This window comes from Dipodomys merriami, unplaced genomic scaffold (genome assembly GCF_024711535.1).
Source record: "Dipodomys merriami isolate MVZ:Mamm:240054 unplaced genomic scaffold, mDipMer1.0.p SCAF_10, whole genome shotgun sequence".
Taxonomy (NCBI): Eukaryota; Metazoa; Chordata; class Mammalia; order Rodentia; family Heteromyidae; genus Dipodomys; species Dipodomys merriami.
Window position 1 is genome coordinate 23,173,493 of NW_027202271.1, and position 288,358 is coordinate 23,461,850.

The 288,358-nt window shown below is 36.3% G+C and overlaps 1 protein-coding gene and 1 long non-coding RNA gene across 7 annotated transcripts; one reads left to right on the plus strand and one right to left on the minus strand.

Annotated features, from left to right (window-relative positions):
* Positions 1–69,375: 69,375 nt before the first annotated feature.
* On the minus strand, positions 69,376–87,076 carry LOC138803693 (uncharacterized). Of its 3 annotated transcripts, XR_011365010.1 has the most exons (8): positions 82,067–82,104; positions 80,295–80,346; positions 79,692–79,753; positions 78,883–79,043; positions 75,083–77,944; positions 73,051–73,274; positions 71,594–71,745; positions 69,376–69,820 (listed from the first exon to the last, which is right to left on the minus strand). It is a non-coding gene; the product is annotated as an uncharacterized lncRNA (long non-coding RNA). The 3 variants fall into 3 exon arrangements; XR_011365011.1 differs by lacking the exons at positions 80,295–80,346; positions 82,067–82,104 and adding an exon at positions 86,990–87,076 and having other exon boundaries at positions 75,083–75,253; XR_011365007.1 differs by lacking the exons at positions 80,295–80,346; positions 82,067–82,104 and adding an exon at positions 86,990–87,076.
* Positions 87,067–231,782, plus strand: Slc16a7 (solute carrier family 16 member 7). Of its 4 annotated transcripts, none has more exons than XM_069987744.1 (8): positions 87,067–87,154; positions 141,231–141,329; positions 151,057–151,107; positions 175,340–175,471; positions 179,420–179,666; positions 220,715–220,858; positions 224,098–224,910; positions 226,553–231,782. In XM_069987744.1, the coding sequence occupies exons 5-8, from the start codon at positions 179,450–179,452 to the stop codon at positions 226,819–226,821; spliced, it is 1,443 nt and encodes a 480-aa protein (XP_069843845.1). In that variant the 5' UTR covers positions 87,067–87,154; positions 141,231–141,329; positions 151,057–151,107; positions 175,340–175,471; positions 179,420–179,449; the 3' UTR covers positions 226,822–231,782. The 4 variants fall into 4 exon arrangements, with proteins under 4 accessions (XP_069843845.1, XP_069843829.1, XP_069843835.1 ...); XM_069987734.1 differs by lacking the exon at positions 151,057–151,107 and adding an exon at positions 97,357–97,453 and having other exon boundaries at positions 87,073–87,154; XM_069987728.1 differs by lacking the exon at positions 151,057–151,107.
* The last annotated feature ends 56,576 nt before the right edge of the window (positions 231,783–288,358 follow it).

The following is a 288,358-nucleotide window of genomic DNA, read 5'->3' on the forward strand; positions in this document are numbered from 1 at the left end:
ACAACTGATAAAAAAAATCTGTCCAAAATAATTCTTCATATATATATTGTCAGAGAACCGCCAAGGCTGTAACCAATTTTGTTTTTATACTCTTAATGAAGTTATCATAAAGGATATCTCATGTTGAAGAAAAGCCTGTTCCTAATATTTTCCTTATAAACCTTAAGAGTTTTGGTTGTTCTGAAGATTAAATAACCTGAGTTTTAATATGATAAAACAAGACTCTCTTCTTTGGTTTTGTTCCCTGTTTAACCACATGTATATTATAGCATATCTCTTATTGTCACTTAAATGAACCCTTATTCAAAATACTAAAATTCTGCACCTGAGAAATTACTTCTTTGGAATACTTTTTTTTTTATTATCCTTAAGCAATTGTACAAAAGTCACATGAATGTCAGTTTGTGAGGATTTATCAATATAGAATAACCCATACTAACACAGATGAAGACAGAGACCTATGATTCCACTATGTATTTATATAGCCAATATTTTTACACACACACACACATACATACATACATACATACATACATACATACATACATACATACATACATACACAATAACCCTATGTGTATGTAACGCTACCTACTGTCCTCTATTTGAACCTCTGGTGTATGGCTTAACATTTTGCAACTGAAAACATTGTGAAGAAAATAATGCATCAGATCATTTTTAAAATAAGATGATTCCTTGCTATTTTCCTTTCACTGATAGGGGGCAGTGATATGCATGAAAGAGTAGTGAAATCACTTTCAACTTGGGGCATTTAGTATGTCAGGAGAAAAGTTGAATCTGATGTAGAATTTATGTACAGGTAAGCTTTCTTTAGGCAGCCATGGGAGAATAAACCCATTGCTTGAGAAGAATTAATAGCACTAAAGTAGAAATGGCATGTTGAAATGATGTCATCTATTTACTACACATTAGGAAGTTTATGCAGGTTATCTCATGAAATTCTCACAATGACCTAATGTCCCTATTCTGTAAACAGGAGAACTCAAGTTCAGAGATGCTGAGTAGTTTGATGAAGGTCACACAGCTCTTAGGTGGCAGAGGCCGAATTCATTTCTCACCCACATAGATCTGTGAATTACTGACAAGTAGAATTGAAGACTAGGAAACAACCCAAAGGAAACCTGTAGGTGAATAACTACATCTGTCAGCAGCTAAGCAAGGTCTTGTTTCAATGACAGACATGGTATTTACAGTGAAACTGACCTTTTTGTGTATGTAAGAGATTCAATACAAGATTCCACTTACTATGGAAGGATATGAAATTGACTGGTGAGATTTGACCTTCTTAGTACTTTCAAGGTAAGACCAGAAAATAAAAGGAAATAAGACCTTGAAATTGACAATAAATTTATTGGAAGCATGGAAGGAAGTATCATTGGGACATAAAATTGTAGAGAAACTTGTGATGATAGATTTCAGTGGGGACAGTGAGTTGATTTCACACCAATGAAGTAGCATCTCATGAAAATTATGCCTGGATTAAACATTCCTATGAAATCAGATGTTTCTCATTTCCCAAACTAGAACTGGGCTGAATATATAAATGTATTTTCTCATAAAATCCATAAATGTCAGTTTAAAGTAAGCTTCTCTGCATTTCAGCCAACCTTAAGTGAACTTAGAATGTAAAATGTAAATTCCTTACGTATAACTTTAGTTTTAAACACTAGTAATTATTGTGACCTCAAAGTATAGAGACTTCCAATATATCCTCCTTCCCCAATTCAGCTGTAATAAAAGAGAAAAGAATTAAAGGAAATCCATTGTTTTCTCTGGTTGATAGATATTTTTTGTCTTGACTTGCAATTTCTTTTTTCTTTTTTGCTGATCCTAGGGCTTGACCTCAGGGCCTAGACACTGTCCCTGAGCCTCTTTATACTCAAGGTTAGTACTCAACAACAATACCACTTCTGTTTTTTTCTGAATAGTTTACTGGAGGTAAGAGTCTCATAGACTTTCCCACCCGGGCTGGCTTCAAACCGTGATCCTCAGTTCTCAGCCTCCTGAGTAGATAAGATTTCAGCTGTGAGCCACCACTGCCTGGCTTTGAAGTTTCTATGCATACCATGTATGCACACACACACACACACACACACACACACACACATCATACTGCTAAGTAATCTTTAAAGTCTACTAAGTAGATACATGTTGAAATCAATCAGTTCTATCAGTCAAAGACAGATAGACATTTTCAAATATTACCTTATCATCATCACACACACACAAATCCCTATCATTTTCATTGTGGTCTCTTTGCTTCTGATTTTGGATAATCATGAAATTCCATCCACAGTGATAAAAACCCATTGTGATTTCAGGATGTAATGTTTGCTCATTTGGAGATAAATGATAATTGGTGCTTTGGAGTCTCATCAGATTTAACATACCCAGCTAAGGAAAAAGTAATAGTCAAAATTGAATTTCATCAAATCTATCTTTGAATTTATAATTTGCTGAGGAAATTAAGTTTCCTTACTCCTTTTAATTTAACTAGAAACTGTGATTTGAACCAATTTTTAATAAAATGGTCATATAAATTGTAACATGCACTATGTAAAGGCAGTATTTAAGTTAATGTTGATGATATGTTTTGTATCAAAAATGATGTGATTATCAAGTTAGGAATTTTTAAAATAAAGATATTCATTTGTTCTGATTAGTTGTAATATCATAAGGAAGCGAAAGACTATTTTAGAGTACGCATCTATTTTTTATGAATAAGTCAGAAATGATAACTTATACATGGGATCTTATACTGTAAAACAAGTATTCCCTTTTAAAATGATTCATTATATAAAAGTAGTGAATAGACATTTATGCAGCATAATTTAGATAAAGCTGGGACATCTATTAAGAGGTTCCTGTAGAAGAGCTCTCCTGCATGTGTGTCAATGAACAAGAATTATTTACAAATGACTACCAGATCCACAGCCTTGCTCAAAAGCCATTTTAACTCTACATTTAAAAAAACCATATTTTACTGCAAAGCTGTTCCCCTATCCCTGCTGCACATTGGGCTGCTTAACTTTGGACTGGGGCCACTCTTGCCCTTGACCCTTATGATAAAGGATTATTTCCAATATCTTGTGCAACCCTCTTCATTTTACCTCTGAAATTTTCCCTGCACACTTGCTCACTCAGCACACACACACACTTCATTGCAAAGCTCTGTTCTTCACAACAAAATGAATTAACCGTAGAGACTCTTTCTCTGTATACTATGTAAGTCTAGAGTCTGAAAATATTAAATGCAAAATTCCAGAAATAAGGGATTCATGACTGTTTTAATTGTGGGCTACTTTACCCTATCCCACAGATTGGAAATCTACCTTTTTCTGTCATGTCCATAGGGTTGATCCTGGTAGCCTATTAATTCCTTAGTAGCCATGAAAACTATCAAATTGAATGACATGTTATTGGATTGGATGTGTTTCCTCCCTCTCTTCCTTCCTTCCCTCACTCCTTCCTACTTCCTTCCCTCTTTCTCTCTCTCCTTTTTTCCTTTCCTCCTTTCTTCCTCCCTCCCTCTTTCCCTTCTCCCTCCTCCCCTCTCTTCTTCTTCCTTTCCTCCAACCTCCTCCCTCCCCCTAACTTGTATTCATTCTTTCTTTTTCCTTTCTGTTATTGCTGAGCATTGAATCCTAGGGCTTTGTACATATTCAAGACATCCTCTGTATTGAGATATATACAATCCCAACCCATCTTTGCTGCATTTTTACTGTATGTATCTTTACCCATTCCACTGAGAATCCACAAGAGAGGCCAGCAAAAGACTACATTAAAGTCACCATTGTCAATGAAGTCTGTCACTTAATCTCATTAAATGTTAATATAAAAACAGAAAAAAAACAGAATGATTTTGAGAGATCACCTCCATTTAGCTTTAAAGAGCATATCATTTGCTAGATTTCAGTATTTTTGCTCACTTCACGTTTTTCAACGTAGATACTCTTAGACCCATTTTTCTGTGCATTGTGGAGAGAACGACACATTATGTGGATCTTAATTTTTCACTTTTAATTTTGAACTTGTCAGTGTCCTAGTGTTCAGATTTGCCTTTCTCACATAAATTCTTCTAGAAGAAAAGAAAGTAGTTACCAGTGCAAAGAGTATATAAATGATTAGGAGTAATTTTTAAAACGTTAGAGGAAGAACATCAGGTTTAGTATACTTTGTCCTTTTCTTTATTTTCTCTCTTGACCTATATTGTCAATGTGCCCTGAAAGACTGAGGGGAACGAGAGAGAAAAAACTTTACTGAGTGATGTTTTCATTGCTCTCACTTTAATAGTTAATGTCAGTCTACTTCATGCATGTCACAGTAACTCATGTTCTTAACATGGCATGTAGATATTACAAATCCTTCCTTGGCCCTATGGCTCCTTTATTCTGTTGTTTGATTTTCCAGTTCTTATTCATTCCTGACTTTCTCTTCTCCTTTTAGGTTCTGGTCACATACTCCCAGATCACAATAAAATTGATTTCCCATGTCTCAATCCCTCTGCCTGTCCAAACACTCAGTACTTCTTCATCCTCTTTCTCCTGGTACTGTATTTGTGTTAAGTTAGAATTGTATTTCTGATTCAGAGAGGAGAGTACAGTGGGTCAGAACATAGACTACAAAGCTACAATATCTGGATTAGAAATCTGGCTTCCCATTTAGTCAGTTGAAAATCCTGAGCAGTAACTTTACCTCTCTAGTTTCCTTATTTATAAATGAAAATGGTAATAATATGAACCTCACAGGATTGCTGGAAAGACAAAAGATTTTAGTATTTATGATGTGCTTAGAGGAGAGGTTGACATGTGACAATTGCCATAAATATCTTATAATTAAACAAGATGAAATAGTACATTAACTCTGTGGCTCTTACAGATGAGAAGCAAAATAAATATGGTATCTGTTTTCAAATAGAAATGCCTAGCTTTCAAAGATAAAATAATTTTATGCTTTGAATTTATATTATTCCAAGTCAGTCTCTCTGACTCTTAATATCATAGTTCCAGAACGTTTTAGACTTAGTCTTGAATGGAAATAAAAAGGGAAATTTATGATGTAGGAGTCTAGATATCCTGAAACTGCTTTAAAATGGTAAGAAATTAGAATTTAAGAAAAATCTAAATTTTATAGACACATAGAAGATGGGCATTTCCTAGGAAAAGTTTTCATTTTATGTGTTTGAAAGGCTGAGAAAAGGACTGTACATTCACCATGAGAGGAGTAAGATACCTAGTGTCAATCTGATTAACTCCACTTACCATCATGTCTGCCTAATTTGAGGAAGTTACTTTAAGTGAACTTTCAGTTCAAATGCCTGCAAGACTATTCTCAACCAAGAACATTTGAAACCCTTTACAAGTTCCTACTTTCCTCTCCTAGACTAATTCTGGGTGGAATTTCACTTGCTCTCATTTTAGATGATCTGATGATTTCTGCAGGCTGGAATCTTCTTCATCCACAAGATCCCTGTCTGTATTGCCAAGTTTCTGTTAGGGTCAAGTTGACATTTTGTATTTCTTCCAAGTTCAGAAATGTCTCGAGTTTGAAAAATTCTTTATACTTCAGATTCGCTTACTTAGAAATGATTTCCACGTAATTCTCATTAATTCCTTTGACATTCGACCAAATGTTTGAATCCATAAATGTTTTCTTCTCATTTTTTTTTGCTGAGTTTTAATTTTCAATTGAGCTTATTATTATTTTTTACAAAAATTTCAGACTAACATCGATTTGAGGAAAGAACATCTGTCTTTTATGATTAGCTTAGTCTTTTATGATTAGCTTAGAAGAAACCGTGCCAATACTGGATCTGTTTCCATAAAAAGGAAGAAAATATATGTGAACCAAGAGATTCAACATGATTCTGTGATTCTGTGAATTTAACACATTGTTGTCCTTCATAGCTACAGAAAAAAAAGGGCAGGAAGAACTAGAAGTCCAATTCTGGCCTTTTGGAAAGACCTGCAAAATGTAGAAAAATGTCAACATAAAAATTTACAATAGGGCTGGGAAGGTGGCTCAGTGGTAGAGTGCTTGCCTTGCATGCATGAGGGCCTGGGTTCAATTCCTCAGCACCACATAAACAGAAAAAGCCAGAAGTGGCGCTGTGGCTCAAGCGGTAGAGCGCTCACCTTGAGCTGAAGAGCTGAGGGACAGCACCCAAGCCCAGAGTTCAGGTCCATGACTGGCAAAAAAAAAAAAAAAATACAATAAATTCTTCTAAAATATACCAAAGACAACCATGTGGCCTATGATGCAATCAACTTGCAAATTTTCTTGCTAACAGTGTCTAAAGTTTTAAGCTATGTACATATGACCATATAAGATGATGTTAAGGAAAATGAACCCCAAGATAGCGACACAATTTTTTTCTTGCTTGCTATTGTTTCTGACATATTTATATTGTACCACGAGATTTTTTTTTGTTTCTTTGTATGTTCTTCCCTCACAGTATAACCCCTGTTTTCACTGTATTTGATGTCAGTGCCCTGCATCTTGTATATACACTTCTCTAATTCGGGGAGGGGAAGGAAAAAAACCAAAATGCTTAACTAGGGATACAGGTTGATCCATTGTAACAATTAGATGTACAAGACACTATGTTGAAAACCAACTTTACAACTTTGGCGGAGAGGTTGGGGGGAAGTTCTGGAGGTGGGAGGGAAGGGATGGTAGGGTAAAAACAAAAGAGGAGGCAGCAATCCTCGACAGGAAATGGACTCATTACCTTGCTCATGTAATTGTAACCCCTCTGTACAATATTTTTAAAGTAAAAATGTACAAGAAAAAAATTTGAATTCTTTCAAATTGTTCATACACACTTGATTTTTTTTCTTATAGAAAGCTATTTAACTAGTCCTATGATTGAGAAATGATGGTCATTTTTTAAACCATGGAGCATCTGATAAGATTTGTAGGTACATTAGTTTTTTATGATGAGTTAGTGATGGCTGCTAATATCTACTGATAGAAAACAAGGATGCTTCTAAACAGCTACAATGAATATGCCATCTATCCACAACAGACTATTCTACCTGAAATGTCACCAGTCCCAAAGTTGAAAAACCTTGAATTAGACATGTAAAAGTAGAAAATCAAGGAAACAAGTTTATTTGTAACTGAGAACTCATACCACATATGGAAGTTAGATCTACTTTATAAATATATATATATATATATAACATACATAAACACATACAGGCTCATATGCATATATACACAAGCATATTAAAAATATTGTATGTTTAAGGATAATTCCAATGGTGTAACTCCTGTCAACAATTAGTTTACAGTCCAACAAGATGACACCAGGAAACTAAAGCTTGGAGTGCTGGAGGGGGTGAGATCAAGAGGAGGGGAATACACAAATGGAGAGAGGAAGGGTGGGAAAGAGTAGCCATAATATTCAGTGTATATATGCATATATACACTGTATATATTATATATTGACAATGGAACTAGAAAAATGGAGAGGATGGATGGGATTGGGAGAGATGGAGAAGAATAACGAAAGAGATTATATTGATCAAGTTGCATTGTATGCAAAGAGTGACTTGCTGGATAAAAACCTCTTTGTACAACTACTCAAAGATAGTAGTAGTAGTAGTAGTAGTAGTAGCAGCAGCAGCAGCAGTAGTAATAGTACTAGTAGTAGTAATAGTAGAAGTCATAATATTTCAAAGAACTTGGAGAAATCTTGATCACTTTCCTATGGGCAGAGGAGTCAGAAATTTCAAAGTATCTTTCCTGAAAGATGATATATTGTACCCACAATTGTGTATTCCTCTTAAGCTCCTGTTTTTCTGATGTAAGACTTCTGGGGAGGAGAGTGTGTGTTACTGTTACATGTGTTTGAAATGTTTTGTAATATGGAAGAAGCTCCAGGGTATAAAGAGTTATTGTAAAGGTAAAAATCCAAAGCATCCTTGCAGAGAGCTCTTTGTTGTGTGGTGCTGTTCTTGACTTTGTATATCACTACTCCTGGTTATTGTGTTTAACCTACAGGTCATTCTCTTTCAGAATAATCTTTATCCTTACTTTTTTTTTTATAACTTAGTAGTTCTTTGTGGGGTTTTCAGTACAAAATGTACTAAAGCACTTTAAGTATTAAGCTTATTTTTCTGAAATGTCAGAGGTTGGGCTTCAAATTCCATACAGATAAGTAGAAGTAAGTTATTCTCCAGTGAAACTTTTTCCTACAGATGTACTTCCTGGCAGCTGGTAGAGCAGAAAGCCACTGTTGGCTCAATCTGATAAAGTCATTTGAAAGGCTTTAGTAACTCCCAATTGTCTGTGGGCCTCTGAATTGTGATTTATTGCAGACACACTTCCTATTGCTTATGCAAGAAACTCTCACAAATCACATTCTCAGTTTCAGATGGATTTGGACAATTGACTTGGAGAAGCAGATGTCTGAACCTTTGCTTTGCTGATGATAGAGAGCAGAGAATATATAATAATCACATCCAGAAATAGACAACTTATTGTTTAGAGACTGGAGCAGTTTAGGATCAACTGCAGTCTGTATAAGCAGGTAGTTATATAATTATATCATTTCATATCTGTCCCAGTTCCCTGAAGTTTGGAGACATTTCTCTCCTGCTATATTGTTACTTCATATACAGACTATGGACTTATTTGAGGTTGCTCTCCACTAGTCAAATCACATGGGAACAGAAGAAAGAAATGGTTCCTGTTTAGCTAGAATTGGTTATTCAAATACTATATCTCTTAACCCTAGGTTTCTGATAAAACCTTACTAATTAGACTATTGGCATATAAGAATAGTTAAGTCCGACTTCTTTTTAAGTAAAATTTCTAGGACACTCTCTTTTATGAACTCTTAGGCTTCTGGGCAGAATTTCAATGTTGTCTTGTTTTGCATCTCTTTTATGGCTAGAGAAGTTGAGCATTTCTTCATGTGTCTATTGGCCATTCTTATTTCCTCTTCATTCTTTAGCTCTCTTATTTATTGGGCGGTTGTTTCTTTGAGGATTTGTTGTTGGGGGGTTTAGTTTTTTGAGTTCTAAGTATATTTTTAGATATGAAACCCTTGTCCATTGTATGGCTAGTGAAGATCTTCTCCCAGTCCGTGGGCTTTCTATTGATATTGCTAGTTACGCCCTTTGCCTTGCAGAAGCTCTGCAGTTTCATCAACTCCCATTTGTCAACCTTTCTTTGATTTGTTGTGCTTCTGGGTCTCTATTAAGAAAAATTTGAAAGTGGTTGAACAAGTTTACACTCCCACAAACAATACAGCAGGGTTCCCTTCTGTCCACATCCCCTCCAGCACCTGTTGTTATTAGAGTTCTTGATTATAGCCATTCAAACTGGGGTGAGGTGGTATCTCAGTGTTGTTTTGATTTGCATTTCTTTTATGGCTAGAGAGGTTGAGCATTTCTTCATGTGTCTATTGGCTATTCTTATTTCTTCTTCAGAGAAGTTTCTCTTTAAGTCTTTAGCCCACTTCTTTATTGGACAGTTGTTTCTTTGAGGATTTGTTGTTGGGGGATTTAATTTTTTGAGTTCCAGATATATTTTAGATATGAGACCCTTGTCCGTTGTATGGCTAGTGAAGATCTTGGAAAGTAGTATGGACGTCCCTCAAAAGACTCCACATAGAGCTCTTCTATGACCCAGCAATCCTACTTTTGGGCATTTACCCAAATAATCACAAACAAGATCACACTAAAGCTACTAGCACAACTATGTTTATTGCAGCATTATTTAGCATAGTTAAGATATGGAACCAACCCAGATGCCCCTCAGTAGATGAATGGATCAAGAAAATGTGGTATATATACACAATGGAATCTATGCCTCCATCAGAAAGAATGATATTGCCCTATTTGTTAGGAAATGGAAAGACTTGGAAAAAATTATATTAAATGAAGTAAGCCAGGCCCAAAGAACCATAGGTCCCATGGTTTCCCTTGTTTGCAATGACTAGTACATGTCTAGTACAAGCAGAGAAGGTCAAATGCTATGTACATATGACCACATGAGATAATGTTAAGCAAAATGTACCCCAGGATGGGACACAAGGGGTTTTCTCTTTCTTGCTGGTGTTTTTAAGGTACTTACAATGCACGATGTGATTCTTTTGTTTCTTTTGTATGTTCTTCCCCCACAGTATCACCCCTGTTTGCACTGGATTGGATTCCAGTGTTCTGCATCTTGTATATACATGTTTGTAATTTGGGGATGCAGGCTGACCCATTGTGATGATGAGATGTACAGGACACTATGTTGAAAATGAACTTTACAATGTAGGGGTGGGGGGCAGAAGGAGTTGGGGCAGAAGGATTGATGGTAGGGGAGAAACAAAGGAGGATATAACAATACTTGCTATGAAATGTACTCATTACCTTACTCATGTAACTGCAATACCTCTGTACAACATTATATATATATATATATATATATATATATATATATATATATATATATATAAAGGCTTCTGGGCATGAATAGTTCACACCTGTAATCATAACAACTGAAGAGGCTGAGATCTGACAGGAAAGTCTGTGAAACTTATCTTTGATAAACTTCCCAAATGCCAGAAGTGAATCTGTGGCTTAACTGGTGTAGAGCTACTGTTAAGCAAATATCTTAAGAAAATAATAGTAAAGGGCATAGTCTAGGGTCAACTCCCAGAAATGCGCATGCGCACTCATACAGCCAGAAGCCTACGGGAGAGCCTATGGTTTATCTCTCATAATAAATGGAGAAGTTCTTCCCTATATAAGACAGGGAAGACAATTCATGTATACTTGAGCCTGATAAGTGAGCTAAGATCATTCATGTATACTTGAGCTTGATAATTGAGGTGGTCTTTTGTACCATCTGTTAAGTCTGTAGAAAATATTCAGCTTTGGAAACTTCTAACTTTTTTGATGTATCCCACTTGAAAAGAAAATAAGTTGACAGATAGTTTTTTAAAATTGTATTTTATTGTGAAGATGCTGTACAGAGGGGTTAGAGTTACATGAGTAAGGTAATGAGTACATTTCTTGTCGAACATTGTTACCCCCTCATTTATTGTTCTCCCACAATCTCTTCCCTTCCCACCTCCTCCACTCTTGCCACCCCCAGAAGTTGTAAAGTTCGTTTCCAACACAGGGTCTTGCGAGTATCATTGTTGCAATGGGTCATCTTGTGTCCTCATTTCAGCATTTTGTTATTTCCCTTTCCTTCCCCAGATTAGATAAATGTATATACAAAATGCAAAACACAGGGTACCAAAATCAAATACAGTGACAACAGGGATATACCATAGGGGGAAGAACATACAAAGGAAATGAAAAAAAATCATAATACATTAAAAATAACAACAACAAAAAAACCCTTGTGTTCATATCTTGGGGTTCATTTTGCTTAGCAGCATCTTATATGGTCATATGTACATAGCTTTTGAGCTTTTCTGCTCATCTGATAAGATTATCCTAGATGTATACTAATTATTACAAATAAGGGAAACCATGGAACCTATGTTTCTTTGGGTCTGGCTTACTTCACTTAATATAATTTTTCCCAAGTCTTTCCATTTCCTAACAAATGGGGCAATGCCATTCTTTCTGATGGAGGCATAGAATTCCATTATACATAATATATATATATATATATATATATATATATATATATATATATATATATATCACCTTTTCTTTATCCATTCATCTACTGAGGGGCATCTGGGTTGGTTCCATATCTTAGCTATGGTGAATAATGATGTGATAAACATAGTCATAATGGCCAGGGTAAATGCCACAAAGTGGGATTGGTGGTCATAGGGGAGCTCTTTGTGTAGTTTTGTACTTTCCAGAGTGGTTGAACAAGTTTACACTCCCACCAACAGTTTAGTAGGGTTCCTTTTGGCCACAGCCCCTCCAGCATCTGTTGTTATTAGATTTCTTGATTATAGCCATTCCATAATGGGGTGGGGTGGAATCTCAATGTTGTTTTGATTTGCATTTCTTTTATGGCTAGGGATGTTGTGCATTTCTTTACGTGTCTATTGGCCATTCTTATTTTCCCTTCAGAGAAATCTCTCTAAGTCTTTAGCCCACTTATTAATCAGGTAACCACCTGATTAATTTCTTTGAGGATTTGTTTGTGGGGGACTTAATTTTTTTGAATTCTAAGTATATTTTAGATATGAGGACCTTGTTTGTTGTATGGCTAGTGAAGATCTTCTCCTAATCTGTGGGCTTTCTATTGATCTTGTTAGCTATGTCCTTTGCCATGCAGAAGCTCTGCAGTTTCATCTAATACCATTTGTCCAACCTTTCTTTGAATTGTTGTGTTTCTCAGTCTTTATCAAGAAAGTTTCAGGGCTGGGAAGGTGGCTCCGTGGTAGAGCGCCTGCCTTGCATGCATGGGGCCCTGGGTTCGATTTCTCAACACCACATAAGCCAAAAAAAAAAAAGCCGGAAGTGGTGCTGTGGCTCAAGTGGTAGAGCGCTAGCCTTGAGCTGAAGAGCTGAGGGACAGCGCCCAGGCCCGGAGTTCAGGCCCCACGACCAGACTCAAAAAAAAGAAAGTTTCAGTCTGACAGTTAATTTTTTGATTGTGGATATAATAAATGTCTATTTAATTCCAAATTAAATGAAGGCTTCCTTATGTGTGATAAGTTCCAAGAAAATGCTTGTAGAGCTGCTATCATCATAGGATTTAAATATAGTATGTCTAATCTTCATAGTACAATTAGCTATCACCAGGTTCAAATTAGTTCCTGAGTAGCATTGACATGGTGGTCTGACAGGCAAAGCCCACTTTAAATTTTAATAATTTTTTTCTTTAGATTACATTAGTTATAGGGTGAGGATTTCATTGTTACATTTCCACACCTGTTTGCACTCGATTCTAATCTCACCCCTGTATCACTCTCTCCATTCTCCTTCCCGTCTGTGTGAAAATAATTTCAACAGGTTTCATTGTTCTATATTCACAGTTGCAAACAATCCATTTCAACAATATTCAGCCTCCTTCACAATCATATTTTTTGAGATGCTCTGGATATACTGTATATACTTTTCTAGGTTATTCTTCACTCTTGGAGCCATGGTTTTGAAGTTAAGCATGGAAGAATCCCTGTGAAAAAACTAAACTAAAAGAAATGGAAATGTAAACATCTGATAAGGACATAGCAGCATAATTTATCATATGCTTTCAATGGTGCATCAGATCAGTTGACAGAAGAACTCAATTGAATGATAGGTAAAAGAGACTGTCCTATACAGTCCCTAATCTACAACTGGAATGTTTTAAAAGGCTTAACTATTATACTTAGTTAACAATTAGCAATTAATTTATTATTGATGACTTTCCTCAAATTTCAGAGAAAGTGCTTTCCTCCTTTACAACACAAATCCCTTCTTGTATATTTAATCCCAACCTCTTCCACAGATTTATCCTAATTATTTTCTATTATATTTAATGACATACATTACAGTATACAACTTAATCAAAAGTGTTTAACTGATATTTTCATATGCATAGTCATGTGGCCAGCACATTATATTTATAAATGAATACACACATGCTGACCTAGCCTCTATCATTCATTATAGATGGTTACGTTTGGTTTTTAATTTCATGCAAAAGGCCTGCATTCTCATGGCTGACTTGGCATTAAATTTCTGAGAATGAAATCTGTTATGGTGCAGGAGTAGACCAGTCATTTGTTAAAACTTTGTGTTACATTGAATCTATCATGATTTACTTATGTATCCTGCTATTGAGAGATAGAGGATTGTAATCAGCATGGATATTGTATACACAACACTATCATGAATATTATAATAAATCTACATTTAATTGTGATGGTGAGGGTTGAACTCAGGACCTCACACTTGCTAGGCTAGCACACTATTCCATGAGCCACATCCATAGTCCTTTATTTTATTTGCTTTTTTTACTTCCATGTAGAACTTCATACTTTTTCTTAGGTTAATATTAAACTATGATCCTTCTGCCTCTGCCACCACTCCTAACCCTAATGTTTGATGAACACACACTAACTCCTCTCAAATCTATTCAGAGTAGAATTCATGTTGTGTGTATACACACATATTTGCATATATAGATAAATACATGTATGTGTTTCTATATGTATATACATATGTACTATATATGTGTATATAGATAGATGCATACAAACATATGTGTTTATATATATCTTTGTGTACATATATGTATACACATATAACTATAACCATATAAACATGTAAAGATATATGTGGGTTTGCATACACATTTATATAAAAACTATGTAACTACAAATATATGTGTTCATGCATTTATATAAATATATGTATATAACTATATAACTATATAAATATATAAATATATGTATATAACTATATATGTATTTATATATAAATGTGTGTGTAATATATTTATATGTTCGTTTTTACAGTTTTAAACCTTGGTCCTTCAGATCTGTTGCCTTAGTAATTTGAGGGATAGGTGTGAGTCACTGAAGCCTGGCTACGTTGCAATTTTCTTTATAACACTTACATTATAAATACAGTTTCAGAAGTCAAATCACTTCCAAATCTCTTACAATTTGAGGAATAGGTCATTCATTTAAAAAAAGGGCTTAAATACCAAAGAAAACAACTTAAACTGAAGAAAGGTTTACTTTGCCTGAGGCCCAATGGTTTCAGTCCACGGTTGGTTCTCTCCAACCGTGTGGGGTCTGAAGCAGGATAGAAAATGTGGTGAAAGAGGCTCTCTCTTCCTGGTGAAATGGCAGAAAGGAGGGAGTACAGTTTGAATACTCCCTACAAGAGCACGGCTGCAATGACTCAACCTCTCCTCACTAGGTTCTACCTCCTAAAGTTCCCACCAGTTTCCAACACCACCATCAACTGGGCCTAGGTCTTTAACAAATGAGCTTAGGGAGATATTTGAAATCCACACCATAACAGTGTCTAATATCAATTAGATCTTACCCAAATGATTAAGATGTGCCAAGAGGCCAGATGTTCTACTATTACCTGTTGTCTCAGTGTGTGTGAGACCCTATCTCTCTCTCTCTCACCACCCTCCCCTCTCTCTGTCTGTGTGTGTGTGTGTGTGTCTCTCTCTCTCTCTCTCACACACACACACATCAAAAACTAACTTATCTAAGGCCAATATGATCAAAATATATATTATACACATGTTATGGAAGTGTTGTGACACCTTTTATTTTAAATAATTAATACATGCTAATAAAAAGTAATTTTAAAAGCCGAAAAAACGGGACTAAGTTACCCACATTCAAAATAGGACTTCTATTATGCTGGCTTTACAAATTACGGAGACAGAGAAGAATTAAGGAATGCATCCAGAAGGAAAGGCCCTTAGCCTCCATGGTTGCTCATGAGGCTACTCCTTCCTACCTTTCCAGCTGGATAAACATAAACTTCACACATGCCGCAGGCAGCCATCGAAACACCCAATGAAGATGGAACAATTTTCACTGTATCATTTTCTATTACCCAACTGTCATAGGAAACAAGGCTGTCCGATAATATTTAAAGCAAATCTAGTCCCCAGTTTTGTTAGTTTTCCTTAGGAAAAAGTGGACAATCTATCAGATAAAGTGTCAGCAAAGTGGCCTCAAAATACATACTGATCAAAAGAACAGCCTGCCACTTCAACAAGAAAATAATGAGTGCCTTGTAAAAAGCCAGCTGGTAGCAGAGAGTTTAAGCATTTAGGAAACAACTCCAGGCTGTTCAGGCAGAAGTGGAAAAAAAATCATTTCATAAAACATAAAATGACATTTCCACACCGTGTAAGTTTACCCCTGGCCTACCTGCTTAATTTAGAAAATATTTCATGTTATTATTATTTTTTTCTTATCACCAAATTATTTTATTTTATTTTCTTGTAAAGATGCTGTACAGAGAGACCTAAAGTTTCTTGGAAGTTCATTTTTGTGTTTCACAGCTGTAATGTTCATAACCAAGTTCTACATAAGTTTTTGAAGACTACTTCTTGTTGTGCTTTTTTGTTAAAAAATTAGAAAATGTATTCCAAGTATATGTTTTCCAGTTGAACTGAGCAAATGCTGTCTTTTGGTTTGCTGGTAATGGAATTATGAAAACATGTATGTTTGTTGTTTGTTTTCTCCGTGTTGGAGATAGAGCCTAGGACCTCCCATGCTCTAGGCAAGTATTCTACCAGTGAGCCCCTATCCCACTCTGAGCCACACCCTCTATTAAACCAAACCCCACACTAATCCACATTCCAACCAGATACTGTGTTCCAGCCAGCTCTTCCATTTGCTATCTTGGTCAATTTAGGTTTCAATTAATGACATTCAGTTTGATCACAAAATCCCTAGAAAATGTAGAACAATCCAGCTCTAAGGATATTGTTTGAAAAATTGCTTTTGTTTATGACATGTGGTTGGAGAAGTCAGTTCTCCATTGGCTATTCTGAAAGGCTGGACATCAAACAATAGTGGAAGGTTATAGGAAAAGAAGGATTAGAAAGGTCTCCTTGACTTTACAAATGCTATCTAGTGGATCTTACTATGTATGATCCACTATCCTCTCCTCCTATTAAACTGTGACTCACTCTGTGAGAAGCTAAACTGATGATCAGTCCAGAAATATGGGTGTTACTACTGCCCACGTATGGTTAGTAGCTGGTCCAAGGTTAGTTAGTTCATGGGCCATTGGTAGTATCTAGCTCCATTACTCTCTAGCTATCTCTTTCTGGCAATCTTGAGAATTCTTGTTATTCTTTCTACTTAGAGTTTGAAAACAAAACACAAAGAACAACAACAACAAAAATCCACCCAGAAAATCAGGCAATCTTCCAAAAACATTGTCTTTTATATCTTGGCAAAAATTTAATTCCCATTTTTCCCCTGCTTTTGCTATAACAACTCATTCTCAGGATAGATGTTTTGAAATAAGATAAAGGGTCTTGAGATTGAAGCAAAAATATTGCTATTCCAACATCTTCACACTTCTCAGTAACTTGGAGTGAATACATGTTAGGCAGAGAAACATCTGTTTATACTTACTGTGGAGAGTTGAGTTAGTTAAGAAAGATAATTATTAAAATGTAAAACTAAATACAATTTTAGACATGAATCTTTCAGTCATAAGATGAACTGTAACTGCTAATGATGAGATAATTATTTTAGTTTCTACTTCTATTCTACAACCTCCATGACCCAACTAGGTCTTTCTTTAACTACTCATTTTAATTTAATTATTATTAATAAATAATAAACTACCATTTAATTACTCATTATAATTATATCATTATTATTATATGCTTTAAAATTTGATTGGAATGAAATGGGTGGAAAAGGAACTGAACTCACTTCTCTTGTTGAGTATGTATTAGTGAAGGATGAGTTTTGTTTGTTGTTACAAATCATTTATGATCTTATCACAGCTTCTGAACAATTCACTTTGCCTGGTTTCTAGAGAAAAGGAGTCTAAGAGCAATAGTTAATCATGAACTTAAATGTTCTTAGCACTTACGTCTTGAAAGACCTAGTTCCTATGCAAATAAGTCTTTGAGGTCATGCTTAAAGAATCAATAATTTGTATTATTTATTTTAATTGACAAAATTGTATGTATATATGATGTACAAGATGGTATTTGAAAATCTATATACATCATCATATAGCTAAACGAGGCCATTTGCAAAATGCAATATTTAAGATACCTCTCATGTTTCATGGTGAAATGTTTTAAAAATTACTCTCATAGAAATTATGAAGTCCATAATAGATTATTATTAATTATTGCCTTAATCCTTCTGACTGAAATTTTGATTTATTTGTGTCTTTTGACTAGCATCTTTCCAGTCTCCTGCCCCTTGACCCCTGGCCAGCATTGGGGCCACCACTGCCTCTACAATTTCAATACATACTCCAATATAAGACAGGTCAAGGGGCTGGGAAGGTGGCTCAGGGGTAGAGTGCTTGTCTTGCATGCATGATGCCCTGGGTTGGATTCCTCAGCACCACATAGCAGAAAAAGCCAGAAGTGGCTCTGTGGCTTAAGTGGTAGAGCGCTAGCCTTGAGCTGAAGAGCTGAGGGACAGTGCCCAGGCCCAGAGTTCAGGCCCCACGACCAGCAAAAAAAAAAAAAAAGTTATATGACGAAAAACACAATAAAAATTATACATATAAATGTATGAAAAAAAGACAAGTCAAGAGTGTTTATCTTCTGTATATCTCATTGGGTAAAATAACCCCAGCATCTTCTGTTTTGCCTTATTCAACTCAACGTACTGTATTACAGGTTCATCTTTGTCATTGCAAATGATGAGATTTTAACAAAATATGTATATTATTTTCTTTAGCAGTTCATCATTCAACACACATTTGGACTGATTTCACACCCTGGGTCTTGTAACAAGTGTGTTAATTGAACACAGGAGTGCAAATATCTCTTCAATTGTTGCAAAAAGGAATGCAGCAGTATGCCAAATACAGAAGCACTTTGGATTATCTTCAGTTTGGGAATAACTTCAACAATCCACTCCTCTCTAATCATAGATAACGAGGGATCTTACTGAAAAAAAGAGACACAGGAGCCATGATAAATAATGCATATTAAATGGCCATGTAATTTGATATCTGGCTCAGCAAACAAAAATCATGAAATCTTGATACTGAAAGTCATTCATTCTATGATACTACAGCTGTCTAGAGTTAGACAATGTTATTGGAGAATGCCTGAAGTGGTTGAATTTGCAGAGAGATTGCCTGGGATTGAGTGCTGGTATGCCACGTCCTATGGCAGATTGTAAACCTTCACCTTCTGCAATTTCAGATCCTAATGAAAACAAACAGCTTTTGTGCTAGTCCTGGTGTTTGAACTCAGGGCCTGAGCACTCTCTCTGAGATACTTTTGATCAAGGCTAGTGTTCTACCACTTGAGCCACAGCTCCAGTTCTGGCTTTGTTTTTTTTTGTTTTTGTTTTTGGTTTTTTTTTTTTTTTTGGTGGTTAATTGGCGATAAGAGTCTTGCAAACTTTTTTGCCCAAGCTGGCTTTGAACTGCAATCTACAGATCTTGGCTTCCTGAGGATTACAGGCATGAACCATTGGGATGTGGCTTATTTTCCTTATTTTTCAAGTAAGGAGAATGATAGCATCTATTTCATGGTTACTGTAAAGATTAGATAAGCTACTGTAAGGAAAGTGCTCATAAAATTAAGCATTTGAATTTAGTCCTTCACCGTGATCTCTTGTTATTCATTTCTCACTTACTGACTCTGCAGTGGCAAGGTTCTGAAGTATGGAAGGTCACTGCAGCAAGGGCCCCATTCTCAGTGAGCGTCCCTTGCAGCCAGGATGATGAGATTACAGACAGCTACTCATCACAGTAAATGGACAGGAGATCTATGCCAATGGGGTCACAGTTGTTGAAACAGTAGTACAAAAACAGGTATACTGCGTCCTAGGAAAAAAGTAGCCAGTTGGATCTCTTGAAATAAAAGATTCCATACTTTATCCAACTCTTTGCATCTGAATTAATAAAATTAATGCTATAACACCAAGTTTACAGGTGATAATAAATTATAAAGAGAAATAAAATAGCCCACTCAGCTCTGGCAAAAATCATCCCATGTATGGACCAGGGTCAGCATTTATAAAGACTATTGGTGAGATCGTGTTTACTGAAAATAAGAAAAGGAGTACTCCTCTAAAATGATGAAGAAAAGGGAGCTTCAGAACAGCATTCAGGAGAGTGGTTTGATCCACAAATGCCAGTTTTATCTCAAACAGCTGAAAAATGAACATGCTGGCAAAAAAAAAAAATAGTGAATTACTCATCTTGGTAGACGGAGGTCTTCAGCATGCAAGGAAGAGTGCTTAATGCCATATGGAGGTGATTTAATAGGAATTCTGAAATACTTGAGCAAGCATCGTCACCAGATCTGCTAAATGGAGCTACTGATTTTGCTTCTTTCAAGAATGATGATTTAGCTGTGCAACAGTGCTGTCACCGGATCAGATTAATCACAATAATGATTCGACTTTTTGCTAAGGACATTATCATAAATCACTAGAATACAGCCCAAGAGAAAAGGTATCTAGTTAAACTTTCTAAATGTTACAAAATGGTTATCAAGCATTATTTTTGTTTCAGTTTGGGGAACATATGGCAAAATGATTATTCATTACTGCTGAAGTGATTTAGCAAATTCACACGCACATCACACATGCACATACAGAGATGTCTGTGTATCTCAAAAGATTTTGGAAAATGATGGTATGCTACAGGACTGATTTCATGGCGTTCCTAATATTTATACAGCCTTAGTTAACTCATTTTCAAATTAGGGATTGCTTTCTTCATGTACAAAACAAATAATATCTGTATATAAGATTTTTATGATGTAGCATATCTACAAAGTGCTCCCTATAGCATAAAATAATTCACTTTTTGTTTTGTTTTCCTCTTTCTCCGCTGCCTGCTCATTTTTCTTTTTCACCCCTCCCCTACTTTTTCTTCCTTTGCTTTTTTGCCTTTTCTATTATTAATCACAAGTTGATCTGGTCAAACATGTGCCATGTATACCTCCAGGAACATTTGCAAACTTCCTTTATCATCACGGAGCTAATGTTAAACTAAAGGAAATTCTTACTGTGCAAAAATTTGACATAATAACTTACTCCATTTTTATTCCATCAGACTGCTTTTCCTAAAAATCTGCATAATAATATATTCTCAAATTGACTATATAATGTTAGTTGAGAGCTTAGTGTATGAACTTTAATTTTCTTATCACTTAATATAACCTAGTTGAAACTATTGTGCATAAAGTATGGTGTAAAATGTTCAATTTGCACCTAATTGTAATCATGCAATCTGTAACATCTACTTTCCTCACAGCAGCATTGTAGAGATTAACTAGAATTAAATTGCAAAAACTCCTTGCAAATTCTAAATGTTATTGTAATACTCTTAGAAAAACATGAGAAATAGTCGACTAGAAACTTCAGTTTCTACATAGCTGTTGTCCAGATTTTTCTTTGGCCATGCTTTTCAGTTAGGGTTGATCCCTAATGGTAAGTATAATGTCCAATTTACTCAGTTAGAAGAACGAAGAAAGAAGGCATTTAAATCAAAACAAGAAAAGAATTTATTTTTTGAAAAACACCCTTAGAGAAATAAGGTGTTAAAAACCCTTTCTCATAAACACACTAATGACATATACTTGAAATCAAGAGAAGGAAGCTAATTTTAATGCTCTTAAAGTATTTCTGATATCCAGTAGTTACATTTTTAAATAGACGAGATTTGTCTTAGCTTATTTTGTACTACTGTAATAAAATACCACACACAAGATAATTTATAAAGACTGGATGGTTCAAAATGCAGGTCCTTACATCCGGTGCCTGGAGAGGAGCTTCTTACTATAGTCTCCATGCTGGAAGGTGTGAAAGAGCAAAGTTGAAAGAGATAATCCTCCTATATAAGGACCTTTTATAAAGGCAATCATATCACACTTAAGATCCTGTGCACATCAAAATGAAGTTATCAGAAGTAGGAGATGACCCATCTGGCAGAAGAAAATCATTGCCATGTGTTCAACAGACAGGAATATACAAAGAGTTAAAAATTAAACAGCAAAGGAACAAATGATCAACTAGTAAATGGGCAAATGAATTGGACAAACATTTTTCAGAAGGAAAAATACATTTATTTATGCAATTATTAGTTAATTAATTTATTTAATGCTACATGAATAAGTGTTCAACATCCTTAGCCATAAGGAAATACAAATCAAAATGCAGTCAATACTGACAAGGCTGAAAGGGAAAGGGAACCTTCATACATTGTTAGGGCTATAAACTTATGCAGCCACTATGGAAGTCAGTATGAAAGTTTCTGGGTTGGACTTAAGCTCTTGCCGTACCACTTCTGGCTGTATAACTGAATGAGAAAAAATCAATAACTGAGAAAGCACCTGCACAGCCATTTTTATTACAGTTCTGTTTACAACACTAAACTGAGGTGTCCACCAACTGATGAATTCATAAAGAAAGTAGGAGATTAGGTATACCTTGCATTATTGCACAGCCATTGAATTTATCTCATTATCAAATTAGATGGAACTGGAGCTCATTATGCTGAGCAACATAAGCAGAGTTCAAAAAGTCATATATCAAATGTTCTCACTCAATAGGAGAAACCCTAAGTCTCCTTGGCTCAGGCCGAAATTTTCTTAATAGAGACCCAGAAACACAACAAATCAAAGAAAGTTTGGACAAATGGGATTGCATGAAGCTGCAGAGATTCTGCATGGCAAAGGACATAGCTAGCAAGATCAATAGAAAGCCCACGGATTGGGAGAAGATCTTCACTAGCCATACAACGGACAAGGGTCTCATATCTAAAATATACTTAGAACTCAAAAAATTAAATCCCCCAACAACAAATCCTCAAAGAAACAACTGCCCAATAAATAAGTGGGCTAATGACTTAAAGAGAAACTTCTCTGAAGAAGAAAGAAGGATAGCCAATAGACACATGAAGAAATGCTCAACCTCCCTAGCCATAAAAGAAATGCAAATCAAAACAACATTGAGATACCACCTCGCCCCAGTTAGAATGGCAAAAATCAATAACTCTAATAACAACAGATGCTGGAGGGGATGTGGACAGAAGGGAACCTTACTGCATTGTTGATGGGAGTGTAAACTTGTTCAACCACTTTGGAAAGTAGTATGGAGATTCTTCAAAAGACTCCACATAGAGCTCCCCTATGACCCAGCAGTCCCACTTTTGGGCATTTATCCAAATGTTTACAAACAAGACCACACTAAAGCTACCAGCACAACTATGTTTATTGTAGCATTATTTACCATAGCTAAGATCTGGAACCAACCCAGATGCCCCTCAGTAGATGAATGGATCAAGAAAATGTGGTATATATACACAATGGAATCTATGCCTCCATCAGAAAGAATGACATTGCCCCATTTGTTAGGAAATGGAAAGACTTGGAAAAAATTATATTAAGTGAAGTAAGCCAGGCCCAAAGAAACATAGGTCCCATGATTTCCCTTATTTGCAATATCTAGTATATGTATGAGTCAAGCAGAAAAGGTCAGATAAGGTGATGTTAGGAAAATGAACCCTCAGATATGTATTTTAGATGTTTTTTCTTTCATGCATTTGTTTCTAATGCAATTATAAAATTATTTCTTTGTTGCTTTGTATGTCCCTCCCCCACAGTGTAACCCCTGCTTTCACTGTATTTGATGTTGGTATAATTTGTGGAGGGGAAGGGGAAAAACAAGTCGTTTAAATAAGGATACAGGTGGACCTGTTGCAACAATGAGAAGTACAAGTTGTCATGTCAAAAATGAACTTTACAACTTGGGGGGGGGATTGAGTGGGGGGGGTAGGGAGGATGGGAAGGGATGGGAAGGGTAAACAAAGGAGGAGGCTACAATGCTTGATAAGAAATGTACTCACTATCTTGCCCATGTAATTGTAACCCCTCTGTACAGTATTTTCACAATTAAAAAAATGTTCTCACTCATTTGTGGAACATATATCTGAAATGATGCTGATGAAGATGATAATGATGATGATGATGATGATGATGATGATGATGATGATGAAGACTCATGATAATGGAATATGAATATGGAAGAGGTATTGTCTGAGAGGAGATCAATGAGAAGTAGAGAGAGAAATGACCATATATTAAGTGAAAAGGATCAAAAGGTGTGTGTGTGTGTGTGTGTGTGTGTGTGTGTGAGTGTGTGTGCATGCGTGCGCGCATGTGTGAATACAGCATAAGGAAAATCATCCAACACTGCATATAATGAGGGAAAGCAGGAGGAGAGAAATGGTAACATTTTGGAAGCATGAGTATTTTTAAAGTATACTGTGTGCATGTATGAAAACTCACAGTGAAGTCCTCTTACAATACAAATGTATACAAAGGGATGGGTTCCATGTGGCCTAATCAGGTCTCAAACACCCCACTGCTTATTGCTACCATTTGGGCAAATCTAAATTTTATAAGGGCTCATCTAAACATGTCTGATGAGACCTAGTGATGGATCTGCAGGTCTTCCCCCCAGGGAACAGGAGCAACAGTTTTATTTTACATAGAAAGAAAATGAGGCTCACAGACTAAAGTCACTTGCCCACGTTTAGGAGGGAGGTGAATGAGAGGGTAGCTAGGGGATCCCATGTGTCTTTTACTAGAGCCCTGTCCTGAATTTCGATTGTTTTTTCCTTTTGGTAAATGAATATGTTGTATTTGTGATCTGATTTTTTTTTTACTATTTATTGTCTTTAAGTAGTTGTACAAAGGAGATACCATGTAACAAAACAGTTTCTGATTACAATGCATCTTGATCAGTACCACTCCTTTCAACGCTCCCCTCCCCCTGAGACCCATTCCTTCCCTTATTTGTCTTCATTTTGTGGTATATACAATAAATTCTCCCCTCCTTTCCCCCTTTCATTTATCTATCTCTCCCCTTGGCCCTACCCCTTGCCCCTTTGGATGCATTCATTTCCTGGTGTAGATTTTGTTGGGCTTTGACCTAGTCTTTCTAAAAGATTATCCAATTTGAGTTCTCCATAGAGTCTATTATACATCAATGAATTCATTTGTAACCACTTGCATAAGGCCTATCTTAACACATTTTCTTCTGTTTTTACAGGTACATTTTATCTGCCGCAGATGAAGGAAACCATGCAACCTTTGTTTCTCTGGGTCTGGCTTACTTCACACTATAATTGTCCCCCCAAGTCTTCCCATTTCTTTACAAATGGTAAAATGTATTCATTCTAAGGTTTGTGTATGCAGTTGTGTAGTTTCTTGCAGCAGTCACTAATCTAGGTCTTCAATTGGGTTTCTATTTAGCTTGAAAGTCTTGTAAAATACTGAGTAGGGCTATGGTGCAAATTGATTTCTATTTATACATGCAGCTTCTTTCTCCCTTCTGTAAAGCATGTAGTTTTCAAATAGATTTCCCCTCTTTAACATCCCCTCAGTTTTCTTCTCTGAATGGATCCTAGCACACACTGTGTCTTGGCAGGATATACCTATTGATGAGACCTCCCATTAGACCTCCCATTTTGAGCAATAGTCATCATTAATGATTCAAATGCAGATGAGTTCCTAGACATGTCTGAGTCATCTCAAATGCTGAGGCTCACATTCAGGGATGCCAGATTTTACCAGGGAGTAAAACCAATTTACTGAAGGCTGGCCAAGCTTTAGGCTGATGTCAGCCATGGTTAATAAAGTGAAAGCAGAAAGACAGAGAATTATTTTTTACTTAGTAAATATAGTTGTTTATTATTATCATTTATGGATTTTCTATGTTCTATTTTTTGTATATTTTTTATTGTAAACATACTGTTTTCTAATCGGGGAGGGGAAGGGAAATAAAATGCTGAAACAAGGATATAGGTTGACCCATTGTAACAATGAGAGGTACACGACATTATGTTGAAAACGAACTTTACAATTTCGGGGGGGGCAGGGAGAGGGAGAGTTGGGGAGGTGGGGAAGGATGGTAAGGGAAAAACAAAGGAGGAGGTAACAATGCTCGATAGGAAATGTACTCATTACCTTACTCATGTAACTGTAACCCCGCTGTACAGTATTTTTACAATAAAATATATACAGAGAATGTTTTAAGATAGGAAAGGACTCTTCTTTCTCTCTAAGGAAAATGTATGTATGGGGAGTTTTTAAGTGCTTTATTTTCAAATACAGAATAGCAATTTTGTTCACATGAGTTCTGAATATTGAGTACAGCACAAACCCCCAAATATCTTTGTTCTCGTAGAAATATTCTTGGAGGAAAACAGAATCAGACACAGCCTTCCTAAAAATGCAAGCAGGAATCAGGTATCTATTTGTGTTCTAAGGACATTTTTGTTTGAGTCATCATGTAGCTAACCCTCCTAAGGAAATCAGTGGTACAGAGAATAGAAAGTGTTTTATCTATCTTTCGTATGTGAAAGCAATCTATTTGAGTAGAAATATTGGAAAATAGGGCCCCATTTATAAACAGATTGAGAGCTACAGAAGTTATTTCATCTGTAAAATTCTTCAGATGATCTAAATACATTGTTATTTCTATAACCAACTGAAATATCAGCATTGAAACACCCAGAGAGGGGGTGACTTAAAAAAAACTAATGATAGCTTTTATTGTGGAAGATTAAGCATTGCATTTTCCCTTTATCTTTGACTTGAACATGTATTTCACCCTACTGTAAAACCTTATAAACAAACATATTGTTAATTAACCTATAATACATGATCTACAATTCTAGAAACTAGAAAAAAAATCTAGAAACTTTAAATGTGCACTTCAGTGAGTTCTTTAATAAAAAATACAATGTTCAGAACTATATAAAGATCTATAAACCAAAATTGAGTTGGATGCAAATGAAAAAGGGAGAAAGATGAACATATTAAAAATGAGAAAGTTACATTGTTTTCAAGTAAATCATAAATATTAAATATGCACCAAAAATTTTCTCTCTCCTTTTCTCTTCCTTCTGTTCTTCCCTACATCCTTGTTTCTCAAAGTGAAAGTCCTTTGTTGATCACAAATCAGTCAGTGTACCCAGGAGAAGCAGGAAAAGAGAGCCCAAATTTAAAAGGGCCACTTTCCTTTTTATCAGTGTTTAACTGTTCATTATTCAATTAATTGTACTTGGAAAATTGAATAAGAAAATGATTTTACCTCAAATTAATTAATTGCATGTCCCTTCATTTGAACATTCAAATTACCACATTCAATGACAATTATAATGCACATGTAAAAAGGGAGCTTTAGAAAAGACATCTTTAAAACTGTACTCCATAATCTTTTCTCTGTTCATGTTTGATCTTTGCATGAAGGGGAAAAAATGCTATTAATTGAACCATTTTTGTGACACCAAATAGCTTCCCTTTGCTTTCAATGACAATAGAAGATTAACATGGTGCTCATAAAAGCTACAAGGCTTTTAGAGAATTTTCCATTACATAAAGAGGAATCTGTTTTGTTTTTGTTTGTGGCATAAGTGAAATATTCTATATTAGATGTTAAATACAATGTCAATCCCTGATAGTCTAGAATTTATTATTCAAATATTTCTATCCTATCTGTTCCTTCTTATAATATTTTAGATATACTAACCAATTTGAAATCTCAGGTATAGGAATCTTGAGCCACACGGTGGGATCTGTAACTAGTTATATTTTTATCTAATAGTGTTTGATACTTCTTTTGTCTAATAGTAATTTCCTTTTCCTTTGTATCTAATAGTAATTGGTACTTGTTAGTTTAGCATTGAAACAACAAATTTAGCAGCCAATAGATGGCACTGGAAGTATTGAAAACATTTTCTTTGTCATTTCTCTTCCATGGAGTATGGTTATTTCCAAAAGCCAAAGAAAACATGTGTGGTCAATTAAAAACAAAGGCACACTCAAAATGTTCATGTTGGGAAAACTGAAGTGTTTGTTGCATATGGGTTGAAATGGTCATCCACTATACTCTGATATCCTGGTGTGTTATTCAGAGATGTGTGACCAGCCCTGGCTAGGATTTCTTGGGAAGTCTGTGAGCTCACTTGTTATAGGTAATGTTTGAGGAGTTTCATTTTAAGAACTATTTTCCTGCTCGTGTGATCCTGTGGGGAAGAGGATCACTGAGAAACGTAATCAAGTCTTTGAATTGCTCATTGTCACCTGGATTTTTCTAAAGCCAACTACCCAAGTAACCTTTTCATTCTCCATAGTAAACAAGCCTGTAAAATATGCAATGAATTCATGCAGAAGCTAAGAGGAAATGCCAGACAGCACTTCAGCACAAACTATGGTAGAAGAATAATCCATTTACCAGATGAGATGAACTTTTCCCTCAGTGGAACTGACAGTGGGTTTGGCTGTACAGAGGTGGTGGAAAAGATTCCTTGTGATGTTCTGGGGGAATACTACATTCATAGGCAATCAAGCTGTCTGTTTTGTTAAGTGAGATTTAATGATGATGTGTTAATCTTTGCCTTTCAATGTTTATTTTTGCAGTTACAAGTGTCTCCCAAAGCTAAGGGATATTTTCAGAAAAGAGTTGTCATTATGATATAGCATCCAACATTGTAACTATTCCATCTTCAGATTGATTACACTGCTTCAAAGATCTGTCTTACTACCATTGACAAAGCCATTGGTTACTTTTTAAGTATGTTTAAATTATTGCTTTATGAAAATTCAGTCCCAAAGGAAACATACATAGCTAGAGAAAGATATATTTCAGTCTGTTTGTTTATACATAAGGTACTGAAACATTTGTCATAAAGGTGTTGACATTACATTAAAATTATTTCTTTATTCATCATGAAATAAGTGTGTGCTTCCATATATTTATATTCACATGTGTGTTTCACAATCATGTCTCTTATATAGGTATGTTTGAAATGAGTCATCATACCTGTAAGGGTGTAATACAGTGCCTGCCTCTTTTGAAAGTGCTTATTAATTACATTAGTTGCAGAATAACAATCATCTGAAATCAATTTTCCTGTTTGTATAACTCTCACTTTACTGAAATCAGTCTCTTTAAATTATTTAATGTTAAGTAATGATCTATTCAGTATTCCTCTAAGGAAAACTAGTGTCCTGGCAACTATAGTGTAAATGTGGTTATATCTGTCCCTCACCCCCTTCCACTCTTCTCTATTTGAGGCAGTCATACTCAATATTCCAAGTTTTCCTGGAACTTACTCTGGAGTTCAAGCTGGACTCAACCTCACAATTTTCCTGCCTCTCTCTACCAACAGTTAGAATTACAGGTATAATTTAGGGGATTATAGTCCCCTACATTTGTGTAATGACTAGCTCTAAGTGCTCTAAGTACTATGCAAGGTATCTTTGAATTCCCCTAAATGACATATGATGTTTTTTAAAAATATATTTTACAGTTTTTGTTTAGATGATATACAGAGGTGTTACAGGTACGTAAGTCAGTTAATGAGCACATTTCCTTTTGATCCATGTCATCCCTTCCCTCACTCTCTCCCAGTTTTTCTCTCCCATCCCCAGCCACAAGTTGTGTAGTTCATTTTCCACATAGTGTCAAGGGAACATCACTGCTGCATTTGTTCACCCTTTGTCCCTCCCAAAGGCAAATAAACTAACAAACAAGACCAAAGGAAAAGACACCAGAAACAACAAAACAACACCAGAAATCTCTTGTTTCTATTTCTTGGAGTTCATTTTGATACATATTATTTTATATGATCATATGCGCATAGAAAATGAGACTTTGCAATCCACTACTATAAATATCTTCCTTTGGTTTCATTGTGCAAATGCCTAGAGACGTGTATAATTTATCATGTCTCTGTGTATTTTTTAACATCCGATGTGTTTGCTTATAGATTTATAGGCACATTCTAGTTACTGTAAATGAGGGAAATCATGCAAACTACGTTTCTTTGGGTTGCAGCATTGTTTACTATAGCCAAGGTATAGAATCAACCCAGATGCCTCTCAGTGGATGAATGGATCTAGAAAATGTGGTGTATATGCACAGTGGAATTCTATGCTTCCATCAGAAAGAAATATATTGCTCTATTTGTGAGGAAATGGAAAGTCTTGGAAAAAAAATATTCAGTGAAGTAAGCAAGACCAAGAGAGGTGTTTCTAGGAGCTCTGTGACACTTGTAATCAAAGTAAGGCAATTTATTAATGTACCTATAAAATGCTTGAAGTTAACACTTAAAAGGGATACATACGAGATGTACCCACAGGTGATGCTCAGAGGCCTTGGGAATTTTCTAGGGAAAGCCCCTGTGGAACATGGCGCACTGTGGCTTGCAGATACTTTTATCTTTAATGCAGCAGTATGACTTTGATGCCTGGAAAGTCCAGAATAAAAATGTTCATCCTGAGGTTCTCACTTCACTCTCAATGGTATTTCCTCCCTTCAAAAATCATTATGCTCCCTTCCCCCCACCAATAAAGATGCAACTAGATCACATCTATCCTCTTGTTTTCCAAGTTAGACAAAAAAATAGAGTAAGACATGTGGAATTGCATGGAAGATTTAAGTGAATATTCGATGACCATACCACAAGATTGTTAGCTTTGTTTTTCCCATAATGAATGAATGAATAAATGGATGGATGGATTAGAATGTAGAATACTTGGAACTTAGCTAAATTTGGATAACAGGAAATGATTCATCCTGAGGAAACAAGAAATGTGATTCAACATGTTTAATCCAGTCAGCATCAACAACATACATGTCTAACACTGAATCTTTTTTATATGTGTATGTCAGAAATACTTTCCAGACAACCCTTTTATGCATTAAGTCTGTGGCTGATATTCTCCAAGTTCAGTCAAAGCATCAACAAATCATAGGTGTTGATGTTTGGTAAGTCACCTAACCTCTCAAACCCTCAACCATCTTGTTGGTGTAATAATTTATGCATGTGCTGGCCAAGTGTGGTGAAGAATGTCTGTAATCTGAGCACATGGGAGGCAGAGGCAGGAGGAGGGTGAGTTCAAGGCCAGCTTAAATTGCATAGAGAAAGACTGTCTCAAAAAAAAACAACAACCCTCAGAATCAAAAATGAAAATAACTCACTTCTAAAAAACAAAACATGCTAGTCACAAAACCAGCGCAACCACCACTCACAACCTCTTAACAGCCTCAGTAAATTCAACACAGGATTGCCATATGATCCAATAAGTCCTCTCCTAAGGATGTACTCAAAATCATTACAAACAGATGTTCAAACAACCTGTATACCTACCTGGCTTCTCATGGCAGAATTATGCAGAGAACAACTTCATGTCCATCAACCAGTGGGTGCATCAACTATGGGATACACATACACTGGGGAGAATTCTTCCTAATACAAATGAAATATTACTGCTTGCTATAAAAGAAGTGAGTCTTGAAGTCATGCTAAATGAAAGAAGCCAGGCATAAATGTCTATGTAAGACATGTGCCAACCATGGGCTCATCCACAGAGGCAGAAAACAGGTCAGTGGTTGACAGAGGCTGGAGGAGAAAAGAATGGTCAGTGACTGCTGAATGGATAGAAGGCTTCCCTTTTTGGTCATGAGAAAGTGCTGGAGCTGGACAGTGGTGATAGATGTCCAGCCTGGGAAATATACATAGTGCCATGGAGTTATACATTGTAGAAGGGCTAAAACATCACATGTACTGTTATATGTGCTTTAGCTTAAGTATAAAATCAAACAAAACTGGATGCCAATGGCTCACACACACATGTAGTCCCAGCTACTTAGGAGATCTGAGGTCTGTGGTTTGAAGCCAGCCCAGGCAGATCTTTAACCAGTACCTAAGTGACCTCCTACTAAATTTCCTACTAAAGAAACTTCCAGATTTCCTCTAGACTTCTCAAATAGTTTGATCTCTCTGCATTTCTACTTTTCAAGTAGACGATCACTGCTCCTTCAACAATCCTCTCTTTGCACCAAATTGGTCAATGAATTATCACCCATGATTGTTATAGTTCTTGTTCAGGAGAAGGGTATTTTCTTACCTACACTGTGCTTCCTTTCCGGACTCATTCTCAGTTCCTGGGGAGGTTATTCAGCATTTGTTCCTCTCCATATTCCTCCACGATCTCTCTGTCTGTTGTCCTTCAGTTCTGCTCTCCAGACACTATAATGCAGAGATTCCCTTAGCTGTGGGGGACCTCTGCTTTTCAGGTAGGATTAGGCAGTGCTAGGCAGGAGAAGCAAGTGAGAGGGTCAAAGGCTCATCCCTCAATAGCTGGGCAGATCAGGATGCTTGTTCTCTCTTCTCTTCTTTGCCTCACTGTAGTTTTTGCCCAGGCTGTATACGGGCTCTCGCTTCTATGAGTGACCTCCCTTCCTCTAAGTCAGTCCTCTCAGTTCATTCTTTCTCTGCTCCCCAAAGGTCAGGGGCCCCAGAAACTTCCTGCTGATACAAGTCCTGAGTCCTTCCCTTCCCTTCCAGTTCCCTCCACCTTGTCCGCCATCTATAGCATTCCAGCCCTTGCAAATATGACCTTCTGAAAATGCCCTCTGTGTTCAGATAATACCCAGCACTATCCAAGTTTCTTTCACTTTCTTTGAGTTCAAAGTTCTACTAAACTTATCCCTCTAGTCCATTATTTCATAGTTTCTGCTTCTGTTGATTTGTACATGCATTTGATTCTCTGTTGAAGAACCCTCTCTCTTCTCTTTTACTCTTTCAAGTTGTTGTCTTCTGTTGGGTTTCAACCCTTTCTTCAAAATGTTACCTGGAAAATTAAATGTGGCGTTTCTTGCTTATAATTGTATCTTATTTTTATTCCAACAGCATTAAGGCATAATGTCCAGATTAACAAGTTAATGGAGAACAAGCCCCTTGTAGCCTCTGTTCAGATCCACACACATCAGCTTCAAAGCGTCCAATACTGGCCTTTCTGTGCCTTCCCTTTTCCCAGGTTTAAAAATCAAATATTGAAATATCCACTGCCTTTGTTTACTTTAGAATATTGCTCCAAAGTGTCTGTGTGTATATGTATGTATGTATGTATGTATGTATGTATGTATGTATGTATGTATGTATGTATGTATGTATTTATCAGTGAGGAAAGATTAACTTTGCTATTTTTGAATTTCACATAAAATCATTTCGTATCAGAATTTTGTCTCAATAAAATTTAAGATTATCTGTGTTGCACATATCTTCTCCTTATCTGTAGCCTATCATTTTATTAAGAATTGCCCTTTGTTGAGCAAGAATAGATGACATTAACCTAATTTACTCATCTCACTTTTTCCTAATTTGGGAAGGTTTTGTTGTTGTTTGAGAAACTATTCTCTGTCCTCAAATTTCTAAAGATTATGTTTCAACTGTATTGTTATCAAACAGGCTAGTTGAAATTATAAAATCACAATAGGGAGATCGAATTTGAGGCATTAGCTAAGAACTAGTATATATGAATTTGAAACTTTGAAGATGATGCTGTTATTAATAATAAAAACAAGGTACTTCACTGTGAACATGAGTAGCTCAAGGAGAATAGAAAACATATAATATTGGCAATAAGAAGTCTGAGCAACTGAAGGGACAGGACCTTGATCCCAAGTATTATTTTCAAGTTGTAAAATCTAGACAATGGAAGTGCCTACCAGAATATGTGATAAATGTTAAACCATATCATTCCCACTGTCCTAGACTCACAAGTCTCATAGTATATAACTTACAGCTTCCTACTCATTCTGAAAATCACAAGCAGAGAAAAATGTCAACACTGTGAAAAATTTTAAATAGGGAATTAATCATAGGAATGAATGGAAATAGAATTAAATGTTCCAAGAGAATGCTGACATGACAAATTTGATGCTAATAATTTGTTATTAAGTGTGTGCAATAGCCCGGATTTCTCTTTCTGACTGCATTCAGGCCACTAGCAAATAGCAGCACCTGTTGTTATACATGCAAAATCCTTTCCTGGAATGTAAGGAGGACATATGAATGTCCAGCTCACCCACAAGTGCAGCATTTCCAGACTGCCAGCTACAATGCCCTCAGTCCACTGACAAGGGCAAGCTTGGGCTAAATTTAAATAGGTACTCACGTTCTCTGTTACTTATTTCTTGGAGCACTCATTCCAGATTGGTGACTAGCATGTGACTAAGTGGACTGACCTTTCAATAAGATATGCAAGCTTTCTCAGTCCCTTTTGACATTGGCTCAATTCATTCCATTTATACATTCATTCACTTACCACCATTAGAACACACTGATAGGCTGAAGACTATTTAGGTTATTAGGCATATTGGTGAACTAAACAGGTATTCTCTATGGATTCATAGAAATAATCATATTGGAATAATTGTTTAGCGTCCATAACCTGTCTCCCTCTCATTCTCTATTGCAGTGTATTCTATAGCAATTATCTTTGCCTTGAAAACAGCTAATACTCTAGTACGTGTGGAAAAAATTAAGGAAATCCAAAATAAGAGGTCAAAGGACATTTAAAGCTCAGAAGTTTAACTTGCTAGAAGGAAGTTCTAAATCATATTTTTGCATCTAGTTTTTACCTGCTGTTCCTTTCTGTTTTTTTTTTATAATAATTCTTTTAGGCTTGGAAACTGCTGTGAGAACAAGACAACTCCCAAGGGGTGGTCATCTGTCCTGTTTCAGCAATGCTAGTGCAGCTTTCCACCAGGGTAGAGAGCATGTGCTGACTGTGCTCAGAGAGGAAAAACATCAAACCAAAGTGGACATACTTAGGAGATATTAATTTATTATCGGTACAAAACACTCTTATCTTTTCCCTTCTTGCAGCGTATATCTGACAGTGGGAGCCCAAATTCTCATCACTTGTTCTTGTAATGACCCTCAACTTTGACTGGAGCTTGTTAATCTTCTAACATTTATTGATTGCATTTTTAAAGCAAACTAATTTTTAGTTAGGCAAAAAGAAATCATAAAGAGAACAAATGGAAAGATAGTGATTTTAACCTGTGAAGTATGTGGTTTGCTTTGTCTTTGGAATGAATTTATTGACATCATCTCCTGGGTCTGGATGAGCCACAAAACCTTCTGATCTAATAACTTGAAAACGTGCAAAGCAGTTTCTGACTTGCAAAGCTGTCCTATGTAATTTTCCATGTGAATATAAATAAATCTAAAATGACCTGATATGAACTGATGGTGAGGTTCTCTACTGTGTGAAAAAAGTCTGCAAAATTCAAGAGGATTTTTTTTACTGTAAAGATACTGTACAGAGGGGTTACAGTTACATGAGTAAGGTAATGAGTGTATTTCCTATCAAGCATTGTTACCCCCTCCTATATTTTCCCCCCACCATCCCTTCCCTTCCTGAATAACTTGACTCTCCCATCTTGGCCCGATCATTTTATGTATCTAAAGATGGAATATGAAGGATTCACCCCACCCTATTGTCCCAGGCCCATACAGATGCCAGGCAAAAATCCCAGGTATGTGTGAACATATTTGAAGCGCAAGCAGGGCAATCCACTTAAGCTCAGCTGTAAACATCCCATTGTGGGCCTAACTGAAAGTCTGCTAACTTCCTTGACCTAGTGGGTTTTTCATCAACCTCTGCCTCCTTTCTTGGACCTCCTATAAACACCCAGCTCCTGTCCCAACTTTCTGGCACAACCTCCAAACCCATGGGAAGCTCTGTGCCCCTCACTGTTCCTTAATAAACAGTCCTCGTCTGTTGACGATTGAGTCCGCCCTATTCCTTTTCAGTTCTCATTTTCCTAATTCTTCCCACCTCCCCAACATCTCCCTCCGGGTACCCACAAGTTGTAATGTTCATTTTCAACATACTGTCTTGTACATCTCATTGTTACAATATCATTGTTACAATGGGTCAACCTGTATACTTATTCCACCATTTTGTTATTTCCCTTCCCTTCCCCAAATTAGAAAAATGTATATACAAGATGCAGGGCACTGGAATCAAATACAATGACATCAGGGGTTATACCACAGGGGGAAGAACATACAAAAACAAAAAAAATCATATAGGAAATTAAAAACAACAGTGACAAAGAAAAAATCTCATGTCTCTGTCTTGAGGTTCATTTTGCCTAGCATCATCTTATATGATTGCATGTACATAGCTTTTGACATTTTCTGCTTGTCTGGTAGGATATACTAGACATATACTAGTTTTTGCAAATAAGGGAAACCATGGGACTTATGTTTCTTTGGGTCTGGCTTACTTACTTCACTTAATATAATTTTTTTCCAAGTCTTCCCAAGCATAGAATTCCACTATAAAAATACACACACACACACACACACACACACACACACACACACACACACACACACACACACACACACACACACACACCACACACACATATTTCTTGGTCCATTCATTTACTGAGGGACATCTGGGTTGGTTCCATATCTTAGCTATGGTGAAAAATGCTGTGATAAACATAGTTGTGTTGGTAGCTTTAGTATGGTCTTATTTGTGATCATTTGGGTAAATGCTCATAAGTGGAATTTCTGGGTCATAGGGGAGGTCTATGTGTAGTCTTTTGAAGAACCTCCATTCTGCTTTCCAGAGTGGTTGAACAAGTTTACACTCCCACCAGCAATGCAGTAGGGTTCCCTTTTGGCCACATCCCCTCCAGCATCTGTAGTTATTATATTTCTTGATTATAGCTATTCCAATCAAAATAACCAATGGAATAGAATTGAAGACCCAGAAATGAACCCACAGACCTATAGACACCTAATCTTCGATAAAGGAGCTAAAAAAATAGAATGGAAGAAAGATAGCTTCTTCAGTAAATGGCAAAATTGGCTAAACACCTGTAGAAAACTAAAGCTAGATACTTATAGATCACCCTGTACCAGAATCAACTCCAAATGGATCAAAACCTTGAAGTCAAAGCAGACACCTGAAAACATTACAGGAAGGAATAGGAGAAACTCTAAGGTGCTTTGGCACAGGCTAGAATTTTCTTAATAAAGACCCAGAAACACAGCAAATCAAAAGTTGGACAAATGGGATTGTATGAATCTGCAGAGTTTCTGCATGGCAAAGGACATAGCTTGCAAGATCAATAGAAAGCCCACAGATTAGATCTTCACAACGGATTCATATCTAAAGTATACTTAGAACTCAAAAAATTAAATCCCCCAACAACAAATCCTCAAATAAACAACCATCCCATTAATAAGTGGGCTAAATACTTAAAGAGAGATTCTTTTAAGAGGAAATAAGAATGGCCAATAGACACATGAAGAAATGCACAACTTCTGTAGCCATAAAAGAAATACAAATCAAAACAATATTGAAAGCCGGGCACCGGTGGCTCATGCCTGTAATCCTAGCTATTTAGGAGGCTGAGATCTGAGGATTGTGGTTCAAAGCAGGTGGGGCTGGAAAAGTCTGTGAGACTCTTATCTCCAAGAAACCACTAGAAAACCCGAAAGTGGCACTGTGGCTGAAGTGGTAGAGAGCTCACCATGAGCTGAAGAGCACAAGGACAGTGCCCAAACCCAGAGTTCAAGCCTCACAACCGACAAAAAAAATTGAGATTCAAAAGGATATTTTTGTAACAAAAGGAAGCCAAGAAAAATAATGATATCAACCAAGATATATCCATAAATGACGTTATTGAATGAAACAACTTTGTACAACTACTTGAAGACAATAAAAATATTTTTAAAATATATTTTTTAAATGTTTGGACAAAAGTGATCACTTTTCCACAAACTCACTCCTGTGATTTGGGGCCTGTCCCTACATGAAAGCATGTATCTTAATAATTTCACAGCAAGATTATTCCTAAAGTAGATTCTAATTCCATTTAGCATAGAAAAAGAAAAGAACACTCTCTAGGAAGTTTGGGAATGTTTACTATAGAAGAGAGATTCCAGAAATGGGGTGCATGCAGTAGGAATAAATGGGAGCAGAAAAATGGGATAATTTATAGATGAGAATTTTGGCTAAAATGCTCATATTTTTGCAGAAGTGAATATGATGTTATGTAAGGCACTGCAGAGGACTTCCCTTCCCAAATGTATATCTGGCACACAATAGACCCTCTATAAGCATTCCTTTCAAGAATGAACAATGTCAAGTCAATGGCAGTGTTAATCCAGATCATGGCAGGCCCTAACTTTTGACAAGTTCCCCAAAGACACTGCAAGATAATCTAAAATGCTAAGAATGGCATCTGAGGCATATAAAGTTCTTGAGAAGTACTGGGTATTCATATTGTAACTATTGTACTATTATAATTATTAGTATTACTAGTATTACCCTGTTTTTTTTTTAAGTGACATTTTAGGATGGAAAATTCAGTCTCTTTGAAAGGAGCAAGACCTGATCTCAATAATTGCATACAGAAAGAACACATGATAATTCCTGTGGTACAGGTTGAGAATTCTTACCTGTATGGTATAAGACACCAATCTCAACAGGACTGTAGTCACTTCTCAGAGGGGATTCCTTCCAGGAACTTTACGGATTCCAAAAATCTATGAATGATCAATTTCCTTTTATATAAAATGGAGAAGTGGGACTAGGAAGATGGTTCAGTGGTAGAGTGCTTTCCTTGCATTCATGATGCCCTAGGTTTGACTCCTCAGCACCATATAAACGGAAAAAGCCAGAAGTGGCGCTGTGGCTCAAGTGGTATAGCACTAGCCTTGAGCTGAAGAGCTAAGGGACAGCACCCAAGCCCAGAATTCAGGCCCCATGACCCACACAAAATAAATAAATAAAATGGAGAAACATTTTCACATTACCTGCATATAGCATTCTGGATACTTTTAATCATCTCTGGATTAGTTATATTACTCAATACAAAAAATTATATATAAATAGTTATTCTATTGCTTAAGGAAGAAGCACAGAGAAAAATGTCAGTATACTTTTAGCAAGGAGATAGTATTACACACACTGGGTATGAAACATGAAAACATAAAGGACCAAATTCTTGTTGCCCAGTGAATCCATTAGATGTTGTATGGAGATACTTGGAATAATACAAGAACTATTTCAGATGTTTTTTCTAAGGGAAAATATGTATTTCAATACAAGTAATATATCTTACATATTAATGTTCAAATGAACAATTTGCAACAACCTCTAAATTACCTTCGTGTAAGTAAGAATGTAATTGTCTCTATTTGAGAGGTACAAGTTCAGGCTCATGGAAATTACTTTATTTGATTGTTGTAGGGAATAGATCTGGGTATGCTGAAATTTAAAAGACTGCCCATCATCACCTCATCTTTTCTTGTTGGCAATCAAGAAGAGATTAACAAGTCTGCTGTAGAGAATATCATCTCATTTTTTAAAAAATCATTTGCTCAGCCTTTGTTGATTCAGCCAGATAAAGAGAAAAAGGCACAAAACTAAACAATACATCTAGTATGAAATATTTCACATTGTATTAATTAATAATAAAATGATTAATAGGTAAACATATTGTACTTACCATGTGCCAAGTTCCATTAGTAGAACTGACACAAATCTTGGTACCATCAAGGTACCACCATACACTGATAGCTTTCATTGAGTACTAGCATATCCACTTATGTATGGGGAAGCTAAGACACAAAAACCCAGATATAGAAACTAAGATATAGAAAACAAAAATGCCAAGATTCCAACCCAAATATTCAACTCCAATGTCCATAAATATGGTGCACTGACCAGTCCCTTCAGCCTTGTTCTGGGATAATCTATTCAGTTAATAAGCCATATATCTAAGAACACTATTCTACTGAGAAAGTTATTTTTGGTTAGCTGTATTTTATGTATGTTATTTCCATGTGAAATAATTTGAATTCTGCCTTTAAATTGTTGTAAGGTAGGTAAAATATATTAAAATGCCACAAATAATTTCAAACCACAACAGAAAAATAAATATTCTGAAAAGCTAGAGTTCTTATCATGGAGTCTTCAAATATAAGGGAATTGAATAAACTACAAATTTTATCACATCAGAGGCCACTTATTTCATATTACAATATCCTGCTAAGCAAACATTGAAAGACCTTTATATGGAGTTAAGCATCGGATTTCTGATTTTCTCTCTGACATTTCATACCAGTCTTCCATGGATAAGAACTGGGGAACTGCTCTACTTCTGACATGTGAGAATGTGTTCAGAATTAAGTTCTACACCCTACAATGTCTAGCCTATCAAACAGCAATTTCATATGCATCAGTCTAATAAAAAATTACATGTACTGAAATGTAAAATTCCTACGGTGGGGATATTTCATTATCTTGTTTTTTTTTCTTTTTCTTCCTGTTAAATTCTCAGTAACATGGAAAACAGTGCTTTTGTTCTGTAAATATTGTGGAAGATATGTGAATAGAAAACTGAGTAGAAAAAGCTGATGAAAATCAAGATAAATCAACAAGTTCAATGAGCAACAGAAATGATGAGTTAGGTATTTTGAGTACCTCCTATTCAGTCATCGCCAAGTTGGGCACGTTAGCCCTCTCAGTTGAGAATACCATTGAGTAATATTATTATGCACCAAATTTTCACAGTAAATGTAGAGATAGCCAACTATCTTGAACCCACAAAGCCAGTAAATTGTCCTAGTAAGCAGCCAAGTTTAATTCCTCCTCTACACAGGAGTCACTGTGTGTGCTCTTATCTTAGAGTTCTTTATTTTCTGCTTTTTTTTCTTGTCCTCCCACCGTATTGTTTTTCCCTGATAGTTGGGTTAGAACTCAAGTCCTTGCACTTGTTTGGCTTTCTTTATTTCTTGGGCAGTGTTCTATCAATTGGGCCACACCTGTAGCTTTGCTTTTTGTTGGTTAATTAGAGATAACTTCTGCTAGGGTTGGCTTTGAACCATGACCCTCCAGATATCAACTTCCTGAGTAGCTTAGATTGTAATTGTGAACCCCTGATATCCAGCTCAGGATATATGAATATTTTTAATGAGAGTAAGAACCTGTTTTGTTCATTATTTTATCTTCAATGTCCAAAATAATGTGGGTCTCAATAACAGACATTGATTAATAAGTAGTCCCTGAACAAATAAAAATGAGTTAGGAAATTGCATCAGAGCCCAAGTATATTCTATTCTGGTGCCTATAATTAATGAGTGCATTTTGTCCACGGAACAGAACTATGGAAGTGTGTCACTGCACAGCTTCCCCCTAAAGGACTGAAGGTGATTAGATAACATTGTCTTCTCTCGAGTTCCTGTAGCTGAAGATATGGGAAAAGGATGACAGTCCCTACTTTGGAGCCTAATTCTTAGGTTTGACAATATAGAATAGCACCAGCTATTGGAATTACTGATTAAAGCAGACTGAAGTAATGGAAACACAAGGGGGGAAAAGAAACCTTAAAATTAAAAAAAAACCTTTTCTTTATTTACAAACTACTTTAATTTAAGTCAAAGAACAAAGAGATTTTCTCTATTACTCTAAACTTGTCAGTTGCTGTATCTCATTATTACTCCTGAGACCTTCCTATTATTTCAAAATCGTGAGCTATATGAAGTTAAAATTAGTAAAGGGATTTGAGTCTCTGCGTTTCCCAACTGGATTTCTTTTAACCTGAATCATTTGCATGTACACTTTCAGGAATGTGATTGTGTAACTTTCATGTTATTTATGAAATAATCAAGGTGCAGTACTGAATTAATAAGAGTCCACAGTAGACTTACACAACTGGGCTTTAACAGCATCCCCATCAAGTCAAAGAGAAGGTAATAATATTTTCCTTAGATTCAACCTGTGTGGCTCTTGGGAGCAAGCTGGTTCTTATCCAGCATCTGTCCAGGCATCTCCTTGTCCACATTTCTGGATACCATCTTTCAGTAGAATTAGTTGTGTTACTCAAGGCACTGAACTGTCATATGTCTGTATCTTCCTTTGGCTGCTACTTTATACATAGATTTGTTTAGAGACTGATTCCATAGCAAGAAAAAAATAAAAGATGTCTGAAATCATCTTAACTTTTGCAAAGTATTCCAGACACTGAAAAGATACATGCAGGGAAATGTATGAATAAGAATACAAAAATCATCTCATATTGTTTATATACTTCCCTAAACTGTTATTTATGGTAATATTGTAACATATTTCAAGTCTGCGTCTTATTTTAAAACAAACAACAATGTCAAAAATCTTCACAGAGACGCTATTCCTGAGTATCCCATTCTCTACAAAGCAAGCCACACATGATCCCTTTATTTCCCACCATGGAGGACTTATTTATCAAAACCTTCATAAGATAATTCCAAATCCTCATTATCAACCTGCTATATTACCAATCGCATCCATTCTTGGAAGCAGCTAAAAGATGTGCCTAGAGTCCCATTCGTGATTTTGGAAGCCTGGTTTTACAAGGCTTACATTGTTCTCCAAAATTCAGTTGAAGAGCAAAAAGCATGAGCTTAGGGAGGGAGGGAACTAGTCTCTTTGTTGAGGTCATTTTTTGGATCGCCTGAAGAGCTGACCATCAAATGACTTTTGATGAAGATGTTGATTTCACGGTCATCATTCCGTATTTTCTTCTGAAAATGAACACCTCTTTTTTGCTTATTCATGTGAAGCAACGTTTTAGTATTTGTCCTTTCTTTAGTGGCCACATCTAGGAAGGATGGGAAAACCAGGGGATTGTCTTTTATGAAATAAAATACAAGTACTATGTCACAGTCTGGAGAAGGGAATGTGGGATTGCTTTTCATAACACAGATAGCTCTTTGATTCACTCATGGTGGGCAAGTTTACTGGGACCAGACACTCTGCTACAAAAGCAATGTCAATAATCTGGCATGCTCTGTCTTGTGGAGAGATTCCATAGACTTCTGAAAGTAAAATAGCATACTTTCTGGGATAAAAATCATTTCAATATTTCAAATATATTCTTTTGTAAAAGTTCATAATCTGGTTTAGTGTAATAAAATGTGTATATTTTCTGGACCTGACAGACTCAAGATCCAAACATCTCTTCATACTCAATACATTTTTAATAGAGAGACAAGCTTTAAAGTCTCTCATTTCCACACTCTCATGTAGAAAATGGAGATGAATGGATCAAGAAAATGTGCTATATACATACAATGGAATTCTATGCTTCCATCAGAAAGAATGACACCGCCCCATTTGTAAAGAAATGGAAAGACTTGGAAAAACTCATATTAAATGAAGTAAGCCAGACCCAAAGAAACACAAGTCCCATGTTTTCCCTCATTTGTAATAATTAGTATATGTCTAGGATAATCCTAGCAGATGAGCAGAATAGCTCAATAGCTATGCTCATATGACCATATAAGATGTTGCTAAGAGAAATGAACTCCAAGTCATGGACACAGAGGGAAGGGGAGACAAAGGACAAAGGGGAACCAATGCAACAGTAATACTCACAAGACAATATGTTGGAAATGATCTGTACAACTTGGGGAGGGGTAGGGGAGAGAAAGTGAGAGAAAAATGAGGGAGGAGGTAACAAGTTTGAAATGTACTCACTACTTTACTTATGTAACTGTAACCCCTTCTGTACATCACCTTGACAATCAAATTTTAAAAAATTTAAAAAGAAAAAAGACCAAAAAAACCCAAAATAAAAAATAAATTAAAAAATAAAAAAGAGAAAATGGAGATTATGGGATTTGACTCTTGAAGTCATTAAATGAGATAATTTGTATAAAGGATCTTTATATATTTATTTTAAAATGGAGACTTTAGATCAATTTTGTTTTGTCAAATAACAGTAACACACAGAATTTCTTGGAGATAGTAAAATAGTCCTGCTCTTTTTTTAAAAAAAATGTGCATAGTTGTGTTTATATTGGGGTACTATTCATAATAGCTAAAAGATGGCATCAATGTAGATGTCCATTGATAAATGAATGCAAAAATATGGTTCACATGTAACATTCGAGTAGTATTTGGCCATGAAAAAAATTATCATCTGTAGGAAAATGGATGGAACTGGAGATCATTTTGTTAGGTGAAATAAGCTAGAATCAGCAAGATAGATATGGAATGTTTTTCCTCATATGAGGAATCTCAATTTTAGTCTAAAGAGAGATATACAAAGGTAAAGAGAGACTATTTGGAAAGAGGATGAGAACCCATGGGAGATGAGAGAACAAGAATTAGTAATAGAGAGTGCATATGGTCAAAGCGCATTAAGTTCATATATGAAACACCTGACAGAAGTAGAATCCCCTTAACCAAGGCTAGAATTTGGTCTCCTTTTCTGTTTTTTCCTCCTTCCCTCCTTCTTTCTTTCCCTCGCTGCTCCCTTCCTTTCTTTTCCATTTCCTTACTTCTCACTCTTTCTTCCACAGTACTATTTAGAACATGGAAAATTATATATAACATTTCAAAGGAACATGAGTAATAGAGTGATTATTTTTAATTGACAAAGCCACAGATGGTGATATGTACTACCCTCTGAAGTTGGTAAGTCCCTGCCTTCTTACCTGACTTCTCACTATCAAAGTAACAAGGACAGGCTAAATCAGAACATGATCACAGCAGAGGTCATTCATTGCTACACATTTGTCACTTCAAGCCTAGAAATGTCAGTCAGCTACTGTGGAAGGATTCTGGTAATGCTGGTGTGACCTTGATGTCTCCTTTCTCTATCATCCTACTGTCCCTGAATGCACATTCCATTACGGAGGCCATTTGACTCCGAGGGATTTGAGGAGGTCATGGATCAGAAAGAATGATTCTTTCAGCATGGAAATTTCTTATCCTCAAACCACTAGTGTTACCATGAGGAAACAGAGACTTTGACACTTTCCCCATGGAGTCTGTCAGATGCCTTTTTCTGGAGATGTGGGTAAATATCATGGGGTTTTTCTTTTCATTTCCTTTTGACTCTACTGACTCATTTCTCATTTTTTCTCTCTTCAAATTACTCTTTTCAGAGATTCAAAGCAGGCTCATCATGCCATGTTACATTTAATAGTACCATGATGTGATGAAAAGTGATGTTCCAAAATTCTAAATCAATAGACAGCATCTAGACTTGATTGTTAAAGTTGAACTGGATGCCAAGGCTAATTTTTCATTTAAAATGCTAATATACAAGCAAGTTCCAATGAATAATAATCTTGCCAGATCAGAAAATTGTTTCTGCTTCTGATACCCTCTTTGTAGTATTTATTTAATTTCTTGTGCACAAGTACCAGTATGTAACCAAGATTCATATTTCAGACAAACACTGATCTTTTGATCATCTGTCCATTTAAAAATATAAAGAGATGCTAAGATAGGTTGTTTCATAGTTTTTATGCTTATGTGGGCAACAAGGTTAACTTTTTAATACACTTGTCAGAAAATGAAAAAATACATAGTTTGGTGTATAGAAAGACAAATTGGAGAGAAGCAAATAGTTTTTAAGAGGATTGCATTATAATTAGATGAATGATTCACTACACATAGTTATTAACTAGAGGGAGCTAGCCTTCACACCTGCCCCCAAATGCCTGCATCCTGCATAAAAATCACAGGCTTTGCATCTGCAGAGAGCATTTCATTACATCACATCGAGAGGATATCTATATGATAAAGAACTATTTCTTACCTACAATCCTCCACACAAAGTTTTACTAGCACACATCCTGTAAGAAAAAAAATCAAAGAGAGTAACTATTTTAAGTCAAAGGGACTTTTGAAAACATGATTTCTTATTGATGTAGTAGAACTCTGTAATGCTGTATGGAACTCTATAACTCTGGATTTTAAAACACGACTCTATCAATAAGACTTGGACCTCCCCCCAGAGCAAATCACTGACCCTTAAATACAAATTCCCTCATCTCTACAAATGATGATAGTCAAAGCTCTTTTATATCCAATTATACTATACCGGATGCTCTTAGTTTTATTTTAATACTTTTTTATTGTAAAAATAGTGTACAGAGGGTTTACAGTTACGTGAATAAGGTAATGAGTACATTTCCTATTGAGTATTGTTACCTCCTCCTTTGTTTTTCCCCTACCATCCCTTCCCTTCCCACCTCCCCAACTCCTACCTCCCTTCTGCTGCCACAAGTTGTGAAGCTCATTTTGTCTTCAGCAAGTTCTGAAATAAAAAAGTTGATTGGTTTTCTTTATAATAAACCAAAGATTCGTTGTCAACATAGTGTCTTGTACATCTCATCTTAGGTTTATTATAAAGAAAATCAATCAACTTTTTTTTTTTCAGAACTTGCTGGAGACAAAATGAGGACGTTAGCAGCCATCCTCTGTCTCTGGCTTGCAGAAGTTACACATTCCCCTGCTCTAACTTGCGCTTCTGTATTAACAGAGCATGGAGCAGTCCAGCATGGAAAGGTTTGGTATCTTTCCTAGGTCTCCCAAGTCACCTGACTCTTTATGGCTTTCGTTATTCTCTATTCAAAGATTTCTCTCAAAAATAGAGAAATAGCCCAGGACCAGTGGCTCATGCCTGTGATGCTAGCTTCTCAGAAATCTGAGACCTGAGGACTATGGTTTGATGCCAGTCTGGGTAGGAAAGTCTGTGGGACTCTTGTCTCCAATTAACTAGCAAATATCTGGGCTGGAGGTATGGTGCTGTAAGCATAAATGTCAAGCACTTGTGAGGTGCATGTACCATGGGAAAAATGGAGGAAAAATAAAGTAGCTTGTTCACATCTTGATTTTTAGTCAAACTACTATGCATTGTGAAACTATGAGATAACATATTTATACAGTTTTTAAGCTATCAAATTAGTTGTGATGCTAGCAGAAGAAAACTAAGAAAACTTTCCAAAACCTTTGGCTTTGTCAAACACAGATCATAAACATTTCCCCTTGTAAATACAGACATTTTCCTCTGTGAATATTCTAGATGAGCAATGGTATTGAACTTTGAGAAAAGGAGTTTTCTGATTATTTTTTTCTGAAGACTTGAGGTCTGTTTTCCATGTGTAAAATGAAAACACTACTTATGAAAGAAAGGAGTAGGAAAATTGCTTGACTGGTATCAAGTTTAAATAGCTTGAAACTCTTTTACCATGCTGCACCATCAATAATGAAATATGAATGGAATTATAACCTTAAAATATGCTTTCTTTTTCTCTTTTTTATTTTACTCACCTTTGTTTTCTCTTTATTTTTAACCTCTCTCCCCCTCTCTTCCTCACTCTCTTCTTCTGTATCAACTTCCCTTTCCATGTCTCTCTTTGTGTCCTCCCTCTCTCCTTCTCTCTCCCTCCCTCCCTCCTACCTTCCTTCCTTCCTTCCTTCCTTCCTTCCTTCCTTCCTTCCTTCCTCCCTCCCTCCCTCTCTCTCTCTCTCTCTCTCTCTCTCTCTCTCTCTCTCTCTCTCTCTCTCTCTCTCTCTCTCTCTCTCTCTCTCTCTCTCTCTCTCTCTCTGTATGTTTATGTGCTGAAGAATGGAGAAAAGAAAAAGGGCCAGGCATAGTGGTGAATGCCAGTAATCCCAGCTCTTAAGAAAAATTGATTCCAGATAACTTAAAGTTCCCAAAGTTACCCAACAAGATGACTGACTTTTTCACACAAAGGACAGTGTCTGACAGCCCAAGACTCCATGGAACTTTCATCATCACAGATGATACCCTCAAGATACCACTTCATGCTTCCACATTGGTCCTTTTATGGATCCAATGACCTTGGAGAGACCATGCTGTTATAAACTAGGGAGCTATGCTCTAAGTCAGTCTTGAAGAAAAACAGAAACTATTTTTTCCAAGAAATGCACAAAAATGTTTTGATAAGTGATGTGCTTTCAGCTTTAAGCAAAAGATCACCCTGATTCAAGATGTGTCTAAAGCAACAAAGTTGGTTATTCTCTTACTCAATTGACAAATATGAATTGACTACCTAGCATTCACCAACAACTATTCTAAAGGTACAGCTATGCCTTTGCCCATGAGAACTTGTAATGAGTGGAGAGGAATGTGATACATAAATGAAATAAATAAGTACAATATAGTACACAACAAGAAGTCCAGTAATGGGTAGGCAGGTGCTCCAGCAACAGTTAATGGAGCCATCATGGATGAATAGATTTCCTTCATCCTCCCAGGCAGTATTTGACTAGAGAGCCATCACGGAAACGTAAGTTCCTAATACCTTCTCTTCTAGAGGAAGAATAACCTTCAACTTGCTTTTAATTGAGATTCTAGGATCCTCAGTTGGCTTTTCATTATTTTTTTCACCCATAATATCTGAGTCATACTCCCATTCTGGAACCAATTTATTAACAAGGAAAAGGGAAAAGAAAAGGCCAGGATTGGCTCAGGAAAATGGTCTGGAATGAAATGGATGTCTGTGAGTCTTCTTTAATGACGCTATAGTAATATATAAATAATGGCATATTTTAAATGCAGATTGATTTGATTTTCACCAAAAATGTTCTATTTGAGCAGTCCCTAAAGAGAACAAAAAGAGAGTTAAAGAATTTTATTGGCCTCTGTTATTCATGATAAGAGAGCATCAAATAGTTCTTTGGAGAAGCTTATTTGTGTCTTATTTTATTACAATCTTCCCAGATAAATTTTTTTCTCCCAATTTCAATTAATTTGAAAGAAGTCTAGGCATAAATTTATAAAGAAATGTCAGATATTCAACTAATTTAGTAATATATTTCAAATATTAGAATTATAGGGGAAATATATGCACAGAAGGGAAGTCATTTAATTTCTAGCAAGTAGTCCAAAAGGCAAATTCATTAAATCCAATCCGATAAACCTGAAATGTGAGCTGACTTATAGCTGGAATGAGTATGTTTTCTCTATTTGAGAGTACATTATTACTTTGTTTACTGAGTCATACTCATTGCAATAGCTAAACTCTTGATTTGTTTTCCTTGCTCTCAATTTGGATCAACACAGCTCTTTTTTTTTCAAAGATACTCATTACTAATAATAATCTGTATTTTTAAGTAAACTGTGTCAGTCACATCTAAGCAATGCTACCATGTTGTTCCTTTGTGGGCTAGGAAAAAATGAATTAGTAATGTTATTATACCTAACATCTATTGATTATCATTTAACTCTGTGACATACTTGTTTTTAGGTTCATAAAATATCCTGGAAGGTTTATCTCTGAGTAAAATTCGCACGTAAGATCTGAGCAAAGACGGAGGTAGCCAAACATGTGTGAAAAGCACTTAATGCAGTGTTTCTTTTTAATGTGTTGGATTAAAAAAAGAGTGTATGAGCTCTTGATATTTCATCATGCATGTGTCTCTCCTTCAAATTAATGCACAAACAATACCCTTCTTCTAGCTTTTCATGCCTCACAAATAGGAGGAGAAAACAGTGGTGTTAATTCTAACAGAGGCTGTACATCTAAGTGCTGTTTCCTAACAAGTTGTCATCTTGAAATATGCTTATTACCATATTACTCTGTGGAATACTTTTTCCAGAACTCTAAGCTCATGTATTATATATATATATATATATATGTATAATATATATACATATTTTATAAGTATATATGTAATATGTTGCATATATTCTATATATTACATATATACATATATAGAATATATTCTCTTCATTTGAATATGTTATATAGTTTCCTTATCTGAATATAGTATTTTTTCTCCAAAATATTATTTTCTAATTTGGTCATCACATAATCACTAGACTTGGACCAAAGGGACATTCAGTCATTCAGAAAGTAAGCAAACAAATTCTACTGTTAAAGGAAGAGAGTTCACTGACTTTGGTAATTATTTGGAAAGAAATAAGTCATTTGAATCAAATAAGGATGAAAATTGTGGAGGAACAATTCATTCTGAAATAGTCAAACAAGCATATTGGAAAGACCCTTACCTCAACCGATTATGTCACCTGGAATGTTAAACATATATGGGTTGCTCTTAATACTATACATTATGATAACAAGGAGGATAGGGTGAGGTTCCAGCACTTAAAACTAACACTGAATACATCTGAGAGGGACAGTGCCTCTGCCTTTCTCTCACTCACTGTATTCCAGGCTTCTCTGAGTTTGGGATTTATCTTTGGATATTTGCTTATATTTGTGGCATGGATAGTCTGAGAACCAAAACGCTAGTCTATAATAGAAGATTTTTAACATTTTGTCTTCTTTTTTGAGGGAGTATGAAATTCAATCAAATAGTGTTGGCTGAATTTCTGAACCTAAACAGTTAATATTTCAAAATAAGACTGACTGATCAAAGCTTACAAAGGAGCTGAAAGAATTTCTCACTCACCAAGATTTTGAAACATAGGAATTGGAAGCACTGAAAATTAGAAGGGGAGCTGACCAGAGTGTGAGCTCCATTCTACCCTCCTTAGAGGATGATGGGACCATTACAATCCCATTTTTTGAGTATTGAACACATGCTTCAAGAGATCAAGTGTCTCCTAGATCTCAAGTGATATATGTTCTCTGTGGTGTTAGATTAGATTCTGAGAAATCTAAAGAGCTGGCTCTGAATGCTGGGCACAGTGTTGAAGATGATTTGCATTCCCAAGTAAAGGATACAGGACTATTTCCTGTGCAATACAAGAAGGTCGTTTGAACAACAGAGAAAATCTGGGGCTGTGTCAGATCCTGCCCAAGCAGGCCATATGGAGTTAAGAGAATTGGGAATACTTTCCTGGATGCTTTTGGGCAGAGCAGGCGTAGAGGATGATTTATAATAAAGCCATTCATTTCTGCCAGGGGAAGGTTCTCAGTAATGCAGAATGCGTGTTTCCACTGTCTGCAAAGCATGGAGAGCATGATGCCAGCTTGAAATGATCAAGTAAGAACTTAACCACTCCTCACCTCTTCTGTCTCCCAAAGTGAAACTGGAGGACCAAAATAATTGGCGAGAGACACAACAGGCTAAACTAACACCCAAAGCCTCAAGGCCCCCTTTTTGATTGCACTGAGTCCTTCTGACACCAGTGTGTGCTGAAAGTTATGGGAAGTTTAAGTTCACTTCTGTGGTCAAATAATATAGTTTGGTCATAGAGACAAAATTCAGGGTCAAGCTTTTGAACCCCCTTCACACCTTATCAGGGAACATGAGATAATTCACATGGCAAATGTTGATACGTTCTGTTATTTTCCAGAACTTCCTCCTTGGTTCTTCTACTACTGTACAATCAAATTTCAACTTCTTTTACCTCTGTTTGGATTTAATGGGAAATGCAGTCTATCATCCTACACCCTTACTTTTAGAATGAGAAAAAAATTCAGGAAAGGAAGGGACCATGAAGAAGAAAGAAGAAGGAAAAAGGAAGAAGGAAAAGAAGAAGAAGAAGAGGAGGAGAAGGTGGAGGCCAGAGCCAGGTGCTGGTGGCTCACTCTTGTAATCCTAGCTACTCAGGAAGCTGAGATCTGAGGATCACAGTTCAAAACCATCCCAAGCATCTTATCTCCAATTAACTACCAGAAAACCAGAAGTGGTGCTGTGGCTCAAAGTGGTAGAGAGCTAGCCTTGAACAAAAATCTCAGGGACAGCAGGTAGGCCAAGTTCAAGTTCCACAACTGCCAAAAAAGTAAAAATAGAAAAGAAGGTCAAAGTAAAAGAGCTCTTAGATGCCATCTCCACATCTTACACTCTTCTACACATACTGGCTCTTACTTGTGAACAGGTCAGCCACAACCCCCTTCCAGGATCCTTGAAATAAGAGTCTTTTCTTCCTCCATATATCTGTACGGCCAACTCTCCCCTCGCCCCAGCCTCTCCTTGATACCATCTGGCCTCTAGACCTGCACTGACCATTCTTTTTTCCTTCTTTTCCTAATTATAATTTGTCTTACACTCAGAAGCTCTAACCCTTCTTACCTGGTCCTAATATTTTTTAGTTGATTTTTTTCTCCCATAACACTTACGACTCTCTAACAATTAACCTGGCATTATGTTTATCATTTTTTGCCTCCCTTTTACTAGAATGTAAAGTCCACTGAGCCACAGGTTGGACATTGCTCTACCTCCCACATCTGAAAGCTCCTAGAATATTGATTTTTATCCCTTACCAGACCTTTCGTGGCACTATGGTGTTTTTTGGTTCTTTCTCTGATTAATTTGCTGGTCACCAGTAATCACTTTGGAAGGCTTAGTTCTATTATTAGCTTTCCTCTTAGTTTATTATTAGTCCTGGGTACTGGGTGCTGTCCTTGAGCTTTTGTGCTCAAGGTTAGTGCTCCACCACCTGAACCACAGCTCCACTTCAGCTTTTTGTGGTAAATTGGAGATAAGAGTCTCATGAATTTTCCACCTGGGCTGGCTTCTAACCATAATCCTCAGATCTCAGCCTCCTGAGTAGCTAGGATGCCAGGTGTGAGCAACAGATGCCTAGCTTTCTGCTTTTATCCCAGCATACTTGTCTGGGTTTCAGTTAAGAGTCACTTGACTTCATCCACACGATGTCTGACTAAGCTTTGATTTGTTTTTCCAAATCAAGTGATATTTTAAAATATCTTATATTTAGCATTTATGATGCCAATATAAATGCTATAAATTAACTTATTAATTGTAGCCATTGCTTTCAATATACACATATAAATGCCAATTAAAATACTGTGTTTCATCACAATGAATGAATTTTGATCTGTGAGTAAGTTCTAGTAGGTATTAGGCAGGCACTTTTCCAAATTTTGTATATCGATTTCCAATCTCACTTTGTAATTATAATATAGGCCTGAGCAAACATTTGTAACATTTGTATGCAATATATGGAAGCTGATACTGCATAAAGCTCGAAAATAGATGTGTATCTGAGAATGGAATAAAATAAATTTAACATTGTCTATGGCTGTGAAATTCATAACCCTTGATCTTACCGTGAAAGATATGTGGAGGAAATTATCTATTCAAGACTGTTCCCCTGTGGATCCATTTAGTGAAACTTTACTTGCAAGAATCTGTAAAAATGCTAATAACCCACATTCCTCACTAGCTTGGGCCTAGCTCTTTATTTGTTTCTGGCTTTGAGATAACTTTGAATAGGCAATATAGTGTCACCATGGGTAATGAATGATGCATGTATGAAATAGTGACCTTAAAACTGCACATTTCTCTTAAAGGAATCAATTTATACACCACTGTTGCTTAAACTTTACTAGCCATTATGGATCATGTCTTTCCTGTATTAGTGATAGAAAAATCTGTTTTAAATCACATTAATTTCCATGAAATTATAACTTTTGCTATGTCCATTAACACTGATAAGCTAGTTATGGGATACAACTTTAAGAAAAGGAAGGTTAAGGGAAAACAAAGCAAAAATATAGGGAAAATGCACTTCAGAAATTAAACATTTGGAGAAAACATACAGGAAATCTCAGCTATGCCTGGAGATAATGTGATTATCAATGCTGGTAGACTTAGCAGCGGTAAATACACTCAGAACCAGAATATGCTCTGTTGGAAATTAGAAGACATGCCATACTTCTCCAATCAGAGAACATTACTATAGCACCAATTAATAACTATGTATAATAGTTTTATTGCCCTCTTTTTAAATACTTTGTTTTAATCTTATAGAATCACAATTTCATTCACTTTCATTATCATTATTTTACTTACCCATAGTGTTTTATGATTCCTGGTGTTGGTGTGGGGGAGGGGGGGAGGGGAACAGGAAAAAAATGCAGACAAAAAAAATCCCAACCATAATGGAAAGATCCCAACTTAGAACATCTGAGATGGTGAATAATAGCTCTTCAAGTCTACCATTACAAATGGCCTCTAACAAAACTAAGTTCCAAAAAAACGGAAAAGAAACAGAATGGAAAAAATGTTGAAGAAGCAGAGCCTGAAGAATTTGCTGGGGAAAAAGTACTGGATTGACATATTATGAATGGAAAGATAGGATATTTCCTGAAGTGGAAGGGATTTACAGATGCTGGAAAATCTTGGGAACCTGAAGAAAGTTTAGATTATCCAGAGTTCTTTTGCTAGTTTGGTGCTGCTGGCAAAAAGAGTAGAATAAGAAGATTCAGCAGATTGTATTGCTTTTTATGAAGAGAGACTAACTTGGCATTCTTGTCCAGAAGATGAAGCTCAAAAATTGTTTGCATTGTTTCGTATTTATATTTATACATCTGTTTATTAGATATACATATACTTATACATACATTTATTATGTTTTATGTTTTAAAGATTATAGATATATGATACATATTCAATATGGTATATCAAATATATATATATATATAATTGGAGTCTTAGTTTTTGAATTATTGATGTGAAACAATGAGTCATTCTAAAGAAAATCAAGATTGATATGTTAGTTTTGAAAGTAGTACAGGGGAGTTGTTAAAATTTGTTTTGCATCAATAGTACTGGTTACTTTGAACAAATACAATAAAGGTTTTCTGTCATTGCTTCCTTTTTCAGACAATATTTAATACTGTGATATATTTCCTCAGCAGTCAGGGACAGGGTTTTCTTTTAACATTAGGCATTAGACATATTGTTGGCTATTATTTAATCAGAACAACTTTTCTTGAACTGCTATGCTGAAGGAGCATCTGAAATTTTTGTGTAGTTACATGTGTATGAATATAACATCAGTAGTTTTTTGTTTTGGAGATTTTGTTTGTTGAGAGGAGTTGGGCATCAGACCTATGTCCTTGTTTATGCTAGGCACACGATATATCACTGAGTTCCATCCATGGCCTTTGTTTTGGATTTTTATTGTTTCTTGAGACAGGGTAACTAACTAGGCAGCTCAGGCTGGTGTAGGAACTGGCTAGGTAGCCAGGCTAGCCTCAACCTTTAGGTCCTCCTGCCTCTGCCATCGATATGCCAATGTAATAGACCTGCGAAATCTCTAGCAAATAACAACAACGACAACTTTATCGCTACCAACAACTTTCCTCACCCAACTAAGAATAATACTAAGACAGATTTTTATTTCCTTTTATTAAAGTTTCTGTAATGAGTATTCCCTTACAGGATATTGGAATCTGTCTACTAAAAGATCATGAATTACAGGCTATTTAAGACTCAGCTCATGGAAATATAAAATCAGCTGGTTAGAGATTTAGACTACTTAGGTCCTGTTGGCCTACATGAATGACTGACTTGTATGCTATTTCTTTTTCAGTATTGGGTTAGTAGTCTCCCAAAAAAGCCAGGAAAACAAATTTGTAGTAATCTGAATGTTACCCAACCGTATATTATTTATTGTAAGAATGGTGAATAGTGGTCAATAAATACTTTTATATTCCTTTAAAAATCACAATGGAGAGATGTAGATAAATTTAAATTTCTACTATGGATCTGCTCAAAGAAAATAACACCCAAAACACTATTACTTTGAATAAACCTAACTTCCTGCTTTCTTTTATCTGCTGTCATAAGATTACCATGGAAAAAATTAAATAACATAACTAAGGAAACTGAGTCAGGAAAACCAAAAATTCAAGCTTATCCCTGGCTATTTTATAAAACCCTGACTATACTTTCTTGGCTCCATACAAAAAAATCAATCTTGCTGGGCTCTGCTGGCTCACGCCTGTAATCCTAGCTACTCAGGAGTCTGAGATATTCAGATCTCAGTTCATAAGCCAGCCCGAGCAAGAAAGTCCGTGAGACTCATATCTCCAATTAACACCAGAGAACCGGAAGTGGCACTGTGGCTCAAATGGTAGAGCGCTCGCCTTGGGCTGAAGAGCTCAAGGACAGAGCCCAGGCTCAAAGGTCAAACCCCATGACCAACCCCCAAAAAACACAACCCATCAATTTCTTTTCTCCTAAGAGATGCCAAGGGATACTTTAAACCAATTAGTCATATAAATCAGTTACATGTACATTTTGACATTATGTCAAGATTTCCATATTTCTTCCACCAAAAAAACATATAATTTTCTATAGATAGGTTAATGCTTGATAGATCTTTACTTCTATCCTATCTAGGTAGAAGGGGCTCATAGTATTCATAACAATATCAATATTAATAACTAACACTCATGTAATCCTGTGTGTCAGGCACTGAGGCATTTAATTTGCAATGTTAATTAATTAATTAAAACTGCATAATTTTTCCCTGTCTTTTCTTGTTGGTATTGAGGCTTTAACTCAGAGTCATTCAATTGTCCTTTTCATTTATTGTTGGTTCTCTCCCACTTGAGCCAGGCCTCCATTTCTGGCTTTTTGCTTGTTAATTAGAAATTTAAAGTCTCAAAAATTCATCTTCCCTGGCTGACTCTAAGCTATAGTTCTCAGCTCTTACTCTCCTGTGCAGCTAGAATTAGAGGTGCCAGCCACTAATGGCCAGTCTGATGTTGATAATTTTATTACATTAGATTTACATTAGATTGCATTAGAGCATAAAATAAGGCACAATGTGGTTAAGTAACTTCTTTAAGTACATATATAGTGCAAATTAAAGAGCTACAGTTTGAATCTACAGTTGAATCTAGTTGAACCAACTGGATTCAATACAAAATCTTGTATTCTTGAAAATTCAAATAAGTTAACCTAAGCTCAATTTATAAAAACTAGATTTATTTTTTAAAATTTATTTATTCTTTCTTGCTCTGTCTAGGGGAAAATTAGATTCTAGCTTTATAATGTGAACTACTTAACAAAAAACAGAAAACTTTCAAAGTTACTGAGGAAGATCTGATAGAAGATTTCCTTTGGAAACAGTAGAAAACATCAAGGTACAGACAATGTTTATAATATTTTTAAATGACTAAATAATTATAGTAATAAGTATTAACTAAGTATTATAATAACTATTATATTAATTTAGTATTATAATAAGTTTTAATAGTAAGCATTAACTAAAATATGCTTAAATTGTCAAAATTAAGGAAAATATCTGAGAAGAAGAATACAATCACAGATTTGCTAATTTCAGCAAGTTAGCTTGCAAGCTTCTAGGTGTAATTCTATTCAGAATCTTCCAAGATTTCTATTTTTTCCCCTTTCTGCAAGACTGGGATTAGAAATTAGGGCTTTACACTTACCAAGCAGGTGCTCTACCACTTCAGCCATATGTTAAACCTTTTTTTTCTTCTGAGTATCTCAGTTAATTGAGATAGTCCTTTAAGTCTGATCTGCAAGGCATGTACTTAAATATTGAAACTAAAATCATAAAAAATATATGCCACATTAGCCTTAGTAAAAAAAAAGTCCTGAATTATCTATATTAATACCATTTTAAGAAAATGTATTTCAAAATTATATATAAGAAAACAAATTCAGAGGATATAAATATTCTAAACATGTATATGATGAGTAAAATATGTGAGGCAATATCTGCTAGTACTGTAAAGAGCTATAGATGGATATATCCATAAATGTAATGAGAAATTCAAATTTATCTCTTACTAATTTAGACCACTCATTACTAGTCTAGGTCAATTTTCTCTATTTAATGTTTTATTGCATGATCCACCCAAGATGTTAGAATTGTATTCAGAATGTTTACCATTCAAGAGCACTTTCTATGCAATAAAAGGTTTCATTGCATACAAAAGCTTTCATACAAAGTTCAAAGCTGTACCTACCATATGGAATTGTCATTATACTTCTAGGTGTTGGCCCAGGAAAAAAGAGCTGTACACACATATCTATAGACTCTCATGGCCCAATAGTCCTAACGGGAAACAACGCATCTGTCCTCCACAGGTGAATAAACAGATAAATTGCAGTGCATTCATAAAGCCTGAACTTTCTTTTCATCAAAGAAAGTGATGTATGATAGATAAAAATATCATAAAAATATATATAAAATAATTACAGAGTGGGAAAGAAGAAAAAGAACAGATATATAGTGATTCCAGCAATACAACTGAAGATAATTCCAACTAACTTGTAGTTACAGAGAAACTAGACCAATGATTTCTTGACATGAGAAAGAACAGCAGGAGAGACAGATTTTAGAAAGGGCCAAGGAAGCTTATGAGAAAGACCATGTTCATTTTCTTGATTTTGTTGGATTAATACATCAAAGCAGATATAATTTACTTGTAGTTTATTGGATGTCAATTATAACTTTAGTCAGTCTGGTATAATAAATATATATCCTGGTTTCCAGGATACATCAGTGAGTTACTTAAAATATACATATAAAAACCTAAAGTGTGGTGTAGTTAACTAAAATCAGGTACAAGAATAAAGACCTCTAATTTTTCTAAAATTGCTTTATATTCCCAAAAAAGAAAACTATTGGCATGATTTAATTATGCCATGAAACATTTTCCTAGAACAATTCAGGTTTATCAGAACATGCTTTCATGATTTAAACCTCTAGTGCCAGAACTTACTTTCGTGATTTAAACCTCTAGTGCCATTAAATGTAGGCAGTATAATTTATGTAATAACTCAGTGACCCAAAAGAATGAATATATCTGAAAATGGTTCAGCAAGTCAATGACAGGAGAAGGAAACAGGGCAAGAGACCTTTCTCTTTTAGTCTCTTCATAACAGGCAGATCAGCTCAGTAATTAATGTAACCAAATATATATATATATATATATATATATATATATATGAATTTTATAGAAATCAGGGGGGATATTTTTCTTGTTATGAAGTCTTGCATCAAACTAACTTTTGTATTGACTTGGGTATAAAATTTGCATTGCTAGTGCATAATCAAGTCCATTTTACTTTCCTTATACTGTTAGTTTACTTTAGGCTATTATTTAAGCAATCATAGTCATTTTCCTTCTTTAGCTTTCATAGTGCCAAGGACTGAATCTTCTAATGGAAAGACTATAAAGAAGCCAACATATTTGAACAATAAATAAAACATTTCACCTTTCACCTAAAATAACTTCAAATCATTTCCTGTTTTGATCTGAGCTATCAACAAAGATCTAAATGTTCTAGAAAAGGTATTTTGTTTAGTTTTCACCACATCATAGAAATGTAAACTTTCCTTTATTTTATATTTACAAGAAGAAATTCCACTGCCCAGGTACAGGAAGAAAACAGTCTCTGAGAGCAGTAAGAGAGTGAGAAGGAGACACACTGAAGTCGTTCAGGTCATCTTCAGGGCATTTGTCACAAGCTGATATCCAGTGTCAAATGTTGATATAGTAACTGACAGACCAGACTGAGATAACTTGCAAAGTACTGCTAGATAGGTGGTAGAGAGCTAGGTAGGTAGATATGTAGGTCTATAGGATACATGGACAGAAATTGATATAGATAGATAGATAGATAGACAGACAGACAGACAGACAGACAGACAGACAGATAGATAGATAAATAGATAGATAGATAGATAGATAGATAGATAGATAGATAGATAGATAGATAGATAGATAGATAGATAGATAGACAGAAGCAAGCAACATTCCTTTCCTGTATCATAAATCAACATTCTTTTTATAAAATTTGATGTCGTGGGGCTGGGAAGGTGGCTCAGTGGTAGAGCGCTTGCCTTGCATGCCTGAGGCCCTGGGTTCGATTCCTCAGCACCACATAAGCAAAAAGAAAAAAAGCCAGAAGTGGCCCTGTTGCTCAAGTGGTAGAACGCTAGCCTTGAGCTGAAGAGCTGAGGGACAGTACCCAGGCCCAGAGTTCAGGCCCCATGACTGGACCCCCCCCCAAAAAAAATTTGATGTCATAAACGCTTGATTTCCTACATCATTCTTTAATACTTGATACATATATGCAACAGTTAGCCAGGTCCTTTCCAAAAACTTAGACTGTTTTTGTCATTAACCACATACAGTAAACACAGCTATCTTACACAAATACATAGCAAATCCAGGTTTGATCATTGAATCCAAAGTAAGGATTCCTGATCAATTCTAAAGTACTCAGTCCTGTTAATCCATGTAATTTATCATTTATAAATGTCTTCAAATAAAAAAATTATCTCCCTAGAAGCTGATTTTAAAACAAAATTATAATTTTGCCTTAGATGGGAACAGTAAAATATGATTTTATTTTAGTAACTGCTATGTTAATAATTGCATTTTATAGAGTTAATATTTTATTATGACATTTAATAATTTAGGATTTTTTGTAGGTCGTGGGGCCTGAACTCTGGGCCTGGGCACTGTTCCTCAGCTCTTCAGCTCAAGATGAACACTCTACCACTTGAGCCACAATGCCACTTCTTATTTTAGGATTTTTGAAATGAGTGTATTTTAATAACTTCTATATTTCACAGATTTATTGTTTCTGGGAGGTCTAACAAAATTTACTGTGGTCCTTTATAGATCTTATTTGAGATTTTTGAAAACATACGCTAATTTGATAACCCAAAGGTCTTGATATATTGTATTTTCCTGTGATGCCCAACTGACCTTTAGAAAAGATTTGCTGTTTTCTTTCTGATATATATATATATATATATATATATATATACACACACACACACACACACACACACACACACGAATAAAAGAAAAATGCCTTCACACCCTGAATCTCAAGGTGACATTTAAGACTGACATCCAGCTAGCAAAAGGAGATCTTAAAATTTATTCTTATCCTCTGGGGATAAGCAAACCATTAATATAAGAAGGTATCAGGCCATTAAGTGCTAAACATCAACAATAAAACTTTAAAATCAATGCAAACACTGACAGGAAGCCGATATAAAAACTGGAGGACAAAAGTGATGTACTTTGAACAGGTAAGTAGCTGCACTCCGTGAATGAACTGGACCTTGGAGATTGATGGATCAACAAATCGAAGCACCAAGTTGTCGAACGAGTCCAGTCTCAGTGATTATCATACTGCAGTCCTTCCAAGACTCTTCACATGCCTTTACTGGAAAGTTGTTCTGTAGAAGATAACTAGCTCTTAACAAGAACACCATTCTACACTGAAGCCAGTAACAGACCCAAAGTAATAGTAATGCTCGCTTTTTTACATTCTAGACCTCACACATGCTTTGTCAAATGGCAATCCTAGTGACCTAGAAACCAAGAGATTTACAGTTGAAACAATATGTTTACAGCTTACTTTTGTGCTACTATTCCAAGAATAAATTTTAAGTTGTTGAATGCAAATATTAAAATGAGAGCATTATTTGGTTCTCAACCTTACTTCTAATATACAAACGTTCTGATTTATGGAGGACATATCGCTTAAATTTAGATCCAATATGCTATTGTGCATTAGGTACCTTGCACGATCACTGTAATGATTGCTAATACAAACTGAGTACTTGCTGTGAGCACTTCATGGGCTGATTTAATACCATCAACCCATCATACCCATCTACCTTCCTATATGAACTAAAGCCCGGCTTTTCCTGTGCATTTTTTCCAGCTTAATTGTAGAACTTTCAGGTAATATGTGTGTTCTAACAGGTATTTACTGGTCATGGTCAAAGACCAGATACATCTAGGTTTCTGTCTGGCCATTCCAACCCCTCTCATGATAATGTTTCTTCTACTACTAATAATTTCTGTACATTTTTAGGCCTTCAAAGACTGGTTAAAAGTGACTTCCTTAATCACTCCCAAGCAGAGTTGTCACCAGACTGTAAAGTTTGGCAACTTAAACAGAATGCTTGTAGATTTAAAAAGAATGGTGAATTGGTTGTGAATTACAACACACTTCAGGGTATTGTAATTGGTGTTGACTCAGGCTCAAACCACTGCACGCCTTACAGATACACAAATGAGTTACTAACTAAATGCATTTAATGAATAGATACATTAATAGACTCAGTGGTATATCTGACACACAAGAGAGAAATGCTTTAGAGTCTTACCAGGATGAAACCCCTCTGATTCACATCTCTCTTAAGAAACCTCTGGTAACATTTTTACAGAAAAATAAATATCTTTCTTTGACAAAGAAAGCGAAACTAAAATTGCAAAGTGTTATGGATTTTCTAAGTGTATTCATGTAATTAAATCTACCCTGTAAACGTCAAAAATAATGTATTCATTGGTTTTGTCTACGTTGCATTGTATTTTATAAAAAGCTCTGCTATTATTTTTTTATTCGTAGGCTCAGATCATAACAGTAGAAGTAAAAAGTAAATGTATAAATGCTTCTTGCCAGCATGGGCTGAGAGTAGGAAAAGTATGACACAACAGCTATTGTCCTAGAAAATGACAAATTCAATCAATTTATGTACATTTCTAAGTTTTCAGGAAGAGAAAATAATTCTGAAATAGTCATGTTCAGTACAGTAAGAAGGATATTTTTTTAGAGATCAATAAATGGGATTTAGTTGGAGAAGGCAATGTGATAGTGTAAAGTGTGGACTAGGTTCAAGAGTCATAGAACTTCAGTCAATGCACAGCTTACCAGGGAGGATATGAACAGGTGACATATAAAACAGAAATCAAAAAGTGATAAATGAAGATAAAAGAACAGGGCATGAGGGTGTAACAAGGGAGTGGATGTGGATCAAGACATGGATGTGGATCAATTTGTCAGTAAAAGGGTAACAGGAAGTAGCAGTTTCGAGATTCTGGGAACTGATCTATGCATGTGGAAAATTCTAACATGGAGGAAGATTTTAATCTTAAACTAGGTTTAATTGTTATGTGCTCTAGTCAAATAGTTCTCATAATAAAGATCCCCAGAGTCATGGGCATGGTGGAGGCAGGGATGAGTTTAATTTTCTTTGCATTTCTTTTTCTTTACACGTCCACGAGGGTGTGTAAAGAAAATTGACTCCAGTTTCATAATTTCATATGTGGTGAAACTCCTATAAACATACCTTGAAGCTTTATATAGTCTTACCTTGGGACTCCTCTGAGATGCTTATTAAGTATCTTGAAGTTCACATGTGGGGAAACTCTTCCAACATTTATTCCCAAGCTGATCTCACCCAGCAAATGCTCTATCACCCTCCCCGCTACTTTCTCTCAACTTGATTCTTCCTTTTCTTCACAGCACTGTATCTGTGTTTTAGTCATTTCTATAAGCTCCACTTACGAATAGATCACAAATGTTCTGCCTATTTTCTATCAGTGGTATTGGCCTTACTTGCTTTTAGTTAGCTGAAAGTCCTTATAATGCTTACAGACAAAAATCCCCAGGATGATTTATTAATTCAAATAAGATTAAGGTTGCTTTCTTCATGTAATGCTCTCTGTGGCTTTTTATTGGTGACAGCTCTAGAATTCTGACTTGAGTAACCCAGGGAGCAATAGTCTGATTAGCAAAGGGAGCTTGTGTAGGGGATTGGAGAAAAAGACATTAAGGGCATTGATATCACAAGCCAGTATTTTCACTCAAATTGTATATTTATTTGAATGAGGAGAAGGATTAGGATGTGATATTAAACAGGTTCCCAGCTGCACCTATCTGGAATGCTTAAGTATATTGTATTGAATTTAAGATAAATGAACCATTACCTTATATAGTTCCCAGGGCACTCTAAGATATGGCCTTGCCTTTTTTCCCACCTAAATGGTTTTTCTCAGCCCACTCTCCAAAAACTCCCAACTTTTCATCTGTATTCCAGACACAGTATATTTCTTATACCGGGTCTGGACTTATTTCAGCATTTTTAATACTTCAGGCATCATGTTGATTGAGAGACTTTCTATGAGCTGCTCTGGCTGGCTGAGTATCTTTTCCTTCCCTTCTGTGGGAAGGAAATAGCTTTCTCTGCCTTGTTGTCTACATTGTAAGTCACTGCTTTCTCAGAAACATTCTCTAGTCATCTGACTTGAACGCACTACTCTTCCATCCTCAGTCTCTATCAGACTGCATGTTTGCATTCATTTATTTTTGCATTGACTGGTGAACATCTCTATTCCTCCACAAGAATGTATCCAATAACAAATTGATTCTGTGTATCAGGTTTGATACCAAATCCCCCCAAATCCAGGACTGCCAATAGAAAGTGCTCATAAACATATACAGAAAAACTTGAAAAAACAAAAGCAAGTGAATACATTTCTATGCACCTGCCTACCACCCAATGTATTTACTTATTAAGTTTATAAGCTAAATCTAGTTTCCATATTTAAGTGAAAGCATGCTTTCTTTGTCTCGCTATACCAGACTTACTTCACTTCACATAATATTTTCCAGATTGTTCCATTTTCTTTACACATGGTCCCACATCATTCTTTCTAAATGGATGAGTTAAATTACACTATGAATAGATACCACATTTTCTTGATCCATTTGTCTACTGAGGGGCTGCTAGGTTAATCCCATACCTGGGCTATGGTGAATTATGCTGCAATAGGCTGGTGGCTTTACTGTATCCTGGTTTGTAATCTTTTGAGCCCAGCTATGGAATTACGAGATCATAAGGGTAGTTCTACGTTTTATTTTTTGAAGACCCTCCACACTGCTTTCCAGAATAGTTGAACACATTTACATTCCCATGTAATGCAAGTGTATACAAATGTATTAACTAAAATATGGTAAATTCAAAGAAGATCTCAAATAACATAATTATTTAGAAAGGAGAAATCAAAGTTCAGCCAAATGAAATGCCAGGAAATGGGTACTTGAAAGGGGTAAGGTAGGGTTAAGGGGAAAAGTCTAGATGAATGAAGAGGAGAAGATGGGGAGAATGCAGCATGAACCCAATGTATAGCCTAAAAAGTGAAGAAAAATGAGAGAAGGGTAGATAGGAGAGTGATGGTTGAGAATGTCCAAAGGGGTGACAATGATCAAGATATATTATCAAACTGCTTTGTTAAACGGCAGATCCTTTGTTCAACCAATAATAATGTGCTAAAGGTAACTCTGAGCAGCAATTATCCGATGATGTGATAACCACGACTTGAGCATCATCTCTGTAAATCATGCCTTGTTGATTATTTCTTAAGTATTATTGTACTTGATGTTTATTTCATTCTAATGTTTTAAATTGCTTCTTTGTTCACTGGCATATCAGTTAAGCTTTCTAACTTAAAAATTATTTCTAGTAACTAACAGCAAACTTTGTCTTCATATCATATAAAGAAGTTAATCCATGTTGGGGGTTCATGCCTATAACCCTAGCTACTTGGGGAGGATAAGATATGAGGTGGGGGGGGTCTTTGTTTAAACCCAGCCAAAGCACAAAAGTCCATAAGACTCTTATCTTCAATTAATCAATAGACATTGGATGTGGAGTTGTGGCTCAATCAGTAGAGAACCAGTTACGAGTGGAAAAATAAAGCCAAGCAAGAATGCAAGGCTCCAAATTTTAGCCACTTTACAAGCATACACACAAAAAGAAATTAATGAGATGAAAATGTTGAAATCTTTAAACAGCAATTCTATTTTAACATACTTTGCTTTACATTTTTTTATTATGGAGGTTAAGCAACAGTTTTCCTGTAGAAACTATAGTAATGTTCTACAATAGGTTGTGTTTTCCTTAAGCAAAGAAGAATCAGTACCACATACCACCTGCTAAAAAGTGAGTCATCTATGTAGTCCACCAAATAGTTAGGTATATTATTTGTTTAATTTTTTTCCTGCAAAAGGATCTGATTCAATAGGTGTTCAATGTAGGTTTTATTACAGTGAATGCATGAGCTTTTATTGAGTACTTTTTATTGGGAAATAAGTATGCATTAACAGAGACTAGGATATAAAAATCCATTTAGACTATCTTGAATATAGTGGTAGCTATGATTAGACATTTATAAATTGATTCATGTTGACATTCAGAAACTCAGATTTATTTATTTTATGTAATAAAAATATAACCACATAAAAATTTGATGCAATATAAAGAATTACTTGGAAAAATTCAGTTTCCCTAATTCAAAAACTTCCAATTGAATTACACTTTCCAGGAGAAATATTCATAAAGCTGTCAGTCTGTGGATGAGAAAGATGTAAACTGTCAGAGAAAGCAAGTTTAAGATTCCACTTACAATAACTTCTCTTCAAGCCATACTCCTAATATTCTATTTCCCATAAGCATATTTCTTAAATCCAACCTTGGCAAGATATAGGTTAATATAAGCTGCAGCTCTATATACTTAATAATGGTTAAGTTGATTTAACTTTGATAAAAAGTCAGCAACTTATTTTCCTCTGAGATTGCTGTTTATCCATGAACCACTAAAGACTACTTGACAACATATTGGGAGAGGTCCCTGGTTTATTTAACTATCAGAAAGTAATAGTTTGCATCTTTTCAATTGTAATTTAGATGGATATGTCAAAATTAAATATCAAGGAAATGTTAGGAAATATTTATTTCCTTTGTAGCGTTTATTCTCTTCCCAGTGTGACAAAATTCAAGGGCTACCATTTATAGAGTCTGAACTCTAGTTCTAGGCTCATCTTTCAGTAGAACTCTCTGAATCAATTGCTTTATATTTATGTATGTTCCTCTTGTTGTCTATAAAGTGATGATATTAACTGGGCACCGATGACTCATACCTGTAATCCTAGCTACTCAGGAGGCTGAGACCTAAGTATTGTGGTTTGAAGCCAATCTGGGCAGGAAAGTCCATGTGAGTCTTATTTCCAATTAACCACTAAAAAAGTGGAACTGTGGCTCAAGTGGCAGAGTGCTATCTTTGAGCCAAAAAAGTTCAGGGATAGTACCAGGCCCTGAGTTCAGGCCCTAGGACTAGCACAAAAAAAGAAAAGAAAGAAAAAAAATTACAAGTTATATTCTAAAGATTTCAAATGAGATTGTGAGATCCAAAAAGATAAATTATTTAAATAAACATTGCATACATCCTTAAGATATCATAGATAAATCTTATAAGCCTCAACATGTGGATTTTTAATTTTGTTTTTCCAATCTTAATCAGATTAATATGTTAATATTCATCTATTTATAATACAAAGTATGCAAGAACATTCCGGAGCATCTATTGCTCCTGAACACAAGATAATTCACCTTCAGTAATGGAGAAGGATTATTCATTAAGAAATAGAAAGAGAGATAAAAAAGCAACAACTGGAAAAAAAATTTAGGAGAATGTTATTTGTAATGAACAATGAAAATGAGGAGTAGGAATCATGATTTCACAAACTGCACTTGGAAGGAAAAGTATTTGGAAGCAAAAGCTAGCCACCTAGAACTGAACCCAGAAAGTAAAACACATCAACAACAAAAAACAAACAACAACAAAAACTGTAATAAGAGAACAATCTATATAGCTATCTTCATTTTGAAGAAAAAAAGCATAGTATTTTATTTTTATATATCATGCAGTTAAGAAATAGAAATGTCATATCTAGGTACTAGTGGCTCATATCTATAATCCGTGCTACTCAGTAGACTGATATCTGATCATTGTGATTTAAGCCAGCCCAGGTAGAAAAGATGATGAGACTCCTAGCAACGATTAACTGCCAAAAAGCTGGAAGTAATGCTATGATTCAAGTGGTAAAGTGTCAGCTTTAATGGAAAATACCAAATGAGAGTGCCAAGCCCTTGAGTTCAAGCAAATGAATAGTAGTTAAACAAACAAGAAAACAGAAAAGAGAGATGGAATGTGTCACTTGTTTCAGGAATGAGTAAGCCATTTTATGTATGCACAAGATAAACAAAGTAGTTATTTTATAAATGAAAGTGCAAACTCCGAGTGAGGATAGAAGTGGGCTAAGTGAGGGGCCAAGGTAAAACTACTTTCTATTCCAAAGCACCATTTCCATTTCCCTCCATCCCCAGGAGTTACTTGTGTAGAGTTTCCTTTCCATTCTTGCCCTTTAGATGCTAATTTATTTCATGCCTCCATATTTGGTTAACTTCTATTTCCTACTTTGGTAACCTCATGCTTTCTAGTGATGAAAATTCAATTTGTATCAAAGGCTTCCTTCCTTCCTTCCTTCCTTCCTTCCTTCCTTCCTTCCTTCCTTCCTTCCTTCCTTCCTTCCTCCTTCCCTTCCTTCCTTCCTTCCTTCCTTCCTTCCTTCCTTCCTTCCTTCCTTCCTTCCTTCCTTCCTTCCTTCTTTCCCTCCCTCCTTCCCTTCCTTCCTTCCTTCCTTCCTTCCTTCTTTCCTTCCTTCCCTCTCTCCTTCCCTCCCTCCTTCCCTTCCTTCCTTCCTTCCTTCCTTCCTTCCTTCCTTCCTTCCTTCCTTCCTTCCTTGCTTCCTTCCTTCCTTCCTGCCTGCCTGCCTGCCTGTCTTCTTTCTTTCTTTCTTTCTTTCTTTCTTTCTTTCTTTCTTTCTTTCTTTCTTTCTTTCTTTCTTTCTTTCTTTCTTTCTTTCTTTCTTTCACATCAGTTGCAGTTGCATGCTGGATATTTTCACTTAAAACCCCAACTTTCTATTTCCAAAAAAGAATGTTTCCATTAAGGGAAAATCTCTTAACAGACTGATTTTGGTACACAGCCTTACTTCTTATGCAGTACCACAAATACAGTCTTGAATGATTCCTTGGCTGCTTATTCTTCTGTCACACTCTCAACCTCATCTTCCCATGTACTTACACATCACCATCATCATTATCATTTTTATCACTAGTCTGTGAATAATTTTTTTGTCCAGGATACTGCTAAAATTTCTTGCTTAACAAGCAAGACTGGATGTGCAGTACAGTTGCCTACTTATTATTCTCTACTACTCCATAATTCTTCCACTTGTCATTTAGAGAATTTTTAATAGTTATAGTTTTAATATCTAGTTTTATGTTTTCTTAACATATCTGTCTCCACCAGAATACAAATTTCTCAAGAACCAATCTTAGGCTTCAATCCTCACAAATATTTATTAATGGAACACACTCATTGCTTGATGTAGATTGATTATGCTTAGAAGCAGGAATTGTTAAACCAGGTCCCATAGATAAAATCTACCAGCCACTACTTTCTCTAACCCCTGACTGAATTTAGCATTGTTTTTAAACCAGTAAATCATGATGATACCTATAGCTCTGACATTCATGAAATCATAGACATTCTCTCATATTAAATTTAAGCTGTTGAAGCTATGTTGAAATATTTTAAGTCCAAGCTACTTTAGAAGATATTAACCATTAATTGTGCTGCTGGACACTGATGGCTCATGTCTGTCATCTTAGCCACTAAAACCCTTGAGATTCCAGCATCACAGTTCCATGCTACACCAGGCAGGAAAGTCTTTGAAACTCTTATCTCCAGATAACCACCAAAAATGCCAGAAATGAAGCTGTAGGCTCGAATGGTGGAGTACTAACCTTGAGCAAAAGAACTCAGGAACAGAGCCCAGACCCTGAGTCCAAGCTCCAGTACTGGCATAAAATATAATAATAATAATAATAATAATAATAATAATAATAACAATAATAGGAAGAAGAAGAAGAAGATTACAAACAAAGACAAAGAAACATAATTAAAAATAAACATATCTAACATCATTCAATAAATGGTTCTCATTCATCTCCATGCCTACAACCTAGGAACCTAGTCTTACAGCATTGTCATTAACCTCAGGATGCTTGCAATCTGGTATCTTGACTCAACAATACTGATTGGTTGTGTGACATTAGCATGGCATTTAAAATCGGTGTGTGTCAGTCTCCTAACATACAAACTGGAAGAAAAGTCCTGAGTTTGTTATGAATGTAAAAAGAGATAATGGACATTCAAGTTTTAACACAACTCCCAACACATAATGAGTACTAATAAAATAACTGCTGTTTCTATTATTTGCTCTATCTAATAAAATTTCAATATATATTTGTGAAGTCATTGATCCCATTATTGAGATTACAGATCGACCTGACTAGTAAAAATAAAAAAGTAGAAGACACCATACTTACTTAAATTCACAGAAGCACCTTCAAATGTAATTGCAGTAAAATATGTCTACTTTTGTGTACAATGACTACTTAATCACCTATTTCAAGTTTTAACTTGTAAGGAACAACAGTCAATTACTACCTAGTATTTTATTTTGTGCCTATCAAATGATACTCATGAGGTAATTCTTTTTTTTAATAAGTTTTTTTAATTGTGAAAATACTGTACAGAGTGGTTACAGTTACATGAGCAAGGTAATGAGTACATTTCTGATCTAGCATTGTTGCCTCCTCCTTTGTTTTTCCCCTACCATCCCTTCCCTCCCACCCCACAACTACACTTCCCCCCTCCACGCCTAAATTGTAAACTTCATTTTTCAACACAGTGTCTTGACCCATTGTTACTATGGGTCAATCTGTATCCCTATTTAAACATTCTGTTTTTTTCCCTTCTCCTCCCTAAATTAGATGGACATCAAATACAGTGAAAACAGGGGTTATACCGTGGGGAGTAATAGCAGATAAGGAAGACATGGGAACAACTTTATTGGAGAATTTACACACAACATTACAATATTTCTACCTGGAAAGAGAATGCTAATTCAAAAGCACTGAATATTTTCAAGATAGAAATTTAAATAAGAAATACTAGAAATAAATACTGAAGCAAATCAATTGGAACTATGAACTAATTATCAATATGACCTTCTTAGTAACATTCCCCCCCCAAAAAAAAAACAGATAGGGGATATTTTAATCCATCCTTACATCATAGACATTGTCCATTGTTCTCCTTGGGTTCTCCTGAGGAAAACAAAAAATAGTAAAGATGTTTTCATTCAGTAAAGTAAATAATGCTGCATACCTGATCTCTTTTCTCAGACTATCAAAAGGTAAAATAGCACATGACTGCCTTTTTTTCAAAACCACCCTCTCCTATTACAATGTAGGCTAGATTGGAAAACATCACATGAACTACAAAGTGTTGCCATAGTTGAAAAGCAAACATGGGTGTATATTAATGTCTTGAAAGGATTTCCCAGAAGAATTGCCATTGTATTTCACAGTGGGAAATGGATCCAGTACTTTAAATAGATATGAATCTTGCTTTATATGCCATACCAGAGTCTAATATAGTTTCTATGTAGCCTTTGCCTTTTTTTCTAATGTACTTATTTTAAAATTTGTAAATAAAAAATGTATATACATATTATGTTCACCATGATGCCTTGAAAACACCCCCCACAAACACACACACATCACTGAGTATGTTATTCAGCATATATACATCACTTTACACAGTTATCATTTTTATGGTAGGATTCTTTTATATCCACTTTCTTAGCATTCCTAAGAATATTATCATCACTAACTGTCATCCCCATATAAAAAAGTAGAAGAGTGATTATCAAGGGCTAGCTTATGACTATATTTAGATATGATAAGAGCTAAATCCAAAGGACCTATTCCATAGCATATTGATGGAAGTTGGTGATATGTACATGTTCACTTTTCAGTCTTTGCTTTCACTGGAAATGTTTCACAAGCAGATAACCCTGAAACCCTTTCTTACAAAGAGTAACATACTGAAGGAAGAATAAGATCAGAAGTAGATAAGGAAATCATTGAGAAGGTTATTGTAAACATCCCAGTGAAGATTCATGAGAGAATGAATTAGGACTAATATCTACTGTCCAAAAATAATCTTTTCCATCATTGATAACATTTTAACAAAAGTTCTAGTAGCAAATATATATCTTGTTAAGTGGACGTACAATATATTGAGGCCGTAAGCCCATTTCAATATAAAACTTACAGGGGGAAAAGTAGGTGATAAACGCTGAAGTACTAGAGTTGAAACATAAACTCATTTGAGTTCATGAGTCCTGGAGCCTCTCTCTGGTTTACAGTTTTTACATGGGGAATGTTTGAGAACCTTAGAGCAATGAACTCTGAGAAAGACAGAGCTAGCTTGACTGATTGGAGAAGGCAGGAGGTAAGGCCCAGAGCCAGGCAAAGAAGCAGCTAGATTAGCACGTCATCTGAGGTAAGACACTCACCTCTGGTGAATGGAAGGTACTCCAGGACTTGCCAAAGAGTGATTTCTGAGGATTACTCTCATGCCACTAAATTAAGAGTCTGTGTAAGGTACTAGTTACGATTGTAAAAGGCAAGACAGTTTCAAAAGAAAGAAACAAAGCTACACAGGTTTTTTGTTTTGTTTTGTTTTTTGATTTTTGTTTTTTTGTTTCTTAGTTTGTTTTTGTTTTTAGAACAGCCACAGGCTGAGGGTAGAGCTAATGAACTGATCTCTTGGTTGTGGTTGTGGTGGAGGAGATGGATCAAATTTGTCACAATTTGTAAGATTTGTGGCGATTTTGGTGAATTGCAAAGCCCGAATAACGTATTTTAAATCAACAGGATTCCCTTAGAAAGACGAGCCAGCTACGGAAAGCAGAAAAACACTTACACGTGAGAGATTTAGCCCATTTCTAAAAAAAGTTAAAGTACCATGCCTGAACTTAGAGAAGACTCAGTGTTTAGAAAGGGGAAAGAGTATGAGAACTGTGCGCTCACCTTGGTGTTCCTTTCATTGTAGTTAACTGCTGGCTTAACGCTACTGTGCATACTTCATGTGCAGGAATTTCCTGTGGTTCTGTGTCTTCGATGTGGATCCAAAGACGAAGATAAAAGAGTACCGCCTAAAAGGGCTTCTCACGGGGTGGTTCCTTCAGAAATAAACAATGGCCCTGGTTTAGTGGGCCAGGTGTTTATTAGAGAAAGAGAGTAGGTAGGGCTGGGTTGAGGCAGAGGTCCAACTGTGCCAGAGGTCCATCAGTTCACGTGCAATACACTCTAGAGAAAGCTGAGGAGATCCACACGTGCATCCGTTGTCCCCCCAAACCCAACCTGCCTAAGATGTCCAGCATTGGGACAAAATTACCAGGCCAGTAATTACCCCTGCCTCATTCAGCAGCTGGATGCAGGCGAAGCAATTTGCTAGGCCAACAGTGGAAGATGTGCTGTCTGTAGGTGGCATTTCCTACAGCCAGACTTTTCCTGGAAGAGAAGCTGAGTGTTACCCCTTCTAGTCTACCGCCATATTGGCATCCCTTTCTCTGTGGATGCTCAGTAAGCAGTTCTTAGCGGTGGACCCTGGTGGGCCTGTCTTTCTGAGAAGCATGGAAACCTATTGAGATAATCAATAGCTCTTGGAAATGCAGTCCTGCCTGATGCCATAGCTCAAACTCTTAGCTATCTTTGTCCTCCACTATGCTTTATTTATCCCCCCCCCAGGTTGTGGGGCTTGAATTCAGGGCCTGGGTGCTGTCCCTGAGCCTCTTTGTGCTCAAGGCTAGGGCTCTACCACTTGAGCCACAGCATCACTTATGGTTTTGGAGTGGTTAATTGGAGATAAGAGTCTCACAGGGACTTTTCTGCCAGGGCTGGCTTCAAACCACGATCCTCAGATCTCAGCCTCCTATGTAACTAAGATTACAGGCATGAGCCAGCAGTGCCTGGCTCTCAACTATGCTTTTTAAATTTCCCTTTCCTTCAAATACTGTCTTGCCTGACCTTAGTGGCTTACTTGGTGGTGTGGACCTGATGCCCGAGGCCCTGGTGACTAGATACTTGTTTTATGTATTCTATATGTTTTATATATTCTATATGTTCCAGTATCAAGTCTAAAGAGGGTTTGCCAGTTTCAAAGGCTTTGCCTTGGCCTTCCCACTATGATATCTTTTGCCTGAAGGACTGAGTTTCTACTGTAGGAGTTTCCAATGCTATACAGTTGATAATGATTGCATACCACTGTCCCCTCAAAATCCCTGCGTTGTAATCCTGCCCCTCAACGTTGATGGTTATGTAGAGGTGGGGGGTCATAGAAACATATTTGGAATTAGGTGAGAAGATGGCTTGGGATTAGTGCTTTTGTAGGCAGAAACCAGAGCTCCTCCATGTTGATGAGGTGCAGATATGTAAGAAGGTGACTACCGGTAATGTAAAATGCAGGCCCGAAGCAAAAACCTTACCAAGCTGGCGCCCAGGTCTTGAACTTGAAGCCTGTAGAACTATGTGAAGTAAATGCTTGTTGGTTTCGCCAGTCAATCTGTAGTGTTCTGTCATAGCAGTCCAAGAATTCAGATAGTGGTGTTTTCATCTCAGAGAGGAAATTGACACTGAGTAGGCCCACTGTCACAGGGGACTCGTGGAGGTGGCTCTGGGCATAAGTACTTAGAATCCATGTGTCCAAACTCTGCAAAGAGCATGGTTAACACATTGAATCTCTAGGTGTCAAGGTTAACTCACTTATACACTCTGTTCATTAGTGATTACAATACAGATATATATTCTCGGTCTTAACAAATGGATGTAGGGTCTTGTGGGAAAACATTATGAAAATCATTTAAGAATAGTTATCTTGATTTTGTTGGCAGTTTTGTGTTTTGAATTTAGAGTCTTGTACTTGTTAGGCAAGTACTCTACCCCTGAGCTTCAGTCCTTTTCTCCACTTCTTATCACCACCACCATCATCATCATCATCATCACCATCATCATTTGTATACTAATTATTTGTGCTGTTCCTTGGGCTTGAATTCAGGGCCTGGGACAGTGGTCCCTGAGTTTTCTTTTTCAAGGCTAGTACTCTATTACTTGAACCACAGCTCCACTTCTAGGTTTTCAGTGATTAATGGGAGACAAGGATCTCATGAACTTTCCTCCTGGGCTGGGTTTGGACCATGATCCTAAGATCTCAGCCTTTGGAGTAGCTAGCATTACAGGCTTGAGACAGCTCATGTGGCTTACACTCATTATTTTTAAGATTGGGTCTGATTTCTCATATTGTTTTAAGTTTCTCATAATATGTAGAGTGAAAGGCGTCCCCAGTTTCTTCTACTGACATGGAGCTTAGTTGACTCTCCTGGCCAGGATGGCCTGGTACCATGACCCTTCTGCTCACAGTTTTCCCAAACTTGAATTACAGGCATGAGCCACTGACACCTAGCTTAATGGTTTTGCAGAACTGTGATTCCTAGGAAACATCAGCCACTGTAATGAAAGTGGTCTACTTCAAAAAACTGTCATAGGCCGGGCACTGGTAACTCATGCCTGTTATCCTAGCTACTCAGGAGGCTGAGATCTGAGAATTAGGATTGAAAGCAAGTGAGGGCAGGGACGTCCATGTGACTTTTATTTTATTTTATTTATTTTTAGTGATGTACAGAAGAGTTACAGCTACATAAGTAAGGTAATAAGTACATTCCTTATCAAACTTGTTACCCCTTCTCTCATTTTTCTCCCACTTCCCCACCCTCCAACCTTTTCCCCCAAGTCATACAGATCATTGCTGTTGCATTGGTTCCCCCTTGTCCTTTGTCTCACTATTCTGTTGTTTCCCTTCCCTTCTCTAATTCAAATAAATGTATATACAATAGCAGGGTACCAAAATAAAATACAATGATAATAGGTGATATACCATGGGGGAAGAACATACAAAAGAAACCAAAAAAAAATCACATGGTACATTAAAAACAACAACAGCAAAGAAAAACCTCTTGTGTCCATATCTTGGAGTTCATTTCCCTTAGCATTATCTTATGTAGTCATATGCACATAGCTATTGTGCTATTTTACTCATCTGCTAAGAGTATCCTACACGTATACTAATTATTGCAAATAAGGGAAACCATGGGACCTATGTTTCTCTGGGTCTGGCTTACTTCATTTAATATGATTTTTTCCAAATCCTTCCATTTCCTTTCAAATGGATGGTATCATTCTTTCTGATGGAAGCATAGAATTCCAGGTAACTCTTACCTCTAATAAACTACTTAGATAAAGCCAGAAGTGGCTCTGTGGCTCAAGTGGTAGAATACTAGCTTTGCCCACAAGGAGCATAGGGCTAGCACTCAGGCCCCGAGTTCAAGCCTCCGGACTGCCCATCCCCCGATTAAAAAAGAAACCACAATGAAAAAACAAAACCTGGTGTAGGATTGGATGCTAGGACTTTATGATAGTTTTATAATGAAGTGATTGCTTCTGCTTCACCTCCCAATAATCTACCTTTTGCTGGTTCAAGATGCGTAGCATCCTTGCCAACTTTCTCATTTGTCCTTCAGCATTTCATGTCACACTGATCATCTCAATAATGCTCTTGATGATTCCTCCAAGGATTTGCAAGCTTCTTGGACATCTCCATAGTTGCAGGGTCCTAATTTCCAGTGGGTGCTAGTCCTGAAATACATTGGCCAAGGGCTTCAGCAGCCTTGTCAGTGAGCCATGGTGGGTACCAACCACTTCTGAACCAAGGAGAATGGTCACTGTGAACATCTTAATAATGCTTCTCCCTCTCTTTTTTAAAAAAAATATTTGTTTTTATGATCTTTAAGCAGTTGTACAAGGCATTGCCATTTAACAAAGCACTTTTGAATACAATGCATTTCTCCCCTACATATTCCTTACCCTCACTCTTCTTAATTTTGTAGGATATACATTGAATTTTTGCCTCTCTGGCCAGCACGTTCCTAATGGCTTTGTTAAATGCCGTGCTTTATAAGGCTCCCTGTAGATTATAATTATGTTATAATTTTTTATTTTTATTTTTTTTTATTTTTTGTTAGTCATGGGGCTTGAACTCTGGGCTTAGGCACTGTCCCTGCACTCTTCAGCTCAAGGCAAGCCCTCTACTGCTTGAGCTACAGCGCCACTTCTGGTTTTCTGGTGGTTTATTGGAGATAAGAGTCTCACGGACTTTCCTGCCCGGGCTGTCTTTAAACCATGATCCTCAGATCTCAGCCTCCTGAGTAGCTAGGATTACAGGCGTGAGCCATCGATACCTGGCTGTTATAATTTTTTTTTGTGAAGATGTGTGTGTGTGTGTGTGTGTGTGTGTGTGTGTGTGTGTGCGCGCGCGCGTGTGTGTATTCCTATAGCGTCACATCCTGAGATTGTTTTTTAATGTTTTTCCTTCACCATCTATGATTGTCAATTCAGTTATTTTTGCATTGCTTAAATCAATGTGATGGCTTATTTTATGTGTCAATTAGATAGTACCAGTTGTTCAGTCAAATACTAGTCTTGGAGTTGTTGTGAAGGTATATTTTAGGTGTGACCAACATTTTGCTCAGTATTAAACTGACATAACTGAGATCTCTTGGGGAAGATGGAATTCTGCCTCTAGAATGCTGCCTTCAGACTTAAGAATGATAGCTTGCCCCTGTCTATTTCAGATTTTCTAGCTACTTACCGTGTGTCAGCCAATTCCTCCAAGTAAAACTTCTTTTCTGTCTCTGCTTGTTACTCTTTTTCTCTCATTGTGAAATGCAAGCACTCTGCGGAAGGAGCTGGTATCAGATATGACTTCTGGTAGCTAAAGCAGAACTTAATGTTGCTGACGTGTGGAGGCTGCCAGCTAACCACATTGAAATTGGCCTGGAAGTCCTTTCAGAGGAGTATGGAGAATCACAGCTGTGCCTGCCACATGGCATACAATTTCCAAATACAGGAAATATAGCCCAAACAAGATACCTACAACAAATAACAAACTGCCTGTTGCTCATCCTGAACTGCAGATCTGATTTTCCTGGTGGAAAATATAAGGGAGTCCACTTGTTAGGCCGGATGTTTCTATGATCATTCTAGTACTGGTTTCTAATCAGAGGAAGTATAACAGGAAAAGAGCTGAGGTGGACAGAGTGCTATAACATAGATATAGCTTGAGCTGTCCCTGAAAGATTGGTATGTTGGAAGTTTGTTCTCAGTGTGGTAGGGAACCTTTATGATCTGGGTCTGGGGACAGATATTTGTTTGTGTTTTGGGGAGGCATTGTCCTTAGAAGTGATTAAAGTAGTTGACATAGAACCCCAGTTAATTCTTGTGAAAGCAATTAATTAAAAGAACAACTCTGGCCCCTGAATCTCTTCAGCTTCTGGTCATGTAATCTCTCCAGGCACTCACCATGATGTCATATGATGTCAGTGGAAGACTCTTTTTAGAAGTTAGCAGATCTTTTTGAATCTCTATGATTGTGTACCTGATTTCCTTCTTTTCCGTCTACTCTCTCTCCCTCACCCCTTCTCTATCTTTTTCCCAGTACTAGAGTTTGAATTCAGGAACTTCTAACCTCAGCTATCTTTTGTTTTGGTATTTTTTAGCTAGCATATCACTTCTTGCCCAGGTATATACCTGAGCCACAATCTGTTTATTTTAGGCATTCCATGGTAGCTAAGATTGTGTGTGTGTGTGTGTGTGTGTGTGTGTGTGTGTGTGTGTCCCACTGTATGCAGTAATTTGTTGGAAAGGAGATTTGCAAGTACTACTCTAAGGCTAGCCTTGAATTACAGTCCTTCCATTCTCAGTCTTCTAATGATCTGTGATTATATAAATGAACAGCCAGTGGTTGACTTTAACCTCTTTTCTTTATAAGTACCCATCCTCAGGTATTTTTTGTTAAAATAACCAAAACTAGACTAAGACAATGTAGCAAGTCATGTTTTTTAAAAGTGTTCACATTTCCCATTCTGTTTTCAACCATCTATCCCTGCCAGTCCCCATCTAGAGGTAGAACATAATTTATCTTCCTTTATAGTAGGTAGAACATGTTCCCCAAGGTGTTCATACCTTGAGCCGTAAAGCCTGTGACTATGTTGTTAGGGAACAAAAAGGAGTTTAAGGATCTAGGGTTAAAGGCAGGAGATTGTCCATTTGGCACCAATCTAATCTAATCAAATGAGCCTCAAAAGTAGAGAAGTTTGTTTTTTTGTTTTTTTTTTTCCAGTGGGAAACAGAACAAGGACACGCAGGGGAACCTAGGCCTGCATTACACTTGCTCAAGTAGACCTGTGATTGAAGAAGTATTCAGTTGTGTTCTTGTTTTCTAGTCTTTCCAGCTGGGGCTGCAGGGGTTGTAGGACAGACCAGTAATTCCTGTTCAGCAAACAAAACCAATGAGCTTGATAAGACTGTGGTTGGTGTGTACTGCTATGGTTCTGTTTATACCAAAATAGTAACTGCAGCAGAAAGGAAGGTGAAAACAAAATCCTTCAAATAAAAAGAGGGATAACCTTTGAAAATCCTATATACTTGAGTGGAAAAGAGATAAAATTATCTCTTGGTTATGGGAAAGAAATTCATTCGTCAATGATTGAGTGACAGGAGATGATATTTTCTTTCCATTACTCAACAACTGTATCTATAGTTCCTAAATGATAAATTGTTCTTCTTATAGTCAACCAGAGAGATCTATCTTATTTTAATAAGGATATTTGAAGTACGATGCAATGAAGTGATTAATTTTCCTACAGAAAGCTATTTCTGGATTTTTTCCAGTTACTCGATTTGTCTCTTAAGATGATGAATGAAATAAGCTTTCATTACTTTATTTTATTTCTGATGGGCTATTCCATTTCCTAAATATGTACATATGTTATATATAATAATGTCATCTTTTATTTTTATTGAGCTTCATAATTTACAAAGCAATTTCATTTATATTATCTTTTCAATCCTTCATAATGGCCAAAGTAGTTTGTATTACTTATGAAGAAAGTAAGGTTTAAACATTTTTGTAGCTTTTTGGTGCCAATCTATTGCATTACTGAAATGGACAACTAGGCCTAAATTCATCCATAGAGATGCCTAATTTTATAATTATTTCAGAAATTATATTGCTTTTTAAGTAATAAATCCCATAGGTTTTGTGTATTTAAAAAAATCAAAGTTTTAAACCATGCTCACAAAATTAATCACAGATGTTGATACTAGAATCTAATTATCCATCAAGTTGTGAATTGTAACATGGTGGTAGGTATTTTCAGTCATTAAATACTACCCAACAATGAAAGGAACAATCTACTGTTACTTACCTACAATCCACAGACAATTTTTAAAAAGACACGCAGTTCCAAAGAAGTCAAATACAAAATAGGACATAAAATACTCCTTATTTAGCATCTGCAATAGGGTAAACCAACACCGTTATGATGAGGAAAACCAAATCAGTGATCATTCTTCGTTGTGGACAAGCCTAATGAAAAAATGGAGATATGAATTTTCAGGTAACAAACTGAAAATGAAAATGTTGATATCACAGAAATGAACCCCCAGCCTCATAAAACTAGCATCAGTTTAATTAAGCAACTATGAAAATTGCAACTGTGCCAGAATGAGATTCTCATTATCATCAGAATTTCATCTGTATTCTATTGTGGGAGGAGAGTCTAATTATGAATCATGTACAAAGGCTTGGTATATATGATGTAGACCGTTATGGGTATGTAGATCATTATTGGTATGATTCACCATCCTTGGGTGACAGGCTCTGGGACTTGTGGACATGTTGGAGACGGTGCAGTTATTATTATGGCTGGGAGTGTGGCAGACCAGACTGCATCACTGATGATAACAGTAACATTCTCTTCCTAGCTTTGAAGAAGTCAGATGCCATGTTGTGAGGGGTTTGTGGGAATGAAACTTACATGTAGCCTCCAGCAACTAGCAGAAAAAATTTTCCATAGATTGCAATAACAAAACAAAACAAAACAACCCCCCCAAAATATAAACAACAACAACAAAACGGACTCTCAGTCTTACAAGGAAATAAATTTTACTGACAGGCTTGGCAATCTTGAACATAGACTCTAAGCTCCAGATGAGAATTCATTTTAGGAAATACCTCGTTTGATTGTGATAGTCTCCTGAGCAGAGAATCAGCTAGGCTCTCTCCAGACTTCTAATCTGTAAAATAATAAATGGGCATTTTTTAACTTAAAAAAAAAGTCAGATCAATGAATGCCACTCAATAAAGACAAATATTCCCAAACTGTCTTTAAATGCCACAATGCTAGGCCTATTTTGACAAACGAAGTTCCGATAATTTAAGAAAACACAAACAAAATGCAAGTACTGAAAGTGGCTACCATTGTTAGGCTCCAGTTCAAATCTCAGCTTCAAAGAACAAAGGCACAAACCAAGAAACCTGAAACCCACATTATACTTGTTATAGAACTCATAGAGAATATACCATGAAACTAAATCATAACAAGGCATACTTAGTCATCGCCATCATTCAATTCCCATAAAAATTAAGTAGTATTAAGAAATTAACTTGCATTATGAAGAGGACAAAAATCCTGGCAGATAGAAAGCTGGAGAAAAAAAAAAAACAGTGTAAAGTGACAACTTTAAACAAGGAAACAAAGCAACTGTTGCCAAAAACTTAACTAACCAAGCAATGTGCAGGTGAGTGTATTTGTCAGGAAACTCTCTTATGACTTACAAGATATTATGTTAGTGAACGCAGTAGCTAACCCTCCAAGGACATTGTAGGCCTGTGGCAAGTTACACAAAGATTAGAATCTAAGCAGATAAATTTTAGTCACATTTCATCAATCATCTCAATTTGTATTGTTTTGCAAAATAGGAGAAGTAAAGTTAATTATCAAAAATACTTTTAATATTTTCAGAAAGCATATTTAATAGGGGTTTAACAGTGCAAAAAATCTATATAATTTTTTTAATTGAAGTACTTGATTACTTGTAGGTATTATAGGACTTTAGAAAGGAAAGCTAATTCTTAATGGACTCAAATTAAAGGACTGCAAAGTAAAGAGACCTCCTTCCCTAGACCATATGTACAGTAAAAGGTACTAAAGCCACCTAGGTTCCTAGATACTTTATTCAATCATAGACTCATTCAGTGCCACTCACTAAGTATTAAATACTCTTAAGACAGCTGGTTAGAAGGACTCTGTCTGAAAAGTTATAGTATATGATGAAAACTTTAAATCCAAGTTTCTCTGGGCTTTCAGAATAATCAGAATATTCAGATGAATCATGTATACAAGACTAGCACCCTTTCAGCTTAGTTTATGCATAATAATAAATGAAGTATAAAGTTAGAAAAAGATTAGAGGGTTAATACATAATCCACTGAGCTATTTGGGGGGCTCTAAAAGTTATTTCTTTCAACAACAACAAAAAATCACTTGTTCCATGATCCAGTGGCTCAGGTCTGTAATTGTATCTACTCAGGAGACTGAGATCTGAGGACTGCAGTTTGAAGCTAGCCCTGGCAGGAAAGTCCTTGAGACTCTTATCTCCAATTAATCCCCCAAAGCTCTTAAGTCGTTGTGTGGCTCAAGTGGTAGAATTCTCCTTTGAGCACAAAAGCTCAAGGACAGCACTTAGGCTCTGAGTTCAAGCCCCAGGACACTGCCCTGCCCCCCTTTCTTTTTCTCTCTTGCTCTCTTTCTTTCTTTCTCTCTTTCTTTCTTTCTTTCTCTCTGTCTCTCTGTCTCTCTCTGTCTCTCTCTGTCTCTCTCTCTCTCTCTCTCTCTCTCTCTCTCTCTCTCTCTCTCTCTCTCTCTCTCTCTCACACACACACACACACACACATATACACACACCCCTACTTTTGCTATTGTATAATTTTAATTGACAAGCATAGCCTACAGCCATGTTCAATGCCATTGGCTTAGTCTTTTTAATGCATTATAAAACCACACTGGATTTGCATTCCCCCCAATCCTATGTGAGGCTTCCACAGGCGATATTTCCAACGTAATCCACGCAGATGTGCTGAAAATGTAAAGGCAGCAGCAGTGCCCAGATGCCATTGCTTCTTTGTGCAGTCGACGAAAGCATGTCAGAGCAATCACATTCACAGCTGCTAGTCAGCTCCAATCTCCATCGCAGTGGGCAGCCACTGGACGGTAGGTGTACATTTGTTCCCACTCTGGTAGATAGGACTATTAGGACATTGAACCTTTTGTCCTCAGTGAAAACAAATCTATTGTGTGCAGTTTACACATAGGCAAGCTTACTCTGGTCTTGTGGTGTATTGCTATGCAAAGGCTACTATGTGAGTTTGGAGGTCATGAGCGTTATCTATTTAGTTTTAGTCTCAAGAGCATTTTAAAGCATTGACAAAAATGTAACATGTCATTGGGGTTTTATGCCATCATTATTTAAAATCTTATTAAAGACTATATTGTTCAGAATATGTTTTCATGTTAAATAAAGAGTAAAATTTCAGCATTTTCCTCTTACACAAGCTAACTGGTTTTTCTTCAAGCGATTCCATTTTGTCATTACTCCATCAGAAATACAGTACTGCAAGGAAGAAAGGCAGAAGTAAGTCCAGGAAGCCTTAACTCCCATTACCTAAAAATTATAAGCCATTTCAACTCATACTCTAGTATTTAGAAAAACACAAGCTTCTGGAAGTGGTGGTGTGGCTTAAGTGGTAGTCCATTCTCCTTGAGCCAAAGAGTTCGAGGACAACACTCAGGCCCAGAGTTCAAGCCCCACGACCGATTTTTTTTTTAAGGGAAGTAAAAATACAAGCTTCCAATATAAGTAGGAAGGAAGCCAAGGAATAAGGAGCGATATGGACAATGGGTTTTGTGAGCACCAAGAACCAGACATTATTTGTTAGGTTTTTAAAAAGAGGTAGCCAAGTAAGAACAGCACCACGCACGTGGTATTCAGGTAAGGGGTAGGTTTATTCAGTAGACCTGCCAGGACCAGGCCAGGTTGGCACTCCACAAGGCTGGGAAATGCCTGGGAAAGACCTGAGAAAGAGAGAGAGCTGGGAAAAGAGGTGGGAAAGAGATGGGAAAGAAGAGAGCTGGGAAAGAGAGCAGGGAAAGAGAGAGAGCTGGGAAAAGGAGCTAAGAGAGCTGGGAAAGAGAAGAGAAGGAAAGAGCTGAGAAAGAGCGAGAAAGAGCGTCAGGGCCTGGGCTAGGCCTTATCTAGGATATGGGTGGAGAAAGGTGTGGCCACATCAAATTCAGATGTGACCTCAGCAGATGCAGATGTGACCTCTTCCAGGTGTGCCAGTTGCCTAGGTAACGCAGGTACTGGGTGGAGACTTTGCTGCGAGGAGGGTGGAGTCTGCTCCCCATCCAGAGGCGAACCTTACATTATTATCTTTCTATTAGTCAGAATTTGTGCTGGGTACTAGAAGATTTCAGAGAAGATTCTTATTTTATTTTATTTGGGGGTGGGGTGGGGAATAGTGGACTTCACACTTGCAAAACAAGTGTTCTACCACCTGAGCCATGCCTCAAACCCTGCTGTTCTGTGTGTGTGTGTGTGTGTGTGTGTGTGTGTGTGTGTGTGTGTGTGTGTGTGTGTGTGTGTGTGTGTGTGTGTGTGTGTGTGTGTGTGTGTGTGTGTATGTGTGTATTGGTTCTGGAGTTTGAACTCAGGGCCTAAGTGCTGACCCTGAGCTTTTGTGCACAAGGCTTTAGCATTATCACTTGATTACTTGAGTTACAGTTCTTCTTCCAGCTTTTTGATAGTTAACTAAAGATAAAAATCACATGGATTTTCCTACTTCATCTGGCTTTGAACCTCAATCATCAGCTCTCAGTCTTCTTAGTAGTTAGGACTACAGGAGTGAGCCACAAGCCTGGATTCTGGTTATTTTTGAGAAGAGGTCTCAGTTTTCATTGGGATCAGGAATTTGATCTGCTTGTTTGTGTTTCCAACAGTAGCTATGTTGACAGATACCCACCACCCTCACACTTTTTGCCTAGGATGATCTAGAATCATGACCCTCCTGATCTCTACCACCTAAATAGCTAGGATTACAGGTATGAGCCACTGGTGCTCAAACCATCTTTGTTTTCAAATAACCTAAAAGATTGACAAGCAGATAAAAATATTTTCTCTGGTAAAAGAATATTGTGAAGCCAAAAAAAATCACAACCCAAACTGAGGCATAAACTGTATTTTATGAGAAACTATTTTATAAAGGAAGTTAGAATCAATCTTCATGGGTTAATAAGGAGTCCATGAAATGCTACCAAACTGATGATCCAGTTGCTGGCCCTAAAGGGGGTGAAAGATTTAGAGAAGTTTGATATAGGTTGAAGTTTAAAGAATGAGAATTGACAGAAAGATGTGAGAAGAAATTGTATGTCTGATTCGTGAATGTGAGGTAAGCTGGGGAGAAAGCTGTGGCAATACTGGCACTTAGGATTTTCGACTTTGTATGTCATGCATGTACTCACTGATGAACTGATTTGTGGACTATGAGTTTCTGAAAAGGGAACTATATCACATTCTTTTTTTTCTCCTATTATTGTTTCACTTTATGGGTAGATATCTAAGAGAAATTTTTTCAAATTTGTTCAAAGCCAGCCTGGGCAGGAAAGTCCTTGAGACTCTTATCTCCAATAAACTACTCAAAAAAGCCAGAAGTGGCACTGTGGCTCAAGTGGTAGAGTGCTAGCCTTGAGCAAAAAGAAACTCAGGGACAGCACTCAGGCCAAGTTCAAGCCCCGGAACTGGCACATACACAAAAAAAGCAAACTTGCTAAAGTATGGCTTAATGCTGTCAGTAGTGACGGATAACTACAGGCCAAGAACAAAGATTGTTCTAAAAAGGAGAGCGGGCATAAAAGAAAAATTAAAAGAGAAGGAAAAAGGCAAAGGGCAGAAATTCAGGACATGTATCATCTTTGTTCTTCTTCCTTTTTGGAAAGGATAGAAAAATGACGCCTGAGCTGGAACAATATGTCAATGGCCAATGCTCAAGTTTGTGACCTTGAAGATTGTCTTTATGTTGTTTCATCCAAAGTTTATCATCCTTTTTTTAACCTTAAGATGAAATGTTTATAATCATGGTTAGACAGTCTCTCCTTTTCAAATACTTAGTATGTGTTATATAAATATTTGCAGGTTTTAGGATTAAACACTACAGCTCTTTAAAGACTATTCTGCCCTAGATTTTTGGTTTTCAGAACACATCTTTGTTCCAAACATTTTGAAGTTATTAATAACCAACATTGTTTCCTCTCTGTAGTGAATATGATTGAATACTGACATTATGTGCTAACATAGTGTATACTAGCATATTGTGCTATTGAACATTAATATGGTGTGTACTGGCATGGTATGTTATTGAATATGAACATGGTATGTACTGACCTAGTGTGTTATTGAATGTTATTGAATATGAACATGGTGTGTACTGACCTAGTGTGTTATTGAATGTTAACATAGTGTGTACTGGCATAGTGTGCTATTAAAAACTGACATAGTGTATACTGACGTAGTGTGCTATGAAATACAGACATGATGTGTTATTGATATGTTAGTCTATTAAATAGAAATATATTGAATGTACGTGTGCTGTGAAATAATGTGAAAGGTTAAATGAGGAGTCAGAAGTTAGAAGCTAGAATTATGGAATGGGTAGATAAGAACGCACCCAGAGAGGCTGCAGAGCCATCACCAAGCCAGCCATACCCTCATCCATAACCAGACCTTGACCAGAAGCACAGCTGTCACCAAAGACAACCCTGGTAATCAGACATAGCCAGAAACAAAGGGCCAGCCTAAAACATAAAAACCCATGGCAGTAGAGACCCAGCAAAGTGGCCAGTTCTTCCTTCAGTGGCTCAGAGCAGCCCTGAGGATACATTCAATAGACTCCCCTAGACCTCCGGACCAAGTGACCTGCCACTTGAGCTTCCCTGGGTGTGAGGCATGCTTAGGAGGCTTAGGCCTCGGAGTTAGTCATTGGTCTTGATGGTATTTGAAGTGCTTAAATAAATTAAGTGATCCATTAAGTCTAAGCATATTGCTGTAGACATGCATACTCATCACACTCTCTTAACATCTTCCAGTCCCTTCATGTGTCATCTGACTTACATCTTAGGAAAACAATAAAAAGTTGACATCATTTCTATTTTGCAGCTTCTGATACTGAACTTTAAAGCTTTGTGCCTGTCCATGGTCTAGTTTTGGCAAAATAAGGTGATGTGAACTTCCCAAGTGGTTTTTATACCTTTATGTCAATCTCCTATCTATAATATATTAATAACCATGACTATCTATCTTCGTAGAAAACTGTACTACAAATTCTTAAAACAAGTCCTGTAGCTCTATGTCAGAGTGTGGGCCTAGCAAGTACAAAATGCTAAGTTCAGTCCTTCACACTGCCAGAAAACAAAGCATGAAGCCAAGTTCTCAATTGCAAACCTCCAGTTATTCTTCTGGGCAGTTTCTTTATCTCTAAGTAGCAATTCAAGTTAAAGAAATTTTAAAAATATATGTGCTTACATGTTTATTTTCAGCCCTTCCTCTTTCCAACTTCCCCAACAAGTGGATTTTAGACAGGGAAAGAAACCAAACCAGTAAACGGAGGGAAAGACCATTTTCCTCAGTAGTATTATTTGTGGTCAAATAACTGGATCCCTTCTTGGAGAATTAAATAATTGGAGTAACTAATATTAAAGGCAACTATTCACCATGACTTCCTTTTTTTCTTCTTTTTGTTTCTTCTTTTCCTTTCAAGGGCTGTTCTGTGTGCCTTTCTTCTTAATGAGTTTATCTTTATCTGGGTAAGCGGTGGCTGAGAAGTCTCCACCGCCCCCTTTCACCCCGCTCCAAGCCCTGACTCCCCCTCAAAAGTCCTTAAGTCAATAAACCTCTCAACCCTTTCTATCAATGAGCTCCTAATGAGGATTTTCTCGTTCCTCTGCTTTCTGCCCAGAGTCTCTCTTCCAGAGGTTGCTCAACGAGGCAAGCTGAAGCTACCTCTCACCTGCCTCCCAAGTTAGGCGCCAAAGACTTTTGCAAAACAAAACAAAACACAACACAACACAAAACCAAACGTGTCAGGGCCAATGGGGAACCGGAGATCTCTCCGGGTCAAAACTAAAATCCGAAGTGGAGTGCCACAAGCCATCCTTGAGAAAGCGCCTCTAGCATTGACAGCGGCTCCGAGCATGCTCAGTCTGTCTCCTCTCACCCACCCTCCCCTCCCCGTAGCGGCCCCACCCCCCACCCCCCTCCAAGCCCGAGCCCAGCCCGCGCCTAGCCCACGCCCAGCCCCGCGGTCCTCCTTCCTGCACCCCTGGCCCAGCGCGCGCTCCGGGGCACCCGCGAACGCGTTCTTCATTCCGCCTCACCCTGCGTCCTTCTCCTCCTCCTCCCCTCCCCCTCCTCTCCCTTCACCTCCTCCTCCTCCTCCTCGGGCTGCAGCGGGCGAGGACACGTCAGGGGACATAAATAAATAAATAATTCCATTCACCGGGTGACAGCGTGGTGAACCGGCTGCAGCGCTGGGCCAGGGGGGGCAGGAAGTGGAGAACTGCGGCGCCCACCCGGTGCCAGAATCAGGTAAAGTGAACACCCTCCCCCCCCCCGGGAGGATCGGGATGGGGGGGAGGGAGGAGGGAGAAGAGGAGGAGGAGGAGAAGAGAAAAGTGTGCAAGGCGTCCTTGATCCGAGCTGCCAGAAGAGCCTCACTGGTGTGGTGGACGAATAACGAGCAGCCGTGACACAACGGGCTGTGGTCGCACGCTTTGCAAATGCGCCCTTATATAGACACAGAAAAAATCCACCCCATCGCTGCAGCCGCCGGAGTGCTGCTGGCCCGGGCCGCGTGTGCGCGCGGACAGGGGCGCGGGAGCCGCAGGGGCTGGGGCGGGGGGGGGCGGGGAGCGCGCGCCCGGGTGGTGGACCTGTGGGGTCCCCAATGGGGCCCGAACCTTGACATGGCCCATAGGCCAACAGCTGTCCGCGCTCTCAACTGGGGGCTTCACAAGGTGCTGCTGTGCGCTGCGGTCCCCTGGTCCCCACCAGGAATGTCCCCAATGACCCTTCCCCAGCATCTCACCCAGGACCTGAGCACTCTGGGGTGGGGTCCTTAGCGCAGTGGGTGGAGACGGGGTTGGCGCAAGAGGGAATGTAGGAAACGGTCTGTTTTGCTTTGTTTTTTTTTTTTTTTTCTTTTTTCTCTTTTTTAGCAGATGATTCAAGAGGCTGGAAGGAAGGAGAGGATGAAACACTTGGGTGTTGTCTTCCTTCTGTTTTGGTCCCTAGGCAGCTGGGTGGAGGGGGAGGCAGACAGAAAGGTGGATGCGGGCAAGGCCTGGGGTGGAGGCAAAGGGTTGTGGGGACCCGGTGAAGCCGGGAAGGGCCTGTACTGGCAGGGCTTATGAAGGGCTTCTAGGTTCTCTGCGTCACACTTGGGCCATTGGTCCTGGTCAGGTGGTGCCGGTAGCTGAGAGCCTGCTCACGTGTGAACTGTCTCTTTGCTCTGAAGATTTTATATCGCTCCTTAAATCTTTCTAAGGCCACTTTTTTTTTCTAGGTAGGACCAGGGAAGGAATTTTGTGATATTTTTTCTTTCAGGAAAATTATACTCTCTCTCTCTCTCTCTCTCTCTCTCTCTCTCTCTCTCTCTCTCTCTCTCTCTCTCTCTCTCTCTCTCTCTCTCTCTCTCTCTCTCTCTCACGCACACACACACACACACACACACACACACACACAGAGCAGAAAATAATACTGTCCTGCACGTGTCTCATTTCCTTTTCTGGGAGTATTCCTTTCTCTCTTAGATCCAAAAAGAGATGCAGCAGAGGAATAAAAATAGCCGGCAATGATGAGCATTGCATGTAAAAAGGAGACTGGGAAAGAGGAAATCGTAGGCTCAAATGCTCTTTCCTGGCACCACAGGCTTCCTGGCTTATGCCCACGTAGAACTCACTTGCAAAGTTTTAACCTTCAGGCTAGTTTGAATGTGCCTGTGTCCCTGAACTACCAGTGAACTTAGGAAAAACTGGCTGCAAACTTCCGAGGTGGGTGTGAGCTGCCAAGGGCAGATGAGGGTTGACCAAGGTGACTCATGTTAGCTCTGGTGAAGCAATCCCAGCTCCGCTTTTTGTGTCTGAGCACATCGCAGAATCACTCCGAAGTGAGGGCAATTGAATGAGCTCAGTGAAAGCAACGTTGTAACCATAGGCGACTGTAATGTCTTGTGTAACATTTCCTGAAGTCAGAAAGCACTTTTTTTTTTGGTATATTGTCACATGAACAGTTTGTAGTTATCTACTGTGTACTTCTCCTGCAGTGTGTTTTAATTGTGAGGAGTGGTTTGAAATTGTAACACTAGTTTCTAATGTCCAAATTTGCTCAGGTTATTTCTAGATAGGGTGCACTTAACTCTATTACAGCATCTGGCTTGTATTTTTAGCGTTGAGCCCTCTTAGAGCTCCAGAGGGCAAAATGAACTAAAGCCATGCCTCTTATGGAGAATTATATTCCCAGATGTGAAGGTGAAATAAAAAGGTGTCTCCTGAATGTGCCATGAATGCTGGATTCAAGCACCAGTTTGGGGGAGATTTGAAGCAAAGAAAGGAAGTAAATGCCTAGTAAGACCAAGACTTTTAAGTTTCTACACATTTTGGTAAGGCTGAACTAATGATGAGTAATCTTAGATTCATTTTTATTATCCATAAAGTGGGATTGGTTGGACCTACCTGAAGAACATTGTGATGAATAAACCAGAAAAAAAATGCAAAAAACTAGGTATTGCTGACTTCTATGTTGATTCTAGACACCTTATAGGGATTACTATAATGAATGAATTGAAATCTCAGTCACCTAGAGTAATCTTTCTTGTATCACATTTCCATTTCCTTCCCCCCTCAAACATACGTAATACACATACAATACACACACACACACATTAAAGAGTTTAGAAGTTGTAAGAAATGTTTCTAAAATCTACCAACAGGCAGATTTGAGAAAGTCTTTGGCCTCAGAAATGTGCATATTCACCCTCATGTGTCTGTTAAGGAAGACCATGCAGAAACAATAATGAAGATTTTTCTCCCTGTTCTGAGAGGAGGATACTTCTTCTCTGCAGAATATTTTTGCCAATGCCATGAATCAATTTCTAGTGTTTTAGAGACTAGACTGAGCTACAATTTTTTCTATACTTTGGGCAGACCAACTCACTCATTCCTCAAAGCCTGAAATACAGTAATTTTTTTTTTTTTGTCGGTCATGGGGCTTGAACTCTGGGCCTAGACGCTGCCCCTCAGCTCTTCAGCTCAAGGCGAGCACTCTACCACTTGAGCTACAGTGCCACTTTCATTTTTCTGGTGGTTTATATGGAGGTAGGAGTCCCACGGTCTCTGCTGCCCAGGCTGGCTTTGAACCGCGATCCTCAGATCTCAGCCTCCTGAGTAGCTAGGATTACAGGCGTGAGCCACCAGCGCCCGGCTACAGTAATATTTTTTAACCTCTCTAGAAAGTGCAGCATACATGTGCCACTGCTTTCTGGCAACACATGAAAAACGTATGAGGTACATTTTTTCATAGCCATACTTGCAGAAGAGGGGTTTTGGCATAATTACATGACTTGCCCTGCAGGTATGACCAATGCTTTAGTTCATTTTTGTGTTGCTTTAACAAAACACTTGTTGCTAGATAAGAATTAGAGGAATTTGGTTCATGATACTGACAACTGGAAGGTACAAATAGCATGGTGCATCTCAACAGCATCTCAATAGAACAGAGAAGTAGAAGGGAAAGTGGTACATTTCAAAGAGGTTCAAGTACTGTGGCAGTGGCTTTGTCTTTATGCTAGCTAGTCAATTTCTCATGTATCTAATTCAGTCTTGTCAGTTGGGCATGAATCCTTTAAGAGTGAGGTGCTATCTCTCCAAATATCCCTTAAAGGCCTTAGAATATCCCAACATCATTTTGTAGGGGGGATGAAAAATCAGCATGGATTTGGATAGGGACAAGACATGTTCAAACCACAACATATACTAATTGGTCAAGTTGGCACAAGTTCCCAGGCAATCTGTCCAGCCTTAACCAGTACAGAGAGCTTATTTACACTTTCTGAGAAACTACTCAGGGAAAGGACATTGTCTACAGGCTTTTTCATTGTGTATTGCCATTATGGTAACACTGGACAACTGATTATAGGAAGAGTGAAAAAAAAGTGTAATGGAAGTAGATACAGAGGAAAAAAAGAAGAGAAAGAAACTGGGACAGAGAGAGCTAAGTGTCTTCTGCCTTTAACTCTGAAGCTAACCTGAAATCACAAAAGGACTCTGTCTCCAAGGCAGGGTAGTTAAGCCTCTTCACTTTGAATTCAACAAGTCATCAGTTTATAGTGATCATCCATGAGAACTAGTTAAGTATTTTGAGGTGGTGACAGATTAACAAAAGTTGACTTACCTAACATCAAAAGAAAATTACTCAACGTGAACAAGGAAAAGAAAAGGAATGAAGAGAAAGAGGAAAAAACGAAGGAAGAAAGGGGTGAAAGAAAAACAAGAGAAAGATAAAGAAAGAAAAAGGAAGGAAAGAAGGGAGGAAGGAAGGAAGGATTAAAAGAAAAAGTCTCCCTGCATTATTGTAGTAAACTGGGTCTCTTTAAACTGTTCTACCTAGAATTATAGTTTATCCTATTCCTCATCCTGAACCATATATCTATAAGATGTGACTATATAAAACGTCTGTGGATCCAGGTATGTGAGAATGAATAAGAAGTGTAGAAACTAAAATATCTAGGTAGTCTAAACTATGATCTTGAACTCTGCCACTTAACCATCTACAGCAAACTGCAGAACCTTTCTAAATCTTCAATTCTTAATTGTCTAAGTGATAATAACCAATTTTGTATATTGGTTGCAAAGATTTAAACGTGATACTGTCTGTAAAACTGTACATACTAGTTCACTAGCAATAATACATAGTAGTTGTTGAAAGTATTACATATTTGACCTTATAGCTTTTAGGTTGTTATAAGGATCATGGATTTATTCTTCCAAACAGATTTTTGGAAGCCCCTTGAAGTCCCAGCGCTCTCATTAGATTAGATACCATTGCTAAATCGCATAATAAATCAGTAAGTAGAGTCCTTTTGAGGGGTCATCTGGATGACCTCAAAATTGGATCAAAGTGACTGGGAAACATGTTGGAAACCACATACTAACAATTCTTTAACACATAAAGCCTCAAATCCATCTTTGTGATGAATCATCTGAGTGGTGAACCTCAAGGCTTAGTGAACCTGCCTGGAAGACCCCAGAGCCTATAGTCACAGTATGAGCTAATAGCCTAATATGGACTGTTGTCTAGAAGAAAAAAATAACATTTGCCACATTTTTAAAAAACAAATAACATGGAAAAGTTCCCATAAGAGCTGTAATAATCAAGAAACATGGAAAAGGGGTTAAGGATGGGACATCCTGATAGAGAATTTGCCTTATATGAGAGAAGCTCTGGGTTTCAGAAGCAGAATTGAAAACAAGGGAGATAGAAGAGAAAAGAAAAAAAGGAAGAAAAAAACAGCAACAAATACCTTGGAAAAATATTACTCACAAGTTGAAAAAATTGAAATCAGTTCTGATAAAATGAATCTAGCTAAAAACAGACAACTTGTACCTCAGTAGACCAGAGACAATTTCAACATATTGGCAAATAATCAGTGTTAGTAATCGATATGCATACTATTTTCAAATAAGGTTCCTGACTGAATGCCAAAACTCTGATTCAATATTCATTAAAATCCCAAAGGATTTCATGGAAATCTTGGAAAGACATTTGAATGACAGCTTCAAGATTCTCATAGGAATTTTAGTAACAGGTATTCTATGCAGTTTTTAAGTAATTGCAGAAAAATATCTTTGTGGCTCAACTATTAAAAAAACTTGAAGAAATTCTTATAATACTTGGTATGAAAATAGATAAAAATTTGATAAAATGTTGGAAACTTACTTGAAGCATATGCAATTTCCCCACCTAAGAACGCACTGATAGGTATTTACCCAGAACCAGAGTCTAATCAGCTCTGCTTACTCTGTGGAAGAATGTCACAGTCAGATTTGTGTCACTACAATAAAATACCCGAGGCAGCTGACTTTTAAAGAGAAAGTGTTATTTATTTATTTATTGTTGCTTACAGTTTCAAACGTACAAGGATCAGATGGAGCTGGTAGATATCAATTTGGGATTTGTTGAGAGTTGACAGAGAGTGGCATATCATGGTGAGGGTCAGGTAGGAAATGAGAGGAGGAAAAGAGACACATAGACAGACCGGCAGACAGACAGACACACTGGGGTCCCAGGACCCTCTCTCTCTATAAAGGCATGCCCCACAATGATCAAACAACCTCCCACTTTTATAAGTCCTTTCTCCAAATATTGCAGCTGTGGGGTTCTCACCTTTAGTTTATGAATCTTTGGGGAGACATTAAACATGGAAGCCTTTGCAAATGGTAATCTATATGAAGCAATTCCCTTCTGAGTAATTGCCTTGAAGTCCCATTCTATTGGAACTGGATTAGATATGAATAATAACCAACTAAATGACATGTATTTGACAGTTTCTAGGAACTGGACTATATTAACATATGCCTTTTTTGACCATGCACTTTCTAAAATTTCACACTCTGAAGTTCAACTCCATTCTTCTCAAATATGCCCAAATCTTGTGTTCAGGCTGGTTATAACAAATTATCACAGAGTAGATGATTTACAAACAATAGAAATTCATTCCTTGCAGTTCGGGAGGCTGGGTGGAAACTTGAGATTGGGGTGTGAGCATGGTTGGGTTTTGGTGGGGGTCTTATTCCAGGTCACAGATTTTAGTTTTTTTCTATCTTCATGTGATGAGAAGAGAGTGAGACTTGTCTGCCCCATTCCCATGACTCTCTCATGATCTACTCACCTCTCCAAGGTTCTGACTACCCTATTAATATCATTGCCCCTGGGTAAGAATTTCAAAGTAGGAGCAGGAAGACATTCCCTCATCATTGTAACCATTAAAAATAAATAAATAAAACCCTGTACTTCTTAATAGCTTCCTTTGTAGAAAGAGACTACAAGTGATGGAAAGGTGTGGTCAACATGATCAGATTGAGAATCTTTAAGGAATTATCCTTAGGATCAGAATATCCTCAGATAAAAATTAGGGTTTTTTTTCCTTCACAAACGATAATAATCTTGTACAAGACACTCTGATTTAAAAGAGTGGGTTGTTTATTCACAAAGTATAGGAAGTATTAGCATTAATGATTATTATATCGTGAATAATGATAACCTTCTCATTGAGCCCCACGCTTCCAAATCTTCATTTGCTTTAAACTGTCAGTGTCTTGTGGAAATGTTGGTGTCGGTTACTTCTTGAACTCTTTCTTTGATTCCCCTTTGCTGCTTGTCTTCCTCTTTGGTTAATCTTTGTGGCTTCTTCTCCCAGCTGTCCTTTGACCTCCTAATCAGTACAGCGTACCCATCCCTATTTTAGATTTTCCTTTGGTCTTGTTCTGTTGATGGGCACAGCTCCTCTCTACCTGATCTCTATTTTTGCATCATTAGGAGTAACCCTCAACTCATGCAAACCTTGGCCTTAGAAGACATTGGCAGAAGTCTGCTGGACAGCTCCCTTTACTGTGCTGCTGATAACTTCACTACTGATACCCTGAGGTCTATTCCTCTTTATTTCTCTTCTTTCTATTACCTGTGTTTATTTTTATTGGTTTAGTATTATTCTGGTGTAGAAGCTTTGGAGACCCCATCTTCCCTTCCTGACTTTGTGTCTAACAGTCAGTACCTAGGATTTGTCACTTACATACTGAAAATACATATGTCATCAGATACATTTTCCATAGCCAACCTCACTTTCTGCCTTGTTGTAATAGCAACCAGCTTTTCCAAGCTCATCCCATCATACTTAAGCCAAACCAAACAGATCCCTTTGCTTCCTTCATCCATATCCATCTATTCCCTGCCCATATCATTTGTCACGATGTTCTTTCATCAGAAAGAACCCAGGCTTCCTACTATTTCTATTTCTAGTTTTAACTTCACCTCCTTGGTTGGCTTTCCACACCACATTCAAATGTCCTCTGAACCCTCAGTGCAGGTGAAAGGCGTTTGCTAAGATGGTGGTAACATTTCATCCTTAATGTCTTATTTATTTTAAACATTTAGTTATAGTTTCTTTTGTGTAAGTCTTCAGTTTCACAGTATACTATACATTTCTGGAGGGCAGGAATAATAACATATTCATATCTATGTGTCCTTTGGCAGTTTGGTGGATCCTGGAGCAGAAAGGAATTAGGGAACAAACAAGCAATGTTCTGCTTTCAGCTTCTTCAAAAAATGACATCAATGCTTATTTCAAGTACACATACTCAACTTAAGAAAAGTTCCAATTGTGACTGAAATCTTGTTCTTCCCAGAATGTTTACCCAGTTTTCTGGGGTTAGGAAAATAAATCGCTTTCTATGTTGAATGATAGCTCATACATATATGTTGATACTGACGTATTATCTCAATAGACTCTAGCCTGCCTGCCTGCCTTCCTTCCTTCTTTCATCTCTTCTCATTTCTGTGCTACTACTGTGGTTGAACTCAGGACAATCTGTCTCAGCTTTCTTGCTCATGGCTGTTGTTTTACCCCTTGATCTATGTCTCCAGCCCAATTTCCAGTGTCTTTTGTATTTTGGAAGCATTTAATTTTAAAAAGTATGTAAGCATCTAGAATATTTTAGGGGTCATAGTGAATATAAATATTGGTATATGTGTTCGTGACACACCATTGATATAATCTCTTCAGGAAAAGTAGCTCAAGGTGTACATTGTGATCTGTTCCTGGGGTTGTCATCTTAGGGCTGAACATTTTTTAGCCATGGCCCTCAGTGTAGTGAAAGAATTGATGATAGGAACTATCATCAATGAAGGGAACTACAGGAAACAATCGAAGAAAGGTCACTTTAAGTTTTGATTCCAATGGGAGATTAGCCACTCCATAAAATTTTCTTCTTTGTAATAAACCAAGTCAAAGTTACAACAACAAATGAACCATGTATGTGTACAATAAATAAGTGTAGGGTTACTAGACTAAAGAAGGGCCTATTAGGTAAAATTATAGTATTCGCTTTTGAGTAAAAATAGCTTGCATTTATTGACCACTTCTGCATGTCAGGCATCATTTTAAGTACTTTAATCTTCAAAACTTTCAGAGGAAACCTGGTTATTACCTCAGGTTCCACATGAGAGGATTAGTGCATCAGGGTGAAATAACCTGCCCAAGGTTACCTATATTGTGAATGACGATGTGGTCCAGATTTTAATCTATTCACCACAGTACACCTTTCTCGATTAGTATTTTCAAATAATAATGCTCCAGTGGATTTTAAGACATTCTACAGGAAGGAAATTTGAAAGATGCTTAAAAATGATATTATTCAAGGACAATAGATTTCGATCTGTTAAAAATACACAGTAAGCAGAAATGAAAAGCACCTTCCTTACTCAGAAGTGAACGAAATATTAACCTATTAATGCCTCTGAACTTAAGGAGGCTGGAAAACCATTATGGTGACTGAAAGCAGAAGGTCCAGGATATCACCTTAGCTTTGTTGCAAAATGGTTAGAGGTGGAATGAGTGGGAAGGGAAGGGCTCCTATGAAAGTCCTGGGTGTGGATAGCAATGCGTGTATGAACAGAGCAGAATCTGGAGAATTTGATGTGTAGATGACAAATCTAAAGAAGGTGGAATGTGAAGGAAGCCCCTGACCTATATTAAACCAGATAATGCAATTCCTTCACATATTCCTCTACTCAGATCGGCCAGAAATGATTTAAGATGTCAGTGAGATGACTTTGAATAAAGTAGGTAATTCCCTTTTAGCCTTTAATTGCTCAAATAATTATACATAAAATCAAAGCAAGATTGAACTGTCCTTGAGTCCACTTTTTGTAGACTCCATCTACAAAGGTCCAAAGTCATCTCTCCATAGTCTTTATTATTCTGTAGGTTCCTGGTTATTCTCTTCCCCATTTTTTCCATCTCTGTTGCATTATAGATCAGAGACTTTGGAGATGGGTAGATCTTTATGGAATTTGGACTTAGCTATTTCTGAGCTATTTGACTAAAATGTATATGTACATATTCATATGTACATATTCATTTCACCTTGAAAACAATTAGTAAAGCTTACTTTATGGCTTGTTGTCCAAGGGTAACTAATGTGTGTGACTAATGATAATTGCAATCATTTCCATTTATATCCTGGCTATATTTGGGAAACATTTTCAGGAAAATATTCTTTATTCCTTGGAATTTACATCTTCTGTGAAAGGATTTCTGTGTTATAGAATCAATCACATATCCTGAAGCAGGTAGGAGGCTCACAAAATATAAATACCATGTTGACTTTACAATAATGTATATAATTCAGTAAGTAAAATATAATGGGGTTTGGGAATATATAGGAGGATATTTAGTACAATATAGATGCTGCAAATTTCTGTACTGAGTTTTTCACTTAATATCCCAGGAGGATTATAAGATAAGAATTCTTAATATGTAGTAGTGCATAGAAGCACATTTAAAAAGGACTATAAAGAGAAAGACAATCATTTCAATGTGTCTTACAGATATTCGCACACATTAAAACAGAAAACATATACCAATGCAATTACTAATGCCATTTAAGCATCTCCTATGTGTTTTTACTCTCTGTAGAGTATCATTATCATATAAGATAGAATATATTCATTTACAGATAGGGAGAATAAGAACTCAGCCAGAAGAAACATCTTCAAGAGCCAATGTTTCAAGAGTTGTTGCAGAAGTTCAGGGATTATGCTGCTGGCTACCAGGTATGGTGTCTGTTTCTTAAATCAATGCATACCAGTAAATAATTAAGCACTGTTTTCATGAAATATGATGCTCAGAGACCTGGACAAAATATGTGTAAGACTTTTTTTCTGATCCCTGGTCTTCCCCTGCACCCAAGAGACTATAATTTCAGAAATATTATGTTTGCATGCATATTCATTAAATAAAAGTTAATCTAAAGTAGAATTAAGTATTAAAATAAATAATAGAATTATGAAATGATAATCCATATGTATATCACCTTTATAATAACAATTACAAATTCTAACCAAGAAAAAATGTAGAGGCTATACAGTTTAGAACAGAAGTTGGCAAGACTTTTTTTTTTTAAATTGAAGCTAGACTAGCCTGTTGCCTGATTCTGAAGAAAAAAGAAAAAAAAAAAAGAACAACTTTTTGCATAAAGTGTTGAGACCTTTTTTTTCCATGTTTTTTGTGAGTACTTTCTAATTATAGGGAAGATTTGGAATGTTGTAACTTAGCTGCAAAGCTTAAAATATTTATTCTCTGGGGCTGGGAAGGTGGCTCGGTGGTAGAGTGCTTGCCTTGCATGCATGAGGCCCTGGGTTTGATTCCTCAGTACCGGATAAGCAGAAAAAGCCGGAAGTGGTGCTGTGGCTCAAGTGGTAGGACACTAGCCTTGAGCTGAGAGCTGAAGGACAGTGTCCAGGCCCAGAATTCAGGCCCCATGCCCGGAATACACACACACACACACACACACACACACACACACACACACACACACACACACACACACACACACACACACACACACACACACACATTTACTCTCTGGTGCATAAAAGAACAATATTTGATCTAGGGTTTAAGAAGAGAGATAGTTTGTTCTGTGATGGGGAAATCAGAGGAGGCTTTAGGGAAGGAAGTGGGATGTGTCTTAGACTGGCTAAGTGAGGAAAGAAGCTGATCACTGTAATAGCCCTGAAACTCAAAACCAGAAGACCCAGGATAAATGCAAAAGTCTTCAGGACAATATTAATGCATGTAAGTTATATAATGTAACCCATTTGCCTATAAGTATGTGTTTGTGTATTCATCTAGAACATTTTCCTTAAACTTGATGAAAACTTTATATTTAACTCTTTAAAACAAGGGGATTATTTTACTCTGCAAACTATGATGCTAAATTGTGGTCCATGTAGAAATCATTTGGTAAAATTATTATTTTTTGTTGTAAGAAGAGACCACTTTTATTTCTCTCATGTTATCAATAGTTTTATAAACTACAGCATTCATAAATATGACTATAATATTTTCTCTAATTAATAGTTACAATAAAATAGATACTATATACTGTGCATACAACTAAATGACAGCCTTATCGCATTAAAAATTTACAGTAGCACAGAGAACTTAATTAAAAGCAAACAATTGACTTTAAAACTACAAAAGTAATAAGATGATCTTTATATAGTAACACCAAGAAAGTAAAGTCTTTGGAAAGGAGACAATCTTGCAGATCAGGTGCATAATTGAAAAACTTACAAGGTATTCATTTCTGGAATTTTCCATTTAATACTTTGGAGCTTCAGGTGGACCTGAGCAGTTGATGCTTCAGAAAGGGCACCTATGGTGGGGTATGACTGCATGAGCTTCATTTTGAACTTAAGGAGGCAGATACTGCAGAACCACTTTCATCTTACTACTGAATAGGACAAAATGATGAGAAAGGAAAAGGTGAATGACTCAGAGGAAGCCACAGAGAGTGTAAGAAAATAGAAGAACATTGTCCCTTGTGGGCCATGTTAATATCTCTATGGAGAGTAACATGGCCACTAAACCAGGGAGAGCATGCTAATTATACACAATAATAACCTGGTGCAGAGGATACATAGATGTCAGATCTAACATTCTTATGACATTGTTTCCATTTTATTATTCATTTTAAGTTGTATATACTATTCATTTAAAACAAAACACTTTAATGAGAAAATATGTGAATATTTCTTGTACTTAGATTTTTAAAACTAATAATGTAGATCTGTTACTCTCAGTAAGAGACCTGAGTCTGTCTGATATGTGTGTGTTTATATTTGCAAGTTTCCCCAGAATGAAAGACATACCAAATGTCACTCATTTAGAAAATTAATTATGACTGTTCCTAAGACAGTTCAGTATTTATGATCAACATTATGCATATTTGGCCTGTAACTTTCATATAGGAGTGACTATTCCATCCAACTTTAATCTATTTTTAATTATTTCACTTTTTATGACTTTTATTTACTAGTTCTTGTCTCAAAGCAATAATAATGTCTGATCTGTTATACATTCAGATAAGGATGTGCAGTCTACAAAATATATAAAAATGCACTTTTTTTGGTGCCTAGTGTGTCTAAGGATTTTCAAAAGGATTTACCAAATAGGATTTTGGAACAGGAAAGGAGAAAGAAAAGGCAGTTAACAGATTTGTTTCTAGTCTTGTACCCACAATAAGGCCATGAGGACTCTGAGATGTGTCACTCACAAAGTCATGTAACATCTGTGTATCCTGGACACAAATATCACAATCTAAGTTGGAAATTAGTACCACCTGGCCAGGCATACTAGGTATCAAGTCTTTATTTCCCTAATCCCCACTCCATGAGATCTTTTGCTTTGCCATTGATTATAACCTTTTGGGACTTTAGACTCTCTCATAAGAGGGATTGTCTGATAGGTTTGAAATCAGGTGTGTGGGAAAACATGCCAAAGTTGGCAGAAGTTCACCTGATGAATTTGTTGCCTCTGTGACGTTAACTCCAATGTTGCACCAATAATGACATCAGCAGATCAGGAGATAGGCTTCTCTTCATAGCTGTTCATGTCCTTGAAGTGTCGTTGATGGTGCTATGGAATCTATGCCTGACCTTTTGCAAAAACAAACACCAAACAAAAAAACAGTGCCCTAAACAATACAACGAAGCTTGAATAACTTCTTACTTCGTAAGTGAGGAGACTTTATTCTCCCTGAGCACTCCAAAGTACCAGAATGTTCTAAAGAGAGCCTGTTGGAGCCTGCTTGTTGCTTCATTTTGCACTCTGACCTGGTTCCTGCTCCATGACTTAACTCGGTTGGATCTTGGCATTAACTCTGGCCAGGACCTGGTGACTGTTCTCTGAAATGCCCTTCAGTTTTACTGGAAGGGGAAACTACAAATAACAGTCATGGGAACCTAACAGTTCCCAGAAGCCAAGCTGACAAAGAAAGCATAAAGGACACCACCAGCATGAGGTCTGAAGTAACTGGCTTGCTCTTTACCCCCCTGGGCCTGTAACCTTTAGGTATAAATAGAGTTAGAGTTTCATTGTGCAGCAATAACGCCAAGAGTTGGATGCACGTATTAAAGTATATACTGAATGTTGAAGCACCCTGATCATACTTAAATAGCATAATTTTTATGGGAATTCTTTATTCTTCCGAGCAAGCTGTTATATCCTCTACTTCGGCAAATAATAATAAAAATTAGACCACCACAGTAATAAAAAATAATCATTTGTCGTATGATTCAGACATTCTAGGTGGACAACTAAAGTTGTGTAAAAATACCTTTGTTTTCTACAAGTTCTTTTTAAAAATTTATTACAGAGGCTGGGAAGGTGGCTCAGTGGTAGAGCGCTTGCCTTGCATGCCTGAGGCCCTGGGTTCGATTCCTCAGCACCACATAAGCAAAAAGAAAAAAGCCGGAAGTGGCACTGTGGCTCAAGTGGTAGAGCACTAGCCTTGAGCTGAAGAGCTGAGGGACAGCACCCAGGCCCCATGACCAGACCCCCCAAAAAAAATTATTTCAGAATTGAGGGACATTTTAGTTTTTTTAGTGAAAAAACAACAGGTATTATTTATAAATATAAAAAATGAGCATTATGTTTTGAATTTTGAGCTTCTTTATTTGCCTATAGTTATGTGAATGAAAAGCACTCCCTTCATCATCAGATGACACTGTTTGGCTCTTTTACTGATTATTTAATTGTCTCAATCAACTGACTGTGAGAGGGAAAATAAGGAATGAAGTTTAATAGAGGGAAGGAAGAGAATTAGGCCACTTTTATGATGGAGAAAAGTGTCATTCACACAAGTTCAAGAAACTACCATTTTTAGAGGAAGCCCACTGAATGAAGAAAGCTACAGTGCAAGAGACTTATTTCCACAGTTTGCTCTAATATTCAATATTGTAAAGGTAATTATTCTATTATTACCCTTATAATAATTCTATTATTACCCTTTGATAGCATAGTTTCTAACATTAAGACACTTAAGAATTAGAAAATTAAGACATTTAAACACTAGATAATAATCATATTCTGCCTGAGAAGTTATTTAAGATGGGAAGGTTTTAAAAATTTGATTTTTAATATGTGGAGACACATAAACATGGTGTTTGGATAAGTGAATGACTAACAATCTATGTTTTTCCAATGAATAATATTTTGAGTTAATACTGTGAGATGAAAATAAAACCACTTTTCTATGTTTAAATATATAACATTAGGTATATTTCTCCCTATAGTGTGAATAAAACATTTTTAGCTGTTTGTCTTTTTGTTTTATTTTGTATCTTAGTCATGTGACTGTATGACGTAAGTTAGCCTAGGAGATCATTGGGGCTTGAATTCAGGGCCTTATGCTCTTGCTTACCTTATTTGCTCAAGACTAAGGCTTCCACCATTTGAGCCACACCTCTATTTCTGACTTTTCTTTTTTCTAGTTCATTATACATAAGAGTTTTACAGATTTATTTACTTGGGCTGGCTTTGAACAAGGATCCTCAGATATCAGCCTCCTGAAAGCTGGGATTACAGGTCTGAGTCTCTTATGCCCATGAGACTATTTTTTTTAATTTAATTTTATTTTATTTGAGAACATACTGTACAGAGGGGTTACAATTACATGGGCAGGATAATGCATACAATTCTTACCAAGCATTGCAGCCTCCTCCTTTGTTTACCCTTCACATCCCTTCCCAGCCTCCCCCCTCCCCCCCCAATCCCAATCCTTCTCCTTCCCCCACCCCCGCCCCCCCCAGGCCCCCCCGGCACCGACGTTGTAAAGCTCATTTTGGACATGACAACTTGTGCTTCTCATTGTTGCAACAGGTCCACCTGTATCCTTAAACAACTGGTTTTTCCCCATCTCCTCCACAAGTTATACTGACATCAAATATAGTGAAAGCAGTTTGAGACTATTTTTGAAGGTGAAAATGATTTCTCCCAAGTTGCATAAATACTGTCATCTGCCTGCTCATCATCAATATGCTCATGTAAAGCTATTTAATCTGGATTGGCATTAGACACTGTATACTCAATAGTCAGGCAATGCATACATTCATAATGCATACTTTACATGGACAGCATTTCTGTAGAGAAGTTCATGGCATTCAAATTTTTTTATTGTGAATATCCTGTACAAAGGGGTTACAATTACATGGGCAAGATAATGAGAACATTTCTTATCAAGCATTGTAGCCTCCTCCTGTGTTTCCGCTTCCCATCCCTTCCCATCCTCCCCCCACTCCCCTCCACACCAAAGTTGTAAAGTTCGTTTTCGACATAATGACTTGTACATCTCATTGTTGCAATGGGTCCACCTGTATCCCTATTTAAACGATTTGTTTTTTCCCTTCCCCTCCACAAATTATACTGACATCAAATACAGTGAAAGCAGGGGTTATACTGTGGGGGAGGGACATACAAAGCAACAAAGAAATAATTTTATAAATGTGTTAGTAACAATCCCATGAAAGAAAAAAAAACATTTGAATACATATCTTAGAGTTCATTTCCCTAACATCACCTTATCTGACCTTTTCTGCTTGACTCAGACATACACTAGATATTGCAAATAAGGGAAACCATGGGACCTATGTTTCTTTGGGCCTGGCTTACTTCACTTAATATAATTTTTTCCAAGCCTTTCCATTTCCTAACAAATGGGGCAATGTCATTCTTTCTAATGGAGGCATAGAATTCCATTGTGTATATATACCACATTTTCTTGATCCATTCATCTACTAAGGGACATCTGAGTTGGTTCCATATCTTACCTATGGTAAATAATGCTGGAATAAACATAGTCGTGCTGGTAGCTTTAGTGTGGTCTTGTTTGTGATCATTTGGGTAAATGCCCAAAATTGGGATTGCTGGGTCATAGGGGAGCTCAATGTGGAGTCTTTTGAGGAGCCTCCATACTACTTTCCAAAGTGGTTGAACAAGTTTACATTCCCACCAACAATGCAGTAAGGTTCCCTTCTGTCCACATCCCCTCCAGCATCTGTTGTTATTAGATTTCTTGATTTTAGCCATTCTAACTGGAGTGAGGTGTATCTCAATGTTGTTTTGATTTGCATTTCTTTTATGGCTAGAGAGGTTGAGCATTTCTTCATGTGTCTATTGGCTATTCTTATTTCTTCTTCAGAGAAGTTTCTCTTTAAGTCTTTAGCCCACTTATTTATTAGGCAGTTGTTTCTTTGAGGATTTGTTGTTGGGGGATTTAATTTTTTGAGTTCAAGTTATATTTTAGATATGAGACCCTTGTCTGTTGTATGGTTAGTGAAGATCTTCTCCCAATCCGTGGACTTTCTATTGATCTTTCTAGCTATGGCCTTTGCCATGCAGAAGCTCTGCAATTTCATGCAATCCCATTTGTCCAACCTTTCTTTGATTTATTGTGTTTCTGGGTCTCTATTAAGAAAATTTTGGCCTGTGCCAAGGAGACCTAGGGTTTCTCCTATTCCATCCTGTAATGTTTTCAGAGTGTCTGCTTTGACTTCGAGGTCTTTGATCCATTTGGAGTTGATTCTGGTGCAGGGTGATATATAAGGATCTAGCTTTAGTTTTCTACAAGTAGTTAACCAATTTTGCCAGCACCATTTACTGAAGAGGCTGTCTTTCTTCCATTCTATTTTTTTAGCTCCCTTATTGAAGATTAGATGGTTATAGGTCTGTAGGTTCATTTCTGGGTTTTCTGTTCTATTCCATTGGTCCTGAGGTCTGTTCATGTGCCAGTACCAAGCTGTTTTGATTACTATGGCTTTATAGTAGAGTTTGAAATTTGGTATTGATATTCCTCCAGCAGTGTTCTTTCTGTTGAGGATCGTTTTTGTTATTCTGGGTCTTTTATTGTTCCATATGAATTTTTGGATTGCCTCTTCTATTTCCTTGAAGAATGAGGTTGGAATATTGATAGGTATTGCATTGAATTTGTAGATAGCTTTGGGAAGTATTGCATGGCATTCAAATTTTATGGAACATTATATGGAAGATATTGCCTTGAAGAAAGACCTTCCTCTTCATAGGTAAATTAAAAATCTGAAAGCCCTACACACAGCTGAAGAGCACTCAAGAGTGCCCAACTTCATGTTTACAATTCTAAGTATGTTCCCTGTTATCAGTTCTTTTATAATACACATCAAAGTAGGTGGCCCATGCCCTATTTTCATAATACAATGATAAACAGCACGATCATGTGGTTTATTGAAGTGCTAACATTGATATAATAAACAGTCATAATAGTAAAATGATAAGTAGAGTTATTGAGGTGGAAACTAATTGTTGTGATCTAGAGTCTGGCCTAATGGACTCAAAATAATATAACTTTTACTTTGTCCTTGAAGTCAGTGAGCATTTATAATGGTTATCTTGTTTATTGTTGATGAACTCACTCTTTCTTCTCAAAGCTTGTGTGTTTAGATGTTAGAAAAAGCTTTATCTTACTAATGTCCAAGTTCCTCTTGTTTCTGTGATACATTGTACATAGAGGCATTCTAAAGATTTGCTGGTAGAGGATATTATGACTAAAATATAGCATTATTTTACTACTGTTAACCAACAGGTCCACGTTCCTATAATTCTGAGGATTTTTGCCTTATGGGAGCAGACACTTAGGATAGATTGCAGAATATTATGAAAAAAATATTGAAACTATTTCCTGACATCTGCGCCTCTTATTACCTCACCTTGTGTTGCTATATAGTGGCATTGCTTAATAATCAATTATAATTTTAGATGTTTATTGTTAAACAACCCAACATCCTGAAATTATTTTTCCCTACCATCTTGTAAAGCTTTAATGCGTGTGCCATACACTCAACCATTTATTAACTATATGACTATATGACTATCATAAACTGCAATATTATTGTGAATTTGAAAGTAAACTTTGCTTAATACTCATGCCAATTGTGTGTCCAAGTTATCTCAGTTCATTATTTCTAGCTTGACTGAGTCCTATGAAATTAACATTGCTGTATTCAATAATAGATCAAAAAGGTACTTAAAAATCATCCATATTCAGAAGCATAGGCCCTAATTTTGACTATTTTCTTTTTTTACCAATCTGCTTATACAGCAGAAGGAATTTTCCTCGTACAATTCTTAGCACCCATGAATGTCATAAACATAAAGATTATACAAATTATTTAAAAGTGGAATGCTCCTTTCCAGGTAACAATTCATGACAGTAGTTTTAATTGTTAATTACTTATGCTCTTAGTGCACATTCCATTTCTAAGTTATCCTGGCATTGATGTTACATAGATTGTTAAGATCAAGAACCTTTAAAGAGAAGTGGGATTAGCTCTCCCTTATGTCTCTGCATAATTGCTTTTTTCTCTGGTTGTGTGAGACTTACTCACATATACTAAAAATGTGGTATATATAAATTATAATTTTGGTAAAAGTAATAATGTTATATTTGAAAATGTAGGTTTTTATGATTATGTAATTTTGTGACTTTTCTGTTTCTGCATATTCTCCTGTCAAATGTATCTAAGGTGAGCATTTAAATTTAGAGTGACTTTTTTTTTTTTTTCTTTGTCGGTCGTGGGGCTTGAACTCTGGGCCTGGGCGCTGTCCCTCAGCTCTTCAGCTCAAGGCGAGCGCTCTACCACTTGAACTACAGCGCCACTTCCGGTTTTCTGGTGGTTTATTGGAGATAGGAGTCTCACGGTCTCTCCTGCCCGGGCTGGCTTTGAACCGCGATCCTCAGATCTCAGCCTCCTGAGTAGCTAGGATTACAGGCGTGAGCCACTAGCGCCCGGCTTAGAGTGACTTTTTAAAATATAGATTTTACCAAGTACTTTGTAGTCCAGTAGACACTTAGCTTTTAATCTGATTGATAAGGCTGGTCCTTTTTCTTTCCAGGAGATAAGTGTTCAAACAAAGGAAAAGTTTCATTCCAGATTTGCCTTAGAGACTTAGCTCCAATTTAGTTCCTGGGATTATATTATATGATCTTTCTGTATAAAATTGAATTGTACCATCTAAGGGACCTGGAAATTACTTAGACCCAGTTTTTATCCAGTGAGTTAACCCCAGTGAATCCGTGAAAAGCGATTATATAGCTTAAATGAATATTATTCTGAGAGGGAAAGTACTCATGAATTGGATTCTTTCTGTTATTTATTTTTATTAGTCTGTGAATTAAGCCCATTCATTCCACAATGTCAAGCATTTGACTTCTTATTGACAAGTAATAGGAGTTGTGAACCAGTAAGTGCTTCTGAGTTGTGAGATAGTAGCTATATTGGCCCATTGCAAATGGGAGTTCTATGTGTGCAACAAGACAAATCTAGTAATGAGTTGTGGTTCTTCAGTGTCTACTGTTTCTGGCATGATTCCAAATCTGAACAGGTTATGTTGTGTAATTTATACACATAAAATAGGGACCGCGATTACTTTTATTTATTTATTTGCTTTTTAAAAATGTATTTACTTTTATTTATATTTACTTCAGAAAAAGAGCCAAGCGCAAGGGTTGGGGTTCATCGCTCTCTGGTAGCACGTTTACATCTTAAATTCAAACTCCTGGGTCCCATCTCTTGCTAGCAGGGCACAAAAACGACCAAATACAAGAACCAAGACACTTGAGCATTAACTGACTCTAAAAATAGTAGAGATGTTTGAGACTAGTGAGCTCCAATCCAAGGTTCCCCATTGTAACACTTCTCCATATTCTGAGCATTGAAATTCTTCCAGGCTCCCTGGAGATGAGAGGGCAGTGGCTTGGTTACCCCTAGCTCCCTCTGCAATTGAGTTATGTGTTGATACTTCAGGGGCCAGAAAAGAGCAATCTCTGCCTTGTCAATCATCAGAGGTCAAAAGTTGTTTAGCAAGGGAAAAGCAGCACAGACCTACTTGTTCATAATTTCATGGGACACAGGAGCTTTCAGATTGAAAACGGCAAAGCCTCCGGGTGAGTGAAGTTGCTATTTTTATGCCTAGGTTTGAGGAAGCATGGGTCAGCTGTGTAAAACTGATTGAATACTAAGAGTGAGCTATAACTGATAAACTGAAGGGGTGTAAACTCGGCCAGGCCTTTCTTTTTCAAACTTTTTTCTTGGACTCTAAGCAGGATTGCTTCTAGCTGTAGGGCAGATCATTTTCTGGATAGGGAAGGGGGGTTCATTATGACTACAACCAAACAAAACAGATCAGAGGCCATCTTTATGGCTTACCCTTACATAAAATGTTGGGGAGCAATTTAGAAAAAAAATATTTGTAGGCATTTTGGCTGGCCTTGAGGTAAAAAGATTTCTATGTCTTTCCTTGGGAAAAGGAAATCTCTGTGGCTTTGCTGGGCAGGGCATATGGCAGAGAGAATGAAAGCCTAAAAATATGGGAGGAGGTCAGAAAATAACTGCATTTCTGGCTTTTATTTGGGGAATTTATTTCCTAGCCCCAACAATACTGCTTTCCCCCTCCTCTTTTCATTAACTTACACTGAGTGGATTTTTGATTTCTTCAATCTAAACATCATTACCTATGAAAAAGACCTGATTATTTGTTATTTTGGGCTTTGCTAACTTAAGGGATTCAATGTTACAGATTTGTTGCAAAACAAGATGCAAAATAAGACAGGTCAAGAAATTGTCTACTGCTTCCCCCTCCCCAAATTTTCCTCTGAAAATTCCAAGTAATGATTGAATTTACAAGGAAGTATGTTTATAAACGATGAAGGCCACACTATCTGGTATGGGTGATAATTATTAACATTAAGGACAGGCATCTGTGGCTTATAACTTCATCCTACCTATTCAGGAGGCAAAGAACTGGAAAAAATCAGTTCAAAACCAGCCGTGGCAATAAAAGCTTAAAGAAACCCCTTTCCCAGGTAACCAGTTAACATGCTGGACTGGAGTCATGGTTCAAATGGTAGAGCACCAGCTGTGAGCAAGAAAGATGGGGGAACACAGGAGGCTTGAACTTCTAGCACTGTAACCAGCAGAGGGTAAAAAAATCAAACCAAATGAAAGCTTTTAGGAGGTAGGCATTAATCAAGAGATCTTGCTTAAATGCTTTAGCTCAGTGCTGGTTAAAAGTTATAACATTTCTCTTACCATTTCCATCAGCCTGTGATAGAGGTCCTTCTAATCTTTCTGTGTGTGTGTGTGTGTGTGTGTGTGTGTGTGCGCGTGCGCCCGCACGTGAGCCTGCATGCTCATGTTTTAAAGAATGTTTGTACTTTTACTGCCATGAGGGCAGGACTGGATTAGGTTGTGTGTCTCCACTTGAAGAACAGAGGACAGTAAACTGACAAGAGAAAATAATTAAGATGATTGTGACACAGGAGAAAGCAGAAGACAAACATTTGTAAAGAAGAAAAGTCAAATGAATAATAAGAGTACACACTAATGGGAAACATATGGGATTGATCATCAGAAGCGGATGAAATGATGCACAAAGTAACCCCTTGAAAGTGGAAGAAATACTGTAATTATATCATTCATAATATTACTTTTTAAATATTGTGCTTCAGGCCATTTCTCTTAATGGTCTTTTGTTTTGTTCACTACTCACTATTGGCCCATAGATTACGTACTCAAGACCAGACACAATCTGGTTTGAGATAGAATATGTAATTATCTCTTCTTCCGATCTTAGGAAGTATTGATGCTTCCTTGGAACCGAGTGTCCCATGTTGGGGAGGGGCTCGTTTTTTGCCCATCCCCCTTTTTTTCCTTTCAGTTCGAAGAATCAAAACCAAGGAGCTATTACATGCTAGGTAAGTGCTTGGTCACTGATCTATACCTAGGCCTAGCTATGTTTCCTGATAACAAACCTGGTACAAGATTTGATGCATGGGTCTCCACTATTGTTTTCTGACATCTAGACTTCCATGTTTCTTGGAAGAAGGCTTAGAATCTGTCACTACTTCTAGATTGTATGAATACCCTCTGTGTACTCTGTGTTGGACAAGGTCCTTGTTTTTGGTACAGACTCTTCCTCATTATCAGTACTTATCAAATTCCCTCTACTGTTTACTCTTCCATAAGCCTCTGTGCAACCATCAAACCATTTCTATTTTGTACCAGAATGGCTAAGCTCTCATTCTTAGATTTCAGGGTCCTGAGAGGTGAGCCATTTAGATTATCTAAATAGCTATGTTTTTGTTTCAGATTTCAAGAGATGCAAACGTTAGCTTTCAAAGGTTAACTTTCATTAAAATATGAAGACTTTTGCTGTATAGGAATGAGGAGAATGCATGTTTTAAATCATATTTGTTTGTTTAAATGAGGGGGTAGGGCCGGGCGCTGGTGGCTCACGCCTGTAATCCTAGCTACTCAGGAGGCTGAGATCTGAGGATCGCGGTTCAAAGCCAGCCCGGGCAGGAGAGACCATGAGACTCCTATCTCCAATAAACCACCAGAAAACTGGAAGTGGCGCTGTAGCTCAAGTGGTAGAGCGCTCGCTTTGAGCTGAAGAGCTGAGGGACAGTGCCCAGGCCCAGAGTTCAAGCCCCATGACCGACCAAAAAAAAAAAAAATTAAATGAGGGGGTAGGGAGAATTGACCATACAGAACATTTCTATTCGTGTTAATCCAGTGACAGGAAGTCTTCTCTACTGTACAGAGCTACACATTTTAGTCCTATAGCAGTATTTTCTTCTATGTGTCTAACTTTGTCTTTTTTCCCCCACTCCACCATCCAATTGCACACACAGCTTGTGTCCTCTGTTCTTTCAAAGGAAATAAACATGAAATTAATACTGTAGTCCCATAAAATGCTATGTTCAAACTACAAGGTGGTCTAAACATATTACGTGCCTCTCATGTACAGCACCTTGTGACATTGTGTTCACAGTAAGGTAAAGGTAAATTGTTAACCAAGCTAGAAAAGCATCTTTTAATGAAGGATAAGTTAACAGTAGATACATTTATTTGATTGCACATTCAAACATTATTATCTTCCTACTGACAAGTTGCTTGGCTACTATGTAAGCTATTATAATTGTTCTTCTGGACTGAAAAGAAGTTAACTTGTTGACTGCTGTTGTTTTGATTTTTAAAATAGAGCATAGAAATTTGTGAAACACCTCAGTCACAAACATATATTGGTAAAATAAATCAGATTGTGATTATCTTTTTCTGTTATCAAATAGAATGAAGGATATGATAAACCTACCCATTTTTCTACTTGAATAATAAAGTAATAGAAAATAATAATAGAATAACAATTGAATTTTTAGAATAAATATTAGTTCATTTTAATATTAATGTTATTAATGTTATATTGTAAAATAACATTAATATTAATAATGGGAACTTTTTTGCCTGTATTACCATTACACCATGATGTAAGAGTACTTCCTAAAATCAAGCTTCAAGAAATTCATCTGCCTTTCAGATTACTGAGTTTATTATTTAATTTGTGAAAGACTAGCTTTTGTAATATGAAATTCCTCCCTGAAGCAACTAAAAATTACACATAGAATAGGAAAAGCCGCAAGAAAGTAAGACGTGTTTAGATAATAAGCAGCAAGAAAGTAAGACGTGTTCAGCTAATCAAACTCACTGTAGAGGTTGATTTAGTGGTTAAGGGGAATAATTTATCCAAATCTCTTCTTGGGCCACCAAAGTCCAAAAGTTACATTCAACAGATCCCAAAACCCCAAATCAGGCAAAGATGGAAGGGCTGAAAGGTGATATACTCTCCTGCAACCAACTGAAACTGTATCGGCACCGTGAGAGAAAAGCTTTCAATGGTATATATGTAGTCTACACATAATTGTACACACATGTGCACACTCAAAAGTATATGCATAGTCCACACATAAATACAGATACACACATGCAATAGTATATACATAGTCTACACATAAATGCATGTGCAAACACACACACCACACACACACACACACCACACACACACACACACCACACACACACACACACCACACACACACACACACACACACACACACACATACACACACCGAGTGACTGCAAGAAAACTTGGCAGTGCTGCAGGAGTATAAAAATACAACCTGTAGATTCACGATCCTTTGGCATTCTTCACATAACTGTGCAGCCCAAGTTGGTTCAATCGTCTGCAATTTATAATGTTGGGTAATGCCCCAGGCTCGGGCAGAGAGCAACATAAACTTTTATCTAGGAATTCAGCTTACCACATACTTAATTATTTCCCACATGATAAAGATCCAAGTGATGATCACTTGAGGCATTTTAAGGCAAGAAGCAGGAGAAATCTACAGACAGAATCAGATCTATAAAGACATTAGATAGCAATTTTCTTTCTGTTGCACTGCTAAATGACCTCACACTTCTACCATCTAACAACAACAACTGACTCAGTCTCTCCATGTATTACTTCAAATTCTTGAGACAGGAAAAAGAAAATAAGCTTAGTCTCATCTACAGATAGTAGTGTACACTACTTAAGAAGTGTACATAAAATGTCGGAGGTTTGTGGCTAGACTGGCTAGATTCCAATCTCAGCTCAAAATTTCCCTGGGTTTCTAACTGTGAGGAACTTTCTTATGTTTGTGGCAGTTTCTTCATCTGTAAATGAGATGATAAAGACCAGTGTAAAAGTAGAAGTTATGCCTTGGACATAGCATTTCATCAGCTATTATTATGTATTTTCCCCTTAACTTGAAGTAAAACCCTGCTCTTGTTCACTGTGGCTGAAGTTAGAATCCTGTAGTTTAAGCATGTCTACTTAGTTATGAGCCTTTGGCTCATATCGAGAGTTTGGGTGTCAGTAGCTCATGTCTGTAATTCCTAGCTACTCAGGAAGCTGAGATCCAAAGATTGCAGTTTGAAACCAGCCCAGGCAGGAAACTCCACAATACTCTTATCTTCAATTAAAAACCAGAAAATTGGAAGTGGTGTTGTGACTCAGAGTGGTAGAGTGCAGTCCGAGTGAAAAAGGGACAGCATCCAGGCCCTGAGTTCAAGCCCCATGACCTACAAAATAAATAAATAAATAAAAAGAAGGATTGAGAGACAATGAGTGGTAAACATGCCTAATATTAACAGATAAAATAGGAGTAACTGATAATAACTAATCAGTCTGATGCAAAGCTTTATTATATAATTACTTCTTTATAAAATACTTGAATGAAGAGACAGTTTATTTTACATTGTTTACACCTGAAATTTTTCCTATTTCCCTATATTATAGATTTACTAATAAATCTATTGTCTCTTAAATAATTTTTCTTTGTTGTTATTATTATAATCATCTGTAGTTTGTACAAGGGTGTAAAAGAAGAATAGTAGAATTGATAGTAACACAGATTACAAAAATAAAACCTTAATCATTTTATACAAAAGGTCTTCTGTTTAAAAAATTATAAAAACTTATTAAATATTCCAAAGAGTAATTTTCTTTGGCTTCCTTTTAAAGTTATTGAGATGTTTGTTTTTGTTTTTTTGGTGTTTTAAGGAAGAACATATGATTTAGAAATGGAGGCATAGACTCAGAGTAATTCACAACAGAATTAATCTAAATATGGTCTGTCTAGAATCTTGCGATTTCTCATTTAAAAGTGAACAAATGCCTGGTGCTGGTGGCTCAGGCCTGTCATCCTAGCTACTCTGGAGGCTTTCTGAAGATCATGGTTCAAAGCCAGCCCAGACAGGAAAAGTCCACAAGACTCTTATTTCCAATTAACCTCCAGAAACAGGAAGTAGAGCTATGGCTCAAAGTGGTAGAATGTTAACCTGGAGCAGAAAGTCTCAGGTTATCATAGTATCCAGGCCCTGAATTCAAGCGCCATGACCGATCAAAAATAAAAGTGAATAAAATAAGTAATGCTTTTCATTTATTTACATGAAAAAAAATAGCATGCCTTTTCAATGAGCATAGTGCTCTCACCGATTCTTCTCATTAACCTGGTGAGGTCGGTGAGGGAGAACAGTGTTCTAATTCTGTCTGTTTTACAGATGTTTACTACGGAGGCTCAGAGAAGCTAAGTACACCACTGACATTCACAACACAAATACACCCTAGAGCCAGCCTCAGGCAGGAGCCCAGCATCCCAGATAGAGTCTTTCCACTGTTCTGGAGCAACCCCTCAAGACAGAGAAACAACCCTACTGTTACACCCTATGTGAGAGGACACTGTGAGCTTTGAACTTTGAATCACAGGTTCCTGTTCAGTTTACTTTTGACTAATTTGTCTCTGGGCTATCAGGCTTCTAGTTGGTATCTGCTTGCAGCCATACTGACCAAGGAGAGAAAAAGCTGAAGTCTGGTCAAAACGAAAAGATATCATTTGTTCAAATCCTTTGCCATCCAATACAATCGCCTTTCATCTAGAAACTTTACATCTGAATATATAGCATGTGAGAGTTAATGTGCACCAGCAAGAGTCATAACATTTATAAATATTTATAAACATTACTTAATATCATTCTTTCCCCCCTTGCTTTCTAGAACACGAAGAGAAGTTGTTAAAAGTACTCAACCTTTAAATACAGTGTGTTTAAATTAATTCTTGTTATTACTTCAGTTTCACAGCTGAGTTGTCTTGTAAATAAAACTTTTCCCTCATTAGAAATGAAACCAATCTCCTAGTTCCCCACAGGTCTCATTTCTTTTACACCATGCCATGCTGCAGGCATCAACCTGGAACCAAGGGAGTTGATGCACAATTGGTGAATTTAACCAGAAATAACTTCCTATGGCATTATGTCACAGCTTCAGAAATGGAAAAAAAAAAAACATGCATTTTCTTTGCACAGAATTAGAACATTTTAAAGGAATTCTCTCAGAAGTACATAAAATTCAATAGACACCATGATTTAGATTTCTTTTTTTTTTTAATTTAATTTAATTTTATTTGTGAACATACTGTACAGAGGAGTTACAATTACATGGGCAGGATAATGCGTACATTTCTTACCAAGCATTGCAGCCTCCTCCTTTGTTTACCCTTCACATCCCTTCTCATCCTCCCCCCTCCCCCCCATCCCAATCCTTCTCCTTCCCTGCCCTTCCCCCCCCCCCACCGACGTTGTAAAGCTCGTTTTGGACATGACAACTTGTACTTCTCATTGTTGCAACAGGTCCACCTGTATCCTTAAACAACTGGTGATTTAGATTTCTTATGCTATCTCTATTACTTATTCAATAAACCATACTATCATGGGATAACTTATGTGTGTATGCATCTGTCTTTAGAGTTTTTCCACAATCTTTTTTTGTATGTGTGTGTATGGGTATGCTGGTCTTGGGGTTTGAATTTAGGGTTTGGGTGCTGTCCCTTAGTTTTTGTTTTGTTTTGTTTTGTTTTTGTCTTTTTTTGCTCAAGGCTAGTTCTCTACCACATGAGCTACAGAGCTCCATCTCCTGCTTTTTGTTGGCTAGTTGGAGATAAGTTTCACAGATTTGCCTGTCTTGGTTGGCTCTTAATTTCAATCCTCTGATCTCAGCTTTCTGAGTAGCTAGAATTACAGGTGTGACCTACCAGCATCTGGCAATAATTTGTCTCTTTCTGTCTGTTTGTCACTCATTTTTCTAGGGAGAAACTTTAGTCTCCTGTGGAATTTTTGTTGTTGTTAACTTTTATATAATGACAAGATTCTGCCCACAGGACTTCCAAGGAACCAAGATTAAATGTGGAGGGCTAGCGTTGTGTAATCCTACCACTTGTGGAAGAGGATCTTGAGTGGAAAGTTGAGGCTAGCCTGGGCAAAGTCAGTGAGACCGTATTCCAGAAATAAATACAAAAATAAAATGATCTGGGTCTATGGCTCAAAAGGTAGAGCATGTGTGAGCCTCCAGGCTAAACTCCCAATACTGAGGTGATAGACAACAACAAAACAAAAACCAGGATGAATGTGAGTTTTGTCCATTTCTTTCATAATTCATCATCTCTATTCAGTTCCCATTTGTTTTTCTACACAACACTCCTTTCCTTTTCTTTGGTCTCCATCCCAGATTCCTCCCTTTCTTCCAGTCACCCAACAGTGTGTGTTTCTGAAGACTGCTTTGTTCTTTCTTTCCACATTTTCAGCACCACCTCTCTGCACTTTTGGGGGGCCCTTTGACACTGATGGTTTCCACGGCTACAGTTCTTGCCCCAACTGATCTCTCTTAGCTGCAGTCTTCCCTGCCCACGGCCACACAATATTCTATTTACCCTGTGCCAGTTTTACAGACCTGTTCATTAATATTCACCCTGTCTGCCACATTAGAAACACAGGGTCATTCTTTGCACTTGGTGTAAGCACATCTACATTTTCACTAGATCTGTAAGACTCTAGATATAGCCCTGAATCCAGCGTATGTTGTCAATTGAGGTTTCGACTGCTTTAACTGAGATCTTTAATGTTTCGCCTCTGAACTATCCCTCAGTCCCTTTTCTCTCACTTTCTTTCCTCTTGTGATTCTCTACATAACACTTAAAGCAATGTTATTACAGCTCAAATTTAATCAGAACACTTGATCCCTCCCACATTGTATTAACTATACTTGGTTGGTTGGCTTTTCTTTGCTTATACCTTATTATATTTTGTCAAACACTACTTTAAATCTTCAGTCTTAATTCCTGTCTCTGGTGATCATGCATTCGGTGTCAGTACCCACATGTCCTGGCCCCCATTAAATTAGATATTTGAGTGATCTTTTCTTTATATCTGAAATGGCCTGTTAGCCTTCTCTTCTGAATGTTTATCATTCATGACAATGTTCTATTGTAAATTTCTCTGAAATGGCCCCATATTCCTCTAAATGTTTTACAGAAACTTCATCTAACCTTTAACATAGTGAGCTAAAGTTATCATCTTATATATCTGTCTGCCATGTTAGGTAATGAGGGGAAAATGACCATTTTTTAATTTCCCTCCCCTCCATCATGTAGCTTTAGGATTTAGCATATTGTTAAACCTTTAACTCCAAACTCAATAAATGAACCTACCACTCAAATAAAAATCCCTCATCATTAGGTGAGAGGTAAACATAATCTCTTAAGATTACCTTAAAGTCTGAAAAGACTTCTCTAGGCTTTTGTATGTGCCTCATATTTTAACTTGTCTGGTAGGTAGTGTCTTCACCTATGTACCTTTCTGTTTTAGTCAGTTCAGGCTGTTATAAAATATACAAAATTCAATAGGGTTTCCTAAGGTAAGGTGTTTTATGTTTCAGAGTTCTGAAGGCTGAGAAGTCTGAAACAAAGGACAGTTGGTTTTATGGTTTTTCTGGTGAGAACTTTCCTTCTAGCTTGCAGGCAGTCATGTAGGGTGAGGGAGAGAGAGAATAAGTCTTCTGATCTCTTCTTTTTTTTTTTTTTTTTCTGTCATTCGTGGGGCCTGAACTCTGGGCTGGGTGCTGCTCCTCAGCTCTTCAGCTCAAGGCTGGCACTCTACCACTTGAGCCACAGCACCACTTCTGGCTTTTTCTGCTTATGTAGTGCTGAGAAATTGAACTCAGGGCCTCATGCATGCAAGGCAAGCACTCTACCCCTGAGCCACCTTCCCTCTGATCTCTTCTTATGAGACCAATGAATCAATCATGAATCCTTCACTGGACTTTATTGTAAACCTTATTGCATACAACTTAACTATTTTAAATAGCATCACACTGAGGGGTCAGCGTTGTTTCTGCCAGTGAATTTGAGAAAGATATGAACATTCAGTCCATAGTATTTTTCAGCTGGTTTTCTCCATTTTTGCTATTTACAATGGTAGAATAGTGCTTAAACAACTCAGTAACCTTGTTTTCTCAAATTTTGTTCCCCAAATCTCCATGACAGTTAAATAATGTATCATGACCAGTGTACATACTATATATCCACCTATTAAAATTTTAAACTCATAAGGAATAAAATGAAGGCAAATAAAATACTTTTATGACCAACATTTAAGCGGAAGTAGCTGTCTGTATTTATATTACAGCTATAAAATGGATCTACTATGGAACATTTATGAGTAGGTGCCTGTTTATAGAGTTCCTTAAGCTTCAAGTTGTATTATTGTTCCTTGATTTTTCTATATACTTCCTTTTACGTCTATCTGTTTAGATATTGAAGGAGAGCTGAAATCTTGTCTCTCTAGTGATTCCCAAGTCAATGACTAAAGCTGCACTCTTTCTCCTGTTGAGTTTTCATAGCACACACCAGTTGGAAAATATGCTTTTGGAATTGTAGTTTTGTAACTAAAAATTTTTTATTTTATTTTGTTATAAAGGTGTTGTACAGAGAGGCTACAGTTACATAAGTAAGGTAATGAGTACATTTCTTGTTGGAGTGGGCTCCTTTTTCTCTCCCACTATCTCTCCCCCACACTCCTGTTTTATAACTTTTTATGCCTATAATCTACCCCTTTGGATAAAAGACAACATGTTTAGAACTTTTCATTCCCTACATACAATAGACATTACAGAGTAGGCCTTAATGAATATTTGTTGGAAAGAGGAAGAAAGAAGTGAGAAGTAGATTAGCTTTATGGGAATTAATGGTGAATACCACCCAATTTCCCTTCCCTCCAATTCCTTTCCATTCCCTCCCCTATTTTCCCCTCCCCTCTTCTTCTCCCATTTCTTCTCCCCCCACCCCCCACCTTCCCCTATGAAATTTAGTGTGTCCCACTAAAATCTGGCAGAATAATTGGCCTTCTTCTTCTGTTATGGTCAGTTTTTCTTGATATGCTTTGGGAAGTTCATTGTCCAAACCCTGAGAATTGCTACTGCTTAACATCTAATTGCATCATTGACTCATTTGTGGAACACCTTTAAAACATAAAGAGATATTCTTTCATGGGGTAAATTATAATCCAGGTCATTTTGTATCTGCTAATGGTTACATACAGTTGAAATCTCCTGCTTTAAAAACTGGCCATTTACCAGTGATGTGAAATTGGTAACAAGCTAAGCCTCTTAGAGACTGTTTCTCCATCCTTCAAAGTGTGGGTGGCAAAACTTCTTTCATCAGAGTTGGCACAAACATTTAACAAGTCTGGAAATAATTTGGCTCACACTTTGCTTCAGATCAAGTTAGTTCTCATGTCTCAAATAATACTCAACAAAATGATTCTTAGCACCATGAAGAAACCTAACAGAGTAGATCTGCAATGTCAAATTTTGAAAATTATGTGAATGGGAGTATTTTCTCCCAACAACAGTTGCATAATACACTGACAAAGTTAGAGTTAAATTTTTTCTGGATGCTAGTTAAAGGTTAAACTAATTCCCTGATAAGCTTAATGTGAAGAAATGGAAAGACTTGGGAAAATTTGTGTTATATGAGGTAAGCCAGACCTAAAGTCACATAGATTGCATGGTTTCCCTCATTTGTGGTAACTAGAATGTGCCTATAAATCCTCAAGTAAACACACTGGATAGTAAAAGAAAAAAAATACCTTGGGACATGATAAATTATACAGTTCTCTAGATATTCACACAGTGAGATCAAAGGAGGGTATTCTTAGGAGAGGATCACATAGCTATGTGCATATGATCATATAAAATAATATTATCAAAATTTTTTCCCCTTTGTTGTTTTTATTTCCTTTTTTTCCCCTTTGTTGTTTTTGTTTTCATTTCCTTTTGTCTTATTTGTTTGCTTCTCTGTCTTTGGGAGGGTAAGAGGGGCCAGAAATAGTGGGACAAAGGGTAAACAAATGTAGCAGTGGTACTCACTAGACACTATGTTGAAAATGAACTATATAACTTGCGGGTGGGGACAGGAGGGAAAAACTGGGAGCAAGCAAGGGCAGGGGTGACATTGTTCAAAAGAAATGTACTCTGTATCTGTCTCATGTAACTATAATCCCTCTGTACATCACCCTTGCAATAACAATAATTTTTTTAAAAAAAGAAGGTGCAGAGAGAATTTAATGAAAAGTCGACAGACTTTGAAAAAGAAAGATTGGTGTGATTAAAATCAGTAAGTACAGAGTATCCATGGGTTACCCTTCTTTTGTCAGCCTTTAGCACAGGCAAGACAGACTTAGAAGTTTGTCATGGGCAATTTTGTTATGCAAACATCATATACTAAAATGGCGACAGCATCAATAGGATCACTGTCCAAATATAGGTCCTTCATCAACTGAATAACGTCACCGAGAGAGAACTACATTTTAAAATATATTATTCTTGAAAATGTCCAGGTATTTGTAGCATATTTGTTTGTATCAGGACCACATATAGTAACCAAGTAGATAGTTTTACTGTATTTTGCCTCTAGTTCTTTTCTTAGGAAATGCTTTAGAATCCTTTTAGGGTCCGGAGTGAGGTAGAGACCCATAGCAAGGTGCTTTGAGGTGCATCCATGTGATTTCCTGAAGAGTTTGACATAGTCTGAAAGTCTATTTCTCTAAGTGTTATTAGTAAATGGGTTTATTTTTCTTTCTGAAATTGGATATTAGAACTCCAGCAAGGAGATTCAGCTCTCCGTTGCAGGAATAGGCCACTGGAAAGGAAATAGAATCCATTCTGTAGTTTTTGTTTGCACGAAGACATGAGGTTGGTTCCTTGTACACCTCAAGCATCTGGGATATCAAAGCTGAAATAGATGGAGAGGTCTGTTAGGCAAAGGACATTGGCACCGAGCTCAGCAAAGCCCAAGAATGCAGTATTATGTTGGCAATGGTGAATCCTATATGAACTATTATGGCTCAGGCTGACAGGTATTATTATGTATTGAGTCATTAACTACATGTATTGAGTGCTTTCCATCCTCAAAGCACTTTAACGTGTAGGTGACTGGTCAAGTCTATCTCAAGAAAGTCTGGTATAGGCACATGAGGCGGTTAGTTAACATGTATGTTTGTTTGTGTTAGAATTGGGGGGAGAAGTAAGGTTAAAGGAGCCGCTAAATTACTGTACTAAGAGACAGAATTGTTTATGTGGGAGATGAGGGGAGAAGGAAAGTTAAGTGAGGAACTAAATTATTGTACTAAGAGAATATTCTAAGAAGAGAGAGAGAGACAGCGAGAGAGAGAGACAGAGAGAGAGAGACAGCGAGAGAGAGAGACAGAGATAGAGAGAGAGAGAGAGAGAGAGAGAGAGAGAGAGAGAGAGAGAGAGAGAGAGAGAGAGAGAGAGAGAGAGAGAGAGAGAGAGAGAGAGAGAGAGAGAGAGAGAGATTTTTCTCCTGAGCAAAAGTCATAGTTTGATGGGAAGATGTCAGTGGAAGCCGTCTTTGCCTGTGAGTGCTAAAGGCAGATGCAAATATGGATGGCACAGTAAGCCAGGCCCAAAGAAACATAGGTCCCATGGTTTCCCTTATTTGCAACGACGGGTATATGTCTGAGACAAGCAGAAAAGGTCAGATAAGGTGATGTTAGGTGAAATGAACCCCAAGATATGTATTCAAACATTTTTTCTTTCTTGCTATTGTTTCTAACATATTTATAAGATGATTTCTTTGTTGCCTGTATGTTCCTCCCCCACGGTATAACACCTGCTTTCACTGTATTTGATGTTGGTATAATTTGTGGAGGGGAAAGGCAAAAACAAACCATTTAAACAGGGATACAGGTGGACCCATTGAAACAATGAGATGTACAAATTATATTAAGTGAAGTAAGCCAAGCCCAAAGAAACATAGGTCCCATGATTTCCCTTATTTGCAATATCTAGTATATGTCTGAGTCAAGCAGAAAAGGTCAGATAAGGTGATGTTAGGGAAATGAACCCTAAGATATGTATTCAAATGTTTTTTTTCTTTCATGCGATTGTTTCTAACACATTTATAAGATTATTTCTTTGTTGGTTTGTATGTCCCCCCCCCCACAGTATAACCCCTGCTTTCACTGTATTTGATGTTGGTATAATTTGTGGAGGGGAAGGAGTAAAACAAATCATTTAAATAGGGATACAGGTGAACCCATTGCAACAATGAGATGTACAAGTCATTATGTCGAATACGAACTTTACAACTTTGGTGGGGGAGGAGAGGGGGAGTGGGGAGGATTGGGTGGGGGTACAGGGGGAGGATGGGAAGGGATGGGAAGGGGAAACAAAGGTGGAGGCAACAATGCTTGATAAGAAATGTACTCATTATCTTGCCCATGTAATTGTAACCCCTCTGTACGGTATTTTCACAATAAAAAATTTAAAAAACTATGGATGACACACTGCCAGAAATAAGACAGCACAGAGTCCAAGCAGCAAAGTCCTGGATTATTTTGATGTATTCATTGGCTATATAAGTAAATTAAAGTAACTTAAATACTTCACTTTTAGCTACATTCCAGAAAGTGAGATGTTACATTGACCTTAAAGGGATGAAGAAGATGAAGAATTCAACACTTTCAACCCTGGTTTTCTTACATACATGACACCTATCTGGGGTTCTCAACTTGAACACAATAGATATCTTGGGTCGGATAATGTCTTTGGTGAGGGATGATTGTCATTGTCCATTGTCCCTAGCCTTCCCCCCCCCCATGGAGTGGGACTGAGGTTAGTGAAGGAAGAAGTAAGGGAATGACATTAAAGAATGTTCCCCTTCTCAGGCCCATGTAAAGTCTAACCTTGCACTGATACCACCCTGAGGAGGACCATCTTCTGAGCCCTAGATGCCTTTCTTGCCCATAGGCACGCCTCTATCTATGAGAGGCTAGTGACATTCTCCCAGATTTGTCCCTGGTTAAGATAAGTTAATTGGAACAACTTAGTCCACTTGTGTTTGCTTTTTTTTTAACTGTAAAATACCAAGAGGATCCCCCAGTTCTTTGACATTGTTTTTGTCCTCAGAGTTATTACTGAATTCAGGTATAGGTGAGATTCCAAAGTGAAGACACAATGGAGGAGAAAGGATGGAAGAGCTGTGGAGGGAGTTTCTGGGAGCTGAGGAGCTGAGGGGCATTATGGAGGGGACAAGGGCTTGCATTTCACCCCGTAGGTAAAATTTTCCATCCGCTATTAATCATACTACTATATCTGGCTTATAGGCCTTCGTTGCCCTGAAGAGTATTAATTTGTCATGGGCATTTGGTGTGGCTGTGACAAGACTTTGAAGTGTATTGCCTTGATCTTAGAAAAAAAATCCAAAAAAAGAAAAAAAAAAAGAAACCCTATGTTTTATGTTCTTTTTATAAAATTAGGCAGTCTTCTTGTCAGTATTTCCCCATTCTTGATATGGTTGATGTTATTAGTTCTACCCTGACCTTTTTCTATCTTTCATGTGCTTGGAACATTTTGCTGTAGCATTTGAGAAATTGAAGGCAACCAGGAACGTGGCAGGTGCATCACAGACTAATGGACCACTCATCATGTCAGTTTAAGATCCTAAGTCCATAGCACATCCAGTGTTGTATACAGGCTCAATAAGAGGGATAGTATTACTTCAGACTTCACTCTAGAGTTCAGTCTCCAAAATTAGAGGCATCCCACCTTCAGTAGAATGCTAGACAGCACTTTGCTCCATCCTTTTTGTTATACTCCTCTAACAAAAGCTGGCAAGGTAATAATAACAGATTAAATGGTTGCATTTAATGTCCCAGAAATGTCTGCCAGGCACTGTGCTGTATTTTATTTGTGTTTAATGTTTAGTAGTGTTTAGTTGTGGTTAATGATACTATCCTGGTTTTGTAAATAGGAGAAGTAGGCATGGTTCACCAGGTTCATTAGCTTGTCCACAGTCACCTGTTTTGGAACATGTGGTTTCCCACCTGCCAACTCTGGCATCTGCGATGTTCATTATTACTCCAGGGCTTCCTGGGAAAGGCTTTGTTCATTGTGTAGGATACCTGCAGGTGGTGGCGCCATGCTCAGCATGCATGTTAGAACACTTGGAGATATAAGTGCTAAGCAAATTCCAGTGCTTTTAAGTCTTCTTTATTTTATCAAGAAGGAAATATTCAAAGACAGTTGTTGAAGCATGATAAGGCAGATTTATTCAGTACTGTTGTGATAAGCACAGAAACCACCATGATCGTGTTTTATCACGGGCTAGAAAGCCCACCGGGGTCAACTTGAAGGAGTGCAAGCAAGTTATAATTTATAGTTAAGAAGGAAGAGGAGAGTAGGTGGGTTAAAAATTTCTGAGAGAAAGATCAGACGCAAAAGAGATTTTTGGCTAAACCAACCTGATAGGATTCTTGCTGAAGACTGGGCAGGGTGATTGGAGGATCTGACAGTATCTGAGGATGAGGAGGAGGCTGAGTAGAATTGTAGTGAGTAATGCAGATTTCTTGTAACTAAACTGATTTGGAAGGGCTCTTTGTTAAACCTGGATTTGACAAAGGAAATTGATAGTCTCAGGAGAAGGTCCAGGGACCTGATTAAAGTAGAGCCAAAGGGGGAATCATTGCCAACTTTTAAGTTTATTCTGGATGCAATATAATGATGACAGGGAAATGAGCAATGATTCCTTCCCTCTGTCTTTTCCTCCTTCCTCCAACAGAGAAAAAGATGGTGGTTAATTCAAAGGTTATGCCTTGCCTTTGTGATTCCTGCATTCTTGGGCAGCAGATATCTTAGGAGTCTTGAAACCACCTCTTTGAAACTCCTTTAGCTAGTGTTAGTGGAAATTTTATAATACCTCCAGAGAGCTTTTCTTCCCCCCCCCCCCCCGCACCCAAAGCCTAAAGCTAGAACATTCTCTCACCCTTATTTATTATTGTCATGGGGCCATTAGCTTTCACTATTAGAAACTATACTTATACTAAAGGTGTTAAAGCTGAATGTATGTGCTCCAAATTCTCATTACATGCTCCCGACCTCTCCCTATAAATCTCAGCTTGGAGTTATCAGCTGTCTACTTGTTGGCCCTAATTGGAAAGTTCTCTGCTATGTACAGGTACAAAAATGTACTACCAGAGTCTGAATTTCTGCCCCTTATTAACACTGCCTTGTGACTAATATCCTCAATTCTCTTTCCATTGGAAATCCAGCTAAAACAAATTCTCCCATTTTACATACAAAGTGAGCCTGCAGTGAAACAAATCATGCAATGCAATAAACAAGAGCAATCCAAACCCTTGTCTGTTACAGAATATTAAAATGTCCTTTACTAATTAATTACTTCAACATGATTTTTTTTACTCAGTATTCCAGAAACATACTCATAAAATTTTCAGCAGTTTGAAACTCATTTTACTGTTATAATCCAAGTATCAGGTACATAATAGCAAACTCCATGAAGGGTTTTCCAAGGGTTGTGTTATAATTTCCTAAAACCTTCTGTGCTTCATATACAGACTATTTTGGAAAGATCATTGTGTAGTTACAGGTATTAAAGCCAGTCTTTCAGACTTAATGCATGCATCCACCAGAAAAATATTTTGCTGAGAGAATGTTTTGGATTTCCCATTTAAGTTGACTATCCATACAAAGGGATTTCCCAGGCATCATTCGCAATCACGGGGACCTTTAAAGGAGGCTATCTATATAGGGAGTATAAGACCTCGCAAACATACAAATGTCCTCATCTTTAGTACTTTAGTCATGGTAACTAATGACGTAATGAAATATCAGTAGTATTTGGAAAGATTTATCTTAAATTCAGACAGGAGTGGTTGTGTCTTTAGCACACATTTAAATATTTAAACAGTCATTCCACCAATTTCAATTAAAGAGTATTTTTTAGAAACATCTATATAGGATATTCTGGAATGGCTTTCCTCATGCTTGTATTTTTTTTTTTAATGATTAAAGGAATGTTTAAATAGCTGAAACCTGAGCTTTATAAACTCATAGAATAAAATGACTGCGACTATGTACAATCAAGTCATCCTTTCCAAGTCATTGAATGTGAATACTTTCTTCTCTCCGAAGAAATTCTATTCCTTAGCATTAATGCCTAGAAATAATCAGAGAAAAAATACTTATGTGTAATAGTTTCATCATTGAAAGTTGAGGTTAAACTAGCACCCTTTTATTTTTAATGCATTTTTAAATTGTTATTGTAAAGGTGATATACAGAGGGATTACAGTTACATAAGTCAGGTGGAGAGTATATTTCTTTTAAAACGTTACCCCTTCCCTCACTCTTTCCCAGTTTTTCCCTTTCCTCCTCACTCACAAGTTGTATAGTGAATTATATAGAGTGAGTTATATCATGAGTACTACTGCTACATTTGTTCACCCTTTGTTCCTCCATTTCTGTGCCTCCCCTTAACCTCCCAAAGATGAATTAATGAACAAACAAGATAAAAGGAAAATAGCAACAAAGAAAAAAAACACAACCTCTTGTTTCCATTTCCTGGAGTTCACTTTGATACATATTATTTAATATGATCAGAGGCACATAGCTGTTTCCCCTTTGGTATCCTCTCCTAAGAATATCCTTTTAATTCTAATATGTGGCACAAAAGGTTTTCAGTCCAGATAATATGCTGCTTTTAAATTTGGTGAGAAATACAATGTGTGCACATATGCGTGCACACACACAGATGATATATTCTTAGATATTTGTACTGGCAGAATTGTAACGTTTGTGGGCAAGTACAGCTGGGGAGGTGGTACACAGTGCTATTTTGGGGGTACATACTATGAATCTAAGAACAGAAGTTTTTGACAGGTAATTTTTTTTTTTTGGGTCCAGTCATGGGGCCTGAACTCTGGGCCTGGGCACTGTCCCTCAGCTCTTCAGCTCAAGGCTAGCGCTCTACCACTTGAGCCACAGCACCACTTCCGGCTTTTTTTTTTTGCTTATGTGGTGCTGAGGAATCGAACCCAGGGCCTCAGGCATGCAAGGTAAGCGCTCTACCACTGAGCCAACTTCCCAGCCCTTGACAGGTAATTTTTAGATCTTAGAATTTCAACTTTTTTTAAAAAACATTTTAACCTTTTTATTATTATTATTATTGTCTTTAAGTAGTTGTACAAATAAGTTCCCATTCTACAAAGCAGTATATGAACACAAGCTGTCTGACAACATTGTCACCCATCGCTCCTAACCCATCTCTCACTTTAAAAAAAAAATTGAGATTAGGTGATTTAATTTCACACATTTCAAAGTATTGTGGAATTGTGACACTTAGTCACAAACACATTTAACCTTCATAAGGCAAATTGTCATTATCATGGTCTATACAGTTTGTGAATTCTATGAGCTTTTTTTAAAATTTTATTTGTGAACATATTGTACAGAGGGGTTACAATTACATGGGCAGGATAATGCGTACATTTCTTACCAAGCATTGCAGCCTCCTCCTTTGTTTACCCTTCACATCCCTTCCCAGCCTTCCCCCTCCCCCCCTAATCCTCCCCCCCCCTGCACCATTCTATGAGCTTTGACAATACAAATTATTTCTTCCACATCAGATGATGTTTACATTTCTTTCCTCTTGCTTAGTGTAGGCTGTTCCCTCTTTGCCTCTCATTCCTCCCTTCCCATCGCTGTCTTTGGATTGCTTAGTTCTTTTTCTTCTATGCCCAGTGCAGCGGATGGACCCCTTTGTTGTATGTTGTTCCGTTTCCCACTTATTCTGTGTCCTCCTCCTGGCTTCTCTCTGTTGTGTGCATATATCTACCATATACATGGTCAAGAACATGGAGTCATTTAGTAATGATACAACAAAATGAGTGTCCTTTGTTTCTCGAGTCTTATTTACTTTGGCATATCTTCTTGCATTTTGGCTTTAGCATCCACATATCATGGAGACCATGTGCCATTTGTCTTTTTGTTCTTGGCTTATCTCACTCAAAATAATTTGTTCTAGTTCCATGTCTCTGAAAATGCCATTATTTTGTCTTTTCTAATGGCTGCGTAGTATCCCATTGTATATAGGTACCACAATTTTTGGATCCACTCATCAGTAGTGAGGCATCTGGGTTGTCAGCATTTTCTAAGTAATTTCTTCAGTATAGTAAGCACCTTAAAAAATGTCTTTTACAATAATAGCCTGGCAAAATGTACAGATTTCTACTAGAGAGCCATGTTCTTGTAATTAACATGAGAACCTTGGTAATAATTGTTACTTCTATGATTATTAAGTTGTAGGTCTTTTCACATGTCTTAATGCTTATACGGACTTCTGTTCTTTCTCAATAACATTTGAGTTGTTCTGTGCGTGGGTTGCTGGACCTGGTTTTCATCTCAATTCCTGATGTAGTAGCTTACAGTCCTCTCCAATTTTTATCTCTCACTGAAAAGACAAGCAGTACACACTGAAGCAAACTTCACAACCTATCACTCCACAGACTTTGACCTTGAGGAATCCTTTTAAATTATGTTGATTCTATTTTCTAAACATTTTTTTTAAAAAAAAGCAATTTCAGTCCTTAGTTCAGGGATCCAGAACTAATTTTCCATAGCCCTTTTGTCATTGTTTCCATTTATCATTCTCTGTTTTGGAAACCATTTTGTAGTTTAGTTCATCAATTTTTGTTTTCTATGAAATTGTGTACTGTTGTTCTCCTGTTTTATTTGTCTCTTTCACACTGCTCTGACATACACTGCTGTTTATTACAAATACTAACACAGAAACAGCATGAATCTACATTGTAAGTGATGACTGTAAAATAATCAAAATCATTCTGTGCAATTAAATGACAAATACACCCAAAACAAAACATAACAAACTACAAGGAAAACAAACAAACAAACAAAAAACCCTTTATAGGCATAGGCAGGTAATACCAAATACATGGGAATGTTTCCCTCATCATGTAATTTCTAATTGTTGGCTCATATCAACTAGGACTAGGTAATCTGTGGTTTAACTTGGTTCTGACACCAACAGCCTAGAGTGGATGTAGACTCCACTGCTCAAGGACTCAGTGCAAAAAGTGTACCCCAACTTCAGGTGCCCATTGTAAGTATAGTTCCTCTGGTTATCTACAGCTTTTTTTGTATATATTTTTTAATTATAAAATATTGTTCAGAGGGGTACCTACAGCTTTTTTCTTGTAACAGCTTCTTTGTAGATCAAGCTTTTTTTTTTTTTTATTTCCCGCTCACATTTAAGAGTGTGTTAGTTTAGTTCCCAGAACTTGATTAAAGGTCGCAACTCAGTCCCAGCCAAATGCTAGAGATACATGAGGTACAGTGGATGTACCCTGAGCAGGGCTGCTGTGCCCTCTGCAGGTAAAATGTCCTTCTAGTACTTAGGCAGAAGCATAAACATTATTTCCTCTGTGCCAAGTTTAAATGGTTGAAGAAAATCAGGAGTGTTGCTACACAAAGGAAACATTAGGCTTGCACCTTTAGTAAACAGACCAGAAGGGAATTTTTGACTTTCACGTTTTTAATATTTGAACTCAAGGGGACATTTCATAATTACAACTTACACATCCTTTAAAATTTTTTTTTCATGAGTGTCCCTATTTTGTCATTTGAAATAAAATTTTAGGTTAACTTGAATTTTGCATCCTATGAGAAAAATAAAAAGTCAGCGTTTCCAAACATTGTGATGGTTAATTTTGTTTGCTCTGTGTGTGTGTGTGTGTGTGTGTGTGTGTGTGTGTGTGTGAGAGAGAGAGAGAGAGAGAGAGAGAGACAGAGACAGAGACAGAGAGACAGAGAGAGAGAGAGAGAGAGTGAGAGAGAGAGAGATTCTGGAAATAATGTAGTGCTTTTCCTAAAATAGTCTTGGATTCCATCTTCCCAAATAAGAAGAGGATCTATGCCACCACCACTGACTGCTGAAACCGTTTATCATGCCAAGTGTTTACAATTGTGTGTAATTTTTTTCACTTATTTTTTTGGTGTTCTATCATTTGATTGACAGATATAATGAAGGTTCTTGGCAGCCCCTATCAAAAACAAGTGCTGCCTCGTGTTAACTACTGAAAATAGCCACCTTCTCCCCTGGCAACCTCAGAAAGAATCAGATACTCCAAAACATCACAAGAAAAATTAAAGTAAGACTATTTCAGGGACTAAAGTTCTCTCAGGAACTCTTAAAATAACGTCACATATTTAAACCATCTTCTCTAACTCCCTTTTTATTTTTTTAAAGTGTTATTTTTTTTCTGTACATTGGAACTTGTATTCAAGGTCTAGGTGCTGTCCCTTAGCTTTTTTGCTCAAGTCTGACACTCTATCACTTGGGCTATATACTGCCACTTCTGGCTTTTTTTTTCTGGTTAATTGAGATAAGAGTCTCATGACTTTTACTGGGAACCTACTTGGGTTTGGATGGAGAATATGTTGAACGAAATGATCTTTGGCCTTGATATCACATAAAGTTCACCCATGTATTCACATTCGAATTAAAAAATGATGGCAATATTTTCTAGCTCTATTGTTCTATGCATAATCAGTACACAACCAAAATTAATTGGTTGTGATTACATTGGTGAAATATTCTCTTTTAAACTTTTCTACTTTGACATTCAAGAGAATTATTTTCATGTGGATATTTCTTTATTATTCTTACTATATTTAATTATTTGTGCAAATGGGGTTTCAATTCAACAAGGCATGGATATTTTTGACATGAAGAGAGTCACTTAACAGTATTGGATATTACTGTTCTCTTTCCATTTAGAAAAGACAGAAGTATTTTACATGTGGTCCTACAACCTAGGGCCTAACCATTATTGACTGTGCTTTCCAGTTTTTCTTTACAGAAATCTTTGCAGTCTTTACCCAGATGTCATTCATAAAGTAATTTAACTAGGTTTGGTGGCATCTGCCTTTAATCCTAGGTATATCCAAGATAGAGATTGGGAGGATCAATGTTCAAGCCTAGCTTGGACACAAAGTCAGTGAGACTCTTGAACTTAAGCTAGGTGTGGTGGTATGTTCCTGTAATTTCAGCTGTGTGGGAGGTATATGTAGGTACATTGCTGTCTAAGGCTAGCCCAGACACAAAAAACATAATACCTTATCAGAAAAATTACTAAAGCATAATAGGGCTAGGGTGTAAGTACCTGCCTAACAAGTCTGTGTGTTTGCGGGGAGGGGCTGAATTCAACTCTAAGTAAAAATCTGAGAGAAAAAGTGGCTTAGAGTTCATCTTTATTAAGAAGATACCCAGAAATGGCATTCCTCCACACTATGAAATTTCAGAATTATATCCATGTGTCTTAAACGATGAATACCATCTAACAAAGCAGATGTTTCCTAGTATTGTTTCATACAATGTTAATTTAAAAATGTCTTTTGTTGATTTAAAAAAATATACTGTTGATTTATATGAATTAGAGCAATCTAAATTAAATGCATTTCTTTACATTTCGATATTGGAGACTAACTGTGAATTGATCTAACAAGAGTTTCAAAACGAATGTGGTGTCACAGCATTTCTGACAGCAATGAACTTTGCTTTGTTTCGCTGTTTCACGTTGACCTTCAGGCTGACATCCAGTGACCTTGCCATTTTATTCCATGATCCCAACTTACCTTTCAAGAACAGTCCAACCATTCTTTTCTCTAGGTTCAGTGTCTTTCCTCCATTCACGCTAGACTGAGTAGATAAACCTTCTCCTTGTTTTCATTCTGTTAATATTTATTTCAATTCAGTTTCCATAGTTATTTGCTTCTAAGTTTATACTTTCCTATTTAGCCTGTGGGCTTTTTGCTGCTTCAGAACCTTATTGTGTTCCTGTTCATACTCTATATCATAGGCCCTGGCCTACAGATAGGTCTGAGAACTTACCCATTGGATGAGTGTATGTGAAGAGCCAGAGTTCTCCATGCAATACTGGTAAAACCTAAAAGGAGGAATATACAATTCAGAAGTGACCAATTTTTCCAACTGTGTTGTTAGTAACCAGTGTCACTGACTATGAGACTATAAAAGAGTTGTTGGAACAAGAGCCTGTGGCATAGGCCAGAGAATTGACCTAATCATCAACTAAGAAAGTAGTTTTATGGATTAGTTAAGTTAGAATCCACACAGTGCTTGTAAAGAAGGTGGAAAGAGTGTGCAGATGCACGCATGCTGAAATTTAATTGAAAATAATTTGCTGAATAGGCTTGTAATAATTGCAAAAATAGACATGGAGAGTGTTGGGAAATTCATTGTGATGCCATAAATTATTGAGAGGTTATTGCTGCTTGCATATGTTGAAAATAGATTTTAAGTTGTCAATTTTTAAAAGCTCTTGGATAATTGAGACTAATCTAATCTACTTAAAAATTATCTAAAACATTAATAAATGTGATTACATATTTTATTTAGACATCGATCACTTCCATTGACTATGGTGTGTTCTGCATGTACAATCGTTAAGCCCTACTGCAGTATAATTATTTCACATTATATAAATGAGGAGATGGAGTGTTAGAAATTTTGGTTCACTTGTCTTTGATCACAGAACTATTAAATACCAAATCTGGCATTAAAGACATCCTATTTAAAAGTGGGTGCTTGCATTACACAGTCCTATGATTCAGATTCTCTAAAATGCATGTAAGTTTGCTGTGTGGTTTTAAAATGACAAGCATCATCATAAATGAATTTACTTTTTCTTCTAGTCATTCATTCATTTGCTCACTAAACGTCGATTGACCTTCTTTATTCTGTGCTAGATATTCACAGGTAGTACATCCACTTGCCCTGGTGGAATTTAGAGTGACAGAGACATTTAAAGTATGAATAACATGTAATCATGTTTGTTAAGTGCCTTGAAGAAACCTATAGTGCCCTTTGTTAGGAAGATTGCAGAACAGGTTTTTAGTGCTTTCTTTTAGTAATTTCTTCCCTGTGAGTAAGTGTAACTGGATTTGCAATATCGCTTACTGTAACCTGAGGGTGTTTAAAAATAGCAGTTGATAAGTAGTACCACACCAGTGTAATCAAGCTGGACAGTTTGCAAACACTGGTTTTCCAGTGCAGTTTCCCACACACAGAAAATTTTGGTGAACTTTGTAGTTTTGAAAAAGAAAGATAGTGATGCCTCACAATAACTTTACCAAATGCTACAGCTGTTTGGAAGAATGGCTTTGGAAACATGAGAATGACCTGTATCAGTACACACACACACACACACACACACACACACACACACACACACACACACACACACACACACACACACACACGAAAGCACATCTCTCCAAGAGAGGATTACCATGCTGAACTGTAGAAACAATAGCTCCTCTTCAGCACCTCTAAACGTGGGATGGGTTTTGAACTAGGAACCCAGGTGGAGTATTTGCTATGTTTGGATATTTGGCATTAGATATTGTATCAAATCATCTTTAAAAAAGCTAATTTATTCCATTTAGGATTTGACATGGGGGTACTCAGAATAAAATAAGCAAAAAGAAAAAGTGCCAACAAAACAAAGCAATGTGAATGACCAATGTGTTAATGACCATTTACACCATGGCTTTATTGGAATCCAGAGGTTAGAAAAAGTTAAATTTCAGCTTCAGAAGTTACCTTACTATTGTATTGTAATTATCACAAATAACTAGCATTTAAGGGATTTGTAGGAAAAAACCACATCAATGACCTTTTCACATGATGTTGATTTTCTCTCAGATCAGTATGTGTTGTTGATAGCTGTCTCTCCCCACCCCCTCCACTTCCAAAATCTCTTCATTGACAGAATCCTGACCATTTTCTGAGAGTTGGAGACACTTCTGTAATCTTGTGCAAATATGAACTGTTTAAGACTATTTCTGAGCTGTTGGTGAATGGTTGAAGTGCTTTTCATGTAGTAAGTGCAATGGTATAGAAAAGATAGATGTTAAACAAGAAATCCTGGGATATAATTGAAACCACCCATTTTCACTTATCCCCTATAGATATTACGTCTTTCCTATTATTGCCTGTTCTGAAAGCACCCTTTCCTATTAGTTGTTCATTATTCTCTCACTCAAGCCTTTTGTGTGTGATTTTTCTCACAGAGGAGGTGATGGTGATGGTATGTAAATAGGAACTTGCTTACCTGAAAAAGTGAGGAAGATTCCTTCATAGACATGACACCTGTTAAGAGAGAAAAACACAAATAGGTGAAATAACATGAAATGTACTGGAAGCTGAAGTTAGTTCAGTGTGATTGGAGGTTTTGTGCAGAGGAAGCAAGTGGCATTTGAGAGGAATAGGGAAGTAGAATGGTGCAAAGTCAGATGACAGAACCATCAAAATTTAGGAAGAAATGATTCATCATGGAGAGCTTGTTTGGTGATTAGGACACCACTCACCTCAGCTATAGAAACAAGAAAGCAAGCCCCAAGCCGGGTGCTGGTGACTCAGGCCTGTAATCCTACCTATTAAGGAGGCTGAGATCTGAGGATCATGGTTCAAAGCCAGCCTGGGCAGGAAAGTCTGTGAGACTCTTATCTCCAATAAGCCACCAGAAAGCCATAAGCGATGCTGTGGCTCAAGTGGTAAAGCACTTGCCTTGAGCTGAAGAGCTTAGGGACAGTGCCCAGGTCCAGAGTTCAAGTACCATGACCGACAAAAGAAAAGAAAGCCCCAATGGAAAATCAGAAATGTGCACTAAAGTAACAAAGACCTTATCAGACTTACCAGACTTATCTTCTGTGTCTTATCTGATATCTTTTATTTACTCTGGAAATCAGATGTCTGATCCTCAAGAGCAGATGACTGAGGTTGTTTAGGGAGCATGAAGACAAGGAAAGATGTTCAAATGATATTGAAGTAGAAAAGAGGATTCAACATGCATGAAAATCTAACCAGACTTTCCTTGAGGCCCTGCCTAAAAAATATCAGTCTGCACACTCAACCATTTTTTTCCCCAGATGTATTCAATAGTAAACTGTCAGAGCCCATTCCAAGCTTGACATTTTAAAGCTTCTTATTCCATGATGACATAGGTACAAATAATTTGGGAATGCTGACACTTGTTTACAGATGATTTTCATACAATAACAGCCTTTAAGATTAGATTATGCTTAGCACATTATGTATGTTGCCACATATAGGTTTTCTTTTCTTTGAAGTATAAATATTATTTATTTCTTATTCTCAGTATTGAGAATTGAACTCAGGCCCTCTTCCTAGGCAAGTATTCTACCACTTGATCTATAGAGGCACAAGCCCATAAATACTATTTATGTAGTTTAAAAACAACTTTAGAGCCAGGAACAATGGCTCAAGCCTATAATCCTAACTACTCAGGAGGCTGAGATCTGAAGATCGTGGTTTGAACCTAGCCCAGGCAGGAAAGTCCATGAGACTCTTACCTCCAATAAACTACTCAAATAAGCTGGAAGTAACACTGTGGCTCAAGGTGTAGAGCACTTGCCTTGAGCAAAAGAAGCCCAGGCCCAAATTTCAAGCTCCAGGACATAGTAAAAAAAAAAAAACAAAAAAAAACAAAAACCAAATTTACGACATGCTTAAGCAATTGCCCAACAACATTTGTTTACTTTTCTTCTTTTAAAAAATGGTAGTACTAAAAAAAAAATTAAAAAGGAAGTGGCACTATGGCTTAAGCAGTAGAGCACTTGCCTTGAGCTGAAGAGCTGAGCGACAGGGCCCAAGCTCAGAGAAGCCCCACGACCGACCCCTCCTCCCCCCAAAAATGGTAATACTGGTGTTTGAACTCAGGTTCTTGTGCTTGCTACACAGACACTCTTACAGCTGAGCTGTGTCTCTAAACCCTGATTTTTGCTGGTTATTTTTTTATAGGAAGTCTGCCTTCTTCCTTAGTTCTGTGTCTAGGCATTCTCAGCCTGTGTTAGGCTTCCAATGCAGGTAGGTTAACAGGAGCATACCACCATTTGCAGCTCTTCATTGAGAAGGGGGATCTCTTGAACTTTCTGCTTGAGCTGGTCTTGATCTACAAGCTTCTCTATTTCAGCCTTCCAAGTGGTTAGGATTACAAGCTTGGAGTAACCAGTGCCTGGCCTCAAGATAGTCCTGATTATGAGTAACATAACAGCTATTTAAGTGATCAACATTGCAATTGAGAAGAAAAGAAAGTGTAATGTAAATCAATATTTCTTTGTATGAGGACACGAAAGTAAAAATATGTACAAAATCCAAAGAGTGGAAATGAAATGTATTAGAAAGATCCACTGCTCCCAAGACACTGAGACAGTAGTCAGACACTATAAAAGCATTATAAATTACTGTCAAATCACTGTGAATACTAAGTCCTTTTGGTAAGCAGTCTTTTCAGAGTTTATTTTTCCTTTAAATGAGCTAAGATTTTGAGGGTTGAAGCAATTTGATTCTGTAATTGACAGATAATAGCATCTTCCCTGGAGCTTTAACTGCCTTGAGTGAAGGACTATGGGAAAAATTAGTTGGACTGCCCTCACACTGCCACTGGCTATTTCCATGGACATCCTAAGGAAGCAATATGCAACCATAGCTGTTTGCTGCTTATGCTTAATTCTGGCTCCAGAAAGAAGACACTAGCCTGGCTATGTCTGTTGGAAACAGCTTGCATTATTATGATGATTTAGCATCATAAGCCTTGGTGAATTCGAGATGACTTTGCAACTATTCTCAGGCCAAAGCTGGGCCACTTTCTCTGGGACTCCGCTGAAGGTCTATGATAGGTACAAAGATAGCTCTTCATTTGCATGAGTGACTATGCCATAACTGGAGCAAACTCAATTTTTCATTTTCATGAAGGTCTGCTCTGATTGCTATGAAAACGCTTGCCACACCCATTATCTGGCTATAAAGGTAACGTGCTCAGCTAACTTTTCAAGTCAGCCTAGAGATGGCAACTGTCTAGGTGGAGGTGGGGCGGGGGAGGTCAGTAGTGAAATGGCAGCTTAAGTTTCAAGAGAGCTTTCAGGGCAGGAAATACCAGGAGCAGATTGGAAAAAGACAAGAAGGACTGTGAAGAACTGAAGTTGCTAGAGTGCAGTCTCTGGTCACTGTACTCTAAGGTCTCAGTCCTTTAAGCCTGAATGAGACCTGTAACATTAGCTGCTATCATTGGCTGAGGATGTGAACCTCAGCTTGAGATATAAACTTCAGTGTTCGGCCCAAGAGCCAAACACTTGTCATTGTGGGGGGCTAAGCGTCCTAGTACCCAAGGTGAGAGCAAGCAGGACAATAAAGTTCCATACTGTCTAGAGCCTTAAGTCTGTTTTTTCTAAAGCCCAGATCAAAAAAGGCCCTAGCTGTCAGAGCTTGGAGCTTTAAACTTCTAGTTTTCTAGTTCAGCCCTTATCCCTTGGTTACTCAAAGACTCAGAAATACCAGCACTGAAAAGCTTTTCCTCACCTACCTGTGATTCTTATCCAGGTACAGCAAAAGGGCAATCAACTGATTTTTTTAAGAGAGAATAGCACAATTGTGTGAGTAAGAGGTTGGAAAAGAATGATTGATTAAACAGTTAATTTAGCTGACTGCTAAACAACTTTCTTTATTTTTCAAAGACTAATTATCCCCCAATGTGTCTATTAAATAACTACCAATAGAATAAGCAATGCTATCTGAGAGACTGTGACCAAAAACAGTCATTAGATAAGCCTTAGTTGTCTCAGCAGCAGGTATGCTTTAATATCCTTGCTGATTTACATGGAGTTTGCACTCCATGTAAATCCAGTGTTGGATTGCAGCTTGGGTTCAGGGTCCATTTCACTTCCCTTTGCTGGATATGTCTGAGGCCTGTTCTCAAGAGAACCACATAATGTTTGTACAGCTCAGTTATACGAAAGTAATGCTAAAGGATCTGGTATACAGTTTAGTGAATCAAAGATGAACGTAGGTGATGATGGCTAATAGATGCTTCCGTTTGTATTTCTCTCTTCACCTGTCCCATAAAGCCTCTCCCAGCTACCCACACCCCTTGTATTATAAGATGATGAACCTAGCATGGTGACATTTCAAGATGAGCTTATTAACATAGGCTCTAGCAAGGTATTTTGGCTTTGGAGCTCTTATAGTTAATATTCAATACAACACTCAACAGATTGTATTTGTTTTCAATACCTATGGACTTTCTTTCATCTTTGACTTCTTCAATAACAAGAAGAAAGACAGGCCATTTAAGTCTCCATTTCCAAAGATGTGTTTACAATAGTTCATCCAATATCTTTGCTAAAGTTTTAAGATCAAAACAATTTTTGGCACTAATGATTTCTCACTTTATTTTCATTCTAAGATGATGGAAGTATTGAATTTGTTTAGGGATGTTTCCATTGTATTACGTATTAAGGAAAACCATAGAATTTTTTGAAGTTGGTGAGGAAACCGGCTGTGTACTGTAGCTATAAAAGTGGTTACATGTAACAGGCTTTTAATTCTGCCTCCTGACTTTTGGATTTCACTTTTGGTGGTTAGATGGATAGTGGATTTGTTCTGAATGTCTTAGGACATGCTGAATCACACCTGTCATTTACAGCAAAGGGTATTTTATTGTTGGGTATTGAGTAACGCTTGCACATTCTTCATTCTTAGGTAAGTCAGTCTCTCATCAGCTGATGGAATTTCATAATTTTACTCATATCATTAATCATTGACCTTAAGTGCCCCTTTGGTACATTTGGGTACTTGCTTTCAAAACAAACATGGGCTGGTGAAGAAATGAAAGGGGAATATGAAGAGAATGCTGGAAGGGCTGACACTGATTAAGATGCATTGTACTCATAAACTCACATGTTGAATTAAAACCCCCTTTATACAACAATTTAAAGATAATAAAAATTATTACAAAATAGAATAAGGTTGCATTGTAATTATCAACTGATATGTGGAACTGAAACTCATTTGTACAGCTAATTAAAATATATACTAAAAATGAAATAAGAAGATGCATTATACTCATAAACTAAAATGTTATTTTGAAATCCTTTTATATAATTAAAGGTAGTAAATATATAAATACACATATTTATATATGTACGCATAATATATACATATATACTTAATGTTGTTTGAGGTATTAATTAGTATTTTATATAAGAAAGTTTTCTTAAGCTCTGATGAGCATTGAGAATTTACAAAAATGATTGGAATATACTGCTAAATTAAATGAACAAAGCACTTCTCTTAAGAGAATAGATTTTATTTTCTTTCTTCTGAAAATTTGAGTCCAAATTTATATTACATTAACTATCTTTATTAGATTGTCTTGAGTTTCTGAATTAGATTTTTACTTTGAGAGTACTTGTGTCTAGTGATTTAAATATTCCAATAAAATTATTCTATCAGCTGACAGGTTTTTTTTTATTTTTATCATTCTGTAGAAAGTAACCATGTGTACACTTGGATAATATATTTGTACTTGATTGCCCTTTAACAAACACTTTGGAAAATGTGTTTTATTTATGTCTTGATTAAAATTGTTCTGTTCATGAGCTAGGAAAGTTCATGAGCCCTGGCTAGTGCACTGTGGTAGTAATTAACAGTATAAATTAGTTATACAACACAAAGATGTAAAATCTCATGACAACACAGTTACAAAATATATATTAAAGTAGTAGTGTTTAAATAACTGCTCACCTCTCAGACACATACTACTAGTATTAATTCTGAATTAAAAATATACTTTTCTTGCCTGATAATTGGATAAGAGATTATTTATTAACTTAGAATTTCAGAGGCCTAAATATTCCTCACATATTTTTGTTTTTTTTTCTTTCCCTTTTTAATTTATGTTACTCTTTAGTACATTTTAAGTTTATAGAATTTTTTAAAAAGATGACTTAATCTTTGCTTTCACTATTGGTCTTGTAAGTAATGGAATTATAAAACATTTTCTAAGTAATTTGAAGTCTTAGTAGACTTATTAGACATGGGTGTTTCATAAGATCAAATATATAAACAGTTGTACAAGGTGAAATTATTTAGAAGGTCATGCTAAAGCAAATAGCAAATATTTTATTTCTACTACCTCCCTTAAAAATATGTATTTCAAAGCCACATTCATTTAACTTTCAGATTACTCTTACATTTTGGTATGCCAGCTTTTAAACATGTCTTTTAAGCTCTGTTACTGTTTCTGTTTTAAAAAATAAAAACAATTGCACACCTTAAAGCAAAGAAGAAAAGTTTAAGGACTTATTTACTGTAAATTAAAACTAACTGATATTGTAATGTTATGGAGAAAAACTTAGAGAATTTTTATACCTACATTGGGAAAATAAACTTAGTTGAAAAAAAGAAAAATATAAAGAAAACTTCTTTATCTCATTCTCAATTATTTCCTCACAATATTAGTAATATGATTTTACTGAAAATTAAAATAAGAGAGATTGCTTTTAATGCATGAGGTAGAAAAACAATTATACAGACAGAAATGGATTGTAGCAAAGAATAACCATAAGTCACCTAATCCATAAATGAAGTAAATTCACAATTATGTATTTCAGTGGTGGTTACTGAAGATTAGTAACAGTATAACTAAATATGTTTAAGTATGTTTAATTTAAGTATGTTTGCTTTGATATATAAATTTTACCTTCTATCACATATTTTATGAAATATCTTTTAATACTGATTCTGAATTGAAGTGAATTTAATTCTTGCTAGAAGGAGGTTCTTTGCATGTAGAATTGATGAGGTTTTTAAATGTGTTCTACTAAATATAGACAATTACATATACATAGTCTACTCGGTGTGGTTTTGGAATATATACAGTTAGGATGTTATCAATCTCTCTGAAATTCATTCCATCGTAGACTATGTCAGGTGACTCTGGTCAAATCATTTCACCATATGAATGCTACACAAATAACTGATTTTGCCTCCTGTTTTTGCCTCTTTGTCCTTCCCATTTGAAATCTTTGCATTACACTCTGCCACCTTAACAAACTGCTTTTCAGTACTGTTTGAAAGATAATTATATTTATTTAGTAATGAAAGAAGGCTATCATTAAGATTTTCATATTTAAGATTTTTCTTTTTCAAGCAGAGGCTCTGTAGGAATCTAATAATTATTCATTATATAAACTAGTATTTTTCACTGCCTTAAGTAATGGTTATTACCATTAATGGTTATTATTGATAATACCATCATTTTGTTGCCACATGTTATAATGTGTATTTTAAAAACATTTATTGACTTACATAATAGTCACTATTTGGGTTAGATCTTTTTTTTTTTCCAACCAGGTAAGTGAATAAGACTGAGAAGTCAGAAGTTCATATTACCAAATTCATATTGCCAAATAATAAATTTTAATTTAACATCTTTTCATGATGTTTTTGAAATATGTTCATTTCTTAAAATATCTTACTAAAATGGTGATTTAGCTTTTAATTAATAAATCAAATAGAAGTATAATTTTAGGTAGTTATTCATTAGCATACTTATAAGGATAAAAATCACATTCTCTCTCTCTCTCTCTCTCTCTCTCTCTCTCTCTCTCTCTCTCTCTCTCTCTCTCTCTCTCTCTCTCTCTCTATTTCCCTTTCATATACATAGTCCTAAAAAGAATAGAGGGAAATGTCATTACAAAGCAAATACTTACTTTAAAAACCCCAAAGATGTTAGACTGAAATCTTTGATGATGCTGAAATCCTTCCACATTTTGAGAAATTAGACATGTTACAGAAAATAGGCACTGATGATATAAATTATCATAGGTAGATGATATGCCTATGTATGAAGGGGCCTTTGAGTCCAAACTTAGCATTTGATAGAAGACAAACAGCAATTTCAGTCCATGCAAACAGAAAGCTCCATTCTAGGAATTTTTTAGATATGGAATTGGAAATCTTTTTTTAAAAAATTGTTTAGCATGTATTCACATATTTAAATGACTGCTCTATTCTTTGATATTTCCAGGAGTAAGTCTTAGGATGTGATGCTTTCCTGTGAAGCCTTAGATAAAAGGATCTGGGAACCAAAGGACTCTAGGGCATGCCGTGCCAATAGAGCTTCTTGGTGAGTACCCTGCATGTGTGATGATATTTTCCAGGTTGTGCTGCCATTGGTAAGTCTTTCATGTGATTGAATCTTTATTTGCTTCTTTGGTTTAATTCTGTCCCATACTAAAGGTAGGAAAATTGTGCTAGTTTCTAATACGTTAGGTGGCTCTATTCGGATACAGGGTTTACTGGATGGTTTCTGCTTCTTCCTTGCTATGAGAACAGACTACATATCTCACCATGTATCTGGATGCAGATCTTGGATTTCATACGTAGTGATTATAACCTGTCTAACCTCAAGTATTTTTGTCCATAAATTTAGGGCAGTAAAAAGTATCTTCTGCATAGAACTGTTGTGAGAGTTTCTTAGAGTAGAATTGCACATCGTAGGTTACTAAATAGGCTTCACTATTATTATTAGATGTATTCTTTTCTATTGTTATTATTAAGTGGTTATACAAAGGGGTTACAGTTCCATAAGTCAGGATCTGAGTACAAGGCTTCTTCATCAATGTCACCCATTTCTTTGTTCTTCCCCATTTTTCTTCTCTTGTCCCTAACTTCAAGTTACACACTTCGTTTTATACATAATATACATTGAATGTACAACTTCATTTGCTCACCTTTCCTCCCTCCATTCACAGAGAGAGATATTCTTCAAGTACTATATTCTATAGACTCATTATTTTTTATTTGTTTTTAAATTTTTTTATTCTCTTTTGTTTAGATGTAGACAGACAAGCATACAAAGCTGTAGAGTGAATACCTTTGAGGTAGACATTTCTTCACATATCTAATGTAACTAAGTCCTTTCAATGGTATAATTTGCTATATCCCTTCATTTTTTAAGCATACTTTTATATAACTCTTTCCTTGTCTGCTTGTTTGGCTACACATACATAAATAAAGCAAGTGTAGCCTATCCTGGAATCATTCATTTCATGGATTCCACTTCTCTTTCCTTTTTAGCACTGTTCTATTGTGAGTCTTTACATTTCTTTCGAAGTCACCATTCATGCCTAAAATATCTTGGTACCAGGCAAAGTAGCACACACTCAAAAAGATTGGGGAAAAAAAGGCCCTGTATAGGAAATACTTTGCAAATGAGGAAACCTTCATTTGATAGTTGCTTTCAAAGACATTGTGTTAAAAGAAGAGTATCTCTGGTGGACAAGTAGAACTTGCTGCTTCTGCTGTATCTGCAGGGGTGTGGGTCTTCTTTAGGCCTGATGGTTGCACATATTTGATCAGCTTTAGAACTTCATCACAAAATATGTGTTCTGTGCCACAATCTAAAAATAAAATCAGCCAATGTGTTATAAATGCTTCCTAACGTCAGTAGATCAACAATGTCTACTCAAGACTTTCCTAGTAGAGTGGGGAAGAACTAGGTATGGGAATTAGCCAGGGTGGTAAGATCTGTTTGCTTTTTTTGGGCCCACTCAGAAAAGTCATGATTTCTTTTTCAGTTTTGATTGTGCGGTGTTCTTATAGAAGAGGCTGTCTGTGTCTGTCTTATATTTTATTTTATTTTTATTGTCAAGGTGATGATGTACAGAGGGGTTACGGTTGTATACTTAAGGTAAGGAGTATACTTCTTGTTGAACATCATTACCTGCTCTCTCATTTGACCTTCAACATGCCTTGTGTTCACTAATGAGAAGGAAAATAAACAAATCTAAACAAAACAGGTTAAAATGTAATCACCTGAAACGAAAAAGATGTTCCCTCTTAGATTTGGATATTTAAATCACTATCCTCAAATGTCTATTGTGTACGTGGGTAGGAAAGGGACACCAGTGACACTCGATGGCTTCTAGTTGAATGGAATTTCTGTTTCCTCTAAAATGCATCTGATGTCGTTGTGGCACCTGCAGTCAACTCCTTCTTTTTCCATTTTACAGCCTGACCCTTCAACATTTCACTACTTAGGCTTCTCAGTTGCCTGGGTACTGCTAATAGTACTGGGTACTTACTCAGTACAGAAAATGAGGAAGGGCCTCTCTCAAGACACTTAGTTATGGATATGTTATGGATCTTCCAGTGGCCAGAGAACCCACACAGAGTATCAGTCATTGTTCAGTTTCTGTCCTAACTTTAATCCAGCAATAAACAAAAGAAAGGAGGGGAGAAATATTACAGTACAAGTGAAGATGCGCAAAGATGAGTTAAATTATTCAAATTTCTTACAACTCTAATACTATTTCATACATCAATCTTAACTGCAACAAATCTGGCTTGTTAACTAGATATGAATCTACCTTCCACCATGGGAAAGTGTCCTGACATCCTACCATTCCTACTGTAATGGCTTTTTGTGGGCTGACTACCCACTCAATGTTGGTTAAATTCGTTAATTAAACCCAAGGGGGGAAAATCAGATTTCATTAGCCTCTTGGACTTAGCTAGTTTATTGCTAGAAGAGATGCCAGCTGAAGAATGTGGCTTGTATATAGAGTCAAATGGGGACTGTAACGAGTTTTTCTGAAAGCTCAGTCTTTCCCATTGTAAAAGTAGAACCTTCCTTGAGAAGACCACAGTGTGGTAGTGACAAAACCAGAATTCATCTCTTCTATAGCAAGGCATTCCTGGAAAAATGAGCACAGCCACGACCCACACCTAACTCACTAGGTTTGGATTTTCCTTACAGATGTAGCAATCAGATGTAGAGTAGGTTGATGTGTTATTTTAACCCGTGAGTGTGCTATTTAAACTGATGGAAAGCCACCAGTTAGATGGCAACACGGAGTCACAGGGAGATTAGGTCAATTGCTCAAGGCAAGAAATAAGAGTGTAGGTCTGAATGCAAGCCCTCCACACTAGAACAAGTACTTGAAGAATCATCTTTTAAACTAGAGTGAAGAAAGACTGCAAACCAGGAGTTATGCTTCAGTGTACCAGAAAATAGCTAGTTTCCCAGGGGAATAAAGCCAAGGAAACTGAGGCTGGTTATTGGGTCATTGGGTCCCTGTGCAAAAGAGATTCATATCCTCAGTCTCCTGGCAAGGAAGTCATCAAGAATATACTGTCTATACAAGGAACACTTCAGAAAGGAATAAAATCACTGGAGCCATGGGACTGTTTCAAGCTTAGAGCATGGTTAAGATACCTGATAATTGTCTATGCCTTAGGACTTTCTTTGTTGTTATTTCCTAACATCATCATGTGAATGTTTTATACTTTGCAATAACAACAAACTGGGTGTGGAAACTCCCTGGTGAGACTAAGATCTGAAGGTCTATGGTTTCAGGATAACCTGGGCAAAAAAGTTCACAACTTTCTCGACCAATAGCTGGAAACAGGCCTGGTGTGCAGCTATGTGCAAGATTGAGATCTGAAAGATTTTGATTTCAAGCCAGCTTGAGCAAAACAGTCTACATGACTCCATCTCACTGGTGGAAGTGGTGGCTTGAGCTTGTTTTCCCAGCTCCTGCAGGAAGTATAAAATAGGATCACAATCCAAAAATTGGACCAGGCATAAAGCAAGACTCTGAAAAACAACCTATGGGGGGAAAAAGAGCTGCAAGGGCAAATTAATGATAGAGTGCTTTTCTCATCAAATGTGGGGCCTTGAATTCAGACACCTGTGCTGCCTGAAAAATAAAATAATAACTATCTAAAAAACCTTAACAGGAAAAAGCTTCATTAAAACATCTTATAAATGACTGAGGAGTAAAGTTTACTCACGATAAGCCTATTTGGAAAGAAGATGCCAGTAGATTTAAAGTTTTCTTCAACTTTGTTTACTCATGTTGTAATGATTAATGTCTTTGTAGTTTTAAGAACCAGGATAAATAATGGCTTCTTATTTTATAAATGTCAGTAAAAAGCCAAAGCCATAGCAAATAAAAATAACCATGTAAGTATTGATAATAGTAATAGACTGAAACTACATCTTGGATCATGTTTTATAACATATTATACCAAACTCTGGTGTGTGTGTGTGTGTGTGTGTGTGTGTGTGTGGGTGTGTGGGTGTCTGTGTTTAAGTGAGTGGTGCATGTGGAATATGAGCAGGATGTTAGACGCTGAGATTATATCTACTGGGGTTCTACTACATTGAAGTTACATGCTACCTGTGGGAATGAAGTGAAGGAGATTTGAGTCCTTTTAGAAGGAGAACCTCCATTTTGGATTGCTCACATTGATTTTAGAAAGCAGGGAGAGAGACATTATTGCCAACAGACTCGATGTTGAGTCACTGGATGAATCTTGGTGTATTTAGTAGATTACAGTTGAGTTCAATGATGGCAGGGAGCTAAATGGAATCACTGCTTCTGAGCTAGAGAAATAATCCAAGAGCACTCTGTCTGATCATGTTTCTGTTCTATTTATCAAACACGGGGTAGGATCTATTAACTGGGTAATAGTCAGGGAAGGAAAGTTTGCTTTTGTTTGATTTTGTATCTTGGGTGGTGTTGTACAGCCCAGACTGGTCTAGAACTTGAGATTCTCCTATCTTAGTCTCCTGAATGTTGGGAATACAGACTTGAACCACCACATCTGGTTTAAAGGGTTTTAAATGTTCCCTCTACTCAAGTCATCCTTCCAATTATTCTACTCTATGAGTGAGCTGTGGTTACTGACTGTTAAATACTTGCATATCTATTTGTCTATTTGTCTGTCTGTCATCTATCTACTTATAAATATATACAAGTATTGAATACTTGTATATACTTATACATATATATGTATGTATGCATATAAGAGTATATATGTATAGATGTATATATCCCCATTATATTTTCTTGGCATGTGTTAAAATTTTTAAAGAATTGTTTTATAATACAAATTGGACTGGAGACGTCCCTTAATTTGTATCAAAATTAAGCACAAAAGGATTCCTTTTTATATCCTAACTCTGAAAGGTAAGCAATTCAGAGAATAAACTTAAGAGTGTTTTCTACTGCTGTAAGTTAACACTGAGCTATAATTCTAAAAATCAGGCAATATAATCAGTCACTATTGCTCAATACATATTAAGACTATAGTAGTCATAAATGCAGCTGTGGCTCAACTGGTAGAGTGCTTGCCTTGAGTTGAAGCACTCAGGGACAGTGCCTAGGCCCAGAGTTCAAGACCCACAACCGACCTAAAACCACCACCGCCACCTGGTGCCTGTGGCTCATACCTGTAATCTTAGCTACTCAGGAAGCTGAGATCTGAGGATCACTGTTCAAAGCCAGCCTGGGCAGGAAAGTCCATGAGACTCTTATCTCCAATAAACCACTAGAAAACGGAAGTGGTGTTGTGGCTCATGAGATAGAGTGCTCGCCTTGCCTTGAACTGACGAACACAGGGACAGCGCCCAAGCCCAGAGTTCAAGCCCCACAACCAACAAAACAAAACAATGAAATAGAAAATTCCTGTTATGTTTGTGAGGCTTTTGGTTTTTGTAGTTTCTGATGAACTTATAGTAATTTCTCACCCAAAATATACACCTGAGTTGTTTTTGTTTCCCCACCCCCACCCCTTTGGAAGTTCTCAGACTTGTTCAGACGCAACTGACACATTCATTCAGCTTTTACCTTGGTAGTCTGAATTCAAAAAGTCATCAAAATCTCACAAGGGAAGTGTGCAAATGCTGTGTGAAACTTGGAAGCATATTACAAACAAACGAGAATGTATTGTTGGGTTTCAGATGTAGACTAACATGTTATAAAGATACACATGAGGTTCATCAAAATTTCCTTCGAACATATCTATATTCCTCCTTCCTATCACCATAATAGTTAAACATTTTAGAACCTGGAATTTTAAAAAAGTTTTGTTTGCATGATCATAGTTCTGGATTTTTCTCTGGAGACTGTGTAACCTTGGTGAAGGTTAGTCACCTCCAGCCATTTTCTCCCCAGAGCCTGGCGAGCAGGTCTGTTTTGCTTTTGGCTTTGCTTTTCTCAAAGGTACATGTAACCAATACAACTGTTTATCTCACATCCTAAAGATCTTGTTTGCTCAACTTCAATAATATGATTTCTCTTTGCATAACCAAGATGCATTTCTTTCTTTTGTATATATTTATTCATTTATTTATTTTTTATTTTTTACCAATCCTGGGGCTTGAACTCAGGGCTTGTGCATTGTCCCTAAGCTTTTTTGGCATAAGGATAGCACTCTGCCATTTGAGCCACAGCTTCACTTCTGTTTGTTTTGTTTTGTCAGTCGTGGGCTTGAACTCTGAACTCAGGTCTAGGCACTACTGTCCCTGCACTCTTCAGCTCAAGGCAAGTGCTCTATTGCTAGATCCACAGCACCACTTCCCGTTTTCTAATGGTTTATTGGAGATAAGAGTTTCACCGACTTTTCTGTCCGGGCTGGCTTTGCCTTGATCCTTAGATCTCAGCCTCCTGAGTAGCTAGGATTACAGGCATGAGCCACTGGCACCCAGCTCACTTCTGGCTTTTTCTGCTTAATGTGGTATTGAGGCTTCATGCATGCTAGGCAAGAACTCTACCACTAAGCCACTTTCCCAGCCCCATTTCTTATTAATTACAAAAAAGTTGGGGAATAGGTCAGTGACAGCATTTATCTAGCAAGAATAAGACCCAGGATTCAGGCTTCCACTCTGGGGGGGAGGGAGGAGTAGAATTGTTGACAATTGTATTGTGATTACAATAGTAGTAGGTTAAAGTGAATTCTATTTACTAGATTTTTTTTCTTTTTCAGTAAACATCAATCCATAACCTGTTTCTTTGGGTAGAGATGTGAGGTTTTGATAGATCTGTTGAAAATATATGCTTTACCTAGTAGTACGAATAAACCTTATAGGAAGAAAAATAAATTTCACATTTAGAAAGCAAGGCTATGATTTATAGTTAGAGCTCTAACCATTCCTAGTCTGCCCTGTAACTTAATGGTCTCATGATTTCAACCAGGGAATGGTATTTTTAAAGATTTAATATTTCCATGGCAAACTAATGCAAAATGAATATGAAACTAATAAATATCAGAAACCTCATCTGGCATTTCTAATCTTTAAGGATTTCATAAAATTGTTTTCTGATTAAATAATTTTTACCTATTATGTATCTATAGCTACATATTTGTATTTCTTCTCTTATCTAATTTCAGAACTTCATACAATAATAGTAAGCAAACATACAAATTATTCAAGTTAGATCTTCTTAGAGTTAACATTTATAGTGCTATTAATGGCCTGTTGACTTACTAATGTTGACAATCATTTTTATGCATACAACTGAGACTTATTGTTGTGCTTTCATTATATAAAGTAGCTAATAAAGAATCTATTTTTTTAATTGCCTTTACTTTCTTTTATTCACTCACACTTCCTTCTTGCATTTATGTGCACCACATCTCAGTGCCTTTCCCAACACATTTCTGTTTCCTGCTGTTCATTTTGTTAAGAAAAAAATCTTTTTGTGTTTTAAAGAAATCGTGAGGGAATCAGACAAGTTTAACAAGAAATGTACTTATTACTTTACCTGTGTAACTGTAACCCCTCTGTACATTACCTTGACAATAAAAAAACAAAAGTTACTACTAATAAATGTGATATTAAAAAAGGAAGCTGCTTTGAGGTATATCCACGAGCACAGAGTAAAATTATTTTAATTGAATAATCACTTGTATTGCATACATAATTCTAATCTGAGGCAAATGAGATGAACTCTGGAGAGTGCAAAAAAAAAAAAAAAAAGATCACAGGAGACCTTGCTTTAAGCTAAGCTTCTGTACCAGTTCCCAACAGATAAGGCTCAAAATCAAAATGGAATCACTCATGCTCCTGCAGGGTAATACCCAGGGGTTCGAGACCCTGTAGTTTCAAGTCACAGAGAAGAAATTAAGCTGTTTATCTGAACTGATAAATCAAGATTAGAGAGATAACAGCTAAATTTCCCAAGCAGGTCCATTACATTTGGTGTATTCATGAAACTCCCTCTTATTTTAATCCTTACATAAAGCAGGCAAAGTAAACTAAACAGGTTAGCCACCTGCTTATCTTCCTGGTGTTCTTGTCCACTTTACAAGGACAGTAACTTTGAAATGACCAATTTAAAAAATATATTACTATTAGTTCTATGTGTCTGCTTTCTTCAGCTGGTCTCCGCCTATAAAGACGACCTTTTCAGCTCAACCCATGCAAACACTTACTCTGTTTTATGGAGTGAAATGTTGCCTGATGGGAAAATCGAAAATACAACAATTAAGCCCATTAAGCTCAATTGTTGTAATCTGTCCTTTGACACTGACTACCAGACACTCACTAGGTTTTATTGGGATGAAGATGGATTTGAAGAGTTTTCAGGAACAAGGCATCTCATCTTGATTGCCAGGTGTTTTACGATACAGAATTTTAAAATCCGTAGTACAGTTCCTCCCACTGTGTTCAAACTCAGTGTCTAATTTAATCTGAGGTAAAATTCTCCCTCTGTGTTCATTTCATTTCAGCTTTAAATATTAGGTTTTTATAGAAGATACAGAGCCATTGCCTTTATTGGGTTAAATAAATTAGAGCAGATTTCTAGAGTGTATGTTATTACTGGCTTATTATAATCATGGTAAACATTTAGAAGTGGAGCTTGCTAGCTGATTGTGGTTGCACATGTCTGTAGTCTCAGCAGTCTGGCAGATGAGGCACCAAGATAATGATGAATTGGAAGCCAGACTGGGCTATGAAAGGAGATCCCAACTCAAATAAACAAAACAACAAACAAACAAAAAGCCCACTACTTCCCTGTCCTAAGCCAAGATGCGGAGTTTGTTAAAATCTTTGGGAAGCATATTTTACAACCGGCTCTTGCTTAATGCTCAGTTATAACTAATTGCAGCTCTCCCATTGAGGAAATCATATGTCTCTGACACACAAATCATGCAGACGTTAGTCTGTGATTTAATGGTGAGGAATATGGGCCTTAGATCCTGACCAACCAGAGCTGGAATCAAGAAACCGATGTTCCCCACTGGTATGACCTTATATAATTAAATGAAACTCTTAAACCCTTGGTGTCCTCATACTTAAAATATTTCTCTTAATGTCTATCTTACATGGTTTAGAGAATGAGGTAATAAGTGGCAAATGCCTACCTACAATAGGAGAAGCCTCCAGTAGATGATAGCTCATTATTTCTCCCAAGGTGGTTTCATAGTTTATTCAACTATTTAAGGTGGAGCTGTGGATCCACCTTCATATTCATTCTCATACTCTTAGCTCGGAGACCTTTTGTGATAGAGGACATGCATGTACTGAATGGCCAGACAAGGGGTGTAATAAACACATAGATGATCAAGCAACAAAATCAGACACTGGCCCCCAAGAGACTTAACATGTGACCTTGGACCTCTTCATTATCCATCATAACTTTCTGAGTTTTGTAACTTCTGATTCTGTTCAGATTTTGCTGACATATTACTGTGTACTGTCTAGTACTTTCCCAGTGTGTTCTAGATATGGCATTAAATCACATGATGGAAAATGCACCTGAAAAATGTGGCTACATCAAATTCAGATAAGGAAAATCCACAGATTAAATTTGGTAATTCAGGCTGCCAGACTCGGTCACCTTCTTTGACCCAGGATATAATTTAAGCCAAGTTTACGCTACACTGCAAAAAGTCTGAACTAATTGTGCATGTCAAAGCAAGTTCTTGGAGAAGAGAGAGGGCTACCTTTTCCCTACTTGACAGAAGTGAGAAGGAAGGGCAAAGCAGAGTATCTCTGGAGACCTGTGTGCAAGTTTGCTTCTGGCTAAAAGTTAATGATCAATTGCTTCTGTTCTCAGCTCTGAGCCCTGGGAAAGTCACAAACTTCACTTGATTCTCTCTCCTTGCAGGTAACTTGAAAATGATATGAACTATACTCATATTAGCTAAATTTTAGATTGTAGACGTGTGACTTTTTTGTATTCTTTTAGTGTAATCTGATTTCATGTTCTAAGCTAATTATTAGAAGAAGGAAAATCTCTATTAAGTTGTCTCATTTAAAAAAAAGATTGCACTTTTGAAGTGTACTGAGTTAATGCTAATGAAAGATTCTGTGCTTGTATTTAGAAAAGAGAATTTTTTAATGCTCTTAAAAAACTATTGTGGTTTTTAATCCTACTAGCTGAAAGTCATACTAACTCTAATTATTTATAATAACTACATTTCATTATTTAATCTGCCAGGTCTTTGCTATCAAGGAAAAAAAAATGTAAGTCTTTAACACTGAATGTTTGAAATTAAGAATGCATTTTTAGCCACTAAAACTTTCATTGGTTTTTATCTAACAAGAAGCCTTATTTTTCACATTCTAAATTGTTATGTTTTATGAATAGGTGTGTGTAGTTCACTGAAAAATAGTAAAAGACAATTTTTAATTGGGCTTAGGCAAACTGGTCTTGAAACATTTCAGATAGTATTATGACAAGCTATGAAGTTATACAGTTAAATTTCAGGTGATAATTCCTATTTAATTTCAGTGTAATTAAAGACCTGTTCAGGAAAATTGTAGCTTCACTAGCTAAAGATGTTTCTAAAGATACATATGTATCTACATTCACAGAGTAATGATATTCTGCATTGAGGCATTGACAGAAATAATACATTGCTCGAGTCACTAGATCACAAATTAGATGAAAATGGAGAGTTTTGGTTCTTTCTAAAGTGTCTGGCTTCTGTGATTTTTATTGGACAAGTATCCAAGGTTGAAGTCATAAAGACAAGTAAACATCACAGACTTTTTTTGGCACTGCATATGTAGTTTTCAGCTTTTATATTTCCTGAACTGAAATTAAATGTCAGACAAATGATTGATGATTCTACAATTGAAATTTGGAGCTGGTAGGAACCTAGAAGAGTAACTGTTATAAATGAGATACTAGATCCAGGGAGGGGAAGTAACCACAGCTTTGGGGAGCCCTGGACTAGAATCAGTCACTATTTACTGAGTAAGGAAAAGAGTCAATAGTTTACTTGCCCTGGTTCATATTGTTTTTGAAAGGGAAGTGGTATTTTTATTCCTTAATATATTTACATTTTTATATATCACTTGATAAGGCATGGAAGTTAAGGTATAATTGCAGAATATTTTCTGATTCACCCTTGTCATCATAACTCTATTCTCTATCTATAGGTGAATTGTTTAGGTGTGTTTATGTTCTGTTTACAAAAGGAGCTGAGATTTCATAATTAAAATGGATGGCTAAAGTTTCACTAGCTGAGCCAATTTAAAATATGATGGAAATCAGAGTTTGCAAATGAACATAAAGAATTTTCCATTTAAAACTTGAAGCACAATCTGAAGATAATTCTTTGACATGATTAAACAAAAACAACAAAAAGAATTATTTTCTTATAAGGTGTTTCTTTTTATTTATTATTTTTAATACATAAAAGATACTGCACAGAGGGGTTACTTTTACATGAGTAAGGAAATGAGTACATTTCCTATAGAGCATTGTTACCTCCTCCTTTTTGTTTCCCTACCATTCCTTCCCTCCCCACCTCCCCAACTCCTCTTTCCCCTCATCCCCTGAAGTTATAAAGTTTGTTTTCAACCAAGTGTCTTGTACATCTCATTGGTACTTATAATATACTATTTTTTTTCTTTCTTTGTATGTTCTTCCCCTATGGTATAAGCCCTATTTTTACTGTATTTGATTTCAGTGCCCTGCATCTTGTATATACATTTTTCTAATTTGGGGAGGGGAATGCAAATAACAAAATACTGAAACAAGCAATGTTTAAGGCTTTACTGGTTAAGACCGTGTTTCTCTTTATAAGTTTGGACACTGATTTCTTATTGCATTTTTGGCATACATTTCAGCTCATCTTTTAGCACTAGGTGATCCTATTCAGAACCTCAATTAATCTTCAATATTAATAGCTAGTTGCTTTTGAATATTGATTTATCAGTTTCTTAACCAGAGTACATTAATAAAGTTAGTATCAGAGTTCTCCTCTGCTCTTTAGCCCATTATAAGACATCATTCATAAATTGGTAAACAAGTTTAACCATAGATATTAATATGGGAGTAACCATAAATATTCTTTTTTAAATTTTTATTTATTTTTTATTGTGAAAATACTGTACAGAGGGGTTACAATTACATGGGCAAGATAATGAGTACAAGCATTGTAGCCTCCTCCTTTGTTTCCCCTTCCCATCCTTTCCCATCCTCCCCCACCCCCCCATCCTCCCCGCCCCCCACTAAAGTTGTAAAGTTCGTTTTCTACATAACAACTGTACTTCTCATTGTTGCAATGGGTCCACCTGCATCCTTATTTAAATGACTTGTTTTTCCCCTTCCCCTCCACAAATTATACCGACATCAAATACAGTGAAAGCAGGGGTTATACTGTGAGGGAGGGACATACAAAGCAACAAAGAAATAATCTTATAAATATGTTAGAAACAATCACATGAAAAAAAACATTTGAATACATATCTTAGGGTTCATTTCCCTAACATCACCTTATCTGACCTTTTCTGCTTGACTCAGACATATACTAGATATTGCAAATAAGGGAAACCATGGGACCTCTGTTTCTTTGGGCTTGGCTTACTTCACTTAATATAATTTTTTCCACATACAAATACACAAGAATTAAGATTCTCTACATGGGAGAGAAAGAAAGCAGAAATGCTTTCAATTTGAAGGTGCACAGATATGGGAAAACAGCTCAGTTAGCTTGCAATGTAAATTATAGGTGAATCACATAACCGGTATAAGTCCCTGTTAAGTGAGCTCTAAAAGGAGGCTATAAAAATAATAATGCTTCTCTTACTGGTTTAGTGTGAGAAGAATATGAATGGATATCAGACTTGATGCTGTAGCTGATAAATTCTTACCAAAACATTTCCTAGGGCTGTCATAACGAAGTACCACAAGCTACGCGATAAAAAGACAACAGACAGTTATTCTTTTTGAGTTGTGGAGTCTTAGAGTCTGAAATCATGATCTTAGCGGGGTTGTCCTTTCTAGACAACTTTAGGGGAGGGAAAATCCTTCCTTATCTCTTTTAGATTTGTCTAGATCAAAGCTTGTCTTGTTCTAGCTCACGAAAGGAAAACCTCTCCCAAGCCCCTCCATCTTCATAGGATATTCTCCTCATGTTTTTCTGCCTTTATTTTAACATCTTTCTTTTAAGGTTTTTTTTTTTTTTAATTATCAGACATTATCAGGTGCTGGTGGCTTACACCTGTAATCCTAGCTATTCAGGAGGCTGAGATCTTGATATCTGAGGATCTCAGTTCAAAGCTATCCCTGACAGGAAAGTCTGTGAGACTCTTATCTTCAATTAACTACCAGAAAGTTGGAAGTGGATCTCAAAATAGTACAGCTCCAGCCATAAGTAAAAAGATTTCAAGGACAGGGCTCATGACTGACAACAATGATAATGATGATGAGGATGTTGATGATGATATGAGGAAGTTTTGTAGTAAGTGGTAATTCCATATATTCATATGGTACACTTTGAACATACTCATATTTCTATATCCTCTCTTTTACACTTTCCTTCTTCATCACTGATGAGCATGAAAATGGTCCAAGTTGTTTTCATTACAGTGATTACAATACAATAATAATAATATTGTATATGTTATTATTATCGTATTACTTCATTATGCTGAATTCACGTTCTCTCTCTCTCTCTTTCTCTCTCTCTCTCTCTCTCTCTCTCTCTCTCTCTCTCTCTCTCTCTCTCTCTCTCTCTCTCTCTCTCTCTTTCTCTCTATATCCAGAAGTTAGATAGATGAATCAAGAGGTAGGTATATTTTTAATGTTTTGAGGCACTTCCATACTGTACTCCATAGCAGCCATACTCATCCCCATCAACTCAGTTGCTTTTCCTTCACAATCTCTCTTGTCATTCTACCTACAATATGTCATTATAATTCTGATTTGCATTAGCTTTTGGCTAATGATATTTTCTAGCTCATTCATTTTAATTCTTGTATTATCACTCTACGAATAGGTGAATTTATCCATCCTCTTGGTTAATGCATATTTAAAGTGTTTCTGTTATTTTTAAACCTTCATATACTGTGATGCTACAGATACTTCCTTATTTCCTCTTCTTGAGCACAAATATGATTACCTAGAAGAGAACTCGATGATTTTAGGATATGCACAGCTTTATTCTACTCTATATTTTTAATCTCAAGAGTGATCCTTTGGTCCCATATCCTGTAATTGCTAGGAAACTATAGAAGTCTAGTCTTTATGTGATGGAGTAGTTCCATACACTTTTTGATGGAAAGTCCTTCCTGTGTTCCCTGGATTCTAATACAAAAACTATTGTCCCACATATTCTTTTTGTTTTTTTAATTACCTTAAAGGGGTTGAAGATGTGAACCACAGGCCTACACCAATACCAGGTCTACATCTACAACAGGTTTTTTTCATCTTGCACTTCAAATGAAACATTTAAAATCCTTTAAGATGCCCAAATGGTAAACATCTGTTTGATTGACAGGTGCTTCCATTCCTGGGCTCCTGGGTTCATGATTTTACTGCTCTGTGTCCATTCTGTCAGTAAGGATGACTATTGTTCTTGCCCTTCTTATCAGTTTTAGTTAGTTATTTCATTTGTTTTTCTCTTTTCACATTTCTTGCCATCAAATGCTTACAGTAGAGGCACGGCATGCAGTTGTAAATTTTGAAAATTTCTTTATCTGTTGGCTGACTTAAACTCAGCAGATGACCAAGTCTAAAATGGTTGGAGTGCTACATTGCCTGATGCAGGAAGATGGATTTGATTCAATTCTAATCGTGTGGTTGACAACAGTAAAATTGTTATGTAAGAATAAAAAAACCTACGTATGTTTTTATCTAGATGGAAGTCTGAGCAATCTCTGTCCAAAGACAATGCTGTACATGTATTTTGCAATAGTCAATGACTTTCATTCAAATGTAGTTTGGGATTTCGTCAGCTATTAGAACCAAAGCCATTGATTTCTTCACTATAAGACATAAAAGACATGAGTTAGATTGTAAGCAAAGAATATTTTCTATTGCTTTTATTGCTAACTAACTCAAAAGACTCATAACATTTCTGGGCAATATAATAAGCATGCCAGGATGACTTCTGTTGTGTAATACTCTCATTTGTAAGGAAACTGACCAATTGGATAGAATTTTTAGAATTTACTGTCTGGGTATAAAAAAATATTTACCCCAAATTGTGTGGCAGTTTTGCATAATTAAAGTTGATCTTTTTTTTAACCTTGAAAAAATAATATAAAATAATATTTTCCAGGAAAAGGAGATTTGGCTGTTTCTTGAGACTAGTTATAAAATATAAGAATCCCATGGTATTGAACAAACTAATACCTAACTCAGTAAAGTGATGCCTTGTGTTGCTTATAGTGTTCATCAGCAAAAATAATGCTTTTCATTAATAATTTAATGTATTCCTTAGAATGGGCTAGAAGTCATGGAGTTAGTGAATAATTGTCTCATAATCCAAAAGGAGATTGACAAACATGAAGGAAATATCACATATTTATTTCTTGCCTGAGACATTGAACTTAATATTGCCAAAGATTTTTTTAAGGATGAAAATGTACACTTTTATGTGTACATTCTGTATACCCATTGTTCTAATGACTTGAGTGCCCCTTGGACTTGGCTGTGATATTTCTTGGGGTATCATTGACGTCTGACTGGAAGGGAGAATCAGCTATCTATCTGTGACCTCTCCATCACTTTGCTTGCCAAACACCTTTACAGATATTCCTGTTGGATTCTTTTTCTCTTCTCTTGTCACTTGAACAAATCATGCTTATCCTCCAGACTCAACCAAAGTGCGTTCATGATCTCCTCATGCTGGTTAGCTGCACTGCCTTGTGTACTAGTTATGACCACAGGCCTTCCCTTCCTGACTAGGTTTGGATGAGAAAATACATACCTTAAAATATTTGTTTCAGGATCCGTCATAGTCATTGTCTATCCTGAGTTAACTCTTCTCCTATGCATTCCCTTCTATCCTATGTGTGGCATATTGCAGGAGAGGTCCAAAAATGTGTTTGTCTCATTTTCTGTCTATTTGTTATTGGCAGTTGATATCAGTTTCCTCTAGTATGAATTGTTTTCTTTGTTTGTAGCTCTCTTCAAATATGCACTGTGTGAAGGCATGGACTTCATCTGGTTCTGTCTTTACACCAACTAGTACAAACGTGCTATACTTATTCTATGATACAGACTTGAATAACTTGTCTCATAATCCAAAGGGAGATTGGCAAACATGAAGGAAATATCATGGTATTTACTTCTTCTCTGAATTCAAGGATAGAATGAAGTGTTCTTTTTTTTCTGAGAGAATTTTAATGATGAAACTCTTTAAGGTGACCATTTGTATTCTAGTACACTGAAACCTCAGGTTATATATTTACTAGTATTGACATTTGAAAGTTCTTGTCAAGTAGGGAGACTAAAAGGAGTTTCAGAACTGTGTTGGTACATAATGTTTTTTACTAGTAGAACTGTTTAGGTTAGGGTGAAATTCCATGGAGTACTTAGGTCACTAAATAAAAAAGAGTAGAAGATGGTGACAGAAATAAGGCAAAGAATCTATGCTCCAAATAAAAAGAGAACAGAATCTAGGCAAAGATCCCAGTCTATTGAGAGCTGCAGTGGAATCCAACAGATGATATGTGAGTCACGCTTATAATTCATCAGGGAGAACAAAGGAAGAAGTGACATTGATCAAGATGTATTGCGCATATAATTTGACATATGGGATTGTGTACATCTGTGTACCTCTACTTATATTTTTTGGTTTTGATTTTTAAGTCATGCTACAGAGAGAAGGGTCTATTTAGGAAGGCCGTGGCTCAGGTGATCTTTAAACATCTGAGATCAGACTTGGATGTGAGACAACAGAGGATAGATTCCATGTACACTTGAGAGGCTGAGAGTTCTAAAATATTAAGACTTAGTTATATTTGTCTCAGATCGTGGCAATGCCAGTCCTCAGCTTTCAGTCTATCTCATATACAGCTGAACAAGTCTGACTGCAAGGGTGATGTCAGCAGGACAAGATGGGCTGTTTTGGATTCCTTTATAGGATGAGTGGTCTGTACAGACCATTGAGACTTGGCAAGAGAAAACAGCCTCAGATGCACAAATGTTTGCAAGCATCGACTTGTGTGTGTACTGTTTTCTCAGTCATTGACCACAGTGTTATGGACTAAGTGTTTATATTCTCTCCACATTCATATGAGGGAATCGACAGAGTGCCTTCAGGAGGTAATTAGATCTAAGGGTGAGTTCTGCTCTGATGAGATTAATGCCCTCCTGAGGACAGAGATCAGAGTATGTACTCTCTCTTAGTATTTTTTAAATTTATTTTATTGTAAGGGTGATGTACATAGAGGTTACAGTTACATAAGTAAGGTAATGAGAATATTTCTTTTTGAAGAGTGTTATCCCCCTCCCCCTTTTCTCCTGCTTTCCTTCCTCCCCGACTCTACACCTCCACCCCCACCCCGCAGAAGTTGTAAAGTTTATTTCCAACATAGTGTCCTATTATTTTCTTGGACCAAGGAGAGATGACTGAGCACACAGGAAAGGAGTCTTAACCAGAACTAGAACATGTCAATGTCCAGATCTGCCCTTTCAGCTTGCAGAACTGTGAGGAAATAAATTTCCACTGCTTAAGCCACATTCCCTGTGGTATTTGGTTCTGAGAGCTGAGAGAACTACTGAAGCAGTCACATGGTCAATCTCCAGAGTAAATATAAAAAGGAACTAAAGATGTAGATATGGGAAAGGGAACATTTGTGGCCTATTTTATAATCAATCCTAGTCTGAATAAATAGGATATATGATGTGATTTTTAAAAAGTTGTAGAGGGATTATAAATGTACAAATTATGCTTCTTTGATATGAAATAATTATTTCTGCAGTTCTGGGGTCTGAACTCGGGATCTTACACTTGCTTGGCAGATGTATGACTTGACTTGTAATTCCATATTGTGCTTATAGATATTTTTATTAATAAGTTTTTTTGTTGTGAAAATACCGTACCGAAGGGTTACAATTACATGAGCAAGGTAATGAGTACATTTCTTATCAAGCATTGTTGCCTCCTCCTTTGTTTTTCCCTTACCATCCCTGCCCTCCCATCTCCATGACTACACTCCCCCCCTCTCCCATTATAGATATTTTTAAATAAGGTCTCACATTCATCCCCGAGGCTGATCTGGACTATGATCCTCCTATTTATTTTCCCAGCATAGCTAAAATGACAGACAGGTACCACCACACCCAGCTCTTTATTGATTGGGATGTTCTTAAAAGTCTTTTTTTTTTCCTGGTTAAACCATGAAGTGTGATCCTCTAAAATCTCTGCCTTTTGAGATAGTTAGGATGAAGAGACTGATCCACCCTGTCTGGCCTTGGTATAAAATCGTTTCTAAAAAGCTGTTTCTTCAGAATGAAGTGACCTGGGGTGAGAAGTTCTGATGTTATTCGGTACTTCTGTACACTCTGTGTCATATACCCTTACTTATTAAGCATGTGTGAGTTTTGCAGTCTGTCTCCGATTTCCCCATGAATAACAATGCAGGATGAACAGTTATTAAATCCATCTCCACACACTCTGCTTAAAACTTAAAATTTCTGTTATTCCATTGCCAACTGACCTTCAGGCAGACTGTCAGCAATTTCATGAGGGTAACAGCATGAGTATATGTACCTGAGTGTCTCTTGGGGAAAAATATGGTTCGTGGCTTTCTTGCATCTGAAATGATGAAGCTTCACACCTAAAACTGACAGCAGAGTCATTGCACAGATTGATGTTGTCAGTGACGAACGTGTGACAGAGTTTGCTTCTGATTTATGACGCTTCTAGGTAAAAGCCATTTACCTCATTTTTCCCTGTTTTTACTATGCTTTTCCACTAATTGGATGAAAAAGAATTCAATTTCTTTTATATTGAGGACATGTGCATTTTGAATAGGCTCTCAATTTTTATTGATTAAAGCACAATTTCAATTGGTTTTTTTTTTTTAGTATGTTGATGCAGTCCTGTTCTTTTCTTCTTCAATGTCAACTAGCTCCTTGGTTCTTCCTTTTTTCTCATATTGTACTTAACAGTAAACTATTGTTCATGAAATCTATTTAGTAGTTATTGGATTTTTAATATCATTTACCCACTTCAGTACAACAAACATACTTGAAAAGCCAATTTCAGACAATTAGGAACAGCCCCACTAATTGAGCTTGTAATTTTGGAAAAACAGAAGGCTCAGAAACTGCATTTCTTATACTACTGAAGAGGACTTTGAATTATTGCGCTGCTATAATTTTTTGAAGAATTAAATTATGACATAGTGAGAGAGGAAACATAATCTTTCAAAGAAAATAAATAAAATCAAAGAAATCGAATCTCTCCCTCCTGTATTTTCATTTACTAGACACGACTATATATTGTATATTTCCTATACCATTTACATGTGTTGGATCAATGTAAGAGATTTTTAGCAAGTTAGAAAATGAATTAATATAATGTATATTTAGAAACCTCCCTATCGAATAGAGAATTTACTGGAAGGTCACTGGAAAGTTTGTTCCTCTCTTGTTAAATTCTCAGAGAGGTATCCAGTGCTTCTTGGCATACCAGTGGCATACCAGGGGCATTTATAATCTTAACTAGAGCTCATTCCAAACTAAACATGTGATCTTCTTCTATCCCTAACTTGTCTTAGTAAAAAAATCTGAGTTCTCCAGGACAAATCTCTGTCACATGTTTGGTCCTCTTATTTTCACTGCGTTTTAGTATATACTTTTCAAATTCAAGCAAGGTTCTTGTTGCTCAATCATGCTCAAGTCTCCCCTATCTGACTTTTCAGAAGGCTACTGCTCTGTCCTGCCCTTTCTAGATTACTGCAACACAATTTAGGCAAGCATTGTTTCACTGAGCTACAAACCCCAGCCCATGACGGCAACAGAATCTAACTAGTACGTTCCTCTATCCTCTGTCTCCAGCCACCTTCTGTACTCTATCTAAGATAATTTTCTAAAATGCGAACAAATCATATTATTCCCTTGCTGAGAAAACAGAACATAATTTGGAAAGATTAAGAAGAATTTTCTTATCCTATTTTATACTGATTTCTCTCCAACAATAAGTATCCAGGTATCAGGATGTCTCTTCTACAATGTCCACAACTACTATTTTATTGTTACTTATCACTACTCACAACCCCACCCCACCTTAACACATTCTAGGAGTTAATCTTATTTGCCTTCCAGGATTCAGTGAATCCAGTCCACTGTGACTATTGTAGTCTCTGCCCCACCCCTCCCCACTTGGGTGCAAGACCTGGGGCTTGAACTCTGAAAGGCTGTAACATTGTCTCTGAGGTATTTTGCTCAAGGCTAGCATTCTACCACTTGACCTACATTTCCACTTCTGATTTGGTGGTGGTTAACTGGAGATAAGAAGCTCTTGGGCTTTCTAATCCTGGCTGGCTTTGAGCCTCAATCCTTAAATCTCAGTCTCCTAAGTAGCTAAGATTATAGGCGTGAGGCAATGGTGTCAAGCATCCATTTGATTTTTGATGCTATAATAGTACACCTGAGTTTGGGTAGTTCATAAAGGATGGACATTTATTTCTTACAATGTCAGAGGCTGGGAGGACCCACATCAAGGTGTGGGCATGTGATGCTGGTGTTTTTACTGCCTCATGATTTGACAGGAAACAGCACCTTGGTAAGAGAGTAATTATAAGAGTTCAGCGCTCCCTTTTCTTCTTTAGTTTAGCAGAATCCTTCTGAGAAGTCAAAAGAGTAATTCATAATTCTTGGCAAAGAGATTTACACGAGAACAGCAGAGAGACAGATCCTTTCTGTAGGAGAGGTTTGATTGAGATGAAGACTGAAGCTCGAACTCTCCTTCCTACTGTTCCTAGGACTGACATGTGGTCACTCCACTTGTTTCCTGTCTCAGCTTCTGCATGGCTTTCTGTTAGGCAGGATTTACAAAGTTGGCTGCAGAATAAACGACAACACAACAACAACTGTGTTTGCTGGTGGAACATTAAGGACCGTCAAGAAAGCACTGGAATGGGGGAAAGTTCTTCAGCTTACAGCAGTCAACGTAACCCTGAGAGAACTGACTGGAGCAAAATGCAGCCCCATCAGTCAGGTGGCGCTCTGGTCTGGGTTGGTGTGTCAGGGTCTGAGGGAAGGCAAAGTGGAAAGAAAATCAAGCTAATAAAATGTTGGAAAAAATAAAGAAATGATGTAGGCTCAAGAGTCACTGGGGATATCTTTACTTCCAAATTATGGCCCAACATGGAAGAAAGAGTTCAGCCTTTGGGCCTTTAGAGGAAGGAAAGTGGGAAGAAAACTGAACAAACAAGCAAAGGACAGGTTCATAATGGTTTCATTTCTTGCAATTTTGTAGGTGAGAGTATGTCATTCATCGGTTTGTTTACTTTTGTCTATTTGGAGAACTTGCAATCCTGATTAGCATACTAAGCAGTAAGCAAAGGGAAAAACAGAACATTTTGGTACTGTGACTTTGGACTGATGCCTCTGTCTGGTGGTCTTTCAGAAGTAACAAGCAGACACAAACCAAGGGACTTACTTTTAGCACCTGCTGTAACTCCCATATAGGTCATATTTAACTCAGGGTTCATTTTGATCCATTCAGCCCCAACTTCACTGTCAGTGTGACAGAACAGTAACATTGAATTCTAAATACCAGGGCTTGAAGCTGTGAGTTCCTTGGTGTTTCAATGCCACACTTCTGTAGAGATGATCTTCATCACAAATTGAGGAGACGTGATTTAAAAAATGTTCCTATGCAACGTGCTACATGATTAGATCTGAGTGATCCTTTATAAGAAATGTAGATAACAAATATGTCAGAATCATAAAGTACATAGATGTTTGACAATCATTTTTGTTGTGTAGTATATAAAGTTTTATAAGTTAGGGTGTATTAGGCAGATACAAGGCAGAAACATTGGAGCAGTTACAAGGAAGCAGGAAAACTATATAGTATATGAACTGACATATTAGTTCTTTAAAATTCTTGAATATACAAAAGTATGGTGCTATTTTTACTCTGTCTTCAAAAAGTATATTCATGTGATTGATTTGCAGCATGGAGTCAAATTGTCTCAGTTTTATGGGAGCATATTCTTTTAAATAGTGTGAAAATATACTTCAGTGTTTTAATCTTGTCAAATGAAAACTATTCACACATAGACCAGATTCTATGAGGATCTTCTGTGATAATTTCTATGGAAACTAAATTGTGGTTCAGGAATGGAATAAAATTCTAAGCACGCTTGAGGAACTAAGACTTGGCTTCAGGAGCATGTATTTAATGATTAATCACAGGATCTGTGTGCTTATATCAAGGAATTCTTTCAATGATTCTTACCAAAGCACTTTTCTATAGGTCTTTGGTTTTATTTATTTCCTTCTTATTTATTATTTTCACTACTGGGATTGGAACTCAAGGCCTTGTGCTGGTTTAGTTATGTGCTCTGTCACTTGAGCTATGCCTAACCCTGCTTTTTGTTGGTTATTTTGGAGATGGAGTCTTTCAAAGACTTCCCTGCCCAGACCAGCTTTGAACAGTGATCCTTAGTTCTCAGCCTCCTGAGGCACTAAGATGTGCCCAGCGCAGCCTCTAGCTTTAGGAAGCCTGGAAAAAGATGTTTATATATAATGTATCTCCTCACCATTTTTGAATGATGGTGACATTTTTTTCCTCAGGTAGAGAAATACATTTGTGTTTTACATGCTGAGAAACTATAGAAGCTGATTAGTTTAGAGTCACTGATTCAAAAATCAGGAGCATAAAGGATCTCAGAGAATATTTAATTCTGCCCTATGTTTTAAAAAATAAGGAAATTAACACCTGTGTAATCATCACTTGCCTAAATGATTATCCCTTATTATCTTGTATGTAGGAGACATTTCTCTAGTGACCTAGTTTTTACACCAACTAACGCAAGTTCCCAACAAGTGGTGTCATTCTAATCACTTGTTCATTGAACATTTCCAGTACTCACTGTTCATATCTATCCAAGTTGGCAGCATATTTTGTAGAATAATTCTTTTAAAATTATTTTTAAAACATTTGATTCTAGGCTAATGCAAACAATCATACCCTATATCAGGTCTATGGGATACATGACTGCCTATATATAATTATGAAAAATTGAGTTTGTCAGGTCTGTATGAGGCTACACCGTTGATCCTCTCACTACTCCTACCTACAGCAAGTTTGTAATCTGAAAGTATTTACTGATGTCTGACATATTTCTGTAAAAGACTTGAGAAAAGATACTACACACAGAGTTTGTTAGACAAGAAGAATATATTCAAGAAACCTATTAAACCTCATGGTCACTATAGTTTACAACAATATATCACATTGGAAATTTGAAAAAGAATAGACTAAATGTTCTTTCTAATCAGAAAAAAATGTTTTTCAGGTGATAGATATTCAACTTGACTTCGCTGTTCCACAATGTATCCATATACCAACACAGCGTATTGTATGTGAACAGTTTTCATAAATTTCACTCCTCAATTAAAATAAATCCATTAATTAAATCTCCATAAGCTCAGATATTTTAAGTGTCCAGACCATACTCTTTAAAATTTTTATTTTAATCATTTCTCCTGGCTTAATAACCTTGCTTTTGGCTTGGTTTTGTGTTCAGGAAGTGTCTTAACTTTAGAATCTTTTATGAGACTGAGGATAAGAAGTTAAGTAAATAGAATAGGTACAGTAGCTTCTCCTTATCAGTAGGTTCACTTTCTTCTGGGCCTGAAAGTAATACACAGAAAGTTCTAGAAATTGTATACTATTATTGTGTGAAGAAAGATGAAATGTTTTGTTTGTCCAGACCATACTGTGGAAGTGTGAATCTTGCCTCTCCCTAGGGATTCTGTACCTGTTCTGCTCCTGCTGGCCACTTAGTAGCCATCTGTGCTATCCTTCATGCTCGTGCCCAAGGCAATTCTTTTTAAAAATTTTTATTAATCCACGCCACACACAAGAATAATGATGGCGATTGGAATATACCAAAAGGTAACTGTAAAATGCTTGCTTTGCATGGAAGGTGACATTTTCAGGCTTGATGTGGAAAGGAAAAATAATACACCCTATGTCGATGGTGAGAAATTTCCCCTTTGTGGGTTACTACCACTCAAAAAAGCTTCTCAGTATTTTGTTTTCTCTTTTGTTTGTGATACTGGGAATTGAATCTTGAGCTGCATTCACGTTAGACTAGTATTTTACTTCTTGACCCATGCTCCTAGACTTTTTTTGTTTTGGTTGTATTTTATTTTATAGGTATATATATATTTAGGATAAAGCCTCATTAATTTTTCCCACACTGGCCTTGAACTCTCTAACCTCCTATTTCTGTGTTTTCTTCTTTTTATCTTTTCTCTTTCTTATTTATTTATTTATTTATTTTTTGGTCAGTCATGGGGCTTGAACTCTGGGGCTTGAGCGCTGTCCCTTCACTCATCAGCTCAAAGCTAGAGCTCTACCACTTGAACCACAGCACAGCTTCTGGTTTTTGGTGGTTTATTGGAGATAAAAGTCTCATGGACTTTGCTGCCCCAGCTGGCTTTTAACTGCAATCCTCAGATCTCAGCCTCCTGAGTAGCTAGGATTACAGGCATGAGCCACAGGCACCCGGCATATTTCCATGTTTTCAATTGGTGGGATTGCAAGAATGTGTAAACATGCCCAGCTTTGTATATCCTTATAGAAAGAATAAGTAGTGGGAGCAAGGAACTGTAATATATGTTATTGACATATATAGATTCTCACAATAATTGACTTATCATGGCTGATTGCAACCAACTCATTCTTTAACATCCTGTCTCCACATTTCTCTTTCCAGAGTCCCAAATGCCTCTGTTACAGAGAAAAAAAGTTTTCAGGATGTCACAATCAAACGTCTGACCAAATATTTTGTCAGTAGCACATTGATATTTTCTTAACCTCCTCTGACAAGCTTAACATCAGCAGCTGTCCATCCCTAAGCATGTCACATAGCTTAGGATTTTTTTTTTTCAATACACCTCCACCTCAGATTTTTCTTTTCTCCATTAAACTCCAGTGTCCCAAGGCTCACAACAACAACAACCAACAACCACCACTACCACAATAACAAAAGATGTTTACTTCTTCATTCTGCTGTGGATCAGCAAGCCGGTTCTGTTAGATCTGGCTAACTTCCAAAAGATTTTTTGTATTTGTAGGAAACCAGGACTTTGTTGTCATATTGGAAATTTTTAATTGTTTTTTTAATAAGGTTTTTAATTGCTTTTTAATTCTCTTAAAACACATTTTAAAAGTAATCTATATGATAGTGATTTTCATTCCATTGGCCAAAAGAAATCTGAAGTTAGTAAGTAAGGTCTATACTGCTAGATGAGTGTGAGGGGACTGAAATCTTTGAACACAAACTAGATTTGCCAAATTAATTCACTTACACTAATCATTCCCAGCTACAATGTCTTTTTTTTTTTTTTAATTGTGAAAATACCATACAGAGAGGTTGCAATTACATGGGAAAGGTAATGAGTACATTTCTTTTTTTTTTTTTTTTTTTTGGTCCGATCATGGGGCCTGAACTCTGGGCCTGGGCACTGTCCCTTAGCTCTTCAGCTCAAGGCTAGCACTCTACCACTTGAGCCACAGCACCAATTCCGGCTGTTTTCTTTTTGCTTATGTGGTGCTGAGGAATCGAACCCAGGGCCTGAGGCATGCAAGGCAAGCGCTCTACCACTGAGCCACCTTCCCAGCCCATGAGTACATTTCTTATTGAGCATTGCTGCCTCCTTTGTTTCCCCTTCCCGTCTCTTCCCCTCCCCCTCCCCCAGGAACCCGCCCGACCCTCCCCCCCAACCCCCTCGCCCCCTACACGCCAAAGTTGTAAGGTTCCGTTTTTCGACATAACGTCCTGTACATCTCATTGTTGCAATGGGTCCACCTGTGTCCCTAGTTAAACAATTTGTTTTTTCCCTTTCCCTCCACAAATTATACCAACACCAAATACAGTGAAAGCAGGGTTATACCGTGGAGGAGGGACACACAAAGCAACAAAAAAATCACCTTATAAATATGTTAGAAACAATAGCATGAAAGAAAAAAACATTTGAGTCCTTATCAAGAAAATGTGGTATATATGCGCAATGGAATTTTATGCCTCCATCATAAAGAATGGCATTGCCCCATTTTTTAGGAAATGGAAAGACTTGGAAAAAATTATGTCAAGGGAAGTAAGCCAGGCCCAAAGAAATATAGGTCCCATGGTTTCCCTTATTTGCAATAACTAGTATATGTCTGAGACAAGCAGAAACGGCCAGATAAGCTATGATGTCTTGAATTGTGAGTTTTGACTTTATGTTGATACAAAATTGATTACACATTCAGTAGAAACTAAGTTTCAAATTTCAATTTTTGATCTTTTCCCATGCTAGTGGTATGATGTGATAAGGATATTCTCTCAAAAGCCTGGGCACCTGAATCAAGAGAGTAAATAATCCACTGAAATGCACTGTGCTGCTGAGCTGTGATGTCTGTAGTTTAGTTGAATTACATACTTTTTGGCTTAATGATGTTTCTCTTTATAATAGGTTTATTGGGATGTGACACCATTGCTTATTTGTGTTAAGGGAAAAAAAAACTATGTACTGTTTTAGATTATTTTGAATTCCACAGTTTTTCTCTCTTATACAATCCTGAGTGGTAGTCTGCTTTTCATGAAACTGCTGAATAGTTTCCTGTGGATTTCAGCTTTCATTTCTGCTCCTACTTTGGAAATCAGCAAATTGTTAGGTTTTGAAACCATTAGTATATAATACATAACCGGTCAGAAAACCCAGACAAAACCCCAAGCCACACAAATCAGAAGCAGGCAATAGACAACAGTTGCAGAAGGGGGAGCAATATAGATAATTTGAGTATTTCATAATTGATGAGTAGTGTAAAGACAGTAAGAAATATGTTTTTTTCTTTGTAAACATTTTACTGTAATATAATTGAACCAGAGGTTATGATTCCAAAACGTTGCTCAATGTCATCACTTCCATCATTCTTTCTCATTATTCTACCTGCTCATCTCTACCCTCAAGGTTTTAATTGGCTCTTAATTCTTTTAAGACTTTAGTTCTAGAGTGAGATGCATCCTAGATTTTAAGTTGTGGAGCAAGCTGCATGTCTGCAAAATGTTAGCAACAGATTCTTAAATAGCTATTAGAGAATATTGTAAAAAAAATGCATGTTAAAGTATCAGATGTCTTGCTTAGTGATATTTACCTGTATCAGCAAATGCTGTTGCAACTGGTAACCAGAAAATGCTGTTTGTGTTTTTTGTAGTTCCACCTACAGATGTTCTCTGTACATATTATTGGGTGGATGTATCACCATACATCTCTGGTTATTCATTTAATAATACTTTATGGTTATAATGTGAATGTCAGCATGTTATTCAGGTATTCCTGGAAACAAAACAATATAAAACAAAATAGTGGAAACTTTAAAATTTAGGCAGGGCATCTAGATAATACAGCTTTTAGTGCCATTGTTATTACCTTATTATCAACATTTTGAGTCAGTTGTGTATTGGTTAAAACCAATCTATTTTTCAAGGTAGATAAAACCATAATTTGGGAAGTTATGGAAATGTACAATATTAACTTAAAATGATTTTATGCAGTAAGATATGATAATGGCACCATTACAAATTTGTGTAATTAATAAAACACATTTTTTCCTTCAGTTCTTTCAGAATATTCCCTAGCCTTGTTCTTTTTATAGATTTTTAAATAGTGTATCTGAACTTTGCTGATATTGCCATGTTTTAAGCACCATTTTTTTTTCTCTGAAAACTATATAATTTTCATGGCTTTTAAAGGTACATATAATTGTCCCCCAAGTGGGTAACAGTAAGATTTTCATCCATTTCATGGAGGTGCATGTTCAGAGTGCCATTAGTTTCCTCATACTCTGCATATGATTAGTCACAGGAGGTGGGCGATAGGCCCTGGAGTTTGGAGAAATTAGCTGATAACTGAGTGAGAGATGCTGTAAATAGAACTAGGTCTATCCAGGATTTTTTTCCCCTAAATTTTCTTTTTTAATTAATCATTTGAGTAATCAGAAAAATAGACATCCAACACAAAATAGACTTTTGCTGTTACATCAACCTTCTGAGATCTGTGGTCAGTTGCCTGGGATTTTTTTTAAGTAATTAAAATAAGCTATTTTGCTATTGGAAAGCTACAGGGATAGGGTGAATGTTTTGGAGAAACTTCTCATAAAATGGAAGACCCAGTCTCTTCTTGCCTCTGGTCAGGTCGATTCATCCTACTTATGGTTCTTTTAAAATTCATAGAATCCTCTAGAAGATTCTGGCATATTTCTGAATCGTCTCTTTGGGATTACAAGAGCATATAGGTTTTTTTCCTATTAAATTTAGAAAAATAAGCATTTAAATAGAAAAATGGAATAGACATTGTTTAGCCACATAATCTTCTTGGAAATATAAAGAATTTTTTTGAACTTCACTTGCCTAGGGCCAATAATAATCTAATCCTTTCAAATTTAAAAAGGACCCGACACTAAAAGAATCTTTGAGAACTGAGAAATGGACACTCTAAAATCTCTTAAATATAATTCCAGATTTATCAACATTGACTAGAGAATATCACTGAATATGAAAGGTGAAAATGATTTTATAAATGGCTTCCCAACCATACTAAAGGAAATTCTAAGCATTTATTTTTTAAAGAACCACAAACTATTTTGGAGGGAATCAGGTATATTTACCGGTTGAGGTCTACACTTTCTGAGCCCCCTGTAACTTAATGATAGAAACAAGACAAAAACAATCAAGTTCAAAAACATTATACTGCAGGTACACATGGGTAATAAATCTCAGAGTTGACTCTGAATTTAGGCTTAAACACTATTGTCCACTGAAATGAAGAATAAAGGGTATGGAGAGATAAATTATATAGTCTCCAAAAAAGGATGGGGGCCGATAAATGGAAAGAGGAATGGTAAGTGTATACATTCATAATACCCAATGTTCATACATAAAACTGGAACTAGGAAACTTGATGAGAAAGGTATAGAGGAGGAAGGTAGGGAAGGAAGAATAATAGTAGAGGTAACACTGATGAAGATGGATAGTACACAAAAGTGGACATGTTGAATTTAAACGTCCTTGTTCAACTCTTTGAAGATAATAGCAAATACATAAGATCATGTTTTTCCTATTTATTTGCCTCAATTACTTTTTTGTTTATTATAATTTCATCAATTTCAACACTTGAGTGTATCATTCCAAAAATTATAGTAATATGGATTTTAGTGTTATCTTATGAATGTGCAGCAATTTGGCCACTTCATGGTGAATTTCCTGGAATATCTAATACATAGGTTTGTGTATAACTGAGTAATTGGTTTTACAAAGAGATCCTTACGGTGTAATTTCTGGGTTCATGGCTTGTGTAAATGATTTACCAGGAGTATTGTACCAGTTTCCCAGGGCAGTTGTATCAAATTACTACAAACTGGGTGTGTTAAGGAAATAGAAATTTAATCTCACCTTTCTTAAGGCCAACTCACAGGCTAGTACTCATTGAAAGAGACATTGTGGAAGACTTTGCTCCAAGCCTCTTTTTGGCATCCTGCAGCTGTCATCATTCTTGGTGTTTTGTGTCCTGTGATCACTTGACTTTCCACCTCCCTTCCATGATCAGATTACCATAACCCTTCTGTTGAGTCTGTTCTGTGCTGTTGTCTCTAAATTTGCTCCATTTTCTGCATGGCAGGGCAAGGGCATGTGTGATTGCATTTAGGGCCCACCTGAGTAATGCAGAACAAGTGTATCTTAGTCTTTAATGAATTGCATCCTTTGCAATATAAGGTAATCTGTTGATTTTGAGTATTGAGACATGGGCATGGATACCCACTCATCTACTATACTTTTTTCTTTTTGGTCAGCCATGGGGCTTGAACTCTGTGCTTGGGCACTGTCCCTGAGCTCTCCAGCCCAAGGGTAGCACTCTACCACTTGAGCCACAGCACCACGACCGGTTTTATCTGGTTATGTGGTGATGGGGAATCGAACACAGGGCCTCATGCATGCAAGGCAAGCACTCTACCACTGAGCCACCTTCCTATCACCATACTTGTTTTTATACATTTAACTGCAAAATATCAGAGTCTAGGACTATTGTTTAGAAGATTAATTTCCAAATCTTCATAGATAATCTAGTATCAATTCCTATTATTTTTCATAATTTTCCCATCTTAAAGACATGTGATTAGTTTGACCCTTGTCATCAATTAGAATTCTGGGTCATTACAACTACAGCAATAATTTAAATCTAAATATATGTTCCATTTTACTGACATTCTGTGGGCCAGGCACTATTGGTAAGTTTCTTGCCTAGATGCCAAAGTAAATGTCAATACGATTTAAAAGATGGTTCACTTTGAAAAATAAAATAACCTCAGGATTAGATTCCAATTTTAATTCAATTACAGGTTGGAAAAGAAAAGATTTGGCTTGATTTAATTTTTGTTGTAAAATTGGGTGAGCTATCACCTAAATTAAACAGTATACATTAATTTGAGCTTGTTCTATCCTTTTGTATAAGAAAGAGGTAATAGAGATCAGAAAGATCAGTGGATTTTTCTTCCAAGAACATATCAATTCATTTATGTGAAAGCCTAGGCCAGTGTTTAGGTAGGATGTGATAGAAAGTTCATGCTTTCATGATAGCGCATTTAGAGATATTTATAGAGACGCCAAAAGTCTCCTATCTCCTATTGATTTAATCTGAGACTTAATTTGCTGAGTATTATTTCTGGACCTTAGTTTGAAAGATAAAATTTTACATGGGGTAGACTATTGAGAAGGCTCTGTAGAGCTGAAGCATGTGGTTTACTTTTAAGAAGTTGAAGAAAGGATTCCTCACAAAATTTATAAAGGAACATTCCCATAATCTGTTCAACTGAATGAGAAACAACCTTGAATATATTATAGTCCAGCCATTGACCATTGCCTATAGCTTCCTTGCTTCTGTGTCCTACATCTTTTTCTTCATAGACTAATTAACCTAATTAATCAGCCTGCATTGATTCTAGAAGACAAGATGAAGTTCTTAGGTTTCAGTACATAGGCTATTACATAAAAGTTGTTCAAAGTCACTTGAAATAGTCGAATCTTTAAGAGAGCTCTCTCAGCTCATTCTTCAATTAATGGCACCATTTATTGACTAAAATAAGTCTAATGGAAAGCATAGATATAAATTAACTAGAACAAGGATGAATTTTAGACCTTGAAGGATAGCTGTAATATTTTGAAATCAAAGAGTAATTATACGAACTCTGATGGAGAAGACAGGCAAGGACATGAGCATGAACTGAAGTTTGAATGTTCCCCGTTGGAATAAAACTGAAGGAATAAATATAACTGCATAAAGTGCAGCTTTCATGTTGGTGTGCTACCGTTGAATTGGTAACAATGGCCTCTATAGAAATATGCTGCTCATGATACCATTTTTGATTACTTATTGACTATAACATTTTGGAAAACTCATTCTATATCTCTGATCCTTTATGCTTTTGTGAATAGAATGTGATTTAGAATTATATCACTTTTTCCAGGTTCATGGAATTATAAAAATCAGTTAATTGAATTGTTAAAAAAAAAAGAGATCTTTAAGGCATCATTTTTGTTCACATTCTTGTGATATATAAAGTTCACAACAAAAAATTGACATACATGGAAACTGCTAAGAAATAAAATCAGCAAATATTGTGTATTAATACTGGCTTTGGTAATTCATAATAAGCCTTGTGACAACTTGGATTTTAGCCATGAATCTCCAAAAGAATTACTGCCCTAAATTAAAAGAAATACTTCCAAAGTACTAAAGAATTGGTGTTTACGTGTACTAAAGGATTGTTGTGTGTCTTTTATCAGATACACTAATTCTAAAACATTGTCTTTGATTGTTAAAGTCAAAGACCAACATATCATGTTAATTAAAAATAGAATACGGAAGCTTAATATATGCCAAGAAAAGGATATAACAAAGGTATTAATAAAGGTAACTATCAAATGATGTATTTCCAGATGATTGACCCACTCATTCAAAGGGTCCACTGATTTGTTATTCCTGAAAGAAAATGGACCAGAGTCAGATGAAGGCACTGTAAAGTGTTAAGAACTTGTAGTGAGCGTAGAGGATTTGTAGCATTCCAAGAATTTCTCAGGATTGTTATTTTTTTTATTGTGAAAATACTGTACAGAGGGGTTACAATTACATGGGCAAGATAATGAGTACATTTCTTATCAAGCATTGTAGCTTCCTCCTTTGTTTCCCCTTCCCATCCCTTCCCATCCTCCCCCTGCTTCCCCACCCAATCCTCCCCGCCCCCCCACCAAAGTTGTAAAGTTCGTTTTCGACATAATGACTTATACATCTCATTGTTGCAATGGGTCCACCGGTATCCCTATTTAAACGATTTGTTTTTTTCCCTTCCCCTCCACAAATTATACCGACATCGAATACAGTGAAAGCAGGGGTTATACTGTGGGGGAGGGACATACAAAGCAACAAAGAAATAATCTTATAAATGTGTTAGAAATAATAGCATGAAAGAAAAAAAAAACATTTGAATACAAATCTTAAGGGTTAATTTCCCTAACATCACCTTAACGGACCTTTTCTGCTTGTCTCAGACATATACTAGTTATTGCAAATAAGGGAAACCATGGGACCTATGTTTCTTTGGGCCTGGCTTACTTCACTTAATATAATTTTTTCCAAGTCTTATATTTCCTAACTCAGGATTACTCTTGTTCTAGCTCTTAAACTAATGTATATAAACCATGAGTATGAATAATTATAGCCTGGGGGAGGGGTCAGAGCTCAATTTTTAGATGCTTTCCAATGAAATGAGCCTTAGAGGAAACAAAGGAATACAAAAACCAATTCTTCATTCATCCTTGTAGGCTGCTGATGGAACTACATTCATGAATTACCCAGCATACAAAAATCACGACCAAGACTCTTGCAGACACTGAGTTGTTAAGTCCCTTTTCTTACTGTTCTGTCTCCAGACTCAGGGGAAGCAAGGAATGTGCATACTTCATTCTTAACACAAGTTAAACCTTCAGTTCTGTTCTTGCCTCTGTCTCAGCTTGTATCTGTGACTTTCAGAGTCCATTTACTCATTCTTACTCTTGTTTCTCCTGATAGTCCCGTCAGACTTAACGCTGAGCTCACACTTCCTTCATCTTCTGATTAAAAACCTCCTTTGACTCAGTGGCTCTGTTATCTTCTTTCAGGACCTCAGAATTGGTGAATTGGTGCTCTTAGCACAAGGCAGATGACTTGTTGTTTAATCCAAATGATTGAGTTAATCTAGTTAAATGAAGGCCTAGATCAAAGAAAATAACCTCTTAGGACTCCATCTATTTATATATTCAGTGCCATACTGAAATAAAGGTAACTAATAGATTAGAGATTTAGCATATTTGCCTATCACCAAGACATGATTAGGAAGTTTGGATTCTAAAACCAAAATTCTCTAAAATATTTTTTATTTCCTTTTTTTTTTTTTTTTACCCATTTTGGCTCATTGTTAAAACATGTGTATTACTGAAATTGTTCTATTACTTAACCTTTTCAACTGGCAATGGATATTTATTTAATTAAATTTTAGTACAAATTAAATAATAGAGGGATTTGTATGAAAGCTAATGAATGGCAGCATTTCTTTTCATGATGTTAAAGTATCTATGTGATCTGCTTATGTATTTTGTTAAGAACAAATCCAATGCTTTATCTCACACTTTTTCTTTCTTATTGTACTTTATGTACACACTTCATCATTTGTGGCAACAAAAAAATGGTGGGTGGTGTCAATGAAATATGGTTCTATTTAGTGTATATAATTATTAAATAATGGTGACAATTACTGAGATGTGTCAAAGCTAGGTGATCTAATCAGGCTTGTATAATTCTACATGTAACCCTTGTTTTTCTATTTCCATAGAGAATTCAGAATCTGCTCTACCTCTCTTCCTTTGTATTGCCTTTGAATATTACACTTCAATGTGAAGTGACTAGGCTTAAAAATTCCACATACAACCCAAAGAAATCTGTTCAAGTGGACATCTGTCACCAGGTAAAAATCTATTTTTAACTCCATTTTTCTTGGCTTATGCCTGCAAATCTAAGGAACAGAACACAACACTGTTTAATTATATCAAGGATTACAGAATTGTGCACAGAAAGAATCATGAAGCTAATGTACGTGTGTTTGAAATTGATCTTGACTCTTTGTCAACTCAATAACTGAGAATAAAGAAGGGCCATGATTTTAGACATGCAATTTTCCACGAGCTAATTGGTTTGTATATACTTTCCAATCATTAGTTAAGAGACCCTTAGATGAGACTTCATAGGAAATAAACAAGGTGGGCAGCAAATAAAAAAGTGGAGACTTGTAACATGTACTTCTAATTAAAATAAAAAACACTCTTAAAACCAAGACAAAAGCTCACCTATTAATCATCAATGCCTTCGATAGCCCAGACGCTATAGCAAGGTTCTCAACAGCTCAGTGGATGATGTCTAAATATCATTATGTATCGAAATCAGAAGAATCATAATCTAGTTGTGGAGATGTTACATAAAATTACCTTACATTAATTGGAAATTTCTACTGCTTTATCTGCTGACACCTATGATTTTGATAGAACTTTGAATTGTTTACAGTTTTACATCGCATATAGTCATGTCTTTAATTAAAGCCCTACCCTAATGTTTATCAATTTATATACTACTGTTTATTAGTGTCAAGATTGTAGCTAGTATTTTCCCTTTTTATTTGAATTTAAACATTTTAAATTTTGGCAGTACTTTACTTCCTTATTTTACTTATAGTAAAACCAAGAATTCTTGGCAGCCTGCTAAGTGCCCTGTTTCCCACGTTTTTGAGGGTTTGGTTGATAATTTTGCTATTTACAATGCCTGTGTGTATTTTGCAAGAGTGCTAACTTGAAAGTCCCCGAATGCAAGGATACTGTGATATACCTTAAAGAGAAAATGCTGTTACACAAGCTCCCTTAAGGTTTAAGTTTCCCTGCAGTTGAGTTGACCTTCAGTTCAAAGTTCATGAATCAATAAATTATGTTGAATAAGGTATTTTTAAGCAGATATACATGTCTCACAAGATTATCTATTAATTGATAAAACTGATTAAAAACCTAATCACAGAGACCCAATCCTTTATCTTTCCCATGATCATTGGTTCAGTATTCACTAAATCAATGTTTAGATAACTTTATTGAGCATAATTCCCACGAGTAATAAGAACCAGCTGAACTTCATAACATCAGATTAGAAAAAAATCAATGTAAATCATGTATAAATGTGAAAATATAATGTTAAGTTAAAAGCCAACTGCTTCCACTAGCACAAATAAATGAATCATATCTGTGTAAATACAGGCATGTAGTACATAGAATTCATTTTACTTAGGTTCACATGTATTTATTAAATTATTATTGAATTTTACCTTATTTGTTTCTTTAGGTGATGAAAATTTTATATATTCTATAAAATATAAGTTTTAGTTATAGTTAGTTCAATTAGAGTTAGTTATAGTTTTAGTTTACATATAGTAATCAAGTTTAGGGATGTATATATATACATGTATAAAAACACATATATATTTCAATATTAATAAACTGAGCTAAATGCTGTCATATTGAACACTTCAATGTGCAGAATACTGAACTAAGGAGAGCAGTCATGACTCTAGTATTATTTTAACACTACCTTTGGAGCTAAGTATTCTTTATGCAAAATTTTCTTTTAAGGTTTGGATTTTAAAAATTATAGTTGCAATATTAAATGCAACTTAGAACATGGAATTTGGTGGAAATGAAAGCCACACACACATGCCTTCCATGTTCAAATGGGATTGAAAAAAATCCAATTGTAATCCACGTTAAGTAGCATTATGTTTAATTATCAATTAAAGGAAGGCCGGGAGAGTGACAGGTAATATTTGTTTAGGATATAATCAGTCCTGCAATTTACTTTACATGGATCCTGCTGTCAGTCTTTGTTACTTTATGAAGTAAATGAAATGACTCTGATTTTACAGTTAAAAGAACAGACACCATTCTATTACCATACTAAATGCTTCAGTGCAGGATCCAATGTGCCAAGCCTTCAACACCCTCATGCTTAATCTTCGTGCCACAAAATGAAGCCATTGTAAAATAAAATCAATTTTATGTATAGAATTCCATATAAAACCAGAATTTTAGAGGACAGGATGTGATAGAAGTACAGTGTTTGTATCAACAAACTATCATGTTATATGCATATGTAGATGCATATTATAAACATATGTGCAACTTACACACACATATATATATATACATAATTTTGATATAAAATTATTTACCTTTTATGGTGAAGCCTATTTAAATTACTGACAAAATTAATATTTATGTGACTTTTGTTAGTATGGACAACTCTTCACTGTGGATCCTACAGACAATGCCCTTGCTTATGTACTTTTCTGTGTGTAAAATGGGAGTTCCAACGTCCACATAGATCATTAATAAATGGACCCCGCCTGATGCTAGGTTTTCTGAAGATGTGACCAAATTAGATTTCTTTAGCTTATTACAAGCATAGTCTTGCCCAAAAGAAATGAAGTTCTATCTTTCCCTCTATATGTCATTGGAAAGATATCTACAAATACAATGAGAGTGATGTAAAGATGATATGGAGACTGGGTACTACATATAGTCAAGAGCTAAGCAACACAGATACACTTACATACAAGATAAAAGGTACAGAAATAAAAATGACATAGCAGAAAAAAAATAAGAAGCAAAATAACATCTGTGTTGGGGGATGGTAAGGAGGAGCACAAAAATGGTGGGACAAAGGGTCAACAAATTCAGTAGTGATACTCACTAGATACTATGTTGAAAATGAACTATACAACTTGTGGGAGAGAGGGATCAGGAGGGAAAAACTGGGAGAAGAGGAGGAAAGAGGTGACACTGTTTAAAAAGAAATGAACTCATTACCTGACTTACATAACTGTAAGCCCTCTGTGCATCTCCTTTATAATAACAATAAAATTGTGTTTTAAAAAGGAACTAAACAACCAGTATCCCTTTACCAAAAACAAAATGGTCTTGAACCAAGGTGTTTTAAATTTAATATACGTGATTTCAAAAACATTGGTGTATGTCATTGTTTTCTTCTGTACGTGAGGGCTTATTGCCTTCCTTAAAGCCAGCAGTTCAGTGTTCTTAAGGAGCACCCAAATGGAAAGTTTCATTCTCCAATTACATTGTTCCCTCATGTCCCCACCCCTCCACACAACAAACATCCCTGACATTGGGAGAATTCCATCGATATAAAAAAACTACATAAAATAAATCATTCATACAATGACAGATAGCACCAGTTTTCAAAGTGTGTTGTGATGAATGTAGTTCATGTGAAACAATGTAATTTCTAATGCTAGAAATTCAGTAAAACAGATCCAAGAAGAATGACTTTAAGCATTGTTATTGAAAGTGGAAAAAATTCCAAAATGTTCCTACTGACTTCTTTGTAATTTATCAGAATACCTGTGCTTTTATCTTTGAGTATAAAGGTGTTAAGTTCAATATGTTTAAGTATATATATATATATATATATATTTATATGTAAATATATATGTGTGTATCTGTATACACTTATGTGGATATATATATGTTTTCTATACATATATATGTGTGTATATATATATACACACACACATATCTATATTATATATATATACACACACACACACATATATATATATGATAGCAGTTCTGTTTTTTCTTATACCTAGAAATAAATTTGAGATAGCTCTAATTATTTAGTTGGCAGCTTAGCTTAGATCTAAAAATCTTAACTTTGCCTTATTTTCCCCCTCTGAAACAAATGAAATACTTTCAATTTTTAGTTCATAATAGCCAGTTATTTCTGTGATATCATTTTTGTAGATTTTTCTATGGAAGAAATAAGGTTCAAGCTATTTTTATGTTGTTGTTTTTATTTTGTCTAGGTAACTTGAATTTCCATCTGAACAGCGGAAATGCCACCTCCGCCCACCTCTCCGCCCCTCCACAGCCCTCCCGATGGAGGCTGGGGCTGGGTTGTGGTTGGAGCATCTTTCATCTGCATTGGATTTTCATATGCCTTTCCCAAGGCGGTCACAGTATTCTTCAAAGACATTCAGGGAATCTTCCATGCCTCCTACAGCGAGATCGCGTGGATCTCGTCCATCATGCTGGCCGTTATGTATGCAGGAGGTAAGAGTCTCCAGAAAAGTAGAATTCGGGAGTGAGAATGTCTCGATTCTGATGTAACAGTATATATTCATGCTACGTGCTTTGCGTGCACTGTCTTGAGATGCTGCAGTTCTGAGTTTGTATTATAGAGTCAGTTAAAAAAAAAAATCAATCAAGGGCTGGGAAGATGGCTCAGTGGTAGAGCACTTGCCTTGCACGCATGAGGCCCTGGGTTCGATTCCTCAGCACCACATAAGCAAAAAGAAAAAAGCCCGAAGTGGTACTGTGGCTCAAGTGGTAGAGCGCTAGCCTTGAGCTGAAGAGCTGAGGGACAGTGCCCAGCCCAGAGTTCAGGCCCCACGACCGGACCCCCCCAAAAAATCAATCAAAAATGTAATTAGAACTTAATTTTTAAAAATTTTTTAATTGAAAAGGCAATGAGCTGGGGGGGTGACAGTTACATAGGTAAGACAATAAGTACATTAAAAAAAATCATTATTACCCCATCTATCTTTATCTCCCACTTAACCTCTTCCTATCTCCCCACCTAACTGGTGATGTTCATATCGCTCATAGTGTCAAGTGAGTATCAATGTTCCTGTGGTTCATCGTTGTTCTGTTTCTGTGATTCCCTTTCCCTTTCACATATTGCATTTGCTATTATGCAAAACATGAGGTACAAAAAGCTAAGAGAAATAATCTTATAAATGTGTTAGAAAGAATCACATGAAAGAAAAAAAGCATTTGAATACATATCTTAGGATTCATTTCCCTAACATCACCTTATCTGACCTTTTCTGCTTGACTCAGACATATACTAGATATTGAGAATAATGAAGTGTCTGTATATACATTTAAATTTGTGTATGTGAAATAATTACCCATTGCCATAAAATTTGTCAAATAATGACATCTTTTGAAAAAAGTCATTATTTAAAATATATGTATTTTTAAAATTTTTACTTTTTCACTGGATGTGTAACTTCCAGAGGCAGTATAGATTATGAGAATTAAGGGACAAGAACGATGGTGCACATCTGCAATCCCATTTATTTATTTATTATTTATTCAGGAGGCATGCATAGAAAGACTGCAGTTCAAGGCCAGGATAAGGCAGAAAGTGTGAGACCGTCTCTAAAAAATAACTAAAGCTAAATTGGACAGCCGTCATAGCTGAGGGATGGAGTACCTGCCTAACACGTGCAAGATCTGAATTCCAACTCAGAACTGAAGGAAAACAAAAAAGAAAACAATTTAAAGACATCATATACATGACCTAGTTCCATATCTTTTTTCCCCTTATAGTGTACTAAGTGTATATTTTAATGATTGCATGCAATCTAACAAAAGTCTGGTCATTAATTGACCAGATATACGTAACTGATTGAATAAAAGAAATCTCAGCTTCAAGAGAATAAGTTCATATCTTGAAGAAAAGTAAAAGTACTTTAAGAATGTAGAGTCCAGTCTATGTAATAAGTGAACTAATAAAGCAGATTTAGGTGATTTTTTTAGATATACATCTTTGCTCGTTAATATACATTTATATAGAGACAGATCTACCAATTGTAAACTATAGTTTATTTTAAAGGAAAGGGATAAATGGATGAAAGAAATCTTTATACTATTATTTACCATATTTACAAAGCAGAACATTTTAAATGTAAAATCCATTTTTGTTCATCAGCAACGTGAGTATGGCTCTTATTGTAGAAGTCCTGGTGTCTGTGATAATGTCTAGCATTTAGGGTTTTTACTGTCCATTGAGGTAGTCTCTGTCAGTACTTTCAATGTGTGAAATGAGGTGATCCTCTGAACAACCTGTTCATAATTGCTCTAAGCTCTCTTCTCTGCAGTTGAAAAATAGAGAAACCAAGGTAGCTTCCCTAAGTGAGACAGACCATTCATGGCAGATGCTTATCAGTCATTGCTCTTTCCCCTTCGCTGTCATCATCTTTATATAAGGAGAGTGTTAGAGCCAGGCCTAAACCAAGCCTGCACACTTGATGCCATATCCTTTCCCTGCAGTGTTAATTTCTCCTGTTCCCACCAAGCTGTTTTGTTTAGTCACAGAATGGTACAAAAGTTCAATCCAGGGTGAATCCTATGGTCTCTGTGTGGTTGTGTGTTAATGTTAGCTGTTGTGTGCATTTCCACTTTTGTGGATTTTGGGATTAAACCAGTTCAGCACAGGATTGGTTAAGTTAAATATATATTTTTATCCCAGTGTCAAATGCTGTTTGTCCATGTCAATGATAAAATTTCTGCTTCTAATATGCTTTCTAAGAATGTCCTTTCAACAATTATAATGGGGATTGTATAGCTTGCTATATGACTGTAGCAACTTTCTTCCTTCTGGCAGGATATCTAAAAGCACTGGCATCAAGAGTGGAGTAATTTTAATTTAACCTCATATCATTTTGATTTTCTCAAATATCAACAGATTGATCAAGTATACATGTTTTCATTAAATTCATATTCTTTAAAAATAAATGCTTTCTCTTTCTCTCTGTATGCATGTGAAAAAGCACCAAAGAAAACTCTTGAAATTCATAAATAAAATGGTAGTTTGATAGCTATACATATTGAAAAATTTAAATATTTAGGGCAATGGATGAATAAAATAAACAGATAAACATATTTTATATCTGGTTGTTTCTACAAAAGCTGTGCTACTACTTAGGAGATGTTTTAAGAGGAACACTTTTCAAGGCCAGTGTGGGCAAAAAGTTAGAGGGACCTTATACCCAAGAACAAAATGGACAAGGTGCTACATGTCTATGAAGGTAGGAGGATCACAGTCAAACCTGGCCGGGGGGGTGGGGGTGGGGGGAAAGGGAGGCCTCAAGTTCAGGCTGCAGTACTATCAAAAGAGAGAAAAAGATAGCAATACGAGATTTATGAAAATAGTTGGTAGTAATTGACAATATCCAAGTGAAATCCAATTAAAAGTCCTTGTAATATTTTCCCCAAGTCCTCAATTATCAGAGCTGAAATGTTTTGCATGTTTCCCTCTGCTAGGGAGTAAAATCAAGGATTGTAGAAGAAATTCTGCTATTCATTGATTTTTCCCTTGGTGGTGGGGAAATAAAACCAAAACGTAACACAACACTTGGCTTTTTCTGACAGGTAGAAATGTTGACTGCTGTATCAATGTTTACATGTAGATCTCAGACATTTATATGATTTGCTGGAAATAATACTCATATATCTGTGGCTTATCTTCATTTTTTTAACAAAATAATTGGCTCATTTAAAGCTATCTTCTTCTTAGGACAATTTTCTTCGAGTCAGTGCAAATAATATTGTCAGAAACAATATAAACATCAGTTATTAGTCTTACTACTGACATTTAAATGGTTTTGTTTTTGAGAATATTCAACAGATTTTCTGTGTCTGAATATTAAGTCCTGTTAAAAATACACAGACCTAGTCTTTATCTTCTACCCTTCTTATCAGAATTTCTACTGAGTCTAGAAATTTGCATTTTAACAAGCGTCTCTGAAAACCCCCTCAATTTATGTATAACACAAGGGTTCTTTATTGTAGAAAAATCAATATTTGATTAAAATATTTAAATTTTATCTGGTATTTGGAAATTCTCTATTTACAGAGGCCTAGGAGGTTGATGATCATAAAATAAATTCAAAGACTATGGCATTATAAAGCACTTAGTTTGACTGAGAAGTGTGATGAATCTCCACCAAGTCCTGAAATATTCTGCTCAGCATAATGCTAATTACATTAGCCTCAAGAACACCTGAGATCTGATGCTCTTATTAGGATTTAGCACTCAATCTATTAATCACTACCATGGGGTCACTGAATGCCTGGCCTATGATATCAGGGCTGGGGTCTCTGGTAGTAATTAGCTGGCATATCTGTCTTGGTAGCAAGGTATTATCTCTCTTTCTGATGACTGAGTTAAAAAAAACACATAAAAGGTAAGCATAAGGGATGGAAAAGAATGCAAATTATGGTTATACCTTACATCATCCTTTGAATAGTGGCACCAAATTTCAGCAAACCATCTGGCCACCCATATGGTCTCTTGGAGTTCCAGCAAATTTCAGCAAATAGGTCAAGCAATGTGGTCCACCCTATTCATAAACAGAGCTAAGGAGGGGCAGAAAACCCATGTCAGACGTCAGAATGTTTAGATGGACAAGGGGATTTGAGGATTTTTTTTAGTGCAGTCTTTGTTATTCTGTTGAATGATAATCCAGGTGTGTCTAGCTGCACAATGGCTGAGTACAGTTTGGGGCTGCCAGTTTATATGAATTCTTCTTTGTGATTGGCTTCTCATCTCTCAGTTACTTTTCATGCTCCCTCTTCCCCCTCTCCCCCAGGAACTATGATACATTGTAGAAACTATTGTGCCATTACTCTAGATTTGACTGAAGTTCTAAAAGAAGTACAACTTTTTAAGCTTTTAAAGTAGTATAGCTGGATATTAAGTATAAGGCTTTGGAGAAAGCTTTTTTTTTTTTTTGTCGGTCGTGGGGCTTGAACTCTGGGCCTGGGCGCTGTCCCTCAGCTCTTCAGCTCAAGGCTAGCGCTCTACCACTTGAGCTACAGCGCCACTTCCAGTTTTCTGGTGGTTTATTGGAGATAGGAGTCTCACGGTCTTTCCTGCCCAGGCTGGCTTTGAACCGCGATCCTCAGATCTCAGCCTCCTGAGCAGCTAGGATTACAGGCGTGAGCCACCAGCGCCCGGCTGGAGAAAGCTTTTGTGGAAGTTCGGATGGATTTTTGAAAACTGAGGGTCCACATCTTGAATTATTCTGATTAGTTTGTGGGTATGTATAGCTTTTCTTTGGCACACATCATTCTACTCCGGCCTCACCTCTTACACAAATCAATGACTGAATCAGAAGCTTCGATGGGAACCAGTTGTATATATTCCCAGCACTCCAGGAAAGAAATGTGCAGTCTTGGAAAGCAGAGAAAGAATAAAACCATCAAGTAGAACTCAGGTGTACTTCATCTTTCCTCTTTAGATGAGTCAAAACAATCTGGAAATAAGACAAGAATGGAAATCTAGATAACGAACCAAAGGGAGGAAAGGACTAGAGAGAACTCTTTGTGAATGGAGGTGATTTAGTGTGTCTTTTCCTGTGCATGCCACCTAATTTAATGTTCATGTTGATGACATATATTCATACAAAAAACCCAGTAATCATCTTTAAGGAACTTAAGGTATCCATTTAGTCTTCTCAATTAGGAAGAATACAAAAAACATAATGTAAGTTCAAAGCATCTGAGATTTTATTTCAGCTGGGTATAAGCTGTCATGATTGTGGTGAGCAGAGGAAATGGGGGCTGGGAAAGTGGCTTAGTGGATAAGAGTGCTTGTCTAGCATGCATGAAGCCCTGGGTTCGATTCCTCAGTACCACATAAATAGAAAAGACCAGAAGTGGCACTGTGGCTCAAGTGGTAGAGTACTAGCCTTGAGCAAAAGAAGCTCAGGGACAGTGCCCAGATCCTGAGTTCAAGCCCCAGGACTGGCAAAAAAGAATCGTATGTGTTTTGGCAATGAAGGTTGAAAAATCTATGTAAGACAAAAAGCAGATATCTGCTTATTTGAATTGAGGACAAGAACTGGACTATAGCACCTGCTGTTGAAATAAGTCTTACTCAGATTAAAGAAGATCTAGAAACTTTTTAAATCCTCCTCTTACATTTTTGGTTTAGGACAACCTTTGCTTTCCCCCATCTCTTTGAAATATGCAAGTAGTTGAATTTTAATAACTTCATTTAGAAAGTCCTTCAATACTCAGAGGTTATCATTAACTATCCAAACGTCTCATGGGGACCAGGAATATTTAACAAAATTCAGGTAAAATATCTATGTAGAATTAGCTTAGCATACTTATTTGTGAAACTATTTTCTCTAATTAACTAGGGTTTCTCTTGTGCTTGATAAAGTTTTTAAAATCTCCATGTGGAGGAACTTGGGGAATATTTTGTATTTACTCTTTTAAGTACATATTTATAATCTCTTATTTGGTCAGTTTAATTTTACTGTTAATTTCACTGATTGGGACAATAATTTATATTGAACAACTATTAGAAAAATGTTTTTAATTTATTTTTAAAGAAATGAAATTATATTTATATTCATTTTTATATTTAATTTTTATATTTTTATATTTTTTATTCGCTATGTTTTATATTTGACAGCAAATAATCAGGGACAAAGTCAGTGGTAGTGGTGAGAAAAACATATTTTACAGAATATTTGTAATTTTTGTTGCTTTAGCTGCATCATAAGCATTTATCATAGATTGAATTTAAGAAGACCCAAATTGAATTAAAGACTACTTTTACTTCCATGACATTTATGAATTATTTATGACATGACAAATAGAACTTCGTTTTTTTTTTTGTTATTGTTGTTATTGTTGTCCCCTATCCCCCAAGCAAGGGTGTTTCTTTTTCCATTGACAGTCTATTTTATTTATTCCTTTGGAGTTTTTGATGATTGCTTTTAAGTTTCTACTTATGTTCCCGTTTCAAGATATAATCAATCAAAACTTTCAGAAATTACTAGCTTAAAAAGTAAACTTAGTGTGTGCTGGTGATTTCACATCGTTAATTCTAGCTATTCAGGAAGCTGAGATCTGAGACCTGCAGTTAGAAAAGTCTGAGATACTCTTATCTCCAATTAGCCAATAAAAAGCCAGAAGTGGAAATGTGGCTCAAATGGTACAGTGCCAGGTTGGAGTAAAAAAGCCAATTGAGAGTTTGAGGCCCTGAGTTCAAGCCTCAGTCCAGAATACATACAAGAAATTCCAATTTTTGATATTTATTTTATAATTTTTTAATGTATTCATTTGTTTTTTTTCATTTTTTATTGTGAAAATACTGTACAGAGGGGTTACAATTACATGGGCAAGATTATGAGTACATTTCTTATCAATCATTGTAGTCTCCTCCTTTGTTTCCCTTTCCCATCACTTCCCATCCTCCTCCCGCGCCCCCCCCACCCCCGCACCAAAGTTGTAAAGTTCGTTTTTCGACATAACAACTTGTACATCTCATTGTTGCAATGGGTCCACCTGTATCCCTATTTAAACGATTTGTTTTTCCCCTTCCCCTCCACAAATTATACCGACATCAAATCATCAAATACAGTGAAAGCAGGGGTTATACTGTGGGGGAGGGACATACAAAGCAACAAAGAAATAATCTTATAAATGTGTTAGTAACAATCGCATGAAAGAAAAAAAAAACATTTGAATACATATCTTTGGGTTCATTTATTTTGAGAAGGTGTACCATGGCATGGCATGAGTAAAGGTTTAGTAATAGAGGATTTTGCTGTGCTTGGATCCCAACGCTACCACTTACTGTCTGGAAAACTAATCAATATTCCTGTGTCTAGTTCCTTATACACAAGATGTCCATATTTGTTTCCACTTATGTATATTTCTGTAGTCCATTAATTGGGTTTCACCTCTTCCTGCTAAAATCCAACAAAAAAGAACCATGCAGAAGATGATATCTTAAGAGCAAAAGCTGGTTATGGTAGCGTAATGTTCCAGTTACCCAAAGATGTAGACAGCATCTGTAAGGTGCAAACTTGGGGAAATGAGTATAAGTAAACAAGAAGGAAGGAAGGAAGGAAGGAAGGAAGGAAGGAAGGAAGGAAGGAAGGAAGGAAGGAAGGAAGGAAGGAAGGAAGGAAGGAAGGGAGGGAGGGAGGGAGGGAGGGAGGGGGGAGGGAGGGAGGGAGGGAGGGAGGGAGGCAAGTAAGAAAGGATCTTAAGCTCAACTTTAAAGGATTATAGAAATGAGGGAAAATGGACATCTTTCAAAGTACTTTAACTACCTTTTGCAAATATATATTTTTTAAAGCACTGACCGTCTAAATGTCAATACTTAGCTCAAGTTTTACGTTTAAGTTTCAGGGTCCCTTTTACTCTGTTTGTTAGTTATCTTTTCAATGTAATGGATTAATGAAAATTGTGTGGTATGAGTGTCCTTCATATTAAGAAGCTGTTACGATTTTCACCTTTTGCTTAGAATGGTTAAGCACCAAATGAACACCAAGAGGTACAGCATCATGCAGCCAGAGAGAATTCAAAACATAAGACCTAAATGAGAAACATGTATTTATGAGCTTTTGGAAGTACAGAATAGCTCTTTTAGCAAGACAGGCAAATCAGATTGGTCTTTATAGGAAGATAATATCAAATCTAAGAAGAGATACATAAAAGTAATATGAAATTGTGAAAGGTATGGATTATGTGTGTAGACATGTACAGTAAATTCTGCAATATTAAATATTTAATGAGAAAGGATACAGAAAACTAAGTTCAGGGGGAGCTTTAAAAAGGCCAATTTCATAACATAAGGTAATAATATTCCATAGAATTTATGATGCTGCTAAAAATCAATTAAGCCAAATTTTATAGCAGAATCAAATAAAATTTAGAAAAACTCATTAGTGATAGATCTAGATATAAATCCACCTGTAACGGGGATTATTGTATTGTGAATTTACTAAATAAGATAGCATATTGATCTTCCAAAGAAATCTTGCAAGCAGGATGTATGGCCAGGCTGATTGTAAAATTCATTTTCTGTTTTCGTGACAAAAAATTTTCACTGCTGTACCTTTTGTTTTCTAATCTCATCAGTTTAGCGCCAATGTGCTAGCTATATGGCTTCCTTGCCAAAAGTCACAGTTTTGGGAGGCCCATCAATTTGTTATTGTTTGCAATTTTCTTACATTATTTGTGGCTTGTATATTTCTCATTGAATAAAATGTATTATCATGTCATTTTATTCTGTCCAAAACACACTTACGACTTTGGCCTTCTTTTAAAAATAGATTTTCATCTTTTGAAGGCATAATTAGTTCCCCTTTAATAGCAATAAATCCCTTTCTGTGATAGAAAAGGATTATCCTCAATAGTGTGAAATTGTTTTGTTACTAAAATAAAAATACAGTCTAACCTTATAAGCTTCCAAGCCATATAGAATTAGGGATGACCTATTTAAGTATTTAAGTATTGCCTTAAACATGTCACATATTCTTTGTGAGCTTCAGTACTATCTTGATGATGTGGGGGAAATTATGGATTCTAAGCCAGTTGCTTTGGTATTTTTATATTATTGTTTTAAGGGTAATGCATAGAATACAAATTATTATCATCACCACCACCATCATCATCTAATCACCTCTTAGTTCACTAGCTTCTTAGTTTTTGGCTATCTTTGTCTCCTATATTTCTCCCATAGGTTGGCCAGTAGTTTCTATGTTTGATTTTTAAAAAGTAATTTCAGTTTCTTCTAAATTTCTAGTTTGGGTCATTTTTTTTCTGATTTCATTGAATTGTTTCTGTTTATCCTCTTGAAATTCCCTGAATTTATTTTTTTTAATTTTTAAAATTTTATTGTAAAGGTAATGTACAGAGGGGTTACAGTTACATAAGTCAGGTAATGAGTACATTTCTTTTTGAACAGTGTCTTCCCCCTCCTTCATTCTCTCCCAGTTTTTCCCTTTCTGACTTCACCCCAAGTTGTATAGTTCGTTTCCAACATAGTGTCTAGTGCACTGCTGAATTGGGTCACCTTTTGTCCCACAGTTTCTCTGCTTCCCTTTCCCCACCCCAAATCAGACGAAGGGAACAGAAATCAAAAACAGTGACAGAAGAAAATAAACCAAGGGAAAAAGGAAAGAAAAAAGAAAGAAAGAACTGCAAACAGTACAATAAAAAAGAAAAAAAAAACTTGCTTCCATTTCTTGGAATTCATTTCGATAAGCATCATTTTTCTTCTTATTTTGAATTCTTTATCAAGCCGTTCATGTATCCTTAGTTCAGTGAGGTCAGCTACTGGGAGATTATTGTGTTATTTGGTTGCATTATGCTCCCCCACCCTTTTTTTTCCTTCTTGCACTTTGTTGCCTAATATTGGGCTCTACAGATTGAAGAAATAGGATTTATTCCAGATTTTGCAGCCTGCCTTTGTCTGGGAGAGCTCTTCACTGACTGATTACCAGTAAGGACTCTGCCGCCTGGCGTCTGGCAGGGGGTGAGGGCAGACTTGCTGTGGGAGAGTCCCTGGCTGGGTTGGTGTGGTGTCTGGATTGCCAGGTGTGGGAACCTGGCAACTGGATCTGCAGCATTGAGCCTTATAGCCTGTATCCACAGGAAGGGAGTTGCTGACTGGTTCTGAAGACTCAGGCCTGGCACCTGTATCCACCGAGCAGTCTTGGCATGTGGAGCTACAGGAATTTATCTGAGAGCCTTCCTTCATGGAGTTTTGGCCTGGCTCAAGGCTTTTTAGTGAACCCTAGGCTTGGATCGAGTGGGCATAGGCCTTGTTATCAGCAGCTTGGAGGAGGTATTTTGCTAGAATGGAGCCTAGGGGTTGGTAGCCTCATACTTTTTCTCCTATTCTGTTACTTTAATACCTTCTCAAGGTGTCCACAGTCCGACCTCTCCTGAGTTCAAGACTTGCATATAAAGCTTCTTTTCAATGTTGCCATTAGTATACCTACCAAACATTTCTAAGTTGACACATCCAACATTTTATCTTCTAAAAATCAACTCCAAGCCTGGCACCTGTGGCTAACGCTTGTAATCCTAGCTACTCAGGAGGCTGAGATCTGAGGATCACGGTTCAAAGCCAGCTCTGGCAGAAAAAGCTGTGAAACTCTTATCTCCCATAAACCACTCGGAAACCAGAAATGGCACTGTGGCTCAAGTGGTAGAGCACTAGCCTTGAGCTGAAGAGCACAGGGACAGCGCCCAGGCCCAGAGTCCAAGCCACATGACTGACCAAAAAAAAAAAAAATTGACTCCAAATATGTTACATAGGCCCACACATTCTTCCCTCTTCCCCACCCTCTTTTTTCTTCAGACCTAAATTAGGTGATATACTTGTTGGTATCTTCTAAGTATATGCAATATTTCATATTTATTTATTTTTACCATTTCTGCTGCTATTACCTAGTCCAAAGCACCACTGTAGACTATTATGCATTTGAAAATCGCTGCTAGTAAAATCCTATAATCTAAAAGGCTAATTGTGTTCAACATACCTGAGGTTTCTCACCTCATGATCAGTACCTCCCACACTCCATTTCCTCCCTACTTTGTTCCAGATACTTCCAGTCCTGCTCATTCTGTTCAGGCTGCACTGTCTGTCTACTGTTCCTAGATTATACCTGCCACAGTTTCACCTCACAGCGTTTCCTGACTATTCCCTTTACCTGGAATAATTTTTCCCCTTATCTATATATATCTATGGATGGCTTTGCTTTCTTTCTGCCAGAAATTCTTTCAGATCTTTACTCAAATTTTACATTCCCATAGAGGTATCCTGGGACTACTCTAAAATTTCTACACTATATCCATGCAGTTCTATCCCTTGGATCTTGCATTAGTTTTTCCCCTCCATAACGTCACTATCTCAGTTATTTTTAATGTGTATGGTGCTTGCCTATAGAACTGTCTCTAATGATAAAACTATCCTATATATCTGGTTGCCCAATAAATGTTCAAAACTAGCCACAGGCAGCTAATTGAGCATTTGCAATGAAGCCAGTTTGCATAAGGAATTGAGCTTTTATTTTATTTCATCTTAAATCATTAAAAAAAATCTAAAAAGTTCAGTTGGCTAAAGGTTACCATATTAGGCAGTGCACAGTGGGAGTGTAAACTTTCAATTTTACAAACTTTATGAAAGCAAAGATTTTGGTTTATTTCTTTCTTTTCACTGTTGTATTGGTGCTAGTAGATATAGCCTAAACATAGTAAGTATTTAATAAATAATTTTGAAGGAATAAGCAGATCATTATCGACACTGTAACAATGATTCAATAAGATATTGACAAAGTAGGGTGTAATTTGGCTGTGTAACTCAATAATGGTGTGATTGCTCAGAATTCAACTAAATGTCTTGGAAATCAAATTGCTTCATATTTTTTTCTGATGTACTACAAACATGTATTGAGTTTCCTGCTATTTGCTGAGGTATAGCTAGATATTGATGTACAAAGATGAGAAATTTTTGGTGTATGGCAAGAAGTTCCATCCAGTTATGAAGAAGTCAAAGCCCCAAATATTCAATCTATGGGATAATGTTAGCAACAGAGATAGGAACAGTTGTTAGAGAAGAGGAAATAAAAAAGCAGCCATAATGGTTAAAAGATTCATTAGTAGAAAGGAAAGTGATGAAACTTCCCGATTGGATAGAGATGATTTGAAATGTTTATAATAGGTTGATATTTTAGTATGCAAACAACAAAGAATGCACTTAAACTGAAATCTTTCCTATCATATGAAGAATGGACATCTGGGGAGAGGTTTTGATTATCAAAGCATTCTATAATATAACTTAGGTATTCTAGGGTCAGAGTATAAATACAAAGCAAATATTCATGCATTCTGACTACTTCCTCCTCCTCCTCCTCCTCCTCCTCCTCCTCCTCCTCCTCCTCCTCCTCCTCCTCCTCCTCCTCCTCCTCCTCCTCCTCCTCCTCCTCCTCCTCCTCCTCTTCTTCTTCTTCTTCTTCTTCTTCTTCTTCTTCTTCTTCTTCTTCTTCTTCTTCTTCTTCTTCTTCTTCTTCTTCTTCTTCTCCTTCTCCTTCTCCTTCTCCTTCTTCTTCTTCTTCTCCTTCTTCTTCTTCTTCTCCTCCTTCTTCTCCTTCTCCTCCTCCTTCTTCTCCTCCTTCTCCTCCTCCTCCTCCTCCTCCTCCTCCTCCTCCTCCTCCTCCTCCTCCTCCTCCTTGTTCTTCACAAACTTCTGAAACAATATCAGCTTGCTGTAAGCTGTTCCTCCCCTGATTCCTATTGCTCTTCTTCCCTTTTGTGTAGGGAAGACATAATGATAAAATGAATACATAGTAAATATGTATTATATATTCTGTATACAGTATATATACACATTGCATATATACTGTATACAGAATATGTAAGGGATATTATATATTCTGTATACAGTATATATGTATATACTGCATGTATATATACTGTATACAGAACATGTAATGGATATGTACTACTTAGACAAAGTGAATATTGTAAAGCTCATGTACAAAAATAAAAATGTTCCTGTCAAGATGAAAACTACATACGTATGCATACTGTCTACTCCATATGAATTTGTGGTGCTAGGATCTAACCCAGAACCTGGCACATGCTAAACAAGAACTCCACCACTGAGCTATATCCCAGCACTTATAGGACTTTAATATTGTAGATTCCACCCAACTTCATAAGCAGTCAGATATGTTTTGCAAGAAAACTCTAGAACAGGAACGTCTGAAAGGCAATGTTATCAGAGAGTAGCTTCGCTTAGGTTCTGAATGGAATAGAGCTCTTGCATGCATCTCTCCTCCACAGAGGATTGGGTGACAGTGAAATGAAGAGTAATGTGAGGAATCAAGGTCGCTTTTCACCTTTCAAAGCAGCCAGGCAACGTATTGTGTGACTTTCTGAAAACTAAACTTATTGCCCTAAGTTTAAGATGAATTTTCTGTGTGTGTGTGTGTGTGTGTGTGTGTGTGTGTGTGTGTGTGTGTGTGTGTGTGTGTGTGTGTGTGTAAGAAAACATGTTAGCTTCTAGGTTTTTTTTTAGCAATTATAGATAAAATGACTTACAATTAAACTTGCTAGTTTGATGTGCTAGTTACCAAGTACGTAGATGTTGTGCTGTGGGATAGACCTCTGTGCATAGTTGCTGAGACCATTTGGGTCCTTAGATATACTTGTTTGCTAACCACTGTAACAGGATGTCCGTTTAAACATTATAGGGACTGTATTTCATTTAAGCAATACTTTATTAACAAATTAATAACATCATTCAGAATATTTCCATATTTAAATATACCTGTATATTTAAAGTATAGATAGTATTTTAAACTCTTTTGGAAGATAGAATATTCAAATCTTGTACACTGACAAATGTATTTTGTGTTTTTCTTTTTTTTTTTCTTTTTGCTGGACTTAAAACTTGAACTCAAGGCATGGGCTCTGTCCATGAGACTCTTTGTGCTCAAGGCCATTACTTGAACCACAGCGCCACATTAGGCTTTTTGAATAGTTTATTGGAGATAAGAGTCTCATGGGGATTTTTATACCCAGTCTGGCTTCAAATTGCAATCCTTAGATTTCAGCCTCCTGAGCAGCTAGGATTATAGGCCTGAGCCATCGGCACCTGGTTATGGTTATGGTTTTAAAGTAGATGTTCTACTGTAAACACAGGAAAAATGAAGGGTAGGTAAAAAAGGAAATGAGAGAAAGAGGGTTAGAAAGGGTTATGCAGGTATGATAGACTAGCTTCAAAAAGCTGGACACAACATGGGAGACCAGGTAGGAAGATATGTAGCAGATTTGAAATGGGAGGATTACCCATTTGAGACCAACCTGGGCAACATAGTAAGATCCTGTCTAAGAAAAGTAAGAGAAAAAGTAAAAGGAAACAACATCAAAGAAGCACAAAGACTTTAGGGATTTATTTTAAAAGGATGGAAGAGCAAAGATGGAGTTGCTGCTGGAGAACTTGCACCATTTTTGAATGCTGAAGTATCTAGGTGTGGGGTAAGTAACTGAGAGGGATTCAAATGTACTAATTTTTTGTTACTACCCATAACACTCAAAAAAGACCCATGCTGTCCAAAGCAAAACAAAACTCCAAGTAAACAAACAACACCCAAGAACTCCATAGTCACCCATAAAAAAGGTAATGAGTGAAAGTAGAATATTAGGTGGTGGGTTTTGTAGAGAATCCTGGGAATGAGAGGGACCGGAAGTAATATGAATTTGAAATGTATTGTGATAGGCCAGTCAGAAGAGGGTTAGCACTCACTCAGCTTTGGTTCTCTGGCTCCAGATATTTCCTGTAATAATATGTTGGTATCCAGTACATTAGGAAAGCATGTCAAAGCATATAACATGCTTCAACAAGTACCAACACGTTTGCATTTGAAGCCATTTGTGAATTTGAGGAATGATAAGGCCAGCATTTTCCATGTAGCAGAAAATTCTCATAAGCAAGAAGATCACCTTGTAAGGCCTTTTTGTCACTTATTAATGGCTCATCTTTTTGTCTTTTCTATTCTCAGAAAATTTCCAACTTCATTCTTCCTCTACCAATTAATCTTCCCAAATGCCCAGGATTCTCATTTGGCTGCTGCCTTTTAACAGACTTTATACAATTTCAAATGACACTCCATACTAACGCCTCCCTTTTTAGATATTTCATCACCCCACTCATTCCTTTACATTGACTTCATCCTTGAGCAAGAACTAGTTAAGACTTCTAGCCTAGACAGTTAAGAGTCTCCTGACCCACTTCCTGTCAACACCAATTTCTGCAAATGAAATTGTGTCAGATGAAGGATACTTTCTACAAAAGCTGGTGCAAGAGATCACTTTTTAGCTTTCACTGTCAAGACAATGGATAACTTATTCTTATTGGTAAATTTTTTAAATCCTGGAGTTTCTCACACAAGAAAGCCACAACTAAGTCTTTGGGAGGTGAACACTTAATTTTTTTTTTATTTTGGGTCTGGCCATGGGGCCTGAACTCTGGACCTGGGCACTGTCCCTCAGCTCTTCAGCTCAAAACTAGCGCTCTACCACTTGAGCCACAGCACCACTTCCCGCTTTTTGCTTTTTGCTTATGTGGTGCTGAGGAATCAAACCCAGGGCCTCAGGTATGCAAGGCAAGCGCTCTACTACTGAGCCACCTTCCCAGCCTCTGTTTAAGTTAAGTTTAAGTTAAGTTTACTTCCTCACTGTGCAATTTGCTCTGGGAAATCTTGGTCCCAAGTTGACTATCTAGCTGTTGAAGAAATCAATGGACTATTGTGGGAACCTCTGGTTAGAGCCACAAGTATACCTACTGCTTCTTTGAGATTATCATGGATAATGTGGGTATGGGGCTTTGATTATTTATATCATTGTCATTCTCTCTTCTTTTAATGCCAATAATATTAAGCAGCTGTAACATTAAAAAAATAAAATGATGAAAGAACTGGGTACTAGTGGCTCATGCCTATAATCCTAGCTACTCCGGAGGCAGAAATCTGAGGATCATAATTTGAAATCAACTCAAGAAGAAAGGTCTGTGAGACTATTCTGTCCAACCGACCAGTGAAATCTGTAGTAGAGATGTGGCTCAAGTGGTAGAGCACCAACTCTGAGCCAAAACGCCAAGCCCAAGGTCCTGAGTTCGTGTCTAAGTACTGAAATAAACACAAAAAAATGAGAGCAGAGGTTAATAAAGATATACACATATTAAATTCTCAAATATGACTATAAATCCATAAATTAATGTTTTACCCTCTTGTTTCTTAAAATTCAACTTGAAGTTTCCTTTCCTATGACACCAATAAAGCCCAATATATTACCTAAATAATCTTGAAAGGAATTTAAAACAGATGCAAAAATGAAGGCAAAATCATCTCTTATGGCTCATGATTATAATTTAGACATTCTCTTTGTGATTTGTGGCAAAGAGTGCAGCAGGTATAAATACTGTATCTCTACTAGGAATCTGAAAAATCATTTTGGTTTGAGATATATTTAACTTCTATCTCAAAGACATTGTTTTTTTATATTGGAAGAAAAAAATATATTTTTGCTACCAGGCAACCTCAATAATATTCGGGTCACAAGGATAACGTGTTACATCTTTCCTGACGTCGGTATATTTTGTCAAGTCATTTTAATGTCTTCTGGCTAAAGAATATCAATATCGCTCCTTAGCTGAAAGGCAGTTCCAGTAATGCCTGATGTCTAAGCATCATTTATACTACAAATGATGAGAAGCCTGTGGCCTAATGGCCACTAATTTATTTTGAATTTATGATGCATCACAGTCATTGGTATGAAGCTGTGTTTATATCACTCATGGGGAATAAGAGTTCTGTTGGGGTAGGTTTTATTACTTGACGTCAGGAGGGGGAAAAGATGCCCATTTTAAGAGGAAAAAAGAGAAAAAGTCTATTATAATGTGAGATTCTGTTAGAAACCTACAAATTCTTTGTACCAGTTTTCCTATATCGTGCATTCTCTATTCTGTATCATACATAACCATGGGAGGAGGGAGTGCTTCTAAATTAAAAACTGCAACAGTACCAGCTTTGCATTTTAATAATACATAAATTTATCCTGCAATATCCCACCAGTTTGGGGAAGACTGTTTTTTTTTTTTTTAATTGTGAAAATACCATACAGAGGAGTTACAATTACATGGGCAAGATAATGAGTACATTTCTTATCAAGCATTGTTGCCTCCTCCTTTGTTTCCCCTTACTATCCCTTCCCCCCACCCGCTTCCCCCCCCCCCCATCTTTCCCCACAAAGTTGTAAAGTTCGCTTTGGTGCAATGGGTCCACCTGTATCCCTATTTAAACAATTTGTTTTCTCCCTTCCCCTCCACAAATTATATACATCAAATACAACAAATACAGTGAACAACATCAAATACAGTGAAAGCAGGGGTTATATTGTGGGAGAGGGAGCAACAAAAAATAATCTTATAAATATGTTAGAAACAATCACATGAAAGAAAAAAAACATTTGAATACTTATCTTTGGGTTCATTTCACCTAACATCAATTTATCTGACCTTTTCTGCTTGTCTCAGACATATGTAGTTATTGCAAATAAGGGAAACCATGGGGCCTGTGTTTCTTTGGGTTTGGCTTACTTCATTTAATATAATTTTTCCAAGTCTTTTTCTTTCCAGATATCTATCATAAGATTTTTTTCAGAGCAAGGAACATATTAAAATTTTTGTGCAGTGGAGATTGCCATCAATTTAAATATGTTCCACTATTAATTTAAATGCCAGTGTTTGGGTTGATTTCATTGTGGGGAATGATAAATTTTAGACTAGTTTATAAGAGTTTTCATAAGTGATTTTTTTTATTGTGAAAATACTGTACAGAGGGGTTACAATTACATGGGCAAGATAATGAGTACATTTCTTATCAAGCTTTGTTGCCTCCTCCTTTGTTTCCCCTTCCCATCCCTTCCCATCACCCCCCCTCCCCCGCCAAAGTTGTAAAGTTCATTTTTGGACATAACGATTTGTACATCTCATTGTTGCAATAGGTCCACCTATATCCCTATTTAAACGACTTGTTGTTGTTGTTGTTGTTGTTTTGTTTAGGAATAAATCTTCTAAAATAATGTACTTTATAAAACCACCCGCTGTAACTAATAAAATGTTGATGTTTCTTAATTTCTTGGGCTAGGATAAAGTGTACTCTGGTATCTTGAGTAAATGGGCACTTTGAATAGGATGTTTCCCTCGTCATGTTTTGTTTTGTTTTAATGCTATGTTGATTAGAACTCACCATCTTAAATTCTTCTCTTGCTAGGACTTCTCCATATAACATAGAGCTAGTATTTCCTTTGTAGCAGAGCAGGTGAATTGACAGATACTTTTCATGGTTCTTTTCCTGCCTTGTATGCTAATCTTTTGGCCTCTCTAATGGCATAATATCCTATCTTGTATTCAATAGGTCATTTGTTTAGTGTATTCAGGCACACTACACAAAGAGCTGACAAAAACTGACAATGACTATGGACACTGTTTTCCCATTTCAGTTCATCCCTTGTTTGTGATATTTGCGTAAAATTATATTGTCAAAGAGCAGTACATTATTCATCCTTCTGGCTGTTTATTGCAGAGATACTGGACTTATAAAATATATGTTCATCAACTGCTAAGCAGATACTTGGTCTATTTTCCCTCAGCACATTTCCATTTTTTTATTTATATACATTTTTTCTTGGACAGCTGCAAGCTAGTTATCCTCAATAAGAGAGGAACTATGAATTTAAATTATTTAATTATGAATTCTTATCAAACTTGAAGGGATTAAGCATTAACAGCAGATGACTAAACCAGTTCTAATGAGTAACTGGTGACATTGTCAGAAGTACTGAAGGGGGAAACTTGCCAATGGCACGGGAACAAAGAAAGTATTCATGCTGGATTATTATCACCCTTGTAAAGCCAGCAGAGTCAACAATAGGAAGACTTTTACACTGAAAACAAATAGGGGGATGAAATCATTTCTCAAACACCATTTCTCAAGCATGAGAAATACTGACTTCTTCAGGACATATTCAAAAGCAGAAGGTGGAGCCAGTCAAATGGAGCTATTAATATGTTGTAGCCCTTATAAATCTGTAAGGTAGTTCCTCATTTTTCTCAATAGTAGTCTCCTTTCTCATCTCATTTGTCCTTATATATCTTTAAATATAGAAGATCCCTCCTTCACAGATCTCATTATTTTCCTGCATTGGTTTTTTATTTTTAGTTACCAGCTCCAAATTCTGGTCTAGGTCAAGTCTTACTCTTCTTCAACTGTATACTTTGTTTTGATATTCATGCTACCCCTTACTGGTACTTCAACCACTCGTTTGGGACTGATTTTTTTTTTTTTTACTATCTAACTAACAAGGGTTAACAATCAAACTGACCCACACTGCAACTTCAACTCAAAAGAAGAAGACACTGATGTCTGGTCATAGGGTGAAAGACTATAAACAAAAAACTCAAGTCCCAAGAATTGTAACCTGAAGGACAAAATAATCCCTTGAAGGTATTGATCAAGTTTTGGAGTAGATTTCTGTTTCTGGAACATCTCTAAACATTGTCCTGCAATAGGTATGGAAGGTAACCCTTATTATATGGGGTCACTTTAAAAAACTTTATCAACTTTATTTGGAAATATGGAGGAACAAACCTGTCAGAGACATAATGGACAGCTGTCAGAAACTATGTCTTTTTGACTCCTGGTTCTGGGTTTTTCATAGGAATAATGGCCATTGACTAAAAGTAGCACAAAAATACCCAGAGATAAAAGTAAATGGTTCTGTTCATCCCATCAGAAGGAAGAGAAAGGCAAGCTCTTAAGGGTCAGCAAGCTAATGCAGCCACCACTTTCCGTTACCACCATGCACTGCCCTTCGCTTCAGAGTTTTTTCAAGAAGTAAAAAGTATTGGCTGTGGACTCTCAGAAAAACACCAGGGGCTCCTGAGGCCAGCCACTAACAGTAGTGACTTTATGCTATTGATTAGTTGGTTTGCAACTAATTGTCAGACATGGAGGGGGAAAAAGAACCCTGAATACTGTTCACTTCATTGCTGGTCAGTCCTTCACAAGATCCCCAAATATCCTCCTAAGCAAAGGAAGAAGAAATCACTGTAGAAGAAGGAACACAAAAGAGGGGTGCAAGGCATGAGTAAATAGCCTCAGGATATTTTGTGAGAATCTTTGGAGAGGTTTATAACAAGCACCTACAAAGAATATCATGGCCTAAAAGATAAACACCAAAGGAAAGGAGCACATAGAAGTTTATAGAAAAAAAAATAACAGTATTATTTCTCAACATGAGCTACTCTAAGCAGTGTTTTTGTCTATGATACATACAAGGCAAAGGAATAAATGGTGCTCTTTTTCAATGTCCTTAGCACAGGGAAAATACATTTTTGGAGACTTCCTGTTTTTCAGAGTTTTTTTTTTTTATACTTTGTAGAACTATAATCTACTTAGCATTGATTTTAGCTAAATTCCTTAAGTTCTCAATGTTAGCTTTATTTGGTCACAAGCATACCATTTATTGAATATTATGTATCTCTCCACCTTTAAGAGATCATCTGTGTCTGTGTATTATTAAATTTGTGGGGGATGATTCAGTGAGCAAAAGTTATTCTAAGAGAGAACAATTCTTTCAGAATTGAGCATTTGTGACCACAAGCCATAGAAACAATGCTTGAGATAACAGAGAAAAATATATACAAAAACTAGTTCAAATGCATTCACTTTGCTCTTCTCCTAATAAATGGGCAAGATTTCACTAATAGAAGACAATTGAGATGATCAAAATAAATAATGAAGAAATTAGATTGATGACTGAGCAATCAGAAAGAAAGGTAAGTTTTTGTGAAACTGAAACATACTTTTCCTATTTTGATAGCTTTGTATGTAAACATCAGCAAAAATTTTACTGAAAATAAAACATGTCACATGTCATTTAAGTGTTTTGTATTTATTCAGATATAGTAATATGCTTGTGCAGCAAGATAATCATATTAAGAGAAAAGGAGAATATACTAATCTTATTTAATAATTCTTTTCACTTGTAATTTTAGGAGGAAGGTTTTTCAGAATACACACTCCTTGAAGGCAGGAGTCATGATTTCCTTGTTTAAAATCCCTATTCATAACCTAAAAATGTTCAGTACATGTATGGTGAATAGATCCATGAACTGAATTTTTCATTTATATTATACAATTTTCTTTGATTACTAATTAAATTTAGGCTAAAAAGTTTTACTAAACACATTAAGTATATTTAGAAAATGCTACACACAGACATTAACTTAAATGGCTAGAACTAGTACAGAAAAGTTCCAATTATGTGTTTAATTTTTGTAAATGAGAGGCTTTATGCTGGAATTACAATTTTAAGCTCAATGGAATTTTAATCAAGGCATAGATTCAAAATTTAGCACATAGTGCTAAATTTTATGTGATCACTGGTTGTCCAAGCTTTAATTTTCAATACACAATGGAAATATAACTTCCTATGTACTAGAGTCATTGTAGAACTAAATGTAAGTAATAAATGTAAGCTAATTAGTGAATGGCTTGTGGTCTAATGAAAACTGAACAACTTGAAATTTTGTACTGAAATATCTCCTGTTAAATAATAAGTACATTTGTTATGCTATTACTACTACCGAGCTTTATCTCATATGCATTTATAGACAGGGCAAACCCTAAAGTAGTTGATTTTGGAGTTCAATTATGTCATTATAAACTGTCATCTTTATTATGAATTTCTTCTTTATGTAGCTCCCTTAGTAATTATAACATATTTTCACGGTCAACTTCAGTTAAGCAACATTCTTTCTTTTTTCATATTTGAAGGGAGCACTCTATTCTAAATGCTCAAGACAAGAATTGGTTCTATTTGGTTCCATTGGTTCCGATTAGTTTTTGTCTAACCATCCTCCTAAAATACCAACTGGAATGGGCTTGGACTTAGAGACCTAAGCCAATCATGGGAGTAGAGTGAAGATTCCATCATAATATCTACTTCAGACAAGATAATGACAAAGGGAACAATGGGTAATTGTCTTGTGAATTAAGAAAATAGGACATTTCTCTCTCTGCATTTTACTTCCTCCGCCCCTAGATTCATGTCGAAAGCATAGTGGTTACTCAGGTTTTGAAGATGTAGTAAATGAATAAGCTTCACAAAGGTTGAGGAGAGGCAAAGTGATGAATGGGCCTTGTCTCATTTTAAAGTAGTTTATCTTTATTCTGAAACTGATAAGACAATTAAGAGTTTTAAGAAGGAAAGCCAGGATCAATATTATGCTTTCTGAAGATCACTCGAGTGATCTATTGTGTTTAGTAGAAGATGGGATGAATGTCAAGTAAGGAAAGACCAGTAGCATAATAAAAAAAAAAAAAAGAAGAAGACTTGCCTTCAAGATCTGCTTAGGAATAGAAGTGATGGTATTTGGTAATTAATCTCATGTCAACTGTGAAGGCCAGCAGTAATCTAGAATAACATCCAGCCTTCTGGTTCGATTGAAAGAACAGTGATGTGGCTCAGCGAAATCAGGTGTATGGGAGCAATTTTGATTTCTGGGCTCAAATGAAAAGTTATATGTAATAGCTTATTTTAAGACATTAGAGTGACTCCTATCCTATCACCAGGAAAGAGTTCTAGTCTGAAATTTGGAATTTGGGACTGGTATGGTGAAATGTAAGAGAAGCTGGATAGTGAGATGAGGAAATGATTTCACCCTTAAAACCAGACAGAGTATGTGAATGTGTTAGTGAATGTGAATGGGTTAGTGATTCTAGTTATCTCAACTAAAACATTTTTACATATTCCCTGGTTTAATTACAACCTTACTGACATTCTTTTAGACTTCCCCATTCTGATAGATCTGAAACTGGAAGCAAATTATTGTATTTTTACCTTCAAAGACTATTGACAAATAGACAGTTAAATAGGAGTTGTTTGGATGAGTTCCTTCCAATCTGATTTTCTACCAAGTCAGGAAGGCAATGATGAATATTCTTTATATTTAAAATAAATGATGGTTCATTAGAAAGAATACATGAATACATGTATATGCATACATATAATGATATAATAATCTAAAAAAACTCTAAAGTTACTACTATTTGAGCAGAAATTACTACAATTATTAGATGAGTACAATAAAGTCATCAACTGTACCTAGGAATGAATCAACAACTAAATCATTGTAGAAACAGAACAGAGATGATCAGTTAATTCAAAAATTCAAAGTGTATTTTTACAGAACAATAAAGCAGTATGCTTACAATGTTTTGTAAGGACTAAAAAATATAAAAGGTTTTTCTATTTTTACCTAATTTGTTCTAACAATTTACTACTAGATTGTATAATTGTTATTCTTGACTCACCACAACAAATCCATGTCTTTTTTTGTTGTTGGTGATGGTGGGGCTTGAACTCAGAAGCCTGCCTGGGCACTATCCCTGAGCGCTTTTTGCTCAAGGCTAATGCTCTACCACTTTGATGCTACAGCACCACTTCTGGTTTTCTGGTGGTTAATTGGAGATAAGAGTCTTGCAGACTTTCCTGCCCAGATTGGCTTTGAACTGTGATCCATGGTCTCAGCCTCCTGAATAGCTATGAATAGCCACTGGTGCCTGGCTTAGGTCTTGTAATTTTATCCAGTCTAGTGGATAACAAAAATCTAGAACAAAAAGTGGAGAACAAAATTTAGTAACACAAGAAGATGAAAGTGAGACTTAGTGTGTGACAGGGGTGAAATGCCTAGTTTACATCATTCAGAAGAGATAACATCGTCCATTGGCTCAATCCATTCTGAGATCCTAACAAATAAAAATGAGTCTCTATATTTTGAGAAAGTGAATGGGTAGCTAGTTTCTATAATTAGGAAACAGTGAAGCAGAGGTGACCTAGGTGTTGGAAGAGGAAATGGAGTGTATTTTTTCAATATTTGTAAAGCTCTTAACTCCCTTGGTCTTCTCAAGATCATGTGAAGTAGTCCATAAATCATTAACAGTGAAAACTGAATTATAGGGGTGGTTAGGGTTACCATATGTCACTAGATTACCAAATCAGTCTCAGGATTGAGGCTCTAGGAAGCCTTAAAGGGTTGCACCAATGTACTTGGGCTTTGAAATATATTATATAGAGACTTAGTCTTCTGTCTGAGCAAGAATATCTACCTTCTGCATTTAATTTGGGAACTGTGATTTATTTAAAGACAATGTTTGTCTAAGTACAAAATAGCATTGTATAAGTACAATGATGTATGGCATTGTTTTCTGGTCAGTATTTTCAATGATGGGGATTAATTTTAGACCTATTAGTGTGCTCAGCATAGTAGTATACATCTGTAATCTGGCAGTCAGGAGGACACCAAGGAAGGAGGATCTAAATTTTGAGGCCAGACTGGATGAGAACTCTGTCCAAAAAAAATTAGAACTTCTTGAGTCTGAATTCTGTATGAGGCTTTTGTACACAGTAAATTAAAAATAAACACCCTGCTACTTTATACAATTAATCTAGCTAGTAAAAATAAATAAAAATTAAAATAAATACACTACATCATCTCATATATATATATATATATATATATATGTCCATTAGAAAAATTGAGTTCATAGACATAGGGTTTTAATTACTTGATACGAGTGGGGAGAAGGTTTGGGAAGAGTCTGATGAAAGGACACAAAATTTCACTTATATAAGAGAAGCTCAAGAAATATATGTATAAGGTAGTGGCCCTAGTTAATAACAACATATTCTTGAAATTTTTACTTCATAGATCTTTAATCGATCACTACAAATAATGACATGTAATGCCTTTGACTAGCTAGATTTGGCTCTTCCACATGTATACATATTTCAAAACATATCATGTTTTATTCATGTGATGAAACTAATTCAGTTACAGCACCTGGTATGCTATACTATACACTTGTAGTGTAACAGGGTTATTCTCGTACTAAGTTACTACAAAAATTCACTTAGGAAAGACTGGAGAATGGAATGATTTATTATTAGATCCATTTTTATTAAAGAACAGCCAGTTTAGTTTCTTTAGGAGGTAAGTTTCCATGCGCTATTTACATTACAAAGGAAGACTAGATTCTTGAAATTAAGCTTAAATTTTATAAGTTTAGACTTATAAATATGATTATAGTTATAATTCCATAACTTTGTTTGAGGAGAAGCTAGAACAAAGGTGTAACTACACATACAGTAGAGTTAAAATGGAGTATTCCATCATGATAACCTATAGTATTAATGGAATAAAATCATACTTTTCACTGTTATCTTTAAGTAGTGTAGAAAGGGGTTCCAATCCAATATGTCAGTTTGTGAGTACCATTCATCTTGATCACGGTTAGCCTGTTCATCACTCTTCTTCATCTATCCTAGGCCCAACCATCCCCTTAATTTACCTGGGTCAGTTTTAGAGTACGTACATTGAATGTTCTCAGCTTTTTGTCTCCATTTCTGACTCTGTTCCTCTTGAATTCATCTCCTTACTCCAGCTTTTCAGTATTCATTTTGTGAAACTGTAAGACATTCAGAGGACACCATTGGAATCTTCCCCTGAATATGCCATACTTTAGATGATATGTTTGTGTACATGCATATGAGCCTGCGTATACTTGCATATGTATTTTGAATTCAGATCTAACTTCCACATATGAGAGAAAACATTGGACTGAGACAGAGAGCAGGGAATATGAAGGACATAGAAATACCCAGTTGTCTAATGAACAAGTCACTAATGATTACCCTGATGCATGTACTAACAATTATTTGTAAAGAATATATGAACCACTGTCCATACAAAAGTGGCACTTCCAGATGTTACAAATTTAATACATTTTGAAACTGCCATGATTATGCATTCTTGTTGCAATGATACTTGCCCATCTCTGGGCTTTTGTCTTGTGAGACAGGTTTATGATTTGTAATTAACTGATTTTGGAATTCTATTTCTGAAAAATAATCACACCTTTGTCAGAGAGCTTAAGGATATTATTTATTTTAATAAGTGTATTTTTATTATTTTCAAAGTTTACTGCCATTTTAAATAATAGGGCTGTCACCTCTATCACATAATTTGACATGGAAGATATTTTGGGGTCATTCATTAGTTAACACTTGTCAAGACCTTCTGGATGGATTTCTTTTACGTATTTAAAGAAAATACATTTTAAAATTAGGCATCTACTAATCCACTATCTGATAGCTGTTAACTATCAATGTTTTTAATTTGATAACATACATGTAAAATGAAACTTCTTCAGAATCATAAAACTAAGACAACATCTTATAGAATTTGTGATAATAAAGGTTTGAATGTTATAATGTTCTGAATCTTGGTTGTTTCTGTGGTGATGTTTCCATTCTCATGTCTGAGTTTATTTATTTGGGTATGTTCTCTTCTTTTTCTGATAAGATTTGCTAAGGGTCTGTCAATTTTGTTAATTTTTTCAAAGAACCAACTCTTTTGTTTTATTGATTCTTTCCAGTTTTTTTTTTTGGATTCTAATTTGTTTAATTCTGATTTAATTTTAATTTGATTTCTTTCCATCTACTGGATTGGGTTAAATGTTTTTTTCTTTCTTGCTATTGTTTCTAACACATTTATAAGGTATTTCTTTGTTGTTTTGTATGTCCCTCCCCCATGGAATAACCCCCGTTTTCACTGTACTTGTTGTTGGTCTAATTTGTGGAGGGGAAGGGAAAAAAAGACAAATTGTTTAAATAGGGATACAGGTAGACTCATTGCAACAATGAGAAGTACAAGATGTTATGTTGAAAAACGAACTTTACAACTTTGGCACTGGGGGAAGAGGTGGGGGAGAGAGATGGGAAGGGATGGGAACGGGAAACAAAGGACGAGGCTACAAGGCTTGATAAGAAATGTACTCATTACCTTGCCCATGTAATTGTAACCCATCTGTATGGTATTTTCACAATAAAGCAAAGAATTTGTGATAATATATAAAGTGGTATCTATGTGGTATCTAAAACAGTCTACCTTCCTCTTAAACCCCTTGCCTCTTTACTTATACTTCTGTCTTGATCTTTCTTCCTAATAGTCTATTAGAAGCATTGGAAAACCATTAACGTAGGATCCTATTTCTATTATCTGAGTAAAATTCACATTTATTAGCATTAAAAAATACCTTCACAGGGGCTGGGCATAGAAAGAAACTTAACAAGGTATATTCTTGAATTTTTTTTGGAAAGTTCATTGTCAACTATTTTTAAGTTTTGTCATTTTCTCCCTAAATTATTGGAATATATATGAATATATGTGTACATATATAATATATAATGTATGTATGTATGTATGTATGTATGTATGTATGTATGTATCTATCTATCTATCTATCTATCTATCTATCTATCTATCTGATATAAACTCCAAGAATGGTTCCTGTTTCACTGACAGGATAAATAGTTGTCTTTCTTATGAATTATGGCTTAAGATACAATAGGAGATGTTTTGTAGGATAGTAAGGGTGTAAATTAGGAGGAAATATTTTAGCATATGTTAATGATCTGACTTCAAGAAAGAACAATTATATAAATGATAATTTAAGGCTAAATTATGCAAATATTAAATACCTTGTCTTTCAGTCAGAATTATTTTACATCAGTTCTTACAGACTCAACCTTTTCCTTTGCTTCTTAAATTATGCTGGTGGCTGATATTAGAAAGAGACTGGAATCTGACCATTATTATTCTTTTCCTAATGAAGTTAATGAGCAGATCAGAAATTGATGTCCTTTGTTTGTAGTGGCCATAAAATGATATAAATTCTTGTAAGTACTCTAATTTTTTCAATTGTATCTCTCACATCAGTAATAAAATCATGAGATTTTCACTTGAACTAATAGGCACAGGAAGGACTTCCTGAACAGAGTCCCAGGGTCACAACAAGTTGGAGAGAGACTCGACAAATGGGACTACCTTAAAATAAAAAGCTTCTGCACAGCTAAATCTATTGCAACCAAGCTAGAAAGACAACCAACTAACTGGGAAAAAATATTTACCAGCAATATATCAGTCAAGGGGTTAACATCCTGTATATACAAGGAGCTCAAGAAACTAATCCCTCCCAAACCTAACAAACCAATTACTAAATGGGCAAGGGAACTAAAGAGGGACTTCTCAAATGAAGAAATAAAAATGGGAAAGAAACACATGAGGAAATGTTCATCATCCCTGGTGGTGAAGGAAATGCAAATAAAGACAACCCTAAGATACCACCTTACCCCAGTCAGAATGTCCCACATCCACAAATCAGCCAACGACAAATGCTGGAGGGGATGTGGAGAAAGAGGAACCCTATTACACTGCTGATGGGAATGTACACTTATACAACCACTTTGGAAAGCAGCCTGGAGGGTCCTTAGAAAGCTAAAGATTGACCCCCCTTACGACCCAGTCATACCACTTCTAGGCATCTACCCTGAACAACAGGAACCAATATACAAGGACACGTGCACCTCCATGTTTATTGCAGCACTGTTCACAATAGCTAGGATATGGGAACAACCCAGATGCCCCACCACAGATGAATGGATCCAAAAATTGTGGTATCTATACACAATGGAATATTATGCAGCCATTAGAAATGACAATATAATGGCATTTGCAGGGAAATGGATGGAGCTAGAAGGAATCATGTTGAGCGAGGTAAGCCAAGAGCAAAGAGACAAATGGTACATGGTCTCCCTGATAAGTGGATGCTAAATCCAAAATGTTAGGTGATACGACAAAACTAACAGGACTTAAGAAACAAAGAACTCCCACTCATCTGGTCAAACCACTACTAAATATCCCCATGCTGCTGATCACATGTATGGTGTATAACATGTGAACACCGTTATATGTTATAGACTGTGATAGACAATTTGCTCCAGGAAAGTTAGAATGAACTTGTGACTTTAAATGAGCATCATTATTCCACAATACTGTGAAATTCCGGAAATTATGTAATCACTTAATCACAATCAAAAAAAAAAAAAAGAACCTCGGGGAAGGTAGGGAGGGAAGGGATGGTAGGGGGAAAACATTGGAGGGGGTAACAATGTTCAAGAGGAAGTGTACTCATTACCTTACTCATGTAACTGTAACCCTCTGTATAGTATCTTTACATAAAAAACTTAAAAAAATAATAAAAAAATCATGAGATTTAGAGGCTAGGAAGTATATAGACATTGTAACTCTGCTATACCAAGAACCAATTTTAGGTATGTAGACTAAATTCTGTAAACTTGATATTCTTATTTAGATTGCAGTCAAAAAGATATTGTTATCTCCTGGAGTACATCTAGATTTTGTTGCCTCTGAATATTGTGAAGTTCTGGGAGAAACAACTAAGAATAGAAAAAGTACTGAAACTTCAGAAAAAGTATTGACAATCATTCCAGTTGTATCTAACCTAAGTCCGTGTACCCGTATCTTCAGTCTTCCTACAACCTTAAAAGGGGCCTATAGAAGGGCAGTGCTTTGGGGATAAACTGCTTTGTTTTTACAGTAAACTTAGATATAATAAAAAGATATGAAGCAAGAAGCAGATTAGCAATTGATTTCATCATCATTGATTAAATATTAGATCTTCTGTGTGGATTCTTCTGTAAAGCTTAAGCCAATGGAGTTTTCAAACCAGTCATCTTAAAAGCCTCCCAGCTTACCCTCAATTTTAAAACACTGTACTTTTGACAATGTGGTATGAATGGAAGAGTTTCAAGCCCTTAGTAACAAGTTCATTAAATGGTCCTCTAGTTCTGTGAAAAACATCACACTAGCAGTTCTCTTATTAATAAAATGATGATATATAACCAATAAACTTCTCAATTTTTGAGTCTTCAAAAATACATTTACTAGAATTTATCCAATGAGTATTAGACTATTTCTTTTTTTTTCATTTTTTTTAATTGTGAAAATACCGTACAGAGGGGTTACAATTACATGGGCAAGATAATGAGCACATTTCTTATCAAGCATTGTTGCCTCTTCCTTTGTTTCCCCTTACTATCCCTTCCCATCCCCCCTACCCCCTACCCCCCACCAAAGTTGTAAAGATCGTTTTTTGACATAACAATTTGTACATCTCATTGCTGCAAGGGGTCCACCTGTATCCCTATTTAACCGATTTGTTTTTTTCCCTTCCTCTCCACAAATTATACCAACATCAAATACAGTGAAAGCAGGGGTTATGCTGTGGGGGAGGGACATACAAAGCAACAAAAAAATCTTCTAGACTATTTTATCATGTAAAGGCAGCATTTTAATCCATTAAAGTCATGAAAGGAACGCCAAAAGAGTTACCTTTATTTTTTGTGGACTGGATGTGTTCCTGCAAAATTTATGTTGTAGCCCATATCCCCATATAGAAATGCAACCTCTTGAAATAAGTAAGTGAAGAAAAGGTCAGAAGGACTAGAATCTATATCTTGCAAGATTAATGTCTGTATGACGCACTAGAAAGATTCTCTCTACCTCCCACCCCCTCTGTATGTATATGTAAGCATACATTGGTTCTTACTTACCTACAAGTAAGAGATGAGGACTTGGAATGAAATGAATCTCCCTGGCATCTTGATGTCCAGAACCACAAAGAAACAAGTTTCTGTTATATTTCACTTCAATCTATCGTGTTTTGTTAGGCAACCTCAGTAGAGGGACACATTTATCTGTGGATTTTTTGTGAGTAGAAGCCTTATCTTATGCTTCAAGTCTGAACCTTTGAACATTTTGGAGCAGCAGACTTAGTTCATTCACAGGGTTTAAAAATGATGCCTCCCAAACTCAATTACCAAAAACTGGTCCCCACTCTCAAACTAATCAAGTATATCAGATTTAATTTCAGTCAGAAAATGTCTGAATTGATTTTAACTTCAAGTAAGCCTTTAAAAGTTATTTTTTTAGAATTATTGTTAAAGCACTGAAAAGTAAATGATTAAATCTATCTTGGAAAAGCTGAACCAAAATTAAAATGAGATTAATCTAACATATGTGGTGTGTTTGCAAAAAGACTGGAAACAAGAATAAATCTAAGTACTCTTTCTGATACTTAATTGAAAGCAATTTGATATAATATGCAGGTAATATTATAACTTATTTATAAAATAAGGGTATGTCATAATATTTTAGTCAATATGAGAGAGTGGCTTAACACAGGTGGAAAAAGAAATAACTCACTTTATTGAGCTCTATATTATTATCAACATTTTCTATAAATTTAATGAAATACAAAATTGGTTCAAGTAAGTATCTTCCATTGTACTTATCTTAATAGGAATTACAAAAATGAAAGTTTTGCAGGAGGAGACATGTCATAGTACTATCAATATTCATTATCAATTGTATTTTATTGTGTAATTTTGTAAAATAAGTTTGCTTTTTAACCTGGTAGCATAACTGGCTCCCAAGTGTTAAAGTCGTGTTAAATATTTTTATTATTTTTGGCCATACTGAAGTTTGAACTCAGAGCCTTGTGCTTCAAATGCTCTTCCACTTGAGCTTAGTCTTTATCTTTTGAATGATGTCTCATTTTAGCATGGGTGGGCCTTGGAATTCTACCTCTGCCTCATGCATAGCTAGAGTGATCTGCACCACCATTCCTGGCTGTAAAAACTTATTCAATAAGTTTATCATAAAAACTTGCTGTCCTAGAAAAGATTTCCATGACAATAAATGGAATGAGCTTCAATACTCTGGACAAGTCTGGTTGTTTACAGATGCTGCTCTTCCCAGCTAATGAGATGTTTAAGGGATGAGTAGAGAGAGTTGCTGAAAAAGATTCATTTAAATTCTAAGACAATCACTTTTAACAAACACTGATTTTTTTAATCAGTGCTGTTGACTTTGTTCTCATCAGATTCCCCCTCAAGAATAAAGTTAGGATGGAATAATTGAAATTAGTAAATAAGAACTGCTATCACTCTACTACCCACACTACAGTGTATTTATATGGTATCCAGAGTTTCTGGAAGACCCCATATAGCCAATGTGTAATATCTTCACTGAAGCCCAAGTAATATGAATTGACTTGGAGAAATGTTTGGTGTGGGTCCTGCACATTACATGGGGCTTACCCACAGAATTATATTTGGCAAGATGTCTTTATGAAGAGCAGTCTGCTCAGTTTAGAAACTCAGAGTTATGAGCATAGTACATAGTAGATGAAAGGTCTGGGAGATTGCAATAGACAGATGGCTCATAGAATGTCTCATTTTTTTCCATAGAATGTCTTATGAAACTATCATTTAAAACTAAGTTTGAAGCATCAATGGAAGGCAGGAATGTAATATTGCAAAAATGTGATATAGCATTGCATGAGATTTCATACAATATTTTATGGACAATAATGAGAGAAAAATTCCCATGGCATAAGTATGTGTGTGTGTGTGTGTGTGTGTGTGTGTGTGTGTGTGTGTATATATATATATATATATATATATATATATACATATATACATATATACATACATATATATGCATATATACCATCATTTGGAAAGAATCGTATTATTTACTAGTTGCTTAAAATATAAATCTTCAACCTGTAAATTCACTAGTTAATAGAATATGATCTTAATATTCATTCTGAATTATGTACATGCATACATATACACACACACATTTAAATAGTTTCATAGGGATTCTCATGCCTCTGATCCTAGCTAACTCAGGAGGCTAAGATATGAGTATTGCAGTTCAAAGCCAGTCAGGGCAGAAAAGTCTGAGAGAGTCTTATCTCCAATTAACCACCAGAAAAAAACTGTATGTGGCACTGTGGCTCAAAGTAGAGTGCTAGTCTTGGGCAAAAGAGTACAGCTGGGCACTGGTGGCAAAGGCCAATAATCCTAGCTACTCAGGAGACTGAGATCTGAGGATAGCCATTGAAAGCTAGCCTGGGCAGGAAAGTTTGTGACTCTGATCTCCACCAGAAAACTGGAAGTGGTGCTGTGGCTCAAGAGGTAGAGTGCTTGCCTTGAGCTGCAGAGCTCAGCCACAGCGCTCAGGCCCCAAGTTCAAGCACAACCAACCAAAAAAAAGGGGGGAGGGTTTCAGGGACAGCACCCAAGCTGCTAGTTCAAGCCCCATGACCAACAAAAAGTAAAATAAAATAAAATTTAAAAACTTTAGAGATATAAAATCACTTTAAAAATTCTGCTGTAGATCAAAGTGAGATCATTTTAAGTATTATTTTAAACTATAGAAAGAAAAGGAGTAGATATTTACTATCATATTCTCCAGTACTTCTGTCTCTATTTTGCACCAAATATATCTAGCATGCTAATCTTTTTCCTTGATTTCTTCAATTATTGAAGCTGCATTCAGAATCTTTGCATGACAGTTTTTCATACTTGGAAGGCTAGTTGAATACTGAGCCAGCTTTCATGAAGAAATAACTTTTGTAGAATTTGCTGAGTCCTAACAAATAAAACCAGGACGATTTTTATTGATGGTGGTGGTAGTCATGGGGATTGAACTCGGGGGTCCAGGTGCTGTCCCTGAGCTCTTTTTGCTCAAGGCTAGCACTCTACTGCTTTGAGCTGCAGCCCCACTTCTGGTTTTCTGGTGGCTAATTGTATATAAGAGTCTCATGGACTTTCCTGTTTGGGCTGGCTTGAAACCATGAACCTGGCATCTCAGTTTTCTAAGTAACCAGGATTGCTGACATGAACCACCAACACCCCTGCCCTGTCCTTGCAACCAGGGCAATTATTAATGAAGAACATGCAAACTGAAAATGACTGATCTATTAGATCTCTATCCTTTGTAATAGAAAATGAAATCTCTGCCTTCTAATTAGTACCTTCATATTTTTCATTTTCCTAAAATGAAAGATTATATAGGAAGAGGGCTGGGAAGGTGGCTCAGTGGTAGAGTGCTTACCTTGCATGCATGAGGCCCTGGGTTCCATTCCTGAGCACCACATAAACAGAAAAAGCCAGAAGTGGCGCTGTGGCTCAAGTGGTAGAGGGCTAGCCTTGAGCTGAAGAGCTGAGCACCAGACCTCTAGTTCAGGCCCCCATGACTGCCAAAAAAGAAAAAAAAAAGATCATATGGGAAGAGAAATTAGGTGAATTTTCAATACCAGATACAGTGTAAAATATACCTCAGGCAAATAAATAATGAAGAGGTGGTCAACTTGTGTCCAAACAAAACAATAACTCTCCTCATTCAACCAAACTTTCTTAGGAAAAAGAAATCCCTCAATATAGAAAGCTATTCCATCTCAGTACAGAAAAATTCTATGGTAGTAAACACAGGTATATTTCAGTAATTGCAAACAACTGTTTTTTACCTGTTAGGTTTTTCATTATTTGATTTGACAGAATATTTGAAATATAGAAAATGAAAAATAAATTACAATACTTTCTCTTTTCTTCTGTTAGTGTTTATGATATGCATAAAATTTTATAGCTCCAAATGATAGTCAATCCAATTCATGGTTTCAGATGGATCAAATATGTTTTATGAAATGTTCATTACATTACACTCCAAACTTTCTTATACAATTTATCATATGTTCTTGCCATATACAGAAGAAAGAAGACCAAGCCCTTCAAGTTCAAGTTTATAAAACAGATAACAATGCGTAAAAGAGGCCGATTCATAAAGTCGTAAGGTCATAAAGTTGTTGCAAATATCATATGGAAGAAGCCTAAACATAGCCATAAGAGAGACTGAGAAAAGTCTGAGGCTTCTTAATGATATACTCAAAAAGTTTAGAGGACTTAGTTAACCAATGCTATTAGCTGTAGTCTCTATAGTTTAGTGAAATGAAAGAACACAAAATAAGTTCAGTCAAGGGAAAATCATAAGAGGAACAAGTTCAGAAGAAACCAGTATGATTTCATCATAGGCCTCCCACTGGAGTCTTTACAGAAGGGCTTCATTCCTCCAGCAACCCATTGTGAGAACATACATAAAATGTTGACTACCAGCAAGCTAATTAATGACTCATTGTTTTTATTAATGAGCTGGTTGGCAGTATACTACACCTAGTACATACCAGAAGTTAGACATTTTGAGCACCATACATGTAAAAGTTATAAACCACATTGACTTTGTAAAGATCAACAACAGGAAATATTTTGCTAATAGAAACATTTTTTAATAATCATCCCCTCTTACCAATTAAGGAATAATACGAATACTTCCTTCTTTTATTTATTTTTGATTGGTCATGGGGCTTAAATGGGGCTTGGCAGCTCTTTTGTTCAAGGCTAGTGCTCTGCCACTTGAGCCACAGCATCACTTCTGGTTTTCTGGTGGCTTATTGGAGATAAGAGTTTCACGCCCTCTGGGATGGGAAGGTGGCTCAGTGGTAGAGCGCTTGTCTTGCATGCCTGAGGCCCTGGGTTCGATTCCTCAGCACCACATAAGCAAAAAGAAAAAAAGCCGGAAGTGGTGCTGTGGCTCAAGTGGTAGAGCGCTAGCCTTGAGCTGAAGAGCTGAGGGACAGTGCCCAGGCCCAGAGTTCTGGCCCCACGACTGGACCCCTCCACCCCCCCAAAAAAAGAGTTTCACGGCCTCTCCTGCCTGGGCTGGCTTTGACCTCCTATCCTCAGATCTGAGCCTCCTGAGTAGTTGGATTACAGGTGTGAGCCACCAGTGCCCAGCTAGGAATACTTCAGACATACAACTTTGGATTTGAGTCAAGAGACAAGCTGTCAAGTCCATGATGGCATGGCTCACAGATGAAGCCATGTGTTACAATTTCATCAACGTGGGAATCACTATTAGCACTAAAATTCTGAGGTTGATTGAAACTGTGGACCTGAAGAATGAGAGGTTAGATGAGCCTGTCTAGTATTTTTTGTGACTATGATGAAAATAAATAAAAATCATTCTTTCACACCATTTTCTTTTTGGTGTGCTTGACAAGCAAACAGAACAAAGTACTTTGACAACTGCTATCTATGTTCTATGTATGTATGGGTTCAGATATAACTTACCACAGGTAGGGCACTTTTATTGTGGATATAACTAATGATTAAGCATCGTGATTACTTGAAAAACACATGCTAAGTAAAATCTTGCAGAATTACTGAATGAAAGAATGGATGTGGCTCAGAACTTAGACCTAAGGCTCATCAAAAAGATACACCCATGAAGCCAGTCCAGGCATAGGAACACATCACATATGGATGGGAGCTTGCTCTTTTCTTCAATTTTTATCTTTCTCATGGATATAAAAGTCTAAGCTGCTAATGAAATGATGAGAGGTGTTAAATAATTTGTTTCACGCTTAATGTTAGGGGGGTACCTTTTCAAGCTGACACTGAGCACTTAGAGATTCTTTGTGAAAGTGTATCTTCTGTCTGTATCACAACTTAATTTTTTTTATCGTGAAAATACCATACAGAAGGGTTACAATTACATGAGCAAGGTAATGAGTACATTTCTTATCAAGCATTGTTGCCTCCTCCTTTGTTTTTTCCTTCCCATCCCTCCCTCCCCGCATCCCCCACTGCGTGCCAAAGTTGTAAGGTTTGTTTTTCAACATAACATCTTGTACATCTCATTGTTGCAATGGGTCCACCTGTATCCCTAGTTAAACAATTTGTTTTTTCCCTTTCCCTCCACAAATTATACCAACATCAAATACAGTGAAAACAGGGGTTATACCATGGGGGAGGGACATACAAAGCAACAAAGAAATATCTTATAAATACGTTAGAAACAATAGCAAGAAAGGAAAAACATTTGAGCCCTTATCAAGAAAATGTGGTATATATATGCAATGGAATTCTATGCCTCCATCAGAAAAAATGACATTGTCCCATTTGTTAGGAAATGGAAAGACTTGGAAAAAATTATATTAAGTGAAGTAAGCCAGGCCCAAAGAAACATAGGTCTCATGGTTTCCCTTATTTGCAATAACTAGTATATGTCCAGACAAGCAGAAACGGTCAGATAAGTTGATGTTAGGCGAAATGAATCCCAAGATAAGGATTCAAATGCGTTTTCTTTCTTGCAATTTTTCAACTTAAAATTTTATTTGCAATTACTATAAATTAGAAATGTTTTATGATATACTATAAGCATTTACTCTTAAGGGAGAAAGCACTTTGACTATTCCTAATAGATCACTTACAAAGTGATTGCATTTTGCTAGAAAAGGATTATATATGAGTTACATAAATACATCCTTAAAGGGCATCAATCAATGAAAGTATATAACAGAATAAAAACATTTTATTAAAATTAGAACTTTCATTACATCTTAATTGATGGTCCTATAGAAGTTATAAATGCTTTTCTATCTGCTAAAACATCTAGATCTGTTTTTTTCTTCTATTTTTTTAGTGACTATCCTTAATTAATATCAAAAAGTAAGGAAAGAAGCTTTGATGTGGTTATCTTGGACTATAGATATAATTATTTGCCATATGCTGCAAGTTGTAGTATGATTAATAGACTAGGCTCAATGTTAAATTTATGCAACTTAGGCAATCACATTTATATAGTAATTAATTATGCTATATGCCCATTTGTTTGTACTAAAGTCACCACATAGAAAATGGAATATGTAATATAAATAAACTTGAGGATATCTCCTTTTTATTAGTCCAAATAATTGATTAATGATGCTTGTGAATCCATTCTCAGTTTATTACTCATAAAAATGTATGTCACAGTTCTTAAAATTCACTTCTTACATTGATCACTTATGATGATACATTGAGGATTATGGCTGGGCTTTATTATTTTTTTTTCTTGTTGTGAATTAACTCCTCTTTACAAAGAGCTTAAGACATGGAGCATTGAATTGAATTCAATTAAACTAAATTAAATTGAATGAGTTAAGTAATTTTGAGGAAAGGAACAGAGATAGAATACTATGAAACATCCACACCTAAATTTAATAATGAATCAAAGCAAATTTATTATGACTTTTTCTCACCCAAAGCGATTTGAATTTATCTATGTGTATTTAATGAGGATAGTAATTTCTTAAACCATATGTATATGTTATTATAACACTTATGAATAATTTATCTTAATAGCTCTTCAAGGGAGAGTGCTCCATTAAGGGCAAAATTTTCTTTTCACCAACCTTGCACAACTCTTCTTGAAATTTGTTCAACCCATTGAATAGAGCTCTCTTTCAAATGGCTTTTCAGTGTATAATTATGTCCATTACTTCAAACACAAAATTTTGTATTCTGTTCTGGAGTGATAACTTTCTACCTTTCTAAAATTATGTTATTAATAGTTACGTCGCATGGAACAATATGAGCATATTAGTGAATGAAACTCTATATGTGTTAAATACTATCCATGTAGATAATTCCCAAATGCACAGGATAGTATTTAACAAAATTTTATGTTACATTATTAGGTAAACACACACACACACACACACATACACACAAACACACATTTTTTTCCAGACCATGCTGCTCTGAGAATTGTGATCTCACCTGGCATTTATTTTCCTTGAAGTAATGTCTTTAATTACAGATGACATAGAATTTTAAGTTATGGAAAAAATATCAAAGCAACCATTGACACATTGACACATTGATAGGGTATATAAAATAATGTGGGTTTTTTTTTTTTACTGAATCTCAGATAAATTTAATTACTAAAATGTTGAGCTGCTATTTTTGTTGTTGTTGTTGTTGTTGTTGGTCATGGGGCCTGAACTCTGGGCTTGGGCGCTGTCCCTCAGCTCTTCACCTCAAGTCTAGTGCTTTACCAGTTGAGCCACTTCTGGTTTTTTCTGCTTATATGGTGCTGAGGAATCAAACCCAGGGCCTCATGCATGCAAGGCAAGCACTCTACCACTGAGCCACCTTCCAGCCCTTGAGCTGCTATTTTATGAAACTTCAAGACAGGAAATACTTCTGCTAAAGTAAGACATAATGCTTTGTTATATAGAGAGATTAGTTTTGTGACACATAGTTTTGTTGAATTTAATGAAGTTTTGATGATTTTAATGATTTAATCACTCCTGATTGTTTTTATACTTGTACACAAACACATGCATTCACAAACACACAGAAATAGATACAGATTGGAAAATAATAGGGTAAATAAATTGGCTAAAGCATTTCTAAACTTCTTCTCATTCAGTATCTGACTCAGTCCTCAATATGTATCATTCACAAACAAAATGTTGTCTTTGCCAGTGAGGTAACATGTCCTAAAAGAGATCCAATTTTACAATTTCACATAAACTACTCCACATATTCTATAATTTTTGATGTTGCTACTTTCTTGACTTTCCAGAATCTGTCAACAGATTGTTTAGATAAAAGTCAAGATTTATTTTCATATGTCTATTTCAAATGCTTTATAAAATGATTGATTACCATTAGAAGGATTACTCATGGACCACACAAGTCATGGGAAAATATCTAAATTCAAGTATGCAAAAGCTATGATATCTACCCTCATACCTATAACTGACATAAACAGATGTTGGGAAAGTCCATCTAATGTAGAACATTGTTTTTCTAAAATAATTTTAAGTAAAAGCAGTGTCTTAGAATGTTGAAAATATTTTCCATTAAAATTTGAATGGTGCCCCATGGATTCCACTCCCAGGTTACTTCAGCTGATCCAAAACTTTGGCAAAGTAGCAGGGTATAAAATTAACCCTCAAAAATCTGTGGCTTTTCTGTATGCCAATAATGAGAAAAGCATGGCTGAAATCAGGAAAGCAACTCCATTCGTAATAGCCCCACAAAAAATAAAATACCTAGCAGTTAATTTAACTAAAGGAGTGAAGAACCTCTATGATGAAGACTTTAAAAACCTGAACAAGGAAATTAAAGCAGAACTAAGGAAGTGGAAAAACTTCACATGCTCCTGGATTGGGAGGATTAACAACGTGAAATGGCAATACTGCCAAAGGCTATCTACAGGTTCAATGCAATACTTATCAATATCCCAACTTCATTCTTCAATGAAATAGAAGATGATGCTAAACCAAATGAACCCCAAGATAGGGACACAAGAGGTTTTGTCTTTGTTGCTGTTGTTTTTAACGTACTTATAATGTACTGTGTGATTTTTTTTTGTTTCTTTTGTATGTTCTTCCCTCATGGTATAACCCCTGTTTTCATTGTATTTGATCCAGTCTCCTGCATCTTGTATATACATTTTTCTAATTTGGGGAAGGGAAATAACAAAATGCTTAAATAAGGATACAGGGCGACCCATTGTAACAATGAGGTGTACAAGACACTATGTTGAAAATGAACTTTACAGGTTGGTGGGGGGAGAAGTTGGGGAGATAGGGAGGGCAGGGATGGTAGGGGGAAAAACAAAGGGGAATTGTACTCATTACCTTGCTCATGTAACTGTAAGCCCTTTGTACAGTATTTTTACAATAAAAATATATATTAAAATTTGAATGGTGATAATCATAACAAGCTATATATTAGAGACTTGTAATTTATTATCTCATGTACATTCTTATATAATAAGAAATAACCAACAATTGGGAGACAATTGGAAGGCCAGGGCAGAAGAATTTTGTCTCTGTCTAGACAACACAGTAGGACTCTGGCTGGCTCAGGAACTGAAACACAATAATAATCCAGTTTGTACTTCTAGCTGCTCAGGAGGCTATGAGCTGAGAATTACAGTTCAAAGCCAACCCAGGCAGAAAAGTCTGTGAGACAAATCTTTAATAAACAAAAAAAGCTCAAAGTAGAGCTGTGGCTCAAATGGCAGAGTTCTAGCCTTGATCAAAATAGCTCAGTGGCAGCACTCAAGCCCTGAGTTCAAGCCCCAGGATCCACATAAAATAATGGTACTACTACTGCTACTACTATTACTACTAGTAATAATCTATCAAACCAATTATAGTTAAGTCTTGAAAAGTCCTCTTTATGTTCCATGTAAACTAATCTTTTCCTTTGATCATTGAAACATGATTTCTCAGCTTTCAAAATTAACAAAGATTGAGGATAAAGAAATGAACTGAAATGCAACTGAATATTTCTTAATATCTTTTCTTCAGGTCCCATCAGTAGTATTTTGGTGAATAAATATGGCAGCCGGCCAGTGGTGATAGTTGGAGGTTTATTATGCTGTTTGGGAATGGTGCTGGCTTCCTTCTGTAACAGTGTAATACAGCTTTACCTCACCGTGGGCTTCATCGGAGGTAAGCTATGTTTGGTGTTCAGCTGATTTTTTCTTTTTTGTTGGTCATGGGACTTGAACTCAGGGCCTGGGTGCTATCCCCAAACTTTACCACTCAGGGCTAGTGCTCTATCACTTTGAGCCATAGCTCTTCTTCCAGGTTTCAGATGGTTAATTGGAGACAAGAATCTCATGGACTTTCCTGCCTAGACTGGCTTGGTATAGCAGTCCTCAGATTTCAGCCTCCTGAGTTGTTAGGATTACAGGCGTGAGCCAGTAGCACCTGGTTCAAGATCTTCTTAACACTTTTCTTAAAGTTCCCTAGAAAGAAAGAACAACAGATAAATTGTCTTGTTTGTATTTAAAAGCAGTGCTACTGTCAACTATTTTAAAATCTAGTACATATGAATATTATCTATGGTATAGCCAAACATTTCACTTCCAAGGTCAGATCAGATGATTATAGATTATCATATAAATAATGGAATGAAAACAGCTTTATTTTTATTTCTTCACTGTTTTGCCCTTCAATCCAGTTGAAGTTGGATTGTGAACATATTTCCTAATATGATTTCTTAAAAAACAAACTCATTTTTCATTGTTTACCCTATTTCTGAGTGTCTGATTTAGCACCAATAATATATTTAAAATGGTGTGAAAGAGGTATTTTCTAGATATGCTCCTTTAACTTCAACAACAACAACAACAACAAGAATATACTGTTCCTTGAGATAGAGCTTGTAAGCTTTGACCCGAGTTTTTCTTCAGTAAGGAAAACTTGATGAGACTGTTTCTCACTGAACACAAGTATTCAAAATGATGTACTTCCACTTTATTTCCATTATCTCATGCACAGCTGTGATTCTCTCAAACACACCTAAAACTTGTACATTTTGAAAGAACTATTTTTATTTACGTGCACAGTAAAATCCCTTTTAAAATTATACCTTCAAATTTTAAAGAAAAAAATTGGATTTTTGTACATTAAAGTAGTTTAATCTTGTCCCAATGTCCATGGATGAATAAATAGTAGTGTTTTTCCATTTGAAAGTTTCGATCACTCTATCTTTACTTTCATTTGATGAGAGAAAAAAAAAAGATGTATTAAGGTCGGCAGTAATCTGGAGAGAGGGGGGCATGCTTATTATCCAAGCATCAGGAAGACTGTGACAGGAGAATTGGCATTAAGGCCAGACTGGGCTTCAAAAATAGAAAAAAGATACATATCATCATAATAATGATAAAAAAGTCTTTCCCTTTATTCCCTAACCACATCTCTCTGCCTTTTGAGTATAGCAAGACACTTTTTGATGTTTGTAAATGAAAATCTTATGTCTAAGAAGGATCTGAGTGGCAGGAAGGACCTTTGATATTTTTAAGCATTCCAACCACATTGAATTTGACTATAGAAATCAGAGCAAGATATAATAGAAGATGATTTTACTCTCTCAATACCAGAGGTATCAATAGAATTCATTCCACCTATAGTTTCATTCCTGTGGGTCTAAGAAAGACTTGATACTTTTAGAGGAAAGAGCTGTATCAATCCAAGAGGGTTTTTGAAAATAGATAGACTTAGCTGTCAAACTTGGCTCAGTGTATACTACCTGTGTGATCCTGGCTATGTTAGCATCCTTACACCTCTTGTCCTATTGTCTATGATTTAGGGCAAATGATAATTGCTCTCTTATGATGTTGAATGAGTAATGTACAAAATGCTTTGGAGAGTATCTAGCATTTTGCAATTTATTTTTTTTAATTAGCAAACAGTAATCATAATGACACTTATATAACATCATGTCATTCTGGAACTCACTCCATTTCAGCAACGCACATTTTTGTTGGCAAGTGAACTGGAGCTGAGGAAATCTGAAGTGCAGGACAAATAAACACATGAGTCAGGGCAGAGTTGCAACCACTGATTTCAAGCATTACATTTATTTTTACAAAGTCAGAAAGTGAAATAGATGGGAGCTCCTGCCAAATGAAAATGAAATGACCACAGATGGCACAAGACACAAATTCCAAGGGTCAGCGTAGGGAAGGAGAGTAAAAGATAAAGATACAGATAGTTTCTGAAACATAATACTTGGGTGCTACCTTAGGGTCTTCCATTTACAAGCTACTTAACCAAAGGCTGGTCAGTTTTATTAACTAAGTGTTTTACATCTTGCAGGTATGTTGAGGTATGTTTTCAATTTCTCAGCTTGTAGAGACATTCTACTCATAAACAATGTTCATATGAAAGGGTTGGAGTAAGTATAAACTTGTATTCCCTAAAACTTGAATACTTCACCACTTTGTAAAACTTTTTCAATGTAGGCAAATTAGTAAAACAATCATTCTTATGGCTCTATTCCCTGAAATAAAGCAGAATAATAACTAGGGTAAGGGTAAAAAAGAAGTGGCTGATATAAACCCAGTTTATGCACTTTTTAGAGGACTTTATTCATTACTATTGCTAAATAGTGATTTGGTGAAATGCAAGACGTAATTTGTGTCTCAAAGGCAAAACTCAACACTGCAAAATAATTCCTAAATAGTTGGAACTTTGGCTTATACAAACCATCCGTTTTAATCCCTGAAATGTATCTTGCAAGCAGCATTAAGAAACAAAATCTTATTTAGTTAGCAAATGTGTGTATGTATACACATTGAATTTGGAATGCAAGGAATGTAAAGCAAGAAATTAATAGCACAAATTTATAATACTCTTATTATAATTATTTTCATGATTTTTTGAGAGAAATATCTGTGGGGCAATTCAAGATTGCTATAAATTACAATCATCTTGGTCTGGTCACATTATATCAGCTGTGCAATTAAAAACAAGTTTTTCATTTTTGAATTTCATTGTTCTTGACAGAGAAGCAAAATTATATCATGAACTTATTTTAATGAACTGACTCTATGCACTTATTTATTATAAGTTGGGATGATTTGTGAAAGTAATTGATTTTAATTAATAACTAATATTTTTATCCTCCTTTCATTCAATCCTATGATTTTCTTTTGTACATTGCTTTTATCCTTATACTTTAAATTGAAGAAATAAACAGCAGGCATATTGGGTGTCCAAGCAACCATTTTAGTGTTTTATAATTGCATTTATACTTGTACTGTTTAATCCTTACTCCCGGTTACTGCCTTTGTGGCTTTGCATTATCCACTTGAACAGACCTATTGAAGATTCGTGTCTTTTTGTGAATGGCGTAATATGTTTGTATTTCTTTCCTCTCCCTTTTGTCTTGTTCCTTTTAGGTTTAGGTTTAGCCTTCAACCTGCAACCGGCCTTGACAATAATTGGCAAATATTTCTATATGAAACGACCTATTGCAAATGGGCTGGCCATGGCCGGAAGTCCTGTTTTCTTAAGTACATTGGCTCCTTTCAATCAGTTCCTTTCTAATACTTATGGTTGGAAGGGCGGCTTCCTGATTTTAGCAGCTATATTTTTGCATGCCTGTGTGGCTGGGGCTCTCATGAGACCCATTGGCCCCAAACAAACTAAGCCCCCAAATAAGACTGACATAAGCAAAGAAGATCCAAGTATGCAGAAGACCAAAACAAAGAAATCCGCAAGCGAAAAAATCAATAAATACTTAGACTTATCCCTGTTCAAGCACCGAGGATTTTTGATATATTTATCTGGAAATGTTATTATGTTTCTGGGATTTTTTGCTCCCGTTATCTTCTTGGCTCCCTATGCGAAAGACAGGGGAATAGATGAGTACTCAGCTGCCTTTCTGCTGTCTGTGATGGCTTTTGTGGATATGTTTGCTCGTCCTCTTGGAGGGTTAATTGCAAACTCCAAATTGGTCCGACCGCGGATCCAGTACTTCTTAAGTTTAGCGGTCATGTTCAACGGCTTATGCCACCTCCTGTGCCCTCTGGCCCAGTCCTACACCACGCTAGTGCTCTATGCCGTGTTTTTTGGCTACGGATTTGGAAGTGTTAGTAGCGTTCTCTTTGAAACTCTCATGGACCTCGTGGGTGCGACCAAGTTTTCCAGTGCTGTAGGACTGACCACCATTATAGAATGTGGCCCAGTTCTGCTTGGCCCTCCTATTGCTGGTAAGAATATTTCTCAAAACGGAAAGCAACACCAAGATGCAACCACGTGACCTGTGTAATACTAATTGCCTACAAGTCCGTGGAGAAGTTTAATTTCAGATTTACTCACTTATTTTAAAAATCACATAGTTGATTTTAAGGCTAATTTTTTTATAGTCTGGCTCCATGTAATAAGAACGTTAGTTAATCTAACTTGAGAATTTAGGTGAGATTTATAACTAGTAGCACAATTTACAAGATCTTTATCCATCTCCATGGATAAAGAAGTGACATTGCATTTGTAAAGGGTGTGGAATCTTGTAGTCCTCACTGGACTGTGAGCATTTACAAACAACTGTTGTAGGAACAGAAATGTTCACTAACTTTAGAAAAACAAAAATGGGATGCAATATTGATTATGCTTATGTCTTGTTAAGTTAAACAAGCTTATTCTATCCTCTTCTAATTAAAAATATTATTTAAATAGTAAGTATTGTAAGCAGCTAAATTGAATATGAAGCAACTGACAACACTCTAGTCAGAATGCTAGAGGATCTTAACTAAAGACACGGACTTCCAAGCTCTACATTGGAACCTCTTAGAATGCATTTGATAAGTAGTATGCACACGCTGTGTGTGTGTGTGCATCAAATTTTGCACATATAATGATTAAAATTAAGCAAAACTAAGTATTAGCTAGAAATGTTTATACACACATATATACAATGCATACACACACACACACACACACACACACACATACACACACACACATATATTTAGTAGTTGTACAAAGGGGATTCAATTTAACCTGGCAGCTTGTGAGTACAATGTATCTTGACAAACATCACCTGTTTCATCATTCTTCCCTATCTGTTCTAACCTTCATGCTATGGCACTAGGCTCTTTCTTAAATGGTCTCAATGGTTAAACAGAACAAACAGGTCTTTCCTGATGGTTTTGGCCTCAGTACTATTGACATAGTAAAGCCTGTGATTTCCCAGAAAATGGCAGAGCACTTAACTAGGATGCTTGGTGAAACCACTTTGCAGAGTAGTGAACAATAGTGTGATGCAGAGAGATCTCTATTATAGTAATAGACTCTGTCATGCACTGACTGTAACTATGGTCTGATGACTTCAAAATGGTGATAGATCATAAGGATCAAAGAGGTCTTATGACAAAGTGCTCAGCCTAGTGATAAATACTAAACATTCAGTCAACATTAAGCCACGTTAGGAACTATCTGAAAGCCTCTGGGACTTTCTTAAACAATGCACTTGTTTCCTCTTTTTCGAAGAGAAAAAGCTTAAGACAAAGGAATCTCAATAGCTATGCTGTAAATCTATCTCTATCTTTATGCATGGATATGGAAACATAGCCCGTTCTTCTACATATTTCTGAGTATATAAACTCACAGATGCCCAGTTTCTCTTGGTAACGGGTGAGGGGTTATTTCTTAATAAACTGAATGTATTCATAATGCTACAGATGCCTTATATACCTTTACAAAACATCTATAGATGTCCTAGACTAGAATATTTTTCCTTGATCAATAGTAATTTGATATAAATATAAAATGTGCAATTTGGGGAAGGGTTTATATAAAAGCTTTATCATTTAGTAGCTTTACTATGTTAAAAGAGTATTCCTTGTCTCATAGGTAAGTTGGTGGATATAACTGGAGACTATAAATACATGTATATAGCCAGCGGTGCCATCGTGTTAATTGCAAGCTTATGGCTGCTCATTGGCAATGCCATCAACTACAGACTTCTTGATAAGGAAAGGAAGAAGGAACTGGAAAGGAAGAAGACAAATACTCCTGAGTCCAGAGAGACTGAGCCCTTGAGCAAAGCTCCACAAGATGAAGTTACCGTCAAAATTTCCAAACCAGGGAATGTTCTGCCAGAAAGAGAAACTAATATCTAATAAGAATCACCTCTCTGATTTTTCTGTTTATAGGAGTTTGTTTTTCTTTTTAAAACTATTGGAAAGATTTTTTTTTGCATGTGTGGAAACAGGAGTCACAAGAACAGAATGACAACTATAAATTTTAAAAAAATACTTGGGCAGTTCAGTTTTGAGATTATCTATACAAAGAATTCATGAAGTGCATCATTGCCATTCCTTGATGCACGATGTGGCAGTTAAAAGAAGAATTTAAACATCTTTCAGTAATTTCCATTGCTGGTTATAGAAAGATCTGGATCCAAAACCCCTGGGCAATTAGTTCAAATTAGGTTTAATCTCATATAATAAACCTCTTCACAGTTCAGTTTTTAGTTGACATAAAAATGTGAAATAGAATTGAGAGGAATTATTTCTTTCATCATACACACACACACACACACACACACAAACACACACACACACACACACACACACACACACATGCACACACCCACCCCATTACACAAATATGTGAACAGATCATTTGTAAAAATGAGATAAATGAATTTTAAAAAAATTACCATTGTCATTTTCTAGGTGAAACAAAATCCAAGGATACAAAAGAAACACATTTGTATGCTGTTTTACAATGTGGATTTTAAAGATCTGCACATGAATTATAGCACAGGTGATTCTATAAAAAGAAAATTTGCATAAATAGGAAGGAGTAAAATAATAAGTAGATCCATTCCTGTACCATCATTTCTGAGCACTTTAAGACCAATGGATCCACGCACACTATTTCCTTGAGTATCACCTTTAGTAGTCAGTGCTAGAGACCAGAACCAACCCCAAGTCGTCACTTACCTAATGTCACTTACCTAATGTGCTAATCAAATTAACAAGTCTGAATGTCCTCTAGCATTGAACTGTATCTACTGACTAGAAAAAAATGATAGTGCTTAATCTAGAAAATAATTTAAAAAATAGCCTTCTTTCTTTTTCTTTTAACCACTGTCTCTTTTAACTAGTCCTCAATCCAGATTCAATGTTGCACTGAAATACCAAGAGAATAAACTTGAATTATAGTAAGACAGGTTTATAAATAGACCAAATCCTGTTTGTTCCCACACATAGCAGTGATGCAATTACTGTTATGAATGGTAATACATACAAGTTCAGCTGATAAAGGATGTTTTCTTTTTCTTCTTGAGTGAACTTAGAATTTGCTCAGCTTCCTTCCTCCCTTCCCTAGAAAGCAAAATAGAAAACAAACTACAAGCAGGCCTTTTACTCAGCCACTGAAGATGCCTAGCCTAGCCTTTCAGGAACGGCAACATTTGAAAATTCTGCCCTCTACTGGCGATACTTCCCTCTGCCTGAGAGCATAGGCAGGCAACTGAAAAAGGCTTCTAGTAATTATGGCTGTTTGTGTGACTTGGCATGGATAATAAGGAGCCTCAAATATGGCAACCCAGGATAATTTAGCAGTTACTTATTTCTTAACTACACGAAACCATCTGGAAATTGGAATCCTTCGAATACTTGACTGGTCCTGGCTTTGAAAACTTGTAAATACCATAAGCAAAATTACCAATATTTATACCTACGAATCCGAAGTTTAATATTATGATGAATAAAAAGCACCTAGTGCTTTCTGAAGTGATAGTACTCTTACGATAGCCAACAAACTCTGCTGTTCATTTTTTTTCTTTTACAGTATAGTAGAAGCAGGAACAATTCTTATTTCTCATGAGATTGTACCTGGATACCAAACTTTTGCAATAGTTAACGTAAAGGATTTTATTTTGATTCACAAAAGTTATGCACTATCTATGTTGCTGATATTTAAGAAGCAATATAAGATATATAACATTCATATAAAATACAAGTTTTTTTCAATTAACATTTGCTTATTTTGCGTATGAAAGGATGTTTGTATTTTTCAAATAATAAAATAAGATGTGCCAATATCATAAGTAAACGAATCAGGAAAAATAGGAGAGTATATAGTTGGTTTTTTTAATTGTTTCATCCAGTCTTGAATTAGCTATTTTGTATGATTAATGCTTTTGTATTCAGCTCTGACTAGACTTGTCATAAGAAGAGCAATGCTATTGTTGTATACCATCCCTCCAATCATAATCATTTTAAAAAAATCCTTCACACATAATACAGATAGTAAGCCCTAGAAGAAACAAAGAACAAAATAAAAGGTTTTAGGTGTAGGGCTGTAACCTGATCCTTTCCAAGCTCTGCTAGTACAGGACATGCCACATGATGGATTCGACCTAGGGAGTGGTTAATGTACTTACTGAAGAGTCAAGTCAAACAAATTTACAGTTGTTTTGCTGTTCTTCAATTCCAATGTGGACTCTATTAACTTGTTAGAAAAGGAGAATGCAGTTTCACAGCTAGGAATGTCAGCCACAGTCATACGTGGCAGTAGCCCAGCATGAAGTTACACACACACACACACACACACACACACACACACACACACACACACACACACACACACACACACACACACGTACATATTAATTCCCACACACACATGATGAAAAATGCAGCCATACAGACTGGAAATAGCAACATAAATCAGGTTCAGATTTGCTCCAACACAATTATAAATTACTTCTTTATTCTTCCTACCCTTTGCACTTCAGGGAGGATTTGATGCTTTAAGAGAATCTTTCAAATACTGAGAAAAATATATTGACCTAGAACTTTTGTTATTGTATAGTCATATAAGTAAAAGGAGAAACATAGTTGTAGCGATGTCTGCATAATTAGTGATGAACATATGTTTTTTCTTAAAGCACACCAGATTCAAAACACAAAGCCAAATCATACCATTAAAATTTCTAAGCCCCATTCTCCATTATGAAATTGCATGAAAGGAAATTTGTCGTAAAATGCCAAAATAGTTCATAATCACTACCTAATTTACGTGTGCTGCTATTTGTGAGCACCCCAGGTTTTTCACTATTGAGCCTTAAATATTCCTTAACAATTTTTGAATAGAACATTGAGTATGGACTTGTCCTGGCCCATCCCCATTCACTTTCTGGATCATTTTTGTGTCCAATCAGGAAGGGAGTCTGATGTGCTTCACATTATGCATAAAAATCTCAGACAAAATCATGTCACTCATATTTGACTTCCTTAGTTCCAAGTTCCAGCAACTTTATGGTACATACTCAGCACCAATAAGTAAAACATTTAGCTTTGATTTGTTCAGATATGCACCTTACAATTATTTTCAGCTCATCTTCCTCTGTGTAATACAACAATCAAGCATAATAAAGATCCGGGCATGATGGCTCATGACACGAAACTGCAGCACTCAGGGGCTCAAGAGGCTCCAGAGGCCCAGGGAGGCTCAGGATTGTAAGTGCCATACTATGTTAGGCTACTTAGTGAGACACTATTTAAGAGATTGAAGGGTGGAGAGGGAGAGAAAGAAAGAGACAGGGAGGAAGAAATGTTATACAGAGGTTATAAAATTGTGGAAATAATTGATCTACCAATTGAAATTTACTTCAAACACCTTCAAAAATACCCTCTCATCCTTAGACTATTTCAGACCATTAGTAAAATAAAATAAAAATGATCCATATTAGGCTTTAAATGAATGGAAGAAAGGGATGAAAAGGGGAGACTATTATTTCTTTATCATGAATGTTGTCTACATGATATCTTTTAGAATTCAAGCCAAAGATGAGGTGAAAGTTATTAATGATGTAAGGAAGGAGGAAAACAGAAATCTGCTGTACTAAGATGCTCAGAAATTCCCCTTACATTACAAAATAGAGTGGGCCTGAAGCAAAATTTTAACTCAAGTTTATCTAAAAGTGGGAACAACTTCCCCATACACGTGCAAGAGCCCCAAATTGATAAAAATAGAGATACTAGCCTGTAAACACTACATGATAAATAGATTAGATTTAACTGAAATTTGTGTTATGATTTTAGTATGTATTAGAGACTGCATTTGCTATAAATGAAATTAATTTTAAATTATCTGCATTTGTGGTGAATGTAAATTATCCCAAATAATACTAGTTATTAACTAGTCATAATTGCTTTAATAAAACTTTCTTATTAGCAAAATAATGATATATTTATGTGACACACACATAAACACACGTGCCCTAAATTTGGATTAAAAGGAAAGTGTTATTCTAAGAGAGTCCTATATTAATTATTTATAATTGTACAAAAATAAGAACTAGAGACTGTAATACATTAGATGTAGAAATTCAGGCACCGTCCCACTTTTTTGCTTATCGCATGCTACCATAAAATGTTTTTTGAGATTCAAAATTGTTTACCTCATCAAATACCCATACTTAATTTTATTTAATCAGTACAGTTTTCCCATAATTCTCATATTTCAAGTTTCTCTGAACATCCATATTGTTCTTTATGTTTTTTAAAGCCATTATCGCTTTTGTCTAGACATTTGAAGTCCTTAAAATGTACTTTCCTTATCTCTGTTGAAGAGGTGCACTGTTTTCTTGATCCATGATATGTCTGGTCTTAATTTTTTGTATTCTATAACAAAGGCTTTAGTAAAGCCAAGCATATGTAATTTTAACCATGACTACTTATTACAAATACTGGAACTTCTGAAATTACAATAGGCTTCCTAGATAGGGAGATGTTTATATGCTAAAAGAGTTTTACGTCAGCATAAATTTTCCTTGTGCAAGAGAAATTGAATGTGAGTCTAAGGAATCTGAAAAAGCCAACACTCTGCTTGTGGCACTTACTTATGCTGAATGTTTCTAGTATTCTTAAAGCGCCTAACAATGTTGAGAAATGGGAGCTTGCAATATTACCATTGGCCATTGTCATATATGTTCAATGTCTGATGATAACTCAGACATAAATTTCTCTCACTATGGTAGTCTTCAACCCATCATTAAAACTGTTCATATGAAAGACTAAAACTTTGACTTCTCTCACTCATTAAAAAAAAAAAAAAGGATTTTGAAATCTATACATCCATCTGCATCAACATATTTGAAAATCTAACAATGCACTTAGGAGCTGAGTCCCAATTATCAGTAGTTGATTACAATGCTTATATAATCAAAGTCACATCTTTGTTGATATAATTACAAGATGAACTTTTCTGAATTCATATCTTTTTTATGGTTCTGATTTTTTTGTTCATTCACAATCAAAATTAGTTCTTCACACGGTAGTCTTTTTCATCACTTTATTAAAAGATGGCGAATAACTTACTAATTTTTAGTATTATGAAAGACAATTTAAAAGAGTTTCTTCTATAACAGCAAAATTAAGCAGATATGGCAGTGACCCCTGTTCTCCCTGCACTAGGAGAGCTGGGGATGATTTCCAGGTGTGCCTAGGTTACCTTGTGAGTACAAGTCCAGCCTGTACTACATAGTGGGGTGCTGTCTCACTAAATCAAATATTGCCTTTTGTTGAGTGCATGGATGTTTTTAGGCCCAGTGCTTCTTCCTCCCCAACTCTGGCTGCCTTGTCTTCCCTCCTTCCCTTTTTGGCTACAATTATTAAAAAAAATAGTTTTCATTTCATTTTCCCCCTTAAGAATATTTTCATGTAATTATGGAGAATTTTAATGTAGAATTTATCAGTCTTTGAGGTTATAAGCTGCACTTTGATTTTTAGCATGATATCAACATTTTTTTCCAGTCATCTCACATAGTTGTTATGTGAGCAATATTCAAGAGTAATTCAGTAGGCCAATAGTCATTGATCGCAAATTTATTAACATTAAAGGAAGTATTTTTTCTTCACTTGATCAAGCAATTTTTTTGTTTTGTTGTGTTACTTCAATTTGACAAAATAAGCTAGAAAATCTCTGCATGAAAATCACTGAGAGAACACTCTAGAAAAGCATTCTATGTTGGTGGGAAGTTCTTTTTTAGGACAAAAGAATGTGATTTTTATCTCATAGGTTCAGGATGGAATTTTAAAACATACTTATGACTGAGACTTTCATTGTGTCTTGTTTTGGGCTATACTGTTGTTTTACTTTGCATTGCTTTTATATTTCCATGTGACCGTAAAATGAGTTTTTTGCTGGAGATGTGGCTAGGTGGTAGAGTGCCTAGCTAGCAAGCATGAGGCCTTGAATTGAAACCCCACTACTACTAAAATAGATATTTTGCTAGATCTAGTTTATATATGACTTGTTCATTACTGTAATGCAAAGATTTCTGACAGGGTATTTAATTGGTTTTTCTTCTTCTACTTCTTTCTAAGTAAAGTATGATTATTTCTGGATTCTGTGAGACATAAGCCATGTGAATTAGAATGTTGATGTTCTGAACATTAGATACCATTATATATAGATTCATACTGTATTGTTTGATATATTCATGTATGAAAATATTTAATTAATTCATTGTATTTTCTCAACCCTCTAAGCTATATTTTGTTAAATAGCCAAGTTTTCTCACTGTTAGATCAGACCAGATTAAGGGCTTTGCCTAAACATGTCAGTCCTCTGAGTAAATACAGGGTTGCAGACAGAAGCCAGCTCTTTTTGACGACTAATATGCTTTTATGCTGTTTCCCTGCTTAAGCTACCCTGTTGGTAGTGCTTATCAAACAGTGACTAAAATGTCTTCTTAGAACCACATATGGAATAATGGAATATCCCTTATACTCTAAGAGTGTTCTCTAATCATGCTTTGCAAAAATCACATTTCTAGACTTGATTTGAAAATCATTTTCTGATTCCTAGTGCAGTGTGCAAATAAGGGGCCATAACTATTAGACTAAATGATTTTGCACACATTGTAGTATTTTCAAAGTCAATAATATCCAATATAGTTCTGTGTTAATAGAAATGTGTCAGTATTCCATCAATTGCTTTTCTGTGTACACCGATGCTTTATTTTGAAAGCTGTGTTCATTTCTTAAAGTAAAAACAAAATGTGAGAAATCATTGCCATGGTCTGACTTGAGAATATCTCTTCCTGTAAGAGTTTGAAGGTGTGTTGCCCCTGAACAGGGCCCTACATGGTTCCACTACAGTGTGTACTTACTTTGATAGTGAAATAAAGAGAAAGATAATTTTGGAGGATGCTGGAGAGATGGTCCAGTCAGTTGATTTTATAGGACCTAAATCATGGTTCTACTATTTCATTCTTTCAAAAAGTAACACAAGTTATGAAATAATCCATTTAAATGCCTGTCAGAGTCTGCAAATAGAGAACTGTTGTGTTTGCCTTCTAACAGATGAATGTATTTACAGTGTTTGTGACTAGATCTTGACATATTTATTTATGGAATTTTTTTAATACGAAGCAGTTCTGCACTTAGTATATAAGATGTGTAACAAAGTAACCAAAAATGAAAAATAGGTGTCATTTTTCACACAAATACGTATTTCCAGTTAACTAAGTATTATGTGGATGTATTTAAATCAGGAATACATTGTGTTCTTGATCAATGCAATTGTTCCTGCTTTCTTTTTTCAGCAAATGTGTCTAAGTACTGCTTCATTGGCTGCTGCTTGCCTTTCAGTACTACGGTGATGTTCTGTGGCAAAATGCTCTAGAAAGATATATACTGTTGTCCCTGAGTGTCACTACAGAGCTGATTTGAAAACATGCTGAATTCCTCTGTGGCAATATGTATTTTGCCTGCAAATTTTGGGTATATTTTCCAGTTCATCTCTTGCTTCCTAGACTGTGAGCTCCTTGTAGAAAAGGACTTAACTTAATGTTAGAATAACAACTTCAATGCCTTGCAAAGTTCCAAGCATAGAATACTTTCTTATTGAAATGAATTTATGAATTTGCACGATGAAGAGAATGCTAGAGCATTCAGTGATATAGTACTAGAGGAATTCACTGGCTTATATTAAAGGTAAAATATAGAAACATCCGCAGCATTTTTGTTACTAAAACTGATACTCCATCTTGAAGAAATCATTTTTTTATTTTCTTGAACATTCTATGCAAATGCTGAAAAATGCAGCAGCTAAACGTAATGGTACATATCAATTTTCTTTACCAAAATCAGAAATGCTCTATTTAGGCTTCCTGGAAATGTTGACAATCACTTTAATGACTAATGGTGCTACTTATTTTCCAGCATTTACTTTGATCATAAATGCTCCTATCTGCTAAGGTGGTCTTATTTGTTGTTATTGTCGTCGTCGTTGTGGAGGAGGGATTGTGAACAGTGCAATAAAATTAAAACTTTCTTTTGACTGAATTATGCAACTTAATATTATTTGTATTCCTTAATATTATGCTATTACTATATTTTACTTAATATTCCTTACTGCTCACTAATTTTTATCGCAGGCCTGTGCTGTTTCTTAGAAAGTACATGCATATATATTTCTATAATATGTAATAAAAACCTGTATGGCTTATTAAAATTAAAATTAAGATGATAAATAAATGTTCATGTTAAACTTTCAAAATGAAATCTTTAGTGCCTTTTTTTCCTGGGGTTTGTCAAATACAGCGATATTTATTCCATGCTAATCAAATTGTAATAGCCTACACCAGCCTACATATTAAGAGCCCTCCTTCTGTCTGAACGTACATAATGATTAATGTCAATAGAAACATGAATGTCAATGTGAAATATATATCCATATAATATATATATATATATATATATATAAAACCATTCTAACAGCTGAACTGAATGTGTATGGTTTATTTATGTTCATGATTATAAACTTAAATGGATTTACCCAGATTCAACCAGCACTGTTCAAAGGGAGGACATTAACTGAAATTCAGAAGTTCTTCCAAGCATTCCTCCCAAACTATTCTTCTGCTCTCAATTTGCTTTTAAAACTAACTTTTCTTTTTGAGCATAATTAGGTTAACAGTAAAATAGAATGGAAGAAATGGGATTACTCTATACCACCCGGCCCTTCATTTGCCCAGCCTGTCTGTGCTCAACATCTCCCCAAAAGACAATATAGTTCTCATAATTAATTAGTCTTTCTTGACACACCATTATGTGCAGATCACAGTTGTTAAATTAGTGTCCACTCTTGGTGCTGAGAATGCTCTGGTTTGGTATGAATGCATACTGGTGCAGATACTAGGATAGCATGATAAAGAGTGACAGTTTCACTGCTCTAAATGTCCTCTATGTACCCTCTATTACTCTCCCAAGACCTTTAACCCTAGCAACACTGGTCATTTCACTATCATCATAAATTGGTCATTTCAGCATATCCTATAGTTAGAATTGTAGCCTTTTCAACAGGCTTTTTTACACTTGGTAATATCCATTTTATTTTCTTTCATATATTTTATTCATATATTGTCATGGCTCCATAGTTTAGCATTGAGTTAATAGTCTATTGTCTGGATGTATCAGTTTATTGACTCATTAAAGGACACACTGGCCTCATCCAATTTTTGACAGTTATTAATAAGGCTGCAGTAAACATTTTGGTGTAAACATGAATGACCAACTCTTTGGTGTAAATATGGATGGATGTAACTGTTGGACCGTAAGGTAAGTGTATGTTAAGTTTCTGTGTAAGATGCCTCCAAACTTCCAAAGTGATGTGCCATTTTAAATTTCTACTGTGAGAGGATCAGAGTTCCTATTGCTCCTTACCAGCATCTGGTGGTGTCAGTGTTCTAGGTTTTGGCTACTTACTATATGTATATTTCTCTTACTGCTATTTTTATCCTCATGTTGGTGATGGCATAAAATGTAGAATATCTGTTCACATACTTATTTGATATCTATATGTTTCTTACTAAGGCATCATCCAATGGTAATGTTTTAAAATAATTCTTAAGTAGTTGAACAAAGGGATTACAATTCAACATGTCAGTTTATGGGCATAATGCATCTTGCCTAATGTCACCCCTTTTATGGTTCCTCCCCATCTCTCTCAAATCCACCTACCCTCCTTAAGTTTTCTAGTTACATATATATATGTATATATATATGTATAGCTACACACATATATACATTGGATATTATGACTGTATTCTCCCACTTTATCTAATCCCTCCCTTGGACCTCAGTCCACTTGACACTCCAAGCGCCAGCTTCCTGGTATTCATTAAGTTAGCTGTGCAATGTAGTCACTCCACTGGAATCTTCCTCTGAATACATCATACTTGAGTTCATATGTTTGTTTTATATGCATATGGCACTCTATATATTCACATATGTATTTCTAATTTAGAGCTAACTTCCACATATAAAAGAAAATGTGTCTTTTGTCTTTCTGAGACTGTTTTACTACACTTCACAAAATTGATTTTTAATTGGTTGATTGTTTCCTTCAAAATGTAAATTTTTAATATATTTTTGGATCACAGTCCTTTATCAGGTTTGTCCTTTGCAAATATTTAATTCCATTTTTTCTACTAGTTTGTGATTCTTAATTTTATTCTCTTGGCATCACTTTTTTAAGATGAGGAAGAACCAATTCAGTTTGTCTATGTTTTTCTTTTCATAGACTATGTCTCTGGTATTATTTTTAAGACATGACCACACTCTTAAGTCATGTAGACTTTCTCTGAGTCTTCTAGAAATGTTTGTAAATCTTCTCTTTTACATGTGATGGACAAATCATTTTTATTTGAGGGAAGAGGGGCATAGAAACATTGGGGAGGTATTTCACCAAAGTACTTAATTATAAGGTTTAGAACACTTGCTTTTGATTTATATATGCTATTTCATCTCTTTTAAAATATTCTATAACTTCCTTGGTGACAAGCATCATAATTTTATTGTAGTTCTCAACACTGAACATGTATTAGAAGCCTATGCATCTATTTATATTGAGTATTTTTGACTCTTGCAAAATGTTTGGAAAAACTTGGAATTTAGTTTAGAATATTGCAGTACAATTTTACCAGACTATTACTTTATTCAGTTAGTAATATATTTCAGAAAAATATTTACAAAAGAGAAAATCTTGTTTCCAACTATAGCTTGTAAGTATATACTCTTTTATTTTTATTTTTTTATTGTGAAAATACTGTACAGAGGGGTTACAATTACATGAGCAAGGTAATGAGTACTTTTCTTATCAAGCATTGTTGCCTCCTCCTTTCTTTCCCCTTCCCATCCCTTCCCATCTTCTCCCCTCTCATCCCCCCTCCCCCACACCAAAGTTGTAAAGGTCATTTTCGACAACATCTTGTACATCTCATTGGTGCAATGGGTCCACCTGTATCCTATTTAAGCAATTTGGTTTTTCCTTTCCCCTCCACAAATTATACCAACATTAAATACAGTGAAAATAGGGGTTATGCAGTGGGGGAGGGACATACAAAGCAACAAAGAAATCATCTTATAAATCTGTTAGAAACAATAACAAGAAAGAAAAAAAAACATTCAGCATTATTTACCACAGCTAAGATATGGAACCAACCCAGATACCCCCTCAGTAGATGAATGGATCAAGAAAATGTGGTGTATATATATATATATACAATGGAATTCTATGTCCCCATCAGAAAGAATGACATTGTCCCATTTGTTAGGAATTGGAAAGATTTGGAAAAAAAATATATTAAGTGAAGTAAGCCAAACCCAAAAAACATAGGTCCTATGGTTTCCCTTATTTGCAATAACTAGTATATGTCTGAGGCAAGCAGAAACGGTCAGATAAGTAGATGTTAGGTGAAATACTCTTCCATTTTTATCTGACAGATACCACACCTACACTGACTTCATAAAAGGATCTTCTCAGAACCGGCATAAGTTCAGCTTGCTGCACAGGGTTCAAATTAAGGTGTCATTAGAACTGATCTTTTCTCCATTGCTTGATTCTTCTATATTGATTAAATTCTGTGGCATCTTGTAGTTGTAAAATTTTCCCAGTTATTTTTAGTCTTACATATTCAGAAATTAAGACCTTGAAAAAATATTAAGTGAAATAATCCAGACCCAAAGTAACATAGGTCCCATAGTTTCCCTTATTTGCAATAACTAGTATATGTCTAGGATAATCTTACTAGACAAGCAGAAAAGGTCAGAAGATATGTACAGGGCTGAGAATGTGGCTTAGTGGTAGAGTGCTTGCTTAGCATGCATGAAGCTCTGGGTTCAATTCCTCAGTACTGCATACATAGAAAAAGCTGGAAGTGATGCTGCAGCTCAAGTAGTAGAGTGCTAGCCTTGAGCAAGAAAGAAGCTAGGGACAGTGCCTAGGACTGGCAAAAAAAAAAAAAAAAGAAAAAACCGTTATGTGCATATGACCATATAAGATGAGGCTAAGGGAAATGAACCTCAAAACCCACACAAGAGGCTTTTTCTTTGTCACTGTTGTTTTTAATACTATGTGATATTTTGTTTCTTTTGTGTGTTCTTCCCCCATGGTATAAACCCTGTTGTCACTGTATTTGATTCTGGTGCCCTGCATCTTGTATATACAGTTTTCTAATTTGGGGAGGGGAGGGAAAATAAAATACTGAAACAAGGATACAGGTTGACCCATTGTAACAATGTGTGGTACAATTATGTTGAAAAGGAACTTTCCAAACTTGCCAGGCGGGGGCAGGGGGGAGGGAGGAATTGAAGAGGTGGAGAATGAAGGGATGGTAGGGGAAAAACAAAGGAGGGTGTAACGATGCTTCATAGAAATATACTCATTACCTTACTCATGTAATTGTAACCACTCTGTACAGTATCTTTACAATTACAAATATTTTTAAAAACAGTCCTTATAAGTCCTTGGATTCTCTCCAGTGGGATAAATTTGAGTCAAATAGTCATTTTCTCATTAATCCTTGTGTCTAAGGCAATCCAGGATTTTGGTCAGATTGGATCTCACATGCAGTGTGAGATTGGCCTCTCAATGTGAAGAGCAATATACTAGAAATCAAGTTTGCTCATTCTCAAAATGTAAACCAATGTCATTTCCTGTTTCAAGATATTATTGAATATGAAATATAATGAGCCAAGTACTGGTGGCTGAAACCTGTAATTCCAGGATGAGATGTAAGGATTGAGGTTAAAAACCAGCACAGGCAGATAAATCTGAGACGCTGTTATCTCCAAATATCAAGCAAAAAAGCCAGAAGTGAAGATGTGACTCACATAGCAGAGCATCAGCCTATAGTGAAAAAGCCAATAATGTTTGTCCTAGTACCAGCACAAAATTCAAAAAGAAGCAAAACTCAACTAGCTATCATAATATATTTGATATTGTACTTTATTTTCAAGCTTAATTATAAGAAAACTATTTAAAATAGTTTCCCATATTTTCCTCTTCACAAAATTTGTTTTAGTTCTAAAATATAGTCAATCCAGAGCTGTTATTTTCAAACAGTAGAAAATTTGACACTCCGGTAAGAGAAAATATAATTACAAGATGCTAGTCATTTGATTGTTATTACCAGAACACAAAATACATAAATTTATATTTTTACATGGGGACAAGAGTTGACTCATTAAATGTTGTCTCTGATTTTTCATAACACATTACATAGAAGATGCAGAGTGATGCGATTTGTAGCAAGTGTTATATATAGGTGTGTGCATATATATGTGTGTGCATATATCTATACATTTCCTACATTTGAAATTCTTGTTGATTGTATTAACTGTTCAATATGCCCATTGTAAATAGTCGAATCCCAGTTAATCCAGTTTAAGAGGGAGAAATGCTCTCCAGCAGCCACTAGAAAACTTTGTAAAAAGGAAAGATGGAACAATGTTCACGACATCAAGTCCTCTCTGACGTATTGAAACAACACATAATATCTACAATTTTTCATCTCTTCTCCATATGCAACATCATAGAGAGAGGGACAGAGAAACCGAGAGAAGAAACAGGGAGAAAGAAAGACAGAGACACACACGCATAGACTGGAGTTATAGCACTGAGCTTAATAACAGAAAACCAAGGTATTCTCTCATGCTCTGGGCACGTGTGGACACCATGGCTCCAGCTTTAACAGATATGTGTTTATAATATTATATATAATATATATCCTCTCGTGGAACATTACTGTCTCCCTCTCCTCCCACTTCCCCTCCCCCGCCCTCCCTCCCCCGCCACGTCATCAGTCCCTTAAAGGCAGTTCATGGATTACAATTTTTCTACTTTGTGTTAGGGACTGAGCTCTATTACTAGTAGGGGGGAAGAGAATTTCTGGCATTGCGCACCACTATATGCAAGTTAGTTAAAGTTAATTAATTGTCTATTTTTGCTTCCCTGTGGGCCAGAAATGCACACAAGCTTTGGAGTTAATGAGGTCAAGGCTTAAGGGGGAATGAACCAGGGGAAACACACACTAGAATCTTTGGGATCCAAATTAATTTCAAATTGTGTTTTCAAAATTGTCAGTCCTTTAGTATCCATTTAATTACTTGCAGTGGTTTTTTTTTTACAATTTCAAATTCCATTAAATGAGAGCTTAATGTTTTTATGCTTATTAAAAGTGACCACAGGTTTGTAAAGACTCAGAAAAATCAGTATAACGGGTTGTTTTGTTGACAAAACATCAATTCTGAAATTGATCCCAAAGCAATGCTTCGAAACCAATTTGCCAAATATTAGCAAATGAACAAGAATTTACTTTCCATGTAGTGCCACTGCATACCAAGGGATTATTAAATAAATCCTTTGGCTATTTCTTGATGAACTCTAATTTCTAATTGAACTTTGGGTAACATCTCCAGTTTCTGTTTTTCTTAATACTTAATTACTGAGAGAGATGGAATGCATAGTATTAGTGATATTTCCAACAGATAGGATTCTCAAATGGTTTTATTCCAGTGTTCTTTTGGTGTATCCTATTTCTTCTTTGTGAAATTTCCCATTTTGCCCAGTTAATTTTTTACAATTAGTATGCATTATAATTGCTATATTTTAATTTATTAGACTCCTTTATTAAAACAATAAACTAAGGAAATTACATCAGCAAGAAAATTCATATCCAGAATTATCTAACAAAGTTCTAAGCATACACTATTTACTGGGACTGACCACATATGAAATGGAGACTCACAACCTTTATGAGAATTTCTAAGGCACCTGTTAATTATGCAATATTTAAAGGAGAATAAAAATGTGAATACTATAGAGTATCACTTATTTGATTGGAAATAAGACAGCAGTGTTCACACATAGATCCTCATGAAGGGGGTCCTACCTCATTTCTTGTGCCTCTCTGATGCTTTAATTTTTTTTTTCCTCTCCAATTCTCTCCTCATACCCACCATGCTCACCTTGGAACTTCAGAGAGGTCTTGTGACAAAAGCCAGTGCTGCCTTTCAGATAAATAGCACTTTGTTATTGTGAGTGGATGGCACCCAATCATCCTGAGATAGTACTCAAATATCAACAGAAGCATGTCTCCAACGGGGACCTCTAATTACACATACCTCTCGCATCTGTCCCCAACAATTCCCGTATTTAAACTAATGTTTAATTCAGTACTCAGAAGAAAATTTTGCAGTCACTGAATCTTTTGTCTTGCTGTTGTGATTCCTTTCTCTACTGTTGACCAATGTTTATGTCTATAATCAGCAAACAGAAAACGGTGGCCAAGCCTAGTCCAATTGGAACTTGACAATTGGAACTTTTGGTTCTAAGATTCAATAGCATCAGAGACTTACTAAGTACACTTACAGCGAACACCAGTGTTTCTGAAGTTGCAAAAACACAAGAAATACTTGCTGTGATTGAACTCCTTTATATCCCAGACAGTATCTAATTTAATACTTGGCATCTCCCCATTCTCAAATTACAGTTGAGAATGTTGCAACTCAGAAAGATAAAATAATTGCCCAAGGTCATTTAGCAGTGAATGAAAGAGCCAGAATTGGGATCCATTTCTAGTTCTCAAACCCATTATCTTCCCAGGACCAGGTAGATGCCCAATGAACATAAATTGAATGAAATGAAAATTTGAACATAAGGAATATATGATTCCAGAGTAAGAATCACTTTATTTTTCTTCAAGTAAATAAGCTATGATACTACTTTGCCATATTTTGATTCCATAGTATTTTTAAAATATATTCTTTTAAAATATGTAATCACCTTTGGTTATTGACCTTGTTGCTGCTGATGTACTGTATCTAGTTCTTTCTTCTTTCATTTCATTTTATTTTCTTTTTCCATTGGTTTATCCTGGGCAATCACTGTCTTTGATTCTGGTACTTTGTGTCTTGCGTGTACATTTATCTCATTTGGGGAAAGGAAGAGGAATAACAAAATGCTGAAACAAGGACAAAAGATGGCCCATGGTAACAATGATACTCACAAGACACTGTCAGAAATGAACTTCACAACTTGGGTGGGGGAGGGGGAGGAGTGGGAGTGGCTGACAATATTCAACAAGAAATGTACTCATTACCTTACTCAATGGAACTGTACAGCATCTTTATAATAAAAATATGTAATAGGCATTTTATTTTGAAGTCATCTCATCACGTTGACTACTAGACAAAACGTGTCTGTAGGCTGGGGAAAACTTCCTTCATGGGAGAACAATTGATTGACCCTGTCCTACAGCTGTGAATGCAAAATAAGGTAACATTAGCTCCTGTGTGTGTGTGTGTGTGTGTGTGTGTGTGTGTGTGTGTGTGTGTGTGTGTTGTGTGTGTGTGTGTGTGCATTATGCACATGTCTACCTCTGAGCTATAGCCTAGCCCCTCTCATTAGTACCATGGACACACATAACACATTGTTAATACAATCAAGAAAACCTTGTTCATTTTAAAATGGGATTTTCACAAAATACATCTTCATCTGTACATATATTATTAGTATTTGGATACAAGGATAGTGTTTTCCTTTTATTCCTTGACAAATCTAAAACATGTGATTCAATCCAATTTGATTCTAATGTGTCAAGAACTTTGAGAGGCATCTGTCAAAAAAAGCACACAAAATGATTGACTTTACAGATGAATTCAGAAGCAACTTGGAAAGGGAGTAATTGTGACAATTTTATATTTTACATCACATCAATTCTAATGTTGAAATAAGTGGCTATTTAAATAATAGCATTCTCATTTAAATCATAGTCTTCTCATTTTCCCTCAGAGAAAGAGACAGACTGAATCTGTCTAACTGATAGAATTTAGTTCTTTCAAAGAGGACAAAAGAGAAAGAAAGAGAAGAAAAGGAAAAGCAAAGATGAAGAAGATGTGGGACACTGTTGGAGACAATATTGATTACTTTCAAGCAGTGGGGCTGGAACCTATGGTGGTTGAGGCTGAGTTGCAGGTGAGAACAGAGCTGAGACTATTTCCTTTCATTCTCTCTTGTATCCCTGTGGCAAAAAGGATGGCTGGGAGTGATTAGACATTGACACATTTTGAAGCTGCGTGTGAAATTAATTAAGCTGTCATTGCTGGAAAGCAACTAAAACAAAATGAGAGATACTTTTCTATCATTCCTGACATAGAAATGAAGTTGTATCACTTCAACACTTAAAGAAACTTTACAGAAGTCATCTTATACCTTATAAGAATATGCTTGGAAATTGAAATTTGTCTTCTGAAGATCATCACTCTGTTATCAATGAGAGCTTATAATTGTCTGGAAATACCCTATCCCAATTTGAATCACCCAAGTTTTCTACAGGCCATGATAAGAATGAAGATAAAATTTGAGTCTTCCTGGAGTCCAGTTGTTGCTTCAGTCTAAAGCATGAAAAATAAAAATGGAGAGGAAAAAAAAAACAGTCCAAGGAAGTGGTTTGATAACTGTATATTGACAGGACAAATGGGTGACATCTATCAAAAGGCAAGAGACAGAGATAAGTAAGATGAAGGAGGGCATGCTGGTATATTAGCTTTCTAAGCACCTATTCTTACACTTGTTTGGGGTATTAAAAAATAAATGCACCTTGCAAAGACAAGAAGTTGGAAAGACATGACCTTAGAATGTAGATATTGAGATACTGTCATCATTTAAAATGAGAAATTCAAATGGTTGTAGCTAAAGATCCTCATGTTAAGCAAAGTAAGACAAGGGTCGAAATGGACACAGGTCATGTGTTTTTTTCTCATATGTGAATGCTAGACTTAAAAGATAGACATATACATAAACAAGAGAGGATCATGTAGTCATATGTGTGCATGAGTGCATTTGTGTGTGTGTGTATGTGTATGTGTGAGTGTGTGCCTGTGTCTGTGTTTGTGCCTGAAGGGATTTGAATTGGAGGAAGAAAAGAGAACACTAAACATTGAACAATACTAAAATAGAGCTCCTGTTACCATGAACTCAATAATGCAAATGTTGTTGGTGTAATCACTGTTTTTGATTATCAAGTTGATTGGGTTTGAGAAGTGCCTAGATTAATTATGCACATTTCTGGGTGTATATCTCTGAGGGCTTTCCTGAGAGGATTAACTAAGTGATAAAATCTAACTCAGAGTGTGGGTACAGTTATCTAATGAACTGGATTTCTGGATGGAAAAGAAAAAAGAAAATATACAGATATTCTCAAGTACTCTCCTCTTTTTTCTCTCTCTCTCTCTCCTTTCTTTCATTCTCTTTCCTCTTACTTTTTCTTCTTTCTGTTTGCCCTGACATAAGAATGCAACTTCATGATTCCTTCCTGATTTGCTACCTTGCCATAGGTCCAGATACAACAGAGATAGCCAGAGTACACTAAAACCTCAGTCAAATATATTTTTCCTCAATTTGTTTTTCTCAGGCAGCAAATGTCTGATGAACACAATTTACATTTCTTGCTTTCTTTTACATTTTCCCTGTTCTCCCTTTCCAGCTATCTGGAGGAATTACCTCATAAATAACTTAACTCTACCTACACTTGCATCTCACATTCACTTTATGTGAGAACTCAAACTATACCATTATAATATAACTTGGAAAAGTGAGGATGTGTGTCTAGAAGGATTTTATATAACCAACTCAATGTCCACAAGCTAAACAAAGAACAGCTAAGTCCACTAACTCAGCAACAATTCAAAGAAGAGTTTTACATTATGTAAGTGTGGCAACCAGAAAGAATTTGAGTGTTGGGGAAAAGTTCATTTGTCATTTGTATTAAGATATTTATTATTAGACATCTACATAGCTGTGTTTTGTGGACCAAATTAATATGAATTGAGTAAAACAACTGTATGAGTCTTTTATCTCTTCATAATGTTTCCATAAGGCACTTCTTGTTTATTTTCCTATTTATAAAGTAATGTATTCATCATAGGAACTGTGGACATTAAAAAGTAGACAAGAGTATTACATGCAGGCATATCATCAGATAGTCTGATATAAATATGTATCACACACATACTAACTTATTTTAATTGGGCTAACACAGATCTAAGACAACACTGATGCTCAGTGAATATAAATGGAAAATGCTAGCTTATGCTTTGTGAATGTGTAGTTCAAATAAAGTAAACTCTTTCCTCATTACTCATTGACTCCACAAAGCCCCTAAACTTTTATAACAAGCAGGACCATATTTCAACTTAAAAATATATCATACTGTAATGACAATTTTAGTCAGGACTTTTAAAACTTTATTAGCCAGTTGTGTTTACATGAGCAAATCCACAGCGGGTGTAGAAAGTTAGAGATGCATTGATATTTGACAATATTGTCAGATTGTATTTCTGAAAGGTGAAACTAACCACACTTCTACCAGCTCGTATGGAATGAACTATCTCACACTTCCCTATATTAGCTTTTGTTTGTTTGATTTAAACAATGATAGAAATACATATAAATATAACACTGTAGATAGGTGATTTTCGTAGTGCATTCCTTCTGGTAAAGAAGGAACATGGAAAAATTGGTGAGCTGTTCACATGACACTATCTAGACCTGAACTGAGCAATGGAGTCTACATCTAATTAACAAATACTTCTTCAGTTTTTTTTGTGCATGCACATTTTGGTTACATAACACCAAAGTTTGTTAAAAATGGGACCCAAAGAGGTGTGATATTTTAATAAGAACCAAAACTTTTGCTTAGTAAAGAATAGAAATTGATCATACTCAATGCTTGTTTAACCCTCTGAGTCAAACCCCAGCACTCTCTCATGAGTAATGCTGTCCTCATTATTATTTTTTTCCTGCCAGATGGTTTGCTAATTTAAAATCCCTGAAGTGATAGGTGTTTTATTATAGACAAGCCACTTGTCTGAGAAAAGTAAGACCACAGCCTTTCACACCTTCACCGGTGTAGTTAATGAGTTCAAGTCAACTTTATGAAACTCATTTCACTTACTCAGACTTGAAGAATTTTGCATTCAGGGAGGACAAACATGGATTTCAAATTGCAGAAAATTGTGAGGAAATGTTATGGAACTGAGAGCAAAACTAAGGTCCATATTTATTAATAAGACAAAGTCCCTCATCAAAGCCTTTATAAATCATACCCAGTCCATTGACAGAGATTCTAATTATTTCTCTCATCTCTAAATCATACTTCTTATGGTGATCAGAACAAAAGGCGTCTACTACCATCCAGCTGTTGATTGCTTACCTTGTGGGTTCCTTAGCCTAATCATTTAAGTTCATTCAAGTTATTCATGCCTTCTCTTTTTCATCTTCTATTGAATAAACTACTTTGCCAAGATAATTCTACTCAGAGTCTAGCATGTTATTTCTGATCTTGATGTCTCTACTTATAAAATTCTGGGCTCTCTCTCATTCTCTCTTTCTCTTACTAAGCTTTTTACTTCTAGGAATAATGTAGTATTTAATCTTGACTGTCAATGGGATTGGACAGATCAGTGCCTAGGAGATTGTTAAGGCACAGTCCTGGCTGTGCTGCCAGGGCATTCCCAAAGGTAATGGACACATAGGACAATAACTTAGGAAGAAAAGACCATTCTGGATGCAAGCAGCAGCATCCAATAGGCTAGGGTCCCATGGAATGAAAGGGAAGGATAAGGAAGCTGGACAGCCTAGATGTTCTCTTCTCTCTTCTTCTGTCAGGAGGTCGTGGGGTCAAACTGTGAGCTACTCTGCTTCACCACTTCCTGCTGTAATTTATTTAAATCTTTCCTTCTTTAAATCTTTTCTCTCAGCTACCTGTCACAGTGATCCAAACCTGTGACTAACACAAGGTATGGATGCTTCTTTTGAAGTCTCACAGAATCTGTTTTCTACAATTTTCAGGGGCAACCACTTGCCTCCTATATCTTACTGAAATTCACATTGCACACAATAGCTAAAGGTTGTAAATTACAGGGATTTAGAAAGCACAGTTTGCATTGCTGACATTTCTTATTGCACTTGGCAGAGAATATTACAGGAGGTAGCTAACAGAAGAATATTTATTTATATATTCACATAGTTGATGGTACTGGTGACAACTCAAAGCCTTGCAATTACTAGGCAGGCAAATAAGTCACCACGGGAGCCACGTCTCTAGTGTATTTTATTTTTGAGTGTAGGTCATTTTTAGGTAGGGGCTTGCTTTATGTTCGGGCATCCTGAGCTTTGATCTTCCTATTGTGCTTTCCCATGTCACTGGGGATGAAAGGCACTGCATCCTGGTATCCTGGGATAAACAGAAATGCACTACCACACCCAGTCATGGGTTGAGGTGAAGTCTTGTGAATTTTACTGCTGGGGCTTTAAAACTTCCATACCCTGATATTCTCCCTGCAAGTAACTAGGATTAAAGACTAGAGCCATGAAGCCTGACTCAAAAGGGTATTTCTAAGTGACAATCCTAAGTGTGTTTTCTGAGCAATACTAATTAATATTAAATCATGCATCACAATATTGCATGCTGTATTACAAATTAAGAATCATTCCAATAAACACTAGATAATACATTTTCTGGTTGGCACTGGTAAGTTGCATTAACTAGAGCTTTCTAACAAAGACCTCATTTAAGCTCCTGGATAATTTTAACATGCCAGTTAAAATACATTCTTAGAATAGCTGAGAACAAGGTATGGCATATAAGTGGATATGATATGATGAAATTAAAGCATGGTATGTAATTATGTTCTGGTGGGTGCATGTAAAAAAAGGTCATTCTTAGGGAATGATGTAGTTTCATTTTAATGATACTGTTTTCCTTCCTTAATTAACAGTCTCAGGATTTTTCAGTAACTAATTAGAATGTCTGTATTTCTCTCAAGACATTTTGGGATAAATTCCAGCCTAATTGAAACACCATGTGGAAATAAGATTTCTGTTTCTGCTTCCTATATCACTTACATTCTCATCCAAAAATTGAGCAAAATATTAACAATGTATTTTTGTTGAAAAATAGACAAATTATTCTTCTTTGGACATTTACAATGTACTCATATATTAAGATTTTAGAAAATTAAGATGTCTAAATATTCATTCATCAACAGGTATATACTGGGTCAAGAAGTATTTTAAGCAGCAAAATATTTAAGCATACAAACCATTGGGAAAGAGGCACGTTCTGGAAAATGAAAATTAAAGGCTATCTTATAAATTGAAACTTCATGGTAAAGCTGAAGAAAGTTGTTTTATAATCTGCAATTACATTTACATTACATATTGTTTCAGATTACGAGTAAGATTCATTGTTTACAACAACCTACACCTATCATTATCAGATCTTTATGAGTGAAATGATTTTTGTTCATTTAAACAATATCTATAACTTTCCTTACAAGAGCAAATAAGATCTTAATTGGGAAATTTAGTCAACATTATTAAACCCAACAGAGAACTAAAATACTTTGCATAGTTAAAGCCTCATTCACCCTAATCTTCTATTGTTAAGCCCAATTTTCTTTCCTTCTTTTCTTGTTTTTCCTTTAAAAGAAAATACTAGATTTTCAGCTCCTCTAGCACACGTTGTGTGCATGATAGATTTACATTGTTGAATGTATGAAAATTACACTCCTGGGATTGTTTTACCTAATTGATTGCATTGCTTCATATTCTTTAGATCTCTCTATTTTTATTTAATTTATTTACTTTGGGATATATTGGCCCTATGCTTGCTAGATAGGCACTCTACCACTTGAGCCATGCCCCAGCTTGTTATTGTACATATTCGAGAGAGGCTCTCCCTTCCCAGTAAAGGAAATGTGTTCCACCAATTTTGTGTTTCTCTTCAGAGCTGGGATGGCAAGCAGGCATGTATCACCAAACCCAGCTTCATTGTTTTTGAGATTTTGTAGACTTTTCCTACCAGATTGTCCTGAAACTAACTTTCCTTTCTATCTCATCCTCCCACTCGTTGAGATGACAATTGTTTATCACCATGCTCAGCTATATTGGTTGAGAAGGAATCTCACCAGTGTGCTCAGGCTAACCTCAAAACATGGCCCTCCTTAGCTACAACCTCCCTAGTAGCTAGGATGACAGGCTTGAGCCATTAGCTCCCATCTTTAAACACAAGCCAAACTTCTTCTAAGGCATATTGAATCTCTTTTTTATTTTACTTCTATTTGTCTCATTGCTGCCAGTTTTCAAACAATTAATGACCACATGCTCTATCAATTTGTAAAAAAAAAATGAGGAAATAAATGAGCTGTGGGATATATTTAGAATTACAGTCACATAAACTCTGTTAATTGATATCACATGTTTGGGAAAAAGGTTTCTACTTCAGATGTGTTATGATTTGTAAAATGTTTCTTTAAAGGATCAAAAATCTGTAAACTGTAAATCTCAAAGCTGGGGTGAAAGTATAAAATTGGTTAGGAAGGAACTATGTTTTATGTATTTAATTCCTAATCTTACTGTCATGAAACATACATGGACACTCAGTGACTGGCTATGTAAAGAATGGATGGCACTAAACCATAACATTCACTTTGAATAGAGATAATGGGGCATGTGGAGTCTTAATTCCTGTTTGCCTGTAACTAGATGGATCCCTTCCATTGAGTTCTGTCCAGGGACTTAACGTTTTTCTCAAAATCTTAGGACCCCCAGCCTAGAGTCCACTGTGATGACCATTCAAGAATCGGGACCAATCACATTTCTATATGTACACAAGCGAGTGCTGTTTAGAAGGGAGAGAGTCATCATTTCTATGCAAATCTTTTATTCTGGCTAATTTGGGAGGCTAAGTTTTCTGTTCTTCCTTTCCTCACAAAAGGTGCCAACTCCAGCTAGTGTCAGAAGCACTAGCAAAAGAAATTTCAAGTCTTCTTTCTTTATAGAGCTGTTGTTTGATTTTTTTTTTGTTTTTTGTTTTTTTTTGCATCCAGTCATGGGACCTGAACTCTGGGCCTGGGCGCTGTCCCTCAGCTCTTGAGCTCAAGGCTAGCACTCTACCAATTGAGCCACAGTGCCACTTCCGGCTTTTTTCTTTTTTCTTATGTGGTGCTGAGGAATCGAACCCAGGGCCTCTGGCATGCAAGGCATGCGCTCTACCACTGAGCCACTTTCCCAGCCCCTGTTGTTTGATTTTTTAAGATCCATATAGGCTCATAAATATTATCAGAGTTCTGTTAGTGATATGTCATTTCCCCTATTTAAAACTAAAAAATTTGTTTTATACTCCAGTTTTATTGGAAGAAATAACCAAGCACTTAGCTTACCACTTAGAGTGTTATAAAGAAAAATATGGCATAATAAATTTCTATTAAGTAACTGGCTTCAGTCAAAAAGAAATATCCTAATTGAAAAGATAGGTTTAAATGAACTACTGGTTCTAAATTGATTTTAATTCATGTTATTTACTTTATGAATGCTTATTGTATTTATTTTACAGTAAAGCTATTAATACATTTTTAAGAAACAACTGAATGAAAATGTTAGAGTAAACTTGACATATTTACTTTAAAAAAATTAAAGAGTGATATTATGACATGATCAAGTTTAAATGGAGACCTAGCAGTTACAAATGTTCTATGCATGTGTGCTTTTTAGGTGCTGGTGGCTCATGCCTGTGAACCTACCTTCTCAGGAGGCTGAGATCTAGGGATCAGATCATCATCATCAAGCCACCCCAGGCAGGAAAGTCTGTGAGATTCTTATCTCCTATTAACTACTAGAAAACCAGAAGTGGTGCTATGGCTCAAAGTGATAGAGCACTAGGCTTGAGCAAAAAAAAAAAAAAAACAAACTCAGGGTCAGCGCCCAGGCCACCAATTTTTCCTATGCAACAGGATGGCTCAAAAATTACACTTGTTTTTAAATTTAAAACTCTTGTCTCATGAGTCACAGCATTTTCTGACAAGCCTTATAGAGACTTGTTCAATGGATTCATGTGACCAAAAGGCATTTGTATTTCGGTCACTATTATTTATCTTCTAGCACTCAGCAAAAGTTGAAATTTGTTTTTATCTCTCTCTCTCTCTCTCTCTCTCTCTCTCTCTCTCTCTCTCTCTCTCTCTCTCTCTCTCTCTCTCTCTCTCTCTTTCTCTCTCTCTCTCTCTCACACACACACACACACACACACACACACAAACATACCACTCAGAATTCTTCTTGTCAACCCACAAGTTGCTGAATGCAACCAAAAGCCATGAAGTCCCTTCAGGTCAGTTTTTAAAGCATTTCCGAGTCATCAGTTTAACAAAGTTGGTGATTTTTATACCATTATCTAGTGTTTTTGTTGTTGTTGTTCCTAATTTAATTTCTCAGAACTATTTTTTGTTTTGTTTTGTTTTGTTTTCTTATTCAATTACACTCAGTTTTTTTTTATTGTGAAAATACAGTACAGAGGGTTACAATTACATGGGCAAGGTAATGGGTACATTTCTTATCAAGCATTGTTGGCTCCTCCTTTGTTTCCCCTTCCCATCCCTTCCCATCTTCCCGCCCACCCCCTACCAAAGTTGTAAAGTTCATTTTTCAGCGTAATGACTTGTACATCTCATTGTTGCAATGGGTCCACCTGTATCCCTATTTAAGCAATTTGTTTTTTCCCTTTCCTTCCACAAATTATACCAACATCAACTACAGTGAAAACAGGGTTATACCGTGGGGGAGGGACATACAAAGCAACAAAGAAATCATCTTATAAATATGTTAAAAACAATCGCAAGAAAGAAAAACCATTTGAGTCCTTATCTTGGGGTTCATTTTGCCTAACATCAACTTATCTGACCGTTTCTGTTAGTCTCAGACATATACTAGTTATTGTGAATAAGGAAAACCATAGAACCTATGTTTCTTTGGGCCTGGCTTACTTCACTTAATATAATTTTTTCCAACTCTTTCCATTATCTAACAAATGGGGCAATGTCATTCTTTCTGATGGAGGCATAGAATTCCATTGTGTATATACACCACATTTTCTTGATCCATTCATCTACTGAGGGGCATCTGGGTTGGTTCCATATCTTAGCTATGGTAAATAAGGCTGCAATAAAAATAGTTGTGCTGGTAGCTTTAGTATGGTTTTTTTTTGTGATCCTTTGGGTAAATGCCCAAAAGTGGGATTGCTGGGTCATATGAGAGCTCTATGTGGAGTCTTTTGAGGAACCTCCATACTACTTTCCAAAGTGATTGAACAAGTTTACACTCCCACCAGCAATGCAGTAAAGTTCCCTTCTGCCTACATCCCCTCCAGCATCTGTTGTTATTAGATTTCTTGATTTTAGCCATTCTAACTGGAGTGAGGTGTATCTCAATGTTGTTTTGATTTGCATTTCTTTCATGGCTAGGGAGGTTGAGCATGTCTTCATGTGTCTATTGGCCATCCTTCTTTCCTCTTCAGAGAAGTTTCTCTTTAAGTCTTTAGCCCACTTATTTATTGGGCAGTTGTTTTTTTTTTGAGGATTTGTTGTTGGGGGATTTAATTTTTTGAGTTCCAGGTATATTTTAGATATGAGACCCTTGTCCGTTGTATGGCTAGTGAAGAACTCAGAAGTTTTTGACACCAGGAAAACAACTGATGTATGCCAACCATAACTTGTAAGAAAGGAGAAACTTGTCATGAAGTCAACTAGTGAAGTGGTATCATCAAAAAGGAAACCACGCCCCTTTATTCATAGCAAATCTTTTATTTACAAAACTTCACAGATATGTGAGTCTTGCTTATTTTTATGCAGTTCTCTGCAGAAGAGAAAACTTCCTTATATTTCATCATCATTTAAATTTCACATATGCTACACAGTTTGACATTTATTGATGAAATCTGTTAACTCACCAACCTGGAGAGAGAAGCTGTTTGTCAGTTTATTATATACAGCCTCTTCAGGGTGATGTGACACTCCTCCAATACATCATCCTATTTAATGTTTAAAAGAGAACCTGCTTCCTGTTGTAGCATTTTCCCTCTAATTTTACCTGCTTGCATTTCTAGTTTTCTTTGTCTGAGGAAAAGTTCTTCTGCTAAGTAAATTGCTTCCCAGGACTTTCAAAATGAGACTTTAATTCTATTTATTTTGAGATTCCAATGGTAGACTAAAATTATAAACACTTTCTGTTCTAATATGGCTAACAGTTGGTGATAATATTGTTAGTTTCGTAAGTTCTCCTCCCCCCAAGACTATGCACAACAGACTAGGAAGACTTGAATTTCCAACTGCTGTAAAGCATTAGTGAATAATTTTCATTGTAAAAGCAGGTCATTTTTGTGTCCCTTATTCTTCTAATGCATTGAAATTGTATATAGGATTTTAATTCTTCAGATTTAACCCCATCAAGATTTCCAGTAGATCTTCCTATCTTGTCTTGAAAAATATCCTATTAGTAGGGGTGCCTGTAGCTGCTGACTGAAATCCTAGTTATTCAGGAGGCTGAACTCTGGTGATTGCAGTTCAAGCCAGCCCAGGAAGAAAAGTTCATGAGACTCTTATCTCCAATTAATCAGCAAAAAGCCAAAAATGACAGTGTGGCCCAAATGGTAGAGCACCAGCATTGAGTGAAAAAAGTAAATTAAGAATATGAGACTACCTTAGGCTATAGGGAAACTTTTCTTTTCTTTTTTTTTTGGGGGGGGGTCCAGTCGTGGGGCCTGAACTCTGGGCCTGGGCGCTGTCCCTCAGCTCTTCAGCTCAAGGCTAGCACTCTACCACTTGAGCCACAGTGCCACTTCTGGCTTTTTTTTTTCTTATGGGGTGCTGAGGAATCGAACCCAGGGCCTCGAGCATTCAAGGCAAGTGCTCTACCACTGAGCCACCTTCCCAGCCCCTAGGGAAACTTTTCTATTAAACTATCAATTTGTTCTCTGTTGCACTATTTCCACGAGATAGAATTGGCCAAAAAAGTCCTCTTGAAACAATACTTAAAAGCAACAATTGGAAGGAAGGAAAATTATTTGTTCTTGGCACTTTCCAAATTTATATTTTAATTGTCTTTCTTATAAATAAGCCTAGTAGATAAAATAGTAAGAGAACTATGAGTAACGAGAAATTTATAATTGATTCCCTTTGTCTAAAGGATGCTGAAATGTATTAATAGGACCAAATGTCTCCCTTTACCATAAACTCAGACTTGGTGCTACACTGGAATTTTCCACTTCATCAGTTTAACTTCTTTGTACATGGGGGAAAAAATCTATCTTTTTGGATGATGATGTGCTTTCTGAAGACACAAATCTCCTATAGATGCATCTAGGACCAGAGTTAGAGGTAAAGTATCACTGAACATTTGGAGGAATTACTATGATAGGAAAATAACCTTTGTCTTCCCACCACTTTTCTGCCTGAGGTTCCAGATTTTATATTTTCATGTTCTGGAAAAGTTGTGGTGAAAAATCTTACTTGTTGATGCCTTTCTGTGTTACCCTGCATGTTTATCTAGGGTGGGAGTCGTGGCTCCATCCTCCTGTGATACCTCAGACCTCACGACAACTCAGAAAGCATCTGTTCCACTCCTGCACACGTACACTAGGTTGTTGATGAGATGCCAAATCAGTGATGCTTTCTCTTCACACAACAGAAGGTAAGCTATCGGCACTCAGATGTTAAATAATGCCACACTAAACAATGTTATGCATGAGCGAGAGTTAAAAATAAACGCATATGCTACTTGATGAAGTTTGTTTTTTTTTTTAATAAACTACACTATGGAAAAAATGGATAACTACTGATCTCTTTTCAGGCTCTCCTACAAAAAGTAGAAGTTTTGATGTTAAACTTCAAGCTTTAAATGTCTTTTTTCAGCATCAATTCACTCAGATTTGCCCTTTGAAAAGCACTGGAATATTTATATTTATTGACATGAGTAAAAGCTGGAATGTCACCTCATGTATTTTTCTCTAGCTCTCAACTTATATCTAACTTTTAAAATTAAGATTTTTAATAGTTGAACTTTGATGGTATCCTGACAAGGTCATTCACAATGGCTCTGCAGAGGTTAAGCAATAATAAATGTAATATCTGTTGCTGTAATATTAATTTGCCTAATTGGTTCAAAAACTTCCATTCAGAGCTGTAACCTGATTGTCATAATCATAGCTCAGATATAAGGAATTGAACAAAAGGAGATGTTTTAACCTTAGAGGATGGTAATAAAAAAGACAATTGTTAGATATGCTGGGCTTGAATTTCAGCTCCATTTCTTACAAGCCAGATAAGTTACAGTTTTCTCTTCATCCATGTCTCCTATGTAGGAGCAATTAAATACCTTTCTCATTAGGCAGTTTGTGAATTAAGTCACATGTATACTCAAAGTAGTTAGCTTTATATGTAGTATGCAATTACCTTTTATCTTCTGGTCTAGGTCATTCTGTAGAGTAGAGTTAGTATCCCATTAATTCTCTCATTTCACTAAATCATGCTTGACATAGTGGATTTCCTATTGTTGTATTTGTCAATTCATTAATCTTTGGCTCTCCTCTTGCAGATAATGTTATTTCCTAAAATTCTAATGTTTCCAAAGTCTTCTTTAATTCTTGATGATCAAGATCAGCTCCTAGTTCAAAGAACATGAACACAGAAAACTACAGTAACAGATCTTGATAAGAAGGCTAGTACTTGATTCTTTAATCAGGGACATTCTAGAACAACATAGAAGTTACTGTCTGACAACTCCGAGGCACAATACACTGAAATATATAGCACATCCCAACAACGAAGCCACATGCCTGCTCCAGGAGGCTGTGGCTGCCTGGAAGGAGTTGAAGTCTCTTCATTTTTTAAATTGCTTTTGTAGGGCTGGGAAGGTGGCTCAGTGGTAGAGTACTTGCCTTGCATGCATGAGGCCCTGGGTTCAATTCCTCAGCACCACATAAGCAAAAAGAAAAAAGCCAGAAGTGGCGCTGTGGCTCAAGTGGTAGAGCACTAACCTTGAGGTGAAAAACTGAGGGACAGCGCCCAGGCCCAGAGTTCAGCCCCCACGACTGGATCCCCCCCAAAATAAATTGCTTTTGTAAAGGTGATGTAAAGAGGTTACAGTTAAATAAGTCAGGCATGTGTACATTTCTTTTTGAACAATGTCACCGCTTCCCTTATTTTCTCCTGTTTTTTCTCTCCAACACCCTCCTACACTTGTTGTATAGTTCATTTTCTACATAGTGTCTAGTATCATTGCTGCATTTGCCCACCCTTTATCCCACCATTTCTGTTCTCCCCCTTACCTGCCCCCAAACAAATGAACTTACATACAAGACAAAAGGTACAGAAATCAAAAACTGTGTAAATGAGAAAAAAAAGAAAAACCTCTTGTTTCCATTTCTTGGAGTTCATTTCAATAAACATCATTTGATATGATCATATGCACATAACTATTGAGTCTTTGTGATCCTCTCCTAAGAATATCCTCCTTTGGTCTCACTGTGTGAATGTCTAGAGATCTGTATAATTTATCATATTCCAATATCTGGTCTTTTGCCAACCAGTGTATTGACTTGTTAGGTTTATAGACACTTTGTAGTTATGACAACCTATGTTTCTTTGGGTCTGGCTTACTTTGTTTAAGATCATTTTTTCCAAGTCTTTCCATTCCTTATGAGGGATGCCATATCATTCTTTCTGATTGTGTGTTTATATATGTCCATTGAGGGGCATCTGGGTTAGTTCCATATCTTGGCAATGGTAAGCAATGCTGCAATGGACAATGTGGTGCTGATAGTTTTATTTTTATTTTTGTCGGTTGTGGGGCTTGGGCACTGCCCCTGAGCTCTTCAGCTCAAGGCGAGCGCTCTACCTCTTGAGCTACAGCATCACTTCTGTGCTGATAGTTTTAATGTGGCCTTGTTTGTGGTCTGTTCGAGTGAAGTTGCTGGGTCATAAGAATCTCTATGTTTAGTCTTTTGAGGAACCTTCATACTGTTTTCCAGAGTGGTTGAGCAAGTTTACATTCCCACCAATAGTGTAGTAGAGTTCCCTTTTGACTGCATCCCCACAAGAATTTGTTATTGTTAGTTTTCTTTAGAATGGCCATTCTAACTGGGGTGAAGTGGAATCTCAATGTTGCTTTCATTTGCATTTCTTTTGTAATCTGAAGATTTCTTCATGCCTCTATTGGACATTCTTACTTCTGAGAAATCTCTCTTTAAGTCTTTAGTTCATTTATTAATTGGGTTGTTGTTGCTTTGAGGGGTTTCTTTGGGCTGCTGTTTTTGGGTTTTTAATTTTTTGAGCTCTAAGTGTATTTTAGCTATGAGGCCCTTATCTGACGCAGAGCTAATGAACATCTCCCATTCTATGGACTCTTGCTAGCTATGTCCTTTGTCATGCAGAAACTCGTATGTTTGATGTAATCCATTTATTTAATATATCTTTGATTTGCTGTGATTCTGGATCTTTATTTAGGAACTTTCAAACTGTGCCTGGGAGCCCTAGTTTTTCTCCTATCCTTTCTTGTAATATTTGCATGGCATCTGGCCTTAGGTTGAAGTCTTTGATCCATTTTGAATGGATTCTGGTACAGTGAGTTCTTCCAGCACCATTTGTTGATAAGTTTGTCTTCCTTGCATCCTGTGTCTTCAGCTACCAGGTAGATATGAGTTCATTTCTGGGTCTTCTATCCTATTGATTGCTCTGACCTCTCATTTTACTTTTAATTTAATGCAGTGTTCTCCTTTTATTAAATTATAAAACTGCTGTAGATACATTCATGTGTGGAAATACAATTCATTTTTTCTCAAATATCATCTTTCAGAGTATACAAACAACAACAGCTTATAACCTACTTGTAGTCAAGTATTTAATTGATAATGAATGACTATTTTTCTCTGAGGAAAATGTATTATTTTTATTGAGTCTTTGTTACTTAAAGGAAACATGTTTTTCTTTTCTTATTCCTTAATTTATGGGAGGAATCTCTTACAAAAATAGACTACTTCAAACTCTGAGAAGTTATTCTCTTACACATTTTACAATAATTCTACATGTGATCTGATGCTAAAGAAACATATATAGTTTCATAATTTTTCTAGTACTGACATTAGAATTATTACTAATTATTACTATTAAAAAAACTGCTCCAGTTGACTTCTTTTCTTCTTTCTGGGATGGGAAAGAAAAAGATTTTCTCATATAACTTCTTAGTACAATTCCAAAATTTTGATTTGTGCGAGTGTGTGTGTGTGTGTGTGTGTGTGTGTGTGTGCGTGCGCGCGCGTGCACACGCTTGCACGTGCATGCATATGTGTGCCAGTCCTGAGGCTTGAACTGGCCTGGGCACTATTACTTGGCTTTTTTTGCTCAAGGCTAACACACTTCCACTTAAGTCATAGCTCCACTTCCAGATTTTTAGAGTTAATTGAAGATAGTCTCCCAGACTTTCTTGTCCAGGCTAGCTTTGAACTAAATCCTCAGATCTCAGCTTTTTGAGAAGCTAGGATTACAGGCAAATGTCCCCAATGGCTGGTCTTAATGAATGTTTTATAAATTTATAAATTTTCTATAATTTTGTATTAAGGGAGAGGAGGGTTGGGTGGGGAAGATTGGATGGGAAGGGGAAACAAAGGAGTAGGCTACAATGCTTGATAAGAAATGTACTCATTATCTTGCCCATGTAATTGTAACCCCTCTGTACAGTATTTTCACAATAAAAAATGCAAAAAAGAAACAATAAGAAAGAATAAATAGCTACATATATAGACACCTATCTCTAAATATTATAATATAACCATCTGTCCACAAATAGAAGTTGGGTGTAGAATCACAAGTAGAAGTTGGGGTTAGCACTGGCTAGGGAGAGTGAGTGTGGTGGGACTGGGTACTTAGCTATACTTAACCAGGAACAAGAAATTCTGCTGTGTGTCACACAATAAGGTACTACATTACATACCAAAATATTTGAAGAAAGGCTTTAAAATTTGTCATCATAAAGAAATAGTAAATGCTAAGGAGATAAATTTGTCAACTTAATGTAAACACCATTCCCTCTCCATCTTTCCGTTTTTCTCTATATATCTCTATACAAAGTTTTGAAAAAGTACATGGTATTCAATATGTTCAATTTTATGACTTTAAGACTCAGTTACACATTACACATTAAAACATATTACACATTAAAAATGATGGTCTAGGACAAGAATCTAGTTGTAGTAGTAATCATAAAAATTCTAGTACTACTTTCATAGCAATAACAAGGATAAACAACTAATATAAGTAGTGCACTTTGCATTATTTTTGCTGAGTGAACAAGAAGAGAACTGATTGCTTTGTTTACATTATTTATCAGTTATTGCATATCTTGACACAGGGAAAGTTCTTCACCAGCCTTCATTAATGATAAAATGTAGTTAGATTTATTAGACCCTCTGCCCTTCCAAAAATGCCTAGGAGAGGTCTAGCCAGGAGTTGGGCACTATGTTTACATACAATTGTGTTGAAGTGGGGAATCATTTGAGGGTTTCCTTCATACACAAATTCACTTGTCATATCCTGTGACATTTCTTTAGCTGGTGACCCTAAATTTTGCGCTACTGTGTGTTTGTGGAGTCTGCTGTATTTTCTAGGGCAGAGTTTCATCTCTTACCTCTTTTCTTTACATCATCTGTATTGGAAAAGTTTGCAGTATTTGTGGATATCTCTTCAGTGGGACACATTGCTATGATATGTCCATTTTTTTCTCCCTAGACATACAACCCATTCAGTCCAATTTGATTTCTGCACTTCGTTCTATACCATTCCTCACCAAGAAATCCTCAAGAGAAACACTGAGGCAATCAAAATATGCCTTATATAATAAGATTGGAGCACTGGTGTTCTCTTTCTAATGAGAATTGCTAATGCTTGGCTTGTAAATAACAATATACAAAGTTTATTATTTATTTTCTCTCCAAAAATCCAGAAACTTTGGCTCATTTCTAACTTTCAATTAAAAAAAATTTCTGTCTTCACTTTTGTTAAAAAAAATAATCCATTTTAAGAAATTGTGAAGCAAGTATCTGGCAATGTATGCACTATTTATTTTTATCTGACTTGAGTTCTTGCATGAGAAGCTGAACATTTCAATATTTTATATTTAATTTTTAACATGTTGACAATAATGTTCCTTTCTTCCCACTTTGGATAAAGAACAGAAAATTGATATTCATCCAGCTTAAATTGATTGTTGCAGGCTGTTTGTCACCCAAGAATCCTTAGTCAAGAATTGCAGCTTTATTCTTTATCTGAACTCTCTTCTGTATCCTTTCAATCTGAGGGAAATAAACCTTCAGCCTGTTTAAGTGAATTGCCTTCCATAACGGATAGCTCTACTGACTCAGTGAATTTTCTGCATAAGCATTTTCCATGAAGCTCCAGATTTTTATATTAAAGATCCTAATCTGGTTTTCTAGTTCATTGTCTTAGTGACTAGCTATATTTATGCAGGGAGCTGCTTTTAACTTCACCTTTTGCTTAACGCTGAGCTTTTTTTTCTTCCTTTTAGAGAGACTTAATTTGCTGACTTGATTTCCCCAAACAAGCCACCACAGAAAGGTCAACAGTCAGATTCTAAAATCCTGAAATTAAGCATTAGATTATCATTTAAAATGTCTTTTTTCCCTCTGATTCAGAGATGCAATAAAACTCAGCTTAGAGGTAAAATGAAAGAATATTTTATTTTCTCTGTGAAACAAATGCATTTGGCTGAGAGCTTGAGACACAAATGTTTTTCTCTTCAATTGAATTATAGATAACCAGGGCTTTCTCTATTGCGCCATGTTTCCAGACAAAAAGGATAGGTGCTTATTTTTGAAAAAGTATTTTAAAATAAAAATAAGGGCTCAGAAGAGATGATAAATGAACTATCTTTAGACTTTCTTTAGGCCAGTGATAGTCACTAAAATCATAAAACAGACTGCTTGGCTCTGCCAGGCCATTATGCTTAAGTACTGATCCAGAGGGCCCATTGTGAAAATTAAAGTACAGTCCATTTTCAATGACTGTTGATTACTCTGCTGTATTGTTAAGAATTCCACTTACCGCGTTAGCTAGCAGTCACACTCCAATTCACTAGGCCTTGCCCTAAGGCCTGTCTGTTTCTCTTAACAAGCCACTAAACAGTCCCTAACGTGGCTTTAGGTCACTACTGTTCCCAAATAGATTTAAACCAAACACATAGAAACGGTGTCAATTGTCGAGGGAAGTGTCTATTACTCTCTGGATAAAAAAAGAAAAAGTGTAAAATACATCCTAACAGTCAATGGAAATACAAAGGCTCTTGAACATAGAAGAAGATAGAATTATTCTAGGAAGAGAATTGTTGCACTTTCAAATTTATTTACATGTTTTCTTTGGTTTGACTTCCCCTTGGGAGATCAGTAGATTGGAATGAAATGAAAATGATTAGTTGTCTAGCTGAATGTCTCTCATGTAAACTTTACTTATCTATTATCTCTCAAATAGCCTTTGTCCCTGGACACCACATGTTTTTCGTTCATATTCTTCATGGATTACTGCATTCACAGATATTTATTCCTTCCTCCCGACAATTGTGTTAAACTGTTCTCCCACTATTTTTGTATTCCCTTAAAATTTATTTCATGGTAGAAAATGTCGCAGTCAGAGATAACCTGGTTGTCTCTCTTCCAGTTAGGATAGAGCAATAAATATACTAATTTTAACATTAAGTAAAAGTAATTATGGTTCCAAGCATGATTACAAAGCATTTTGTCTTATTTATTTAAACCTCATCTTAGATTGCAGTAGTTACTTTTATCCCAGTTGACAAAGGGCACAGAGAGGAAGTCTGGATCCACATAACTAGAGATGGGCAGAGGTAAGCTTTAACATCAGAGTTCTTGCTTATAACCACAACACCAACCTAATGATTGATGTTACCCATCTCATAGATAATCAATCAATAAATATTCATTTTATTTTCTCATTCTTTTCTCTATCTGATGATGCCTTCATTTAGTATGGAGATTCTTAAAAGAAAAACACTGAAAACGGAACTACCCTATAATCTAACAATACTATTGGGCATTTATCCCAATGACTAGAGGTCAGGATGCTGCATTATTCACAATAGCCAAGTTATGGAAATAGCCCAGCTTGCCCTACAATGGATAAATGGATCAAGCACATGTATATGTATATATATACATATACATATTATTTTTCTTATATACTATAAATTCACACACACATATATATATATAACATTTTCTTATATATACACATATTTATAAGGAAGATGAAGGTATTGTGTCTTTTGCCATTTACAGACAAATGGATGAAACTGGTAAAAATTGTTTTGGGTGAAGTAAGTCAGGCTCAGAGAGACAAAGAGTGCATATTTTCTCTTATAGATAGAAGTTAAATCTAAAATACAATCATATATGAAAACATACAGGTTAATATACACATATACATCATGAACCAGACTCAAATCTAGTATATGCAGGACTAGATTTCAATACTGTAACTTCTTTGACCATTTCATGTACAGCTTAACAAAATAAATGCCATGAAGTAGAATCATGCTTTATCTGAAAAAGTGAGAAATAAGTGGAGGGAAGAGGCAGAAAAACAGAGGAATGGTGGTGAACAGTCATAATATTCAACATACATTTATGAAAATTGAACTACCTAACTTGAAGGGATGGGTAAGATTGGAAAAGATGGGGAAAATAATGGAAGAGGTGACACTAATCAAGACATATTGTACAAGTAAACTGGCATGTTAAATTGAAACCCCTTTATACAGCTACATCAAGATAACAAAAAATAAAATGATGCCTTTATTATATTTAGCCAACTTGAAAAATGCTGCAATTCTACTGGGTACTAAGCTCATGCTAAGGATGACATGGTGATGCAGGCAAATGGGAACTGTAGTTATTATGTCATACTCATAGAATTTCTGTTCTCATGAAGAACATTCAAGGAGTAATGTCTTCCTCTCCTAGCAAGATACAATGTCTTCCTAGCAGTTAAGCCATACATACTGGATACTCCAGTTAGACTCCAAGCTGTATGCAACCAGGCAAGTAGACTTATAGAAATGAGATGATGACGACAGTCTTTGCCTCTTAGAGCTGTGGAATCACAGATGAGTTAATTGATGTAAAGCAATTAGAACCATGCTTGGCATCTATGTAATGCACCATCACCTTATGACTGTTCATGCTCCTCCCACCCTGCTCCAGCCTCTGAACTGTTCGTATATGATTCTCTCAGTAATTACTTGTTGAATTCATGGCCACAAAAAAAGAGGTGTTACTCCCAAGACTGGCAGAGATAATGTTATTTTTGAAAGCTTCTTCGGCTTCACTAATTTGCTTTGATTTTTGTTTCCTTTAGTTCATAATGATGAATGCAGTACTTACATTTGCCAAGGTCTGCCTTTGGCCCTTGAAAAGTGAGCTTTCATCATTAGTCAGCTAATGAATAAGAATTCAGTCATTGCTGGAAAGACTTGAACTCAAAAAGGAAAAAGGTTATTCTTTTCATTGTAATGAACCTATTTATATGAGAATAGACCGCTATGTCTTTGGTGTGAGTCTGATTTTTTTTTTACTAGTTTCTTGAATTTTATTCTTTTTATTTCGTTTAAACAAACCAGAATTATTCTCTTTCTTATTATTCTGTTTGAAGAAGGATCCTTTTTTTCCCTTTAAGATCCAAGACAACATGGCTTCAGATTTGTCTTTGTTGTAAGCAAGATCACATTGTCCTTGTCAAAGAATTAAAGGGTGCCAGGGGACATTTAAGCTAGATTTACACTGGTTACTTTTACAAATTCTTCAAAGTTGAAGGGATTCACTATAAAATTTCTACCTAAATCCAATGTAGAAATGTCTATGGTAAGGCAAGCTTTCAAGGCTTTATCTTCATTTATATGTAACACCAATTAGAACTGTGCTGTTAAGTGGTCTGTGACTATAACAGGTTCAAACTGGACTTAATCATAATATGAATCAGTTTCTTAGCCAGAAAAAGTCCAGTGAAACACCTATATCTGGGTAGAAAGCAAATTTTCTTTAGATTATGCTATGAGTATATTTAATAAAAACATGTATTAAACATGTAGACATCTTTACAGGCACTGGACTAGGTATTATGCTCAAGGTGATGCTCAAATATCTTCCCCTCTAAAAAGAGTTCTTTGAGTACTTGGGACAATTTAGACATTCAAATGGATAATTTTTGTCTCGTTGAGGAAATGCTCAGACTAGAAATATCCATAAAACATCTATTCACACTGGTGGGAGACACAGATCCATCAGGAATAGTTATTGGAAAAGGTAATGCCAAAGTCTAGCCTTACAGGACAAGTGTTGGCTAGATCATAGAGAGAATAAAAGCATTCCAGGAATGAAATGAAAGAAGCAAAGACATATAAGACAGAACTTGTAGTAGTTTGCCTTCAGATTTGCATGTGGTTCTGTGTTGCTAGAGTATAAAATACATGCTAAAGTGGCATATAGGGGGGAAACTTTGAAAGTATTTGGGAGTTGAAATCAAGAGGATTCTGTTCATTTAGATTTGGGGTAAGATAAATTAAAATGAATCTAAGATTTATCATTGGTAATAAAAAGATTAAATAGTTTAAAGATAGATTCAAGTTGTCCATACATAGCATATTTCTAAACTAGATTTGCTGAAACAAAACAAAAATAAAAGAATATTTGCATCTGTCTTAATAAACAGAACATTAAGTCCAAAGAAGTCTTTCTTTTTGGCTCTAAAACAAAAGAGGGAAAAAACAGAGGAACTAAAGACTGACTTATGAGCAAACTGAAATGGCAGAAAATTTATTCATTTGTACAAATACCTGTGAATATATTGGTTAATTATTCAAACTAAAACATGAATTAAAAATTTTTAAACCAAAATTTTGAATTAAGTGATATTTCATACTTTTCTTTTTTATTCCCTGATGATACAAAACAGAATGTCCCTTCTTGGTTCTATATTTGTGCTTAATTAACAAATCATAGAAAACTAAGCAACATATCGAATCTTGATCCAGCTTCTCCGGCTACAGAGAGCCAGAAGGAGAGTTTGCTTACTATTGTTGGTATTCAATTTATCTTGATGTTCTGAATCTGGCTGAATTAGAGGCTATTTTAATTGTGCGGAAGATTCCAATTCTGTTTTTTTTTTTCCTAGTGAAGGAAAACTCAGTACCTTATATTTTTAATCTAGGTTTACTCTCCAGTAAATTTATTGCATGTATCCGTTAACCTCAATTATACTGGTGAGTAAATGGAAGTCGAAGACATTGGAAATGAAGAACTGAAGGACAGAGGATGTAAGCCAATGTCTTGCATACAGCCTCTAAAAATCTGGAATCTTTTCATCCTTGGACACAGAGAAGGAGGAGCAACAATACTCACATGATTAAATTGCCAGTGGTGTTTCATTTATTATCATCTATTGCTCTGTTTTATTTTTATCACCTTTAAAACAAGTGCACATGTTTCATCTTAGAAATAGAAACCAACTATATTGAGAACTGACCATATGCCTGACAGGAGAGTTCGTAAGAACATGGCTTGGTTCTGTGTGATACTGAGCTACATCACAGGTTCTTTTCAAGAGATAATGAGAAGAGCCCTCCCTCTCTGTAAGATTAAGTTTTGCAACAAGTGAAAACATTGCTCCAAAAATACTGCCTAAGATAGGTAATATTTAATATTACTCTTTCATATCAGTTTTCGGTCATCTTGAATATGAGTCTTTGAGACCATACAATGAAGTCTTAGAGGTTTTTAGTTTGTTTCGTTTTGTTTTTTTGTTTGTTTTCTGTTTTTTTTTGTCTTGTGTTCTATTCTTTTTTTTTAAACGCTGGATCTGCAATTGATTCTTCATTTAAGAGCAAGGTCTACTTTAGCTTTGTTCCATATGCTTTTTTATTTTTATTTTTATTGTGAAAATACCGTACAGAGGGCTTACAAATACATGGGGAAGGTAATGAGTACATTTCTTATCAAGCATTGTTGCCTCCTCCTTTGTTTCCCCTTCCCAACTTTCCTCCTCCTCCCTTCCCTCCTCAAAGTTGTAAAGTTCGTTTTTTGACGTAACAACTTGTACATCTCATTGTTGCAATGGGTCCACCTGTATCCCTATTTAAACAATTTGTTTTTTCCCTTCCCCTCCACAAATTATATCAACATCAACTACAGTGAAAACAGGGCTTATACCATGTGGGAGGGACATACAAAGCAACAAAAAAATGCTCTTATAAATATGTTAGAAACCATTGCACGAAAGCAAAAACATTTGAATCCTTATATTGGGGTTCATTTCGCCTAACATCAACTTATCTGACCGTTTCTGCTTGACTCAGACATATACTAGTTATTGCAAATAAGGGAAACCATGAGACCTATGTTTCTTTGGGCCTGGCTTAATTTACTTAGTATAATTCTTTCCAAGTCTTTCCATTTCCTAACAAAAGGGGCAATGTCATTCTTTCTGATGGAGGCATAGAATTCCGTTGTGTATATATACCACATTTTCTTAATTCATTCATCTACTGAGGGGCATCTGGGTTGGTTCCATATCTTAACTATGGTAAATAATGCTGCAAAAAACATAGTTGTACTGGAGCTTTAGTATGGTCTTGTTTGTGATCATTTGGGTAAATGCCCAAAAGTGGGATTACTGGGTCGTAGGGGAGCTCTATGTGGAGTCTTTTGAAGAGCCTCCATACTACTTTGCAAAGTAGATGAACAAGTTTACACTCCCACCAACAATGCAGTAAGGTTCCCTTCTGTCCACATCCCCTCCAGCATCTGTTGTTATTAGAGTTCTTGATTATAGCCATTCTGACTGGGATGAGGTGGAATTTCAATTTTTTTTTCATTTCTTTTATGGCTAGGGAAGGTGAGCATTTCTTCATGTGTCTATTGGCCATCCGTCTTTCCTCTTCAGAGTAGTTTCTCTTTAAGTCTTTAGCCCACTTATTTATTGGGGAGTTGTTTTTTTGAGGATTTGTTGTTGGGGGATTTAATTTTTTGAGTTCCAGGTATATTTTAGATATGAGACCCTTGTCTATTGTATTGCTAGCGAAGATCTTCTCCCAATCCGTCAGCTTTCTATTGATCTTGCTAACTATGTCCTTTGCCATGCAGAAGCTCTTCAATTTCATGCAATCCCATTTGTCCAACCTTTCTTTGATTTGTTGTGTTTCTGGGTCTCTATTAAGAAAATTTTGGCCTGTGCCTAGGAGACCTAGGGTTTCTCCTATTCCATCCTGTAATGTTTTCAGAGTGTCTGCTTTGACTCCGAGGTCTTTGATCCATTTGGAGTTGATTCTGGTGCAGGGTGATATATAAGGATCTAGCTTTAGTTTTCTACATGTAGTTAACCAATTTTGCCAGCACCATTTACTGAAGAGGCTGTCTTTCTTCCATTCTATGCTCCCTTATCAAAGATTAGATGGTTATAGGTCTGTGGGTTCATTTCTGGGTTTTCAACTTATTCCATTGGTCCTGAGGTCTGTTCTTGTGCCAGTTCTAAGCTGTTTTGATTACTATAGCTTTGTAGTAGAGTTTGAAATTTGGTATTGATATTCCTCCAGCACTGTTCTTTCTGTTAAGGATCGTTTTTGCTATTCGGGTCTTTTATTGTTCCATATGAATTTTTGGATTGCCTCTTCTATTTCCTTGAAGAATGAGGTTGGAATATTGATGGGTATTGCATTGAATTTGTAGATAGCCTTGGGAAGTATTGCATTTTCACGATGTTGATCTTTCCAATCCAAGACCATGGGAGTTTTTTGCCACTTTCTAAGTTCTGTTTTGATTTCTTTTTTCAGGTTTTTGAAGATTTCATCACAGAAGTCCTTCACTTCTTTGGTTAAGTTAATTCCTAGGTATTTTAATTTTGGGGGGCTATTACGAATGGAGTTGCTTTCCTGATTTCAGCCATGCTTTTCTCATTGTTGGCATACAGAAAAGTCATTGAATTTGGAGGGTTAATTTTATAACCTGCTACTTTGCCAAAGTTTTGAATCAGCTTGAGTAATGTGGGAATGGAGTCCATGGAATTCTTTAAATACAAGATCATGTCATCTGCAAAGAGGGCGAGTTTTACCTCATATTTCCCTATTTGGATCCTTTTTATGTTTGCATCCTGTCTTATTGTGTTTTATTCTTGTATTACTTTTCTTTTTTTCCAGTAACTTAAAATTTCATTTTATTTCTCTTTTTTTATTATAGAGGTGATATACAGATGAGTTACAGTTATGTAAATCAGGTAATGATACATTCCTTTTTAAATAGTGCTACCCCTCCTCCCTCAAGTTCTCTCAGTTTTTTCCTCCAGACCCCCCTTCCCCACCAAGTCTTACGTTTAAAAAAAACCACTTTAATATGTAGAACTCTAAACGTATGATTCAGGAGATATATTTTTAAACAAATGTCTTTTCTGGTCAGTTTACTCTGGTAACTTGTGAAGAAGACTTTTAAATAGTCTAAAAATTGCAAACATAAGGATGAAATCGGTTGTAAATTGTGCGGTCATTAATACCTTGACCCCCATCAACAGTATTAACTTCAGACGATATGAAGTAGCTCTGACCCATTACAGTAACAACAGAAAGTTATGAAAACAAATATTGGGTCACTTGCAGTCAACATTAAGACAGAACGAGTCAAGAACCATGAAAGCAGCTGAGCAAGGATGAGGCTGTCCTATGTGTAAGACCCTGGTCTGCACAGCTCAGAATCTGAGCTCTCTATAGTGAGCATGGCAGCACCATTCTTTGCACCCCAGAGAAAGTGAGCACTGAGCCTGAGGCTGCTGCTGCTGGCTTCCACTCTGGTCTCTATGTGCTCCTCTCCTCCACATTGGTGTCTTCAAGGGATCATTTAGGGAGACTGGCAAGGCAGCATTGTCTCAAGCAGTTTCTGATTCTATTGTCTATGATGGCGTCTGACCTGATCCATTCTCAAACAGAGGGAAGAATTGAGGATTCTAAGAAGCAATTATCTCCCACAGGAAGGACAAATAATCAACTCGATAAGCAACAATGATCGCACGACCCAAGTCTTTTATTTTAAATTGTTCTTATCAGTCCTTTTTGTAATATACTTGGCAGTGCTTAGAGTTTGAAAGGGGCCAAGTTAATAATAAATGTACAAAAATAACTGTGAAGAACAGATTTTCATGGACTTCATGTACATTATGCTTTGTTAGTTTTTTTTAATATAACCTAAGAATTTTGGAAAACTTTGTGACTCAGTATCAGCAACTAATCCCAAAATATGAATGAGTCATATTCATAAGGCGATTATGTTATGTTACTAGTCATTCAAGTGACTCATGAGATCCCAAGAGTTTAAGTTTTTGTGACAAAGGAGTCAGTAAAAATAAAGAAAGAGCAATAGAGAAGGTTATTCTAATTAAAATGTAATATATGTGCAGCTGAAACAATTTAGAAGACTTAATAAACAATTTTTAACCTGCATTGGGAGGTGGGAGGTGATAGAGGGCAACTAGTGAGAAGGAATAAGGATGAATATTGTTGAAGTCATTTATTTGTGTATATAAAAGCAGAACAGGTGAAAATGTTTTATGATGATGGTAAGGGAGGGTGATGGAGCATATTAGATCAGAATACATTGCACGCATGTATGGATAAAACTACCTGGCACAACTAATGTACGCTAATAAAAAAATGTAAGAAAAATATTGGTTCTCCTAATACCATGACTTTTCAAATAGGCCCCCCCAAAAGATTAAAAAATGTAACTTTTAATATCTCATGGCTAGATAGTGACAAAATATCTCATTTATCTTTGCAAATAACCTATTGTGTGTCCAAATAGATGCTTCTTAAATTAAGTTGACTTAAGCCTTGATGGCTTTCCAACTTGCCTCTTGTACTCTTTTGAGGTTCTGAGCTCAACTTTTTAAATTCTAATCATCTCATTATCATTATGGTTAGTGTTACTATAAAGCAGGCATAGGAGAAAAGAATGACAGCTCTTCCCAAATGAGGTAAGTCTGATTAGTTTAGTGGCTCAGGTAGGAGTGAAGAGAGTGAAGTCATCCCTCTGAGACAGCTAGTGAAATATGCAACATTAATCAACCTACAGATACCCTAGTTTCCTTGGGCAGTAGTAGTTCTCTCAAGTGTAGCTGGGGACAAGAAGTTGTGAGGGATTCTTCATAGCCCAGGAAAACCATCCCAAAGGCAAGGGAAAGCCATTAATGTATTTATGAGAAGGCATTCCTTATTGGAAAGAATCTTTTCACAATTGTGTATTAAGGACCGTTTGGAAGAAGATAAAACAAGGAACAGGAAACCTTTAGGAAAGTTTTGTATTGAGAAGACGAAAGAGAAGTTTATAGATCCTAACTGAGAGAAATTGTTGATTCCTTAGCTATGGCAGCAAGTGAAAAATAAACGTAAGGAGAATTCCAAATATGTATGTATCTCAGGGTTTTACTTCAGTGCCTGGATTTTGGTCTTTTCTGCCTTGCCTTCTAAGACATTGAGTTCCCATTATGTTGTGACATTGCTCTAAGCCCATCAGATTTCTGACCTATGAAGGCCTTAACATTTGTCATTCTTCTAGGGTGTTACAGGGGTTCTCTGATCTTGGAAAGGTAGTGGCACATATGATCTCATTGTCTTTTTGATGACTTGCCTGATTGTTTTACTAGCTTTGAATTTATAGGTCTATTTTTTTTCCCAGTCCTGGGGCTTGAACTCAAAGCCTGGGTACTGTCCCTGGGCTCTTTTGCTCAAGGCCAGCACTCTACCACTTGAGCCACAGCACCAATTCTGGCTTTTTCTGTGTATGTGGTACTGAGGAATCAAACCCCGGGCTTCATGCATGCTAGACAAGCACTCTACTACTAAGCCACATTCCCAGCCCCCTATAGGTCTATTTTTGGAAGTCAAAAATCAAATTTCAGGCCTAGTAACAGTGGCTCATACCAATAATCCTAGTTATTTAGGCTGAGATCTGGTTCAAAATAATTGAGGTTCAAAGCTAGTCCAGAAAAGAAAGTCTGTAGCTGTGTCTCAAGTAGTGCAGCATTAGCCTTGAGCAGAGAGCTGAAGTCAAGAGCCTGGACAGCCCTTTCCACACCCTCATCCCCACCACACACACACAAACCAAACCTCTTGTCTTTTGTTATTTTAGCCTCGTTTCTGCCTTGCACATTAAATTTATGAAAACTCATTCTGTCCTCATTTGAATTTTTAGCTTAAGTAATCACCAGCCCTTCCTTCAGCCTTAGAAAGAAACACTTCCATTTAAAAAAATGCCCCAACTAGTCTTTACAGCAATTTTTTTATTAAAGAATAAGAATGAGACAACAGAGGTGAGTAACTAACTACCTAGCACATTTTCAGAAACAGTATTTTACTTGTACAAGTATAGTCTGCAGAATTGTAAAGCTATTATAGAGAATAATGGAACACCATTACCATCATCTCCAGCAGCCAAGCACCTTGGGAGAATTAAAAAAAAAAACACCTAAAATGTGTAGTTTCCAGAGAGAAGAATGTATCTTCTTATGTCGATGAGACTTTCCTTAAGTTATTGACCATAGCTGCAGATAATTTATTTAAAATATTGCAGTGCATTTACCGGCTATTAGAAAGGAAATACAAATTGGCAATAAATCGCTTGCAAGCTTTTACCACTAGGTCATTTTAAATCCCTCCATTTTTGTATCACCAGAATATTCTGGGCAAGAGCCAGGATTTTCCTAGTGCTCAAAATGCAATTATTGTCAGGTTTTATTTTTTTAAACAATAGAACAGTTTAAGAATACTTCTTATTGGAGAAGTAAATCTAACAAAAGTCTCAAGAGAAGCAAAAGCCTTGTATCTATTGTGTTGCTCACATGTGTGGACTGTGCTCATTATACTTGTTCAGTGTTAGTATCCTGGTCATTCCCTTCCCATCAGTGGGAGTAAAAGCCCAACAAATGTATGAATGAGCTGAATGGGGCATGTGCATGGAAGAGGTGAAGTGGAGCAAAGATTGGATGGAAGGCTCCTTGGAACCATGAAATGTGAAGACTATGTCAGAACAAGATTCCCCTAATAGGATATACAATCATTCTTAGAATTTTCTTTCTTTCTTTCTTTTCCCTTTTTTCTTTCCTTTTCTTTCTTTCTTTTTATTTTTTTCTGGTCCTGGGGTTTGAACTCATGGTCTGCATGCTGTCTTTGAGCTTCTTTTTCTCAAGGCTAGCACTCAACCACTTGAGCTACAACACCAATTCTGGCTTTCTTTGAGTACTTTATTGGAGATGAGTCACATGTTCTTTCCTGCTCAGGCTAGGTTCAAATGTAGATCCTCAGATCTCAGCCTCCTGAGTAGCTAGGCTTCTTTTTTTCTCTTTTCTTTCCTTTCCTTTCCTTTCTTTTTCTCTTTTTCTCTCCCTTTCTTTTTCTCTCTCTCTCTCCCTTCTCTCCCTCCCTTCCTCCCTCCCTCCCTTCCTTCCTACCTTCCTTCCTTGGTTCCTTGGTTCCTTGGTTCCTTCCTTCCTTCCTTCCTTCCTTGGTTCCTTGGTTCCCTCCTTCCTTCCTTCCTACCTTTCTTCCTTCCTTCCTTCCTTCCTACCTTTCTTCCTTCCTTCCTTCCTTCCTTCTTTCCTGCCTGCCTGCTTGCCTGCCATCCTTTCTTTTCTTTTTGCTAATTCCAACAATTTAACTCAGTGCCTTGTACTCCCACTTAACTTGATTGCTTATGACAAGAACTCTAGCACTTGAGTCATACTGCCACACTTGTTTTCGCTTGTTATTTTGAAGCTGGAGTCTCTCAGACTTTTTGACCAAGACTGACTTTGAGCCATGATCCTTGGATCTTACTTAGCCAGGTGCAAGCCAGCATCATGTGGTTCTCAGAATTTTCTTTTGAGAGTATTGTGTCAAACTAAGCAATGGATACCAGTGCATAGGCTAAAGCCTGTTCCACCAGTCACATAATTGAAACTGGATTTATGTCTTAGTTGTCAATTTAGGGTACTGCTGGCTATATAATATGTGATTTTTACAAAAATAAAGCATATAAAAGTGTGATTAAGCTTTGAATTCCCATGTACTTGATTAGAAGACAAAGAATATGAATGTGGCATGTGGACATCAAGAAAATAGGACCTTTATTTGTTATGCCATTGGTCTCAAGTTTTATTGAGATACAATTTATATAACATATAAGCTAGCCATTTAAAGTTTGTAATTCAGTATTGATGTTATTGCTGTATATATTCAGAGTTGTAAAATGATGATAAAGGTAGTATTCAAACTTTTTTTAATTGGTCACGGGGCTTGAACTCTGGGTTTGGCGCTGTCCCTCATCTCTTCAGCTCAAGGTGAGTGCTCTACCACTTGAGTCACAGGGCCACTTCTGGTTTTCTGGTGGTTTATTGGAGATAAAAGTCTCACAGACTTTCCTGCCCAGGTTGGCTTTGAATCATGATCCTCAGATCTCAGCCTCCTGAATAGCTAGTATTATAGGCTCATAGTCTCCTGAATAGCTAGGATTATAGGCATGAGCCACCAGCACCTGGCTCAGACTGTTTTTAACAGCACCAAAAAGAAATCTCATACCCATAGGCAATCATTTTTTGTCAATTGATAGATATTTGTATTGTATTTACATTTTAGTAACTATGTATAGTGTTTATGTAAACATTTATGTACAAATGTTGGTGCACATATGTGTTTTTACTTATCTTTATCACACGCCTGGCATGCAATGACTGAATCAACATGGTAACTCAATGTCTACCATTTTTGAGACCCTGCCAAATCATTTTCCAATGTGTCTGTGCTCTTTAATATTCCTATTGAGAATGCAGGAAGGCTTTAAACTCTACACTGTTGCCTGCATTTAGGAAGATATTTTTCATTTTTTACTTTGATTATACCTCTTTTTTTGTCTATCTCTGTTTTCTATCTTAGCCATCACAGTCATCAGAAAGTGATATTTTGTAATAGCATGTGCTTTTTGGCCATTTGTAGTTTGTTTTTTAGAAAAATGTGAATTCAGATCATTTTGGCTATTTTGAATTTGGGATTTTTGCTTTTTACTATTGAGACGCAAATGCTCTTTATATATTCAGACATGAGTCAGACATGATTAGAAAAATAGTTTCTCTTTTTCGGTGCCTTTCTTTACACTTTATAAATTCAAGTATATTTGTCAAAAAGATCTATAGAAGGTGTATAATTGGATAACACATTTTTGAAAGAATATCCAGCATCAAACTAATCAACATATTAACCAATTGACATAGTTTCTACTGCCTGGTATATGAGTGGTAAGGATATGTACCTTTTCCTTAGCAAATGGTGAGTGTAAAAGGAACTATTTTGGTGACAATCCTGGAATTGTCCACCCATCCTTGATACTAGCTTAGCTTGTATAACTGAAACTTTGTATCATTTGACTAAGTTTACCCAGTTTCCCTAGACCCCAGTCTCTGCTAACCACCAATCAACTCTCAACTTTTATAAATACATTAGAGTTTATATTGGGCTTTAATTGTGCAATTTTTGTCTTTCTATATGGGACTTATTTCCCTTAGCATAAAATCTGCATCTAAATTCATTTATGTGGTTGCAACTTGAGGGATTTCCTTCCTTCAAAAGACTGATGAAAATTTATTTATCAATCTCTCTATCCATCTAAATACCCCAGATTTTCTTTAATCTTTCTGATCAATTGACTCCAACCTGTGCTATTGGGAATTAGAAAGTAGAATGCAGATATAGGTCTTTGAAAATCTAATTTGAATTCAGTGGTATTGCTAAGTGACAAGGTAGTTCAATGGTCTCATTTTTTTTCTTGGCATTACTGGAGTTTGAAGTCTGAGGCTTGCACTTATAGGCTGGTGCTCTACCAGCCATGCATCCAGCTTGGCTTTTTGCTGATTATTTTGGAAATAGAGTCTCACAGACTCTACCCTCCCACCCCACCCCCACCCCCAGATAGCTTCAAATTTTATTCCTCCATATCTTAGCCTCCAGAGCAGCTAAGATTACAAATGTGAGCCACAGGGGCCTGGCAGGTAGTTTAATTTTTAATTTTGGAGATAAAACTGTTATCCATGATAGCTATAGAATTTACACTTCCCCCAACAATATACAGTGATTCTCCTCTATATATTTTTATTTTCTGATAACAGCTATTCCAGCAGGTGTGAGATGATATCAATTTGGGTTTTGATTTGTATTATTCTCATAATTAGTTAGGATGAGTACCCTTTCATATGTCTGTTGGTCATGTTGTTTTCTATTGAGAAGTAGGTATTAAGGTCATTTGCCTATCTTAATTACATTTATCTTGCTATTGAAATATAATTCTTTATTGCTCTTTACTTCCTATCAGATGTGTAGTTTGTAAATGTTCTTCCATTTGATAGATTGTCTTTGCACTCTAGATTTATTTCCTTGTATAGAAGCTTTTTAATATAATGCAATTTATATAATTGTTGCCTAGGACTTCGTTTTCACACCCAAGAATTCATTGCCCAAATCAATGCTGCCGAGTTTTCCTTTTATATTTTTCTCTAGCAGTTTTATGATTTTAGGTCTCAAATTTAAGTATTTAATCCATTTTGAGTTGATTTTTGTAGATGGTATAAAGTAAGGGTCCAATTTTATTATTCTACATTCAGATACCAGTCATTTCTTATTGAATTAACTATTATTTTCCAGGTTTTATGTGCTTAGTAACTTTGTTAAAAATCAACTGACAGTCAATATATGAATTTATTTCTGAACTGTCAATTCTGCTGTATTGGTCCCTATCTATGTTTATGGCAGGCAGTATCATATTATACAAATAAGGAAATGGAGACAGAGAAAGCTGGGGTAATTTGCTAACGGTAATTGGAAAAGCCAGGAATCACACTCAGTTCTCATTCTATACTTCACACTTCTAATTCTGTTAGTAACTCACACATCTACAGGGTCCCTAAACTTTTCATGCTCTACTCACAAAAATCAATATTTCTAGCAGCTTCTGTCCTAAGTCAACATGCTGTGTCAGATAATTTATAAGAAGAATATTTTGGTCGTTACATGCAAAAGGAACCCAGAAAACTACTGCAAGTTCTCTCCTCTTTACACCTTCTCCTTTTTCACGTAATTTAAGACTTAATCATTCATCAAAATTTGTCTTGAGACTTTGCATTAATTTCTTTTTTCTAATTTGTGTCTATCTGCTCAAGGTTAAGATCCATAAATGGGGTAAGCAATATGTCTTTTTCAAGTTAACACTGTCTAATTTAACAGTTTTACTTACTGTTAAAAGGAAGCTCAAGTAATAATTTGTAGCCATCTTTATATGAATAGAAACATATTTATATAAATACTAGTAGCCATTTGTCCTTCCTCTGAACTTGAACAAGATGCAATTGTCTGAAAACCAAAGTACTGAAATGGAAATGATGACCTGAGTCATGATCCTAAGACCTGAGTCTTAGGCAAAACATCTATTACTATTTTGAAACTATTCTTTTCATGTATGTGTAAGATCCGCTTCTGGATGTCTAGCGAACTCCACCCTCCTCACAGCAAAGACTCCACCCAGTACCTGCATTACCTAGGCAACTGGGACACCTGGGAGAGGTCATATCTGCATCCAATGAGGTCACATCTGAATTTGATGTGGCCACACCCTTCTCCGCACATACCCTAGATAAGGCCTAGAGCAGGCCCAGAAGCTCTCTCTCTGTTCTATTCTAGCTCTCCCTGCTACCTCTCTCTCTCTCTCTCTCTCTCTCTCTGTTCTTTTCTTGCTCTCTCTGCTCTCTCTGCACTTTTCTAGCTCTTTTCTCTCTCTTTCCTCTCTCTCTTTCCTCTCTCTTTCCCAGCTCTCTCTCTTTTGCCAGCCACGTGGAGTGCCAACCTTGCCTGGTCTCAGCAGGTCTACTGAATAAACCTACCCCTTACCTGAATACCACATGCGTGGTGCAGTTCTTACTCAGCTACCTCTTTTTAAAAACCTAACAGTATGAAAACAATATTATTTGCTTTATTTTCTCCTCTTATTGCATTTGATATTATATTAAATGACAATACAATTTATGTAGCTATTTACTCACTAATGTAGTCAGTTTGATGCAGATCCTCACCTAAACATTGGCATCTTGGGAGTTCATAATTCCTATAGATTGTGTCTCTTCCTAGGTTATCTCCTCTTTGTTCCAATTTCTACTTGGATTGACTATTCAGACATACTCAGGTGCTGTCTGTATTATATCAATTGTCTCTCTGAAAAAAATTCTGTACAGGGTTTCTTCAAAACAGTTTTGAGTCTCATCTTTCAAAACTTACCCATTATGATCAGAAAAATATTGGGTAGGCATAACTTAGCAACCAGACTCTTGTGATCTGATTTCTACCTTTCTCTAGCTTGGTGACCATTCCTTGGAATGGATGTTCTTTTCAGGAAATAACCATGGTGCTCAGCCTCCTTCAATACCTGACAGATGTTTAATCTCCATACTTAGCATTCACTTCGGAACATCTTTCAACCCTTCAGTAGAATCTTCACCAGGTTTGTTCATTACTAAGCAAAATATAACTTATTCTAAGCAGGCTTGTCTTTGGAATTTAATTTAAATGCATCAAGATATATGCTTTGGATCACTGCTCATGATTGCGCTCTGTTAAAATCCTTAATTTATTGATCACTTTTTCCAGTTGGATTGCTAATAGGGAAAGTTTCTGATTTCAACCCTTGTCTGGGCAGTGATCAGGCAATGTGTATTAACTAGAATAATTAGCAACAAATAGACAAATTAACAAATTATTTGTCATACAAAAGATAATGAAACAGATTGTCTCTATTATTAATTGAAATACTTTATGCTTAACTCAAAGCAGTCAATTAAGATGTCTAATTTTTCTTATTTTTTCTTAATATTACTAACACATAGTAAGCACTCTAAATCCATTGAAAATATTTTGTAAGTTGACAAGCTTATGGGATTGTTTTGTGAGGTAACAATATTGAAAATTTTGCTCACACCAAACTCACTAAAAACTTTTCAATGAAAATTAAGGGACAATAATGAATATTGTTTTTTTTCGGAGTATCTTTTGTAAATGCAAGGAACTGTTATTTACCTAAGTAGAGATACAAATAAAATTGAATAATTGTTTTGACCTTTATGGATTAATAACATGGCAAACCCAGCCTAATAGTTGAACTTCAGTGTATGCATTTGTATGTTAGAGTAAGTGAGAAAAAGAGTAAAAATTACTGTAGTACTTGCATGCTTCTCTCTTACAGTGGTTCCAATTGAAGGTATATTCAAAGAACATAATATTACTCATTTTATTAAAAATGTTTGATTTCTTTTGGAATGTTACTATTAGCATGTAGTAAGAACAGTACATTTTAGTATAGAATATACTTGGGGAAAGCAGCAGTTATGCACTTATTATCCACTTAGTAGAAAACTTTCAAAGAATACCTCTTAATCCAAAGTAATGACAATGATGAGTTTTAGCTTCATATCATGTTTAAATGTACATACATGTTTAAATGTATGAAGAATCTAAGAAAATACCCATATTAATACCAATAAAATAAAACAATGGAGATACTGTGTCAGATTCTTCTTTATGAGACAAAGTCTTGGAGACTAACATGAGATATATGTCACAATTAATGTTAATTAGCATTTAAAATAGTTTACATTGAGTATACTCTTAAATTATCTAAGTATGTTTTGTCACTTCTTCTAAAAGTGGAAAAATTAGATGTACTACCTTGCACGGGAATGTGATTCTTAGCTAGATTCTGGAGGAACGCATGTCGGTTCAATGCTATCTCTAAACTCAATGAAAGTTGATGAACTAGAATCCATTTGATGAGTCACAATATTGAATGAGAACAGTCCACTTGAGCTATAAGACTCAACTTCTATGGTATCTCCAGACTCAATGAAAGTTGATGAACTAGAATCCATTTAATGGGTCACAATATTGAATGAGAACAGTCCACTTGAGCTATAAGACTCAACTACTACACTGGTCACCTTAATTTTCACTAAAAAAAAAAAAACTGTTGGAGAATAAACTCATACAATGCAAGCTATTTGAGAGAAAATCAGGTCTTAATTGTAGTTGCATTTTTTTTCCCTGTGAAATGTGGCATTAAAAATGATTTCAAAATTGAGCAGTACTGCTCACATTTGTCCACATTTATCATGTGAAAACTGAAAAACACTGATAGAAAAAAATCAATAATTTCTATTTAATTGGTTAAGGAAACTGGTCCATTTCACTACACAGTGGAGTTACCATATCCAGAAAGAGTTATTTTTATTTGCTGGCAGGAGAGGTACATGGATACGGCATGACCTTTTCAATTTGAGTAATGGTCGGTTTGTTTTTGTGTTTTTGCCTCTCTTCTTTTCCTCTTTCCATGTTTATTCTTTTTTTTTCTCTCTCTCTACCAAGTTGGCTTCTCTTCCTATTTTCCTTGTAATCTTGCTCCACACACATTACTTTCCCAAAGCCAATTTGGTTCCTGGAATGGAAGTGGGACTGCTTATCTCAGGGAAGGGAACTTTGCCCTGTGGAACTGTTCTGGTCAGATAAGAACACAGCTGATGACTGGACAGGACAAACATGGCTTTGGTCCCTTCTGGACTACACAGAGCAGCCTGAAGCCAGCCACCTGATGCTGGAACAGTGAGCAACAGCCAAAACTGTTAGGAAGGATGTTTGGCAGTGGGATGAACACTGTAGTGACTCTAAATTTACATATGCTGTGCTGGAGTTGGTCGTTCTGTCATTATTCCTTCTCTTTGGCTACTTTTCAGCATATTCCTAAAGGATTCAAATGACAGTTAAACAGGTGCTGTGTTGTGAACCTGGATTTTGAAGGCATCCTTCTCCAGCAGGTCCTTATGCAATCACCTATTAGCAGCAAGTCTCCCACTGTGTCTTGTTTAAAACAAAACAAAAGGAAAAATGACACAGCATTTAGTTTGATGTACTTTAAACACTTAATAGCTGTGAAATCCAACAGAAGGAGATGGCCACATGGTTCAGGCAGATGGCCACATGGTTCAGGGAAAAGCAAACTGCCAGACTGCACAAGATGGAAACATGCAGAAAGAAAAGGGAGGGAACTTAATGGTTGAGAGAGGTTATATAGGGAAAGGCAGCGAGGTGTGACCACAGTGGATGCATAAGTGATCTCAGAGCCTAGGGAGCCTCTCACTGTCTGAAGGAGGAGTGGTCAGGTAGGTTCAGGAAGTGACCTCACAGGATGAGGAAGTGACCTCAGAGCCTGAGATCCTTGGCTGACTCAGAGTCAGTTAATTGACAGATGATTAACAGTTATAGGTCATTACTGGTTTGGAACTGGTGATTTCTAGTAATGCTATGTGCTGTTCTTCATGAACAGGAGTGGGGTAGTGTGCTGTTCTCTGGGACAAACCTAACAATAGCCAATAGGGCTGTTCAAAAATGATAAGTTAAATACTAGTGTTTCATTTTTGTTTATGTATGCACCAGGCATGATAATTAAGGGATTATTTATTTAATTCTTTGCCAATGAAAGCTGACCCTGCAGCTGTGTGCTGTTGTGGTCAAATTTGCTAATCACTGGCCCTGGCCTGTCACATCACTGTTTGCATATATATATAACTTAGCTTACAAACCAATGCCAGTGGCTTTCTTTTAACTGCCTGACATTAAAATTCTTTCAATGTCCCCTTAGTATTCAGTAATTGCTATATGGAAAGCTTAGACAGGGTTTGTTTTTTTTTGTGTGGGGTTTTGTGTGTGTGTGTGCGTGCGTGTGTGTGTGCGTGCGTGCGTGCGTGTGTGTGTGTGTGTGTGTGTGTGTGTGTGTAGATTTTCTGAAAAGAAACCACATCACTAGCAAGTTGTTGGGATGATCTGAACAGATTAATCCTTCTAATTTGTGTGTGCATGAGAATTACTGGGAGGGCTTGCTGCACAGAGTTTCTGATTCAGATGGGATATGGTGGGGGCCTAGGAATTTCTAACATAGTCCAAAGTCCTAATGATGCTCTGGATCAGAGCAACACTTCTGAGAGTGCCTGATATGGATGAGAAAATTAGCATCCCCATACCTCAGCCCCTGCAGGGGTACACCTCCTAATCTGGTCCACTGTATTCCTTTTTGCTTTTGCAGCAATCATGGACATCTAGGACCTTGATTGTCTCTCATTTTAGCCCAGAAGACATGCTTCATCTTCCTTTCCTTGTCGTTTCTGGGATGTTCTATAGTGATTCAATTTTTTCAGATAATATGTTGAATATTTTTTCTCCCTCAGAGGAAAGCAGACATGCCCTTTGAAATGGACTAGGCCATGTGAACTTGTTAGTAACTCTCTTTTGAATGCTTGGCTGGGTGCCCAGACAGAACTAATCAATTTGTCTGAGTAAATAGGAACTTCACATCTCCTGTCCCAATTCTGCTCATCACGATGGGTAGGGGACATTACAAATTCTGATTTTAAGTTTGGTTTGTCGCTTCAAGCTTCTGCTGCTGTCTGAGATGGTAGACTACTGCGTGTAAGGACATATCAATTCCCTTAATCTTTCTTTTCTCCCTGTATAGTTTTTGAAAAGGTCTAATAAAGTCATTTCTGATACTTTGAGGATGTGTGCAGCAGACTTGGTCTGTCTTGGGAGGTTGATATTTGACAATTTTGAGTAGTACTCTGGCCCTTGTCATTTTGTTCAAGGAATTAATTATTGGCTACATGTAATTTGGAGAGTGACACTTCCAGGACAGGAAGACGGTAAGAAGTATGTTTGGAGGATAGTTTTGAAGCATCAAAAGTAAGTAGACTTAAAGAACTTTGAGGGAAACAATCATAGCTTTTTCCTTAACTATCAATGAATCTGACCAATGGCATACTTTCAAAGCACAGACATTCATACTTTTAGTAAATGATAATAACATGATCATGAGGAAAGAAAGTCCCAAGGTGATGCATGATCCATAGAAATTCAGTGTCTTGGAAATAGTTTTAATTCTAAACAAACACTAATGATAACCAATCTCCTCTCAACTCACTCATAGGCCACATAAGACAAACATCTAAGGAGTTTTCTTTCTTTCTTTTTTGGCAGAAAAAGTATATTAATATTTTTTTCAGTTTCACAACAGTCTCATTACTAAATGACATTTTACTCATATATATATATATATATATATATATATATATATATATATATACAGGATGATTTATATGCATATTCATTGTAAAATGATTATTACAACCAAGTGAATGAACACGTTCATTGCTTTACACAATTATCTTATATGTGAGTGGTTAAAGTATTTCAGATCTGATCTCTTTGCAAAGTGCAAATGCATAATATATTGTTACTTACTACCGATATTAAACTGTTTGTTCAATCTCTAGAACTGATCTGTCTTATAAATGTAAGTTTTTGGCCTTTGACCTAGATCTTCCCATTTTTCCCTCACCACTCACAATAATATATTAAAATCAAAGTTGTTCCTATCGTACCGTTTAACCTGAGATCCTCCAAATTTAAGGGTAAACTTCCCCCCCTCCTCTTTAAGACTTTAAAGATAGCAATAAAAAAAGAATTAAACAACTTATAACGCTTAGGAAAACATTAATAGGACATTTTTGAAAAAAGAACTATTTCCAAGCACTGCAAGTGCAAAAAAAGTGTGTGTGTGTGTGAGCAAACACGCACACACTCAGTCATGCACTTTTATTAGAAACACATTAGGAGAAATGGCTTATCACCCCATTTTATTGTTGTAGGACCATCATCAAGTTTACTTACAGAAAAGAAGATGGCTATGATGCAAGTAGGTAATACAGTGTTAGGGTACCACCATTGCACATGTGATGCACATTATTGTGACACACATACACAAACACATACAAGTACACCACATACACACATGTACACACAACAATTATTCTTGTATTTGTCAAATAACCAAAGTCTTCAAACTGTTCAGGTAACAATATCCTCAATTATGCAGATGATAACACTACAGAATAGAGAGATTAGTCCATTAATTTTTTGTTTCCCACAGATGTGTCATTTCCCCCTAATTATCAATGAGAATTTTCAGAAAATTACTCAAAGATTCCAAATGCCCTTGCTTGGGTCACTTGCAATCCAGAGCCTCAAACACATCAGATAGCAATTTTAAGAATTTAATAACATATTACATAAGCAATATCAAAATAATCATTAAAACAAATTTTAAATTTCAATTTTACAAGACTAGAGTTTCTTTTTATTCTGTATTTCATAACAGGCTACTCCAAGGCTTTACAGTATCTGGGTGGGGCGGGGGGAGGAGCAGTCTTGGAAAGTTTTATTTTGGTTATTGTTTTATGTGCATGCCAATACTAGAGTTTGAACTCAGGGCCTTATGCTCTTGTTTGGCTTTTTTGCTCACTATTGTTGCTTTACCACTTGAGCCATATCTCCACTTTGGCTTTTTGCTGGCTAGTTGGAGATAAGAGTTCTTTTTTAAAATTTATCTGCCTAGGCTGGCTTCAAAACTCTATCTTCAGATATTAGTCTGCTGAGTAGCTAATATTACAGTGTGAGCCACTCATGTTCAGCATCTGAAGTTTTTATTCTCACTCTAAACATCACTCCTTTTTAAATCGTCCATGTACATATCCCCTAGCTTGTTTATCATGAAAACTCCCTTCTATGGAGTCCAGAATCAAAGTCACTGTTTTATAAATGCTCTCTACACTCCTACCCCCATTTTTGCCCTAGATAATTGCCTTGAACATGTTTTTTTTTTTTTTTGTAGTGTAGGATAGAACCCAGATCTTTGCACATGCTAAGCAGATGTTCTACTATTGAGCTACAATCCCATCCTGCTGTTAAAAATCTAACAGCATGCCATTATGGTACTCAAACTGTACCAGTACTTTTTGTGATGAATGAAAGAAACTTTTTTAAATCAAGACCAACTCTGAAAAGCTCACCTAATATAACTTTTACCTTGACCCATGTATGAAATTTTATTTTCTATAATTTCCTTCTTCAAAATATGCTGTAGGGATGCCAATCTTATGTCAAGTTTGCCATTCCTTCTTCAGGCTGACTTTTCCCTCTGCCTGGAATGGTATTCTCATCTTCTTTTGTATGACCAGCTTCTTCATTCAAGTGTCTCCTCAGCTGTGTCTGCCTCAGAGTGGTCTCTGGCACCGCCTTATCTCTCCTCTACTTAACCTTTGTCGTATCTACCAATGTCATTTTCTTTGCAGAGTATCCTCAGTTGAAATTATTCTGTAAGATTTCTTTCATTCTAATTTTTATTTGTGCCCAGCTGATACATAAACTACCCTCTAGTCCGTTAGCTTATCTGGCTTCATGTTTTTCCCTCGTATAAAAGCAGAATTAGAAAAGAATAACAAGACAATGAGAAGCCAAATGTGAATTACTTTCAAAGCACAGATTGCATTATAAATGCATAAAAATAATGTGCCACAAAGAATGTTGCTCTCTGATGGGAAGAGTCCATTGTGTACGGTCATTAAAAAGTAACTCATGTTCTGTCACATTAACAAAAGAAAAAGCATTCCATTAGGATGGAGCTGTGAGGTTTGCTATTAATTAAACACTGCATTGCTTGCTTGCATACTTAGTCCATAGGAGCTATTTTTTTCTTCCCGATGGAAGCTGATATAGAATGATCTTTGTCTTTGGTATATAATAAATGTGACTTTTGTCTAATTGAAATAAGGTGGCAAGTTGATGACATCTGTGGATATCGTCCACCCTTTTCTTTTTTCTTTTTTGCTTTAGATATATATTTTTAAAATAGAATCTCACATTTATGTTGAGGTCTACCTGGATTTCAATCCTCCTACTTTCATTGCATTTGTGTTTGGAATGACAGTTTCTGTCACCATGCTTACTTAGGGTATCTGGAACTTTATGCTTGGGCTACTCTGGAAAAATGAATGCTTTCAACATTACCTCCCAAGTAGCCAGGATTATAGGTTTATCCACCAAGGCCTTGCTAAATGTTTCTGCACAAATTTTCTCCTATTGCTAGGATGGCAAAGACCCAGACAAAAGTAGAAAGAAAAAAAAAACAGGAGTAAAGAAGAATTAGTAAGTTTCTTTTCTTTATGAGAAAGTAAATCTCCATGTAGATGTGAAAAATCTAGCTGGCAATAAAAGTGGATGTCTGAAACACTCAGATTTATGTGCCTGTTTGTTTTAAAGTAATTCTTCTCAGATTTAATCCAGTGTGCCTTTGTGCACACATGCTCTCCCTTCACCACCCACACACTCACTGAGTCACACAACAGTTAATAACCAAGAAGCTTTTGAAATGTTTGAGCACATATCAGTTTACTTTGATGTGAATTAATGTATATTAATCAAAGTATTATATATGTGCTATTACTATAGTAATACACTAATGTCTAGCAAATATAAATATATTTTATATAGTTTGTACTTTGATGATAGTCACTAACCTGCTATCCTCTTTTGTCTCTTTCCCACAATGCACTGACACCCCTCTCTCCTTCATCTTTGCATATTCTACAAGTGATATTTGTATTTCTGAGTCTGTTTTAATGTGGTATCCCCAGTTCCACCTGAGATGATTTTGTTCACAGTAAATGCTTTATGTCAGGGGAAAGATACAACTTAGAACCAACCAAAGGAACAGACACACACAAAGCTTCCATTGTTATCAGGATGTTGTCCTGTGAGTGTCAGTGTGTGAAAATACATGTGGAAGGCTCACAGCCAGATTGGCTTGCCTGAGCTTCAGAATCAAAGTGTTTGTTTGTTTGTTAACTATTCACTATGTGGGCATAATTGATTGACTTCCAATATAGCTGAACTAAGTTTCCAACTCCCTTTCCTCCCTTCAGGCTGATGTCATACAACCCATGGGGCCCAACTTGGTATGAGCATCATTGGTATGAGCGATCAACTGTGTTCTATGAGTCATATCCTAGACAACTCATGGCTGTACACTAGCAGGTGTGACCTAATGGATCCACAGTGAATAGCAAGGACATGTACTCTGGAAATTCTTAAGGTCTGACATCATTCTGGAACAAGACAAAACTTATTCTCCTTAAGTAAGGTCACATTCTTCACTCTGACAAAGTCCGCTTCAACAATTATTTAATATAAATACAGATCTTCACAAAAGAAATTAGCTAATATTTCTCTTAGGTCAATATATTTTTTTCTTTAAGAAATAATTCATTGGTGGTGGGGGTGTGGTTAGAGTAGTAGAGAGGTTCCAATGGATTGGAAAATATTGTAAACATGGGTAGAAATGTAACAAGGAAATCCCTACTTGTACAACTAATGTAAGCTAATAATCAGCCAAACAAACAAGAAATAACTTTCATCTCCAAGCCAACTAGGTTACTTTTTTTTTTTTTTTTTTTTTGGCAGCCATGGGGCTTGAATTCTGGGCCTGGGCACTGTCCCTGTGCTCTTCAGCTCAAGGCGAGCACTCTACCCACTTGAGCCACAGTGCCACTTCTGGCTTTCTGGTGGTTTATTGGAGATAAGAGTTTCATGTGGACTTTCCTGCCTGGGCTGGCTTTGAACCATCATCCTTAGATCTCAACCTCTTGAGTAGCTAGGATTACAGGCTTGAGCCACCAGCGCCCAGCCAACTAGGTTACTTTGATCTCTGTTCTTTAGACTTTCAAGGGAATACCAGTCTTCTTACAGAAGGATAGTTTGAAGTTTAAGGCATATTTAAATGCTAAAGCCCAGCCAAAAATAGATGGTTCAAGCCTATAATCCTAGCTACTCAGGAGGTTGAGATCTGTAGATTACATTTAGAAGCTAGCCCAGACAGGAAAGGCTATGAGAACTCTTATCTCCAATAAATTATTCAGAAAAAGCTGGAAGTAGCCCTGTGACTCCAGTGGTAGAGTGCTAACCTTGAACAAAAGAAGCTCAGAAACAGCACCCAGGCCGAGAGTTCAAGTTCCAGGACTTGGGGTTTGGGGGAGACAGCCACCTGTGGCTCCTGCTTGTAATCCTAGCTCCTCCTGGAGGCTGAGATCTGATCATCACAGTTAAAAGTCTGCTGCCTGGGGAGTAAAGTCTGTGAAATTCTTATCTCCAAGTAAACACCAAGAAGCCAGAAGTAGTATTGTAGCTAGAAAGGTAGAACATCAGCCTTGAGTGAAAACCTAAGGGACAGTGCCTAGATTCTGAATTCAAGCTCTAGTACTAGAATCAAAAAGCAAAAAGGTAAGCACTAATACATGAATGGTCATATTTGGTGTAAGTAGCAATACTCTCAGCTTTTTCTCAGTTTGAGTGAAGACTTGGCTAATCATTCAACTATGTTTTTTTCCAGATGAGCCAAATGTAAGATTAGTAATAAAACACATGGACTCTAACGTTAGGCTACCTAAGTTCAATTCCTTCTATGAC

Coding starts and splice junctions, on each gene's coding strand:
- Slc16a7 (XM_069987744.1), top strand. CDS start 179,450: ATGCCACCTCCGCCCACCTCTCCGCCCCTCCACAGCCCTCCCGATGGA. Junction 220,859..224,097: donor CACCGTGGGCTTCATCGGAG/GTAAGCTATGTT, acceptor TGTTCCTTTTAG/GTTTAGGTTTAGCCTTCAAC. Junction 224,911..226,552: donor GCTTGGCCCTCCTATTGCTG/GTAAGAATATTT, acceptor CTTGTCTCATAG/GTAAGTTGGTGGATATAACT.